Source organism: Prionailurus bengalensis, chromosome B1 (assembly GCF_016509475.1).
Source record: "Prionailurus bengalensis isolate Pbe53 chromosome B1, Fcat_Pben_1.1_paternal_pri, whole genome shotgun sequence".
NCBI lineage: Eukaryota > Metazoa > Chordata > Mammalia > Carnivora > Felidae > Prionailurus > Prionailurus bengalensis.
In genome coordinates this window covers 172,856,786-173,145,143 of record NC_057344.1, presented here as the reverse complement: position 1 = coordinate 173,145,143, position 288,358 = coordinate 172,856,786, and the positions used below count along the sequence as shown (strand labels likewise).

The 288,358-nt window shown below is 37.3% G+C and overlaps 2 protein-coding genes and 1 non-coding gene across 3 annotated transcripts; 2 read left to right on the top strand and 1 right to left on the bottom strand.

The window, feature by feature from the left end:
• Positions 1-916: 916 nt before the first annotated feature.
• UBE2K (ubiquitin conjugating enzyme E2 K) lies at positions 917-73,629 on the top strand. The gene is made up of 7 exons (XM_043553190.1): positions 917-1,325; positions 42,432-42,525; positions 46,783-46,841; positions 55,158-55,240; positions 66,340-66,439; positions 69,104-69,232; positions 69,567-73,629. The coding sequence occupies exons 1-7, from the start codon at positions 1,263-1,265 to the stop codon at positions 69,639-69,641; spliced, it is 603 nt and encodes a 200-aa protein (XP_043409125.1). The 5' UTR covers positions 917-1,262; the 3' UTR covers positions 69,642-73,629.
• On the top strand, positions 15,477-15,630 carry LOC122479320. Its single transcript, XR_006296348.1, has one exon. It is a non-coding gene; the product is annotated as a U12 minor spliceosomal RNA (small nuclear RNA).
• A 35,951-nt stretch (positions 73,630-109,580) lies between the features above and the next one.
• Positions 109,581-251,113, bottom strand: PDS5A (PDS5 cohesin associated factor A). Its single transcript, XM_043553187.1, has 33 exons — positions 250,602-251,113; positions 249,573-249,750; positions 204,773-204,976; positions 203,589-203,675; positions 202,994-203,091; positions 198,353-198,479; positions 196,378-196,458; positions 194,072-194,212; positions 191,137-191,252; positions 188,697-188,791; positions 187,815-187,960; positions 185,519-185,670; positions 183,915-184,028; positions 181,596-181,677; positions 180,221-180,269; positions 179,897-180,036; positions 172,976-173,091; positions 162,180-162,285; positions 160,319-160,479; positions 156,183-156,306; positions 155,191-155,349; positions 152,483-152,551; positions 151,245-151,381; positions 148,020-148,143; positions 147,500-147,704; positions 146,870-146,984; positions 131,853-131,985; positions 131,109-131,228; positions 126,569-126,631; positions 125,682-125,827; positions 123,802-123,910; positions 117,819-118,174; positions 109,581-112,227 (listed from the first exon to the last, which is right to left on the bottom strand). Coding segments are annotated over exons 2-33 (4,014 nt in total). The 5' UTR covers positions 249,711-249,750; positions 250,602-251,113; the 3' UTR covers positions 109,581-112,226.
• Positions 251,114-288,358: the final 37,245 nt, after the last annotated feature.

Genomic DNA, 288,358 nt, shown 5'->3' with positions numbered 1-288,358 from the left:
CTCTCTGTCCCAAAAATAAACGTTGAAAAAAAATTTTTTTAAAAACATTTTACTCTTATCTTCATTTGTTCATTCAATATTTATTGAGTGCTTACTAGTGCCAGACACCATCGTAGGCCCAAGGCTTACGGAAGTGAAGCTGCCCTTTCCACACCAGAAGCATGTATTTCTCCATTTTTCACTTTAATATACAAACCATTTTCACATGCTTTAGTGTAGTGGTTCTCCTAGTGTGGTCCCTGAATCAGTAGCAGGGGCAGCAGCATTTGAGAACTTGTTAAGAGATGCATGCAGATTGTTAGGCCCACCCCCCACACTAGGGATGGGGTCCAGGAATTTTTTTCTTTTTTTAGGAAGCTCTTCAGGGATTCTGATGTACACTCATGGTTAGAAACCATTAAAAGTCGGGATTAATTATCTAAGTAGTTCAAAGATCAACATCTGACTTCTAAGTCCATCTCAGGCATATCCAATGAGTACCTGTTTCAAATACACCTGCTGGGACCCAACAATGACCACTCTTAATTCAGTGATTTGTAGTACCTGGAATGATCGTAATAATACTGCCACCACAATGGCTTCAGAAGGAAAACGAGCGCAGTGGATTTTCTGGGCTTATACTAACAGCAAATGGGCCAGATCGAGTTCTGGAATGGTGTTTTTACAGACTAGACACAACCAGGCACATTAAGCCCGTGGGTTCTGGGACTGGCTGAGTCAGGACGGCGCTCACAGCCGAGTGGGGCCGCGTGAACCCGTTAGGTCGGGCTCAGCCTTCAGTCAAAGGCCACGGCTGGAAGCGACGACCACACCACAGAGGCTGAAGAGGGGCGGAGGCACAGGAGAGGACCCAAGAGGCCCGGGCAAGGCTGGCCAGCGCGGAAGCCGCACCCTCCTGGCCCCAGACGCCGGCAGGGCGGAGCCACGCGGCCGCAGCTCCGGCAGAGACGCGCTGCGCGGCGCGGCGCGGCGCGGCGCGGCGCGGGCTAGCGTTTGAGGCGTATGGGGCTACAACGGGAGCGGCTGCGCCGCTCGGCCGGGTCAGCGTCTTGCGCATGCGCGGATCCGGCGCCATTTTGGTGGCCGGGCGCGGAGGTGATTCCACACTGAGGAGAGCGCGGCGGCCGGGGTGGCGGTGGCAGCGTTCGTGTGCTCGGGTGTGAGTCGCCGAGGGAGGAGGCGGTGGTGGAAGAGGTGGCGGCGGTGGCGGTGGTCGTAGCGGTGGCGGAGGAGGCGGGTACGAATCAGCTGCGGGCGGAGACATGGCCAACATCGCGGTGCAGCGAATCAAGCGGGAGTTCAAGGAGGTGCTGAAGAGCGAGGAGGTCAGAAATGAACTCCCGGACATCCCCCACCTCAGCCCAGGGTGGGAGGGTTCTTCCAGTAGCGACTTCAATGTCCCCGGTAACCCCTGGGTGGCCCTCCTTGCGGTCGCCAATCTGCCTGTGGGGAAGCAGCAGTCTCCCCCTGCTTCCGTCGCCTTCCCCTCCCCTCCCCGGGCCCTGGGATGGACCGTCTCGCGGGCGGGTGGTCTGGAGAGGAACACGGTTTGGGGGGCAGATGGAGAAGGGGGCACTTCTTGGAGGGGTGTGAGCTCTAGAGAGAGCCCTGAGGCTGTGGCAACAGCTGGAAGTGTGGCTGTAGGGTGTGGAGGGAGCAGGCCGAGCCTGAGAAAACCCGGGAAGTGGGTTGGGGGAAGGGGAAAGGTGGTAACTGGATCCGGAGAGCCGCGCTGCTCAAAGGCCCACACTTTTAAGGGTATTCTATATTATAGCCTGTTTGGCCTCCACTGTCCTTTCCTTAGGGAAGGAAGGAACGGTAAAGGATCTTAGGTGTTGATGAAAAGAGACGATCAGAGTTACTCCTCTTAGTTCGGTGTTGGGAGAGAAGAGGAGACATAAGGAATACTATTTTATTTGAATGGGGGGATAAGGGAATTTTCACCTGAGGTAGGAAATTAATTCCAAATTAGATGATCTCGTTTTTACGCTCCCCCCCCCCCCCCCCAATTCCTAGGCTGCTTCTGTTGACATCTAAATCTTTTTGACTGGGTGAAGGCAAGTTGTTTGGTGTATTAAAGGCATTTAAATATTTTTCGTTAGGAAAAAATAATGGAGAGGATAAGTAGCTTATTTCAAAATACTGTTTACAAGTTACATATCAGAGTCTCTCTTAACACAATGCCTCTGTGACTGTTGGGTTGTGCCATGAAACTTCATTATGATGTCCCTCATAGTTAACTTCTTACTTTTGAAAAACAGCCCTATTTAAAATATGAGATTTCACCAGATATTAGTACATTATTATATCTCCTTATTGAGTAGGTTTATCCCGATGTAACCTGAAATTATTTAAAAAAAATTTTTTTTTTTTGGTCTCAAGCTGTTTTGAGTCCTGAGGAATTTAAATACTTTAGTGTTGGCCATATTTATGTATATAACATATTCACAACATCCTAGTTATTTGACTCAAAACTATGCAATTATCGGTACAATTTTTCATACCCAAATCAACAAGGATGTCAAGTTTTTCCTCCTTGGATTTAACAGAGATGAAAAAGTAATACTGAAATAGTTATTTTCAAGATGTCACATACCATTATAGAATGTATCATTGCTATTTGTATTTTTCTTATGTTGAACTTTGATAATCCCAAAGATTTGTGAAATTCAGCATTCTAAGTATGTGATGAGTAATTAACATAAATGATAACACTTGAGCTTTATATCACTGATTCTACAGTTATTATCTTTCCAATTAGACTTGGAGAATATAATTCTTTAAAATTACTTAAAAATAACAAATACTAGCAGATTTACTGAAGGTTGTAGTATATAAATAATGATCTGTTTTACAGAGCATGTGTATGAACTCTGACCTCTGTATTTGTTCAAGTGCCAAAACTCTGAATGGAAGGATGACTTTGTATTTTTTGTGGTACAGTGCAGAAATAGGGTCATAAATGTCTGTACTGATAAACAGTGAAACAATGATTCTAACTTTTTATTTGCAAGAAAATATATTCCAGCACAGTTGACATATATGTTCCTAGTGAAAGATTCATCTAATACTGTTGCCAACAGCCTAAAACATTTTTTCTATAAAGTTGTACATGCCTGAAACTTAATGTAAGACTTCTAATACTTTTTTTATTACTTAAAAATGGTAAGTTGCTGCTTGTAATTCATATGGTGTCTTTGCTTTATACGAGGAGGCTTTCACCATATTTTTAGTACTTCCAATTAAAGCTTAAAAAAATCTTGTATTGCTCTCGCAATGCCTATTGTTAAAATAATACTGCTCTTTATATGTAAGGGATGATGAGGGCTGGCTTCAAGTAAGCGTTGTAGTTTTTCAGACGAAGAGAACAGGAAATGCAAACACAAATTATTTTAAGAAGAGTGCCTTTATAAATTTGGAAGGAAACTTCTTCCAGAAAAGAAGTTGCAAAGAACATTAAGGAAAGGGTCAAATAATTTAATCTGGATTATAACCAATAAATAGCTTTATTTTAACCAATATTGTATTTCATCCTATTTTAGTAGGCCCAGTTCTATAAGTGTATTATGTTGGTTTTTTATTTGGAGCTCTTTGAAGGACTTGTACAATCCACATGTTTCCTTATTAAGTGTGTAAATGCAGTATTTTGAGCGCCTGGTCAAGTAATCAAGTATTTCATCATGTCATCTATGTAAATCTCCAGTTTACAAAGTTTGTTTCATATGCTTGTATTTACTAAGAATACTGACTGATTTAAGGGCTTTTTTTTTTTTTAAATTCTTTTATAAAGATAGCTGATATCTGCTGATTCTGACCTTAAGAAGTTATAAGTGGACATTCTTGGAGTGTGTTAATTAAAATATAGCCTCCAAGATAAATCAAATGTGAAAAGCAAGGTGCAGAATAGTGTGGAGGAGGCCACTATTTGTGTTGGAAGAAGGGGGAAATATGTGTATTTGTCTCTGCAGGTGAAAGGATTAGTGAGGAGAAATTGCTAAAATGTATTAGTTATGTATAAAGGATTTGGGTGTCTGGGGTAACTGGCGTCAGAGGATCCCTTTTGAATTTTGAGACATGCAGATATGTTATTTACTTAATAAATAAAGGCATCTAGGCCTTTTTTTCCTGGAGACTGTTTGGAAATCCATCCTTTTATGTGTCAGACATTAATTTTAAATCTGTGTGAATTTTAAGTAGTATTTCAAATTGCCAGGAATGGGAAATTGATTAAAGTACCTTTTATAGTTACTTTATGAGTCGAATTACATAAGTGTTGATTGTGAGGATATAATAAAACTATAATCTATATTCACAGATTGTGTTATTAATTATTATTGCTGTTAACAATAACCACTATTTGTAGAGTGGCTCTCAGTACCATTTATTTATGCATTATTGCTAATTTTCAAGAACAATTCTTTAAATTAGATTTCTTATTTCTTAGATGAGGAAATTGAGATTCAAAGAAGTTAGATAATTTGTCTGTAAACATACAGGTTTTGGGTTTGGATCTAGATCTCCTAGTTTTTATATTGTATCACACTGTCATGACTTTCCAAGGATAGGCATACTTTAATTATTTAAAAATAGTTGAGACTGGTTTGTGTTACTGGTTAAAGGATTTAAACCAATCTAATAGTTTAAACATTAAAATAAGTGTTACCTGTAATTAAAGATTTACTTGCATTTCAATACCCAAAATCCTTTTAAATTTGAAGCTCAGTGAAGTAAAATGCCCTTAGGTCAATGCACGTACTGTTGTTTGTTTTTGTGTTATATATTACCTGTAGTTTTTTCATATTGTAGCTGCACTTTGCTAACATTCTTTTTAGGATTCCAATAGGGAATATTTAAATCTGTGGCATTAAAAATTGGTTTCATGAAAACTGTTACTGTGTAAGTTTTCTTTTAAGTGTTTAAATGGATTTTGTATTTAGTGTCATTTTAAATTTAATATATTTTATCTATAGAGCTAGTAGGCAAATCTTTAGAAGTTAAAGTCTTGGTTACTGTAGACCATAGTTCCTCATTTTTGGCACTGTTGACATTTTAGGCTGATAATGAATTCTTTGCTGTGGGTGGCTCTCTGAGTTGTAGGATGTTAAGCAGTATCCCTGGCTTCTATCACTGGTGGCCGGTAGCATAGCCAACCCTCCTCCCTACCCTCCCTGCCAGTTATAAACTAAAAATGTCTGCAGACTTTGCCAAATGTTGAGAACCACTGCTATAGAAAAAACTCTTTAGAAGAACGTTTCAGACTATTAACTATGTAAGATGTGTGGTATAATTTATTGAAAGGATGAATGAACAGTAAAGGTACAAAAAAATTTTATAACATGGCTATTACTAGCTTTGAATGTTGTTTTAAGACTTTTAAGTTTTTCCCTTTGTAAATTAATGATCATCTTTTTCTTGTAAACTTTTTCCTTTTTGATTTAAAGAGAAAGGTGAAATTCCCTGCTGAAAATGAATGTAACCAGAATTTGAACGATATTTTTAATGAGTACAAAAGTGGTTTGCTTTCACAGTTACATAAGTTACAGCTCTGTATAACTTAAATAGTGTGCGTTATGGGGTTCTCTGTGTGGATTGAGTGAGGAAAGCTTTTGATTGGGTAAAAAAAAAAAAAAAAGGAGTCTGGCTCAATAATACTGTTTGGGTTGCATTTCTTGTTTTATTTCACTATTATAAAGATTTTGACCAGGCATAGCTTAAATTTTTTTTTTAATGTTTATTTATTTTTAAGAGAGAGAGCATGAGTGGGGGAGGAGCAGAGAGAGAGGGAAACACAGAATCCAAAGCATGCTCCAGGCTCTATGCTGTCAGCACAGAGCCCGACGTGGGGCTCGAACCCACGAACCATGAGATCATGACCGGAGCTGAAGTCGGGCACTCAACCGACTAAGCCACCCAGGTGCCTCTGATCAGGCATAGATTTAAATGCATAGGGGATTCCCTAGCATGTCACCGTTTTGTAAAGAATATGTGTTCTTATTTTCCAGTAAATAATGATATTAACAGTTATTGAGCATATTGACCATAGCCCCAAGAGACTTGGTTGGAGAGAGATTAAAACTTAGTTAAATACAAAGGGTAAATGTTATGGGAGTTCTGAGGGTGTGTGTTTGGAGGGAGGGTTTTTTTTTTTCTTTTTTTTTTTTAAGTTTTCATTTTAATTCCAGTTAGTTAACATACAGTGTTATCTTAGTTTCAGGTGTACAATATTGGAGGGAGGTTTTTGAGCTAGGGTCCAAAGGAAGGTTAAGATTGACCTCAAATTTCAGAAGACAGTGCCAGAGGAATTACAGGAATACTGGAATTTATAAGTACATTTTTTTTTTCTGTAGGCACCTGAATTGGAACTAGGGAGCAGAGATGATTGGTGAAAATTAGGCAAGAGACACATTTACATATTTTGAAAGATTGCATACACAGCCCTGATATACTGTAAGCATGGTTGTGGAATTAGCACCTAAGTATCTTCACTGTTATCTTTAGGAAAAAACACCTTTTTCATATCAAAGTAAAATTTAACAATAAGGTGTGACCAGCACCCAGATCAGATCTGAAACAATATTATAAGCACCATAGGAACCCCCAACTGCCCCTTTCTAGTCACTTTCTGACTTGTTTTTTGAGAGAGCGATGGAGACAGAGCATGGGAACAGGGGAGCGGCAGAGAGAGAATCCCAAGCAGACTCTACACTGTCAGTGCGGAGCCCGATGCAGGGCTCAAACCCACAAACTGGGAGGTCATGATCTGAGCTGAAACCAAAGGTCAGACACTTAACTGACTGAGCCATCCAGGCGCCCCACTTTCCTGACTTCTAATAGCACAGATTAACTTTAAATATGTTTGAGTAAAGAATAGACACAAGTGTATACTATATGTGTTTTAATTTTGAAGGTTTTCAAAAGATAACCTTTAAAATATTTGTTCAAAAAATATATTAGTGGTGTGTGTGTGTATATATATACATATACATACACATACATAACGTGTACAGCAGACTATTGGCGATGAAAAAGAATGAAGTCTTGCCATTTGCAACAATGTGGATGGAACTACAGCGTATTATGCTAAGCAAAATATCAGAAAGACAAATACATGATTTCACTCAAGTGGAATTTAAGAAACAAAACAGATGAACATAGGAGAAGAGAAGGGAAAAGAAGATAAAAACAGGGAGGCAAACCATGAGACTCTTAAATACAGAGAACAAGAAATTGAGGGTTACTGGAGGGAAGGTGGGTGGGGGATGGGCATTAAGGAGGGCACTTGCTGGGATCAGTACTGGGTGTTGTAGGTAAGTGAAGAATCACTGGATTGTACTCCTGACACCAATAGTACACTGTATGTTAATTTGAATTTAAATTAATAGTGTACTATATATATCTACTCATATATACTATATACTACATATAATAGTGTCTTAGAAAACATGTTAAAATGCATGGAGTATTAGAATTGAAAGACACCATACATCTAGGCCAAATTCCTCATCTATAAGATCAGGAAACAGGCCTAGAGAGAGATTGATTGTTGTTCAGTGACACAGATCTGGTTAACTAACCCAGGCTTTTTGCATACCAGTCCATTCCACCCTTTATATATGGTCACTTTACTGGGCTTTTTTTTTAATGTTATTTTTGAGAGAGAGTGAGGAAGGGACAGAGAGAGGAGAGGAACAGAGGATCCGAAACAGGCTCTGTGCTGACAGCAGCGAGCCCAGTGGGCTCCAGCTCATGAACATGAGATCATGACCTGAGCCAAAGTCAGATGCTTAACCAACTGAGCCACCCAGGTGTCCTGGTACTGTTTTTTTTCATGAATAATACTATAAATGCTAATAAAACTTCAAGTAAGAGTGACAATTTAATATTGGCTATTGTATTTAAGTATATCTTGCTTTTTTTTCCCCTTTCAGTGTTGGAACTTAAATTTGGGAGGAGGCAGAGATATTTCACTCCTTAAGCATGATACAGTAAATTTAGCTTAGTGATTAAGAGCGTGGGCTTCAGAATTTGATTTGATTTGAGTCCTGACTTTTCTACACTTAACCTGTAGCACTGATTCTGTATCTTAGTTTTCTTATTTGTAAGAATGTAGGAAGATGAAGAGCATCTGAACAGTGCTTAGATCAATGCCTAGGACATATAAATGAATAGCCTATAAGATACCAAAGTTAGTGATATGTTCATATTCTGCTTATTGTTGTTCTTGGATCCTTCAGTGGTGTAGTGATAGCTCTATGAGAATTTGCCTCAAGAAAAGATTTAAGATGAAGGAGCTTTAGTACTTCTGATAGTGATTCTTTGTCATCTGTTTGCAAACAACCTGTGGCCAAGGGGAATTCAGAAGAATATATCTGGGTTTTGTTCTCAAGGTGTTAATCTTTCTTTAGGAGACAGTTAAAAATTGGGGAAGAGTTTGTTAAAATGTGATCTTTTTAAGTGAAAAAGAAATACATTATTTGGAAGCCTTTCAGATAATACAGTGGATTATTTGGGATTTCTTGATATGGCTTTGGTTGCTTTGAACTGAACTAAGAAAACCAGATTCTAATTCTATGGTCTATGTAATCTTCAATCTCTTTGTAAAATTCCTAATTTATTTTTTATTTATTATTTTTTTTAAATTCCTAATTTAGGGGCGCCTGGGTGGCTCAGTTGGTTGCGCGTCCGACTTCGGCTTGGGTCACGATCTCGCGGTCCGTGTGTTCGAGCCCCGCATCGGGCTCTGGGCTGATGGCTCAGAGCCTGGAGCCTGCTTCCGATTCTGTGTCTCCCTCTCTCTCTGCCCCTCCCCCGTTCATGCTCTTTCTCTGTCTCAAAAATAAATAAACATTAAAAAAAAATTTTTTTTAATTCCTAATTTAAAATTGGGTCTCGGAAGCTAGAAAGTGGCAGTCACATCCATCTAACATCCGTGGTGGTCTCTTAGTAATTCTGAGATGAGATAACTTCATTTCATCCAAAATTCTTGCCCTTTTTCTTCCTTTAGTTCTTTGTTTTTATTACAAATTTAAAATAATAAATACCTATAGTTGAATGCATGTTGTCTGCCATTTTATGTGTATGGCAGCCTTATGAGATTGATGTTATTCTTGTTTTCCAGATTAGAAAATTGGAGCTCTGAAGAAACTAAATAATTTACTCAGTATCAAGCAATTTATCGGTGGAACAGGGGTTTGAAACCAGGTCTCTGACTCCCAGACATTTACTGATTAAGGTGTAAAAAAGAGTGTACAATCATATCTTCTGCTTGCTTCCTGCTCATTATTATTAAAGATTTTTTTTAAATTATGGAATATTTTACACTTAGAAGTTTAGAAGACAGTCGGTGTGAACATCTTTTATGTCCATGGTATAGATTTAACAGATCTTAACTCTCTCATACTAGATTAACTCTTAACTCTCCCCTCTCCCCCAAGAAATAAAACAAAACATACAGATGAAGATCACTTTGTAACCTTTTCCCTATTCCATTCTCTTAGAAGTAATCACGTGCAGAAGATGGTCTATATCCTTTCCATTCATACTTTTGTTTTTACTATTGAAACCATAGTATTTTTGAGTGTAAAAATACTTTTTAGTGTTTTTAAAAGTTTAAAAAATTTTTTTCATAGTTGACTAATACTTTTCTTCTTAGCCTTTTTTTTTTTTTTTTTTTTAGAATTTGTCCATGGCAATGCATATTGCTTTAGTTCTTTAAATTATGTAGAATTCCACATCAGGTTTTGTTTGTTTCTTTATTCATTCTCAGTGGGCAGCATGAACTTTCAACATTTAGCCCTTTAAAAAAAGAGAAAAAAAAAAAGAAAAAAGCAAACATTATTATGTTTTCTTGGGCACATAAGAATTTTCCTAGGAAGTAGAATTGCAGGATCTGCGTGTGTTTTGCATCTTTTACATCACTGGGTGTTGCTTCATTGTTCTATGGATGATTGTATCATTACACTTCTCTAGTGGTGTATAGGTTCTGGTGACCTGACATTTGTAAGACTTAGATTTTTGTCAGGGCCCCTGGGTGGTTCAGTTGTTTAAGCGTCTGACTCTTGATTCCAACTGTTAATTTTGTCTCAGGTCATGATCTTGGGGTTTGAGAGATTGAGCCCCATGTGGGGCTCTGCTCTCATAGTGAAGAGCCCACTTAAGATTCGTTCTCTCTCTCTCCCTCCTTCTCCCCCCCTTCTCTCTCTCTCTCTCACACACACACACACACACACACACACACACACACACACACACAAAATAAGCATAAAAAAAAGGACTCAGATTTTTGTCAGTCTGATGGATGTGGAATTGTAGCTTATTCTAATTTTAATTTCCTTCACCAGTAGAGAGATTAAGCATATTTTTGTGTTTATTGGCCATTAGGCGTTCTTTTGTGAATTTGGTGTTTTCATTCCTTACCCATTTAAAAAAATTTGGATAGTTTGTATTTTTCTTATTGATTTGAAGAAATTCTTTATGTATTTATATGTATATGTATTTACATTATGTGACTTTTTTTTAACTTTTGTGCTCTTTTAAAATTGTGGTATGCTATACATGTAAAACTTAAACATCTTGTATATTTTTAAGTGTACAGTTTTAACGGCATTCATTAACATTGTACAACCATTACTACCATCCATTTCCAGAACTCATTTCATCTTGTAAAACTGTGAAATTCCCACCAAAAACTCTTTACTTCTTTGTTGCCCAGTCCTGGAATTCATCACTGTACTTTTTGTCTATGAATTTGACTATTACATGTTATTTGTCCTTTTATGACTGTCTTATTTTGCTTAACTTTGTCATATTTATTATCTAACAAGTTTAATTTTTAAGTAGTCACATTTTTTGGGCAGTACCTCTGCCTCAGTTGAGTGTGCAACTCGATCTTGGGTGAGTTCAAGCCCCACATTGGGGGTAGAATTTACTTGAAAGAAAGCAAGAAGTCACATTTTTCTATCTTTTCCTATATGGTATGCTTTTTGTATTTTGTTTAAGAAATCTTTTCCTACTTTGATTATTTTAAAGATATTCTATGCTTGGTTATAGGAACAAATATAGGTTATATTCCCTGTTTTTGTTTTTTTTTTTTTTTAGCGTTTATTTATTTTTGAGAGACAGAGAGAAACAGAGCACAAGCAGGGGAGGAGCAGAGAGACAGAGAGAGAGGGAGACACAGAATCTGAAGTAAGCTCCAGACTCCCCAGCTGTCAGCACAGAGTCTGACATGGGGCTTGAACCCACGAACCGTGAGATAATGACCTGATCTAAAGTCAGATGCTTAACTGACTGAGGCACACAGGTGTCTCCCCACCCCACCACCCCCAGTAACTTCTGCGTTCAGGCTTTTATCCTGACCATATCATATGGAAGCTACTTCAGCCATTACCAGTATCTTCCGATACATCAGACTAACTTCTCAGCGGTCCATTTTGTATACCTTTCACTTCCATTTCTGTATCAGAACTTGCCTCTTTTGGTTACTCTGATCCTGCTTTTCTGGTTTTCCTTGAATACTATCATTTATTTTTTGTTTTTGTTTTGAGAGATCACATATGCACTCGAGCAAGGGAAGGGGACAGAGGAGCAGAGGGGGAAAAAGAATCTTAGCAGGCTTCCTGCCTAGTACAGAGCCCGATTCAGGGCTTGATCTCATGACCATTAGGTCATGACCTGAGCTGAAATCATGAGTTGGACACTTATCCAACTGAGTCACTCAGGGGCCCCTGTGTCACTACTCTTGGTAAGTTGATTTCTTCTCCCATTCTCCATTTATCTTCTAAATCTTTGTTTCCTCTTTTATATTCCTTTTAAACACTCTAGGTCAGGTTTGCAAAGCTCAGATGGGCTATTTATAGTAAAACTGTTTGCTTATTTACACTTACTTCTCTGCAACCTCTGTTCAACCCTCCTAGTGCCACGCCACAGAATTTAATTTTTAAAATGTGATCTTGTCATTTTCCTTTAGGTTTTCTACTGCCCATTGTACAAAGTCAAAACTTGTGTACTTTTGTTATAGTCTATCTTTCCTGACCTATATCCTGTCAAGTCTCAACACAGTTGCATGCCTACATGTACTTCACTCTCTCAGACCTTCAGCTACACTAAATTGCATACTGTTTAGTGCTGTGTCTGCCTGGGATAAGCCCTTACCTCCTCCTTTGCCTTTTGAAATTTACTTACCCTAAGATGCCTCTCCTGATAAATCTCTCATGAAAACAGTTTACTTTTGTTCTCCAGTGTCACTTAGGATTTTGTTAGAGCAGTTACTGTATTGGTAACTGTACATATGTTTTTCTGCTCCTACTCGATATCATTGAGCTCCTTGAGATACTTACTCATCTTTATTTCTTCACCTTGTATAGTGCCTGGAATGTAGTGTGGGCTTAGTAACATTTAAAATAAGCCACGGTGCTTGGATGGCTCAGTCAGTTGAGTGTTCAACTCAACTCAGGCCATGATCTTACGGGTCTTGAGTTCTAGCCCCACCTTAGGCTTTGTGCTGGCAGCATGGAGCCTGCTTGGATTCTCTGTCTCCCTCTCTCTCTGCCCCTCCCCTGCTCATGCTTACTCTTTCAAAAATAAACATTAAAAAAACATATTTTAAGCCAAAAAAAACTTTGATAGGCACCTAATATTTTTTTGGAGCTGCTGTCCAAAGTGCAAAACCTTTGCATAGGTTTAGGGCAGGCCTGTTAACTCGGTTAATTATTTTCAGCCTTTTTGCAATTACATATTTTTCTAGTGATTACAAATGCAGGACTAGTATATGTAACCTTCTCTCAAGTGACTGGGTATTTTTAGGTTTCTTTGTTTTGTGTGGACTCTCCTATTTGGAATTGGCATACTCAAGTGTAGATTTCTGATACTATTGCTTTTCAGCAGTGATAATACATTTTGTGCTTCATTTTTCTTAAATCATTTTGTAGTAGTTCCTTTTTTCTTTAAATATATAGAATATACTGAAGTTTATGCATCTGTTGAACATTTGGTTATTTTCCAGCTTTTGCTGGTGTACATGGGTAAGAATTTTGGGTGTGTATCTTAGAGTCATTGGGTGTTTGAATGAGGTATTAGGTGGTTAGATGTGTCAGACATTGTATCTATAGGCTTGCTCATACTTTGGCTATATCCTTAGGTGTTTACTTAGGTGCTTTATCTCTATCTGCTGGCTCTTAGGAACTGTGAGTGTGAGTCATTGAAGGAAGAGACTTATCTTACATTTTCAGTTCTCCATTGTTTAGCACACTGCCAGGTAAGCAGGAAGCACTTGTTTTCCCACATGAGTTTAAGGACTTTTTTAAGTGCCAGGGAGCTCATCCCCAATCACTGTAAAAGTAATACTGCTTATTCTGCTTCTGAGACTAGGGACTTTATAGTATATTGATAAAGGTGGCCTCTAGACGAAGTTGGGTTTCTGTTTAAGTGTTGATAATGTAGTCAGGTTGTGATTTGGGGTAATAGTGAAAGCCAAAAACTGGGAAATAAGATGGTGGAAAGGCAATCTATTTTTGTTTTATTCTGTAGTTTTCCCTGTTAAAGATTTCAAGGAGCATCTATTCAATATTATATATGACATCGTCTGTATCAGTGTGGGTTAACTCTTAAGTTTACGTTTTCTCCACTTATTCAACAAATATTTATTGAATGCCACCTATGTTTGTTAGTAAGATATGGTCTATGCTATTATGGACTAAATTATGGTCTAGTAAGGCAGTGACACATTGACAATTGTATGTATGTTTGTTGAGTTTAAATAAGGAGAACTGTGGGGGTGAGGTAACCTAACCTCAGGGAAAGAGTTCCTAGGGAATAACCCTTAAACTGAAACTTGGGAGGGTAAATTGGAATTAACTTAGTCATACATTAGGAATCAATTCTTATATGCCTATAGAAAGCACTAATAATCATTATACAGTCAAGAATGTAGAACCATTTAATTACTTTTCCCTTTTAAATAAATAGCCAATTTTTGTGAATACAAAAGTAACACATACTTGCTTATTGGATTTTGGAAAATACATAGAACTATAATAAAGTAAAAATTATGTGTAATCCTACCCCTGGGGATAATCCTTTTCTTATGTTTTTGTTTTGTTTGTGATATATTTTAGATATACAGAGAAACATCTTAATTTTGGTTATTTCCTTCCATTGGTTTTTAATGTATGTTCATATATACACGTATTTAGAAGTGGTTTTTTTGTTTTTTAAGCGAGGCTTTTCTTAAAATGTTTATTTTTTTAAAATTCTTTTATTATTTATTTTTGAGAGAGACAGGGTGTGAGCAGGGGAGGGGCAGAGAGAGAGGGGGAGACACAAAACCGAAAGTAGCTCCAGGCTCCGAGCTGTCAGCACAGAGCCCAACACGGGGCTTGAACTCCCAAACCATGAGATCATGACCCGAGCTGGCTGAGCCACCCAGGTGCCCCTAATGTTTATTTTTGGGAGAGAGACTGAACGTGAGCGGGGAGGGGCAGAGAGAGAGGGAGACACAAAATCCAAAGCAGGCTTCAGGCTCTTCTGCTGTCAGCATGACGTGGGGCTCGAACCTGTGGACCGTGGGATCATGTCCTGAGCTAAAGTTGGATGCTTAACCGACTGAGCCACCCAGGCACCCCCATATTTAGAAGCTTTTAAAAGACCTTTGAATATAATTCGAATTTGACTTGCATCCCAGATTTGTAATTTTTAATGTCTTTTAGTCATTTGAAGCTGTCTTTCCCTACTAGAGTCCCTACTCTTGAGAAGCTCTAAAGTAAGCATCATGGCTCCTCTTTGTATCATCAGTATCAACACGTCTTTAATTTATTTAACAAATATTTGAAGGCTTCCTTTATGCTAGGTATTGATATGTGCTGAGAATATAGTGATGAGTGGGGCAAGGTAAGACAGACAAGTGATAAAAGTGCGGAGAAATAGGTTGTATAGATGAAATTAATTAGTTGGGTTTTTTTTAATGTGTATTTTGAGAGAGAGCGTGCGTGCGCACAGGTGTGAGGGGGCAGAGTGAGGGAGACGTTGAATCCCAAGCAGGCTCCATTCTGTCAGCGCAGTGAGATCATGACCTTAGACTAAATCAAGAGTCAGATGCTTAATCGACTGAGCCATCCAGGAGCCCCTAACTGGTTGTTTTTGATTGGATGTTTAGAAAAGGCCTTTCCTAAGACTTTAGACTTAAATTGAGATCTTAATGATAAAGCTTGTTTCTAGGGGAAGAAAATTCCAGATCAGAGGAAATAGTTAATACAAAACCCATAAAGTAGGAATGAATTTGATATGTTTAAGCAAGCAAAAGGAGGTTATTGTAGCTGGAGTACTGTAGGTAAGAGGCAGAGAATGACGTAGGCAGGAGCCAGATGACATAAAACTTCTAGGCCCAAAGTAACGAGTTTGTATTTTAAGTGACTCTAAGAGCCATTTGAGGATTTAAAGAAAAAAAAGAACAAAATTTTTGTTTTTAAAAGACCACTTTGATGCCTTAAACTTCTGAGTAAGAAAAATAACGATTTGGGTGATGCCTGAATCCTCACTGCTAACGTGAGATGAGATGAATTTCTGAGTGGGTAAAGGTTGCCCCTAAGGTGACCTGCCTGTTTTGTGGGATCCTTGGGAGTCAGGATCTGCCTGTCCCCCCTTAAAAAAAAAAAAGACCACTTTCACTGCTGTGTGGAGAATGTATTAACCAAAGATGTAAGGAAGAAGGATTTAGGAGTTAGGGGTTGAGTTTGGCTGGATGTAACCAAAGAAATGGTAGTAGTGGGTTAAACAACATGTAAAGTCAAGAGAGAAGTATCCTAGAGTTGTGTGGTTAGAGGTTTTACAGTGTTAATAGACTACTAACTTTCAATTTACCAGTAGGAGTTTGACCCTTGTCCTTAAACTCTCAAAATGCCTGGCAGAGGTTCAGACAACATTTCTGAATTTTCAGAAAGGGAAACGCATTACCTACATGTCCAGCTGAGTTCACCCTTTTCAAAGAGCTTTCTGAGAAATCCCATTCAGTGACTTCTGTTTTTATTTATTTTTTATCCAGGATTGTGTCATAATTTCTTGGTTTAAGGAAGACTAGGAAATGTTTTTAGCGGAGCACATTGCTCCCCAGTTAAAATCAGCATTTCATTAGTAAGGAAAAAGAAAAGAAAATTGGTTAGGCATTTTGTCATGTGGGGGTGGGGATTGGCAGGAATGAACTTAGGAAGATTATTTGGGAAGCCTTTCTAGATAGCGTAGGCAAGAGATGATTGTAGCTTGGGGTTATGATAGAATAGGAGGCTGAAGAGAAGTATTTGGAATATGTTTTAAAGGTAGGGTCACAAGAGCTTGCTGATGTTACAGATGAAAAGTGAAGAAACGAGAAAAACACCTAGACTTTTGTCTTTAGCAACCAGACAGATGATGCTGCTAATTTCTGAGATGGGAAAGAGTGGGAAGAGCACATTGAAATTGTCTGGGAAGATTAAGATTTTTGCTTTGTTCTTGTTAAGTTAAAGCTTAGACTGGATGACTTAACTCTAGGAGAATTTAGTTAGAAAAGGAGGGAGTCTGGGACAAAGTCCTGGTTTTTGTCATGGACCCCTAGCATCTTTTGAAGTTGAGCCTAGAAGAAACAACAAAAGATAAGAACAGTGAACTATTAGTGATATATTAGGAAAACCAGGGAGTATGGTATCATTGAAACCAAGAGAAGATAGAATTCCGAGTGTGGTCAACTTTATTATGGTGCTGAGTGGGAGAAATGACATTGAATTTGAGATGCAGTGATTATTGATGACCTTGACTGGAATATTTTCATTGGAATGCTGAAGATGGAGTTATGATTGGAGAGAGTTAGTAAAAGAAAATGAGATAAGGAACTGACACCTTAAAAAGCTAAAGCAACTTTTTTAAGGCTTTGCTTTGACAGAGGAGCAGAGAAGAGAGGGGGAGCTGCAGAAGAATATGACTTCAGAGATCTTTATTTTTTTTAAATGCTTCTTTATTTTTGAGAGAGAGAGAGACACAGAGTGAGAGTGGGGGAGGGGCAGAGAGAGGGAGACACATAATCCAAATCAGGCTCTAGGCTCTGAGCTGTCAGCACAGAGCCCCATGTGGGGCTCAAACCCACAAATTGTGAGATCATGACCTGAGCTGAAGTCAGACGCTTAACCAACTGAGCCATCCAGACACCCCAGCTTCAGAGATCTTTAAAAAAAATTCTGAGGGGCACCTGGGTGGCTCAGTCGGTTAGTCCTGCAACTAACTCTTCATTTCTGCTCGGGTCATGATCTCACGGTTCATGGGTTCGAGCCCTGCATTGGGCTCTGCACTGACAGTTCAGAGCCTGCTTAGGATCCTCTCTGCCCCTCCCTGCTTGTGCTCTCTCTCTCTCTCTCAAAATAAATAAACTTAGGGATGCCTGGGTGGCTCAGGCGGTTAAGCATTTGACTTCAGTTCACATCATGATCTTACGGTCCATGAGTTTGAGCCCTGCGTCGGGCTCTGTGCTGTCAGTTCAGAGCCTGGAGCCTGCTTCGGATTCTGTGTCTCCCTCTCTCTCTACCCCTCCCCCACTCACGTTCTATTTATATCAAAAAATGAATAAACGTTAAAAAAAATTTAAAAATAATAAACTTAAAAATTGATATTGATTATATTTATGTGTTGATGGATGGGAGAAATTGATTATACTAGAGAAAGGAGGAGTAATTGAATGTGTAAAGTTCTTGAGAAGAACGGAGGGGTGGTATCACTAGCATAAATGGAGGGATTAATCTGTAATAGGAGCAAAGACACTTAGGGCAAATGTTAAGTTTTCATTTGGGATTTGTGGTCTTCACTTGAACATGAGACCAATTAATGATGGTTGTGTGTTATTGTCCCCAACCCCAGCAGTGCTGCTTCAGGCAGACACAGAAAGGATTTTTGTTTTTTGTTTTCAAGTTAATTGGGGAATAAGTTTAACTAGCAGTGGGGCTTTGACTTATGAGTACCTCGAAGGAACAAAAGCACCAAGGTTTGCAAGGGAGTGATTGATAATGAGGGAGAATGGTGATGTTCGATTAAGCCAGCTAGTAGCTAGGTTTGGAGTACTAAAGTGAACTTGATTTCAAGAATTTCGGAATCTGAGAAACTTGAAATGGATTTCAGAGAAGGTGCAATTTTGGTGATGACAAAATCAAGTGTATGGCCATGGGTTTAAGATCTTATGGTCTGTAAATATCAGAAGCACAGTCTTTGTTTCCTTGTTCTTTTTTGAGAATTTAGAAATGTACAAAGATGACACATGTAAGCAACAATCTCATCAGTCACAGATATCTGTTGCTATTACCATCCTTTTTTTCTTTATACCAAATCATACTAAGTATTGTTACATACTAAGTATTGTTTTGTACTTTTTTCTCTTAATATATCTTGTATTTTCTGTGTGACATTAAATATTCTTTTAAAATGTTTACTATTTAGGGGTGCCTGGCTGGCTCAGTTGGTGGAGTATGCAACTCTTGATCTCGGGTTGTGAGTTTGAGCCCAAATTTGGGTGCAGAGATTACTTAAAAATAAGATCTTTACCTGGATGGCTCAGTGGGTTAAGTGTCCAATTCTTGATTTCAGCTTAGGTCATGATCTCATGGTTTGTGAGTTTGAGCCCCATGTTGGGTTCAGTGCTGACGGTGCAGAGCTTGGTTGGGATCCTCTGCCCTTTCTCTGCCTCTCCCCTGCTCATTCTCTTTCTCTCAAAAATAAACTTTTTAAAAAGTTTAAAAAAAAAAATAGGGGTGCCTGGGTGGCTCAGTTGGTTAAGCATCCGACTTTGGCTGAGGTCACGATGTCACAGTTGGTGAGTTCCAGTCTTGCGTCAGGTTCTGTGCTGACTTGTGTCAGGCTCAGAGCCTGGAGCTTGCTTTGAATTCTGTGTCTCCCTCTCTCTCTGCCCTCCCCTGCTCACACTGTCTGTCTCTCTCAAAAAAAAGCCATTAAAAATTTAAGTAAAAATAAATAAAATCTTTAAAACAAAATGTTTACTGTTTAAATATTATAATTGGAATTGCTATTTAATTTAAATACTATTAAATAAATAGTATTTAATACTATTAATAAATAGTATTAAATATTAATAGTAAGTTACATATTTAATATTTGGTATTGCCTGACTAAACCATCCTTTTTTTTTATTATTTATTTTTTTTAAGTTTTATTTATTTTTTTATTTTTATTTTTTTTTTTTAAATTTTTTTTCAACGTTTATTTTATTTTTGGGACAGAGAGAGACAGAGCATGAATGGGGGAGGGGCAGAGAGAGAGGGAGACACAGAATCGGAAACAAGCTCCAGGCTCTGAGCCATCAGCCCAGAGCCTGACGCGGGGCTCGAACTCACGGGCCGCGAGATCGTGACCTGGCTGAAGTCGGACGCTTAACCGACTGCGCCACCCAGGCGCCCCCTTTAAGTTTTATTTAAGTAATGTTTACACCCAACATGGGGCTTGAACTCCCAACCCCAAGATCAGGAGTTCTATGTTCTTCCCACAGAGCCAGCCAGGTGCCCCTAAACCATTCTTTTTTTTTTTTTTTTTTAAATTTTTTTTTTCAACGTTTATTTATTTTTGGGACAGAGAGAGACAGAGCATGAACGGGGGAGGGGCAGAGAGAGAGGTAGACAAAGAATCGGAAACAGGCTCCAGGCTCCGAGCCATCAGCCCAGAGCCCGACGCGGGGCTTGAACTCACGGACCGCGAGATCGTGACCTGGCTGAAGTCAGACGCTTAACCGACTGCGCCACCCAGGCGCCCCTTTTTTTTTTTTTTTTTTTTTTGTTGAACATTTAAAAGTTATTTTTTCCACTGTGTGTGTGTAGAGAGAGAAAATGGAATATCTTTACATAATTTTTATATGAGTTTATTTTCCTAAGATAGATTTCCTGGAAAAAAGTTACTGGGTCATAGTGTCTGAACTTTTCATATGCTTATGACCAAAGTGCTTCCCAGAAAGTTTGTTGTCAATTTCTGTAGTACTGGCACTGCATGAGGCAGCCCATTTCATCATATTCTCACCATTAATACAATCTTTTTTTAAAGTCAAATAGAAAAATCAATTGTCCAATTTTATTTTTTTATTTAAGTTTTTATTAAGAAAACTTTTGGGGCACTTGGGTGGCTCAGTTAGTTGAGTCTGGCTTTAGCTTAGGTCCTGATCTCACAGTTGTAGGTTCAAGCCCCACATCGGGCTCTGCTGACAGCTCAGAGCCTGGAGCCTGCTTCAGATTCTGTGTGTGTCTCTCTCTCTGCCCCACCCCCGTTGTGCTGTCTCAAAAATAAGTATTTTAAAAAATTTAAAAATTTTTTTCAAGTGGAAATTTGAAATATACTTACATTCTCACTACCTAGGTTGAACAATTGTTAATGTTGCTGTTATGAAGATAATTCACTACCAAAATCTTGAGCATATATCTCCTAAAAATAATACTCTTTTATGTAACCATGGTATCATTATCCTATCTAAGAAAATGTTAATTCCTTGATATCTAATATTCATATTACCTCAGGTAACTAAAAACTGTTTTCATAGTTTTTTGGGGGGCGGAACAGGATCCACTTACAGTTTACAAATTGCATATGGATGTAATTTTTAGTCTTTTAAAATTTACACTGGTTCTCCCCCCACACCCTTCTTTTTTTTCCTTTTTTTGACACTGAAAATCCTGGAGATTTCCTTATGGTGGTGCTTTTTATATTTATTATAAACTGGGAGTTTATGTGTAAAGCTTTGACTAGGTTCAGTTAGACATTTTTGACAAGTATAGTATATAGTTCATACTGAGTCAATTTAATAGATCTGTAATAATATCAGGTTGTTTAGTGATGCTAGGTCAGTTGGATCTTGCCTGAGTCAGTTATTTCATTGGGGGTTGCAGAAATTTGGTTTTCCTAATTACCAATTTTACATTTGTATAGCTAATTATATATATATGTATATATATGTGTATATATATATATAATACGTCTACATATTATATATACGTATATGCACACACAGTATTCTTTTAGAAATGAGTTTTCTGTCACCAACTGGAATGAAAATTATTATTAAAGATTTGGTATAATAGTCATCTCCACTGGCAATAAATGGTTTTCCCCTTTTTCTTTCTTTCTTTCTTTCTTTCTTTCTTTCTTTCTTTCTTTCTTTCTTTCTTTCTTTCTTTCTGTCTGTCTTTCTAAGTTCATTTATTTTGAGAACTAGAGAGAGAGTGTGAGCAGGGGAGGGGCAGAGAGGGAGAGAGAGAATCTCAAGCGGGCTTGGCACTGTCAGGGCAGAGTCTGACTCAGGGCTCTAACAAACTGTGAGATCATCACCTGACCCCAAGTCAAGAGGCACTTAACCAACTGAGCCACCTAGGTGTCCCATCCTCTTTCTCTTTCTTATCAGTGTGTGGATGTCTTAGTCCACCTGTGTTACCATAACAAAATGTCATAGACTGGATGGCATAAACAAAAATTAATTTTCTAACAATTTTATTAGAGTTGGAGACTTCCAAGTCACAGCTTCAAAAGCAATTTGAGATTTGTTTCAGTTGTTTTAAAGTTTTGTGGTTAAAATAACATTTATGCAAAATAAATTCATGTTGAATTTTATGAAAGTGTTTGTGTTTAGGGGTGCCTGGGTGGCTCAGGGTGTCCAACTCTTGATTTCAGCTCAGGTCATGATCTCACAGTTCCTGTGATTGAGCCCAACCTTGGCTCTGTGCTGACAGTGTGGCACCTGCTTGGGATTCTTTCTTTCCCTCTTCGCCCCACCCCTGCTTGGTGCACATGCACTCTCTCTCAAAGTAAATAAACTTAAAAAAAAAAGTGTTTAGATGGAAGGATTACTCTAAGTGGTAGAAGTAATAGTATAGTTTGTCTTTCCTTTTTTTAAGAAAACTAATTTTGTCTCAGTTTTAGATACATATTCTTTGTCAAAGTAAAGGCTGTATTTGTCAGATTAAGGCATTTCCAGATACCTTTTTGATAAAAGTTTTCATGGAGTGAAGTCATTCTTGAATTCTTAGAATAAATCCCTCTTGGTCATAGTGAATAGTACTTTACATTTGTAATGGTATATCAACCAAGATTTTACTCAGAGTTGTATGTCTTTTTGGTGAGACTTGCCTGTATTTGTTCAGAATTGGCCTGGTTAAGTTTGGGGGCATCAAAACCATATTTATTTTACAAAATGTGTTTATGATTGTTCTATCCATTTCATTGTTTTGAAACCATATGGGATTATTTGTAAATTGGGGTGGATGTGTGTTTGAGAACCAGGTGGCTTTTTAGAGTGGTTGCTGAAAGGCATATTTTTTGTGAATTTTTCTTTTTCTGTGTTAATATTTTGTTCACATTCAAAATGTTTGTCAGTTTAGGTGTCTTTTAAAAAAAACCTTTTACGTAATACATCTCATTATTTATGATGTTATTAATGTGTAAGTAAACTGAGGGCATGGTTTGCCTCAGTTTTTAGTTTCTTTTCTTTTTCTGCCTTTAGTTTACTTATTCTTTGTCTTAACAGTTGAGCCTGTGACTTTTCAATTTTATTTTAGTTCCATGTTTCTCTTCCTTTTTTCAGGTTTTTTTGTTTGTTTGTTTTTTACTTGTTTATTTTTAGAGAGAGAGAATCTTAAGCCTCCCTGCTCAGTGTGGAGTCCAAAGCAGGGTTTGATCCTACCATCCTGGGATCATGACCTGAGTCGAAATCAAGAGTGGATGCTCAACTGATTGAGCCACCCAGGCACCACATGTTTGAGTTCTTTAGTTTTGTTAGTTTTTCTTTTTTGTTGTCAGTACGTTTTATCATTTAAAGTTCCTTTGGCTTTGGGGCACCTGGGTGGCTCAGTCAGTTAAGTGTCCAACTTCGGCTCAGGTCATGATCTCACGGTTTGTGGGTTCGAGCCCTGCATCGGGCTCTGTGCTGACAGCTCAGATCCTGGAGCTTGCTTCTGATTCTGTGTCTCCCTCTCTCTACCCCTCCCCTACTCACGCTGTCTGTCTCTGTCTCTCAAAAATAAATGTAAAAAAAAAAAAATTAAACTTCTTTTGGCTTTTTTTTTTTTTTTAAGCTTCTGTATTTTGAGAGAGAAAATCCCAAGCAGGCTCCACACTGTCAACAGTTGGGTGCTGAACAGACTGAGACACCCAGGTGTCCGTTAAAGTTCCTTTTTGACTTTTCTTAATGATACGGGAATTTGGGTGATTAAAAAAAAAAAAGTTTTAAATTAAGGATATAGTGTCTTTGTGAAAAATTTTTTAGTACAGAAATAATAGAGTAAAATTTTTTGATACTTACCCTTTCCTTCCTCCCCTGAGTCCTCATCTTCTCTTTCAGAGGGAACTTTCAACAATTTTTTCTATGCATTTATATATTTAGTAAATACAGAAACTTTCAGTTTATGAATTTCCATAAATAACAAGGGTATAGCCACACTAAAAGCATTTTAGCTCTGTGTGTGATGATAGTTGTTGTAAAGGAAAGCTTGTGCAGTATCCCAAGATTTAAGAAGAGCAACTTTTTTCAAAGTTTTATTTAAGTAATCTATATACCCTATGTGGGGCTTGAACTCAGTGACCCCAAGATCAGGAGTTGCATGCTTTCCAACTGAGCCAGCCAGGCGCCCCCAGAGTATTTTCGTTGCTCTGGAAATCCTGCGTCATCCTGTCCATTTCCCCACCACCACCACTGCTGACCTTTCTGCTGTCTCCATAGTTTTGTTTTGGTTTTTTTTTTTCCCCCAGAATGGCCTATAATTGGAATTGCACAATATGTAGCCTTTTCAGATTGGCTGCTTTCACTTAATAATAGGCAGTTAAGCTTCCTCTGTATCTCTTCATGGCTTGATAGCTGTTTCTTTTTATTGCTGAATAATATTCCATTGTCTGGATTTACCACAGTTTATCTATTCATCTACAAGTATGTCTTGGTTGCCTCCAAGTTTTGGCAATCATGAATAAAGCTGCAATAAACATCCACATACAGGTTTTTGTGTGGACGTAAGTTTTCAGCTCCTTTTGGGTAAATAACCAGGGAGTATGATTGTTGTATTATATGGTAAGAGTATGTTTAGTTTCTTGAGGAACTAACATTGTGTCTTCCAGAGTCACCGTATAATTTTGTATTCCCACCAGCAATGATTAAGAGTTTCTGCTGCTCCACAGTTTGCCAGCATTTGGTCCAGATTTTGGCTATTCTATTAGGTGTGTAGCGGTATCTCATTTTTTCTTTATATTTGTTTTGAGAGAGAGCTCGGGCAAGCGGAGTGGCAGGGGAGAATCTGTAGCAGGCCCAGTTCTGTGAGCATAGAGGCCAATGTGGGGCTAGATCCCATGAACCGTGAGATCATGACTAGAGACAAAATCAAGAAATCGAGTCAGATGCTTAACCCACTGGGCCACCCAGGTGCCTCATTATCTCATTGTTTTAATTTGCATTTCCCCCATGACATATGAAGTGGACCATCTTTTCATATGCTTATTTGCCATCTGTGTATCTTGTTTGGTGTGGTGTGTGTTAAGGTCTTAGCTCATTTTTTAATTGTGTTGTTTGTGATTGTTGAGTTTTTACGAGTTTGTTGTGTATTTTGGGTAACAGTCCTTTATCAGATGCATCTTTTGCAGATACTTTCTCCCAGTCCCTTTTTCCTTCATTCTCTTGAGTTTATCTTTTGCAGATCAGTTTATTTTTAAGAAGTCCTACTTATCAATTATTTCTCTTATGGATTGTAGCTTTGATGTTAACATGTGAAAAGTCATAGCCATACCAAGTTTAATCTAGATTTTCCCGTGTTATTTTCTATTAGTTTTATACTTTTGTATTTTACATTTAGGTCTGTGATCCATTTTGAGTTAATTTTTTTTTTAAGTTTATTTATTTATTTTGAGAGAGAGAGAAGCCAAGCAGGGGAGGGGCAGAGAGGGAGAGAGAGGATCCCAAGCAGGCTCTGCACTGTCACCACAGAGCCCAATGTGGGGCTCGAACTCATGAACCATGAGATCATGACCTGAGCCGAAATCAAGTGAGACGCTTAACTGAGCCACCCAGGCACCCGGACCAATACCATGTCTTGATTATTGTAGCTTTATGCTAAGTCTTGAAGTTGGGTATTATCAGTCCTCTGTTTGTTTAGTTCTTTGATACCATTCATCAGAACTTGATGGTTTTCCTCATAGTTTTTGTTTTGTTTTGTTTTAATGTTTATTTTTAGAGACAGAGAGACAGCACAAGCAGGGAAGGGCAGAGACAGAGGGAGACACAGAATCCATGAAGCAGGCTCCATCCAGTCTCTGAGGTGTCAGCACAGAGCCCGACAGGCTTGAACTCACAGCAAGATCATGACCTGAGCCAAAGTGGGATGCTCAACCAACGGAGCCACCCAGGCGCTCCACCTCATATAGTTCTTTTACATATTTTGTTAGATTTATACTTCAGTATTTTAGGTTTTTTGGTGCTTATGTTAAGTGGTATTGTGTTTTTAATTTCAGATTCCACTTGCTCATTGCTGATATATAGGAAAGTGATGGACTTTTGTATATTAATCTTATATCCTTTAACCTTGCTATAATTGCTTACTAGTTGTAGGAAGGAATTACTTTTGTCGTTTCTTTCAGATTTTCTACATAGATGGTCATGTCATTTGTGAACAAAGACAGTTTTATTTTCTCCTTCCTAATTTGTATGGCTTGTCTTTTTTTCTTATGGCATTAGCTAGAACTAGTATAATGTTGAAAAGGAATGGTTAGAGGGGATATCCTTGCCTTGTACCTGATCTTACTGAGAAAACTTTGAGTTTCTGACTATTCAATGTGATGTTAGCTGTAAGTTTTTTTGTAAATATTATTTATCAAATTGAGAAAGTTCCACTCTACTCCTAGTTTACTGAGTGTTTTTATTGTGAGTTGGTTTTGGATTTTGTGAAGTGTTTGTTTTGCATCTGTTGATATGAGTGTGGTTTTACTACTTTAGCATATTGATGTGGTTTATTACATTAATTGACTTTTGAATGTTGAACCAGCGTATATACCCAGGATAAATCCCACTTGGTCATGGTGTACAATTGACCCTTGAACAACACAGGTTTGAACCACACAGGTACACTTTTACATGGATTTTTTTTTAAGTTTGTTTGTTTAGAGAAAGAGAGCATGAGCAGGGGAGGAGCAGAGAGAGAGAGAGTGTGTGAATCCCAAGCAGGCTCTGCACTGTCCACGTGGAGCCCAATGTGGGGCTCAAACTTGGGAACAAATCTCAAGATCATCACCTGAGCTGAGATCAAGAGTCAGACCCCTTAACTGACACTTAACACTTAACTGACTGCACCACCCAGGTGCCCCTTGACTTTTTTCTCATATGTATATGCATTCAATGTGACTCTTCCTCAAAGCAGTATTTTTATCACATCCTGCAAATTTTGATAAGTTGTCGTTTTTTGTTTCATTTAGTTAAAAATATTTTAAAACTTAAGGTGTCTTCTTATGTGTTATTTAGAAGTATGTTGCTTGTTTATATTCAATTTTTTATTTAAATTCTAGTTAACATATAGTGTAATATTGTTGTCAGGAGTAGAATTTAGTGATTCATCATTTACATACAACACCCAGTGCTCAACACAAGTGCCCTCCTTAATACCCATCACCCATTTAGCCCATCTCCAACCCAGCCTCCCTCCATCAACCCTCAGTTCTCTATTGTAGAGAGTCTCTTATGGTTTGTTTCCCTCTCTTTTTTCCCCCCTTCCCATGTGTTCCTCTGTTTTATTTCTTATATTCCACATATAAGTGAAATCATACATTTGTCTTTCTCTGCCTGACTTATTTCACTTAATATAATACACTCTAGTTCCATCAGTGTTGTCGCAGATGGCAAGATTTCATTCTTTTTGATGGTTGAGTAATAATTCATCGTGCATATATACCACATCTTAATCCATCAGTCGACAGATATTTGGGCTCTTTCCATAGTTTGGCTATTGTTGATAATGCTGCTAAAAACATTTGGCTACAGGTATCCCTTCAAATCTGTATTTTTATATCCTTTGGGTGAATACCTAGTACTGCAGTTGCTGGATCACAAAGTTCTATTTTTAACTTTTTGAGGAACCTCCATACTGTTTTCCAGAGTGGATATACCAGTTTGCATTCCCACCAACAGTGCGAGAGAGTTCCCTTTTCTCCACATCCTCACCAGTACTTGTTGTTTCTTTTATTGTTATTTTTAGTCATTCTGACAGGTGTGAGGTAGTATCTCATCATGGTTTTGATTTGTATTTCCCTGGTGTGTGATGTTGAGCATCTTTTCATGTGTTGTTAGTCATCTGGATGTCTTTGGAAAAATGTCTGTTCATGTCTTCTGCCCATTTCTTCACTGGATTATTTGTTTTTTGGGTGTTGAGTTTGATAAGTTCTTTATAGATTTTTGAATTCTGGCCCTTTATCAGATATGTTATTTGCAGATATCTTCTCCCATTCCATAGGCTGCCTTTTAGTTTGTTGATTGTTTCTTTTGCTGTACAGAAGCTTTTTATCTTGATGAAGTCCCAGTAGTTCGTTTTTGCTTTTGTTTCCCTTGCCTCCAGCAATGTGTCTAATAGGAAGTTGCTGTGGCCAAGGTCAAAGAGGCTGCTGCCTGTGTTCTCCTCTAGGATTTTGATGGTTTCCTATCTCACATGCAGGTCTTTCACCCATTTTGAATTTATTTCTGGGTATGGTATAAGGTAATGATCTCACAGTTCTTAGGATCAAGCCCCCATGTTGGGCTCTGCACTTCTGTCTTATCTTGTATTGAGCATTTTATATGACTCCATAGTGGATTCATCTGTTTCTCATTATAGTTTTATTGTTATTGCCTGATGTATTTTGAAATTCGGTTCTTAATGCTCATTGACATCTTTATCATTATGCTTTTTATCCCTGGTAATCCTTCCTTTCCTTTTCTTTCTTTCTTTCTTTCTTTCTTTCTTTCTTTCTTTCTTTCTTTCTTTCTTTCTTTCTTTCTTTCTTTCTTTCTCTCTCTCTCTCTCTCTCTCTCTCTCTCCTCTCTCTCTCTCCTCTCTCTCTCTCTCTCTTTCTCTCTCTCTCTCTTTCTCTCTCTCTTTCTCTCTCTCTCTCTCTCTCTTTCTTTCCTTCCTTCCTCCCTCCCTCCCTCCCTCCCTCCCTCCCTCCCTCCCTCTACACCCAACATGGGGGTCAGATTTATGACCTTGAGATCAAAAGTTGCATGCTCCTCCAGCTGAGGCCATCCAGGTGCCCCTATCCCTGGTAATTTTTCTTGCTCTGAAATCTACTTTGTCTGAAATTGAAATGACTACTCCAACTTTCTTTTGATTACTGTTAACATAGTGTATTTTTCTCCATCCCTTTATTTTTTCCAAAATTGTGATAAAATACACTTACCATTTTATTATTCATATTGTTGTGCAGCTAATCTCCAGAATCTTTTCATCTTTCAAGATTGAAACTCTCTGTCTATTAAACAATAACTCTTTATCCTCCTCTTCCCCCAGTTTCTAGCAACTGCCTTTTTACTTTTTGTATCTGTAAGGGGACTCATACAATATTGTAGTTTAGTGACTGGCTTATTTCACTTAGCATAACATCCTTAAGGTTCATCCATGTTGTAACATGTCAGACTTCTTTACTTTTTAAGGCTGAATAATATTCTATTATGGGTACGTACCACATTTTGTTTATTCATCTGTCAACAGACACTTGAATTGCTTCTGCCTTTTGGGTTTATTGAATAACGCTGCCATGAAAGTGGGTGTGCAAAGTATCTTGGGACCCTACTTTTTAAGCATGTACCTGGAAGTGGAATTGCTTGATCATATGCAATTCCATTTTCAGTTTTTTGATGAACAACCATACTGTTTTCCATTGTGGCTGTGCTGTTTTACATTCCCACCAGCAGTGTGCTAGGTTCTGATTTCTCCATGCCCTTGCCAACACTTGTTATTTTCACCTTTTTTTTTTTTTAATAGTAGCCATCCTTGATAGATCTGTGTGTCTCATGACTTTGATTTGCATTTCTGTAATGATGTTGAGCATCTTTTTATGTGCTTGTTGGCCATTTGTATATCTTGTGGAAAATGTCTATTTAAGAACTTTACCCATTTTTTAAAGGGTTTTTTTTTGTGTGTGTGTTTTTAAAGTTTATTTTTTGAGAGGGGGGAAGGGGCAGAGAAGAAGAGAGAATCTTAAGCAAAGCTCCATGCTCAGCATGGAGCCCAATGTGGCGCTCAAATTCACGAACCGTGAGATCAGGACCTGAGCCCAAATCAAGAGTCAGACACTTAACTGATTGAACCACCCAGGTACCCTTACCCACTTTTTAGTTGGGTTCATTTTTTGTTGATTTTAGGAGCTCTTTTATATATTCTGGATATTAACCACTTGTCATTTATATGATTCATAAATATTTTCTTCCATTGTACAGGTTGCCTTTTGACTCTGTTGATTGTGCTCTTTGATGCACAGGAATTTTTCACTTTGATGTAGTTCCAGTTAATTTTTACTTTTGTTGCCGGTTTTGTTTGTATCATATCCAAGAAATCATTGCCAAATCAAGTTGTCATGAAGCTTTTCTTTTATATTTTCTTCTTCGTTTTATAGTTTTACCATGCCTTTTACTGTTAACATGTTTTTTCCTTTATGTGTAAAAATGAGTTTTGGGACATCTAGGTGGCTCAGTTCGTTAGGCCTCTGACTCTTGATTTCAACTCAGGTAATGATCTCACAGTTCTTAGAATCAAGCCCCCATGTTGGGCTCTGCACTTCTGACTTATCTTTTATTGAGCATTTTATATGACTCCATTGTTTCTTCTCTTAGTATATTATTTGTGCTTTTTTTAAAGTTTATTTATTTAGAGAGCACACATGAGCACACAAGCAGGGGAGAGGCAGAGAGAAAATCCCAAGCAGACTCCGCACTGACAGCATGGAGCCCCATGTGGGGTTGGAACCCACAAACCGTGAGATCATGACCTGAGCCAAAGTCAGGAGTTGGAGGTTTAACTGACTGAGTCACCCAGGTGCCCCCATTTGTGCTTGCTTTTCTTTTTCTTTTTCTTTTTCTTTTTCTTTTTCTTTTTCTTTTTCTTTTTCTTTTTCTTTTTCTTTTTCTTTTTCTTTTTCTTTTCTTTTCTTTTCTTTTCTTTTCTTTTCTTTTCTTTTCTTTTCTTTCTTTCTTTCTTTTCATAGTTGCCTTTGAATTTGCCATATACACTTATAAGTGCCCTTTCACATAACACTGTACTAGTTCACAGGTAGTACAAGTACTTCGTAACAAAATCCACATTTCCTCTCTCCTGTCCATTATAACATTTGGCATTCATTTCACTTACACATAAGGTTTAATCACCAGGTACTTCGTTGTTATTGTTTTGAACATAATTGATCTGTTAGATCAATTAAGAATAAGAAAAATCAAAGATTTTACCTTTTTCCTCTAATGCTCTTCCTTTCTTTATGTAAATTCTAAGTTTCTGATGTGTTTGTTTTTCCTACTTCCTGAAGAATCTCTTTTAATATCAGGTTTTTTTTTTTTATGTTTATTTATTTTTGAGACAGAGACAGAGCATGAACGGGGGAGGGGCAGAGAGAGAGGGAGACACAGAATCGGAAGCAGGCTCCAGGCTCTGAGCCATCAGCACAGAGCCCGATGCGGGGCTTGAACTCCTGGACCGCGAGATCGTGACCTGAGCTGAAGTCGGACGCTTAACCGACTGAGCCACCCAGGTGCCCCATGAAGAATCTCTTTTAATATTTCTTGCGAGATAGGTCTGCTGGCAACAAATTTCCTATTTTTTAAAAAACTTTTTTTTAACGTTTATTTATTTTTGAGAGAGAGAGAGAGAGAGAGAGAGAGAGAGACAGAGCACGAGTGGGGGAGGGGTACAAAGAGGGGAAGACAATACGAAGCAGGCTCCAGGCTCTGAGTTGTCAGCACAGAGCCTGACGCAGGGCTCAAACCCACGACAATGAGATCATGACCTGAGCCAAAGTCGAAGTCGGATGCTTAACCGACTGAGCCCCCCAGGTGCCCCTCCAATTTTTATTTGAGAAGTCTATTTATCTTTATGTCTGAAGAGTAATTTTGCATGATATAGAATTTTACGTTGGTGGGGCTTTTTGCTTTCAGCACTTTACGTTTATTTGTTTGTTTGTATGTATGTATATTTGTACCCAGTATCTTTGCTCCTTTATAGGCAAGGGGTTTGGTTGGTTGGTTGGTTGGTTGGTTGGTTTTCTGGCTCCTTTCAAGTTTTTCTGTTTTTGATTTTCTTCAGTTTGAACATGATATGCCTAGCTATGAATTTTGGTGGATTGATCCTGTTTTATGTGTTGTTGTTTTTTTTTAAGTTACTTATTTTGAGAGAATGTCTGTGAGCATGAGTGGGGGAGGGGCAGAGAATTGCAAGCAGGTTTTGTGCTGGATTTTAAGAACCTTGAGATTATGACTGAGCTGAAATCAAGAGTTGAACGCTTAACTGACTGAGCCACCAGATGCACCGGGATTGATCCTGTTTTATATTCTCTGAGTTTCTTGGATCTGTGATTTGGTGTTTGTCATTAATTTAGGGAAATTCTTAGTCACTATTGCTTCAAATATTTCTTCTTTCCCTTTCTTCTCCTTCTGGTATTCCATTACTTGTATGTTACACCTTTGAGTATTCTGTTTTGTCTTTTTCATTTGCTTTTCCTTTGCATTTCAGTTTTGAGAGTTTCTATTGACATTTCTTTTAGCTCACGGATTCATTTTTAATTTTGTTACAATTTTTTTTTTTAATTTCTAGCGTGTTCTTTTGATTCTTTCTTAGAGTTTCCATCTCTCTGCTAACATTACCCATCTGATTTGGATGTCAAATTTTTCCATAATAGCACTTAGTATATTAATCACAATTTAAAATTTTTAGTCTGATTCTAGCATTTCTGCCATCAGAGTCTTTTTTTTTTTTTTTTTTTTTTTTTAGTGTGCCTTATAATTCTTTTCTTGAAAGCCACGCATGATGTACTGGGTAAAAGGAATTGAGGTAAAGAGGCCTTTGGTGTGAGACCTTCTGTCTGTCTGACCAGGGATTAGTCTCTGTTTACTGATTGCTGTAGTGTAGATGTCAGAAACTAAAATCTCCTCTGATACCCTTCTTTTTGTCTCCCCTGTTGCCTTTGGGGTTCTTTAGAGACTTTGTTTGTTTATTTAGTTTGAGAGACAGAGAAGAAGGACAGAGAGAGGAGAGAGAATTTAAAGCAGGCTCTGCACTGTCAGCACAGAAGCCTATGTGGGTCTCAAACTCACAAACTGAGATCATGACCTGAGCTGGAACCAGAGCTGGATGCTCAACCAATTGAGCCACCCAGGCACCATCTTTAAGTAAGGTCTGAGACCTGCAGTTCGAGTTATAACCCCTGTTATTGCACAGGAACCCTATTGATGTGGTGGCTGGGGGAGGGAAAGCACTTTATAGTCCTGTAATTGGGTCTCAGTCTTTTTAGCTGTGATTTTAAATGCTTCTCAGTCCCCTTCCACCCTTAGATGTTACTGGAAGTCTGGAGGGATTTGGAATCGGATATTTTCCCGTAGCTTAGGTTGGTTAGGTCTGTTAAAAAAAACTCTAGTTGGTTAGGGTCTGGTGAAAGTTTCTCTTGAGGAAAGGCCTTATTAGGCAGAATACCCTGGGTGTAGAGGCACCTGGGTGGCTCAGTTCGTTGGTCTTACTTTGCTCAGATCACCATCTCATGGTTTGTGAGCTCAAGCCCCGCGTTGGGTTTTGTGCTGACAGCGCAGAGCCTGAAGCCTGCTTTAGATTCTGTGTCTCCCTCTCTCTCTGCCCCTCACCCATTCACACTTTGTCTCTCCCAAAGAATACCCTGGGCTTATTTCAAAATGGCTTCTTTCCCCTTCCTCCTGCCAGAAGCATGAGGGCATTTTCTCTTATCTTCACTGTGTAAACCTGGTAGGGATCCTGGAGGTAAAAACTCAACAAAAGTGGGAAGGCTCCTTGGGAGTTTTTCACTTTAAAATTCATCCTGATTGTGTCTCTAGCAGTTTGTCAGTTACAGTTTAGGTTTTCCTACCTGAGTAATGGTTCATGCAGAGATGCTTGTGAGCTTTTGCCCTGGTAAGTTTTGAATCTTATTTTCTGTCTTCTCAGTTTTGGGGGCAGCAGTTTGCCCTGAGACTTCAATTCTCTGGTGGATTTAAGAAGAGTTGTTGGGGGTGCCTGGGTGGCTCAATCGGTTGGGCGTCTGACTTTGGCTCAGGTCATGATCTCACAGTCCATGAGTTCGAGCCCCGCATTGGGCTCTGGGCTGACAGCTCAGAGCCTGGAGCCTGTTTCGGATTCTGTGTCTCCCTCTCTCTCTGACCCTCCCCTGCTCATGCTCTGTCTCTTTCTCAAAAATAAATAAATGTTAAAAAAAAAAAAATTAAAAAAAAAGTTGTTGATTTTCAGTTCCCTTTTTTCCTTCTGTAGGTGGGAGTGATGTCTTCCAAGTTTTTACGTGCTGGATTGGAAACCAGAAGTATACTCATTTATTTTTGTTTGTAGTATTCTCTATTAAATTACACCATAATTCTTGTGGACAACCCTCAGTTAATGGATACTTAGGTTATTGTTTTTCATTATATTTAATGCTTCAGTGATTACCATTATGGTTATATATTTTTTTTCTACCTATAATGAAATTATTTCTTTACGCAGTTTCTAGGAGTGGTAATACTGGGTTAAAAAGTGTGACAAATTGTATGGTGTTAATACTTCTTGTTGTATTGCCATTAAAAGGGTTTCTGAGCTTTATTGGTATCCCTTCAACTTTAACTAGTATTAGATATTAAGAATTTTGACAGTTTAGGGGCACTTGGGTGGCTCAGTTGGTTAAGCATCTGACTTTGGCTCAGGTCATGACCTGGTTCATGAGTTCAAGCCCCACATTGGGCTCTGTGCTGACAGCACAGCACCTGCTTGGATCCTCTATCTCCCTCTCTCTCTTCCCCTCCCCTGCTCGTGCATGCTCTCGCTCTCAAAAATAAACATTAAAATTTTTTTTTTTAATTTTGCCAGTTTAGAAAATGAAAAATGTATGGTAAGATTACTTTGCATGTGGATGTCCAACTGATCTAGCACTGTTTTTGTTGAAAATATTTTTTTTTCTCTATCCAGTTGCCCCTTTGTCAAAGATTAGTTGACTACATAGGTATGAGCCTTTCTGAGTTTCCTATTCTGTACCATTGGTTTGTGTGTCTTTCCTCTTACCAATACAATGTTGTTGATTTTAGTAGCTTTATAGTAACCCTATCAGAAGTGGGATTTAATCCAACCAAAAAATGGGAAAAGGAGTGACTGTTCTCATACAAGATAAGGTGAAGTAGTGTACAAATGTGGCTGTGGATATCACCTTTGTTTTCATATTCTGATATGATTGTAAACATTAGAAAGTTTTAATCCAGGCATGTTTTAATTCTGGGCATGCATTTCTTTTATAAATTAGAGCTTGTTTAAGCCAGTTCTGGAATGTATGGAGCCCTTACTATGTGCTAGGTACTGAATTAAATTTAGATCCTGTTCTTAAATTCTTGCTCCCAGTAAGTGACTTTTAAAAGACTATGCTTGATCAGGATGATTATGTTAGGGATCACATCCCAGACTTAATTCCTGAAGATTGTTAAATAGTTCACACTACTAGTGTGGGAAAAGGTTAGAATTTCATTGAGGATAGAAAAATGAGACCTACACAGCTTACATTCACATAACTTTCTCTTTGAAGTGTTCTTTATATGAGGTCAGTCATTTATTTTTTCATTCTGGATTTCACCCATTCTTCCCCATTCCATCTTGTTCATTACATTATCTGTCATCCTTTATTTTACTTATTTTATTTAAAGATTTTATTTTTAGGGACACCTGGGTGGCTCAGTAAGTAGAGCATCTGACTTCTGCTCAGGTCATGATCTCAGATCATGATCTCTGCTGTCAGCACAGAGCCCGCCTCGGATCCTCTGCCCCCCTCTCGCTCTGCCCTTCCCCCATTTGTATGTGCATATGTTATCTCTCTCAAAAATAAACATTTAAAAAAAAAGATTCTTTTTAAGTAATCTCTATACCCAATGTGGGACTCAAACTTCTAACCCTGGCATCAGCAGTCACATGATCTACTGACTGAGCCAGCTGGGTACCCCTGCCATCCTTTATTTTTACCCTCTCCCTCTCCACTATAGCTGTCTTGCTAGCATTTAAACATACTATTTAATGGTTATGTTAAGAAAACTTGTCCTTCTACCCTCTTTCTCCAACTTCTGCTCTACTTCTCACTCTTTATAACCAAAATTTGTTCTCTGTATGGTCTCCATTTCCTCACTTCTCATATACTACCCAATTATAGTGGATAAATTACCATTTGACTTTTGCAAGGACCATCAGTCTTTTTAACGTGTTTTGCAGAAAAAATTCTTTATGTGTTTAAAATAGTTTTCAAACAGTACCTTGGTCTCCCATTTACCCCAGATCCATAGTTCTTAGTTTTACTACGCTAAGCAAACCACTATTGCCAGTTTCTTATGTATGTTTCTGGAAGGTGTGTGTGTGTGTGTGTGTGTGTGTGTGTGTGTGTGTGTACACATTCAGGGCTTTCAATGTGAAGAAAATAACTATTTTGCTTATTTTTTTCTTTATGCAGTCTTAAGAGTGATATTTGTAAAATCTAAAATTTCTTTGAGTAAGTGTCAAATAAAAATTCTAAATGATAAAGTATTGTGTTATAGTGTAAATAAAGGTGTTTTTTTCTTTTTGGCATATATCAGGGCATCCTGTAACTGATGGTATCTTAGAGTCAGTGAAATAAAATGTGTATATCTTGGCTCACGAGTCATTTTTCAAACCTGGCTTCACTAATTATTAGCTCTGTGACCTCCTTGTATCTCAGATTCCTTATTGGTAAATACATAAAATTGTTAATGAGGGTTAAGTGAGTTATTACATATAAGTCAAAATGCTACTTATAAGGTGTTACATAAGTATTAGCTATTATTATTACTGTCAGCAACATTAACTTACTCTCTCCTTAAACATTTTTCTTCTTTGGTGCCAGTGATAACAGACTATCCTGATTTTTGCTGTCTAGCTCATCCTCATATCTTTAGCCCAGATCACTCCTGAACTCTAGACCTGAGTTTTCAACTAGGTACTTGGCCCTTAGGATATTCAGTTCTCAACATGTCCAGAACTGAATTTTTTATTTTCCCTTTCCCCAAACTCTGACCTCCCAGTTTCTTGTTTATCTTAGTTTAATTATACTATCATCTACTCAATGGAAAAAGCAAGCTGTAAGAGTGATCCTTGTTTCTTCTTTGAGAGATTATACACTTTGTTTTAATAGCTTAGTCCTAGAACTCTTACCTCTCTTCTCTCTCTTAATTAATTTACTTCGTTTCATCTAAGTAGATTTTCTCTCTGTTTCTGCTTTAATCTACCTCCAGGCTTTTTCCCTTCCCTATAGTTGGTTATTCTTTAAAAGAATCAAATCTCATTGTCGGGTTACAACTTTCAGTGTTTCTCATTGTTTTTCATGACCCTGCATAATCTGGCTCCTGCCAACCTTTTTTGCTTCATTTCTGCTCCTTTATTCTGTGTATTCTAGGCACATGGGTGGCTTTTCAATTCTTAAACATGCTAGGTCCTTTTTTGCTTCTGTTTTGTACAGGGTGGACTTTCTACTTGAAATGCCATCATTGGCTTTACCAGATTAAATCTTTTAATAGTAGTTTCCTCAGGGAAGCTTTTTCTTACTCTAAAGATTCCATCTTTGTTAAATATTACTCTCATGATATCCTGTACTTCATTTAATAATATTACAAATTATTGTTTAATACTTAAGAATAAAGGCTCTGTGGGAATAGGGTGGGTTAGAGAACATTTCTGGTCGATCATTTTTACCACTCAATCCCTGTTAGCCTTGTGAATAGTGTTAGCCTTATGAATAGGATACTCAGTAAATATTCATGGGGTTAATATGTTCAGAACTTTAATTATTCTGCATTATAGATTGTGTGAAGTATGTGATAGAAATTCACAAAGTAAAATTTAAATGACACACTGTTGTAATTGGAGAGGCTATTATTTCCTGGTTCTCTAGAGCTGTACTTGTCCAGTACTGTGGCCACTGGCCACATGTGACTTTTTTTCAAGTTTTAAAAAACTTTTTGAGTTTAAAAAATGTACAATTCAGTGGTTTATAATATGTTCACAAAATTGTGCAACTGTCACCATTATCCAACTCCGGAACATTTCCCCTAAAATAATCCTTGCACCCATTAGCAGATCTTTCCCATCTCTCTTCCCTTTCCTCTCCTAATAACCAATAATTTACTTTCTGTGTCTGCAGATTTGCCTATCACATGTGTCTTTTGAACACTTGAAATGTGGACAGTCCAAATTGAAAAGTGTTACAATTATAAATTACACACTGGATTTTGAAGATTTAGTATTTAAAAAAAATGAATATATCTCAAATTTTATTTTGATCATAGGTTAAAATGATAGTTTTATATATATATATATATATGAGATAAATAAATCATTGAAATTAGTTTCTCTACTTCCTTTACTGTTTTTAATGTGATTACTAGAAAATTTTAAAGTACATTTGTGACATACATTATTATCTATTGAACAGTACTGTTCTAGAACTTGCAGTTGGTAAGGGTCATAAATGTTCCTCATGGCCTTCTAGTCTCTTAGTTTCCATGTCAACCTGCTTTGGGTATGTGACATGCCCCAAGTTTCAGAGGATCTTATTTTATTTTACTTTATTTTGTTGAGAGTGAGTGGGGGAGAGGGGCAGAGGAAGAGCAAGAATCTCAAGCAGTCTCCACACCTAGTGCTGAGGCTGACATGGGGCTTGATCTCTTGACCCCTGGGATCATGACCTGAGCCAAAATCAAGAGTCAGATGCTCAGCCAAATGAGCCACCTGGACCCCCCTAGAATTTTTTTTATAACTGCTTGAAAGGTGGAAATCTTTCTTATTTGGGAGGGCCTTAGGATAGTAGGGGAAAGAGAAGTCATTTATATTAAATTATGTGAACATAATGGCAACTGTTAAATCTTAAGCCTCTGGGGCACCTGGGTGGCTCAGTCGGTTCAGCATCTGACTTTGGCTTGGCTCGGGTCATGTTCTCACAGTTCATGAGTTTGAGCCTCATGTCAGGCTCTGTGCTGACATCTCAAAGCCTGGACCTGCTTCAGATTCTGTGTCCCCCTTTCTCTCTGCCCCATCCTGCTTGTGCTCTGTCTTTCAAAAATGAATAAACATTAAAAAAAGATTTAAAAAGCCCTTTTAAGCCTGATTTCCAACAAATTAGGAAAAACTGAATTTCACATTCATTTGCATTACACCCTAAATTTTGGTAGCTGTGATTTTTTTAAACCTTTTTTTTTTTTCTTAAGTGAGAGTGCTAGCAGGGGAGAGGAGCAGAGGGAAGAGGAGAGAGAATCTCAAGCATACTGAGCATGGAGCCCAGTGGATACTCAGTCCCATGACCCTGGGATCATGACCTGAGTTGAAATCAAGAGTTGGGTACTCAACCAACTGAGCTACTCAGGTGTCCCACTACTTGTGATTTGACTAGGACACAAATTAATAGTTTCTTTACTGGATATAAGAATTTATTTATAATTTTAGGGGTAGTGTAGAGCTATATTTGTCTATCTAAATTTAGGTTGAAATTTTTAGAGTAAATTTTCCAGAGTAAATACAAGTAAGACTAATGTGACAAATTGTCCTTAAAAAAACATACAGTATTGGCTTTGGTGGAAGTTTTCTGCTCCAACATCATTGTTAAAAGTCAACATATTACAGTGTTAAATGACTATACATTCAGCATTTACTATATGTTGGGCATTGTTTTATTATACTGTATTAGTTCATTAAATTCCCCCATGAACTGTATGTAGTAGGTGCTTTTATAATCCCAGTTGACAGATGATGAAACTGAGGTACAGAGTGGTTAATTAACTTGCTCAAGGTCACATAGTAAGTTTAAACAGGTTAAATAATAATGTACTTAGAGCTTGTGTATGTATGTATGTATGTATGTATGTATGTATGTATTTAGAGGCAGAGACAGTGTCACTGGGGGAGAGACAGAGAATCCCAAGCAGGCTCCACACCATCAGCACAGATCCCCATGTGGGGCTCGAACTCATGAAACCATTAGACCATGACCTGAGCCAAAACCAAGAGTCAGACACTTAACCAACTGAGTCACCCAGGTGCCCCTGTACTTAGAGCTTTTATGATAAAATCTTTGTTTTTAGTTTTTCCTACTAGAATGTAAGCTCCAAGTGGGCAGGGACTTGGTTTTGTTCACTAACACTTGATATTTCTTTCTGGCATGTAGTAGAACCCAGGAATTATTTGAAAGAATTTTGTGATAATGGTATCAATTCACCAAAAGACTTGGCCTTGGAAATCTATTAAAACTGCTTTAAGTCCGCACCATTGCAAATTGGCAGTAATGTTAATTTACCACATCCAAATTATGTTCAACATTATGTGCTATTTTGCATATTTTCTGTTATATTTTAATAGATTATTTAAAAAATCTTTACTAGGAACTGTAGTTCTATTCATCTCTTTTCCTTTTATCTGTTAGAAATGCATTGGAGCAGCAAAGGGACATCAGAAAAATCAAGACCAGCAGAGGTGCCACTGTGTGTTTAGTTGAGTTGGCAGAAGGAGGTATAGAAAAGCAGTTTTGCAGGTGTTCTCACAAAAAAATGTAGTACAGTGATAACACATTTCTTCAGGGTTTCATCCAAAAGCCTTAGCATTCCTGGTCATTAAAATGAATAACACATTGTTTTGTTATTTATTTTAAGAAACAACATTTCCATTCTTAGACTGGAAACACAACTGTGAAATAAATTTTATAAAATAAGGCTTTGAAAGCAAAGGTTTTTATAATTGATACTGTCACTTCTATCCACAATATTCTCATTTAAATTGGGTATGTATTCTCATTTTACAGTAATAAAATTGAGAGATACTAAGTGACTTTGCTGAATTAATGCCACAAGTAAGTGGCAGAACTAGGATTCAACTCACATCTGTCCGACTTCCATACTTTTTAAAATACTGTCATTTTTTACCATTTTCCATCTTCCTTACAATACTTGAGTCTTAAGTGGGATTTTAAGTTAGTTTGCTGAGAGCACTGGGATCAGAATTTTGGATTGTGGAATAAACTGGATATTAAACTGTGGAGGTAACGAAGGGTAATTGTTATGTGATGGAAAAAATAAGCTGTGAAAAATCTGTCTTTAACTTTCCATTTTCTTTTTATCTTTGGTTATCTGCAGATAAGTACCTTACTCTAGACCATATAGGATGCTTCTTTATAATGGATTCATCATGGTGATTGTATTTTTTTTTTTAGCTAATTTAGTAAAATTTTCATACACTTATAGTGTACTTTCTCTAGAGAAAAGAAAAAAAAGACCCATTTTCCTCTAATTATAATTTGGGGGTAATGAGGACAGAAATAGGACAGAGGTATACTAATAAAATTAGTAGTTCTTATTTAGCATTTTACTAACTCAAGAATTGGTGGCAATCCAGAAGGCTGCTTTTCTAATTTCTGTTACCTCCTCTTTTCCTCCCAAAACTTTAATCGTGTCCTTTACTATCTTGACATTTTAGGGCTATTTACTTCTTTTTGGAAAGGGAGTACTGTGGGAAGCTATAAAGAACTTAGAAAGCATTGATGATGTGCAAGATCTAATTACTCTTATTTTACTTAGAACTGTCAGGGGAGAAATGGAAGTCCGTAGTTCTACTTGTGGCTTCTTAAATTGGTTAGTGAAAGTGTATATGGCGCCTCTGATTTTCATTTTAACATTATTCATTCCTGTGCATACTAGACGAAGTATTTTATCATTGGTAAAATTGTACATTTCATCTTCTGCAAATACCAAGGATGTTAATGATTTTTTAGGGCATAGGATAGAGTTTGCCATGGTATGTTTATAATTACTTTTAATTTTGGTATAAAATTAATTTCAGAAAAATATGAAATACTTTGATCCCAAATATTAAAAGGTTATTAAATAAAGCTAATTGTAATGTTTTTAAAATGCATAAAGTTTTAAAATCTTATTAAAAGATAAGATTAATTAGGAGTCATGTGAAATCTTTTAACATTTGGGTTTTAAGTTACAGATTTTTTCAGTACTTAACATTCTGTATTAAAACTTTAGCATAGCAAAAGAGTAAAAATGGTATTTTCTGTTGGAAGTTGGGGGAGGAAGGACCTTAAAACAGTAATTCTTACATTGTCATCCATTAACAAGTTTAAGAAGGTAGGTTTGAAATAAAAAAATTTATTATTGAAATCTTGTGAGGCTTTTTCCATAAGAGCAGATATATTGTGTCACTTAGGTAACAAAATATGAAGTCCTAACCAAAAAAATGAAAATGTAACTGATATATTAAGGATTTATGTTTTTAACAATTGAGAAAAGGAGATTTGCCATATTAGGAATATAGACCTAGACTAGTAAAGTGTAGTGTAGATTGGAAAATATAAGTGGAGAGCTTGTTTGCAGATGGGTACTTTTGAACATGAATGTGAATTCCACTGGAGGGTTTTCTGAATCATTTGAAGGTCACTGTTGACTCAGAATGGATTGAGAAATTGAAATGATACTATAGATGTGAAAGGACTTAGAGAAATACAAAGTGGGAAACAAATAGATATAGATAAATTTAAAAGTCTTTTGAAAAGTAGGTAGCTGCCACTGAAGTAAACTAAGCAGTTTAGCTTAGTTTAAAACTAAGCAACTTAAATTGAAGAAGGCATTAGATGATTCTAGTGAGGCATTGATGCTTCAAGAATTTTCATGGAAAGGGAAATTAGATGCTTGGAGTTTTCACCATCTGGGTAGATGGTATATTATTTCAGTTAACCTAAACATCTAGAGTTGTGGTTAGTTCAATTGAGACTTTATACACTAAATGGCTTTTAGTGACCTTGAATTTTCTGTTTATATGGATAGAATCCATGTAACCTGGGGTTGTAGTATAACAGCATTCATCTACAGATGAATAGATGGATCACTTTGGACTGAACATACATGAAATTGGCAAATGTAAAATAGGTGTCTGCTATTTTTGTCTAAACATTCCAGTAAAGTCAACAAGCCATTGTACTGTTCAAAGTGGTGTTATTTCATTAAAAACACTGAAGTGAAAAATTGTTAGTTTTTTGGTTTTAAATATTCTTAAAACTGGCTAATTAAATCCTAGAAAAGCACAGGCAATTATTTTTACTAGAGGAGATAATCAAGTTTATGAAAGAGGGTCTTCAAAATTTTTTATAGGTAATACTTTAAAATAGGCTTTTTTCTTGCTGATATGACTAACATTTATTTTCTGTTTATTTTTAAGACGAGCAAAAATCAAATTAAAGTAGATCTTGTAGATGAGAATTTTACAGAATTAAGAGGAGAAATAGCAGGACCTCCAGACACACCATATGAAGGCAAGTACTTTTTTCTGTATCAAAATATTGTGTGTATTAGAACTTGTCTGAAACATTAAATCAGAATAATCTTAAGCATCCTTAAACTACATGGAAGGTAACTTCATTTGGCTTAGGGTATTACAAGAATATTTAAATAATAAATTTAGGTATTTATATAGACTGATTTTTCTTATTGAATTTTAGCTAATTTTTTTCTTTCCCCAATATAGATTTAGTTAGGGCCAAATTACAGGTTATATAGTTAGAATTTAACAGGGGAAAACATCTAGCATGTCAAGCTTCTAATTTACATGGACTATAGATGCTCAGTTATCCTTCATATGGTATCTATAACAAACCTTGCCTTAAATTTCTGACTGATAAAACATTTATTAAAAAAGCTTCCCTCCCGTTTGTCATTTAGCATTTCATTCATTCGTTCGTCTTCGTACAGGCTGTATTCCAAATATTTAATTTTCTTTATTCAGGAAAGCTTTGAGTGATCGTTTCAAGACACATAGAAAAGAAAGGAGGCAACTTTGCTGAACTTTGTGTTCACAGATTTAGTCTGTAGCTACTTTAGACAGTGGAATTGGGTGGTAAGATAGAAGGAAGCTTTATAGCTTTTTATTTCCTCATTAGGCAAACCTTCGGTAATGAATATTATTATAAATTTGGGTTATATAGCATAACCAAGGTTCTTGCATATAATAGGCACTCAAATGTATGGTTAATAGAAATCATATAACAGAATTTGTAGTAGTAGCATTTATTGACTTATTTTTAGAGCTTTACATGTATTTTCTCATTTAATCCTTGCAACAAACCTTATGAGGTAAGTAGTTATCATTGTTTCATAGATGAAGAAATTTAAGCTCAGAAAAGTAACTTGTTTAAGGTCACACATCTAAATGGAACATCTGGGATTTGAGTCCTAATAGCCTATGACTTCAAACCCTATGTTTCTAATTACTTTCTGCTTTCAAATGAATGAAGATTGACTGAATATTGGAAGTGGTGGTTATGTCTATTTTGATTGGGGCAGTCTGTAATGAATAGTTAACCAGAAGTTATCAGAAAACCAAAAGTTATCAGAAAAATTCAATATTCTAGAATATCTTTCAATTTTCATTTAAATTTTTAAAGACCCTAGGATGTCTTTAGCATATTCTACCAAATCTTAAATGATAAAATTTTATTTTCTGTTTTATAGCTCATAATTGCCATTTCTTGACCTCATTTAGTTTTAGATCGTTTATTGAGTGCCTCCCATATGCCAGGCCTTGTCTGGATGCTTTCATGGATGTTATTCATTTAGTCCTTTTGGCAGTCATTAGGTGGAAAAGAGATCTTTCGTTGTCTTATAAAAATCAAGTTCATCTTAATACTAGATGTTGTATGTAATGATGCACTAGCTTCTTCTTAAAGGCAGGCATTGTAAATATTCTTGAATTTTTTAGGTTGTTTAGGATAAAAGACAGTACAGCAGTAGCATTATCATTCTAGAACTCTTCCAGCAAACTGGTATTTATAAACAAGGCACCTCCTGAACCAAATTAGATAGGTAGAATGTTCATTATTCTCTTAGCAACCCTTAATAAAAGTAGATGAATTTTTAGAAATTGGATATAATACTCATTTGTAGTAATAATGTTATATGTATATATGTGTGTGTATATATATGTACATACATATATATACACACACACACACAAAACATATTCTTTATTAATTGGAAACAAGTTTGGTCATATTTTAAGTGTTTATTTCTCCTGCTGCCACTAAGTGAGACATTAATGTTGATAAGACTGGTTGGTTTGTATTTTTGTTTGTTTTTTGATAGACTAGTTTTAATATGCTTTTTGTATAAATTGTATTCTTTTTATCATAAAACTATTGAAGAAAAGCACTGAATATTCAAGGGCATAAACTTAGATACTATTTTTGAGACATGAACATGAGGAGTATTTTGATAATATTTATTGCAGGGTTGATAGTTTTTGATAGTTTTTGTTTTGTCTTTTAAACCTCAATAGCTAAGGCAAGTGTTTCCATGTAGAATGTTAAAACGTTTATAATCATCATTAACTAATGAGGCAACTATGTTGTGTTAGAAGTAACCAGATTGAAAAGTAGAATACCCATGGAAAAATTACTGTATTGCACATGTTATTTAACTCTCTTTTCTTCTTTTGCCTTAAGAGCTGAGTGGCAAAGGAGCAATTTAGTTCTTGAGCCTTTTTTCCTAAGAGGAGTTGTGAATTTATGGAATAGTTGTTGATATTTTAAAAACCTTACCCCTTCCCTGTCTTCCTTTTAGATTAAGTTAAATTTAAAGATTATAAAGTTTTAATACCTAAAGCTGTTCTTAAAGAAGAAATGATTTATAGCGAAAACTTTTAATATGAATAATGTAGTTATAAAGTTGTCTTAGTTCTGTCACTCTGATATATTTATATCCAATAATATTATGATTAGTGTTAGTGGTTATATGTTGAAAGTTGTCAGAAAATAAGGCAAGACAGAGCATATAAATGGCATGTAGAGTAAAAATAGGATTGGGAGACTCTAGTCCACTATTTACATAGTATATCTGGGCTCTCATGCCCCTAAGAGAGAGTTTTGGACATTCAAGAAGGAACAACTTTATATGAAAGGTTATAGAGACCATAATCTAGAATTTATCAGAAAAAGTAAGATTCTTAGGAAAAAGAGCCTACACATTAATCAGGACAAATTTATTATACTTCTATTTGAAGCTATCATTTGTAACTGTAAATATAAATATAAACAGGTGTGTCTGTATACACAAAACTTTCTCAGGTACTCTTCTCTTACCTATCTTGTTTGTTTCTTTTGTTTTGACTACTTTCCTTTATGTTTATTTCACTGTTGCCATATGCTTTGTGATTTCAGGCACATGCATCAGTTCAACTCATGCATCAGTCATTATGGGATTCCATTAAAAAGAATTAGCAAGAAAAGGGCTTGAAGAAAGTGGTTATGAAGTGAATTGCTCTTTTGTTTTTCTCCCAGATCCACATTCATCTATTCTTAACAATGGAGGAAGTGGATTTGAGAAAATCCAAGATATACTGAGAATGGAATGTATGAAATTTTGAAGTTAATAAATGCTAGTGCATAATTTTTGTTTTATTTTACTTTCATTATAGAAAGTTTAAGATACATACAGAAGACAAATGGTATAATGAATCCTTGATATACTCCTAATCCAGCTTTAATAACTATCAACTCAGGGCCAGTCTTTGATCTTATCCATCCCTTGATTATTTTGATGCAAATCCTACGCATAGTTTCATATGTAAATACTTCGGTAGCACAGTTTTACTATGTTTTAGAATAATGAGTATTCTACATTAACGGGTCATAAAATCTTAGGATTAGAAGGTTCCTTAAAGTTAGGATTCAAATTCACCCTCTCATCTAGTGGAAGACTTCCCCTCCAGGGTTTTTTGAGAGACCATTATCTTCCCCTTGAATTACCCCAGTTAATGGGAAGCTAGATAAACTTTTTAAAAATACATATTTGGCTGCTAGTTGCTCAAGATAACTTCAAAACAGAAAGTTGCCTTCTGTTTATATATTACTGGTTAGAACCACCTCTTTTGTTGTGTTTAAATACCTATTTAGAGGAAGATAATAGCTTTTTGTCTTTATGCCTATCTGTTACTGTCGAATTTTATTTTTTAAATTTTAACAAGAAGTGTCGGCCTTTAATTTAGGGCACAAGTTAAAAGTTTGGGGCATTTCTGCATGTGAGAGAACCAGTTAGAAGTAGATTTTTTCAGTTTATGACATAACCATATGTCCTTTTTCTCTGTACCATCTCTGCCTTTATACCTCCTTACTGTTTTGGTTTGTTTTTTTTTTTTTTTAATTCCTTCCATATTGTTTGTTATTTAGCAACTCTTCTCAATGTGGACTAGAAGAAACAAAAGGAGACGGGACCTGTATTACCTAATTGTTCCAATGAAGCATTGGATTGTCTGTGGATTTAATGTATTCATCTATCTCCAGTCCTATTATTCACTGATAAGCTAATATAGTTATATACAATGGCTATTTTATATGCTTTAAATAACCTTTAAAAACTAGTGTTTTTTTATTATTTCCTTTTTGGGTTTCAGTGTTAAAATGAATTTGTTGTAATTGAATATAAAGTAGTACATGTTTTGAGATGTTGTATCACTGTATTTGGCTTCACGAATTTGACATGAGCAGCATTCTTAACTTTCTGTTTTCCCCGTTTTTTAGGAGGAAGATATCAGCTAGAAATAAAAATACCAGAAACATATCCATTTAATCCCCCTAAGGTATTGTAAGCCTATTTTTTGTGCATGAACTTCTAATTTTTTTTTTTTTTTACCCATTTAATTTATATTTTGGTGCTTACTAAGATTACAGCTTTTTGAGTTGTATGTGTAAATTTAGTGTGGACAAGATTTCAGGTAATGGCAGATGGTTTGCTTCTGGAATTAGAATGGAAAGCAAGCTTACTCAGAGGCAGCTAGTAATGGCTCTAGACAGGAATAGGAGTTTCATCTGACAATGGCTTAAATTCTAGGTCTGGAAAAATTGGCAGTGTTCCCAAATTTAGCGAACCCTTATACAAATTCTTACTTGCCTTGAAGAAGTATTTTTTTAGGGAAGAATATATTCTGAATTCATTCAGTAGTCATTTGAGTACTGTGTGCCAGTATAGCAATAAATAAGACATACTGCCCTTCCTTTCATGGAGCTCACATTCTAGCAGGAAAATAAAATTACAAACAAACAATTGTAACTGGTGAATGTTAAAAGACAAAACAAAATGCCCTGGGTCATGTATAACAAGGGGAACTGAATTAAAACTTATTTTTTCACTAAACAGCTTCCTTTATTTTATTTAAAATTTTGTTTTAATGTTTATTTATTTTTGAGAGAGAGAGAGACAGAGCGACAGAGAGACAGAGCGTGAGTAGGGGAGGGGCAGAGAGAGAGGGAGACACAGAATCTGAAGCAGGCTCCAGGCTCTAAGCTGTCAGCACAGAGCCCGACGTGGGGCTTGAACTCACAGACTCTGCGAGATCATTACCTGAGCTGAAGTCAGACGCTTAACCAACTGAGCCACCCAGGTGCTCCTGAACAGCTTCCTTTTAATCTTTTGCTGTCATCACTTTAGTTAGGCATTCAACTTTATTACTTTTCCTGTTTTGCCTATTAAATCACCTTTCTATCTTTGCCACTCCTGTTCATTCTTTGCACTGCTGTAAATTTTCTTAAAGTGCAGTTTTGATGTTTCTTTTCTTTCTTTGTTACCAAAGTCTAAACTCCTTAGCTGGGCATTTAAAACCTTCTACAGCTGGACCCCAATCATCATGTACTGGAATTTATTCAACCTGTTGGTTGTTCCCATTTAAGAAAAGACATGGTAATGGAAGTTCCAGGATGCGTTGGGGTCACCTACCAAGTTTGGAGCCTCTATTATTCTGTTGCTTATGTACATCTATTTTCTGATAACACCAGTTTGATTTTTTTTAATTGTCATAAAACACACATAAAATTTACCATTTTAACCATTTCTTTTTTATGTCTTTTTTTTTTTTTTTTTTTTTAACGTTTGAGAGAGTGCAAGTGGGGGAGAGGCAAAGAGAGGGGACAGAGGATCCAAAGTAGGCTCTGCGTTGTCAGGCTTACAGCAGGGAGCCCATTGTGGGGCTCAAACTCATGAACTATGAGATCATGAGCTAAGCCAAAGTGGGAAAGTCAACTGGGCACCCCCCATTTTAACCATTTCTAAGTGTAATTCAGTGGCATTAAATATATAGTCACATTGTTGTGCAGTCATCACTACCATCCATTTCCAGAACTTTCTCATCTTAATCTGTTAAACAGTAACTCCCTATTACTTACCCCATGCCCACAGCTCCATAGGCAATGTTCTACTTTTTCTGTATGAATTTGACTATGTGAGGTACCTCAATTAAGTGGAATCACACAATATTAGTCCTTTTGTATCTAATTTCACTTCATATAATGTCTTCAAGGTTCATCCATATTACATACAGCATGTATCAGAATTTCATTCCTTTTTAAGGTTAAATAGTATTCCATTCATATATGCTACGTTAAAAAAAATTTTTTTTAACATTCATTTATTTTTGAGAGAGAGAGAGAGACAGTGCAAGCAGGAGAGGGGCAGAGAGGGAGGGAGACACAGAATCCAAAGCAATCTCCAAGCTCTGAGCTATTGGCTGAGAGCTCATGACCTGAGCTGATGTTGGATGCTTAACCGTCTGAACCACCCAGGTGCCCCTATATATGCCACTTTTTTAACCATCAAGGAAGGAATATTTTGGTTGTTTCTACCATTTAAGCCTGGTTGATTCTTTTTTCTTGCTTTTTTTTTTTTTTCTAGTATAAAAGTAGTTTGCGCTTTTTGTAGAAATTTGAGAAAATTACATATTGAATTATTTTAAAAAACATTTTTCAATATTAGCACTTAGAGATGGCCACGATTATTAAGTTTTTATCTTATATCTGTGACTTAATTTTCATCCTCATCCTGGTTGCCCTCCACTGGTTTCAATCTAGGTTGCAGTGTAATCATTGGAATGAATAGTCACTTGAGGATACTTTAAATTGTTGAATACCATAAATTTAACAGAAGATTTTATTTTTTACTTTTTTTTTTTAAAGTTTATTTATTTATTTTGAGAGAGAGGGTGAGTGGGAGAGGGGCAGAGACAGAGGGGGAGAGAGAAGAGAGAGACAGAGAGACAGAGAGACAGAGAGAGAGAGAGAGAGAGAAAGAGAGTCCCAAGCAGGCTCCACGCTGCCAGTGCAGAGCCTGATGTGGGTCTCAGACTCCCAAAACCATGAGATTGTGACCTGCTGCCACTTAACTGACTGAGCCACCCATGTGCCCATAAACAGATGTTAAACGTTTAGTGATAAGGTTGCCCTCATAGCCTACAAAAATTTTTTAATGGAAACAAGGAGGAAGAAAGAAAGAAAAGACCTCAAAAGAGACTGCCCTCAACCACTATATTTTTTACCATTAAATAATGGCAGTAGCAGCTGTCACTTGGTTTGTGCCAAAAATTTTATATGCCTTTCCTGCAACAGTGTTTATAATAGTCCTAATAAATGAGGGAACTGAGGCCTAGAGGTTAAATAGAACACAAATCCCATAAGGCCCAGTGTGCTCCACTTTTTTTTGTCTTAATGAGGAAGGAGTGAGTCATAATCTCTAAAGCAGTAAATATGACTCCACCAAGAACAAGAGCAATTCACTGAAGTTCAGATGTACTTCAGCCATTTAACTGGCTTTATGATTTATTTTAAGAAATCTCTGTGCCCAATGTGGGGATCAAACCACAATCCTGAGATCTAGAGTGGCGTGTTCTAAGTGAGCCAGCCAGTCATCCTTGGCTTAATGATTTTAGGCAAACTGTCTTAACTGCTGTGTGCCCCAGTTTCTTCATCTGTAAATCCTCCCTTGGGATTATAAAGATTAAAGGAATTAATCCATGTGAAAATTATTTCAATAATTCTATCAAACATTTTTTCACATATTTGATACATCTGACATCAAGATACACCTTTCAGTGGATGTGATGTCATAATTTAATTGGCAGAGTTTTTTTCTTAGGGTACATAATCTAATGGTGTATTAAATAATTCATGTACCTGAGATTTAATGAAATAGTAGTACTTAACGACTATGCCTACACAAAGTAAGCATTATGTAAATATTAGCATTAACCAGCGACTGCCACTCTAAAAGGCCCTTCTTGAAGCAGTCTGTTGGCTTCCCTCTGTGACATCATTTGAAAATTCAGCATTGACACTTAAATTTCCTGTATAAATTGAAATTCTCATTCATTGCCGGAGGGAGTGTAAAATGTTGGAGTTGCTTTGGTACATAGTTTAGTCAAAATGGTTAATACAGGGTTAGCTTATTCTACTTCTAGGTATCTACCCAATAGAAGTGAAAACATCTGTCCACATAACTTGTACATAAATGTTCATACCAGCACTATTCATAATGACCCAAAAGTGGAAATGACATAGATGTCCATCAACTGAATGGATACACAAAATGTGGTAGGTTCATGCCATGGGATATTATTTGTGTTATAAAAATAAATGAAGTACTGATAATGTGGTACAAGATAGATGCACTTTGTAAACATCATGCTACATGAAAGAAGCCAGACACAAAAGGCCACACATTGTATGATTTCATTTATATGAAACATTGGAAGAAGCAAATCCATAGAGACAAAAAACAGGTGGTTGCTTAAGACTGAGAATATGTGTGGGGCGCCTGGGTGGTGCAGTCGGTTAAGCGTCCGACTTCAGCCAGGTCACGATCTCGCGGTCCGTGAGTTCGAGCCCCACGTCGGGCTCTGGGCTGATGGCTCAGAGCCTGGAGCCTGTTTCTGATTCTGTGTCTCCCTCTCTCTCTGCCCCTCCCCCGTTCATGCTCTGTCTCTCTCTGTCCCAAAAATAAAAATAAACGTTGAAAAAAAAAATTAAAAAAAAAATTAAAAAAAAAAAAGACTGAGAATATGTGAAGGAATGGGGAGTGACTGCTGATGGTTACATAGTTTCTATGTGAATATGCTAAAAACCATGGAGTTGTGCACTTGAAATGGATAAATTGTGATCTCAGTGGAAGTGTTTATTTCCCTCTATAGTCTTATATAGCTCCAAAGTGATTGCGTAGCCCTGGCTCTGTTTCAGGCACTTGATATTTTATTTAATCATTGAAATCACTGTTTTATAAACCCTTTTCTTATTAGCACAATGGAAAAAAGAGACTCATAATCTAAGAACAGAGTTCATGTTGCTCTTCAGACCACAACTGTCCTAATTCCAGCCATCGCATATTGGGGTACCTTCAAGATTTAGAAAAGTCTTCCTTCAATCATTCAAATGTGTCTCCCTCTGGCTTCAACTATTCAGTCGTAGTTATAATTTAGTATTATTTTAAATATGGTACTCATTTATGGCATTAAGCTTTCGCAGTAAATGTTAATGAACATATAAATGTGTTCTAGATATGTACCATATTGATTTGAATTTTTACTGATGGGTAAATATAACAAAGAATGGAGTTATATTTGTAAATTTCTGGCTGGATTATGTTCACATATGTTTAATATTGTGGGCTCATGCTTAATTTTAAGCCTCATGAGATAAAAGTATCGAAGGTAGTAGCTGGCTAAATTCTCTTACTGTGCAGGTAAAATTGCCCAAGATTGAAACTTAGATTGAGGAGCGCCTGGTTGGCTCAGTCAGTTAAGCGGCCGACTTTGGCTCAGGTCATGATCTCGCGGTCCGTGAGTTGGAGCCCTGCGTCGGGCTCTGTGCTGACAGCTCAGAGCCTGGAGCCTGTTTCAGATTCTGTGTCTCCCTCTCTCTGACCCTCCCCCGTTCATGCTCTGTCTCTCTCTCTGTCTCAAAAATAAATAAACGTTAAAAAAAAAAAAAAAATTAAAAAATAAATAAATAAAAGAAACTTAGATTGATAGCTTAATAGTGGTCACAGAGTATTTCTTATTTTTATTCTGCAATAAATTACTAACCTGAAGAGCAGAAAGTTTGCTTCTAGACGGAGGAGGTATATCTTTGAGTCAGCTGAATATAGTGTAAGAAGAATTTTATTCAATGCATACAATCAGTGTTATTTCTGGAGTGAACTATAATGAAAAAACTCATTAAATTAGGAAAACTCTAGCTCAATGATTTGTCCAATTATGTATTGGAGATTAGGTTGTGAATTTTCCTGTTTCGCCTTGGCATTATAAACATAGTTTTTATATGTGAAATTAAGTATGAATACCATTGCTAATAACCTTTTTAAAAAAATTTTTTTTAATGTTTATTTTTGAGAGAGAGACAGACCATGAGCAGGGAAGGGACAGAGAGAGACACAGAATCTGAAGCAGGTTCCAGACTCTGAGATCTCAGCACAGAGCCCAACATGGGGCTTGAACTCACAAGCCATGAGATCATGACCTGAGCCAAAGTTGAATGCTTAACTGACTGAGCCACCCAGGCTCCTCTCATTGCTAATAATTTTTAATGGGTCTGCCCATCTGCACAGGCATATTTAAAATAAAATAGTATTTTCTTTTGTACAATAAGTTAGTTAAAGTTGGTTTAATATTGTTCTGTGATCAGGGTCAAATATGACTAAAGTAGGTCATGGTAAGTGTCATTGTATTGTTACTTTTATACTTCACCCCCTCCAAGTTTTTTTGACATTTTTGTTGATATATAACAGAGATGTTAGCACTATGGGAGAAAGTGACGAATATAGTAGATCTGAATTGTGTGTATAGAATAATAGGACAAAATTCTGGGACACCTGTGGATACCATTGGTGATAGTAAGGCTTGAGAAAGATAAAGACATGAAAAATCTGAGAAAGGAGGTAGTTGATAAAAAATAACAAAGAAGAGAGGAATAGGGGAGAAAGAGTGGTAAACCACAGAAAAAACTACTAGAACATTTATTTACATCTATACTAGTGGATAATCAGTGTCCTCTTGAAAAATTTTTTATTAGATCATTTTTAAATTCAGAAGTATTTATTCTAACTATAGATCATAGTACAAGTAAGAGTTTAATATTTCCTTGATCTTGCATATATGCATGTTTGTCTTCATATGTCTATAGAGATCATGGTTTGAAGACGACTCTTTAAAAAGCAAGATACCTTAGATCACTTGCCTACACCATAAACATTCTGACAACTTCAGCAGTAATTTAAAATTAATTTTCCAATCTTGTTGAAAAGATTGAACCAACTTTTGTTTTAAAGTCACAAAATGCTATAATGTCCTTGAGTTATGGAAATTATGGCATCTGGTTATTTTATATCTTTAAAACATATCTGATTCATTACTTAAGGCTCTTTAATGACTTCTCATTCCCTTCATGTAAGCCTGCTTTCTGAAACCAACCTTAGCCTATCTCTCATGTCATCTTAAAAATATATATATATTCAGTTTCAGAAGGCTGGCTACATGAAGGGAATGAGAAGTCATTAAAGAGCCTTAAGTAGAGTGGTGAATCAGATATGTTTTAAAGGTTACTCTTGGGTTTCAATGTGGAGAATGGATTTGAGGAAGCAAAACTGAAGGTAGTAAAGTCATTAGACTGTTTAGTAACCAAAGTGTAGAATGATGGTCTTGTTTAATGAGATTGTGATTCTGTGGATGTCATCTTTGAAAGCAATAAAATTATTTTAAGAACAAAAAAAGGATCAGGGCATGGAAAGAGCCCCTCAGTTTTAGGTATTTTGTTGAAGTGCTTTTCCAGCATATAAGTTAGTGATTAATTAAGTGAGGAAGTAGTAACAGGTAGTATAGACAAATTGAATCACAAGGAGAAAAGTGGAAGCTATCTGTTTAGCTTCTTTCCATAAATAGCATAGATTTGAAGCATATATTGATGAGTCAATTTTTGGGAAGTACTATAAGCTTGGCTTTTATAGTAATTAATCTATTAGGTGTAAAGGAGTTTTGACTCAGATGACTATTGTAACATGTTAGATATAATAATAGGTTCCCTCCCCTCCCCCCAATAATAATTGGTCCCCCCCCCCAAAAAAAAAACCTCATAAGAGACGATGAACTACATTTCATTTCATGGTGATCTGTTAGAGATAGCATTTTCACTTTGTTGGTTTCTTACTCATCAGTGCTGAGACAAATAGGCAATTGGAGACTCAGAATCTGAAATGAGATTGTATAAGTGTGTGTGTTGTTCTATTGCTGGCTAGTTGTTTGATTTTGGATAAATTTTCTTTTTTTTTTTTTTTTTTTTTTTTTCATTTTATTTTTAAAAATTTTTAATGTTTATTTTTGAGAGAGAGAGTGCGAGTGGGGGAGGCTCAGAGAGAGAGGGAGACACAGAATCTGAAGTGGACTCCAGGCTCTGAGCTGTCAGCACAGAGCCCAGCATAGGGCTTGAACTCACGAATGGTAAGATCAGACCTGAGACAAAGTCAGATGCTCAACAGACTAAGCCATCCAGGCATCCCCTGGATAAATCTGTTAAACACTAAACCTTAGTGTCTCCTCAGTGCCAGTATCTTCCAAATGTTTGTTGAATTATTTTTTTAAAAAGAAATTGAGGGGAAAAAATGTTGCAAAATATTAGAAGCCATCTTACAGCTACTTACTACTTAAATGCTTCCAAGCACTGATTTTACTTACTTTCTCCTTCACACCTCTTCTGCATCCTACTTGACACTAAATAAATTGCCATTTACTATCTGTATTAATTTTGATTTTATATTACTTTATCTACCTAAGTGGATTTTAGTCTATGTTGTAGTTATTATAGCATGGAATATTATGCTAGGTAAATTATAAACACCTAATAATTGTTGGGTTTCTTTAGAGGCAGAACACTTATTAAAAGGTTTAAAAATAATCTATGTCAGTGACAACATTCAGCTTACTGAATGCTTTGTCTTCCACACCCCTCCCTTCAGGTAGGCAAAATGATGGTAATGTAAGTATGGACATTTTGTTTTAATATGAAGATTTCATTTTCCTCTAGTTCTATTTGAACTATATGTGTTTTATTTCTGTTACTTAAAAACTCAAGTGTGCTTTATATTCTAGGTCCGGTTTATCACTAAAATATGGCATCCTAATATTAGTTCCGTCACAGGGGCTATTTGTTTGGATATCCTGAAAGATCAATGGTAAGAGATTTTGAATTCACCTTCTCCCCTCTCTCATATGAATTCTAAACTATATTTAGAGTGTTACCTGTGTAATCGCCTCAGAACATAAGCATATATTATACTTTCTCCTATTTGGGCTGTAATTTTGAAACTTTATAAAGTCTCTTAAGTGCATAATCAAAAATGTGGTAGATTTGAGATCACAATCATTATTTAAATAGTGACTTATTAGGTAACGTTAGATACTAGCTCTTACATCTTGAAAAGCTTTGATTTCATTTATTTTGGTAAATTTAGTTTTTGCTATCTCTGAAAGATGTTTGTGAAAGACTAACATAAATAAATATTGAAGTAATCAGCTCTGACTTGGATGTAATATAGGCAACAAAAATATTGAAAGTTGTGTTAATTGGACAGAGTTAAGGTTCTCAGATTTGAAGAAAGGAGTGCCTTTATAGGTGATATCTTCATTTGTATGGCACTTTATACTGCTTTCACATGCTTTGTCTGATCTGATTTTAGCACAGTGTTCTTACCCTTTAAATTCAAACCTAGCTCTGCCATTTACTGAACTGTGGTCCTGAGCAAATTACCTAGCTTTTGTGCCTTAGTTTCCCCATCTCACAAATAGGGTTAACATCTGCTTCATAAGGCTGTTAAAAGTATTACATGAATTGGTTTATGTAATTTTCTTAGAGTAGATCCTGGCATAGTCTAACAACATGGATGGAAAAAACTAAAACAAGTATAAAAAGACATTGGAGTGGGAGAAAACAGTAATAAGTTATGTGTTTGATTTTTAAGAAATGGAAAGAATAGAACCTGAACAGGATGAAACAGGAATGACAACATTTAGTGTTTGGATGATTTGGTTTATTTAGTAACTGGATAAACAGACAAGAGTTGTTGGTTTGGTTTTGTTTTTCTACTCTTTTTTTTTTTTTTTTCAATATTTGTTTATTTTTGAGAGAGAGAGACGAACAGACAGACACACCATGAGTGGGGGAGGGGTAAAGAGACAGGGAAACACAGAATTCGAAGCAGGCTCCAGGCTCTGTGCTGTCAGCACAGAGACTGATGTGGGGCTTGAACCCATGAATGGTGAGATCATGACCTGAGCCGAAGTCAGATGCTTAACCGACTGAGCCACCCAGGTGCCCCTTGTTTTTCTCTTCTAATAGCACATCTGGGTAAAGCCGCCTCCCTCAGATCATCTGTTGGGATCTAGTTTCTTGATATATATTCCATACTGTTAAACATTGAGTAGTGTGGAATAGACCTAATCTGTCCTTCTTTTAATTTGTAGCTTTTTGCAATTTATAGGACTCAGTATTTTTATCCATAAAGTTATCTGAAAGGCCCCTTATAATAGCTCAATCATTCAGTGGTACTAAGGAATATTTGCAGACATTGTACTTTTTATTCACTTGGTCTCTGGGATATTAGGTCTTCTATTTTCCCCTTTCCTATGTCCACTCTCAGACTCCTTGACTCCTTAACTAGTTTCTCCCTTTTCTCCTGGAGCTTTGCACATGACAGTACTTGAAAGCTAAGTCTTTACCTATGCTCCTCTTCATCTATACTCACTTTCTTGGTATGCTCATCTGATTTTATAACTTCGCTTTTTAAATACCAGCAACTCATAAATTTATCTTTCTTGAACTCCAGGCCCATATCCTGCTACCTGCTTAACATCTTTACTTGACTATGTATGTAGTAGACATCTCAAACATAAACATGTTGAAAACTGAACTGATAATCCCCTAACCCAAAACCTGTTTCACCCCATCTTAAGTTATTGAAAGCTACATCCTTGCATTTGCTCTGGCCAAAACCTCCTCATGATCCTTGGTTCTTGTTTCTCTGGTACCCTGTATACCCTGTTTGCAAATTTTGTTGATGAAACCACCAAAGTCTTATAAGCAGTTGCACTGCTACTAACTACCTGGCCCACATCACATTACCTCTTTCCTGGATGATTACAGTAGCCTGCTGCCCTGTTTGTAACTTTGCCCTACTCAGCAATTCTCAGCAGCTAGAATGATACACTCTCCTCCCTGTTCCCCCCGCCCCCCTTTTTAAAAACAAATAAAGCTCTAGACTGAAATTTTCCACCGACTTCCCTTTTTGCTCAGAGTTAAGCCAGCAGTACTACCACATCTGATTATCTCCCTATAGATAGTTGAAAGAAGATGGTGAATGTGTAGAGAGAGAACTTGAACTTTTGTACTGAAACACTTTGTGTCAACTATTCTCATTTCCTTAGGCAGGTGTGAAGTAGCTAAATTTAGTCTCATTTCATATCTATATAATTGAAATGTTAAAAAATAATATCAGATAAAATAGGTGAGATTGGATATACATGGATAATACTACCTACCCTCTCCCCCCCCCCCCCCCCCCCCCATTTATTGAGGGTAATTGGCAGTCAGTGGATATTCATGTTTAGGCTTCAGAGCTGGAATTTGGTAAAGAAAACTACAAGACAGTAATCTTCAGAAAAATAAATTGAGTAAACATTGAATAATTTGGGATAGGTGTGCTAGAAGACAGTTTGTTAGTCTTGGTCTTTTATTAGTATATATGGATGGCGATTTACCTTTAATATTTAACAACTTAATGTTAGTATGGTTTATTTCTTAACTATACAGTGTGTTGTATGAAGAAACTATTCTCTGGTGTTTTTCCACTGACACCTATTCTGAATATAGGGGATAGAAGAAAATACACATAAAAATTGCACTCAGTGAAACTGCCCTTCCAAAAGCCATAAACAGGCATTAAGAGAATATTTAGATGACTGATAAGCAATACTCAGTGTCATTAGTCATCAGGGAAATGCAGATTAAAATTACAATTAGATACTACTACACACTTATAAATAGTTCTCTTGCATTGATGGTAGGCATATGGTTCAACCACTCAACCAGCAGTATCTACCAAAGCTAAACATACACCTTTGATATGGCATAGCAAATCCACTCCTAGGTCTATATCCAAGAGAAATAAGTGCATGTCCACCAAAAGACTTGTACAAGAATATTTATAGCACATTTAATCACACCATAACAACCATATATATATATATATATATATATATATATGTGTGTGTGTGTGTATATACATATATACATATATATATATATATATATATATATATATATATATATATATAGACACACAAATAACATGGATTATTCTCACAGGCATGTTGAGTGACAAAAGCCAGACGTAAAAGAGCATGTACTGTATAGCTTTTTATAAAATTTAAGATAAGCCAAAACTATGACAAATTAGGACAGTGGTGGGGGTAGATGAGGGTTGTGAAAGGGAGTTGCATGAGAAGGCTTTTTGGAGTGCTGGAAGTACTCTATATTTTGATCTAGGTGATGATTACATAGGTGTTGTATACATATATAAAAATTCATCTAGCTGTATAACTCTGCTTATTATACTTTAATAAAAAATTAAAACAAAAAAGTTGCCATTTTTAAGTAGTTGTCAGTGTTTTAAATAAACATCAATTATGTTGATGGTCTTCTGGAAGACTCTTAATAGAAAATAACAGTCAACAATAGAGACAGTTCACATGGCTATTGTACATATTGAAGGCCTTACTCTGTATGCATGAATATATATTTTTAAATTTTATTTAATTTTTAAAATTTATATCCAAATCAGTTAGCATACATATAGTGCAACAATGACTTCAGGAGTAGATTCTTTAATGCCCCTTAACCCATTCCCCCTCCCACACCCCCTCCAGTAACCCTCTGTTTGTTCTCCATAATTAAGAGTCTCATGTTTTGTCCCCCTCCCTGTTTTTATATTATTTTTGTTTCCCTTCCCTTATGTTCATCTGTTTTGTCTCTTAAAGTCCTCATATAGTGAAGTCATATGATATTTGTCTTTCTCTAATTTCACTTAGCATAATACCCTCCAGTTCCATCCACCTAGTTACAGATGGCAAGATTCTATTCTTTTTGATTGCCGAGTAATAATCCATTATATGTGTGTATATGTGTGTGTGTGTATAACCACATATAACATATATGTGTGTGTGTGTGTGTGTGTGTGTGTGTGTGTGTGTGTATGTATGTATGTATGTATAACCACATCTTCTTTATCCATTCATCCATCGATGGACATTTGGGCTCTTTCCATACTTTGGCTATTGTTGATAATGCTGCTATAAACATTGGGGTACATATGTCCCTGTATGCATGAATATTTAATTAGCCATCTTAACTGTGTTTCTGTGATCTGAGCAAAATTGATTTACTTAAGATAGATTTGTAAGGTATGTCAACCACTGATTATTAAAATTAGCTGACACAAGTTTAAATTTCATAATCCTGTTTACTTGTTAGGATTTGTTTTTTACATACTAAATCCTAAAAATCTCAATGCATTGTGTATTTAGTTAGTACTGTGTAAAACAATAAATGGAATGAAAGATTGTATGTTCAGTTGTATGCTTTTTTCACATTATTATGTTTAGATTTAAACATAGAGCAGTCAAAAAATTCATGTATTTCTTTACACTATCAAAGATGTTATAATTTCTATAGTACTTAGAGCCAGAAGACTGGGTTTTGTTTTGATAGTAATTTTATTACAACTAAATTAAAACAATGTCATTCTTTACCATTAATTTTCTTGTCTAGCTTTTTAAAACTTTACATTTAGAGTGGTTTTTTTCCTCTATCATTTATTTTTAAAAAATTTTTATTGGAGGGGTGCACCTGGGTGTCTTAGTCGGTTAAGCATCTGACTTCAGCTCAGGTCATAATCTCGCAGTCTGTGAGTTCAAGGCCCACATCAGGCTCTATGCTGACAGCTCAGGGCCTAGAGCCCGCTTCAGAATCTGTGTCTTCTCTCTCTTTCACTTTCTGCCTCTCCCTCAGTCACACTCTGTTTCTCTCTCTCTCTCTCAAAAATAAATATTAAAATTTTTATTTTGTATTGAAGTATAGTTGGCATACAGTATTAGTTTCAAGTGTCACTTAGGTTTCTTTTTAGCTAACTAATTTCTTTTTTTTTTTAATTAAAAAAATTTTTTTTAAGTTTATTTATTTTGAGAGAGACAGACAAATTGGCAAGTGGGAGAGCGAGAGGGAGAGAGAGAATTCCAAGTAGGTACAGAGCCCAATGCAGGGCTCAAACCCACATAACTGTGAGATCATGACCTGAGCCAAAACCAAGAGTTGGTGCTCAACCGACTGAGCCACCCAGGCGCCCCTAGCTAATTAATTCTTAATGATTTATAAATACCTCCCCCAACATTTTATTATGAAAATTTTCAAGCATACAGAAAACATAATGTTTTCTCTTTAAGATTGTTATGAATGAAGTCTAAGATTTTTTTCTTCCATATTGAGAGCAAACTATCCCTTCTAACATGTTCACCTTTAGGTCCTTAGTTTCTGGTTTTTAAAGTGGTAATTTCAGAGGTCTATTATAGTAGTTTGTGTCTTCCCAATAAAGACAGTGGAAATAAAGGAAAAGTATTTTTAAGTATTTATATTAAGGACTTATGACTCTCTAAGAAAAGAGCTTCTCACTTTAAAAAATGTTTTTGAGGCTCCTACATGGCTCAGTCTTGAGGGTTCAACTCTTGATCTCAGCCCAGGTCATGATCTCACGGTTTGTGAGATTGAGCCCTGTGTCGGATAACAGCACAGAGCCTGCTTGGGATCCTCTATCTCCCTCTCTGCCCCTCCTCCCACACATTCTCTCTCTATCGCTCTCGCTCTCTCTCAAAAACAATGTTTTTATACTGTAAAATGCATATGACATAAAATTTACCGTCTTGGTGTTTTTAATTGACCTATAACATGGTAATCTTAGCTGTTTAAAATAAGTATACAGATGAGTATTATTAAGTATATTCACATTGTTGTGCTACCAGTCCCCAGTCCCCAGGTTTTTTTTTTTTTTAATAAGACTTTATTTTTTTAGAGCAGTTCTAGGTTCACAGCAAAATTGAAAGAAAGGTATAGAAATTTCCCATATACTCCCTGCCCCCACACATGCATAGCCTCCCCCATTATCAACATCCTCCATCAGAATGTAACATTTGTTATGGTTGATGAACCTACATTGACCTATCACAATCATAGTTTATATTATGGTTCACTCTTAGTGTTGTCCATTCCGTGCATTTGAAGAAGTGTATGACATGTATCCATCATTGTGGTATACTGAGTACTTTCACTGTCCTAAAAATCCTCTGTGCTTTGACTCTTCATCCTTCTACCACGCCCCCTCCCCACCCTTTCATGTTTTGAAACTGAAACTCTGCACCTCTACACTTATTTCCCATTCCTGTCTTGCTCTAGCCTATGGCAACCACCATTCTACTTCATGTCTCTGTGAATTTGGCTTTTCTAGGTGATGAATCATAGTATTTGTCTTTTTATTCCTGGCTTCACTTATTAATTTAATGTCATCAGGATTCATCATGTTGTAGCATGGGTCTGATTTGTCTTTTTAAGGCTGAATAATATTTCATTGTGTGTAGATAGATAGATAAATATCACATTTTCTTCATTCATGGGTTGATGGAAATGAGTTACTTCCGCCTTCTGGCTATTGTGAGTAATACTTGTTATGAACATGTACTAGTTCATAGTATCTAGTATCTAGATATCTAAGTACTAGTGTACTAGTATCTAAGTCTCTGCTTTCAGTTATTTTGGGTCTGTATCTAGAAGTGGATTTGTTAGATCATATGGTAATTCTGTGTTTAGGTGGTTTTTTTTGTTTGTTTTGTTTTTTGAAGAACTGCTATAGTGTTTTTTGTAATTGTTGCTCCATTTTGCATTCCCACCAACTATGCCCAAGGATTCCAGTGACTCTACATCTTCACCAGCAATTGTTATTTTTCTGTTTTGTTTGAGAGTAGCCATCCTAATGGATGTGAAGTAGTGTCTCATTGTTTGGTTTCCTTAACAATTAGTGATGTTAAGCATCTTTTCATGTGCATATAAGCAATTTTTATATCTTCTGTGGAGAAATGTTTGTTCAGGTCCTGATTTTTTGAGTTTTTGTTGTTAACAGCAATTCTTTATATATTCCAAACATTAACCCTTTATCAGATATGATTTGCAAATATTTTCTCTCATTCTGTGGGTTGCCTTTCACTCTATTGATTTTATCCTTTGCACAGGTTTTTCTGTCTATACAGTTAACTTTGATGTAGTTACACCAGTTTCTCCAGTTTTCCTATTGTTGCCTGTGCTTTTGATATCCCATCCAAGAAATTCAACCCCAATTGTGAAGCTTTCCCCCTGTGTTTTCTTCTAAGTGTTGTATGGTTTTAGCTCTTATACTTAGTTCTTTGATCCATTTTTTTTTTAAGTTTTTTTAAATTTATTTTTGACAGAGCATGAGTGGGGGAGGGGCAGAGAGAGAGAGGGAGACAGAATTCTTTGATACATTTTGAATTAATTTTCATATATGGTGTAAAGCAAGGGCCCAAATTCATTCTTTTGAAAGTTCATCAAGTTTTTTTTTTTTTTAACATTTATTTATTTTTGAGAGAGAGAGAAAACTTGCAAGAGTGGGGGTGGGGGCACAGAGAGAGGGAGACAGAGGATCTGAAGCAGGAAGCTCTGTGCTGACAGCAGAGAGCCCAACGTGGGGCTCGAACTCAAGAACCAGGAGATCGTGACTTGAGCTGAAGTCGGATGCTTAACCAACCAAGCCACCCAGGCGCCCCAAGAGCTCATCAAGTTTTAAAGAAAAATGTTTATTGCCTTGAGATAAAAATATAAATCTATCTATGTAATGTTATTAAGGTTTTGCTAAGATTTGTGAGATTTTTAAGTTTATTTATTTATTTTGAGAGAGAGAGAGCGAGCTTGCAGGGTAGGGGCAGAGAGAGAATCCCAGGCAGGCTCTGCACTGTTAGTGTAGGGGCTGACATATGGGGGCTCAGTCTCATGAACCATGAGATCATGACCTGAGCTGAGATCAAGACTTGGATGCTTAATTGACTTAGCCACTCAGTTGCCCAATGATTTGTGAGATTTAGACGGCTTTTATTTTACATGTTTTCATGTTTTTATTACAAGTTAAAATTATAGTGAGTTTAATAATTGTTTTAGTATGAAATATTCCTTTGAAGATTTATCTTTAATATTCAGATAACTTTCCTTGAAAGAAATAATTATATTAATTAAAAATTATGTAACTTAAGATTTTGTTTAATGTCATGGATTTTTTCATTGGTGTGCTTAAATAAGTTCAATGGAATATTAGAGTAGCCAGCTTAACTTTATATATCCTATTTCTGTGATAATTTGTATTTTTGTCTCTTCTGGATGATTTTCAGGTGATGGAGGTGAGCTTTATGCTGATACACATAGGCAGCTTTTGATGTTCACATACCTTTAAACATTCTCTTCAAAATTACCCAAATAGAGGGGCACATGGATGGCTTAGTCAGTTAAGTGTCCAACTTTGGCTCAGGTCATGATCTCACAGGTTCATGAATTCAAGCCTCACATTGGCCTCTTCTGTCAGTATGGAGCCCACTTTAGACCCTCTGTCTCCTTCTTTCTGCCTTTCCCCCACTTGTGCGTGCACACACTCAAAAATAAACATTAAAAAATTTAATTACCCAAATAGACAATGAAAGTAGTGTATTTTTTTTTAATGTTCATTTACTTTGAGACAGAGTGTGTGAGCAGTGGAGGGGCAGAGAAAGGGAGAAAGAGAGAATCCCAAGCTGTCAGCACAAAACCTGACTTGGGGCTCAGTCTCACCAACTGTCAGATGATGGATGACCTGAGCCAAAATCAAGACTTGGACACTTAACTGACTGAACCACCCAGGTGCCCCAAAAGTAGTGTACTTCTAATTAAGAAAGATTTCACCTTGTCACAGTGATAACGGCAGGACAAGAATGAACATTTAAGCGCTAAATACCGATTTTTATGCTTTGATTCCTGTCTTAAAAGAATATCCATTCTAAAGATGGTGTACCTGTTGGTTGAAAGTAACTTTTGTAAGCTCTTAGGAAATATAGAACCTTATTATTATTATTTTTTTTATGTTTATCTATTTTTGAGAGAGAGCACGTGCAAGGGAGGGAGGGGCGGGAGGGGGGGAACAGAAGCAGGCTGTGCACTCTCAGTACAGAGCCCAGTGCGGGGCTCAGACTCAAAAACCATGAGATCATGACCTGGGCCAAAGTCAGATGCTTAACTGATGAGCCACCCAGGTGCCCTGGAAGTTTAGAACCTTGGTTTAGAAAAACAATCTCCATTTTTCCAGCCCTGTTTCAGAATTAGAAATTTCTTTTTTTTTTTTTTAAATTTTTTTTTTTTCAACATTTATTTATTTTTGGGACAGAGAGAGACAGAGCATGAACGGGGGAGGGGCAGAGAGAGAGGGAGACACAGAATCGGAAGCAGGCTCCAGGCTCGGAGCCATCAGCCCAGAGCCTGACGCGGGGCTCGAACTCACGCGGGGCTCGAACTCACGGACCGCGAGATCGTGACCTGGCTGAAGTCGGACGCTTAACCGACTGCGCCACCCAGGCGCCCCAGAAATTTCTATTACATAACCATATATAGTGGTTTAAAAAGCTTTTAAAATCCTGTTCTCTTTAATGCTAGTTTAGCATTTCAGCTAACTTTTGTGTCATAACCAGTCTCTTCCTTTTCCGATTAAACTTCTCAAAAAGGTAGATTGAGAAATAAAAATTTTTATTCTGGTAGCATTTTTGATGATTCATTTGTGATGCAATTTTTCTCTCATATATAAAATATGGAACTACAGTTTTGATATTGATTTTATTATATTGGTTTAGAGTAGCCCTTCTTAATTAGCTCAGGCTGTAATCCTCTAAAACAGTATTTCTCAAACATTAGGTTGCATCTGAATCACTTGGAGTGGGGTGCCTGAGTGGCTCAATCACGTGAGCATCTGACTCTTGATTTTGGTTCAGGTCATGATCCCAGAGTCGTGGGATTGAGCCCCATGTCAGGCTCTGCACTGAGCTTGGGATTCTCTCTCCCTCGCCCTTGCTTGTGTACTTGCTCTCTCTCTAAAATAAAAAAATAAAATTTCTTTTAATTAAAAAAAAAAGTGTTTTAAGATGTTAACTAAAAAAACATCACTTGGGGTACTTGTTAATCCTACCCTGGCATTTCTGATTCAGGAGGTCTGGGATGAGGCTGAAAATTTTCATTTCTTACAAGTTTCCCAGGTGATGTTGACACTACTGGTTGGTGAAACTACACTTTGTGGGATACACTGCCTTAAGGCATCTATTGTTGGTTAAGGCCTCCATTATTGGTAATAAACTAACCTTTATTGTAATAGTCAAAGATGGTACTATTCTTGGGAAAATTGAGAAAATAGTCACTCGGTAATTTTCTCTGTTCGTGGTTAAAATGAGGAACCCAGTTGAAAAAGATTGGATTAGAATGATCTAATTTGTGTGGTTAAAATGGGCTTATTATTTAATGCTCCTTCAACTTTTTAAATATTTCACTGTTGCATTTATTATATTTATGAATACTTCTATATCGGTCAGACAGCTTTTTTAACAGAAACACGAAGAATCCTTGCTGGTTATGTAGATACCATTTTTTAAGATAAATACTTGCTTACAAAATACATTTAGAAGCATGAATTTAGTGGTGATATATTTTAAGTAAACTTGGTCTGTTTCAGAATGTTATGGAGTGCTTTTAGGCTTTCTTGAAAATAAGGGATATTTGCTTGATGGTATCTTACATGTTTTTGGAGTGGCATTGAAAGAAAGTTACACATACTAGTTTATCACTTCATGTGTAGAGAAGTGGGTAGAAAATTAAGTCAGTGGATAAAGTTGACTAGAAGGATATTGCCAACAAAAGAAAAGGAAGGCCAGTTCAGGATGCTTTGAATTGTCTTAACAAATAAACTCCATTCATTTTAAAGTCAAGAAGAAGAAAAATATGGTAGGTAGATACATAAATTTCTACAATTTAGCTACATGATTAAGATAAAATCTAAATTATTTTTATCTCCAGTTTTTATATTTTATTCAGGAAACATCCACTTTTGTTTTTGTCATGCAGTGTGTTCTTAACTGGAATATTTTCCTGTTTGAATTTTAGGGCAGCAGCAATGACTCTCCGCACGGTATTATTGTCATTGCAAGCCCTGTTGGCAGCTGCAGAACCAGATGATCCACAAGATGCAGTAGTAGCAAATCAGGTAAGGTAGCTGCTTTTATAAGACCTTCTTATACTTACCTATAATTCTTTACTACCATAGTGGTTTGCAGTGTTAACACATGAGCATAGTTCCATTGAAACTAAATTTGAAAATGGTTTTCTTTCTTGTGGTGAGATTATTTTTTCAGGTATAATAGTGAAAACTTAATTTACTGATTTTTAAAATACTAATTTAATTGGATATGTGATAGATGCTTTTTTAAAAAAACACATCAGTGGAAATTTTCAAACGCACAATGTGAAAAGAATTACACAGTGAACACCCATAGTCCTGCCTACATCTGGATTCTGTGATTATTTACTGTACATGCTTTATCATGTGTGTATCCATCTCTGTCCTTCAGTTTAGTGATGATCCCTCCCCTGATGATCACTTTAACCAGCTCTTGCTATAGCTGAAGTGGCATGGTAAATGTTACCAAGGATCTTAACAGAGGACAGTAAATTACAAGTAAATAATGTTTTATTGCCACACCCCTTTGTTTACTTTCCAGCCACAAAATGGCAGAGTTGAACAGTTGGAACAAAGATGGTATGGTCTGAAAATTGAAATAATTATCTGGTCTTTAGAGAAAGTTTGCCAACGTCTAAGCCATTAGGATTTACTGAGCTTTTTTTTTCCCCCCATCTAAAAATTTTTCTTCTCTTGACTTGAGATACAACACTCTCTTCATCTTGGTAGTTGTAGTTGTTCCTTCTTAGTTTCTACAATTATTTCTCTTTTTCCTCCCTCTTAAATATGGATCCTTGGTTTTGACACTGTTCCTTTTATTTTCCATTATATATGGTAACTTAGGTGATCATATCCATACTGATATGATCACCTGTAAGTTGAGAAAATGTTTAGGCTTTGACCTCTCTCTGAGCCCAAGAGCCTGTTCAGAAACAGGATAGCCCTATATGAATGTTTCACTGATACCTCAGCACAGTATTCCCAAAACTGAACCTAGAATCTTAAATCCTGTGAACTTTCCATCCTTATACTATCATCAATTTAAATGTCCACATCACAGACTTGGAATTTCTTTCTGTCTCCTTTTCTTTTGTTGATTCCATTCCCAGTATCTCTTTCATCATACTTCTCTGATTTGCCTTAGTTCACATTTTAAAAAATATCTCCATTCGACTGCTCTTATACCTACCCCTTCTTCGGCCTCTTCCTTCCCCCATCTTCTACATTGATACCAGTTAGCTTTGTAAAGTACAAATCTTATTTTACTTTACTACTAAAAACCTATTGGAAGCTCTGCTATTACCTACTTGGTAAATCCAGATTCTTTAGTTTGCAGAGCTTTTCCATGACTTGAACTGTCTACAAACCCAGCTTATCTCATCTAAATTCTTACTGTTCCTTGGATTCCTTGCCTTTTCAAGATGGCATTCAGTTATACTGGTTATTTCCCCCAATTTGTCATGTTTCCTCTGCCTGAGGAAACTTTCCTCTTAGTAAAACCTGTTCCTTTCCCTTGAAAAGCTGTTCACTCCTTGTTTAATGTATATACTTGTTAATATCGTCTGTTGTTTGTCTCAGAGTGCTTAGAATTAGGGTTTTACGTGCTACATATATACACTGTTCATTCCCTCTGGGTAGTCAAAACCATAGCTTGAGTCTCAGCTTTGAGTTCCTATTGGAGATCTGAGCCTCAAAGCCTGAAGTTGGTCTAAGCACTTTCTTCTTGTTCCTAAAACAGTTCAATAATTTGACTTATTCTCTTATTAAGAATTAACATGGTAGAAACCAGGTTTTTCATTTTAATATACAGTAGAAGCTTATCAGTCTTAAAATATTCAATACTTTTAAAAGAAGTATTAAAGTGAATTGAATAGTTATTTTAAATTTATACGTCACTTGTTAAGTAATGTTGGCCTCAGTATTTGAGAATAAATTTATCTCATTCCAATGAGAATGGGAAGTATTACATTTTAAAAGTACTTTATGGTACTTTTAAGAGATAAGTTCATAAACCTTTCAAAACATGCTGTAAATCAGGGCACCTGCCTGGCTCGTTCGGTGGAACATGCAACTCTTGACCTCATGGTTGTAAATTCGAGCCCCAAGTTGGGTGTAGAGGTTACTTAAAAATAAAATCTTTTTTTTTTCCTTTAAGTAGTTTCCATGCCCAACATGGGGCTTGAACTCAACCCCATGATCAAGAGTCCCATGCTCTCCAACTGACCCAGCCAGGTGTCCCCAAAATAAAATCTTTAAAAAAACAAACAGGTATTGCACATGGCATATCCTTAAATCACTGTATGTTAATACAGCTCTAGCAAAACAGTGAAGTCTAGTTGTATTCTGTCATGAACTGTGGTTAGTACAAAGGTCAGTTACGTTTATTAGTGAATGTCCACCTAGTTTTAGAAGCAAATAATTCTGTTTAGTTGTATAATGTTTGACACTTCACGTCCAACTTCGGCTCTGGTCATCATCTGGAGGTTCATGGGTTCAAGCTCCACATTGGGCTTACACTGGCAGTGCAGAGTTTGCTTGGGATTCTCTCTTTGCCCTTCCCCTGTTTGTGCATGTGCTCTCTCTCTCAAAGTAAGTAAACTTAAAAAAAAGAAAAGAAACAAGTTCTTAGGCAATTAAGTATTGAATACTACTACTGTATTGTCATGTCATTTGGTTTTTTTCTCCATATAGTACAAACAAAATCCTGAAATGTTCAAACAGACAGCTCGACTTTGGGCACATGTGTATGCTGGAGCACCAGTTTCTAGTCCAGAATACACCAAAAAAATAGAAAACTTATGTGCTATGGGCTTTGATAGGGTAAGTATATAAAAGCATACTTATTTTGATATATTTATTGATTTACTTAAAATTATTGCTGCAAATCCTTGGCTGACAAAAGTGTTTCAAAGATACTCTCTAAATCTAGTTTTGATAAACTGTCTTCTGTTATTATAATCAGTGATTTTTCTTTTCCCTTTGCTAATTCCAGTCATTGGTTTAGGAGCTTTTTATGCACTACAAATGCCAGGCAACTTAAAAAAAAAAAGAAAACAAGATGTGATTTCTCAATATAAAGATAGTGCATGATTCAGTATTTTAAAAATATTTTCTTGAGATTTGATTTTTTTGTGTCCCCTTTTCTTCTCTACAGAATGCAGTAATAGTGGCCTTGTCTTCAAAATCATGGGATGTAGAGACTGCAACAGAATTGCTTCTGAGTAACTGAGGCATAGAGAAAGAGCTGCTGATATAGTCAAGCTTGCCCTTTCTTGAGGAGCATCAACATCTGTTATTTTTAGGATTCTGCATAGATTTCTTTTAAACTGGCATTCTTGCCTAATGATGTTATCTAGGCACCATTGGAGACTGAAAAAAAAATCCCTGCTCTGTAAATAAAGCTAATTAAACGTCTGTGTAAATTTAAAAAGGGGAAATACTTTAATTTTTTTCTTAATAGTGTAAAAATTCTTTGAGCTAAGCTGAAACCATGGAAAAAACATGCTACTTTAGTGTTTAGCAGTGTACCAAGACTAGCAAGAGTTTGCTTCAGGATTTCGTTGAATAATTAAGATAATATTTTGAGTGTGTCAGGGCCATTCAAATTGTTGGTGTTGCATCACAGCTACCTTAACTGTTTTTAACATGGATCCTCTGTGCCTGTGAATTTACTTGCATGCTTGTACTTGACTTCTTAGGATGGGTAGCTGAAAAGACCACCATTTTAAGCATTTGAGAATTCTTAAATATGAGATTTATCCAGAATTGAAGATGGTGACCTATTCAGAGCCTTTTTGTCCTTGTCCACAGACTGGGACACCATATCTATTTTTCCCCCTCTTACCACACACAGCTAATATTCTGATGGTAAATTTGTATTCTGTATTTGTTGAGGAAATAATGCCGAGGGGCATTACCCCTTGCTCCATTTTTAGGTCGTCCATTTGGAATGTTTTGTTACAATTCTCCACTCCTAAAACTTTCCTATGTGAGTAATAATGTAAAAATGGAGCTGCCAGTTTTGTTCCTCTTGCAGAAACAGCAAATATTTGATGTTGCAGTATTCCCAAGATTTAATGAAAGAACCCAACTTAGTTTTTCAGTGAATTTGACATCTTTCTATTTTTAAACTGATGAAATTTTCTTTGAGCTCTTCCAAGGATGCAATCAACTATTTGCAGTTTTTTAGCCTAATTTTGGCTTTATAGAGATTGCTTTATCAGGTACTTTAAAAGTCACTCTTGCTTGCATTTACCCCTATTGACACATGAAAGCTGTGTGGTGTTTTACTGTACATACTTCACATACACATAGGAATAGAAATGTGTTATAAATCTAGCTTTCTTTATGATGTTTCTGATAATATGAGAATTGAAAACTTTACCTTTTCTTGTACATAGTCAGACTTTCTATTCGTATTAAAGTTACATTTCATTCTAAGTTCAAAAGTTTGAAAATTATTAGTTTTGCAAGCTCAAACACTAATGTGACCATTTTATGAAGACTGAAATGGACTTATGCAGTCAGTTCTATACATAGAAACACAGTTCTTATTAAATTTTCAGGACCAATGCAAAATAACAAAAATGTAATGGAATGAGAATGAATTAAAGTAAGGCTGTATATTGAAAGTCATATTATAAAAGGTTTGCTTTCTTCAAGTGTTATTTATCCTAAATTACAATCGTTAAGTGTTTGCAAAATAATTTTGAACCATAAATCCAGCATAATTTCATTTGACTTCTCAATAATCTTAGAAGCAATAAAAGAACCATTATTAAATATATTGTAATGTTAAAGATGTGAAGGTTCTTCCAAAAACTTGTAAGGCTTTCCTAATTAATAGTAAGCTCTTGTAGTTGATATTATTGCATACTAAACACAAGTTGGTATGTTTTTTTCCCCTATGTGTTTGCTTAAGTATAAATTCCTTTATACAATCACCTCCTTTAATTGTTATAGTTTAGTTACTTTCTAAGATGCCAAAGGAAATACGATTTTTCTTTATTTATTTTAAATAGCTAAAACCTTGTACTTTATATTTTGAAGTAAGGTTGGGATTGTGTGAAAATGTGAACAGTTTTGTTCTACTGTTGGTTAGAATTAACTTTTTTTTTTTTAAGTGGAGGGTGGCTTGGTAATACTTGGATTATTTTAAATATCAAACACATCTACCCAATTTACTATTTGCCTGTATTATCAGGGTATATTTAATTCTCCTGTGGTTAGACAAAAGAACGAACTCAGAGATTACTAAAGTCAAGCATTACATACTTAGCTCTTGGAGGCAGCTATACCTTTATACCTTGCCTTTGATTTTTATGCATATTAACCCCATCTACTCCTCTAACTACTCAGTGCCCAGGAAATTGAAAAGTACAATATTTGGTATGAGAGGTTCTCCATAATGCAGTTTTCATTTCAAAAATTTATTTACCTCACTTACATTAAATGTGATAATTCCTCTTTCTGATGTATTTCCCACTGCCCTTCTTCTTTTTTATTTCTCTACAGATAGATGTATTTCCCCAAACATAGAAATTAAGGCAATTGCTTTTTTTCCTTTGGTCTTACATGTTTGGGAAAAGGACACTGAAAGTGCAGGTCTAGGGGAAAGGTACCCTGGTAGAAATTATTTTTATAATTCTCAGTTTTTTGTGATTCGTCGGTTGTAAAGGCCTCAAAAATTATGGTTAAATATATATATATAAATTTATATATATATAAATTTATATATATATAAATTTATATATATATAAATTTATATATAAATATATAAACTATGTACAAGAATATATATATATCCTTGTACATAGTCAAGAATATTTATATATATAAAATAGTATCTCATTTAGAGCAGGCAGATTTGCTAGAGGTCACTGATAATCTAGTAGGCTTTTATTATAATTGGGTCTATTTCCTGGGTATGTGCCCGACTTTTAAAAGGACAAATACTTGTATAGTATTTCACTACAGATTACTGAATGAATGAATAGCAATTTGTCACCCAAATAAGTATACAGTAGATGGTTTATAAATATTTGAGGAACTTTGTACTAAATTAGATTCTGAGTTGGCTACCCAAAATATTTGGAATTGTGACTGTGGTTTACTTAAACACATAACACATAAAAGTATGTATATGTTTGGATTCTGAGTATTTTGCTTTTGAGGAGAGTAATCTATGAAATGAACCTAAGACTGACTTTTTTTCTTTTTGGAAGTATTTCACATTTGTGATTGTTGGTGGCGCTTAAAACTATGCAAAAATAATTTTTTTAAAGTAACTCTAAGAAAGAATTGGCATTTAAACTGGATATTGCTTATTTTATGCACTACAGAATACAACATATTGTGTTACTATTTAGGCTGCTTATTAATAAGTTTATCGATGTGAAAAAGCAGATCTTGGCTATAAGTGTATGCCTGATTTGAGCTTTTAAAACTCTGCAATAGGGGTATGATTATGATTCCACAATACAGGAAATTATAGGAATACAATAAAGCATTTTTATTGTTTTAAAGATTTAAGATGGATTCAGGCACGGAAGGGTTGGAGCCAGGTATACTTTCTTGTACAAAGATGGAATCAATGTTTGGATGTGAAAAAGGAAGCTGTCTGTTTACAGTTAATTTTATTTCATGGACTTTAGAAAATGATGTTGTATTAATCACTTTTTCTAGTTCAAGAAATTTCAATTCCAGGGTACAAACCATTGATTTAAAAAATTTGCATTTCCATTCCTTTAGTACCAGTTTAAAATAAATGCTTAACATCAACTGTTTGCTCTCACTGGGGAAGAAGGCAGTTTGAAGTACTTACTGATAAATGGCCTTTTTCTCAAATGTTACTTTTCTGCAGTGTCTAACACATAATGTCACATGTTCTGTTTGCACTGTTGCAATATGGATCAAAAATCTTGTGGCATAGGGATAGGGGAATGTTAGTATCTCCCTTGTCCTGTTTGTTCTGTTACTACTTTATTGGACTGATCTACCCTCATAAACCTGTGATCACCTAAATGTAAGTTGTGAATGTGTCACCTTTTGCTTGGTTATTTCAACCATGCTGCTATATATAATCAGGTGTGGCACAGTTTATCAGTTTGGTTCTAGGGGGTGAGTGAATACAAATCATTGCACTGTGCTGTTAAACGATCCTTGTGTGCTTGCTGTTACCTACTTTTTACAGGCATCATAATAAAAGCTAGACTATTTCTTTGGGGGGAAAGAGACTTATTTAATGTAATTTAAAGACTTTTCCAATAGAAAATGAAATACTATTGAAAATATCTATTTTTTAGCTTTCAGCAATTGATGGTGCTTTGTTGTGGTGTCTGCTGGAAGTCTACTGCCATTATAGGGATTCTCATTAACCTCACTGAGAAAGAACCTTGCTTGTTAGCTTCTCTAGATCTCTATTCTAAACAATCTGTTAGTGATGATAAATTCTGTAGGAGGGTCTATTCTGAGCCATTAACTTCCTGTAAGGGGAAAATGGGTGGGTTAACCAGAAAGACCATTGAAACAGGGTGGGTTATGGGTGGAGGGTCGGGTATTTGTCTTGAGAATTAAAAGCTACGAAACACTTTTGTACACAACTGATTTTTTAAAAAATAAACACATTTTTAAAGATGTTGAATTTTTTTTCCCCCTTACTGGGAATTCTTAAAAATAAATGCATGCATGTTTTCCCCTGAAAATGGTTATATCTTCTTTCTGGGTACTCCTCTTAGGGATAGGCAGTTAAGCTTCCACATTGCTTTGAGCAAGAAAAGAACCAAGTAGATAGGTCTCTTAGACAAAGTTCATAGTGATGAGCATATGATGATAAGTGGAATAAATTATATTGGGTCTTTGAATTTAAAACTGCATTGAAACTGTTGAATTCTAAAGTTATTTATTTGAAAATAGAACATTGGTTAGGTTCGAATCCAAAATTTAGAGTAATCCAGAATGAATCTGTACTGAAAGTAATGTTTATTCTTTTTTTATATATACACAGAAATCATTCTGGAAATGAGGGTGCCTGTTACCATGGAAAAAACTGAATTGTTTCAGAAAGTCCTGGGTTACTATCCTTGGATTACCCCCTACCTCCGATTCTGATAATTAAGAGAGGCTATGTTGGTTAGGGTTTGTACTAGTTCTTTCACAGGGCGAATCTGATTGTTACTTTATGTCTCTAGGGCATTCATAACCAGCTTTCAGCAGACCTATGACTTTTCTGTAGCCTGGAGATGGAATTGCTCCTGGCTGGAATACCAGCATGAAGTCCTCTTTTCATGGAGCAAGCTGAATCTTTACATATTAAATCAAGAATAACAGATGGAATTCAAGTGAGCTCTCATACCCATCCCTAGCAAAGGATGGTCAGGTTTAAAGATTTTCAGTGAAAAGCATGAAATTTACTGATCCCTTTTAGAAGTATATCCCACAGTAATGTATCTGCTCATGGATTTATGTAATGTTCAATTTACCCCATTTAATTTCAGTAAAAAGACATTAAAGCACAACTTAACTCTATTTAATCTTCCTATTGTAAATTATCTTTTAATTAGATACAGAACCAAGGTCAAGAAAGCCAAGCTGTTTAAATACTCTGTACAATATTTGTAGAGCCTTTTTTAAAGTATACATAGGTAAAGCAAGACAAGTACTATAAAACTGGACATTGGAGAAACCCAAAGCATATTTTAATTCTCACAGAGTTAATATACCTAATACTGTGTTTCTCATTTACAGCATAAAAGCTTTGCTGCATATGCAGAATATACCTACCTTGATTGAAGGGCAGCTAGCAGTGTTTTTTCTTCACATACACCGCTAACATAGAGTTGTTTAGTTATTGTATTTGTTCCTCAGGTCATTTTTAATATGTGAGATCTATATATTCCTTTTGGTACACATTATTATTTGCATTAGATGAGTGACCTTTGTGTCTTGAGCAATATTGAGGAGCAAGAGTAATGACATTGGCATTGCACTGATATTCTTCTAACAATATAGAATTCTAGAATTTTAAGGAGAAAGGGTGACCTTACAGTCTCATTCCCTTATATATATGTAATTAAATGAGTTAGATACCCAGAGACATGGGGGTTTTGATGCAAACCCATCATACTGTTATTTATATGTCCCTACTAAACTTGGTAGCATTTTAAGACCTGTAATGCTATTCTTGTTTTCCTTAAAACTAGGAAATATGGAGGGATCATTTGCAAGCCTGAAAAGGAAAACCAGTTCAGGTGGGAGTAAGGTCTTCAAGGAAAGTGTACCCAAACCAGTCAAACCAATGGTATGAATTAAATAGAATGTTTTGGTAAACAAATTTCAACCGTAATTAAGGTTCCGTGACTTCTGATGTTGCTTTACCTGTACCAAACATACTTCTTTTTCTGTTTTTGGAATAAGAAAACAGCATTCTTTGTTTATCAAACCCATAAAAAATGACCTTCTTAAACCATAAAATCTAATTGACCCTAAAAACTATTTCATTCCATTTTTTTATTTTAATATTTTATTCCACCTCAGTTACTTCTATAGTTGTATGTCATACTTCTGTGTATATGAGGAGAGCTGTAGCTCCTTTCAGGTCAGCCTTAAGATGTCATGGCACAGAAGTAGTCAGAAGGCAACATTTTTTATAAAGGAACGAATTTGGAGTGCCTTGCTGGCTCAGTTGGTAGAGCATGCGGCTCTTGATCATGGGGTTGTGAGTACAAGCCCTACACTGGGCATAGGACTTACTTCTCCCCCACCCCAACCCCCATAAAACAAACAAAAATGAATTCAGGGTAATAGTAATTAGCATGGTTGATTTTCCTTTAAAAATGTTTTCCAAATGATAAATGTGTATTTTTAACAACCATCAGTAGGGAAGAGTTCATAGTGGAAAATCTATAATCCTTTTCCTACCTGTAGTACTAATCCATTGAGACCATAGCCTTTAAATGTTTCTGGTGGGTTTTTAAAATATGTATTTTTAAGTTTACTTAAGGAACCTCTACCCCAAAGTGGGGCTCGAACTCAGGACTCCAAGACCAAGAGTTGCATGCTCTTCCAGCTGAGCCAGCATTAGAAACCACTAAATGCTTCCGGTTTTTGTTTTTATTTTACCTAAGCAATGTACTCACCTCTCTGTAAGTAACTCTAGGCTTTGTTGTTAACACTAAGTTAATTATATTTCTGTGCCATCAATTATACCTACTATCTCTTGACCTCCCTATTTTTGTCCCTAACCTTTACCTTCATTTAGTACAGATGGTCCCTGACTTAGAATGGTTTGATTTACTTTTTTTTTTTTTTTTTAACTTTATGATGGTGTGCAAAAGCAATATGCATTCATTAGAAGCTATACTTTGGATTTTGGTCTTTTCCTGGGTTAGTAGTATGCAGTATGATATTCTCTTACGATGCTGGGCAGTAGAAGTGATCTGCAGATGTCAGCCACATGATTATGAGGGTAAATAATGATACACTTAGAACCTTTCTGCACACATATAGCCATCCTGTCTTTTATGGTTAGTGCAGTATTCAATAAATTACATGAAGTATTCACTTCATTATAAAATTGACTTTGTGTTAAATTATTTGGCCCCACTGTAGGCCAATGTAAGTGTTTTGAGAATGTTTAAAATAGGCTAAGCTGTAATGTTAGGTATATTAAGTGCATTTTCAATTTATGATATTTTCAGCTTACTATTGTTTTAATGGTACATAACTCCATTGTAAATTGAGGAAGATCTGTAATGGAATTTAGGTTGAGGGAGGACTGTTGCATACATGAAAGCATTGAGAAAGTAGGGTGACTTTGGGGGCAGGATATGTATAGGTAAGGGGCACCTACTCGAATAGAAATTGCTTTGGAACTGATGTAGAGTTAAAGAAAAAGTAAACTGAAAACAAGGAAGTTATATCTAGATTGAGGTAATAATTAGAAGGTGAAGATAGAAGGAAAAGATTATGAAAAGAAGGAAAGGCAAAATGATGAAAAGGCACAAAGATCAAGGTTTTAAACCTGAGAAGGGCAGGGTAGGAAGGGAAAAGAGTGCTGTGTGGGAGGGAAGACATCCATGTAGGGACTGCAACCAAAAACCTTATCCCTAAATGGTAATCCTTTTAATGTGCCCACGTTGCCCTTCCAACCTTCTATCACCAACTCTCAGCTTAATTCAGTAGATTAATACTTTGTTCACTGGGCCTTTGAGGAGCTGCTTCTTTTTCCAGACATAACTCCTTATACTCTTTATTACTTTCCATAGGTCTTTAGATTTTTTACATCACCCAGCAGTTCTTTTTCCCACTACCTCTTTCCATTAAACTGTTATGCTTTTTTTTTTCTCTTCTGCCTATTTCACTTTCTGTCATACTTAACAAATGCTGCTTCCTGAATAGTTTGCTTCCTTGACCTTTTCTTTAGTCTTTAACTCTGACAGTTTAGGTCTGGCTTACGTCATTAATATGAAAATTGGTCTGAAAATTCTGCAGCCTTTCGAATTAGAGATAACAAAAAAAATGAGCACTTTACTTGTCCAGAGGTAACATGATGACTGGCATTGTCAGACTGAGAATATGGGTTTTCTAGCCAAAATCTTTCTTGTTTTATTTTAAAAGCATTTTGTGTGTGTATGATAAAAATATGCTCATTCAGGAAACTTAGACTTAAATTAAGTCCTAATCCTATTTCCTAGTATTTACTTAATATTCTGGAGTATTCTTTAATGTACTGTTTTTATACAACTAAACCAATACTTGTCAATATTCAGCTTTTTAAAACATAATCACAGCTCTTTAAAATTTTTTTATGTAAATATTTTAAATGGCTATAGGTAAGCCATTGAGTAGGGTTATCATATTTTACATACCAGTTACCCTACTAGAGGTGTAGATTGTTTGGATTTTTCTCTGTTACACATTATGCTGCATGGGCTTCTGATTAAAAACATGATGGGTACCACAAATGCTTTAATACTAGCTTCCTCCTAAAACTAGACTGAAATGACATATTTTTAAAAGTAGTAATCTATAGAGACGAAGCATGGAAAAGAAAACAATGCCAGAATACTTTTGGAAGATGGAAAGCAGACAGGAGTAGAAACTGATTTAGTAGTAGAGCACATGTAGTTCAAACCTAATTGTCTACAGGAGTGTTTATTTTAAAAGCAAGATGATTTGTTCCTTAAGACTCAAAGACCTAGAGCTAGGAGAAAACAGACCTTGGAGAATGTGGGTATGAAATGTTGGGCTGGGAGTGGGGATTGGTTGACAATGTATTTCCTTCTACCCAGTAAGGTAAGTAGCTAGGTTACTACTCTATCCTTACCATGGAAGTAGAAGTACTCTTGAGAATTTAAATCAAGTCTTCAGATTGAGATACTGTTATAGATTGGAAATGGAAATCAATTAAAATTCTGTATACTTGGATGGTAGATTCCTGGTTTCTAGAATGCTGACAGTTAAGTCTCAAGGAAAAGGAGACAGGATCCTTTTCTGTAGAAATTCCATCATTCCAGAGAAAAGACCTTCAAAGAGATTCAGACATTTGGAGATTTTCCAATGAGAAAGCAAAGTTCCCTACCCAGTGAACCTCAAAGTATGAACAAACTCAAGAATTACCAGATTAAAAAAAAATTTTTTTAACATTTATTTTTGAGAGAAAGAAGGAGACGCAGAATCTGAAGCACGCTCCATGCTCCAGTATGTCAGCACAGAGCCTGACATGGGACTGGAACTCATGAACCGTGAGATCATGACCTGAGCCGAAGTCCAATGCTTAACCCCTCAAGAATCACCAGATTTTTGAAGATTGCTCCACCAGTAATGACCAAGACCAAAACAGGATCAATACAGGGAGAAGAAAATCTGAAAATATAACTGTCTTCAAAGATAAGATATTGCATCCATGAGAAAAGTACAGAATGCTTCATATAAAGTAGATTTTGTAAATTATAGTTCACATAAAATTTAGTTAAAACATTTGAAGTTTAAGGAGTACAATAAAAATTTTAAAATACAGAATGTTTGAAATTACAAGACCACTCCAGAAGGTTCAACATCTGGTTGAACCTTAAAATGGAATGAGGCAAAGTATTAAAAAAATAATCAGGGAGGTGCTCCTGGGTGGCTCAGTGGTTATATGTCTGACTTCAGCTCAGGTCATGAACTCACTGTTTGAGCTCTACGCTGGGCTCTGCGCTGACAGTGTGGAACCTGTTGGGATATTCTCTCTCTCTCTCTCTCTCTCTCTCTCTCTCTCTCTCTCTCTCTCTGCCATTTAAGGACACTCCTCTCTACTTTGAAAAAGCCTACTGCACACCCCACACAATGAATGAAAAAAACACCCACAGCGGGACATATTTTGTTTCAGAACATTAGGAAAATGAGACAGCCCAAAAAGTGGAATTGGGTATAAGAATTTCATCGTTTCTTAATGATACGGGAAGCTAGGACAATGAAGCAGTGACTTAGAAGTTTTGAGTCAAAATTATTATTTTTTAATATTTATTTTGAGAGTGAAGAGGGTAAGGGTAGAGAAGACAATCACAAGCAGGCTCTGTGCTGTCAGTGCAGAGCAGGACTTTGGGCTCAAATTCAAACCATGAGATCATGACCTGAGCTGAAATCAAGATGCCCAACTGAGCTACCAAGGCACCCGAGTCAAAATTATTTTTCTAAGTATTCCCAGCTGAGGTGTCTGTAGACTAAAGATACTTTCATATATTCAAGGTCTCAAAACATTTTCATCTTTCATTATCTTTTTCCTGGGAAGCACCTAAATGATACACTCGCCAAAATGGAGGAGTAAGCCATACAAAAGAAAGACAGCTACAACATAGGAGCTGGTTATGTCTGGAATGAGTGAAGAGAAATCCAGAATGTCAGCTCTGCAGCAAGCCTAAGCAGCCATTCCAATACATAGAGGACCAGAAGGATGAAATAGTCTGGAGTAGATCAACAAAATGAAAGGAGCTGATATATTATCTAATATATTTTTACCATGTATAAAATTACATTGCAATTAACTGGAATGCAAGGAAAAAATTGACAATATTGGGTACATAGAAAAGTAATCAAAAAGAAAAAAATGTAGGGGCGCCTGGGTGGCGCAGTCGGTTAAGCGTCCGACTTCAGCCAGGTCACGATCTCACGGTCCGTGAGTTCAAGCCCCGCGTCGGGCTCTGGACTGATGGCTCAGAGCCTGGAGCCTGTTTCCGATCTTGTCTCCCTCTCTCTCTGCCCCTCCCCTGTTCATGCTCTGTCTCTCTCTGTCCCAAAAATAAATAAACGTTGAAAAAAAAAATTTTTTTTTAAAAAAAAGAAAAAAATGTAAAAAGGGTATGGTCTTTTGGCAATCAATAACCATATAGTCCTAATGTAAACTATTAGAGTTGTCAAATACTAAGACATGAAGAAAGGAAATGGTCTGTCTTTATGTTTTAAATCAGTGAATACAAATGTAGTATAAGTTTTCATACTATTTTGAAAATGTCTATAGAATGCAATGAGATATGTGTGTCAAGATATGCTGTGTGCTTTTAACAGACTTGCTGAGATGTAATCACATACCATATTATTCACCTATTTAAAATGTACAGTTCAGTGGTTTTTAGCATATTTAGAGTCAGGCATCTGTTAGCTCGATTTTAGTCCATTTTCATTACCCCAAAACAAAACTCTGCAGCCTTTTACTAGTCATGTGTTTTTTAACAATCTTTCAGGGGGCACCTGGATGGCTCAGTTTGTTGGACGTCTCGCTGTTGATTTCCGTTCCGGTCATGATCCCATGGTTCAAGGGTTCGAGCCCTGCATCAGGCTCTGCACTGACAGTATGCAGCCTGCTTGGGGTTCTCTCTCTCCCTCTCTGCCCCTACCCCGTGCTCTCTTTTTCTCAAAAGTAAATGAATAAACTTTAAAAAGGAGTCTTTTAGGAGCTGCTGGGTGGCATAGTTGGTTAAGCGTCGGACTCTTGATCTCATCTCAGATCTTGATCTCAGGGTCGTAAGTTCATGTGTCACTTTGGGGTCCGCACTGGGAGTGAAGCCTACCTTAAAAATCTTTTAGTAATAGTTCACTTAAAATCTATACTTACTACTTTGATAAAATAAAAAATGTATCAAACTACTCTTTTTTTCCCCTTAATTAAGGACAATCTACAGAGGTTTGCTTTATTGCTAAAATACTTTCCTGTGATGTACTAATATATAGTAACACTAACATATGTGAAAGTGTCACCCCACTTGCTGAAATTTATGAATTTGTTTAAAAATACTTAATGTGAACATGCAAGAAATGTGGGTTTTTAAGATGTGATGGGGGCGGGCACCGGGGGGTGCTCAGTTGGTTAGGTGTCTGACTTTGGCTCAGGTCATGATCTTGCAGTTTGTGAGTTCAAGCCCTGTGCTGGGCTGTCCGCTGACAGCTCAGAGCCTGGAGTCTGTTTCAGATTCTGTGTCTTCATCTCTCTCTGCCCGTCCCCTGCCTGTGTTCTCGTTCTCTCTCTTTGTCTCTCAAAAATAAACATTAAAAAAATTTTTTTAATAAATGAAAATTAAAAAAAAGATACACTGTGATTGGGAACCTTTCAAGGGCTGATTTGTATTGGTATGCCTCTCTGTTCAGGTCTCTTGTTCACTTGAATTTTGCAGTCTTAATTATTTCTTAAGAAATTAGAATACTTCTTAAGATGTACTTTTTAAAAATTCTTTTCATTTTACAATTGAAGAAACAGGATGGGCAACAGACCAGGACTCAATGAATAGTAACCTAACTGAACCAGATTTCAAACTTAGACATTTCTCACATCCCTACCTATGTTCTTATTTTACCATCCTATTAAGAAACATCTTAGTTATTTTCAAAACTACATTGAACATCTGATTTCCCTTTAGCATTTCAGTGCTGACTTCTGATTAAAACTAAAATGGATTGGCACATTTATCCCTCATTTCTCCTAAAGACCACATATAAAGAATACAAGATAATTATACATATAAGCTGACAGCAATGAAAAATAGGATAGACTCAATAATGAATAAAAATCCTGCAAAGTAGGAACCAAATGGCTATGCACTAGAGCTATATAAGGAAAAAGCTACAGCTTAGGTAAAATACAGAGAGCTTTGAACTGTGGAGAAGGATGGGCCTTGAAGGAACTAGGTGTTGTGTGAAGATATAAGTTGGATAAGGGGCTAAAAATGGGAATTAAGTGAAAATGAGGATATATAACTTTCATTTGGTGGGGGGAGAGCAAGAGACAGCGTGAGCTTAAGGATCTTAAGGCGCCCCTAAGATTTTAAGTAATCTCCACACCCAACATGGGGCTCAAACTCACAACCCTGAGGTAAGAGTCGCATGCTCTTCTGAGGGCCAGGCACCCCTCCCTCCAGGATTATTTTAAGAAGAAGCCTGGCATTCAGTAAACTATAGTCACGGTACTCTCAATCATCTTTCAGTGTCTATTAATCATATGCAGGAAACTAAGATAAAATTTGAGAAAAGCCTTCAACATGAAAGAGAAGCCAATGTGAAAAGAAAAAAAAAAATAGCCTGGAGGAAATAACTTAGAAGTTAAAACAGAAATTAAGGTATTGATGTTGAAGAATTCATTGCACCCACCCAAAACGAACAGGATGCTATGAAAAAGAAACTTGGGGTGCTTGGGCGGCTCAGTTGGTTAAATGTCCAATTCTTGATTTAGGCTCAGGTCATGATCTCATGTTTGGTGGGATCAAGCCCTGTATATAGCTCTGCACGGACAGTGCAGAGCCTGCTTGGGATTCTCCCCTCTCTCTCTCAAATAGATGTTAAAAACAAAACAAAGAGCTCTTAGAAATTTTAGTGATTACAGAGGTGCTTGGGTAGCTCAGTCAGTTAAGCCTCCAACTCTTGATTTGGGCTCAGGCCTCCTCTCACAGTTATGAGATGGAGCCCCATGCCTGGTTCTGTGCTGGGCATGAAGTTTGCTTCCCTCTGCCCCTCCCCTGCTTGTGCTCTCAAAAAAATTTTTTTTCAATGATTACAAAGTTAAAAAAATTTATTTTTATTTTTATTTTTATTTTTTTAATTTTTGAGAGAGGCATGAGTAGGGGAGGGGCAGAGAGAGGGAGACAGAATCTGAAGCAGGCTCCAGGCTGCCAGCTGTCAGCACAAAGCTCGACACTGGACTCAAACTCAGGGATTATGACCTGAGCCAAAGTCAGACACTTAACCGACTGAACCACCCAGGTGCCCCAATTTTCTCTTGGTTTTAAGGGGCCCCCAAAGCATTCCTTTTAATAATGTTAAGACCACTACCATCTGGCACCCACTTTATCACAACTAACTGATTACTCAAACTTCTAAGACTTCAAGGCCTAATCCTATCATGGTGTGTGTGTGTCTGTGTCTGTGTTTGAGAGAGAACATGCACCTGAACAACAGAGAGAGGTGAGAGCGGGAGAGAGAAAAAGAATGAATCTTGACTCAACATGGAACCCCATGCAAAGCTCGATCACACAACCCTGGGATCATGACCTGAGCCAAAATCAAGAGGCAGAAGCTCAGCCAACTGAACCACTCAGGAACCCTGCCTCAATCATACTTTCGATCTTGGTCTACTTTATTCACCCAATTCAAGACTCAGGGTTATTTGACAACACCTAAACTTTTAACCCTGTAAAGCTATTGCATGATCTAACCCAGTCTAACTAACTGGCCCTCTCTTCACCTTCCACCATGCCCTAAGTCTTAGAATTGTCGGGAACAAAATTGAATCTTTATTACTTCCTGAGGCCACTCTTACCCCCAGAGTCTCCTCAATTGGTGTTTATATTTTTTTGTTTTATCCTGTCATCTTTGAATAGAGACAGTTATACTTATCTTCCAACTTGTATTCTGTTTATGATCGCCTAATTGTTCTCAGTGTAATGTTGAATGAGTGTTGAGAGAAGAAATTAATGTAATTTTTAAATTTTGAACTAGCCTCATATTCTTGGAATGAACTCCACTTGGTCATGATATATTATCCTTGTTATATGATGTTGGGTTCAAGTTACTAATATATTTTTTTAATGTGTATTTATTTTTGAAAGAGCATGAGCAGAGGAGGGGGAGAGAGAGGAGGGGACGGGATCCAAAGTGGGCTCTGCACTGACAACAGCGAGCCTGGTGTGGGGCTTGAACTCATGACCTGAGCCAAAGTTGGATGCTCAACCGACTGAGCCACCCAGGTTCCCACAAGTTACTAATATATTTTGTTGAGAGTTTTTGCATCTGTGTTCATGAGGGATATTGCTCTGTAGTTTTCTTGTAATGTCTTTGGTTTGGCTAGTGATAGTCTCATAAGATGAATTGAGAAACTTTCCCTCCTGTTTCATTTCTTGAAGACATTTTGTAATACTCATATTATTTCTTTAAATGTTTCATATAATTTGCCTGTGAAACCATCTGGACCTGGGGTTTTCTTTTTTGGAAGATTTTGGGTACAAATTCAATGTTTTTAATAGATATAGAACTATTCAGATTGTCTCTTTCATTTTGAGTAGATTTTGGGCTTTTCAAGGAAGTGGTCCATTTCATCCAGAATGTTAAATCTATGGGTATAGATATTTCTTTTTTTTTTATTTTAATTTTATTTTTTTAATTTACATCCAAATTAATTAGCATATAGTGCAACGATTTCAGGAGTAGATTCCTTAATGCCTCTTACCCATTTAGCCCATCCCCCCTCCAACAGCCCCTCCAGTAACCCTCTGTTCTCCATATTTAAGAGTCTCTTATGTTTTGACCCCCTGCCTGCTTTTAGATTATTTTTGCTTCCCTTCCCTTATGTACATCTGTTCTCTGTCTTAAAGTCCTCATATGAGTGAAGTCATACGATATTTGTCTTTCTCTAATTTCACTTAGTGTAACACCATCCAGTTCCATCCATGTAGTTGCAAATGGCAAGATTTCATTCTTTTTGATTGCTGGGTAATACTCCATTGTATATATATCCCACATTTTCTTCATCCATCGATGGACATCTGGGCTCTTTCCATAGTTTGGCTATTGTTGATAGTGCTGCTATAAACATTGGGGTGCATGTGTCCCTTCAAAACAGCATACCTGTATCCGTTGGATAAATACCTACTAGTGCAATTGCTGGGTTGTAGGGTAGTTCTATTTTTAGTTTTTTGAGGAAACTCCATACTGTTTTTCTGAGTGGCCTCACCAGCTTGCATTCCCATATGGGTATCGATGTTTCTGTAGTATTCCTTTATTGTTCTTTTAATGTCTGTAAGATATCTAGTGATAGCTCCTGTTTCATTCCTGATATTGGTAATTTATATCTTCTCCATTTTTTTCTTACTCATTCTGACTAGAGATTGATCAATCATTGCTTTATGAAAAAATCAGCTTTTGGTTCCATTTATTTTTTTTACTGTTTTTTTTAACTTTCATTAATTTCCCTTTAATATTTATTGTTTACTTCTGTTTGCTTTGGGTTTAATTTTTGCTCATTTTTGTTAGGGTGGAGACTTCAGGTGCTGATTTTAGATCTTTTTTTTTCTCATGTAAACATTTAATGCTAAAAATTTTTCTCTAAGCACTGCTTTAGATTTATCTCACACAAATCTTACTATGTTGTATTTAATTTTCTTTCAGACTAAATTGTTTTTTAATTCTTTTGAGACTTCCTCTTTGATCTAAGGACTAGTTTATTGTTTAATACCAGATATTTAGGGATTTTCTAAATATTTCTAATAATTGATTTATAATTTAGTTCTCTTATAGTCTGATAACATGTTTTTCAGATTTTTGTTACTTAAATTTGTTAAGATTTGCCATATGGCCCAGAATATCGTCCATATTGGTAAGTGTTCCATGTGTACTTGGAAAGAATATGTAATCTGACATTTTTGGGTGGAATATTCTGAATGTCAGGTAGGTCAAGTTGGTTGATGGTATTTCTCAGGTCATCTCTATCCGTACTGATTTCCTGCGTACTTGTCAATTACTGAGAGCAGAATGTTGACCTCTCCAATTATATTTATGGTTTTATTTTTTTATATACTTTTTTTTTTCATCTTTTTGCCTTGTGTATATTGAAGTTCAGTTAATTTAGGTGCCCTGTGTTGGAGAATTGACATCTATCATTTTCTAATGTCCCTCTTTGTCTCTGATAGTATTCCTAGTTCTGAAGTCTATTTATGTGAAATTAACTATATACTCCACCTTTCTTCTGGGTAGTGTTTGCATGATATATTTCTCTTTATCCTTTTACTTTTAACATACCTGTGTCTTTATTTTTAAAGTAGATTTCTTGTAATTATCATATATACAATTGGATCTTGCTTTTTAATCCAGTCTAACAATCTTTTTATTTTTTAAAAAAAAAATTTTAAGGTTTATTGATTTTTCAGAGACAGAGATAGCATGAATCAGGAAGGGGCAGAGAGAGAGGGAGACACAGAATCCGAAGCAGGCTCAGGCTGTGAACTATCAGCACAGAGCCTGACACGGGGCTCGAACTCACATGACTGTGAGATTATGACCTGAGCTGAAATCAGATGCTTAAACCAGCTGAGCCACCCAGGCACTCATATTTTTTTTTTTTTAAGATTTTTTTTTAAAGTAATCTCTACACCTAGGGTGGGGCTTGAACTTACAACTCTGAGATCAAGAGTTGCATACTTCACTGACTGCACCAGCTAGGCACCCCCCACCCTTTTTAAAGATTTTACTTACAATCTCTTTTAATTTGTGTGTTTAGACCATTTACATCTAAAGTGATGATTGGGGCGCCTGGGTGGCTCAGCCGGTTGAGCGTCCAGCTTCAGCTCAGGTCATGATCTCCTGGTTCACAGGTTCAAGCCCTGAGTCAGGCTCTATGCTGACAGCTCAGAGCCTGGAGCCTGCTTCATGGATTCTGTGTCTCCTCTCTCTGACCCTCCCCTGCTCACACTATGTCTCTCTCTCAAAAATAAACATTTAAAAAAAGATAAAAAAGTGATCATTGATATGGTTAATTTAAAATTCTCAGTAGCTTTTTTAAATTTCACAGCCCAGATTCCTGAAGTTTAGACATGTATACTCCTTGTTATTCACCCTTCTTTACCCAACCTAGATTCTATGAACCATCATAATTATTCCTTGTCCCTTGCTTCCTGATCTTCTTTGCAAAGTCTCATGTGTCTGCCTACTCAATTGCTATACCTACATAGCAGAATTTACCTGGAGAAAAACACACAGAGTTATGCTGAATGTTCTCCCTGCGAGCTGATAACCACTATTTTCAAGTGTGCTTTTAGCACTTAGCTTCAATGTTATATCTCCCTAATCATTTCAGTTTTCCATTCTCTGATGTGACTATTGTACAACCTACTTGCTTCAAATCTCCAACAGCTACTTCTAATTTCTCACAGCTAATGAACTAATTTATTTTTTTAATTTATTTTTTTTTATTTTTTTATTTTTTGAGAGAGCACAAATGGGGGAGGTGCAGAGAGAGAGGGGGACAGAGGATCCAAAACAGGCTCTGTGCTGACAGCAGCAAGTGCAATGCAGGGCTTGAACTCACAAACCATTAGATCATGACCTGAGCCTAAGTCTGATGCTCAACCAACTGAGCCACCCAGGCACCCCTGAACTAATTTCTTATATTATTGAGAGATATAAGCAAGGAGCACTGCATCTTTTCATTATCAAGTGTAGTGGTCTACTGGCATCTATTAGATACTATCTTCTGTCTTATCTGTTTTCAGATTTTCCTCCCATCTTTTTCTCTTACATTATTTCTCCCTTTTTACTTCAACCTGGAAACTTGTAATATCTCCATCTTAAAGAGAAAAAGGAAACCTTTATAGGCTCCATACCCTGTCCAGTCCAGGATTTGAACTCATGCAACCGTCTCCATGCTTTTAACCCCTGTGCAGAACATTTCAAATTTAGGTTTAAAAAAACAGAATCTTTGCACTCTCTTCACCTCCACCCAAAACTGCTGCTTCCTCTATCTTTCCTTAGGTATTTGAAAGGTATCATTATTTACCCTGTTGCTCAAGCCAACCATGCCCCCAAATCATCCTTCACTTCTATCTCTGCCTAATGGCCCATATTCATTAGCAGCTCTTATTAGCTCAACCTTTAAGTATGCAGTTGACCTTTGAACAGCACAGCTTCTAACTGTGGGTCCACTCTGTGGATTTTTTTTTTCCAGTTAATACAGTACAGGTACTGTAAATGTATTTTCTCTTATGATTTTCTTAACGTCCTTTTCTCTAGCTTAATTACAAGAATATAGTTTATAATACATATAACATACAAAATATTTGTTAATCAACTGTTTATGTCATCTGTGAGGCTTCTGGTTAGTAGTGGGCTACTAGAAATTAGGTCAAAAGTTATATATGAATTTTCAACTACCCATAGGTTTGGTGCCTCCAACCCCCACAGTGTTCAAAGACAACTGTTCTGTCCTGATTTCTACCTACTGCTGTTGCTACCTGCCTAAGCAAGCCACTTTCACATTTGCTTTGACTATTAGACATCCTCCATCCTTCCACTCTTGAGTTTCTATTGTCCGTCTGCCATGTGGCAGCCAGAATGTTACCTTTTTAAAGTGATACTTTCAGCTCAAAATGAATTTTAACTAAATTTAGAATAAAATCTGTTTTCTTACCATGGCCACTACACTTTGTTACCTTACTGCCTGCTCTGCTTCTGACTATTCCTCCAGGTTTATCCCATCTCTCCCTTGCTCACCCTCTTCTAGACATACTAGCCTCATAATATTTGTCAAGAACATCATGCTTCATTCATGCTTTGCTTCTTGCAAGCTTTGGCCCTTGGAAAACCCTGTTCTATCTGCTTGGAATAGTCTTCCCCCAGATCTTCACATATGTTGCTCAATCATTTTATTCATGTTGAAGTTCAAACGTCAGGCCTTTCCTGACCATTCTAACGAAAACAACATCTGCTTCCATTCCCCTGTCCCTCTACTTGTTAATTTTTTAGTAGTATTTACTATTAACCTTTTTATTTATTTGTGTGTTTGTTTGCTTTAAAGTTTATTTTGAGGGGGGGGGAGGATGAGCATGGGGGAGGGGCAGAGAGAGAAGGAGAGAGAATCCCAAGCAGTCTCCTTACTGTCAGTACAGAGCCCGACATGGACTTGAACTCATAAACTGTGAGATTATGACCTGAGCCAAAATTAAGAGCCAGATGCTTAACTGACTCAGCCACCCTGGCGCATCTAACCTTTTAATTTTGTCCAACGTGAGGATTGAGATTTATTTACTACTTTATCTCCAATGCCTAGAACATTGCCTGGAACATAGAAAAATATGTAGGTCAGTCACCAGTAAATATTTGTCGAGTAAATGAATAGTAAATAAAGTAGAATATGTCTCAATGAGGGTAAAAAAAAGGCAGAAAATAGAAGCAAGAATATGAGGCATGTACTGGATCAACCCAGAAGTTCAGCAGCTAATCCCAGAAAGAAAACAAACTATCAATGGAGAATAGAAAAAATGTGGGATTATATTACCAAATAAATAGTACAAGAACATCTCAGGGCTGTGTCCTGATTTCAGTTTCCAGATTAAAAGATTTACCAGCTTAGTGCAATCAATGAAAAAAACCATATATCTTTGTCAAAATTTAGAGCCCTGACCAGAAACAGTGATCCTAAAATGTCCCTTGAAAGAAAAGAGCAAGCAAGAATCAATAGCATCAGATTTCTTAAAAACTCACTGTATTCTAGAAGACAGTATAACAGTTTTAAACACTGATAAAATTATTTTCCATGTAAGTTTTTTTAACTTTTTATTTTAAAATTATTTTTATTATTATTATTATTTTTTATGTTAGAGTGCAAGCAGGGAAGAAGGACAGAGGGAAAGAGAGAGAGAATCCCACAATCGGCATGGAGACTGATGCAAGGCTCAGTCCCACAACCCTGGGATCATGACATGAGCTGAAATCAAGAGCTGGTTGCTTAACTGAGTCACCCAGGTACCACCCCTCCATCTAAATTTTCATTCATCAGTCATTTCTTGGGATGGAATAAAACCTTTTGTTTTTTGGTTTTTGGTTTTTTTTAATTTTTTTTTAACGTTTATTTATTTTTGAGGCAGAGAGAGACAGAGCATGAACAGGGGAGGGGCAGAGAGAGGGAGACACAGAATCTGAAACGGGCTCCAGGCTCTGAGCTGTCAGCACAGAGCCCGACGCGGGGCTCGAACTCACAGACCGAGAGATTGTGACCTGAGCCGAAGTCGGCCGCTTAACTGACTGAGCCACCCAGGCGCCCCAGAACCTTTTTTTTTTTAACATACAAAGATTCAAAAATATTACTTGTACACACCATTGTAAGAAGTTGTTGATATTCTGTAGGAAAATGGAGTATATCAAGAAATAAAGATACACAGAGTCAAAGAAATAGGACCTAATCCAGAAAAGCAATGAAGAACCCATGGTAACAATATACAAAGCCCCAAGCTTTATTAGAGCAGGATAGGTGGCTTTGGGTGAGAGGACTCTTAGAAAGACAACTTGATAAAATACTTGATATAGACACAGATTGCCTTATTTCATAACCTCATTTATTACCATGTAAGTCAGGCCCTTGCAGTTGTACACTTCATGTCCTATGTGGATGAAGCAACTGGAAATGCATAAGAGAAAGACCATTGTAGGTACTTTAGGACAAGACCCTATAGTAATAGGAATAGTTAACTTTGTTCTTCCTCTCTTCCTCCCTCCCTTCCTTTTCCTCTCTCTCTTTCTCCCTCTTCCCCTTTCTATTTCTCTCCCCCTTTCTTTCTTCCTTCCTCCCTCCCTCCTTCCATCCCTTCCTCCTCCCTCCCTCCCTCCCTCCCTCCCTTCTTTCCTTCCTTCCTTCCTTCCTTCCTTCCTTCCTTCCTTCCTTCGTATACTAAGTGCCCATAATTGTTCTGAGTACTTTTTACATGTATTAACTCATTTAATTTGATCTTACAACAAGCCTGTAGATCCTGTCCTCATTTTACAGGTAAAGAAATTGACAGATTAATTTTCTCAAAGTTAACACAGCTAGAAAGTGCCATATTCAGAGTGTGAGCTTCAGTACAGCTGTAGAGCTGATACTCTTAACTAATATTCTGTAGGTCCACTTAAAGGAATAAATATAATTAAAATACACAACTTAGCTCTTTATGAGCCAAACACTTTCAAGGCAATAAATACTTGATAATCAATTTAACAAAATGTAGTGATAAATCTATACTGCAAGTTGGGGGGAGTTCTAAGAATGCCACATTTTTATTTATCTTTTAGAGCAGATGGTAAATATATCCTGAATTTATAAAGTAAGAAATACTATTCAAAGCATATTATTTAAAAATATGGCTACTCTGAAGAAACGGTTTATATTACAAGATATTTTATTTCCTAAATGTTTCTCTAAGTACACATTGTGCTTCCTGCCTCTATGTATCTAAAATTACTGTTTCTTCTTTTGCATATGAGTCTCTTCCATTTCTATGCATTGAAATCTTATCCTTCAAGTCTACCCCCAAATGTTGCCACCTCCAAGGACCTTCCCAAATCTCTCAGAAGAACCCTTCCTTCCTTCCTTCCTTCCTTCCTCCCTCCCTCCCTCCCTCCCTCCCTTGTCTCCTTCCTTCCTTCCTCTTCCTTCCTCCCTTCCTTCCTTCCTTCCTTCTTCCCTTCCTTCCTTCCATGTGAGTGGGGGATGGGCAGAGAGAAGAAGAGAGAATCTTTTTTTTTTTTAATTAACTTTAAAATTTTAAATCCAAGTTAGTTAACATATAATATTTCAGGAATAGAATTTAGTGATTCATCACTTAGATATAACACCCAGTGCTCATCCCAACAAGTGTCTTCCTTAATGCCTCTCACAACTTTTAGCCCTTCCCCTGATGCAACACCCCTCCAGCAGCCCTCAGTTCTCTGTATTTAAGAGTCTCTTAGGATTTTCTCCCTCTCTGTTTTTATATTATTTTTGCTTTCCTTCCCTTATGTTCATCTGTTTTGTATCTTAAATCCCACAAATGAGTGAAATCATATGGTACTTGTCTTTCTCTGACTTATTTGGCTTTGCATAAATACACTCTTGTTCCATCCAGCTGTTGCAGATGGCAAGATCTTGTTCTTTTTGATCACTGAGTAATATTCCATTGAATATATATACTGCATCTTTATCCATTCATCAGTTGATGGACATTTGGGCTCCTTACATACTTTGGCTGTTGTTGATATTGCTGCTATAAACGTTGGGATGCATGTGCCCCTTTGAATCAGCACTCGTGTGTCCTTTGGATAAATACCTAGTACTGCTGTTGCTGGGTTGTAGGGTAGTTCTGTTTTTAATTTTTTGAGGAACCTCCATAATGTTTCCCAGAGTGGCTGTACCCCTGTGCATCCCACCAGCAGTTCAAAAGAGATCCTCTTTCTCCGCATCCTCACCAACATCTGTTGTTGCCTGATTTGTTAATTTTAGCCATTCTGACTGGTGTGAGATGGTATCTTATTGTGGTTTTTGTTTGTATTTTCCTGATGATGAGTGATTTTGAGCATTTTTTCATGTGTTGGTTGGCCATTTGGATGTCGTCTTTGAAGAAGTGTCTATTCATGTCTTTTGCCCATTTCTTCACTGAATTATTTGTTCTTTGGGTGTAGAGTTTGATAAGTTCTTTATAGATTTTGGATACTAACCCTTTATCTGATATGTCGTTTGCAAATATCTTCTCCCATTCCTGTCAGTTGCCTTTTAATTTTGCTGATTGTTTACTTTGCTATCCAGAAGATTTTTATCTTGATAAGGTCCCAATAGTTCATTTTTGCTTTTGTTTCCCTTGCCTTCACAGATGTGTTAAGTAAGAAGTTGCTGCAGCCAAGGTCAAAGAGGTTTTTGTCTGCTTTCTCATCTAGGATTTTTCTGGCTTCCTGTCTTACATTTAAGTCTTTCATCCATTTTGAGTTTATTTTTGTGTATGGTGTAAGAAAGTGGTCCAGGTTCCTTCTCCTGCATGTCACCGTCCAGTTTTCCCAACACTGTTTGCTGAAGAGACTGTCTTTTTTTCTATTGGATTTCTGCTTTGTCAAAAATTAGTTGGCCATACATTTGTGGGACAATTTCTGGGTTCTCTATTCTGTTCCATTGACCTGAATGTCTGTTTTTGTGCCAGTACCATACTGTCTTGATGATTACAGCTTTGTAATATAGCTTGAAGTCCAGAATTGTGATGCCTCCAGCTTTGGTTTTCTTTTTCAGAATTGCTTTGGCTATTCAGGGACTTTTCTGGCTCCATACACATTTAGGATTGTTTGTTCTAGCCCTGTGAAGAATGCTTATTTTGATAGGGATTATGAGAGAGAGAGAGAATCCTAATCAGGCTCCACACCCAGCCCTGAGCCCAACTCAGGTCTCCATCTCATGACTGTGAGATCATGAGCTGAGCCTAAATCAAGAGTCAGACACTTAACTTACTGAGCTACCCAGGTGCTCCCCAGAAGAACTTTATAAGTATTTCAGTACATATATCCATTATACTTTATGTTCTTGCTAGTTGTTTACCCTAGTTGGTTGTGAACTCCTTAAACACAATCTTGGTGCTTAATAAATGTCAAATGTGCATTGAAGAAATATCCAAAGGAACAGAGGAAATGGGACTAAAAATGGCACTATTAGCAACATTAATGGCATCAGAATAATGGAGCAGATGAGAACTAGTCATTGCATATTGGCAATAGTTTCAGCATTTTGTTAGTTTTCTTCCAGTAATCTGGGCAGTTTTGATCAACTCATGGAATTAGCAATCAGTTTAGAAGTTAGAAAACGGTGGGGTGCCTGGGTGGCTCAGTCAGCTAAGTGTCTGACTCTTGGTTTTGGCTTAGGTCATGATCTCATGGTTCATGAGTTTGAGCCCCACATTGGGCTCTGTGCTGACAGCATGGAGCCTGCTTGGAGTTTCTCCTCCCTCTCTCTTTGCCCCTCCCCAATTTGCTCTCTCTCTCAAAAAATTTAAAAAATTATATATATATATATATATATATATATATATATATATATATATATATATATATATAAAGTTAGAGAATGGTGAGCCAAAATGGAAAAGTTTGGCTGTTAAAAAGGGAACTAAAATAATTACCAATAGAGTCAGGTGAAGGTTTGCTTTCTAAGGTAAGAGAAACTTGTGCATGGGCACATTTTGTGACAAAAGAAGAAAAGCCACTGGGGAGAGAATTGAAGATGCTGGGGAGATGGAAAATAATCTCTTGGTCAGAAAAGTGGGATACAGAACATATATAATCAATAAGTATATAAAGGGGTGCCTAGCTGCCTCAGTTGGTTGCAACTTGATCTTGGGTTTGTGAGTTTGAGCCCACAGTTGGATGTAAAATCTTTTTTTTTTTTAAAGAAACCTATAAAAATTGATATAAAATGCAATTTAAACATATTTTTAAATTTTTATTGTTACTATTTTGAAGGAATTATTGTCTGGAGTTAGATGGCTGCAAATATACACTGTCAGTAGGAGGAGCCATAGAGATCTTTCAGGTAAATCTCATTTTGCTGGTGAGAAATTCAAGCTGAATTGTGATTTGCCTAAGGTCATCTATACACTGCTAATGAATCTTGTAGCTGGGATTTGAACTATTTCCAAAACTATATTCTCCCCATTTCTCTACCTAGTTTAGAATACATATTGGCTTCCTGATGAAATCCTACTTAACTAAATGTCACTTTTCTGAAACCTTTTAAGTTTCTTTGAACTCCCTCTCAGGCACAGTAAATTTTTTCTAGTCTCTTATTTTTTTTGTGTAAACTATTCTTATATAGCACAATTAGTACAATTTGTTGTCATGTCAGTCATTTCCTCTTTAAGGGTTGGAATCCTGTCTTTTTACTTTTTTTTTTTTTTTTAACTTTTATCCGTAGTGCAAAGACTGGCAGAGAACTGGTGCTCAGCAATGTTTTCAGATTGGAATTCTTATTATGAATCATTTTGGTCTGTGGAAATAGTCCCACAGGTGCTATTTATAAACCATGCCAAAGAGATCCAGGCAGTTTATGCTTATGAACAAAATTTTGAAAACATAAGGCATCTAAATAGCCAAATAGAAATGTGAGGTGTCTCAACTCAAAAGTCCCAAATGACTTGGGTAATTCTAGTGATTGGAATTTGAGGCCTCTGTAAAAGCAGGCTAAGAGCTATTCTAAGAAATGAATTGAAAAAAAAGGAATATGAATTGAAAGCTTTGTTTATAAGGGTTGTATATTGATTATAATTTTTCTTTTAAGGGTCTATTACTACTTTATCTCCTTCACGTATTTCTAATCCATACCTTTTCAGGTATATATAAAAAAAGATTTGAGGCAAGTTGTAAGAGCAAGTAAAATTCATTATAAGTAAATTAATTGTATTAGGTGTAAGAAGAAAGAGTGAAGACCAAAGGACAAGAGGACTATGCAAGCATGAAATTGTTATGCATCCCAAAGTGCTTATGCCCTCTAAAAGGGGCCAAATCAAATACCATTAGTACTGTGTCCTGGCCAAAGTCCAGGATCTCTGGGTGATGTCTGTTGCTCTTCTTACTCTGATCCTGTCTGGATACTATGTAACTTGTGGACTAATTTGAAAACTTAAGGGGCGCCTGGGTGGCGCAGTCGGTTAAGCGTCCGACTTCAGCCAGGTCACGATCTCGCGGTCCGTGAGTTCGAGCCCCGCGTCGGGCTCTGGGCTGATGGCTCGGAGCCTGGAGCCTGTTTCCGATTCTGTGTCTCCCTCTCTCTCTGCCCCTCCCCCATTCATGCTCTGTCTCTCTCTGTCCCCAAAATAAATAAACGTTGAAAAAAAAAAATTTAAAAAAAAAAAAAAAAAAGAAAACTTAACTGCATAACATACTCTATATAAAATAGTGCAGAAAAGTGGAAAATAGCTTAAAATATATAAATATTTCTTATTTAAACATTTAAATTTTATACAAATTACTGAAATATATAAATGTTATTCAAATCATATAGCAAAATGTAGTTCATTGCTGCTGCTTATATCTGCAACTGGTCATGATGCAGTAGCTGATAAGTGTCACCATTATGATTTTTCTTTATTACAAATTCACTTTTAATTAGCTAACACCTCAATAGATTTGGTTTTTAAAAAAAATTTTTTAATGTTTTATTTTTGAGAGAGAGAGACAGAGAGATGGAGTGTGAGTGGGAGAGGGGCAGAGAGAGGGAGACAAAAAATCCAAATCAGGCTCCAGGCTCTGAGCTGTTAGCACAGAACCCGACGCGAGGCTTGAACTCACTAACTGTGAGATCATGACCTCAGCCAAAGTCAATCAACTGAGCCACCCAGGTGCCCTGAGGTTTTGTTTTGTTTTGTTTTGTTTTGTTTTGTTTTGTTTTGTTTTGTTTTGTTTTGGAGATTACTAGTTTCCCCAGATTCCCCCACACCCCTTACTGCCACTGTTGTGGAACAGTAGTAATATAGATCATTCACCCCAATCAGTACTGTAACATTTTTCTGTCAGTGACATACCCACTGTATTTAACACCTGGGATGAATCATTTTTGAATACCTTTTATGCTACAAAATTATTTTCAGAAATCATGAAATAAATACAAAAAAACCTGAAAATTTTATTTTATTGAACATCGTATATATATATGATGTTCAATAAAATAAAATTTAATGTTCAATAAAATTTAAAATTATCTATATTTTAATATATATAATACATATAATATATATTTATATATATATAAAACATGCCACCCATGTTTTAAAATTTTGCAGTACAAAAAAGGAAAAGCAGGGGTGCCTGGGTGGATCAGTTGGTTAAGAATCCAATTCTTGGTTTCAGCTCAGGTCATGATCTCATTTTATTTCTCTCAAAACAAATAAACAACGACAAAAAAAGAAAAGTAGTAGACTATGGTTTTATTTTTTTAATGTTTATTTTTAATTATTTTTATTTTTGAGAGGAGGGGAGAAGGGCAGAAAGAGAGGGAGGCAGAGGATCTGAAGTGGGCTCTGTGCTGACAGCAGCGAGCCCAATGCTGGGCTCAAACTCACAAATCATGAGATCATGATCTGAGCTGAAGTCAGACACTTAACTGAGCCACCGAGGCATCCTTTTTTTTTTTTTTTTTTTTTTTAATTTTAGAGAGAGATGAACGAGCAGGGGATAGAGGCAGAGGAAGAGACACAGAAAATCTTAAGCAGACTCCGTGCTAAGCATGGAGCCTGACATAGGGCTCAATCCCACAACCCTGGGATCATGACCTGATCTGAAATCAAGAGTTAGAAAATCAAGTAAGCTACCCAGACACCCATCTCTTGCTGCATTTAAAGTTCTCTCTTTGTTGTTGCCTTTTGTCATTTTAATTCCTATGTATCTTAGTGTGGACCTCCTTGGGTTGATTTTGTTGGGGGGGGGGCTCTCTGTACCTCCTGGATCTATATTTCTGTTTTCTTCATGATTTGGGAAGTTTTTAGCTATTATTTCTTCAAGTAAATATTCTGCCCGCCTTTTCTCTTCTGGGATTCCTATAGTGTGAGTGTTAATGCTTGATGGTGTTGCTGAGTTCCCTTAGTCCATTTTCATTTTTAAGTACATTTTTCTTTGTCCTCTTCATCTCAATCACTTTCTGTCCTCCAGGTTGCTAACCTCTTCTTCTGTTTCCTGTAGTCTACTATTTATCGATGCTAGTGTATTTTTGATGATTCTTCCCCCCCCCCCATTTTTAAATAAGTTATTTCTGCACCCAACGTGGGGCTCAAACTCACAACCCTGAGATCAAGAGTCACATGCTCTACTGACAGCCACTCAGGTGCTCTATAGTGTATTTTTCATTTTAGTTATTCTTCATATTTGATTTTTTTTTATGTTTTCTATCTCTTTGCTGATAGTCTCACTGAGGTCCTCCACTAACCCTGCTACTCCCAGGACAATGAGTATCTTTATGACCATTAATTGTTTAAAGTTTAAGGGGCGCCTGGGTGGCTCAGTCGGTTGGGCGTCTGACTTCAGCTCAGGTCATGATCTCGCGGTCAGTGAGTTCGAGCCCCGCATCGGGCTCTGGGCTGATGGCTCGGAGCCTGGAGCCTGCTTCCGATTCTGTGTCTCCCTCTCTCTCTGCCCCTCCCCTGTTCATGCTCTGTCTCTGTCTCAAAAATAAATAAACGTTAAAAAGAAAAAAATTAAAAATAAATAAATAAATAAATAAATAAATAAATAAAGTTTTTTTGTTTTGTTTTATTTATTTTTGAGAGAAAGAATGTGAGTCGGAAAGGGTCAGGGAGAGGGGGACAGAGGATCTGAAGTAGACCCTGCACTGACAGCAGTGAGCCTGATGTGGGGCTTGAACACATTAACCATGAGCCATGACCTGAGCTAAAGGTGGTCACTCAACTGACTGAGCCACCCAGGCGCCCCATTATGACCATTAATTTAAATTCTCTGTTAGGCATGTTACTTATCTCTGTTTCATTGAGCTCTCTTGTGACTTTGTCCTGTACTTTCATTTGGAACATATTCCTTTGTCTTCTCATTTTGTCTAACTCTCTTTGTTTCTATGTGTTAGGAAAGTCAGATACATTTCCTGCTCATGAAAGTAGCGGCCTGGGGCAGCTGGGTGGCTCAGTAGGTTAAGCATACAACTAACTCTTAATTTTGGCTTAAGTCATGATCTCACAGTTGTGAAATTGAGCCCCACATTGGGCTCCACGCTGGGCATGGAGCCTGCTTAAGATTTTCTTTCTTCCTCTGGCCCTCCCCCACTTGTGCTCTCTTGCTCTCTCAAAAAAAAAAAAGAATAAAAGAAAGAAAGTGGCCTTATGAAGAGGAGGTCCTGTAGTGCCCTGCAGTGCATTTTCCCTTGTTCACCAGAACCCAGCACTTGAAGGGTGTCTCCTATGTATGTTGCATGCACCCTACAATTGTGGCTGAGCCACATTTGCCTCAGTCCAGTCGTCTGCAATGGCTCTTTTTGCCTTTTTGGGCAAGTTTTGGTCCCTCTGTTGTTAGTGGGCTTGAGTTGAGTCAGACCAGGCATTTGCCAAGCTTTGGTAGCACTAAACTACAGGGCTCCCTCCTCTGTTGTCCCCTGAGAAGCTCCAGTTGGTGGGTAAGGCATGCAGTCAGACCAGGTGTTTGCCCCCCAGCCACTGCTACAGCCACAGTCTGACTGGTGTGAGTGGTTATCTTCCCTTCTCCCTGGGGAGGGAGTCACTTTGGAGTGGTCGTGACCACTCTTGAGGCTACTTACACATTGCTAGGCTTGTGGCACCACTTTGGATGGATTCCTGCTAAGGGCATGTTGTGGTGGCAGATTGTTAGGGGAACGTGGGGGCAGGGTGCATGGTGCCTGCAAGGTCCTCATTGGTCTGCTGTGGAAGAGAGCTTGCAGCTGCCTGGGAAAAGTGCCCAGGCTGGGATGGAGGGGACATGTCCACAGGAGAACATAAGGTAGGATGCACTGTTAACAAGCTAGGTGGAGAATGTGCTGTGCTGGTTCCTATAGTGTCCATGTATCTAAGCTGGGAGGTGTGAGAGGGAAATGGCACCTGCCAGCTGTTTTGTTCTTGGAGGAGTCTCCCAAAGATCCCTGCCCCTCTAGCACTTGCTATGAGATTAATAAATAAATCTTCTCATATACTGCAGGAGTTTTTCAAACTACAGCTTGTATGCTGTATCTCAGTGAGGGTGTTTGTTATGTTGTCTCTTTAAGGATGGGGACTCAGTTTCCTGTCACCCTCCTGTCTCTCCCAGAGCCAAACCAATGATTTTTTTAATTAAAAAAATTTTTTTTAATGTTTATTTTTGAGAGGGAGAAAGAGCATGAGTAGAGGAGGGGCAGAGTGAGACGGAGACAGAATCTGAAGCAGGCTCCAGGCTCTGAGCTGTCAGCACAGAGCCCAACTTGGGGCTCAAAGTCAGGAGCCATGAGATTGTGACTTGAACAGAAGTCTGATGCTTAACCAACTAAGCGACAGAGGCGCCCCTCCCAGAGCCTAAACCAGTGATTTTAAAATTCTAGGTGTTGGGACACTTGGTCCTGACTCTTGATTTCAGCTCAGGTCATGATGTCACTTCTCGTGAGATCGTGCCCCACATGGGGCTCTGTGCTGATGGTGGGGAGCCTGTTTGGGATTCTTTCTCTCCTCTCTCTCTCTGTCTCTCTCTCTCTCAAATAAATAAACTTAAAAAAAATAAAATTCCAGGTGTTAAGCCCTACTGCTTGTAAGCACTCATGCAGTTAGGCCCCTAGGGTTTTCGAAGAGGAATGTTACAGGGTTTTGTCTTTACAGTGCTGGTTTCTCATGCCTGGGGGTGGCTGATGTGGGTCGGCTCCTCTCCCCCTCCATCTTCCCAGAGTCCCTCCCTCCCACACATAGTCCTGTGGGCCCATTTGGAAACTCTGTTTCCACCCTTCCTACTCTCTTTGATGTGGCCTCTTTACATTTAGCTGTGCTGAATGTGTTCTGCCCATCTTCAGTTCATCTTCTGGGTTATTTACACTGACGTGGGTGTTATCTAGGTGTAGCTGCGGAACAAGGTGAGCTGAGGAGCCTCCTACTCTGCCATTTTCTCTGAAGTTCTCTCTCAATTTTTTTTTTAATGTTTATTTCTGAGAGAGAGTGCAAGTGAGGGAGGGGCAGAGAGAGAGAGAGGGAAACACCGAATTTAAAACAGGCTCCAGGTTCCAAGCTGTCAGCACAGAGCCTGACACGGGGCTTGAATTCAGGAACAGAGTTCATGACCTGAGCTGAAGTCAGACACTTAACCAACTGAGCCACCCAGGTGCCCCTAAATTTCTGTTTTTTGAGCATTAAGTCCTTCAAATTTATTAATGATACTGTCACAATTTTTTATGTTCAAAAAGTGGCTATCCCCAGATTTGTCATTTATTCTCACTCACTAGTTAAGTGAAGAACACTATTTTAATTTTTGAAAAGTATTGCAAAGAGATCAACAAATTGTAGGAAAAGTCTTAAATATAATTTTTTTTAACGTTTATTTATTTTTGAGACAGCACGAACGCGAGAGGGTCAAAGAGAGAGGGATACGCAGAATCTGAAACAGGCTCCAGGCTCTGAGCTGTCAGCACAGAGCCTGACGTGGGGTTTAAACTCACGGACTGCGAGATCATGACCTGAGCTGAAGTCAGACGCTGAACTGACTGAGCCACCCAGGCGCCCTGGAAAGGTCTTAAATAGAAAGTTTAAAGTTAATGTGTGTCAAAATTTCAGAAAGTCCCATGTCACAGTATATTCCAGAAATTGCAATACTGTCAGTGTTTTTGCTTTTCAGGATTGATTCTGGCAATTTCAGTAGAGAAAAATTCAAACACACAAACTCCCCAAATTTTCATAAAGAATGACAAAGCTGAAGTAAATGAGGCTTATCAGTTTATCTGATTATTTTGAATCTAGGAGCTTCTGTCTTTTGCCTAGAATGTGAAGAAAGCCTTAAAGAGGGTGTTTACCACCCTAACACGAAAAAGCCAGGGACACCTGGGTGGCTCAGTCAGTTAAGCATCCCAACTCATGATTTCAGCTCAGGTAATGGGCCCAGGGTCATGGAATTGAGCCCTGTGTTGGCCTCTGGGCTGATTGTGGAGCCTGCTTAAGATTCTCTCTCCTCCTCTGCCCTTCTCCGCTGCTTGCAACTCTCTCTCTCTAAAATAAAAAAATATAATAAATTCTTAATATAATAAACATTAAAAAAAAAAAGAAAGAAAAAGCTAGATAATCTACAAAGTCATAAATTTTCTTGAACCCATCAGAGAATTGAAGTAACCATATGGCCTGAAATCTAAACAAAAGTGCCTCAGGCACAAGGGGAGTTTTCATCTACTCAGGTGCTTCTACATGGTCATTCATTAACACTCACAAGGACTACTGAGCACAGGTGGAGCCCAGAGACAAACCTTTCTTGGTAGTGAAGGCCTAGGAAGGTGAGCAGCTATTGCTGTGCAAAAGAAACCAAGCCCTGGACTCTTCTATAACAAAACTTGTAGCTGCTGGGGAAGGAAAGCAACTGTCTACCTCAGTGTATAGGTGAAGATCAGATAAGGTTGGGGAAAGAAAAAGAAATCCCTGTTCCATGGGGAAGGGGCAGAAAACCATCCTGGAACCAGACTGGTAGAGGCTCCTACTGCGGGGGAGAGGTCACGATCACCAAGGAAGCCATCCCTTAGGGCTTTCTTTTCTTTTCTTTTCTTTCTTTCTTTTTTAAATGTTTATTTTTTGAGAGAGACAGAGAACAGGACCAGGGGAAGGGGAGAGAGAGAAGGGGAGAGAGGATCCAAAGCAAGCTCCTTGCTGTTAGCAGAGACACCAATGCGGGGTTCGAACTTGCGAACCATGAGATCATGACCTGATCCAAAGGCAGATGCTTAACTGACTGAGCCACCCAGGCACCCCCCCTTGGATGGTCTACTAGCAGATCCATTTTCTAGTGAGGCCTCTCTTCCTGGATCTTCTCACTGTGTCCTTAGGTGGCCTTTCCTCCATGTGTGGACAGAGCATGCACAAGTGAGTTCTCTGATATTTCATAAGGACAGAAACTCAGAAGGAACTGACCAGTCATGATGAATGTGTTGGGCTCTGGTTTACACAGTCTTTTGTGTCTTTGGTTAATAAGGTCACCTGTGGCCATGGCCATGATGGAGAAAGTGGTTTCCAGATCTGCCTAGCTGAGAACCAGACTGACTCCAGCAAGTAACCCTGTGATGAGTGGAGCTCACTGATGGGAAGAGCGCTTTGCCTGTAAATTCAATTATTATTAGTTGTGGTGTGTTTTGTTTTTTAATAATGGTGTTTTTGACATGATGTGGATTTTATAGTCTGGTACTTAAGTAGATACTGCATTGTTTTGCATAGTTAAATATTTTTTGGAAGATGTCTCATCTTTTTTTTTTTTCTTTTAAGTGACCTCTACACCCAATATGGGGCTCAAACTCATGACTCCGAGATCAAGAGTCACATGCTGACTGAGCTAGCCAGATGCCCATGTCTCATTTTTCTTAAACTTTATCGAGGTATAAATTATCTTAAGTATATAATTCAGTGGTTTTTAGTAAATTTATTGAGTTGTGCAACCCTCACTATAATCCAGTTTTAGTACATTTCCATCACTCTGATAAAATCCCATGGGCACATTTACAGTTATTTGTTGCTCTACCTCTTAGCCCTAGCCTCAGGCAACTACTGTTCTATTTTCTGTGTCTATAGATTTGCCTTCTCTGGATATTTCATATAAATGGAAGCATATGATATGTAGTTCTTTGTGTCTGGCTTTTTTCACTTAGCATAATGTTTCTGGGATTCATCTATGTTGTAGCATGATTAGTATTTTCTTCTTTTTTATTTTTAGTAGTCCATTGTATATATACATTTTGTTTATATATTTGATATACATGTATACATCAAATTTTGTTTATCCATTCACCAGCTGATGGAGTCATGTTTATCTTCATTTATGCATGATATTGTTTGCTGAAGATGTACATGGAGGCAATGGAATCCAATAGGTAGTCTCATCTCAACTTCTCCCCACTGTCTTATATTCATTATCTGTTTCCTTTCTTGCCCATATTTCAGTCACCATCAAGTTTCAGAGCCACTGTCGGCCTCTCAGTAATCTGGTGGAAAAGCCTAAGCCAGAAGCACTGAGGGGCACCTGGCTGGCTCAGGTGGCAGAGCATGCAACTCTTGATCTAGGGGTTGTAAGTTCAAGCCCCACAATGAGCACAGGGTTTACTTTAAAAAACAAGTCACTGAGTTATGTAGTCAGACTGTTTGGGTTTAAACTCCTGATTCCATTTTTTTATACCTTAATTTTTTGTTACTTTTTAAAAAATTTAATTTGAGAGTGAGAGAATGCGCACAGGTGAAGGAGGGGCAGAGAGAGGGGGAGAGAGAGAATCCCAGCCAGGCTCTGCACTGTCAGCATGTAGAGCCCTACATGGGGCTTGAACTTACGAAGAATTCAGGAACCGTGAGATCGTGACCTGGGCCGAAACCGAGTCAGACATTTAACTGACTGAGCCACCGAGGCGCCCAAACTCCTGGTTTTAAACTGCCCCATTCTTGCTGAGGAGACTTGGGCTTATTGTTTAAGTTCTCTGAGCTTCAATGGCATGTGTAAAATAGAGATGAACATAGTAGATGATTTATGGGCTTATTATGAAGATTAAATATACTGGTATATGTACAGTGCTAACCTTTTTTTTTCTTAAATGTTTATTTTTGAGAGAGAGCATAAGCGGGGGAGGGGCAGAGAGTGGGGAACAGAGGATCCCAAGCAGGCTGTGCTCTGACAGCAGCTAGCCTGATGTGGGGCCTGAACTCACTAACCATAAGATTATGACCTGAGCCAAAGTCAGATGGATGCTCAACCAACTGAGCCACCCAGGCACCCTAAGCTTTTTTTTTTTTTTTAGGTTTATTTTTTTTTGAGGGAGACAGCGGGTGAGGGGCAGAGAGAGAGGGAGAAAGATAGACTCCCAAGCAGGCTCTGCACTGTCAGCGCAGAACCTGACACAGGGCTTGATCCCATGAACCATGAGATGAAGACAAGAGCTGAAATTAAGAGTCAGATGCTTGGGGCGCCTGGGTGGCTCAGTCGGTTAAGTGTCCGACTTTGGCTCAGGACATGATCTTGCAGTTTGTGAGTTTGAGCCCCATGTCGGGCATCTGTGCTGATGACTTGGATGCCTTGGCGATGGCTGAGCCTGCTTCAGATTCTGTGACTCCCTCTCTCTCTCTCTGCTCCTTCCCCACTCTCAAAAAAGAAATAAACATAAAAAAAAAAGTTGGATGCTCAACCAACTGAGCCACCCAGGTGCCCCTACAGTGGCTAAGCTTTGATAAAAGTTATTTTCATTAGCTTTGAGTGTGGGATAGATCTTCGGTAGAACAAATTTCTTCTGTGCCTCATTTTCTTTATAGTTAAAACAGAGCCAGGTGAGACTAGGCAATCAAGGACCAGCAGTCTGTGATCTGATGGTTAGGGTAGGAAGTGCTTAGTGGCCATTTTCAAGAAACCTAACTTATCCTTGCCTCAGGAAGGAAAGAAAATGAGGAAAATGAGAAGCATTTCAGTGGTGCTTTCCTAACTAGGAAAACATTCTGGTTTCCTCTACACAACCAGTTCCAACACAAAAGAAGGCATGTGTGCCAGGCTGAGATCCTACAGTACAAGTCCCCTTCATAGCCTCTAGAGTTCCTTGACTGGGCTTCCCTTGGAACACTTGCCCTTCTGAGTATCTAGGAGAGGTGGTAATACTTCTGAGGAACCCCATTCTCCAGCAGAGCCAGGTTTGCCTTCCTTACCTCTGCATTTTTTTTTAAGTAGGCTTCATGCTCAGCACAGAGCCCAGGAGACCAACACAGGGCTTGAACTCACGACACTGAGATCAAGACCTGAGCTGAGATCGAGTCAGATGCTTGATCAATTGAGCCACCCAGGTGTCCCTGCATTATTACTATTTTTTTCTTAAAGTTTATTTATGAGAGTGTGTGCATGTGTACAAGCTGGGGAGGGCCAGAGAGAGGGAGAGAGAATCCCAAGCAGGCTTTGTGTTGTCAGTGCAGAGCCAATGAAGGGCTCGAACTCAAGAACCATGAGATCATGCTGAGCCAAAATTAAGAGTCTTAATGCTTGGGGCACCTGGGTGGCTTAGTCCGTTAAGCGTCAGACTTTGGCTCAGGTCATGATCTCACGGTTCGTGAGTTTGAGTCCCATGTCAGGTTCTGTGCTGACAGCTCAGAGCTTGAAGCCTGCTTCAGATCATGTCTTCCTCTCTCTCTGCCTCTCCCCCACTTATGCTCTATCTCTCTCTCTCTCTTAAAAATAAACATTAAAAAATATATTTAAAGAGTCTGATGCTTAATGGACTGAGCCACCCTGGCCCCCCACCCCCTGCATTACTTTAAGGCACATTTCCATCACCACTTTGTCGCTACCTTGTTGCTCTTGTGAGGTACTCAACCCAAGCCTTGTAGGGTTCCTGCCTGAATTTACAGAGCATGTTTTCTTTGCCTCTCAGCAATCCATGCTCTCATGATTCAGCTTTCCTAAGGGGCAAAGATTCTAGTTGCAATGGCAGCCCTTTCTGAGCCTCTTTGCTCAGCTATTATTGCTGAAAAATATTAATCATAAGCAGGGATATTAAAATGGAAGTGAACTCAGGCAGAAATCCTTCTAATCTCTTCCTTCCCACATTCAGAACCCTATTCTCCTCAAAGCCAAATGGCCATGGCCGTAAAGGCCATGTTTACACAATGGCTTTCTTCCTGTCTCCACTCATTGTTATGGATATTTGTAATTCCTTCATCCTTCCATTGGACTGTAATATTTAGGTAGTTGTCACTCTCAAAACAAAATGCCAAAATTATCAGTAAGATAGAAATGCATCAGTGAAGATCAGGTTTTTGGACAACAAACACTTTGTTAAAGCCATTTATGTTGTCATTGTCACGAAAAGGTGCAATCAGCAAGAGAGTAGAGATGATGTAATATTTGGTTTATAAAATCTTTGTTAAAAAGTTTTCCTCTGGGGGCACCTGGGTGGCTCAGTCAGTTGAACATCCGACTTCAGCTCAGGTCATGATCTCGCAGTTCGTGAGTTCGAGCCCCGTGTCGGGCTCTGTGCTGACAGCTCAGAGCGTGGAGCCTGCTTCAGATTCTGTGTCTCCCTCTTTCTCTGCCCCTCCCCCACTCACAGTCTGTCTCTCTCTCCTTCAAAAATAAATAAACATTAAAAAAAATTAAAAAAAAGTTTTCCTCTGACTCAGCCTTGGAGACTGGGACCTGCTTGACTACTAGGGCATGGTGGATGCCTTGTGATCAGTACAAGATTCTAGTTGTATTTTTGGAGACAGAGAAAGCAATGGGATCTGCCTAGTTTTGATCCCAGTGAGCTATGGTTTCTAAAAAGGGGCCCTGCTGTTCATAATTATGATTCCATGGGCAGACCAAGCTGCCAATGCCAGATGGTCAATAAATGCAAACCCTTACTTACCTCCTGGACCTATTCTACATGTGACATTTAAAATGGGGCGTCTTGTGGCACAGTTGGTTAAGCATCTGACTCTTGGTTTGGCTCAGGTCGTGATCTTGTGGGTTCATGAGTTGGAGCTCTGTGTCTGTCTCTGTGCTGACAGTGTGGAGCCTGCTTGGATTCTCTCTGCCCCTCCCCCTGCCCTTGTGCTGTCTCTCTCAAAATAAATAATTAAAAAAAATAAACCTGTGTAAAATGGTTACAAGTAAGGTAGTTCTAGGGGTACAGTCTTTTGCCTTTCAGTTCTTAGTCTGAGGTAGGTTGCAAAAGGGCAGGGTCCTCTTGCGTTTTGAGGCTGAACTTTCTCTTGAAGGGTATACTCCATTGTAAGCCAGGTGAAACCAGATGGCAAAATTGCCAAACCTTTTTGAGGAAAATGGTCACAGGAACTTTTTTGGGATGGGGAGAGGGGGGTGTATGGCTACCAGGGTGAGTCTTTTCTAAAAAAGGCTGAGATCAAAACTAAAAGGGGTGCTTCAAGGGGACATGCTTGGGTCTCCACCAGAATTCAGTTCTTGGAAAGAGCTTTGTATACATAGTTTGTGCAAAGAAGGCACAGGAATTGCCAGCACACTCAAATTTGCTTGGGAAGGGAGTGCATTCAGGACAGTGGGTGAGCAAGTTTGGGAACTGGGACCAGGTCTTCCAGAGTTTGCAGATGGAGTAATGATTCACTCATGGCAAGTGCTCAAGGTGTGTTTGCACTGCTGAAATAGCAGGCTTCTTTCTGGTCCTTCCCCAGTGGTGGGTTTGTCCTCCCTTAAGATCACATCTGCCCAGGAGGTTCTCAACGTGGAGAGCCACCCCTGCATCAGATCCAGCTCATCCTGAGGCCGAGGTTTGCTTTGCCCACTTTTTTAGGAACCTACGTCTCCTAATACTTCTCAGAATTACACTTCTATTGAAAAGGTAGAGATTTTCTGCTTCTACAGCATCTATCAGGGCTCTGAAGTCCAGACAATGACCTGAAGCAGTCATATCTGCCTGTGTTGTGCTATTTGCTTTATATTGCTAGTCCTTCTAAGGCCCGCAACTTAGTGTTTTTAATGTCAGTCTCTGGCATTGTGCCTAGTCTGGACAGATTAAACAAATACCTATAATGAGGAAAATCGCTACCACTTATCCTTTAATTTTCTTACTGGCTTCCAGACTTGGACCTTACTCCTTACATGTATAAATGACCCCACTGATTGTTTTCCAAGCTTCTCCCAGGAGAATGGATACAGTGCTGTTTTCTAAAAGGAATGGCTCTTATTTAGAATGCATGGTCTTTCCTAGGAGTCACTAGAGAACAAAAAGGAGGAAATGCTGTAAGTTGACAATCAATATTGATAAATGTTATTTGAGAAATACCCCCAAATAGAAATCCCAATCACCAGCCTGGCCCAGATTCCTTAGAAATGAGACCTTGTACACGTTCCTGTTGGCCTTTCAAATAAGACATGAAATAAAGGTTTATTACTGATATGGAAGTAAAAATGTAGAACTCTGGTTTCTAGGCTGAGGAGGTGTGTGATTATGCACACTTGCTTCCGTTGATCTACACTGTTGCTGGTTTATAGCCAACTTTTAACTTCTTGTGAGCAATGCCATCATTATGAGGCAGGCAGCAAAGCCTATTGTCAGGCTGTTAAGAGACTTGTTGGTCTCCAGTAGTTTTTACAGTTTATCCGTATGAATGGTGCAGACAGAAAAGTCTTGACAATGCAAATATCAAAGTGTAGAATGATAATCTGAGAGTAAAATACAGAACCAGGCATTTTATTCCAGATACATTAATGTAATCTGCTTGTTCTCAAGTAGTCCTTAATGTGCATGTCCAAAATTTGCAATAGATGTATCATAGTATAAATGGAAGGCCACTTTTAAAAGTTAAAAAGCAACTTCTAAAGTTTCCCAAATGTCTATCAGAATTTATCATCTATTATGTTCTCCCTCAGTCACTGTAGGTCAGATCAGAGTATGTAGCCAGGAGGTTTGATTTGATTTCGTTATGATTACATTCGATTTCTTGTAAGGATATGCAGACTCCAGAATCCAAACAGAAAATATGCAAAGATATTTTATCAGCTTGTGACATACCAGGGGGTACATGAATATTCAGGGTTCCACACTACTATATAATGCTGCATTTCTTGGTTTTATTTGAAACAATGCATATTTTTAGCATTTTATGGTAGGATTTTACACTCATCATTTACACAAATTACAAGGTTCTGCTTCAAGTCTTTAAAAAATTTTTTAAAAATTCAGCCCATGTGCAGCACAAGAATATGCAAAACTACTTTACATTATACACACTTTTTATCAAAGGAGATACAAAATTCTGGCTTGTAGTTTTAGACAAATACAAGAAGCTTCAAACTAGACACAAAGGGTTAACATTAATTCTCAAATATAAGTCTGCACTTTGTGTTGTGTTTCTCTGAGATGTGAATATCAAATTCCTAAGGGATTTAACTCTTTCCTTTTTCAAAGGAAAACTGACAAATGTCCCTTATATGTCCCTCCCCTAGCATCTGAATCTTACCATCCTATTCTCCCTTCCCTTAGTGCCAGACACTTGCTTGCATCACATTATGAAATTGGGGGGGGGGGGGCATTTACATACACCTGTGGACCAGATCCTTTTAGCTAACTCCTCTCCTGCAAAAATCTAAGCAGCCACAAACAGATGCAGGTAGTTCTGCTACATTATGTTAAATATGAAGTAACACTAGATAATCTTGTCGGCTGTGATGCTGAGTAATCAAAAGGAGAAAGAAGGTCCCTACCAGTGTGCTTTTTATTGGTGATATGATTGGTGGCCTTAAGAATCAAGTTGTCTGATGCTAAGAGCACTTTAAAATCTTACTAAACATACATGTCCACTGTTTCCTTGAGGGACTTCTCTGATGCTTATGCATAGATATTCAGCATGTTGGAGGCAGTATTTTATACTTTCCTTCTAAAGGGTTATGAAGAGGCAATAAGGAAGAGAGGGCTTTTCCTGCCCTTTTAAAAGATACTGTTTTCTATCACTTGTATCCATTGTTCCCTAACCATCATCCGATACCTAAATGTGTGTACATGCATATTTGAAAGAATGACCCATCTTTCACTGGGTCAATATACAGCCAACTCTTGATTATCTAGGAGATCATAAGTGACATTTATTACCAGCAAATCTCACATTTAACATAATCATTCTTTTTTTGACACTGTTGCACATCCCTCAGAGGCTATCAAGACCAAGTTCTAATGCAAATGTCGTTTAACATCCTCTAACCCTCACTAGGAATGTGCAAGGAAACCAAATGAACACATTCAGTTAGGGCTCCGGGAAAGAGCCTGAAGTACAGAATGGGGGGCAGCTACAACTCTGCGTGTGAGAAAGGACAAATTTCAAGTTCCTCCTGAGTTAGCTCTTGTAGTATACTTGCCTTCGTTATTTTGATTTAAATTATGACTGCAAAATTCAAAACCTGAGGCATAGTCACTTTTATATAGATAATGGAGAGTTGACTGTAACATGTTGTTTCTTTATGACTTTAGCCCTTTCACATAAAAAGAAACTCACAATATGATAAAAAGATTAAAAAAGACTACCGTATGACATCTAGAAGCATTTATTTTATGCAAAAACTTAAATATGATGATGTGTACACAAAGAGTGCACACACTACCTATGCTGAACAATATGCCAAGAAACAATATATTGATGCAACAGTCGTCTTCTAAAATAAACATAAAAACTGAGCCCAGACCGGCAGACAAAAGCAAAATACTTATTTCCCAACAGCACAATGCTGAAAATTGATAGCAATCCTGAACACTTCCAACTTTCCTTACAAAGCTGCCAAAGTCCAACTATTTTAAAAAATTGACTTTTTCTTTACATCAATAATAAAAATCTGGTGACAAACATTATAAAACCAAATGCTGGGCAGTCTTTACTCCTTTAAAATTCCAAATATTCCAACATAATCACAGGAGTAAAAACCATTTTAAAGTGATATGCTTTATGAAACAAACAACAATATGTACATTTATTGCAAATTATATTAAACTAAAATGGAGGGGAAATCAAAATATGAAGTGATATGAAATCAATAATAATTTTAATTATTTTCTCACTCTGATAAAAATCAGAAAGCAACATTTATAAAATTGCCACCACATCACTTTTCATAGCAGGGAACTGAAATCTGTACATCTCATTTTTGCAGAAAAGTAGGCAGGCAGAAAGAATTATACATAAAAGTTTCCAAAAGGAAAAACAAAGAAATATTTAATCTGATTTCTTTTCTTCTAAAAAATTAATTCAGTAGACTTCTATTTTTTTTCTTGTGTAACACGGGAATTCCTGGCTCTAAAATTGATGAATTTTCAGTGTCAGTGTAAGGACATCCTGTTACTTTCTTTAAAATAAAAACTGCAGCATGGAAATTAATGGTGTATTATGCCTTTAAACTCCAGATATGCAGGAACTGGAACCAAGTGTTAAGCAATTTGCTTAATTATTGACTTCTCCTAAGAAAAGTCTGAGGGGAGGGTAGGATAGAGTTGCTTTTAGCCTCTCTCTCAAGAGTTTCTGCTGTACATTTCCATCAAAGGACTTGTGGTCATGTGAAAAGGAAGTAATAGTTTCAGTTTTCAAGGCAGAAAGTGTGTTCTGAAGTTAACTTCATTTTCTGTTCAGGGACATTTTGAATCCAAGTTTTTGCAGAAGCTGGAGTCTGCTTCTGTTTGGCCTTCATTTTCTCCCTTTGCAAATGAGTTTTCTTTTACCTTGGGGATGGGAGTAGAAGAAAGCAAAGTTAGAAAAGATGTAAACAGGAAAATAAGCCAAACCAGAATTATTTCATTTCTATAGTTACTATCTAAAAATCTCAATTTTTTTTCCATGTTTCACTTGAGGCTTGTTTTAAGAAATCTTTCTATAAACTATATAAACACAAAATACCAATGAAAAAATTTTCATTTTTAGTCATTAGGTGCTGCTACTCAGTGGTGGATTTGTTTACAATAATAAAACAATAAGAGCTATTTATTTGAAATAACTGCAAGGGGCACCTGGGTGGCTCAGTCGGTTAAGCGGCCGACTTTAGTTCAGGTCACCACCTTGTGGTTTGTGAGTTCCAGCCCCGGGCTAGGCTCTGTGCTGACAGTGCGGAGCCTGCTTGGGGTTCTTTGTCTCTTCCCCTCTCTCTCCCCCTCCCCTGCTTGTGCTCGCACTCGCTGTCTCTCTAAAATAAACATTAAAAAAAAAGTGAAATAACTAATTTGCTATTAGTATTATTTCAAAATGGTATTACAGAAGAAAAGTTACTGGACACTATGGCAAAATGAATTTATAAGCAGCGAAGTTCTGACTTTTGAACTGGGTGAACTTACATTTTAGTATAACTAAAAAACAAGGAGAAAGATTTAGCTTAATTCTGTTAAGAGATTAGAGGAGTTGAATCCCCACCACTCCTATTGCCCTAATAAGGAGAGACATTCTGATATCTGGAAGCAAGAGCTTCTCCTCTCACCTAACTCCTCCTTCAGAGGAAAAACCCATCTAATAGGTGAGGGGCGGTGAGGTGGGAGGAGCTCAGCGTGCTGGGCTTGTCCTCTCCTAGATTTGTTTTTTGCCTCCAAAAAGAGCCATTCTGGTTGGTTTGTGGTTGTTCAATTTAGAGCCAAGACATTAGTAGCCACCTGGCCTGTGATTTCCATGTTGTAATCAGCCATATTAGGATTAAGACTATTTCTCCTTCTCAATGATTCCAAACTTGGGAGAGAAAGATAAGTGAGTTGTTTACTTATATTCCACTAAATATATGTTTTATAAAGGTAACGCTTAAGTGATTGATTCTTAGAGATTATTAATTTGTTATAATATACAAACTTAATAATGTGATACCAAAGAATCCTCTACAAGCTGCCTGCTGCGCCTTCAGGAAGCTTCCGTGTACTAGCTCTGAGTCTTCAGTATCTTCCTGGCTGCTCTCACAGATAAAAAAAAGTCTAAGTAAGGCTCTATGCCCAGTGTGGAGTCCAACAAGGGGCTTGAACCCACAAACTCAAGACTTGAGCTGAGATCAAGAGTTGGATGCTTAACCAACTGAGCCATCCAGGAGCCCCTGCTCTCACAGATTTTTACATTTTTTAAAAATTATTTTTATTTGGGGGGGGGGTGGGGAGAGGGAGAGAGAGACAGAGAGAATGAATCCCACCCTGAGCCCCTGAGCCCTGATGTGGGGCTCCATCCCATGACCCTGGGTTCATGACCTGAGCTGAAATCAAGAGTCAGACACTTAACTGATGACTTAGCCTCCCAGGTGCTCCAATATGCAAGTATTTTAAAGCACTCTGTTATACAAGTTTTGTATGTATACGTAATGCCTTAGAACTAAGACTTAATTTTACCTTAGAAGTACAATATAGCACGGTAGTTACAAACTCTGGAGTGACACTGGGTTTAATCCTGGCTCCATTATTTATATAAACAAAGACACCAAAAGCTACATGGAGCCTCTATGTCCGGGTTTCCTCTCCTTGTAACCTAGGAATGATGATAATACTTACCACATAGAGGTGTTCTAAAGATTTAAAAGGTTAACAAAGAGCTTAGAAATGAGCCTGGCTCATAATCAGTACTATTTAGTGTTATCTATCATTATTCCTATATAGCAATTTTTTTATTGTAAAATTTTTATGATGTAACACTTGCCATTTTTACCATCTTTAGGTACACAGTTCAATGGCATTAAGTATATTCACACTGCTGTACGATCACAGCCTTTCATTTCTAGAATGTTTTCATCTTCCCCAAATGAAACTCTGTACACTGAACACTAATGCCTACTTACTCCCTCTTCCTCCTCCCTGGCAACCACCACTCTTTTTGTCTCTATGGATGTGATGGTTCTAGATACCTCATGTAAATGGAATCGTACAGTATTTGTCCTTTGGGGTCTGGCTTATTTCACTTAGCTAATGTCCTCAAGGTTCACCTACATTGTAGCACGTGTTGGAATTTCATTGTTTTATGTAGTAAACTAAAAAAAAAAAAACAAAACACAAAAAACCAAAAAACTCTTATACTTTTTACTGTGTCAGTCAACAGACCGAATGTGAAAGTTTTCTGTTCTCTTCTGGAGTTGACAAGCTAAGGAAATCAACTCTTTGAGGGCAAGAACCTATCCATATTGGATACATTTGTATTGCCAACACCCAGCATGATGCTTATCACTTTTAAGTATTTGTTAAAAGAACAAATGAGAAGTATCAGGAGCAATACTGATGGGCCTATAAGGGATTCAATTCTGTGCAAGAGGGCATCATGAGCACTTTAGTTTCTGGAGTAAGTTTGGTTTCACTGAAGAGTACATCAGGATTCCAAGCTTAAGTCATAATGCCAGAATATAAGGACAGAGTTGTGTATTAGGTTTAGGAAAAGATAAAAGGAAGCTTGGGAGAATGTTTCAGAATGCACTTCGATATTTTGCTAAGTTAGTGTGAACAGTTCAATCAGAAGCTTCTGAAATATGTATGCAAAATACTTGATCTATTGTACTGAATTAACAGTACAATGTTATCATGAATATCTAATTTAACCATCTAACTTCACTGAGAATACAGAATCATCACAGAACTCTGTGTTTTGGCTAACACATGCCCCCTGTGACCTACTAACCAGCATACTTGAGATTTCTAAGGTGCTTTATCACTCAAGACATTTTTAGTTTTTGAATAAGGCTCAATACTATTTTTTTTTTAATTTTTTTTTTTCAACGTTTATTTATTTTTGGGACAGAGAGAGACAGAGCATGAACGGGGGAGGGGCAGAGAGAGAGGGAGACACAGAATCGGAAACAGGCTCCAGGCTCCGAGCCATCAGCCCAGAGCCTGACGCGGGGCTCGAACTCACGGACCGCGAGATCGTGACCTGGCTGAAGTCGGACGCTTAACCGACTGCGCCACCCAGGCGCCCCTCAATACTATTTTTAAATCAAGACCAGTCTCTGGCAAATAAGCCATTTTTGTTGGTTTTTTTAATGATGTTGGGGCACACATGGTGCAGCAAACGTGTAGCAATGGGTTTTATAATGCCCTAATCAGAGACAAGGTCTGGATGCTACTGACAGTGTTTTCAGGGACTAAATATGTACCTGGATGTTTTGGTTAGAAGGCAAAAGGATAGTTAATGACAGGTAAGTCAGGTGGCTCAAGTGGCCTGTGTGTGATGATCACATCACAGTGTAATGGAACAGCTAGAACAGAATTTCAGAAACCCTTCAGAAAACTCTTGGCAATCTTGAGGGAAACTGTTCAACTTTTGTATGATTGAAAAGTATAGTAAGGGACAGAGAAACTAGAATTAAATAATTAAAAATGGTTACAACAATTACTGGGCATTTACTCACTATGAAAGGCACTTTGCTAAGTACTTTATGCTTATTAATCTATTTAATTTTTAGGACAGTCCTTTGAAGAACGTATTATTATACTGTCTTACTGATGACAAAGAGGAGGCTGAGGTTATAAACATGTTCTAGGTCAAAGGTGCAGATCTGAGGAGAAAAATGCTAAATTTGCCCCCAGTATCTTTCATTACTGTATTTATTAGTCCATAAAACTAAAAAGGAGTAGGAGAAACACTCATTACTTAGATTGGGTTTGGGCCTGGATCTGCTACTATGAGATGCTATCTAGAGGCAGATAAAATATAGGAAAATTTAACAGCTCCAAACTTCAAATTTCATGAATGGTAACTTAAAAAATGTACTTGTAAACACACATGCTGCAGGCAATACGGTACTTTATGAAAATACTGAAGCAGGATGGTAGGGTATCCTGAGATGATCAAAACTGTTTCTTTCCTAGAAGGAATTAAGAAGCTTACAGTCTAATTCAAGGGGAGCTGAGTTAGGTACCAGTATACAAGGAAAAAAGAAGGGGGGTAGGGCTAAGTTCTAACAGGACACCAAATATGAAAGGAGCCAACTTTTGGAACTCCACCTGAAACACCACCATTACAGGGGAGAAAAGCTGAAGTCCCAGCCCAAGAATGAGCAAAGATGAACAGCTGTTTCAGTGAGAGTGAGGTTGTTTCAGTGGAAAGTGAAGGAAAAGGTAAGTTGTTGACTTACATTAAAATTAATTGTAACAAGAGGAATTAAAGAGCAGGAAATACCTGTTTGTGTGTCATGACTTCTGTCTTCTCCATTCTGAGACTTTTTTTACCCAAAAGGCAGCCCTTTATATTAAGTAAAGCCCATGTAGTTATGTGAAGGATACCAAGCAAAACTTAATATTGTCCTTGCTAACAAGAAATATTAAAACATGATATCCTAATTAAAAATTAATCAAAGGAGGTATACCTGGTTGGCTTAGTCCATTAAGCATCCAATTCTTGATTTTGGCTCAGGTTACGATCTCTTGGTGATAAGACTGAGCCCTGCATCTGGCTGGGTATGGAGCCTACTTGGGATTCTCCCTCTTTCCCTCTCTCTCTGCCAGTCCTCCCACCCCTGCCCACACACTCTCTCTCTCAAAATAAATAAACATTAAAAAAAAAAAAAAAAAAAAAAAAAAGCGCTGGTGTGTCTGACTCTTGATTTTGGTCCAGGCCACAATCTCATGGTTTTGTGCGTTCAAGCCCAGCCTCAGGCTCTGTGCTAGCAGCAGAGAGCCTGCTTGAGAGTCTCTGTCTCTCTCTCCACCCCTCCCCCACTCACACTGTTTCTCTCTCTCTCAAAATAAATAAACTTATAAAAAAAAACCAAACCATCAACTTTGGCTCAGGTCATCTCACGGTTCGTAGGTTCAAGCGCCACATCGAGCTCTCTGCTGTCAGTGTGCAGCCTGCTTTGGATCTTCTGTCTCCCACCCCCTCATGCACATGCTCTCTCTCTCTCAAAAATAAAATAAACATTAAAAAAAAAAAAAGATAAAAATAATTTTTTTTTTAACGTTTATTTTTGAGACAGAGAGAGACAGAGCGCCAGCAGGAGAGGGGCAGAGAGAGAGGGAGACACAGAATCTGAAACAGGCTCCAGGCTCTGAGCTGTCAGCATAGAGCCCGATGCGGGGCTCAAACTCACGGACCGCGAGATCATGACCTGAGCCGAAGTTGGCAGCCCAACTGACCGAGCCACCCAGGTGCCCCAAAAATAATTTAAAAAAAATAACCAAAGGGAAAAAGGAGATCTCTCTTCAAATTGGTATCCTGGAGGTTATGAGGTAAAAGCAAATGCCATTATAACCTACTCAGGAAAACCAAGGGCAGTTTTCATTCCCAAGTGCCTAGGTGTTTGGGGGTGATTGGCACATACTAAGAATAAAATAAAATGTCTAAACTCAAAGTTCAGAAAGAATGGTGTACATTACCTTTGTAAGTCAATTTGTCTCTCTGCTGGTGTTGCCTTTTTGGCTATGTCTTGCAGTTTGGGTGCTTTGGCATTACCTGCTTCCAGACCCCCAGGGCTTTCTTGACTGACTGCAGCTCTCTTTCTTCCTTTGCCAAGAGGTTTATTTATATCATCATTTTTGGTTGCATTGCCCTGAGATTCAGACTTCGGTCGACGTCCTCTCCTGGGTTTTGAAGGGGCAGGTGGTCCTGATTCATCTACTTTCTCATCTGTTTTTTGTTGAATATTCTCTGCACCAGCTGCGGTTACTGTTCTTTTCTTTCCTCGGTCACTGCTGATGTTGCCCTGGGTAGTCTGATCAGAATTAATTTCCTAAAAGAGCACAAAACAATTCTATAAACACAAGTTCCTTAAATATCAATGATCTATGCTAGAAAGAAGTATTTTGAAAATATTCAAAAGGAGCTGGAATTCCATGGCTTTTTTTTTAAGTAAGTTCCATACCCAGTGTGAAGCCCAATGTGGGGCCCAAACTCACCACCCTGAGATCAAGACCTGAGCTGAGATCAAGAGTTGGACACTTCATCAACTGAGCCACTCTTAATTCCAAGGCTTCTAATCCATTGCTTATATCCCTTGAGGAATGTAAACTCCTTGAGGGCAGGGCCTGAGAGCAGTGCCCACCATGGTACTTGGCACATATACTGTACACAATAAATGCTTATTAAATAATATACACAGATGGTATATATAAAGCGGAGAAAATCTACTTGGTTTTTCTATCACCCTCATTCTAAAGGAAAAGGTCTTCTTAAAAATTTTTTTCCTTTTTAACATTTATTAGAGAGAGAGAGAGAGAGCGCGTGCGCACTTGCAAACATGAGTCGGGTAGGGGTAGAGGGAGTGTGAGACACAGAACCTGAAGCAGGGTCCAGGCTCTGAGCTGTCAGCATATAGCCCAATGCAGGGTCTGAACTCACGGACCAGGAGATCATGACCTAAGCTGAAGTCGGATACTTAACTAAGCCACCCAGGTGCCCCAAAAAGGTCTTTTTAACTTGGTATGTTTTTTTTTTTTAAGTTTGTTTGTTTATTTATTTGAGTGGGGGAGAGGGGGAGAGAGGGGGAGAAAAAGAATCCCAAGCTGGCTCCATGCTCTCAGCAGGGAGCCGGATGTGGGGCTCCAACCCATGAACCCTGAGACTTGAGCTGACTGAGCCACTCAGGCGCCCCTCCCCCTTTTAATGTTATTTTTGAGAGGGAGAGAGGGAGAGAGAGAGGGGGAGAGGGGGAAAGGGGGAGAGGGGAAGGGGGGGGAGAGAGAGAGAGACAGAGACAGAGACAGAGACAGAGAGAATATGAGTGGAAGAAGGGGCACAGAAAGAGGAAGACAGAGGATTCAAAGCCGGCTCTGCATGGAGAGTAGAGAGCCCAAGGCAGGGCCTGAACTCAAAAACTGCTAGTCATGACCTGAGCCCTAGTCGGCCACTTAACTGACTGAGCCACCCACGTACCCCGATCAATGGTATATTCTAAATTTATCACTTTTTAAAGGAGAGCATGTTTTCATAATTGAATGTTATTTTCTTTTTTTTAAATTTTTTTTAATGTTTATTTACTTCTGAGACAGAGAGAGACAGAGCATGAGTGGGGGAGGGGCAGAGAGAGAGGGGGACACAGAATCTGAAGCAGGCTCCAGGCTCTGAGCTATCAGCACAGAGCCCGATGCGGGGCTCGAACTCACAGACGGAGATCATGACCTGAGCCGAAGCCGGACACTCAACTGACTGAGCCACCCAGGTGCCCCGAATATGCTATTTTCTTTATGATGCATCAAATTTCTGTAGTTCTGTGCCATGAAGTTCTTCAATTTCTCACTCCACTTACACATTCTAATTTTTGTCATTTTTGCTGCAATCCTTAACCTACTTTTTTCTGAAAAAAAAATTTTTTGTTTACCAAATATATATATTAAATCCTCTAAAATGTTAAAGTAATAAAATCCCATTTTAAAATGTATTTTATTTTTTATTTATTTATTTATTTATTTATTTATTTATTTTTAAATTTTTTTTTCAATGTTTATTTATTTTTGGGACAGAGAGAGACAGAGCATGAACGGGGGAGGGGCAGAGAGAGAGGGAGACACAGAATCTGAAACAGGCTCCAGGCTCTGAGCCATCAGCCCAGAGCCGGACGCGGGGCTCGAACTCCTGGACCGCGAGATCGTGACCTGGCTGAAGTCGGACGCTTAACCGACTGCGCCACCCAGGCGCCCCTATTTTTTATTTTTGAAAGAGAGAGAGAGTGGGAGTGAGGGAGAGGCAGAGAGAAAGGGGCAGAGGATTTGAAGCAAGATCTGTGCTGAGAGCAGAGGGCCTGATGCAGGGCTCAAACTCACAAACCATGAGATCACAACCTGAGACAAAGTCAGACACTTAACCAACTGGGCCACCCAAGCACCCCACCCCAGGAATATTTTTAAAACAGTATCAAAGCAGGACATTCATCAAGTGAAAAGTGAAGGATTGTACACAGAGAAAAGAGGGAAAGAGCTTGGAAGATATAAGGAACTTGGACCATAAGGAGTGATGGGAGAGTGGTATGGGACAAGGTAGGAGAAGCAAGCATGGACCAGATCACGAATGCCTTACCGGACAGGTTAAGAAATTTGATTTCATTCTAAGTGCTAATGAAAGTCACTGAAGGACTTTCAAGACAGGACGAACATAATTCAAATTACATTTTAAAAAGATCAAATTGGCTGCTATATGGTGACTGGACTGGAAGAGAGCAAGAATACTAACAAGGTTAAAACTACTACAGCATGAGAAGTTGAGTTGGGTCAACACCCTGCTGGGTAGCAATGTCAAGTGTTCCACTTTTTCAAGGAAGCAATATGGAAATATCTAATCTATAATACACTTTACTCTTTGACTCAGCAATCCCACTGCTAGGAATTAAGCCCATAGAAATAAAACTATCAGTATATATTTAATGCACATTTACTATTTAAGGCAACATTGTAGTGGCAAAAAAAGGGGAAAGATTTAATGTATATACACACACATGAAAATGATAAGACAAGAAAAAAAATTAACAAAGATTAGGCTTTTTAAAAGGAAACAAATACTGCATTAAAAATCATGTACACGACTTGGGACACCTGGTGGCTCATTTGGTTAAGAGACTGGTTCTTGATTTTGGCTCAGGTCATGATATCACGGTCTGTGAGTCTGAATGCCACACTGGGCTCTGTGCTGCTGGTGCACAGCCTGCTTGGGATTCTCTATCTCCCCCTCTCTCTGCCATCCTGTACCCTCTCTCATAACTACATGACTCTCTACATCACTGTATTTACATATTTATGAACATTATGTGCATATGTCTAAAGAACTCATATAAAAGGCAAATGAAAGAGGAAATCCATTGGTCAGCCATAGGTATACAGAAAATGAAGACTCCTAAAGAGGAATACCAGCAGCATCGCCTGCCTGAATCCATGGGATGAGTCTTGCTTCTTTTAACTACCTCCCTTACTCATCTTTCATATTATAATTTGATTTGCCTCTCAGAGTAAATAACAGGAGAAAATGTCCTGATTTGTTGACATGCATAGTTTGCTGGATAATTTTTATATACATAATAAATTGGTTTATGCATTAATTTCTTTGAAAAATTGGGTTAGCAAGAAACACTCTCTTAGATCTTTATCTTCTTTTAGTATACCAACAAGATAGTTTTTTGAGACTACAAGACTTTTGACTCAGACCCCCTGGAAAGAAATAACATCAACTTATGGGAGATCTGACTGGTAGGTGATTAAGTTTTGTCAAAATACAAGCCCTGTGTGTTCAAGGTGACAGCAAGTTTGTTAAAACATTCTTTGGAAGTGTGAAAAAGTTAAAATAAGGGTTTGGAACAATATAGCATCATAGATTAATTAGAAAGTAACATTTTGGCTTCTCAAAATTAGAATTTAAATGTTGTTTACTGTTTCTATTTTTAAAAAATGTTTATTAAAATTTTTTTTTTAAGATTTATTTTGAGAGATAGAAAGAAAGAGAGAGACAGAGACAGAGACAGAGAGAGAGAGAAGGGGCAGAGAAAGGGAGAGAGACAATCCCAAGCAGGCTCTGCACTGCCAGTGTGGAGCCTGATGTGGGGCTTGAACTCATGAACTGTGAGATCATGAACTGAGCTGAAATCAAGAGTTGGATGCTTAACTGATAGGCCACCCAGGCGCCCCTAAATGTTCATTTATTTTTGACAGCACACATGCTCATGCAAGTGGGAGAGGGGCAGAGGATCTGAAGCGGGCTCTGTGGTGACAAGAGAGAGCTTGACACGAGCTTGAACCCGTGAACCATGAGATCATGACCTGAGCGGAAGTTGGACATTTAACCAACTGAGCCACCCAGGCAACCCTATCTTTTTCCATTATAAAGTATAATCCACATATAACATCAATTTGTATCTTACACAGAATTTGATGTTGGGGCACCTGGGTGATTCATTGCTTAAGTGTTCAACTTCAGCTCAGGTCATGATCTCACAGTTCGTGAGTTCGAGCTCTGTGTCGGGTTCTGTGCAGGCATCTCAGAGCCTGCTTCAGATTCTGTCTCCCTCTCTCTCTCTGCCCCTTCCCCACTTGTGCCCTCTCTCCTTCTCTCAAAAATAAATAAATAAACTTAAAAATAAATATTTATTCCTATACCACCTCTTAATACACACGGTAAGTATGTTTAAATGGATGTCTGTGGCAATATGCACTTTTGCATGTAAGTCTCAAGACTGTTTAATTCTAACAAGAACCCCACAATACTTAAGTCTGTTGGCTTCTGAATTCCAAGAGTTCTGACAGTGAGAGGCTCCCTGTTATCTGAATCTACTGAAAAACTGAAGTTCTGATAATAAATAGGAAGAGGTTGAATAGTGACTGATCTAAAAATGCATCCTCATCTATTCAGCTTGAGTGGGATAGTTCAGTTATTGTGGAATAATTGTACAGCCCTGTATTTTATGTACCTGAGAGGGATTCCTAAAACATTTGAAGAATACTCTGTGTGTGTGTGTGTGTGTGTGTGTGTGTGTGTGTGCGTGTGTGTGTGTGTGTGTGATGTGTGTATGGTGGGCAATAAAAAGTAAATGTGTCAAGAATATGATTCTGTGGGAAAAGAAACAATAGTATTTCCATGCCATTCCTACTGAGGTAAGTTATCAATTTCATTCTACAGTTTAAATGGAAGCCCAGAGAAGTCAAGCAATCTGCCTAAGTAAACACACAGCTAGTGAGTGGCAGAGCCAGGTCTGATTTTCCTACAAATGTTTCTCTCCTGCTACAATATATTACTATATATTACTATATATTTGGGGTTCTACTGCTACAATTGTTAAGAAAACTAGGTGCCCTGGGGCGCCTGGGTGGCTCAGTCGGTTGAGCGTCCGACTTCAGCCCAGGGCATGATCTCACAGTGAGTTCGAGCCCTGCATTGGACTCTGTGCTGATGGAGCCTGGAGCCTGCTTCCGATTCTGTGTCTCCCTCTCTCTCTGCCCCTTCCCTGCTCATGCTCTGTTTTTCTCTGTCTCCAAAATAAATAAAAACATTAAGAAAAAAAAAAGAAAATTAGGTGCCCTAATTATAAGGTCAACAATGAAGAATGCAGCTGTTAATAATGTACACACTCATCACAGGAGCCAACAAACTCTTGAAAGTAAGATCTCAAAAACTCTCAATTCCTAGTCTTTCAAGTTTTGAGAGCAGAAGTGTGGGAGAAGGATACTGTTATGGGTGGCCACATAAACTCTTGAAATGAGCGGATATAGGAAGACTCATTTTCTGGAGAGTGAAGCACAATAAATACAGCCAAGAGGTGGTATATAAAATGTAGAATATGTAGTATATATTAACTTGTCCAGTGTGGGTTTCTTAACCTCTACCATGAAACTGTAATAAGAATCTCTGGGAGAAATCCACTTGTTAAATTTTAAAATTTACCTTATTCTTTACCGGATCAATATTCTTTACAGGAGTGACAGAAATAATTCTCACAGGGTTCTCTTCATTTTCACTAACTCCAGTTTCTACTGCCTCTGAACTCTGTTCCCTGTTGAAGAAAAATAAACCAAAGCTTCTTTATTTCACCACTTGGACAGAAGGTTTACCCTCCCACTACAGCAATAAGGAAACAGAAGCTCAGTCAAGTGAAGCAACATTAGCAAAATTCAAATCTTCCGTGGTTACAGACTATTGGTCTATTATATGGTATTATTGGTGCCATTTAACCTTACTAATGAAAGACACAAATGGCTGCCTAAAACGACCCGAAAGAAAGATAAGTTATCAAGAAATGAAATAACAAAACTATTCTAAGACTTTCTCTCGTGTGTGGGAAACCCTAAAACAAAACAAAAATACAGTGATAGATGAGTGTATAGTATAGTTGTTTCCAGTCTTTTTTTTTTTTTTTCTTTTTAAGGTTTTATTTTTAAGTAATTTCTACACCCACTGTGGAGCTGAAACTTACAAACCCGAAATCAAGGGTCAGTCAGGTGCCCCTCTGGTCTGTGTTCTTAATGCTCTGCAAGGGAAGGAGGCTGGAAGAACAGGCCAGAGGGGAGGTATCTGGAGACCCACCATTTCTGTAAACCACAGATGTTCCAAGTTAATTTACTTTATATTTTGGGGTTCTACTGCTAAAAATGTGTTTAAAACAATACCAACTGAGTTTATACTTAAAATTTCAGGAGTAAGAATCAAGTCTTTAAAAGCTTCAATTTCTAGTGTTTTTAAGAGTAGAGTCTGGTGGAAATTCTTATGTAGTAGCTAACATGGTAAAAATGTGACATGTTAAAATAAGCATGGAATATTCTTAGTCCTTAGAAATGTCATAACAATGTTATCTTAAACCATGCTATATTAATTTGAATTAAAAATTAAAAAGCATAAAAATTCAATTTATTTAACGGTTATATATTCATAGTTTTCCTGTGTTTTCTTATATAAACATTTCCATATACATTAGTAATAATATATTAGAAATTCTTACATTTGTTCCATTTAACTTTTTTACACTTAGAATGTTATATGGTTTCACAAGGTAATAATACACTGAATTTCCATCATTAATTATACTGAAACTCAGTGCCATTATTTTATTTTTTTTTAATTTTTTTTTCCCAACGTTTATTTATTTTTGGGACAGAGAGAGACAGAGCATCAACGGGGGAGGGGCAGAGAGAGAGGGAGACACAGAATCGGAAACAGGCTCCAGGCTCGGAGCCATCAGCCCAGAGCCTGACACGGGGCTCGAACTCACGGACCGCGAGATCGTGACCTAGCTGAAGTCGGATGCTTAACTGACTGCGCCTCCCAGGCGCCCCATCAGTGCCATTATTTTATACCCAAATGTTTCTTAAAGTCCATTTTTGTGATATAGTGCTTTAGGTAAAAATTAAAAGATCAACCAAGTATCAGAGCCTGGAGCCTGCTTCGGATTCTGTGTCTTCCTCTCTCTCTGCCCCTCCCCCAATCGTGCTCTCTCAAAAAATATATAAACGTTAAAAAAAAAAAAAAAAACTTTTGGGGCGCCTGGGTGGCTCAGTCGGTTAAGCGTCCGACTTCGGCTCAGGTCATGATCTCAACGGTCCGTGAGTTCGAGCCCCGCGTCGGGCTCTGTGCTGCCAGCTCAGAGCCTGGAGCCTGTTTCAGATTCTGTGTCTCCCTCTCTCTGACCCTCCCGCATTCATGCTCTGTCTCTCTCTGTCTCAAAAATAAATAAACATTAAAAAAAAAAAAATTAAAAAAAAAAAAAACTTTTAAAAGATGAACCAATTAGTGAGTGATACTAACACAAACAACTGGAGAAAAAAACTTGCCTTGATCGGTTTCCGGTTGAAGGGTTCAGCTCTGAATTTACATTAATGTTGCTTCCAGTCTCAGCTCCGGTGCTTCTAACATATGGTTTTCTTCCTGTTGCTGATAAAGGCTTGTTTACTGCACCTAGTACTCCAGCAGGTTTTGGCTAAAAGTTACACATATGCATGTTATTTTATACCTTACTATAAGGAATTCATATAAATTTAGACACATGTAAAAGAAACTGTTTAGTTTAAGCCACGGAATTGTTGTTACTTTGGAAAGTTAAATCCTAAATTTATTAGAAATGATAATTTTGCAAAATTGGGTTTGTCTGAATACAAGTCACAAGCATTACTTCTACTTAAAAATAACCAGGCAATTAATTATTCCTTATTGCTCAATCAAAATGAAAAGTGCCCCTGAAACAATGCAAAGTACATAATAAATAAGACATAATAAAATATCTTACGAATAAACAATTAAATGTATATAGTAGTAGTTTAGGCACTGTTTTTCTCAAAAGTTAAATTTCTCTTGCTCTTTTATGTTAGGTGTCATGCTACTTTTATAGAATATTGTCTAACTCATTAATACTTTAAAATTATTTCTTTCAATCTTACATATCTAAATTTATTATGACACTTTTCAAGAAAATCTGCTTTGTGGATTCTAAGTAACTTGAAGCCTACTAGTACTGATGAGAACACATGGCCGTAATTCAAAAGGGTCATTTATGGCAGAAGAAAGCCTGAGAGTACAAATGCCTTAGATGCTATAATTCACAATATGATCCCTAAGAATCAGGAACATAAAAATCCATGGGATATTTAAAGGTTATTTCTAAGAATAGCAGAAGTAATATACCCATGCAATAAAGATTTCCAAATTATCTACTATATAATACCTTTCCTGTTAACAGAAGCACTCTGGTCTCTTCTGAAATATAACTCTTGTCATTACAGAAGTCCTATCAAAAAAAAAAAAATCAAAGTGAATATGTCTATTTTTACTGTCCAAATAAGACTTCTCAGGCATTGTGCCTTACAATAACAATTACATTTAGGCTAGCATATATATATCAGTTGTTCAAATAAAGCATATTAAATGAACTACATCATTAAGTCTAGCTTTAACTCAATGGCACATTAAGAACTAGCAAATATCAGAACTCAATTACTTAAATCATATTTTAAATAAAACACACTATTTTTTTTTTTCATACAGTCCAGGGAAAACAAGGCTCCAGTTTATTAACTGAACTACTTTCTCTACTCTATTATAAAATCGACTTCTTTTGGGATCCCAAAATATCCAAAATGGTACAGAGCATACTTTAGGCACTTAATATTCACTAAAATCACTCCACCCTGGATCTCAAGAAAGTTACCCTCGTTGAAAAAAATCTGCCACTTGAATTAAAACTATTGTGTTTCTTGGGGCGCCTGGGTGGCTCACTCGGTTAAGCATCTGACTTCGGCTTAGGTCATGATCTCATGGTCCATGAGTTCGAGCCCCGCGTCAGCCTCTGTGCTGACAGCTCAGAGCCTGGAACCTGCTTCAGATTCTGTGTCTCCTTCTCTCTCTGACCCTCCCCCATTCATGATCTGTCTCTCTCTGTCTCAAAAATAAATAAAACATTAAAAAAAAATTAAAAAAAAAACTACTACTGTGTTTCTTAGAACCATAAGACTGTCCAAATCACATAGGTATATATACTGTCAAAATATCATTCAGTGAATTGTCCACCTAATGTGGACACTGATGGACTCCTGAAAGTTTTATCTACACAGAACTTAAGAATCCTTTCATGCTTCTGTTAAATATCCTGGGAACAGCGCACAAATAAACCACAATGATGTCACATAAGTAAAATGATTTACTATGACCAAGAAGTTCATTATTTAAAACATTTTTTTTTCAAGTTTATTTATTTATTTTGAGAGGGAGTGAACATGAACTGGAGAGGGGCAGAGAGAGAGGAAGAGAGAATCAGAAGCAGGCTCTGTGTACTTTAGCACAGAACCCAATGTGCAGCTAGATCTCACAAACCATGAGATCATGACTTGAGCTGAAATTAAGAGTCTGCCACTCAACTGACTGAGACACTCAGGTGCCTTGAAGTCTATTAATTTGTTAAGTAATATCACTTAAAAATTATTTTTTCTTTTCTAAGTTTACCTTCATACTAGTGTCACAGGAAAGAACAGATGGCTTAAATGTGCCTATAATTTTTTTTTTTTAACCTTTATTTATTTTTGAGACCGAGAGAGACAGAGCATGAACAGGGGAGGGTCAGAGAGAGAGGGAGACACAGAATCTGAAGAAGGCTCCAGGCTCTGAGCAGTCAGCACAGAGCCCGACGCGGGGCTCGAACTCACGGACCGCGAGATCATGACCTGAGCCGAAGTCAGCCGCTTCAACGACTGAGCCACCCAGGCCCCCCTTAAATGTGCCTATAAAGAAGTCACAATTTTGGCATGTGTTCCAGGCAAAGTTATTATCTTTTTTTCTTTCCTCCCTTCATTTTTTTCCCCCCACAAAGGCTTTTATGCAGCTACAAGAATCGTTACAAAGCCTAGGCACCAAAGTTCATTCACTTTATTCATGAAGATATACTATAGCCTCACTAGGCTCATGATCTTAATATGCCTGGTCTTCTAGTGTTTGAATTTATACCAGATTAAAAGCAACATATTAGAAAAGGAAATGAGAGGGGCGCCTGGGTGGCTCAGTTGGTTGAGCGTCCGACTTCAGCTCAGGTCATGATCTTGCAGTCTGTGAGTTCGAGCCCCACATCCAGCTCTGTGCTGACAGCCTGGAGCCTGCTTCTGATTCTGTGTCTCCCTCTCTCTCTGCCCCTCCCCTGCTCACACTCTGTCTCTCTATCAAAAAATGAATAAACATTAAAAAAAATTAAAAAAAAGAAAAGGAAATGAGAAAAGCTGTTCACTGAAACCAGAAAAAACTAGTTCTTTTTAAGAAGGCTAAAAACACTAAGTTTCAGATATCAAAACAAAAACAACTAAAGTTAGGTATGGTGACAAACAGCAATTTAATTCTTTTTATTTTTTATTTTGTTTAAAGTTTATTTATTTTGAGAGAGAGAGAGATGGGGGTGGGGAGTGGGGATGGGAGGGGGAGAAGCAGAGAGAGAGAATCCCAAGCAGACCCCACCCCACCAACCGTGAGATCATGACCTGAGCCAAATCAGATATTCAACTGACTGAGCCACCCAGGAGTCCCTTTATGTTTTTTATTAAAAAAAAAAAAAAAAGTTGGCTTGATCTCATGAAACACGAAATCATGACCTGAGCCAAAACCAAGACTTGGATGCTTAACCAGCTGAGCCACCCAGGTGCCCCATCTCTCTTTCTCTCTCTTTTTTTTAATAAAGTAGGCTTCATGCCCAACGTGGGGCTTAAACCCATGACCCTGAGATCCAGAGTCCCCTGAGAGCCATAGTTGAAGGCTCTACTGAATGAGCCAGCCAGGTACCACACAACAATTTAATCCTTGTTCATGGGATAGTTATTATATGAAGATTATATCTGGGTACTATTCTTATCACGATAGCCTTAGGTCAACAATAAATTTTTTTTTTTTTCAACGTTTATTTTTGGGACAGAGAGAGACAGAGCATAAATGGGGGAGGGGCAGAGAGAGAGGGAGACACAGAATCGGAAACAGGCTCCAGGCTCTGAGCCATCAGCCCAGAGCCTGACGCGGGGCTCGAACTCACGGACCGCGAGATCGTGACGTGACCTGGCTGAAGTCAGACGCTTAACCGACTGCGCCACCCAGGCGCCCCAACAATAAAGTAAATTTAAATTTAAGAGCTCACATACGATTATTTTTTGAAATTTTATTTCATTATATCTTTAAATGTTTATTTGAGAGAGAGAGAGAGAGAGCGAGGGAGAGGGAGGGGCAGAGATAGAGGGGGACAGAAGATCTGAAGCTGGCCCTGCACTGACAGCAGAGAGCTTGATGCGGGGTTCGAACTCATAAACTGTGAGATCATGATCTGAGCTTAACCAACTGACCCACCCAGGCACCCCTTATATATGACTCTTTATAAAGACCAGTAAATTCAATTAGAGGGCAATAACTTTGCAATCTTTATTATTCCTAACAAAAACCAGGCACAGTAAATGCTGAATACTAAATCATTAAAGAAAATCTGTTTAAAATTTTTGGCAAAGTATGGCATTCAAAGTAGGAATCTCCATTTCCTGGTATGTTCTTCTGTAAAATACTCTTAGGAACGGTATTACCCTGAATATTCTGAAGCATATCTTCAGGTTTGAAAATGCATAAACAATTTTTAAATGTCGTATTTTTCCAATTAAAAATACTTAGGCTTCTGGGCGCACCTGGCTGGCTCAGTCGGTAGAGCACGCAACTCTTAATCTCAGGGTTCTGAGTTCAAGCCCCACAATGAGCATGGAGACTACTTAATTAAAAAAAAAAAAAAAAAAGATTCTGTTTTTTAAACGAAAGTTAAAACTTCAAAATACTTCCTCAAAGAAGGAGGTAAATAGATAGAAGAGTTAAAAAAAAAAGTTTTTAAATTCCGATTCAGAAAAACAAAGAGCTTTAGTTAGCTGGAAAATTTACTTACATGGAAAACTTAATTTGTTGATAGCAGAATAAATATACTGTGTATTAGTTATTACTACTATTTATTGAATGTTTACTATGTGACAAACTCTTAAAAACCTAGATGTAATATTAATAATCATATGTATTATCACCTGCATTTTAGACAGAAATTGAGGCTTAGAAGAGTTAACTTGTCTAAAGTCCCTCAAGTTAGAAGCAGTTGATTAGAATACAGGTTTATCATTTGCCAAGGCCAATTCCATTAATGCTAACATTTTATTTCATATACAGATGTATATAGATTTATAATGTCTCAAACATTTGGTTTATTCCTTATCTGATAAAATAGTTTTAATAAAGTGAAATTAAAATAATTTAAGATCTGAAAATTCCTCTTACATACTAGAAATATCCAGAAGGAATAGCTCACATAAGAATACTACCACTAAGCTTGATTTGCATTCTCCTACTCTGTAAGGTGAGAATGATACTTGTTCATTGGCTTTGGATGACAATCCCCCATTCCCTGATACAACTACAAAGAGGTATTTTTTATGCTCTATACTCAAGACAATCCAGTATATGCCACTAGAGTTGATGGTAACTGAAATTTAAATCAGTTTAGTGTGGGGGTGCCTCAGTTAGTTAAGCATCTGACTTTGGCTCAGGTCATGATCCCACAGTTTTTGGGTTTGAGCCCCGTGTTGGGTTCTGTGCTGACAGCTCAGAGCCTGGAGCGTGCTTCAGATTCTGTTTCCCTCCTCTCTCTCTCAAAGATAAACAAACATTAAAAAAAAAAAAATCAGTTTAGTGTGGTAGAACAATGAGGAGAAAAAAATTACCTTTTCAGGTTGTGTAAAAAATTTCATTGGGAGGACTGGATCCTTTGGTGAGTCTGCATTGCACAAAGCACTTTTACTATTTATAACACACAGAGCCACATCACATACTGTATAAAGTTTCTAGGGAGGAAAAAAGAAACATCATATGTAACTTTCAGTAGTACAAAATAACCACAAGCACCAATTCTAGCCAATGTACAAAATGAAGCAAAAGAGGGATCTGTGGGTATTGTTTATTCCTTTAACATTTTACATTTGTGTCTGACACTTCTTATGTAGCCTCCTGGTAAACAAACAAAAAAACCTTTACCTTAATTAACATGAAGTCCAAGTATGCATTAAAAACAAACAAACCTCCTGAAACCATTAGTATACTATATGTTAACTAACTTGGACTTAAATTAAAACAAAAAAACCCAAATAAACCAAACCAAACCAAAGGAAAAGGAATATCTACTTGTGTGTAACTTACTAAAAGGTTCATAAGATAGCAGAGTAGTAAGTTTTATTTTTATTCCCCTACTCTGTAGAAGTTTTAATGTCCTTCTTCAGGGTAATAAACATTCCTCAAATAACAGAACTCAACTGTAACAAAATACAATAAAACTGACCATAAATATATATTTTTATAAACATTCTGTAATCTAACATATATTATGTAATAAGAAAAAAAAAATGGGACAAGGACCATCATATTTTTTCCTATAGTCATCTAAATACCCACTAGCCTAACACATATCTTACTTCATTTGTCTTGGATTCATCTGGAGACTGGGCATCTTTTGTTAACTTGATGTTCTCTGCCATCTTCTTCATAAAGGCATGGCTATTGTTTTCATTCTTTGTCATTAAAACTTCAAGCATGAACCATAGGCACCTAAATGATAAACATTTGCCTATTACAAGAGACTAAACGTAGGTGTTTTGTTTAATGGACTAAATATCTTATTGGGAAGGTCTGTTGTCTGAAAATAACAAAATAAACATAAAATATAAATAAACTAAACCATAAAACAAAACATTGAAAATGAAAACATAGCTTAAAATGAGAAAGTTTGACAGCTTCCTGAGGCATGTAAAGATTCATTCTACAGGTATTTGATAAGCATTTAGAGGACTTCACATGTGTCATTGCCCAGCAATGATGAGGAAAGCAGGGGACAGCAAAGTCTTCCCATTTTGACTGTTTACAAACTATGTAGGTCTAGGATTTGCATGTAATTCTGCTGTGAAATGGCTGTGAATTGCATGTGCTATGAGGCTGATATGCACACTAACCAGGCATTCAGCTAAGCAGTCACATCTCAAACTATTTTTGCTGTTTTCCACTTGTTACTGTATATTCATTTAATACACAAAATATCTGAAGGGAACACCCAAATTTCTCAGTAAAAGTGAATCTCAAATCGGGATGAACATTAGAATCACTGGGAACCTAAATCGACATCTAGGGTAAGTTCTGTTTGCAGTAAGTTCCTAGGATGATTCTCAAGCAGCCAATGGACTTATTGCTTTACTGCATCAACAGGGGAGAAAACATATGATGATAATATATGCATACTTCTTTGCTTATATTCTATGTAAATGTTTTAAGAGACTACTTACAAGGGGAAAATTTAGCACTAGGTTAATGAGTTCACTTTTAGTAGTCCTGTTTTAAAAGAACTGTTAAACTGAGTCCTTTAAGGCTAAAATAAAAGGACACTAGACAGTAACTTAAAGCTGTAAGAAGAAATAAAGAACACTAGTAAACACAACCACATAAGTAAATATAAAAGCCAGCATTACTGAACTTTCAATTTGTAACTCTTTTTTTATAGGATTTTATTTATTAAAAAAATTTTTTAATGTTTATTTTTGAGACAGAGAGAGAGAGAGAGAGAGAGAAAGAGGAAGAGACAGAGAGAGTGTGAGCAGGGGAGGAGCTGAGAGGGAGACACAGAATCCTAAGCAGGCTCCAGGCTCTGAGCTGTCAGCACAGAGCCTGACATGGGGCTCAAACCCACAAACCGTGAGATCATGACCTGAGCTGAAGTCAGATGCTTAACCGATGAGCCTCCCAGGCACCCCTTTACATAAGACTTTAAAGGTATCAATGTACGACAGGAAGCCATCAAAATCCTCGAGGAGAAAGCAGGCAAAAACCTCTTTGATCTTGGCCGCGGCAACTTCTTACTCAACACATCTCCGGAGGCAAGGGAAACAAAAGCAAAAATGAACTACTGGGACCTCATCAAAATAAAAAATCTTCTGCACAGTGAAGGAAACAATCAGCAAAACTAAAAAGCAACCTACAGAATGGGAGAAGATATTTGCAAACAACATATCAGATAAAGTGTTAGCATCCAATATCTATAAAGAACTTCTCAAACTCAACACCCAAAAAACAAATAATCCAGTGAAGAAATGGGCAAAAGACATGAATAGATACTTCCAAAGAAGACATCTACATGGCCAACTGGCACATGAAAAAATGCTAAACATCACTCATCATCAGGGAAATACAAATCAAAACCACAATGAGATACCACCTTACACCTGTCAGAATGGCTAACATTAACAACTCAGGCAACAATAGATGTTGGCGAGGATGTGGAGAAAGAAGATCTCTTTTGCATTGTTGGTGGGAATGTAAGCTGGTGCAGCCACTCGGGAAAACAGTATGGAGGTTCCTCAAAAAACTAAAAATAGAACTACTCTACAACCCAGCAATTGTACTACTAGGCATTTACCCAAGGGATACAGGTGTGCTGGTTTGAAAGGACACATGAACCCCCATGTTTACAGCAGTACTATCAACAATAGCCAAAGTGTGGAAAGAGCCCAAATGTCCATCGATGGATGAATGGATAAAGAAGATGTGGTACATATACACAATGGAGTATTACTCAGCAATCAAAAAAGAATGAAATCTTGCCATTTGCAACTATGTGGATGGAACTGGAGGGTATTATGCTAAGTGAAATTAGAGAAAGACAAAAATCATATGACTTCACTCATATGAGGACTTTAAGAGACAAAACAGATGAACATAAGGGAAGGGAAACAAAAATAATATAAAAACAGAGAAGGGGACAAAACAGAAGAGACTCATAAATATGGAGAACAAACAGAGGGGTTACTGGAGGGTTTGTGGGAGGGGGGATGAGCTAAATGGGTAAGGGGCACTATGGAATCTACTCCTGAAATCATTGTTGCACTACATGCTAACTAATTTGGATGTAAATTTTAAAAAATAAAAAAAAAAAAAATTTTAAAAAAAAGAGAGAAAAGGAAATGAAACAAACAAGAAAAAAAAAAGACTTTATAGGCATTAAATGCACAGAGTAACAATTACATCTATGTAAATGGAAATAATGTAAAAAGACAGAATTTCTATGAATAACAATTATTAAAGGTAGAGGGATAGAGATTATAGGAGCACAGGGTTTGTATACTATTGAAACTAAGTTGCTGTTATTCAAACTAGGTTGTTACAAATATTATTTGGAATCTCTAAGAAAATAACTAAAAATTCACACAAAAAAAGGAGTAAGAAAGGTTCACTACAAAAAACAACTAAATACAAAAAAGAGAAGCAGTAGTAAAGGAAGTTAAGTAACAACATATATAACACAGAGAAAAACAGCTATATGGCAGAAATAACTCTTTCTTTATTGGTCATTATGTCAAATGAAAACAGATTAAAACTCCCAATTAAAAGGCAGAGATAAGCAGAATGGGGAAAAAAAAATCTACCTACATCTATCTATGAGAGATTCACTTTAAACATTCTTTAAATTTTTTTTTTTTTTTTTTTTTTGGAGAGAGAGAGAGAAGGCATGTGTGTGAGCAGGAGAGGGGCAGAGAGGGAGAGAATCTCAAGCAGGCTATATGCTGTTCAGCAGGAGAGCCCAATGCAGGGCTTGACCCCATGAACCATGAGATCATGACCTGAGCCAAAATCAAAGTTGGACTCAACTGAAAGTTGGAGCATCTGAAAGTAAAATAATAAAAAAAATTTTTTTCTTTCATGCAAATAGTAACAAAATGAGGGCTAGTAGCTATTTTATCATCAAACAAAATAGATTTTTATTTTTTTCTTTTTCTTTTTTTTTTAATTTTTTTTTCAACGTTTATTTATTTTTGGGACAGAGAGAGACAGAGCATGAACGGGGGAGGGGCAGAGAGAGAGGGAGACACAGAATCGGAAACAGGCTCCAGGCTCTGAGCCATCAGCCCAGAGCCTGACGCGGGACTTGAACTCACGGGCCGCGAGATCGTGACCTGGCTGAAGTCAGACGCTTAACCGACTGTGCCACCCAGGTGCCCCCAAACAAAATAGATTTAAAGTAAAAAAAAGATTATAAGGGGCACCTAGGTGGCTCAGGTCATGATCTCACAGTTTGTGAGTTTGAGCCCTGCATCGAGCTCACTGCTGTCAGTGCAGAGCCCGCTTTGGATCATCTGTCCCCTTCTCTTTCTGCCCCTCCCTTGCTTGAGCACTCTCTATCTCAAAAATAAACATTAAAAAAAAAATTAAAAAAAGATTATAAATAAATAAAGATTATAAGACAGCCAACTACAATGATAAAAGGTTCAATCCAGCAGAAGGTAAGATTATCATAAAACACATACAAACCTAACAGAGCCTCCAAATTTTATGAAGCTAAATCTGACAGAATTGAAGAGAGAAACAGATTAATTCTGCAGTAATGAACAGAGATTTCAATGTCTTATTTTCAATAATGGACAGAAAAGACCGAATAAGAAACAGAGAACTTGGTCTGGTTCAAGATGGTGACATAGTAAGACCCTGAACTCACCTCCTTTCAGGAATATATTGTATCTACAGCTACATATGGAACCAATTTCCTCTTTAAAAACTTAAAAGGCTGACTGAGTGATGACTACACATTAGGCAAACAAGAAATAAAAACATATCAAAGTGGGGAGGAGAGACTGGGATACAATCTCGCCATAAACCCCACCCCTGTTGCTGTGACCCATAATTGTGAGGGAACGGAGCTTCTCTCTGAAGAGTGAAATGTTAAAACCCCACACTGGGCACCCAACTTCTAAGACATGAACTTGAGAGAGGAGTCCCCAAAATATTCTACAGATACTGGGACCCACAAGTCTGCAGCAATCTGAGAAATGCCTCTTAAAGGGTTCATATGCTGGAATGGACCCACTCCAGGGCCCAACTCACAGGCAGCTCAGAGTAAAGAAAGCTAACCTGCTTATAACCTCGACTTGAGGGGCAGGCATCTAATGTAACTTACATATCTAGGAGGCTGCTGGAACACTCTCCAGGGACGGAGACTGGTGACTGCCATCTTTGCATTCTCCCTTTGCTGTGCTCTAGAGGACCAGTAGCTCCCAGAAGGGAACCTTTACATTTGTCTTGTGCCTTTTGTGGGTGGTGCCCACGGGAACATTTCTAGAACACCTGGCTCTGGAAGAACAGAGGGGCTTGTGTTTCTGGTCACAGGGGAATGTAATAATCACCCAGAAAGAAGTTCATAACCTTTGCTGGCGCCCCAATTTTTGTGACTGCTGCCAAGGGACAGCTCTACATCAACTAACTCTGGTGGCCAGTGGGGCTTCTATTCATGAGTCCCAAAGGATGGTAGCCAATGTGCTACCAGCTACCACCCTACAGGGCACAGCAAGAGGCCACTGACCCAGGAGCTGGGTCTTTCTGAGAAGTAAGCCTATCAGCTAATCATCATAACTGTGGCCTAAGGGTCAGGCTTCTAAACAAAGCAATCATCTAGAGGCTGACTGAAATCCTTTCCAGAGACCTCAGAGGGCAGGCACTATCTTCAGACTCACCCTCCACCAATGTTTCCTGGAAGAGAGCTTGGAGTCTGGTGCCTGATGTTTGGGGGACAACCCTTAATGACCCGGCTCTGTTGGCTGGAACGGCTTGCATTCTTGGATCCCAACGGACTGTGGTAATTGGAGGGACTGCCTTTGGCAGGCTACCACCCTCAGGACACTGCATAGGCAGCAGACTGAGGTATACTCTAAGTTTTTCTGTGAAGAGGCCACTTTGCCTGTACTGGAGCTTTGGACTAGGGGCAGGACTCAGGTCTGGCCTACACTTAGTGGCCTATGGTGCTTCCAAAAGAACTCAGGCTATCAATGCCACCGTGGTGCTCTCAGTCCTTCTCCAGCTTGTCGGTATCTCCCAGAAAGGTGCTCATACACTCGTTTAGAACCCGACTTTTTGCCACCTAGGGGACATACCTCAGGATTGCTTGGCTCTGGTGGTGAGGTTTATGCTTGTGGCTCCTCAGGACTGGATATATCTGCATGCATTCATTCAATTTTATTTAACTTTATTTAATTATGTATGTATGTATGTATGTATGTAGGCAGGCTTCACACTCAGTGCAGAGCCCAATACAGGGCCTGAACTCATGACCCTGAGATCAAGATCTGAGCTGAGATCAAGAGTAAGATGCTTAACTGACTGAGCCACCCAGGTGGCTCTGTATCTACATACTTTTAAATAAAAGCAGCTGCCTAAAGGTCTGGCTTCCAGTCAGTCTGAATCTAGGTACAGAGATCCTCCATTATGGGACACTGACAGATCTTGGCACATCCTTAACTATTGGGAGCTATTAAAAATATAACAGGTTGCTTGGACAAGCACAAAGTTTTGAGAGATGATCAAGAAATAGGGTAGAGCTAAATGAAAAGGTTCAACTCCTCCATAAGGTCATTCCTTCAAAACTGGAAGAGATGTTGTTTCATATACTATACAGAAACCAATACAGAGGGTCAAGCAAAATGAAGAAATTCAGGAATATGTTCCAAATGAAAGAGTAAGATAAAACCTCATAAAAAAAGCCTTATCCAAAGGAAGAGAAGTAAACTGATGGAGTTCAAAGTAATGGTCATAAAATGCTCACCAAACTGGGGAGCAGCATGGATGAACAGTAAGAACTTTAACAGGGATGAAATTATAACAAAGTACTAAACAGAAATCAGAGCTGAAGAATACAATAAAAGAATTGAAAAATACAATACAGGGGTTCAACAGCGGACTAGATATGAAACAGAAAATATGGATCAATCTAAAGATAAGGAGGAGGAATGCACCCCATCAGAAGAGCAAAAAGAAAAATAAATGGAAAAAAAAAGTGAAAACAGCTTAAGGAAATTAAAGGATATCAAATGGACTAATATTTGCCTTGCAGACCTTCCAGAAGAAAAGGAAAGAAAGGCAGAAACCTTTTCTGAAGAAATATGACTGAAAACTTCCTGAATGTAGGGAAGGAAAACAGACACCAGATCCAGGATGCCTAGAGTTCTAAAATATTTGAACCCAAAGGCCTACACCAAGACACATTACAATCAAAATGTCAAGGGGCGTCTGGGTGGCTCAGTTGAGTAAGCATCTGGCTCTTGATTTCGGCTCAGGTCATGATCCCCAGGTCATGGAATGGAGCTCCACACTAGGCTCTGCACTGAGTGTGGAGCCTGCTTAGGATATTCTCTCATATTCTCTCTCTCTCTCTCTCTCTCTCTCTCTCCCCCCCCCCCCCCCGCCCCTTTCCTCTCCCTGGCTCACGTGGTCTCTAAAAAAAAAAATTTTTTTTTAAATTAAAAAGTTTTGGGGCACCTGGGTGGCTTAATTGGTTAAATGTCTGACTCTTGATTTCGGCTCAGGTCATGATCTCATGGTCTTGAGATCAAGCCCTGCACTGGGCTCTGCACCAGGCGTGGAGCCTGAGATTCTCTCTCTCTCCCTCCCTCTTCTCCTCCCCCACTCACATGCACTCATGCTTTCTTTCTCTTAAGAAACCAAAACAATAAAACAGAGTCTCCTGGGTGACTCAGTTGGTTCAGCATCTGACTCTTGGTTTAGGCTCAGGTTATGATCTCACGGTTTGTGAGTTGTAACACCACATTGGGCTGACAGTGCAGAGCCTATTTGACATTCTCTCTCTGCCTCTCCTGAGCATATGCACTCTCTCTCAAAATAAATAAACTTAAAAAAACAAAACAATAAAGTGTCAAAAGTTAAAGAAGAGAATATTATGAGCAACAAAAGAAAAAAAAAATGTTACATATAAGGGAACCCCCCTATAAGACTATCAACAAATTTTTCAACACAAACTTTCCAGGCAAGGAGGGAGTGGCGTGACATATTCAAAGAGCTGAAAGAAAACAACTTCCAACCAAGAATACTCTACCTGCCAAGATTATCTTTTGGAATGGAAGGAGAGAGAAACAGTTTTCCAGAAAAGTAAAAGCTAAAAGGAGTTCATCACCACTAAACTGGTAGTGAAAGAAATGTTAAAGGGATTTCTATAAGTAGAAAAGAACCCTAATTAGTAATAAGAACACATGTGAAATAATATCACTGGAAAGGTAAATAAATAATAGAGGTCAGGTAGTAGACTAATTACTTATAAAGCTAGTATGAAGGTTAAAAGATGAAAGTAGTAAAAATAAATGATTCAATAATTAGTTAAAAGATATATAAGATAAAAAGATGCAAAATGTGACATCAAAACATAAAATGTAAGGAGGAGTTAAAACATTGAGATTTAGAATGGAATCAAGTAAGTTGTTATCAACTTAAAACAGACTGTTGTTAAGTTTTTATATGTAAGCACCATGGTAACTACAAAATAAAAACCTATAGTAAATACACAAAAGATAAAGGGGAAGGAATATAAGCATACCACTAAAGAAAGTCATCAAACCACAAAGAAAGTAAGTGAAAGAAAGGAACAGAAGGAAACTACAAAAACAATCATAAAACAATTAACAAAATGGCAATAAGCACATACTTATCAATAATTACCTTGAATGTAAATGGATTAAATTCTCTAATCAAAAAACACAGAATGGCTGAACGGATAAAAAAACAAGACTCATCTATATGCTGCCTACAGGAAACACATCCAGTGAAAGTGAAGAGATGGAAAAAGATATTACATGTAAATAGAAACCAAAATAAAGCTTTAGTAGCTACAATTGTTATCAGACAAAATACACTTTATTTTTTTCAGTAGGCTTCACATCCAGCACGGAGCCTAACATGGGGCTTCAACTCATGACTCTGAGATCAAGACCTGAGCTGAGATCAAGAGTTCGACATTTAACCCAATGAGCCCCCCAGACAAAATACACTTTAAAACAAAGACTGTAATAAGACACAAAAAAGGGTGTTACATACTGAGAAAGGGGCCTTTGTAAATATTTATGTACCCAACACAGAAAGACCTAAATATATAAAGCAAATATTAGCAGACCTAAAAAGAGAAACAGAAATAAAATAGTATTTATATAATTATTACAATTCATAATATATAGGGACTCTAATACCCCAATTATATCAATGAATAGATCATCCAGGCAGAAAAACCAGTAAGACGACATCAGTCTTAAATGACATGTTAGACCAGATGGTCTTAACAGATATTTACAGAACATTCCATATAAAAGCAACAAATACACATTTTTCTTAAGTGCACATGGAACATTTTCCAAGTTAGATCATATGTTAGGCCACAAAGCAAGTCTTTTTTTTTTTTTTTTTTTAATGTTTATTTTTCAGAGAGAGGGAGAGAGTGAGTGGGGTGGAACAGAGAGACAGGGAGACAGAGGATCTGAATTGGGCTCTGTGCTGACAGCAGTGAGCCCAATGCAGGGCTCAAACTCACCAACTGTGAGATCATGACCTGAGCCGAAGTCGAATGCTCAACTACCTAAGCTATCTATGCACCCTGACACAAATAAGTCTTAATGAGTTTAAGACTGAAATGGTATCAAGCATCTTTTCTGATTACAATGATATGGAACCACAAAATTACACTAAGAAAACTGAAAAATTCACAAATATGTACAGATTCAACAACATGCTACTGAATAACCAATGAGTCAAAGAAGAAATCAAAAGAAAAATAAAAGATATACCTTGAGACCAACAAAATGGAAACATACCAAAATTTCTGGGATGAAGCAAAAGCAGTTCTAACAGGGAAGTTCATAGCACTAAACGCCTACCTCAAGAAACATAAAAAGTCACAAACTAATTTTACACCTCAAAGAACCAGGGGAAAAAAGAACAAATGAAGCCCAAAGTTAGAAGTAAAGAAAATAACAAAAATTAGAGCAGAAATAAACGAAATAGAGAAAATGACAAGAAAAAAAACTGATGAGACTAGAGCTGGTTCTGTGAAAAGATAAACAAAATTAGGGCACCTGGGTGGCTCAGTCAACTGAGCATCTGACTTTGGCTCAGGTCATGATCTCACAGTTTGTGGGTTTGAGCTCTGCGTTGGGCTCTGTACTGATGACCGTTTGGAGCCTGGAGCCTGCTTCAGATTTTGTGTCTCCCTTTTTCTGCCCCTCCCATGCTCTCTCTCTTTCTCTCTCTCTCAAAAATAACTAAAACATAAAAAAAAAAAAAAAAAAAAAAAAAAAAAAGGTAGGGGCGCCTGGGTGGCGCAGTCGGTTAAGCACCCGACTTCAGCCAGGTCACGATCTCGCGGTCCGTGAGTTCGAGCCCCGTGTCAGGCTCTGGGCTGATGGCTCAGAGCCTGGAGCCTGTTTCCGATTCTGTGTCTCCCTCTCTCTCTGCCCCTCCCCTGTTCATGCTCTGTCTCTCTCTGTCCCAAAAATGAATAAACGTTGAAAAAAAAAATTAAAAAAAAAAAAAGGTAAACAAAATTGACAAACCTTTAGCTAGACCGACCAAGAAAAAACAAAAAAGAGGACTCAGAAATGAAAGGAGATTTATGACTGATACCACGGAGATACAAAGGATCATAAGAGAATGCTATGAAAAATTATATGCGAACAAACTAGACAACCTAGAAGAAATGGATAAATTCCTAGCAATATACAACTTACCAAGACTAAATCATGAAGAAACAAAACGTGAAAGACCAACTACTAGAAAGGAAATTGAATTAGTAACTGAAAACCTTCCAACAAACAAAAGTCTAAGACCACCGAGCCTCACTGGTGAATTGTACCACACATTCAAAGGAGAATTAATATCAATCCTTTTCAAATTTGTCCAAAAAAGAGGAGGACTCTCTTCCAAAATCAGTTTACAAGGCCAGCAATTATCCTGATACCAAAACCAGACAAGGATGCCACAAGAAAGGAAGCTACAGGCCAATATTCCTGATAAGCATAGATGCAAAAATCCTCAATAAAATATTAGCAAACTGAATTCAACAATACATTAAAAGGATCATACACCATGACTGAGTGGGATTTATTCCAGGGATGCAAGGATGGTTCAACATCCACAAGTGAATCAATGTGGTATATCACATTAACAAAATGAAGAATACAAATCATGATCATCTCTAATTGATGCAGAAAAAGTTAACAAAATTCAACATATATTTATGATAAAAACTCTCAACAAAGTGATTATAGAAAGAACATACTTCAACATAATAAAGACCACATATAACTTCATACTCAATGGTGAAAAGCTTAAAGCTTTTCTTCTCAGATCAGGAACAAGACAAAGATGTCTTTACCACTTTTATTTACAAAGTATTCGGAAGTCCTAGCCAGAACAATTAGGTAAGAAAAAGAAATAAAAGGCATCCAACTGGAAAAGAAGTAAAACTGTCATTAGCTGCAGATAAGATGATATTATACATAAAAAAACCCTAAAGACTCCATCAAAAAACTGTTAGAACAAATTAAAGTTGCAGAAAACAAAATCAATACACAAAAATCTGTTGCATTTTTTACACTAATAATTATTAGAAAAATAAATTAAGAAAACATTCCCATTTATAATTGCATCAAAAAGAGTAACAACCAGGAGTATAGTTAGCCAATAAGGTGAAAGATTTTTTTTTTTAATATGCCAACCACTGTTTGATTATTTTACACATACTATCTCCTTCAATCAATCCTCACAACTTATTATAATTTTATAAATATGAACATTAAAGCATAGAGAAATTAAGTAACATGAAGTAAGTTCACACAACTGGTAAGATGGTAGAATTTGCGCACAAATCTATTTGGTGACACAATCCAAGCTCAAATCATTATATAATACTGCATTTCTTAAATTTTTTTAATATTTATTTTTGATAGAGAGAGAGACAGAGCATGAGCAAAGGAGGGGCAGAGAGAGAGGGAGACAGAGAATCTGAAGCAGGCTCCAGGCTCTGAGCTGTCAGCACAGAACCTGATGCGGGGCTCGAACTCACAGACTGCGAGATCATGACCTGAGCCGAAGTCGGATGCTTAACCAACTGAGCCACCCAGGGGCCCCTATAATACTGCATTTCTTTAATACATCAACTGAAGAGTCTCAAAAATATAAGGATGAATTAACACAATTCCAGTTAGAATACATAAAATTCTCCCAACTAATCCCACACAATGTAAAACATCAGGACATTTTCTCACTCTTTTTCTTAGGGATAAGGAGGTGGTTAGGGATCATTTTCAAAGTAAAATAATAGTAATACCAGGTTGCCTAGGTGGCTTAGTCAGTTAAGGGTCAGACTTCAGCTCAGGTCATGACTTCGTGGTTTGTGAGTTCGAGCCCTGGGTCAGGCTCTGTGCTGACAACTCAGAGCCTGGAGCCTGCTTCGGATCCTGTGTCTCCCTTTCTATGCCACTCCCCCACTTGTGTGCGCTCTTTCACTCTCTCAAAAATGAATAAACGTTAAAAAAAAAAATAATAGTAATGCCAAGGAACTGAAACTTCTAATGTTAATGTTAAATATATCGTAACTAAAATATGTCAAATGAAAAACTTAAATTGTCTTTTGTAACTAAAATAAATCTTTCTGATTCAATTAATTCTTAAGAGTCCATAAAGAGATAAACACTCCCGTTACTCAAGACTGACTGATTCCCAAAACAGTATAATGGTTATTGATAGACTGAATTTAATCCTATGTATTTTAAAGTATGGCTATATATCATTTTGGTAAAGAAGAGAATAAAAAAGTATTATAAAAGGAATAAAAAAGTAACTTTGATAGATTATATGACCCCCCTCAATTTCTCATGTTATAAAGCTATCTTTTCTTTCTTTTAAAAAAATTTTTTTTAATGTTTTTATTTATTTTTGAAGGAGAGAGAGAGAGAGGGAGAGAGAGAGAGAGAGAGAGAGAGAGACCGAACATGAGTGGGGGAGGGGCAGAGAGAGAGGAAGACACAGAATTCGAAGCAGGCTCCAGGCTCTAAGCTGTCAGCACAGAGCCCGATGCGGGGCTCGAACTCACTAACTGTGAGATCATGACCTGAGCCGCAGTCGGATGCTTAACTGACTGAGCCATCCAGATGCCCCTACAGCTATCTTTTTTTGACCACAGTCATGCTTCTGACCCATACTGAAAACTAGAAGACATGAAAGATATTGAAGAATGCACAAATAAATAGAAAGATATTTTGTGTTCATGGACTGGACTGGAAGAATATTGTTAAAATGTCCAAGCTATTCACAGCAACCTACAGATTCAATACAATCCTTATCAATATTCCAATGGCATTTTTCACAGGACTAGAAGAAATAATTCTAAAATTTTTATGAAACCATAAAAGATCCTGAATAGCCAAAGCAAATAGCGACACAATAAATTAATAATTTCCACAAAGTTAAATAACCAGTTTGAAAAACATATTATTTAACACTTCAATTTACATGGAAACTTAAAATAATTGCTTAACGATATTAAAAATGTTGCATACTAGACAGAACAGCAAAAAGTGCCAGTGATTTCAATCCTAACTCCAATTACTTCTTGTACATCAGTACTCTCCTTCCCATGTTATAGCTTCTTCTCTTAAGTCTAGTCCTTCTTTCACATGACTGCTTTGCAACTGAAATACAGCTAAAATGTTCTCTGACATAGACCTCATGTTCTAGGCAAACACATACATCAGGTTTTTATTTTATGGAAGTGTTTTCTGGGAAACCCCAAACTCAAAGTTTTTAAAGAAAAAAAATTGTAAATACAAATGTAAACAATTAAAAAAATAAACAAAAATTAGAATTAGAAGACATTTTAGGAGTTATCTATTTTATCTCCTTCATTTTATGAATAAGGTAATTGAAGGCCAGAGAAGTTTTTAGTTACAGAAAGACAGTATTACTGGAATAATGTGTTGGAAGCAACAATAACGAAATGACAAGGCTTCAAAATGTAAGGAGCTCATAGTCCAATGCTTAACAGTAATGTTGGACAAGATAACATCTCTTCCAGTTAAGATACTGACACGATTTCAGTGACAAAAGCTATAGGAGGCATAGATAAATGTTGATTACAACCTTAAATAAGATTAGGAATAAGGTGGGGCGCCTGGGTGGCGCAGTCGGTTAAGCGTCCGACTTCAGCCAGGTCACGATCTCGCGGTCCGCGAGTTCGAGCCCCGCGTCAGGCTCTGGGCTGATGGCTCGGAGCCTGGAGCCTGTTTCCGATTCTGTGTCTCCCTCTCTCTCTGCCCCTCCCCCGTTCATGCTCTGTCTCTCTCTGTCCCAAAAATAAATAAATGTTGAAAAAAAAAAAAAAAAAAGATTAGGAATAAGGTTTAATGACATACATACAAAAATCATAATACTTTTATTATATATATATTTTTTTAAAGATTTTTTTTCAACGTTTATTTATTTTTGGGACAGAGAGAGGCAGAGCATGAACGGGGGAGGGGCAGAGAGAGAGGGAGACACAGAATCGGAAACAGGCTCCAGGCTCCGAGCCATCAGCCCAGAGCCTGACGCGGGGCTCGAACTCACGGACCGTGAGATCGTGACCTGGCTGAAGTCGGGCGCTTAATCGACTGTGCCACCCAGGCGCCCCAATATTTTTTAATGTCATACATACAAAAATCATAATACTTTCATTATTATATTTTTTAATGTTTATTTATTTTGAGAAAGAGAGAGACAGAGAGAAGGGGAGGGGCAGAGAGACAGGGAAACAGAGAATCCCAAGCAGGCTCCTCACTGTCAGCATGGAACCCAATGTGGGGCTTGAACTCACAACTGTGAGATCATGACCTACACAAAAATCAAGAGTCAGATGCTCACCTGGCTGAGCCACCCAGGCGCCTCTCAAAAAAGCCATACTTTTATTTAAAAAAAAAAAAAAAATTTTTTTTAATGTTTATCTTAGAGAGAGAGAGGGAGATAGAGTATGAGGGGGGGAGGAGCAGAGACAGAAGGAGACACAGAATCCGAAGCAGGCTCTAGGCTCCCAGCTGTCAGGACAGAGCCCAACATGGGGCTCAAACTCACAAACCGTGAGATCACGACCTGAGCTGAAGTCGGACGCTTAACCGACTGAGCCACCCAGGCACTCCAAATTATAATACTTTTTATTTTTTTGTCAATTTTTTAAATGTTTATTTATTTTTGAGAGAGAGCACGTGCGCAGGAGGGTGGGGCAGAGAGGGAGACACAGAATCCAAAGTAGGCTCCAGGCTTTGAGCTATTAGCACAGAACCTGATGCAGGGTTCGAACTCACGAACTGTCAGATTATGACCTGAGCTGAAGTTGGGGGCTTAGCTGGCTGAGCCACCCAGGTGCCCCCAAACCAGCCTATTTTAAAGACACAGCTGACAGCAAATAGGAAACAATCAGAAGAACCAAAAAGAGCTTGTTATATGGAAAAATTTTCTAAGATGAAACAATAATTTATAAGAAATAAAACCACAGAGAAGTTTTTATTCTAATGGGAACAGTAACAGGAAAAATATTTGGTATCTTATTAAAAAGTAAAAATAACTTCTAGAATTCTTGAAATTCTACATGACTTACTCTTTAATATCACGAAGCTGGTCAACATCTTGTGATCTTGTAAAATCTGGATCATGGGCTAGCAGGTGAATCATGTACGGAACTACATATTCAGGCAACAGTGATAATAATTTCTCTAAAGTGAAAACATTATTATCAACAACAGTAATAAGAGCTTTTATAAAATCCCTCTCTAGTTTGCTTTCTATCCACTTCAGTTTCCATCTTTTTCCTGATTTATTTTAAAATTAGAGGCAACATGGTATCTAGAGGATACTGAAACACTTTTATTTCAATGTGGAAAGCTATTAAAGCCAAAAGGATAATTTGAGATTATATAGTGAGTCCTTGGTAAAGCTAGGAAAGTAATTCTTTACTCTCTGACATCTGAGCAATGTGTTTAAATCAAGCCACACTGCTGATCCCATAAGAAAAATGTAATTCCCCCAAACAGTTTCATACATTATAAACAGGACCTAGAAACCAGATTTAATATGTTAAATACATCACAACTATAGTGACAGCATCCTATAAAAATCCTAGCGTTACTATTAACTACAATAGAAATATAGGAAATAAACCCCCTGCACCCCCCAAGTTGGTACATTGACAAGATATGTTTGCACACTGAGAGCTTTCAAAATTACTTACCAGTAGCCATGGGATTCTGTTTAATGTACTCCCTGCGTATACTGATATTTTTTAGTAAACACTGTCGTGCATGTGCTCTTCTCTCCTTCACAGGATCTTTGGCACACAAGGCAAAGATCGCCATGTACTCCAATGGGAGTAGTAACTTCACAAGTGCCTTATGCAACTTCTGAGCAAATATCTGCCTTACTTGGTAGCACTCATCCTACAGCAGCAGAAAACCAAAAATACTTAAATAAAAATACTAGTACCTTTAAAACTATGACAAAATAACCTCATTTCATTAAGAAAAAAAAGTGGCAAACATTTACCAAACAGCAGTTTATTCTGAATGCCTTCATTAAAAAAAGATCATAGTTATACTGGGGGAAATAAATAACAATATGTATAAGATATTTAGTTAGAATAGTTGTAATACAAATTCTGTTTGTACACACAGTAAATGGATCTGTATCCATAGAAGGTAAATGTACTTAACTTTGAAGGGAAAGTAACTGACAAAAATAAGATGATTACTTACATTAATAACAAGTGCACAGAGCTGAAACTGTTCGGGGGTTATAATTTCATGGTAACAAGGTTCCTGAGCAAGCTTCATTATGGCACTACCAGCAGCTAATCGCAAGCGAGACATATCAGATTTACTATAAACAAACAAAAAAGAAATAAACATTTCCTATAACCATTATCATTCATAACAATGCTTTGGTCCCTTTTTGAGTGTTAGCATAACTTATGCTTAAAATGACATAATGTATAAATATGGGAAAGCTACTTTTAGTTCTTGAACTCAACACGGGGAAAAAGGCTCAAATCATTGTGACTAATAAATTTATCTGCCTTCATTTTTAGTTATGTTCTAGCCTAGATCCTCTACCATACATAGACAAACAGCCCTGCTTATGATTCGCAACTACACTAAGTGTAATGCTGGGAAGAACCATTTACATCAGGAACAGTATTCCTCATTTTAAGAGGAATACACATTCATTGTAGACAACTGATTAAACCACCTATCATATAAAATCTATTTCCCACAGTTTTTAAATGCATATATAGCCATTAGGAGGTGATTTATACCACGGAAAAGGAGGTAGCAAACAAGGGAAAAGATATGAACTGAGAGCCAGTGTCTATTTGGGGTACTAGTCTCTGGGGCAGACTTTGTTTTGTAGCAAAAAAACCCCAGGAGGTTGAGCACTACCATCCCGCCCAGTAGTTTTTTATTTCCTAAATGGTAAAATGTGACAATGGATGAGATGAAAGGACAGTCTTCTTTCAACTTCTATGTGAAACATAGCATGGTTATGATATTTAAAGACTTTAGGAAATGAGGAAAGCTGGCTGAGTCCATTATTATCGTACAAGAAAACATCGCACTCTTGGACAGGAGGATTGTCAAAGTGAACACTGGTATTATTATTATTATTATTATTATTATTATTTTTTTTTTTTTTTTTTTTTTTAAAGAGAGAGAACATGAGCTGGGGAGAGGGGCAGAGGAAGGGAGAGCAAGAATCTTAAGCAGGATCCACACTCAGCACAGAGACTGATGTGGGGCTCGATTCCATGACCCTGGGATCATGACCTGAGCCAAAGCCAAGAGTTGGACACTCAACCGACTGAGCCACCCAGGTGTCCTGAACATAGGTATTTTTGAGAGAACTTCAAATGGCTTCTGACTCAAATGATTCAGGGATTAAAAAATAAACAACTACCATCTGGGTACTTAACTCTGTTAGGCAGTGAGTGAACACAGGCTTTATTTAATTTTCACTCTATGAGGAAACAGGTTTAGAAAAGTGATTTATACAAGTTCACACAGCTAGTATATGGAGTATAGAGTTGTATAAGTTTCTGATTCTAGAGCCCAAGCTAAATTTACATAGCATGGTTACATTAGTGTACAATTAGCATAGGATATGTAACACCTAATTTAGATCTGCCTAATATTTCATGACATGTGTTCCATAGTTAACCATTCCCCTATTTTCTGTGATGATAAAAAAAATGCTGAAAATATGTTCATATACACATTTTTGTATGATTCTCTTATATTTCATGAGTATAAAAATAGTCAAAGGGTAACATTTATAGGGAACTATACCCAAAATGCCAAACTGTCCTGCCAAGACTGTGCTAATTTATATTCACAGAAGTAAGGAGGGAAGCCATTTCCCTGATCCTGTGAAGCAGTGATGGCTTTAAAAATTTTTTTGTTGATTGACAGGCAAGAGGTATCACCATGTTTAAACTGCATTTATTATATTTAGTGATGTTAAACATTTATTTTTATTTTTTAGAAAAGTTTTGCTCATGTTATTTGAATGTGGGTAAAAGGAAAGAGTGGGGAAATAGAAGAGAGAAGTGTCCTTTTCATAGTGAATATAAATGATTAAAAAAAAATGTTTTATTTATTTTTGAGATAGGGGGAAGGGAGGGACCAGAATCCCAAGCAGGCTCCATACAATGTTAAACATTTTTAAAAAGGTAAACTGATAATTTGTAGTCTTCATCTCTAGTGGGTATCCTATTTATCACTAATTTATAAAGAGCTCATTATTAAGCCTTTGCCATACACTGTACAGTTTCCCCCAATTTAAAACTTCTCATTATTGCTAACTTAGCTCTAATCTTCTAATCTGTTCCTACAAAGCTACCCTTGGCTTATTCTATGAGAAAGATAATTTCTCATGGTTTTCTTCAGTTTATCAAACCATTCAGCATCTCTACTGAAATTGCTCATTTCCTATCTCCTCCACTAGAATGCATATTCCTTAGAAGGAGAGATTTTATACCTTTAAAACAAGCATAGCAGTACCTAGGATGACAGTGCTCAATACTCAATGCATACATGAATACTTAAATCTGTCTTGTAATAAAACATTTTAAAGTAGGAAAACATCACAAGTAGAACTCTGTAGTTTTATCTGCTGGTACTCCTGGACTGTAGTAAATCAAGAATTGAAACAAACACAGATCATGAAAAATCTGGCTTTTATTTTCATCTTAAAAGGAATATGGGGCACACGAGTGGCTCAGTAGGCTCAGGTCATGATCTCATGATTGTGAGATGGAGCACTACAGCCGGCTCTGTGCTGGGCATGGAGCCTGCATGAGGTTCTCTCTCTTTCCTTCAGCCCCTCTTCCTCTCTGGTGCTTTCCCAAAACAAAACAAAACAACAAATAGAAGCAATAGTGATTTCACAAAGTGACAATGTGTAGAAATGGAAACAATGTGTATGTGGCTTTTGCTTTTTTTTTTTTTTTTGCATTTGCAGAACCTTGTATAATCTTCTGCAAACCACCAGGAGGGCTGTGACTTTTCCTCCTTTGAACCTCCACTGAAACTTGCATTCATTTCACAGTACTGTCACTCCACTTGTTCCATCACTATAATACAGGGTGAAAGGTAGAAACTGAATCTTATGTTTTCTCTGCAATGCTTTTCATGTGTTTTGCAAAGAGCAGTATTTCAACAGGTATTTGCTTAAGTGAACCAAATGTTGAAGGCAACTGTAATACATAGTGATTATGGCTAAAAAAGTTTCCTGGAAAAAGTCTGGTCTTTAAAAGTGAAAAGAAACATTCCATTATGCTTGAGATGTAAACCTCGAGTACATCAGTTCTGATCCCAAAGCATATGGTACAATTACAACATTCAATATTAATTAGGCAAATAATTCCTATGTAAGTTCTACTAACATTTTGAGCTGTAAAAATTGGAAAGGAAAAAAAATCTCACCTGATTCTCTTTTGCTCTGTCAGGTCACCCTCACTAACCAACATCGCTGATAATAATCGAAGAGTTGAATTGGCAGATTTAGACTGGTTGTTTTTCATACCCAACAGCCACCTTACCAGAAGTTTAATTGCCTGTACCTATAAAATATTAACATGCTAAAAAAAGAATGGAACTTAAAATTTCAATTAAAGGGAAGATTAATTTATGTTAATTAGATTAATGAGGTTGCTTAATTGCTGGTAAATATGTTTTATGAAACAAGTCTATAGGATAATAACCATAGCAATAAGAATATTTATCTTGTTGAATCTATAATAGGCACTTTTCCCAGAGCTGTAAATGTTTTAACCTATTTGATGTCCCAAACAATTCTACAAGGGAGGTATTTTCATTTCCAACAGATAAGGCAACTAGGACACATTACTATAATAGATAACTTGCCCAAAGTCTGGCTCTTGATCTCAGGCTTTTCACATTGCCCCAAAACTTCAAATTATTTGAAAATACATTTTTTAAAAATAACTATTTAAACTATACCTGTTACAGTGATTAAAATGTTCCATTTAGATAGACTTTACTATTTTTTGTAGTACTGAAAAAACTATTTTGAAGAAATTATGAAGTGTGATGCTGTGTGACTATCCTGAAATATAAAATTAGGAGATTCCCTAATTATTTGTGGTCATAATTACCTGGAGGTTTACACTCAAAAGACTGCTACCAATACACATGGAAAAATTAGCTAAAGCATCTAGGTGTTATTTACAGTATTTATTGACAACCTGGAAAAAGGAACTGATGGAACATGACTATGAAGCCACAAAAGGTGAAACAGATTTTAAGATAATGAAGACTTGTTGTCAACCCAATACTACCACTTTAAAAGTTAGCTTTATTGAGGTACATTTTGCAACTATCAAAAGTTACCAATTTGATGACAGCTATCCACTTTTGCCAAGTTAATATTCATATTTTTGTAGAGAGTGGTAGTAAGGCTAGACCTGAGATGCTTCTGAGCATCAATACCCTACAATTTCTGTGTAAAACAGCCTCATTGAAATTATTTCACCAGGCAGGAAGTTCAATGGAAAATGCTGACATATATGTAAGTAACTCCATGAGGACTACAATTTCTTTGAGAAACACAACTTTTGATACTCATTTAATGTCAAGTTAAAGGGTATCTATGAATGTTCATTATTTCAACATAAAAGTTATCAAGGCCTACACAAATTTACCTTTGCTAGTACTTCAGGGGAAACCTCTTCATCTGGAGACCATAATTTTCCATTCTTCTCACCTGTTGACTATAGACAATTAAATATATTTAATTCTTAGAAAGAATTTTGAAGTTTCCTTCATTAAGTTTTTCATGCTGAATAATGCAGTGCTCTAGGAATCCTACAGGAAAGTCACCAGGGCTTGAAAAAGAACAAAGTTGGAGGACTTGAGCTTCCTGATTTCAAAACTTACTACAAATCATACACCAATGGAATGAAACAAAGAATGCAGAAAATCCTCAACTATATGGTTAACTGATTTTTAACAAGGGTGCTGAGACCAATTACTTCAACAAATGGTGCTAGAAAAATTAGACGTCCAAGAGCAAAAAATAAAGATGCATTGTTACCTTATATTCAAAATTAATTCAAAATAAATCAAAGATCTTAATTTAAGAGCTAAAACTATAAAACTCTTAGAAGATATAGGAGAAAATCTTCATGTTGTTTGATTTGGCAAATATCTGACAAGGGTTTAATAGGATATATAAAGAATTCTGAGAACTCAGAAACGATAAACAACCCAATTAAAAGTGTGCAAATGACTTTAAATATCCAAAGATACATAAATGGCCAAAAGCACATGAAAAGAAAAAAAAAACCTCTACATTGTTAGAAGGTCTTCACATTGGTTGCCAGCCATGTCTATCAAATCATTAGTGAAACACAAAGCAAAACGATGAGATACTACTTTATACCCACTAGAATGGCCATTATCAAAAACAAAGAAAAGAGTAAGCATGGGCAAAGCTGTGAAGAAACAACACAAAATGGTATAGACACTGTGGAAAACAGTTTGGCAGTCCCTCAAAAAGTACAACATAGAATGACCTTGGGAGCCAGCAATACCGTTCCTAGGCATATATCCAAAATGATTTGAAAACAGGGATGCAAATGTTCATTTCATCATTATTCACCAAAGTCAAAAGGTGGGAAAAAATCCAACTGTCCATCAACAAATGAATAAACAAAATGTAGGCTACACATACAATATTATTCTGGCATAAAATGAATGAACTTCTGATACATAACACAAATGAACCTTGAAATGATTATGCTAGTGAAATACACCAGGCACAAAAGGACAAATACTGTATGATGAGAGGTATCTAGAACAGGCAAATTCAGAGTCAGAAGAAAGTACAACAGAGTTTACCAGAGGCTGTGGGGGTTACTGGTTAATGAATGCAGAGTTTTTGTCTGAGATTAAAAAGTTCTGGAAATAGTGATGACAGTTACACAACAATGTGGGTACATATTTTAGGTGGTGGCTTGGGTCATTCTGGAGAGTTATTTGGCTTTCCTGGGTGTTTCCCATGTATACAGGAGGCATACATGGTATTAAACTTTTTTTTTTTTTTTTTTTAGTGTTTGTTTATTTATTTTGTGAGAGAGAGCACAAACGAGCAAGGGAGGGACAGAGAGAGAGGAAGAGAAAGACAGAATCCCAGGTAGGTTCTATATTATCAGCGTGGAGCCTGACGTGGGGCTTGAACTCATAAACCCCGAGATCATAACCTGAGCTGAAAGCAAGAGTTGGACGCTTAACCAACTGAGCCACCCAGGTGCCCCTCAACTTGTTTGTTTCTTAAAAAACAAAACAAAACAAAAATACCCACCCAACAACAAAAACAAGAATGCTGGTGTGTATGACGTAAGTGAATTGTACACTTAAAAATAGCAAAATTGCCAAAGTTTAAATCATGCATATTTTACCACATAAACAACAAAAAAGAGCCACCTTAAACTACAATCCATCAACAATCAAGTCATTTAAGAGGGGTCTTAAATTTCACACTGGTTACCAGCCACATCTATCAACAGTGCAAAACACAGCCTGAATGTGTTAAGTGGGAAATGACACCTTGGCTATGTTCTTCTATCCTTGTCTGTTACATCTAAATGGGGGAAGGGAGAGGAAGGAATGCACTAAAATGTCTTTCTTTTTAAGTTTGGATATCGAAGGCTCCAAGACTACTGGATCACGTGGAAGGAATAGGTAAGCTGGATAAAATAGCATTCCCTTGAAAGTCATCAACAATGATCCAGCAGGTAAAACAGACTTGTCTTCATTCAACATTCATTTTTAATTTAATACTTGGTAAAGTGAATTCTTAATCAGGTATGTGTTTCAGGAATCTCTTGGGGAGCCTTTTCAAGCTATACATTCCTGGGTTCCAGCCCGGAGCTAATAAATTAGCATGTGCACACACACACTGTGAGCACCTACCCACCCACACACTTTAGCAACTAGAACAGAGTATGAGTCTAGTGCCAAAACTGCAATGTAATTATATTCCGAAATGCTAAATACAATTCAAAATGTTAAATACAATTCTACTTATATTTTTAACAACATTTGATAAAATTCTAGCACTCCAGTAAATTGTCCTTCAAATGTTAGGATAACAGCATTTGATTTATATTTTTTACTTAATGATTCATTCATCTCATGTTCTCATTTTTTCTTTCTTAAATGTTAAGTTCTGGTAATAGCTATACTGAAGTCAGGATGTCATTTGGAAATTTAAGTAAATAAATGAGGGAAAACACGCAATAATTTAAAAGGAAAAGAAAATTAAATAGAGAGGCAGAAATGTTTCTGTGATGAAGATATAAATAGTTTTAGTCTCATTATTCTAAATTTAATTAAATTAGAAACTTACCCTGTCATTCATTAGCAGATCTTTCACAATAAAATTTGCTACTACAGATTTCATTGGGGAAGCAAATTGATCTGGTGCTAACATAGAAATGTGGCCCAATGAAACTAATGGAGTTATAAGTTGTTCTGGTACATCAGCATTCAGACTCCTACTGAGTGGCTATAAAAATAAAACAGTCAAAATTACCAATTTTGTTTTATAAATATCTACATTCTATGGAAACAGTAAATGCTCCTGACCCTCCTGAATTTATTGTGCCCAAACAAATCTGTTCTAATGATATGATCAAAAGTAACTTCAGCCTTATCAGACACTTGATTCTTATTGTACTTACTGAAATTTAATATGATGAAAGAACGCAGAAAAAAGAAAAAGACAACAAAAGCCCACGTAAAAGGCAGAAGTAAAAACAAGAACATTTCTGCATCATCAAATCAGCATTATTTTCAAGCCATGTACAACAATAGGCTTGTTATGTTGGTGGATTTCTTATCCTGTGGGGACATTTTAAATGCCCATGGACCATAAAAAATAAGGGTTCAAATGGTTTTGGTGATACTATATCCAATTTACAGAAACAAGAGTACTTTTCTAGTAGTGGAATCAGGCCAAGGATCATACATAAGAAAAGGCAAACAGGATTAATTTTCAGGTAGGGTTGACAGGTACTTTAAACTGGGTGGTTCAAAGTTATCTACTAATACTTTCTGAGGATAAGTGGACCACCGAGCCAATAAAGTGAAAATTAAAATGTTCTAACACAAACACACAAAATATTCTTCTAAATGTAGTATTTGAACATATAATCTGATGTAAAGTTTGTGAATACAGTGCTGGAAAAAGAGTGTCCCTGCTCCCATGGAATATATATACTAGGGTGAATCTAAATAGCCAAAAAAAAATTTACCTTCCATCTTCAACAAACCACACAGCATAAGAATAAAAATCAACATAAACACATCCTATATACATACATATATATATATATATACCTCAAAAATCTGTGCAAGCTGGACTTCTTTATTGGTGAATATGGCATGTATACAATGAACAGCCTGTTTTGCTTGGTGTGGAGTACCTCTCTTTGCTTTCTGATGTAAAATGGGAATTAAGGTCCTGCAAAAAAATAATACCATAATTAAAAAAAAGCCCATATACTACAAGTAGTTCTCCTGGTTGTCTCCTGCTTCCTCTCCCTTAACTGCTTGGATTTTTGCTGGTAGCGAAGCCTCTCTTAATTTTTAAGCTGTACGTATGTATGTATGTGCGTGTGTGTTATATATACATGTATATATGTGTATATATGTGTATATATACACGTATATATACACACACACATGTATATAATCTCTACACCCAATGTGGGGCTCGAACTCATGACCTGAGATCAAGAATCCACCAACTGAGCCAGCCATAAACCCTGATAAGACTCTGTTAAAAATTACCTCATCTGCAGAAAGGTTTAAAGCTCCTTCTCTATCCCCAACTGTAATACAAGAAACGTCTCAAGAAAAAGGCTACTGCAGGAGATAATTTTTATTTTAAAGCCACCTCATGAATATGGAGCAATAAACCACCTTGAATTTATAATCTAAAACTTGCCCCATGTTATATTTTTATATTTACCTTCCAAGTACATATTCCTAATTTCCCACTTCCCTTTCACAATCCCTTCAGTTATTAAAAATATTTTTTTTCATGTTTATTCATTTTTTGAGAGAGAGAGAGAGAGAGAGACAGACAGACAGACAGAGGACGAAGTGGGGGCAGAGAGAGAGAGAGACATGGAATCCGAAGCAGGCTCTAGGCTCTGAGCTGTCAGCACAGAGCCTGACACAGCATGAGAGATCATGACCTGAGCTGAAGTCGGATGCTTAACTGACTGAGCCACCCGGGCGCTCTCCCCTTCAGTTACTTTAAAGCAGCCATGGAAGGGCACATGGGTGGCTCAGTCAGTTAAATGTCTGACTCTTGATTTTGGCTCAGGTCATGGGTTCACAGTTGTGAGATCAATCCCTCTGTCGGGCTCAGTGCAGAGCACGGAGCCTGCTTGGGATTCTCTCCCTCTCTCTCTGCCCCTCCCCTGCTCAGGCTCTTTTTCTCTATCTCTCAAAATAAATAAATAAACTTTAAAGTAGCCATAGACAAAAAGTAGCAAAAGGTCAAGTTTTATTAAAGGGCTGAAACGAAAGCAGTAAAACAAAGTATGCAAGGATAACGACACATATATATTGGTAGAAGAGTAATAAAAACATCTAATGATTATTGAGTACTTGTACCAAGCACCATTCTAAGTGTTTTTATGTGGATTAATTCAATTAATCCTCATAGTCACCCAAAGAGGACTATTACATTTATTAAACAGATGAGGAAACTAAAGCACAAAAATATTATTTTATTTAAGCTTTTTTTTTTTTAACGTTTATTTATTTTTGAGACAGAGAGAGACAGAGTGTGAATAGGGGAGGGGCAGAGAGAGAGGGAGACCCAGAATCCGAAACAGACTCCAGGCTCTGAGCTGTCAGCACAGAGCCCGACGCGGGGCTCGAACTCACGGACCGTGAGATCATGACCTGAGCTGAAGTCGGACGCTTAACCAACTGAGCCACCCAGGCACCCCTATTTAAGCTTCTTAAGGTGATGGAGCTAGGAAATGGTGGAGTTGGGATGTGAAAATGTGTACTTCTTCTCCAAAATCCATGCACTTAACCTCCATACTGACATTGAAGGTCAAAGTAAAATAATAGGACAATATGGAAATAACACATTACAGTCTTAAAGCATTAAATGTTGATGATATAAGAAAACATTATATGAAGATGTAAGTACCAACCTATAAAAGAACAGGTATACACAGCAAGTAGATAGACAAAATACTCATAAAGAAATATCAAAGTGTGGATAATGACTCTTTCTCTCCCTTATATTTCCTAAAGTTTCAGCTTGCTTTTTTTTTTTTTTTTAAAGAAAGAGAGAGAGAGAAAATGACAGGGTAGGGCAGAGAGAGAGGGAGAGAGAATCTTAAGCAGGCTCCACGCTCAGCACAGAGACCAATGGGAGGCTCCGTCTCATGACCCTGAGATCATGACCTGAGCCAAAATCACGAGTTGGATGCTTAAGCAACTGACCACCCAGGTACCCCAAGTTTTAGCTTTTTACAATGAACATTTAAGTATTCTTTTAATCAGAAGAAAAGCTATTTAAGGCAAAAAAAAAAAAAATTTAAGAAAGATACTTGTCATACATTTAATGCAGTGGTTCTATTTTATAGATTATAAGGTCAGTGGTATCAAATACAATGATGACAAAAGGTCCTCTCGTGAAAATGGGAGGCTAGACATTAAAAGCAATACCCCAGATCCCAGGTCATGAACCTCAACCAAAAAACTGCAATGAATATATGCTAGTCAGTATAAATCTGATTTGACACTTACGAATATGACACATTTCTCTGTGTGCAGATTTAGAATTGTTAAGAGACAGATTTCCATGGCCCAGTAGCCTCCTTAACTGAACACTGTTAAAGTCTTTCTCACAAACTCATTTACCAGAGTAGCAGTTCTTGTAAATAACACAAGTAACAAAGACATAGTGTTGATCAAACTGTTGTTAAATGTATTACTAATTCTTCTTAGCCTAATGAAATGATTACACAAAAATCAACTTTAACCTTTTCCCTTGCTTTTCTAGTGTGCTATATAATCTGATGATGTCATCAGGGTTGTTTCTGAGGCCTGCATTGTTTTTGCTCCTCTGCTTTTCAATGATTCTCTCCCTCCTTCCTCATTAGTCTTAAGAACAATACGTTTTATTCCTTGTGTCCAAAGTTAACTATTTCACCTAACCCCATTTTCCACTGCTTCTGCTGGGATAGAATTCCTTTAAGAAGAAATCCTTTACCTTAAAATAGGTTTTCCTACCTTGAAAAACTCACCAGAAACTTTATCCTAGTGTGTCAATGATTTTTTTTCCCCAATGTACAAGTACAAAGATTATGATTTCTAGGCTATAAACACCTTGAGACCAGGGACTAAGTGTGGTAATTCTTTTATATTAGTCAGTACAGTTCTGAGAATGAAGAGAATGTACAATAAATATTGACTTATTTCTCAAATTAAACTATCAGCTTACAAATTTAATAAAAACTTTAGGAATCAGGGGACGCCTGGGTGGCTCAGTTGGTTAAGCGTCCGACTTTGGCGCAGGACATGATCTCACGGTTCGTGGGTTCGAGCCTAGTGTTGGGCTCTGTGCTGACAGCTCAGAGCCTGGAGACTGCTTTGGATTCTGTGTCTCCCTCTCTCTCTGCCCCTCCCCTGCTCATGCTGTCTTTGTCTCAAAAATAAATAAAACATTAAAAAAACAAAAAACAAAAAACCAAAACTTTAGGAGTCAGTAGTCCTCTTGTCCTATTATTACCCTATAAGGAAAAACGGTTTGATTTGGATATATCCAGAACTATTTGCATATACCCTGAACATCTGACTCAACAGCTATCAACAATGTGTTTTTCCTTCAAAAGACATCTCCCACATTTTTTGTCTAAATATAAACTCTCAGCACAAGTTTGATCCTAAGGCAACCTCTTTATGATGTCGAAGTAAAAATATCAAAATGTATTTCATTCTTATGATGAAAGAGAAAAGGTAATCTTGAGGGAGAGATCAAAAATTATAAAACCACCAGTGCCAATAACCAGGCAACTAATAAGATATAATGTTAAACAGACTAGTTGATTATCCCATTCTTTGGTGAGACAGGTTAGTAGCAGCTACTGAATTTACACCAGTTGGAGGGAAGAAAATGTACGTAGATAAGGAAGAAACGCTAACCACAAATTCTAAATTCTGTGATAACTTTTGATTATTAATATTAATATTCAAAAATAATCTTGTTATAAACAAAGTTTCAGTTTGTTCCTCTAATTTCTTTTTCAGTTTGTTCTTCTAATAGTAGGGGAGGAGTATAAGGCAGAGAAAGGATAATACAAAGGATACAGAAAAGCTGCTTGTAAGAAAAAGTTGTCTTTCCTCTCCCCTCTCTCCTATCTTCCTACATGAAAAAGAAAAATGACTGGCTCCTACACTTAAAACACTTTTGTGTTTACCATGAGAAAAAATATACTCACGATCGTATCTGGGGTAGGTCTGTTTCTATTTTGTGGCCTGTATTTCTAAAAATTTGTATAGCAGCTTCTGCTACCTTGTCATCTTCCATTCTGAGGCACTGTAACAGGGACTCATATGTCTCTGCAGAGTGGAACGAGGTAGGATGTGTGAAAGACAGAACCTGGAGGAATAGATATAGCTTTAGAAGTACAGACAATGGTTTTCATTCAAAGAAGAAAATTATTTTCTACTATAAATACAATTCAAAATTATGGGCTGCATATGCTAGCTATACAGAATAAAGATTTTATTTCATAGTCTCCTTTGTAATTTGTTGTGTTTAATGACATGTGAAAAGAAATACTGTGCAGTAGCTCCTTATGAGAGTTGATATATAGCCTTTGCCCTATTTTCTTCTTTACCTCTTAGTCTGTTCTGAAACTGGGAATCCAGAAAAATGTGGCTCTTTTTTTATGGACTGTGATACTGTGATGTAAACAAAATGTTAACACAGAGCTTTATTTCACTGGCAAAACGATAGTCTAAAAGGAATATTTTAAGTGAAATCCATCACAAAATTTCACTAGTCATAACTATAAACAAAGAAGCCATAACTGTGAACTTTTAGTCACGATTAAAAACATGTACATTATTACTCCTTTATTTATTACTCTAGAAGTCCCAGTCTATCCCTAAGGAATTTATAGCAAGTTGGACATGTCTACAAAATTTACTTTCCATGAAGTGGAAACAACTTAGTTAGCATAATATCAGAGATAAAGGCTACAAGTGGAGAGGTGTGGGTAGGGGATGGAGTATGTAATCTTCATTAACTTACTTAATAAGCATTTATTTAATGGGTTATAAAGTAAAGAGATGGTCTCATTCGGTGAGATTCTTGCTGATAATATTTAGATAGTATGTTGACATGTTAGTAATAGGGTTGATAATATAAAACCTAGTAAATTTTACTTACAGAAAAATGGAGAATCAAATTTGAAAAAATGAATCAAAACTATGAAAAATGCTTATCTTCAAGATTTCACTCTTAAAACTATTTAAAAATATCTCATCATTAAAAATACAAAACCTTTCCATGAAATTAAAGACCATTCCAATACAATCCCATCACTCTCTTTTCTATCTAATGTCCATTGCACTGGTTTGTCTCTTCTCCCTCAGTTCATACATTATACTTATCTAAATATCTCTTTCCTTCAATTTCCTCTTTACTCCATCTGATGAAAGCTCTGTTTAGTGACGTGCCATAATGAAAGCCAGAAGGAAAGACCCTGATAATACCTTTCTGCTCAAAGAGCATTACCAATCTAAAACCAACCCTGTATCCCATTATTCCCCAAAGCAATCCTTTTTTTTTTAGTTAGGCTAGACTCCCAACAATCCCTAAAATATGCCAAGAATTATTGTCTTTCACGATGCTGTGTTACCCTTAGATTAAGCCACATCTTGTCCACAAAGTCTTGCCTGATCTGCCTCTTACTAATTGCTCTATTCTCTGAATTCTTTGGCTAATATGAGTAACTATTGTTTAAAAATTTCCTGACAAGACACTGTTATGTAATTCCTTCAGCAGATGAAAGTTAAGACTAGATCATTTAGAAAATACTGTTACAAGCACATGTTGTTAAATACAGGTATGCAAATGAGGAATGAAATAGCAAATCATCAAAACATGATTTTATAATGTAAAACAATTACATTATTGTAATGTGAAAGACATACATTTTTATAAAATATGATTTCTACTACAAATGTTTAATTTTTCAGTTTCCAATGAAATAAAGCCCAACCCTTGCATATCCTTAAGGGAATTGGAATTAAGACTGGAAATTCATGGAGACAGAATTATTTTAAAAGTACCTTAAGAAGTTCAAGTCCTGAACGAATAGCTGTATCTGGACTTACACCCTCCTCTTCATCATCTGCTGTTCCCTCTATTGATTTATTCATCAGTTTTACCAGTGCACTATTAAAATAAGAAAATCTAAATTAGCCACCTTAGTAGATCAGTAATTCCTAACTACATTGTGGTAGAACACATACAGAACCTAAACATTAGCTACAAGTACGTTCCTGGAGGAAAAAATTATTTTGTGACTTAAAAAAAAATGTTTGTTTATTTTGAAAAAGAGACCTTGTGCGTGAGTGGGGGAGGGGCAGAGAGAGTGGAAGAGAGAGAATCCAATGGCTCCATCCCACGAACTGCTGAGAGCATTACCCAAGCCGAAATCAAGAGGAGAATGCTTAATGGACTGAGCCACCAGGCAACCCTATTTTGTGACTTTTTAAACTTTGCTCCCAACTTGACAGCTGAGATTTTTACTTTATCTACCCACAACCTTGCCCAAACTCCATGTACAACTCTACTGAAAAACAACAAGATTAAAATTAAATGATATGTACTGGAAATATAATTTAACATTGATTTCTATATATAAAGAGATTGTTTACAACAATAGAAAAACAATAGATGGCAGTTGCTAAATGAAGAAATGACAATTCACTCAAAGTAAAAAACAAATACATGGACAAAGGAGTTTAAATTAATCCTTGGTGATTAATTTACTGAATCAGTAATTCTATTCCTAAAGATTTAGAGAAAAGAAGTTCATTAGAAGCATCATGTTATATTCATAAACAGATTCATCAATAAAAAACATTTAATTGTCCAACATTATGGAATTAGTTTTTCAAACATACCTAACCACCACAAAACAGAACATTACCTGTGAATAAAAATCAGACTATGTAGCAACATGGTACTTTCAATTAATTAAATTAATTAATTAATAAGCAAGGTGAACGCCTTTTAAAAATGTTTCTTTATTCTTGAGAGACAGAGATGGAGTGCAAGTGGGGAAGGGGCACAGAGAGAGGGAGATACAGAGTCTGAAGCAGGCTCCACGCTTTGAGCTAGCAGCACAGAGCTGGGCATGGGGTTAGAACTCATGAACTGTGAGATCATGACCTGAGCTGAAGTCGGACACGTGCCCGATGGAGCCATCCAGGCACCCCTGATGTTATTTTTTTTAAATGTTTATTTATTTATTTTCAGAGAGAGAGAGAGAGAGAGAGCGAGCGAGCGCGTGCAGGTGAGCGCGTGCACACACAGGAAGGGGCAGAAAGAGAGGGAGACAAAGAATCCCAAGCAGGCTCCATGCTCAGCATGGAGACTGACGCGGGGCTCGAACTCACAAACTGTGAGATCATGACCTGAGCTGAAATCTAAAGTCGGAGGCTTAACTAACTGAGCCACCCAGGCGCCCCAACGTGGTACTATTTTAAGTAAAAACAAATATGATTTTTTTAAATCCTTAATTTAAATTTATTTTAAAGTTTTAATTAGTTAATATACAGTGTAATATTGGTTTTGGAAGCAGAATTCAGTGATTAATTACTTACGGACAACACTCGGTGCTCATTACAACAAATGCCCCCCTTTTTTTTAATTTTTGTTTCCCTTCCCTTATGTTTATCTGTTTTTTAATTTTTTTTTTTAATTTTTAAATGTTTATTTAGTTTTTAGAGAAAGACAGAGTGTAAGCAGGAGAGGGACACAGAGAGAGGGAAACACAATCTGCAGCAAGCCTCGGGCTCTGAGCTGTCAGCATAGAGCTGGACATGGGGCTTGAACTCACGAACTGTGAGATCATGACCTCAGCTGAAGTCGGGACGCTTAACTGACTGAGCCACCCAGGTGCCCCACAACAAATGCCCTTCTTAATACCCATCACTTACCTAGCCCATCCCCGCCCCCCCCAACCTACTTTCCTCCATCAACCCTCAGTTTGCTCTCTATCGTTAGGGGTCTCTTCTATCGTTAGGGGTCTCTTGTGGTTTGTTTCCCTTTCTTCTTCTTTTTCTCCCCTTTCCCTATTTTCATTTGTTTTGTTTTTTAAATTCCACATATGAGTGAAATCATATGATATTTGTCTTTTTCTGACTGACTTATTTCACTTAGTATAATATATTCTAGCTCCACCCATGTTGTTGCAATAGATGTGATTTTTGGTTTTGAGGCTGTTTCCTCATCAGTAAACTGAAAAAAAAACCAACAACCCTTATTTTGGGGGCATTAAATTATTACAGCAAATGACTTAGTACATAGCAAATATTTAACAAATGGAAGTTAATCGTAACTGTTTCAGGTTAAAATTTTTCCCTTGGAAAAATACACATATTTTAGTCAAACTATTAAAAAATTTTAAGTATAAAATACATAAGGTCACAGATACATCTTCTATATAATTTAAACCACTTTTAGTACTTTTATTTCCCTTTTAACATCACAAGAATAATTTAAAAACTTCCTCAGTATCTTCAATTGATAAAAAACATTTTTTTAAAAAACAAATTAGGAGTGTATTAAACACTAGCTGGAAATATAATTTATGTATCATATAACTCACCTATTTAAAATGTATAATTCGGTGGTTTTTAGTTTATATTCACAGGGTTGTATAACCATTACCACAATCTAATTTTAGATTTCACCCCATTCCCCAAAAAATCCCTTTTCCAATAGGAGTCACTGCTGTTCACTTGTATCTCCTCTATTCCTAGTCATTTACTAATTTGCCTTCTGCTGCTACACATTTGCCTATTCTGAATATTTCATATAAATAGACTCATACGATATATACGTAGTCCTTTATGAGTGACTCCTTTCACCTAGCAAACTGTTCTTGAGGTTCATCCATGTTGTACTATGTATTAGTATTTCATTTACTTTAATCCTGAATAACCTTCTACTATATGCATGTAAGACAGTTTATCAGCTGATGGACATTTGAGTTTCTTTCTATTTTTTTTCAGCTATTATGAATAATGTTTCTGTAAATATTCATATCTAGGTATGGACATATATTTTCACTTCTCTTGGGCATATATTTGTGAGTGGAGTTGCTGGGTCATATAGTAACTCTGTTTTAACTTTTTTTTATATTTAAAGTTTATTTATTTTGAGAGAGACAGAGAGAGTAAGCAGGGGAGGGGGCAGAGAGAGTGAGAGACAGAATCCCAAGCAGCCTCCATGTTGTCAGCACAAAGCACAATGTGGGGCTTGAACTCACAAACTGAGATCATGACCTGAGCTGAGATCATGAGTTGGACACTTCACCGACTGAGTCACCCAGGCACCACAAATGTTTATTTTTGAGAGAGAAAGAGCACAAGTGTGCATGAGTGGGGGCAATGTGCACGAGGTGGGCAAGGGCAGACAGAGAGGGGGACAGAAGATCTGAAGTGGGCTCAGCACTGACAGCAGAGAGCCTGATGCGGGGTTCAAACTCACAAACTGAGAGATCACAACCTGAGCCAAAGTCACACGCTTAACTGACTAAACCACCTAGGCACCCCTCTATGTTTGAACTTACTGAGCAGCTGCCAAACTGTTTTCCAAAGCAGCGTCATCATTTTATATTCCCACCAGCAATATATGAGGGTAACAATTTTTTGACGTCTTCTCCCACTCATCTTTTTTATTATAGCCATACCAGTGGGTATAAAGTGGTGTTTCATTGTGAATATATATATAAATATTCCCATCTCCACAAAAAATTGCCTTATGCCCCATGTGGTCAATCTCCTTTTTCCACACTGGCAATTACTGATCTGGTTTCTGTCACTTTAATCTTACCTTTTCTAGAATTTCACGTATTTTGTGTCTGACATCTTTTATGTGACATAATTCTCTTGAGATTCCTCCACATTGTTGCATAGAATCAATAGTTTGTTCCTTTCTATTGCTGAGAAGTATTACATTGTATGGATTTATCACAGTATGTTTATCTAATTACCAACAGATGAACTTTAGAGTATTTCTAGTTTAAAGATATAAATAAAGCTGCTACAAGCAATTAACTTGAAGTCTTTATGGGAATTTAGGTTTTCTTTTTTTGTAGGCAAATATCTAGTACTGGGATTCCTGAGTTGTAAGGTAATATTATATGTATACTTAATGTTACAGCAAACTATCTCCTGTATCACCAACACTTGGTTCACTCAGTCTGAAATATCATCAATACTTGGTATGGACAGTATCTTTGATTTCAGCCATTCAAATGGGTATGTAGTGGTTTCTCACTGAAATTTGAATTTATATTTCCCTAATGAGTAATAATGTTGGTTGTCTTTTCCTGTGCTTATTTCCTATTTGTATATCTTATTTGGTGAAGTCTGTTCAAATCTGTCCCCTTTTTTTAAATTGGATCATTTATTGAGTAGTATGCTTAACTTAATGAGTTACCCAGGTGCTCCATCATTGTTTATGCTTTTTATGTCCTATTTAAGATATCTTGCTTACCCAGTATTTTGCTCAACAAGTTTTAGCTCTGACATATATTAAAAACAAAAGTTATGGGGCGCCTGGGTGGCGCAGTCGGTTAGGCGTCCGACTTCAGCCAGGTCACGATCTCGCGGTCTGGGAGTTCGAGCCCCGCGTCAGGCTCTGGGCTGATGGCTCAGAGCCTGGAGCCTGTTTCCGATTCTGTGTCTCCCTCTCTCTCTGCCCCTCGCCCGTTCATGCTCTGTCTCTCTCTGTCCCAAAAATAAATAAACGTTGAAAAAAAAAATTAAAAAAAAAAAAGTTATTTCCAATTTGAGAAGAATATCTGAAGTATGCTTTCTATTTGAAGGAAATCCCGTAAAATGATACATGAATTTAACAAGATTACAAATGTGTTTGAAAAAATTTATGAGTGTATCTAATTATTTTTAAGAGGTTGTGCATGCATTTATTTAATAAGTATTTACTGACCACCTATTATGTGCCAAGTCTTAGGGTCTATCCTGGAAATACAGTGCAAAACAATACAGTGCATCATCTCTGCCTTCATTATAATGTGGGTGGATCATCATTATGAGTCAATAAGCTGTAAGAGACCCAAGTCTTAAAACCAGGACCGCAGTCCTTTCTCTTATAAAAGGATTTTCGTTTCTAAATTAGAGAAATAATACCTACTCCATATGCTTCATAGGGGTATCATGAAGCAAAAGATTATCACCAATTCAAGTGTCTGTTCAAAATTGCTTGGTAAGTCTTCTATGTGTCTCTTTCTCTTTTAATTTGTATAACAACTGTTATAAATCTTCACCATTCTAACTCAGGTCTAAATTCTTCCACTGAGCAGACTACTTATATTACTTTTAACCTGACAGAGAATAAAGGAGGCCATGAGTGAAAACTAATTTTCTATACCCTATCTTCTAAATTCCTCTAATTTGTATCTATCATTTTTTCATATCATGGAGAAGATTTTCTTCTTTCTGCTCCTCCTCTTTAGGGATGTTGCATTATCATAATTCTACCCCCCTTCCCCCATCTTCAGCCTCTCTTCTTTTCTATTAGCACCTCTCAAAGGTATTTAAATATTCAAAATTTCTTCATTAAAAACAACAAAAGACCCTTCCTCAGGCTTACTCTCTTTCCATTATCTAATTTTTCTCTTTAACATTTTATAGCTAAACTGTCCACAGTGGCTGTCCTACATCCCAATTTACCTCCTAAAGCAGAGTTTGGAAGTGTAACAAGTTATTTATCCCTTGGATTTTCTCCTATCTCAAGGCTGCAGAGTGGACCCTATTAGGATCCTGTTGAGCTAAGTCCATCACCTCTGGGTTTGAGCAGTCTTCTCTGCTCAATTTTTATCATTTTCTCTGTGTACCATGATGTGGATGTTGGGAAGGGTTAGCTTATGCTCTTCTCAATCCTTGGTAAACTGGGCTTGCCCCTGATACTCCAAAGAAACTATCCTAGCCATAGTGACGTTTTTTCTTTTTCTAAATCCAATGGATGATTTTTAGTATCTATTTTACTTCTGGATAGCATCTGACCTCTCCAACTTTTAGTCCCTCTTTAGCTTCTGTGTTACCACTCTTTCCTGATTTTCCATTTAAAAATTTTTAAAAAAAATGTTTATTCTTGAGAGAGACAGAGACAGAGTGTGAGTTGGGGAGGGTCAGAGAGAGAGGGAGGCACAGAATCTGAAGCAGGCTCAGGGTTCTGAGCTGTCAGCACAGAGCCTGACGCGGGGCTCGAACTTACAAACTGTGAGATCATGACCCGAGTTGAAGTCGGACACTTAACCAACTGAGCCACCCAGGTGCCCCCCGATTTTCCACTTTTGACCATGCCTCCTTAAAAACAATTTTTTTTTAAATTGAAGAATTGACATACAATCTTATATTAGTTTCAGGGGTAGAGGAGGGTGACTTGATATTTATAAACATGAAATGGTCACAATAAGTCTAGTTACCATCTGTCACCATACTATATTGTCAAATTTTTAAAAAATGTAATGAATTCCTGATCTTGTAGCCAACCTCTTAATTAATTTTCCTTAGGATTCAGTCTTCAACCTTTCTCTTTTAAAATTTAACCCTCTCCCTGCAGGTAAAATTTTACTCCTCTCTCCCACTATTACAATCACTACTTCACTTTCAACCACTATCTATGGATAAATAACTAAATGGAGCACACATATGTGTATTTGTATAAACACAAGTCTGGGGAAAATACACTAAAGAAATATTGGTTATATTTAGGATGATTTTCTACTATCCTCATTCTTTTCTTCCAAAAATCCTTCATTATGGTTAAAGCACATACTACTTTCTAACTATTTCTTAATTGCCTTTGTTTTTGTCTATTTATTCTTCCTAGAATAGCTACTAAAGTTCATTTGGTAATTACTATGTGCGAGGCACTGTGCTAAGTGTTTTATATATCCATGTTATTTAAGCCTCTCAACAATTCCAGTTGTTATTTTATTGCTGTGTATTGTTATTGTATTGTAAATGTATTATTATCCTTATTTTAAAGGTGAGGAAATTAAAGCTCAGAGTAGCTTAAATAATCTACCCAAGGACACAGGGCTAGTGGCCTGTTCTTCTGCAATCTCCACCTGACTACTCTCCATAATTCCTACTGATCTTTCACTACCCATTTTATGTGTGATCTATTTCAGAACCTGCTCTAATAACAAATTCATCCCACACAATTTGGGTTAAATAACTATCCTTCCCTAGTTACCCACTGTATTTTACAAATTGCTCCATTAAATGTGTGTTAAATGAAGAAACAAACCCTTTATTCACAATAGTCCATAAAGATTTGGTTACACAGAAAGAATATTATATGACATATTTCTCATTAAAATAAACTAGAATTTTGCATGAAAGTAGTCTCTCAGAAACCCTAACCATAAGTTGATTTCTCTGAGCCCAAACATGATGCTACTGAAAAAGCAGTGTTTGGTCTGTTAAGACTGGAGACCAACCACTAGCTTTACTATAATTTACTAAAGTAATGAAACCCTGTGAAGCCTCATGGAGACAAAGAGCAAATGCCATTATATGTATCTTTCAAAGTCAATATGCAAAGGCAAGAGTACTATCTACATGTACTATATACTGATTTACCCCATTAAAATCAAATGGCATAGAGCAAAGGACACTGACATCAAAAATAATAAATGTGTTGGTGGGAATATAAATATATGGTATAGCCACTGTGGAAAATAGTAGGGAGGTTCCTCAAAAAATTAAAAACAGAAATATATGGTCCAGTAATTCCACTACTGGGTATTTCAAATGAAAATACTAATTTGAAAAGATGTATGTATCCCTATGTTTACTGCATTTTTTATAATAATCAAGACATGGAAGCAACCTAAGTGTCCAATAGCAGATGAACGGATAAAGATGTGGTATGTGTATGTATGTATGTGTACACACAGGAATAATATGCAGCAATAAAAAGGGATAAGGTCTTGTCATTTGCAACCACATGGATGGACCTAGATGATATTATGCTAAGTGAAATAAGTCAGAGAAAGACAAGTATGATTTATGATATATATATATATTTTTTTACAATAATTTTAAGTCTGAAGAATTCTTCAACGTTTATTTATTTTTGGGACAGAGAGAGACCGAGCATGAACGGGGGAGGGGCAGAGAGAGAGGGAGACACAGAATCGGAAACAGGCTCCAGGCTCTGAGCCATCAGCCCAGAGCCCGACGCGGGGCTCGAACTCACGGACCGCGAGATCGTGACCTGGCTGAAGTCGGACGCTTAACCGACTGCGCCACCCAGGCGCCCCTTATGATATTTTTGATTTACTCATGTAGAATGTAAAAAAACCAAATGAATAAACAAACTAAATGCAGAATCAGACCTATAAATACAGAGAACTGATGGTTGCAAGAGGGAAGGGGGAAGAGGAGTGGAAGATATAGGCTTCTAGTTATGGAATACACCATTGGAATAAAAGGTACAGTGCAGGGGATATAATTAATGATATTGTAACAGCGTTTGTATGATAACAGATGGTAGTTATATTTGTGGTGAGCCATAGCATATGGTATAGAGATGCCAAATCACTATGCTGTACTCCCGAAACTAATTAACATTGTGTCTGAAATATACCCAAATAAAAAAAATTAAAACAGAGGTGCCTGGGTGGCTCAGTTGGTTAAGTGCCTGACTCTTGATCTCAGCTCAGGTCTTGACTCAGGATCGTGGATTCAAGCCCTGCACTGGGCTCTGCATTAGGTGAAAAGCCAATTAAAAAATAAATAAGTAAAAACAAAAAAATTAAAATAAAATTACTTCCATCCTTTGGAAAAATAAAATAAATCTAGGGTTTTTGTCATTACCCAGCTGTGAACAAACCACTTACTCTCTGAAAACCTTACTTTTCTAAGCTCCAACTCTTTTTTTTTTTTTTTTTTTAAATTTTTTTTTCAACGTTTATTTATTTTTGGGACAGAAGGAGACAAAGCATGAACGGGGGAGGGGCAGAGAGAGAGGGAGACACAGAATCGGAAACAGGCTCCAGGCTCTGAGCCATCAGCCCAGAGCCTGACGCGGGGCTCGAACTCACGGACCGCGAGATCGTGACCTGGCTGAAGTCGGACGCTTAACCGACTGCGCCACCCAGGCGCCCCTAAGCTCCAACTCTTAATTTCAGTTCAGGTCATGATCTTGTGGTTGGTGAGTTCGAGCCCCATGTCAAGCTCTTGGCTGTCAGTGCAGAGCCCACTTCGGATCCTCTGTCCTCCTCTCTCTTTGCACCTACCCCACTCACTCACTCTCTCAAAAATAAACAAACATTAAAAAAAAAGAGAAAAAGGTAGACAGACATTGCTGTTATAAGCTGAATTGTGTACCCACAAATTAAATGTTGGGAGTCTAATCTACAGTACCTGATAATGTGAGTATATTTGAAAGTAGGGTCTTAAGACAGATAATTAAGGTAAAATGAGGTGAAATGTGTGAGCCATTATTCAATATAATTATTGTTCTTATAGGAAGGGAAGATTAGGACACAGATAAAGTAAGACCCTATAAGGAGACAGTGAGAGGAGGCCATCTGCAAGTCAAGAAGAGAGGCTTCAAGAAGAAATCAAACTTGATGGCACCTTGATCTTTGACTTGTGGCCTCCAGAACTGTGAGAAAATTAATTTCAGTTGTTAAAGTCACCCAGTCTGTGGTATTTTGTTATGGCAGCCCTAGAAAACCAAAAGAACTGGCATTTCAATACAACCAAAGCAATAATTCACATACAGTGAAATAACTAATAGCTAGAATCAGGTCTCCTAATCCAAAGGTATTTAAAAAGAAAACCAATAAAGGTTGCCTGGGTGGCTCAGTTGGTTAAGCATCCGATTCTGGCTCAGGTCATGATCTCGTGGTTCGTGAGTTGGAGCCCCACGTTGGGCTCTGTGCTGACAGCTCGGAGCCTGGGGCTCCGCTTCAGATTCTGTGTCTCCCTCTTTCTCTCAAAAATAAATAAACATTAAAAGAGAGAGAGAGAGAGAGAGAGAGAGAGAGAGAGAGAGAGAGAAAGAACCAATAAAAACAAAAGAAAACAGAGAGAGAGAACCAGTAAGTACTATATAGTGACCCAACATGAAAAGGAAGATATACAGCTTGTCTACAGGAAAAATGATTAGCGCAAGGGAAAAGTATTCACAGAGGTTTACAACAGAAATCATCAGAAACAACTGAAATGCATGAAATTATGGAAAACACTTAATAAAAAACAATAGCTGTTAATGTCTATTGTGCCAGGCTTCTTAGTTTTTATGTTATCTCTAATTCTGACAATCATATGACAAGGAGATGTTATACACATATTAAAGTTAAAAATAAAATTAAGAATTCAGATAGATTACCAGTCTTCTTCAAAGACACAAACTGGTATGTAGCAGACACATGCTGTGACACCAGAGTAGTCTAATGGCAACTTGTTCTCTTTTCAAAATACTATTCTGTTTTCACATATCTCAACTGAACAATGATACAATACACACTACAGGAATGTTGTGTGGCCATCAAAATGGCTAAGAAAACTCAAAGATTGACAGCCTATAGATTTAAAAATTTCTTTTTCCATATTTTGCGTTCTAGGGTTTTCTTTGATGAGCACAGACAGGCTAAAAATAAAACACAAGAACTCTAAAAAAATTAAAATCATTGAAGTAAGTCAAAGACTAGAAAATGAGTAAGCCCTTCTTTCAACTTGAATGATATATTAAAAAGGGATACAGGGAGACTTTTTAGGTTTTCTTAGGGACCCAGAATTTAAACTTACCACACTGTGGTTTCAGACCATATTCTATTTTTGAGTGAATAGATTTCCTGGCTTACCTTATGGCTTCTGAATCAATGTGCACAGGTGCAATTCTTTCCAACAGAAATTTGACCATCTCTAGAAAAGGGTTTGTTGGCTGCTTAGGATTTGCAAGTTTTCGAGCTATTTCTCTCTATAGAAGGGAAAGATTTTACCGTAAGTATGATTCATATTCATATTTTTCAAAATAAAAGTGACTATAGGTATCAAAAGCATTTAAAGATTCAAAACCAGCAGAATCTGCTTTAGACTTGACTAAATTTCTGCTTTAGACCCTGACTAGAATTATATACTCATTAGGTTATCACTGCAAAATCTATACTGTGGAGGACAGAAAGGGGATAACATTGTGTGATTTATGCCTTTTATCCTATATTTCTCCCATGAAATTATTGCTTAGTAAACAATCTTTTTTACTGCTCTTTCAAAAAGTTAACAATTAATACTTTCATGGGTATCTTTTATTAGTTTATTTCATAATTTGACAGAATATTATGCTTTCAGTTAATGATTTGTCTTTTTAAAGAGGGGGAGATTCATAAGTATGTAATTATTTATAAAATTTTTAGTTCTGGAAAAACATAGGTGATTCCAAAGATGGTGGCATTACATCAAATAGTTCCTACAAAGAAAACATGTTATTGCTGGAATTTCTAAAGAATATATTGGGACTTTATTAGAGAGCCTGATTCTCCCAAAGACAAGGTTAAATTCACAAAGTGCTGGGCACTGGGGGAAGAAGTTTAATCACAAATTTAATCAACACAATTTAATCAACATTTAATGAATATTTCTGCTGAATAAATATAAATTTTGGGTGAGAAGATAATGCATATTAAAAGTACATCCCAAACTATAAAGCAGTTAACAAATAATAGTCACTTTATATGTTTTTTCATAAAAAACATAAACAAATATATATTCAGGGGACAAGGGAAAAATGAAACAATTTCTACTATAATCTCAGTGATATCTTGACACAAGTTAATTTTATAAAGATAATATTAAATTGGATACCATCCATGTTTCTCATTAGAGTGTAAGTCTCGGGAAAACTTATTAGTCATTAAGAGATGCTTGATTTATTTTGCAAACTATAATTAACTTAGCAAAACTTTAGCATTTGAGAAAATAAAAATACTTTAGTCAGTGTTCAGTCCTTACATACTTTGCTCTAACCCACAGGTATACATTTTAAATCTGAATTTAAGTACAGTTACTATCTTTTGAAATCAAATTTGTTTTGTGCAGGTCTCCCCAAAAGGGGACTTTTTTTTTTTTATCCCTAGCATAAAATTTAATTGCTTTAACCTAAAATAAAGTCAGTGATCATTTAATAACAAATAAGCCTACTGGAAAATTGCTAGGCAAACTATACTAGTCAGTACCCTGGAATAGGTTACTAAAAAAGAAAAAAAAACTAGGCATTAAGAGAGACAGTTATGGTACTAGAGACAAGCATAGAAAAAATAAAGGAAATGCTAAAGGGAAAAAGAATAATTCACAATTATATAAACCTAGTAATAATACCATATAAAATACACCTATGTACATAACAACCCTAGATATAATTAACTTTTAAAACCTAATGTTTTTATATTCCAATATAACCTTACATTTAAGTAATCTTTCATAATAATTTTTGTATGTGATAATCTTAAGTGATACCGGGAATACGCAGCAAGCCAAATTAGTTTGTGGCAACAAAAACCAACTAGTTTGTAGCTTTGTTTTCTTTATGCAATTAAGAAAAAAAAAAAAAAACAACAACACACCCACACATACTTCCAATGCAAAAACAGAAACATCTAAGACCAACAAGAAGTTTCATAACTGACAAAGCTTCAAACAGAAGTAATCATATGCAATCATTTTAGGAAATGACAGCAGAATGAATAAAGAAAATGAATTCTTTCTGCATCTCTGACAATGTTTCCAAAATTTCTCATCAACTATGCTAACACTGCAGATTGATACTATTACTGATACATATTTACTAGTCACAGAAATTGTTTAGTATATTAAATATGCACTCTTAAAGAACGTCAAACAAATAAATAGTCCCTATTCTCAACAAGCTTATAATTTTTTAATCCTGTTATTATAACACTAAAGAGCTTAAAAATTCTGCATTTATATATCTCCTTTGTTCTTCATACTTTTCCTTTCTCATTTTGACAATAAAAAATATAAATGTTTGTTAAAAAAATTGTACTCGGGGCGCCTGGGTGGCACAGTCGGTTAAGCGTCCGACTTCAGCCAGGTCGCGATCTCGCGGTCCGGGAGTTCGAGCCCCGCGTCGGGCTCTGGGCTGATGGCTCAGAGCCTGGAGCCTGTTTCCGATTCTGTGTCTCCCTCTCTCTCTGCCCCTCCCCCGTTCATGCTCGGTCTCTCTCTGTCCCAGAAATAAATAAACGGTGAAAAAAAAAAATTTAAAAAAAAAATTGTACTCTTTCACATACACACTAAGTATCTCCTCTCATATACTTTGCTGTTTTCCTAATCAAAATGTCTCCTAGATTTAACATTATCAATTTTCACAGCTGGAATCAGTAAACTAGATAAAGCATAATTTCTCACAAGAAGCAGCTTCTAAAGGTTTAACTTTCATGATTCAGTGACCTGTTCTTTTCAGTTCCTAAACGTAATCCCAATGTGTGTGTATGGAGGGCAGGGAGGACTTCCCAATCAACAAGCAATTCTCCAAACACCAGCAGGGTGTCCTACAATTCAACTCAATTCCGACACTGTCTATCCAAGATAGGATTGGTTCCCACAGGTTAAGGGTTCAGTCTTAAGGGACTGCCTCCCACCCCTGCCCCTGCCCCTGCCCCTGCCCAGGTGTAAGCCCAGGTAGTTACCTATACTTCCGACCAACTGGCTGTAAATCTAGGTTCCCATAACCCCCTCCTTCCTTGGGTCTGATTAACTTGCTAGAGTACTTCATGTAACTCAGAGCAATATTTTACTTACCAGATTACTATAAAAGGATATATAACTAAGGAATAGTCAGATGAAAGAGATGCATAGGGCAAAGTATGTGGAAAGGACAGGGAGCTTCCATTCCTTCTGTGAGTCTGTCACTCTCCCCAAATCTCTACATGTCCACCAACCCGGAAGCTCTCTGAACTTTGTCTTTTTTAGTTTTTATGGAGGATTCAATATATAGGTTGAATGATCAAATCATTGGCCATTGGTGACTGACCTCAGTTTCCAACCCTCTTATCATGTAATTGGCTCCAGAGGCAACCAGTCCCCATCCTTAGGCCTAGTTGCTAAAGACACCACATTAACATAACAAAAGACACCTACGTGGCTTTCTGCACTTCGGTAACTTAAAGGGTTTTTACTTCTGTACCAGAAATGGGAGACAAAGACCAAATATATATTTCTTACTATAAATCACATCACCCCTGTATATCATTCTAACTATAGAAAGATTAAATTAAAAGAAAACAAGAAACATTTGATGATTGTTACTAAATAGCATGCATTAGCATCTCTCTCCCTTTCCATTCTTTTCTTTACCTCCTCTAGGAACTATACCAACCAGTCTTGAATTCCAGACTTCTAAACACAACTGCTGAGAGGCCACACATCGTTATCTTTTTCTATCCCTCCAATATCTTTTCCGATATACAGTTACTGAGGCTAGAAATACAGCCAGTCATTCTTGATGTAGTGGTCTAATCCCTACTTACATAATTGTTAAGATTCAATTCAGGAACCACTTATTCTCGAGTAAGCTATTCCAATTTCCACCCTGGCCTGGAATGGGGGCTGTTCCTTTGTGTTACAAAGGACATGATTCTTTCAGAATACTTACCACGCTATATTCTCTATTGAAATATTTGCCTGCCTCTGTCACCTAAACTACAACCTCAGTGAGAGACTATGTATAATACAATTTACTAAATTATGCAGTGCATTATAATGGTGTAGGCTTGATCAAGGGACAACCCAAAATTTGGCCTTCAGAAGATACAATGCATATTCAGATAACCCTGTAGAAGGGTTTTTTAAGGTGTGATCTGTGAAGTACTCTAGCAGAATCACTTTGAGACCGTTAAAAAGATGGAGATTTGTGATCCCTTTCCACTTATTTTAAGAATTGCCAGTGTTTGTCATGTATATGTAGTACCACAAAAATTACCATTTATTTACATCTTATGGGGTAGCGCAAGGGTCTTATTTTAAGTCATACACAAAATTTCATTCCATCTTACTCTAACAATCTCATGAGGTTGATAATATTTATAGATGAAGAAAAGGAGGCTCAGAAATACTGAGTAACTCACTAACAGTCACAATGGTAGTAAATGGTACAGCTGGAATTTAAACCTAGGACTGTCTCAAATGCTCCATTAATAAGCTTCCTGGAAAATCTTGAAATTTAGGAGCCATGGTCATGCTAGAGCATCAAATAGCAAGCAGAGCTCATGCTATAGCAAATATGTGATCTTTCCCTAAAATAAAGGTGTGGAAACTCAATACCTGAAGTGCAAAGGGAAAGCAAACCTGAACAGCACACACTGCAATACCACTGCTCATCTTCTCTCACTATACCATCGTGTATATATGTATTAAGCCATAGTATGGGTCTATTGTTATTCCTTGCTCAAAGTATTAGATCTCCATTCCTACAAAACTCTTGTTACTGAGTAATGTTCACTTCTTGAGAAGAAGTGATTGTCATTTAGAAAAAAAGGAAGTGGTGATACATACACATTAGTAGGGGATAGAGAGAAATTCTGAGAATGAAAGCTACACAGAATGACAGAAACTAAATTTTGTGTATTTCTTTATTCTTTTCTTCTATTTCAGAATGAAAGCAGCAAGAAAAAAGAATGTGATAATAGAGGATGTATATAACTAATACCAGTAGCCCTTGGGGAGAAGGACAAAAGGATATAGATATTCTGGAAAATGGCAAAAACTAACAGTGGTGTTTTCCTGAGTGTTTAAAGAGTATTATAAATCCTATTTTATACTCAATATACAGATAAGTTAAATAATGTGCTCAGAATACACAATGCTCATGTAAAAGCCAGAAAACAAATTACTGTGAAACCATTCACCAAAGAAAACAAACTAAAAAATGTGAAGAGTCTTCTAGAATAGACTTCTATTAGCTATTCTGTGGACCATTACCTAAAATATCTTCAGAATAATTTCCCCTCCAAAAAAGTATCATCACCTTGCTCTTTCCAGTGCAACTGCAGTCCTCATCTCTACTTTCCTGGTTGCTAAAATCAGGAGCACTGATTGGCTACACTGCATGGCTGTGGTATTCATCCTGAGATATTTTGGTTACAAACATCTGTTTTGCATATACTTTTTGGATTTAGAAACTTTTAAATATTTATGGTCTGACAAATAGTAGGAATTCATGTTATTGCCATTTTTTCAAACTCAAGCTTAATTTCTGTTTCTCTCAGACCAAAAACACCACCTGATTGTTCTTTCTCAAGGTGCACATTTGTTGAGCAGTACTCAGTTTGAACTGGCTCTTCCGGTAAACAATGGAATGTATAGAAAGAACACAATTGTGGACTTATGATAGATCTAGACTCTATCTGAAGCTCAGCCACTATCACCAGATGTAAAATACTGGATAAGAAACCTTAAAATTCAATGTCTTTATTTGTAAAATCAAATGCTTAAACCAACTATTTCTAAGGTCTTTTCAAGCTATTTCATTCTATGATCCAATTATATTAGTTGATGCCCTGCAGGACACAGCACTCTGGAGCTAGAATTCTAAATCTCAAAGAAGTAAATGAAACCTTTAAATGTTTTCGGCAAACCACTCATTCAGAAGTGCAAAGGTTGAGGGAGTCTGGGTGGTTGGTATATCCATATTCCCAGACCCAAAAGAAGAGTCCACTGTTCTCTTCCCTAACTTGGCTTCCCCTCATCTTTTCCTAATTCCTGGTCTTTTTAGATCCACTTAGTGACCCAGTATTCCTAGAATGAATAAAAAATACCTATACCATGCTTTCATACCATTTCTTATACACATGTATCACAGTCCTCATCCCTTTATTACATAATTATCCCACTCTAATTCTTTCTAGAACAAAGTTAGACATAAGTATCTGAAATATTTTTTTTCTCTTATTCATCTCTGTAAGCCTAGTCCCAAACATAGCAGTTGTAATATATGCGCTATACCACAGAAATACAATGTATTTAAATCCTAAAGGGCCATGTATTAGGACACACTCTCTCTCTCTCTCTCTCTCTCTCTCTCTCACACACACACACACACACACACACACACACACACATACACACACACAAAATCTTCTAACGATCCTGTGAGGTTTTCACACATAGATGAGAAAAATGAGGCTACAAAATATTGAACTTACTAAAGGTCACACTGGTAGTAAATGGTATAGGTGAAATTCAAACACAAAACTCATAAAATGCTGAATAAAAAAATGGATGAAGTTCTTTCCTGATATTTTCAATGAATACTGGTTTTCTATAAAATAAAGAATCCAGGAATAGAATGAAGACAAAAGCCTAAATGGGAAATTACCTTCTCTATAAATGCATATATGACAATGTAACTGTTGCTAATTTATTGACAAGGGTTATCTCCATCCTAATACAGAAGTGAAGAAAATGTATGCACACACAAGGATTTAGAAAGTTCTATTTACATTAACAAATGTCTACTAAATGCAAAGCATACTGTCTTGCTCAATTCCTAGGACCAATCTCCCTAGCTTAGTTCTCTAGTGTTTTCCCTGGAATTTGGCTGAACACTGGTGAGACAACTAAGCTGATCACAGATATACTCCTGAGTAATTTAGAGCTCACATTATAGTTAAATTAACACAAATAATTTATGTAAGGCAGGTTTTAATGAAATATAAATTTCAATAAGCAAAGCTAAAAGAACAAATGTACAAGTATAATTTACTAACCACACAAACATCTGCCTGTTTGCAAGAACAGGTTGGACTGATTAATAACTCCAGCTGAGACCGCAATTTCTCATCATCACCGAGAACCTGATTAAATTTCTTCACAAAATCTTGTGCTTTCCCAGGGTCAGGCAAATTCTCTATAAAAATGAAAGAGAATCAGTATTATAAAAGAAAAACTACTCTGCTTAACTAAGAGCAAGCTCTCTTAAAAATTATGCTGAATTATTTTCTTTTACTTGGTATTAAATTGTCCCATTGGGTAAGTTATTTGCCTGTTTTGATGTTTATTATGTTATATATGGAATGAATAAGCAAACTCACTTGCTATGGTCATCAGTTTTCCAAACATGGCAGAACAGTTAGCCTCTGACTGAAATTTAAAACAAAAAGAAGTCATATGAACAAATTTCTGTAAGAAAATCCAAACTCAGTATTATACCTTTTTTAAAATTAAAAAAAAAAAAAAAAATCATCACAAACCAGCCACCAGAAAATCTATACCAGAAGTTGGTAACACAAAATTGTGGAGTAGCAACAACTATTAAGTCAGGACAAACAGAAGGAAAGGTGATGTCAGAAGGAAGGTATTTAAAAATTAAAAAAGGAATATACAATTTCCATAGAGAAAACATCTTGCCAGAAGATTGAACTGAAGATAACTGAAACAATTATCATACCAAAATTACTGTGAAACCATACATCAAAGAAAATTAACTAAAAATGTGAATAGGAAAAAAAAATTCTTCCTGAATAGTTCTATTATCTATTTTATGACCTATTACTAAAATAACCTCAAAACAAACAAACGAACAAAAAAAAAACAACTCAGAAAATCACCTCCTTTCCAAAAAGTACTTCTGGTGCTCGCTTCAGCAGCACATATACAAAAAGTACTTCCGTATTGTCCAACACAATAAAGTATGAAATTTGAGTAATTTGGATCAGAAATTGGTAAACTATGGTCCTACAGACCATCTGTTTTTATTAAAGGTTTGCTGAAACACACACTGTTTATTTACATACTGTCTATGACTGCTTTTGCAATTTTATAAAGGCAGAGTTGAGAAGTTCACCAAGACTTTATGGCTGGCAAAGCCTAAATTTTTACAACCTCATCAGTTACAAAAAAAGTTTGCCAACCCTTGCTTTAGCATCAATAGATATTTGAAGGGTCTCTGTCTATGATTCCCTAGTTAAGAACACCTATTCTAGCAACACATTGAGAAATATATTAAGAAATTACTCAAGTTTCTTTCCCCCATCTACCAGAAAACATTGGGCAGAATTTTTTTTTGTTAATTTGACTTTGGCATATTTATAGGATTGGCACTGGATTTGATACTGACTCTATATTGAAGGACCAAAAAATCATGGAGTAAAAAAAAAACCCATGACTTTATATAGAATTTTATCTTGAGACTTAATTCTAATTATTTGAAAATTGATGAACTATGTATAAATGCTTAGTATCTAAAGTGATAAACTAGACATCACCATTTCTTTGCTCATGCTAGAAAATAAAATTTTGTTATATTCATTTACAGTGAAAATTTTGCTTAGAAAACTACAGAAATTATGTGTAACTGACATTTGGAAAATACTCAAAATACTTTTTGCTTGCTTCATTATATGTAACTAGAGAAAAACTGAATAATGACCATAACAAACTATTAATTTAAACAAATCATGAACCTACTGTAGGTTGCTTGTGCAAATCCAATAGTTCTCGTACATGACTTCTGAGCATGTTCTGACACTTCCACATTTCGTTGAGAGCTCTGTTAATAAAGTTATAAGCATGAAAAAGAGATAACGTAATATAACAATTCTGGTAACTACTCCATCCTACTTTTCTTGTTGCCTTGTATAAATACACCATGCTTGTATATCTACCTAAAATTTTAAGCACCAGCACTGACATTTATTTATTAGGATTAAGACAGGTTAGTTTAAAAATTTTTTTTAACATTTATTTATTTTAGAGAGAGACAGAGTAGAGGATGGGCAGAGAAAGAGGGAAGAGAGAATCCTAAGCAGGCTCTGCTCTCTGTGCTCCACTCTGTGAATGCAGAGCCTAATGTGGGGCTCAAACCTACAACCCGGGAGACCATGACTCGAGCCAAAATCAAGACTGATGGCTCATGACTGAGCTACCCAGGCGCCCCAAGACAGGTTAGTTTAAAATGGTAAACGTAAACCTTCTTATGAGATAAAATATTTGAGAAGTTTAGGAGGATGAAAAAAATCTTTCCAGGTAAATGAAGGGACTGAAAGACATTCTAAGCAGAGATAGCTAGAATGTTCTGGCATAAAAGACAAAATGTCATCAAAATGCCTGCAACAAAGGAAACTTAAAAAAAATTTACAGATTTGGAACACAGACTATGAATGGAGTAGTATCAGGAAGCTGGAACATACTGTAGAAAAGGATCAGATTGTAAAGGCTTTTCATGGCAAGCTAAGACATATGTATGAAAGGCTGGAAAAATGAACTTCTTAGAAATGATGTAGATTCAAGGAACCAAATTTAACTTGAGTGTGTTTACTCTAGACTACTCTCTCTATGAAAGCAGATTTTCTTCTCTCACAAACACAGTCCATAATTCCAGGTGTCTAGAGGACCTCTGAGATATTAGTCTATCTTAGAGTATTGTTTGCCAATATTCTGAAATATAAACAGAGACTAAACCTTAGGCCAGGGATTTACTATCTACAGTGAGCATTAGGAATCACTCACAAATTAAAAACAAATGATGGCTAATGCCTCCTTACACGATACACTAAGGATACTACGTTACTTCTGTAGAATTTCTGCTGAAAATGTATAAACTTAATCTAATAATGAGGAAACACTAGATGAACCCAAATTGAGGGAATATTCTACAAAATAACTGGACTGGACTATGCAATACTCTTCCCTAGTCATCAAAGTCCTAAAAGACAAAGAAAGAGAGAGCAATGGCTTCAAGTTAAGAGACCAGACACATGACAACCAAATGCAATCTGTAATACTAGAAAGGGGGGAAAAAAAAAACCCCATAAAGCACATTAATGAGACAACTGAGGAAATTTAAATACATATTAGATTAGACAATAATATTGTATCAATGCTAAATCTCTTGATTTGTCAAGAATACTCTGGTTATATCCTATTCTTAGGGAATATACATTGAAATATTTAGGGGTAACGGGATCTAATGTCTGCAAATTACTCTCAGATGGTTCAGAAGAAAATATTTATGTAGAGATAAAGAAAAAGTATATGCAAATGGCAAATGATAAAGCAGATGATGAATCTGGGTATAAGGACATCATAATGCTCTGTACTATTCCTGCAGTCTTTCTGTAAATTTGAAATTATATGAAAGTTAAAAGATAAATATACAAAATATACACATATTGTAATAAACACACACACACACACACACACACACACATGCTGAGGTTCTTTTCAGAAGAACCAGGTATCTCAACAACAGGACTTATTTACTTTTTAAAAAGCTTTATTACAGTGGAGTGACCACATATCCCAGTGGCCTAGGACAGTTAAAGTTTATATCAACTGTCTGATCAAAAATATTAATAGTGCCTTTCAGTCTCAAAAATATCCCAGTTCAGACTACCAATCATATGGTCCTTCTACATAGAGGTGATCTGGATATGCTCTCTTGCTAAAGAAGTAGTACTTAGTTCTTAGACATAGTATTGTAAAGCTCCAATAGTGTAATTCAGACTCCAGTCAACAAGCAGACAAAAGTAATTTTGACATGGGGATTCCTTTGAATCCCTGAAACGATATATATATTACGGACTCAGGTGCCAAAATACTATCTATGTACATAGGAATATTTTTGCTTTTAAATTTACCTGAACTTGTGAAATTTTTCTCTATAAATATTTACCTGAGGTTCCTGATTCAACTAGAAGAAGCAACAACCCCATCAACAACAATTAGATAAGGTGAAGTAATTTTATAAAATCTTTACTCCAAACATTCACTTAAAAAGTAACTTACTTGACAGCATTTGGATCCAAACTAGCATATAAATAATATAAGCATTTCATTCTCTCTTCTGTTTCCAGGTTGTGGGGGACAAGATACTGAGCAAAGATTTTCTCTACCAACAGTCTATGAAACAAAAAATACCCACCAATAATATAATTATTCTATTTTTTAGAAGCAACAGGCATTTTATATTTTAACCATCTTATGCAAAAATATCAGACCTATATGTGCAAATGGTGATGCCTATATGTGCAAATACAATGGAAAATATTATTATGTGACTGGTTCCTTTTCTTGGAGTACAGTTGTGGGTTGGGTTTTGTTTTTGTTTTTTGTTTTTTGTTTTTTTTTTTGAGCAATCTCTATGCCCAACATAGGGCTCAACCCATGAGATCAAGTCGCATGCTCTACCAACTGAGCCAGGCAGGTACCGTGGACTAGTTATTTTTAAACTTACAGCTAGTTGCGATTTGTGACTTTACTTTTTGTCAGTGTGGAACATTTGTTCTAAAAGGGTCATACATTACTCCTAAACACAAGGTGCTAGGCTGTTCCACCTATTCTTCTTCATCAGTCCTGATCTATAATAGTAAATTACTTAACACTACATATAAAGCTAACAATCAAGAACAGCTAATTGTCAAAAACAAAAACATTAACTTTCTCTAGTTATAGTTCAACTCTTTCCCCGTGGTGTCATTACATAAAATCAGAAGCATCTTCCTTCATATTGCTTCCTGAAAAGTTAGCTTTTCCTGGGCACATCTGATCTCTCTTCTCTCCACAGTCTAAATTCCTTACCAATACTGCAATAACTTTCTTGCTAAGCTTATATTTATTATTCAATATCACTGGAATAAGAAAATACAAGAGACCCTCATTTATCAATGAAATGCACAGCCAATGATACCAAAGCAGTCAGTCTAATGTAACAAAACATTCCAGGTATTCTGCAAAAGCCAAAATCATCACTGCAATTAAAAACAGAATTACAAGTAAAACTTGAAAAATGAAAACAACCTAAGTCCTTATCACTAGAAAAAAAATTTGTAACTAAGGTGCCATATCGTGATCTTTTCCCAATATATACAAATATAGAATGTTATACACACCTGAAACTAGTATGCTATGTATCAATTATACCTCAATAAAAAAAAAAACACCACAGTACTACCTCTATTAATATTTACAGTGTTTCAAAAAAGGAAGCATAACAACTAGCAGTTACTGAATAGTGCTGTATTGCCAGGCATTGGGCTAGGGAGCTCTATGTTCATTTTTTATTTAATCTACATTACAATCTTGTAAGGAAAGCTTTATTATTACTCCTTTTTTTTAGATAAAACCAAGATATACAGAAGACGGTTGTGCAAAGACACACATCTAATAAGGGGCAAAATGAACATCTGGCCTCTGGTCTGACTCTGAAGCCCGTGTCTATTTCATTAATTATGCTACTTGACAATTATTGCTAGTCTTATTTAAATATAGTATGTATAAATACAATAAAGTGATTTCTAAATTTAGAAATAATTATAAAAGAGAAGTAAATTATGTTAAAAAAATTAAAAGCATTTTTATATTCAACCATTCTACCAACATATTAGACTCACTTGTCATCGATGCTATTCTGATAATAAATATGCAAAAGCTTGTCCTTTATCCAGCTGACTTTCTCTGCAGCTTCTTTTCCTGCTTCACCATGAAGACAGTATTTCTTATAAAGCTGAGCAAGACCCATCATAGCTTCTTTTCTTACTCGCCACTAAAAAGTATAGTTTATTGAATGAGTGAGATACCAAACTTTAGAATGCTAATCTGTAAAAAATTGCCATTTCTTCAACTAGGTTGTACAATCAGACTTACATGTATATAAACTAGCACAATATTTATTTTCCTAAGCAACAAATTGCTTTACCAACACTGAACAGGTTCTTATTTATAAATCTGACTACTTTAAAAATTGTCTAATGCAAATACTACTACATCAACCTACCAATTTTATTTCCCTCACAGCCAAGCCATCAGTAGTAAATCTTACAGAAGACTTCATTAGATTCTGTCTTAAAAAATGTGCCCAAGTTTTAGAAGTGATTAAAAGGTAAAAGAGAAAGTGTGTGATTTACTCTGCAACCAAAAGCCCTATCATCTGGAATGCTGTATCCTAATTAAATTTCTTTTGTTATTAACTCAGAATAAGAAGAGCAAAATTTAATATCAAGATCTTAGAATTACAAAGTTGGAAAGTACCTTAGCGATCATCTTAAGTGAACTTCCTTACTTTATAGATTAAATGGGCAAATGATTTACCTAGCCACATACTACTAGTTACTGGAAGACTCTTTGGGACTTCTAGAGACTGGAACGGTTTACTAGGAGGAAAGAAAGGTAGTAGGAGGAAGGTAGATAAAAAAGGAGACTATAAAAACCTACAGTTAGAACCATGATAGTGAGATGTAGTAAAACAAAACAAAACAAAACAAAACCAGAAAAGATATTTATCCCAACAAGTCAGAACATATTATCTTTGGTTTATTTACATTAATATTTCTTTATAATTTTTTGTACAATTTCCTCATTTTTAGGCTATTTAGTAGATGAATGAAACTCTGTCCCCATACAACAAGTAATGGATGTCGTGTGACATTTCTCACATGAAACCAAAGAATGTAAGCAGTGAAATCTAAAGATTAAGTCCTGTCCTCACATTTTATAGAGGAGAAAACAAATTTCAGAAAGGCTATACCCAGGGGCATCTAATTTATTACACCAAAATCCAGGTCCTAAAATGTCTAGTAGATGCTATATGACCATACCATGCACCCTCAGGAAGATTAATTTATTTAACTCCTTCGGAAAGTATAAACATTTACAGAAGCTGGAGTGAAATGTTACTAAAAGGAGGAAATAACACAAATGGTAATACCTTAAATCAAGTGTGTGTATGGGGTTGGGGAGAGAGTTACCAGCTAATCACTAGGTAGGGTATCATTTCATTTAAATTAAAGCCAAGAGGAAAAACTTGTTCAAAGTTAGAATTACTGATACAGTTGAATATGTTCAACAGTGCCCACTTTACATATTTGCCTCCTCTATTTTAAAAGAAAGAATAAATACCTCTTGCTATATTTCATATCCAAGAAATGTAGTTTTACTCTGAAATTATTACTAAATGACACTGGTTTCAGGAGGACAGTGTGTTTTAAACTATGCATCAAATAAAATAGCACACTGCAAAGGCAACCTCTGTTAAAGATGTTAGTAAGAAGCATGTCTAATCAGCCTGCCTTGCACGTCTGTCTCTTGCTTATAGTTGACACTATTCCTTAGGAACCACTTTTGTTGTTCTTAGTACTACTCTTATCAACCCATGTTTTTAACTGTAACCAGAGAGAGGAAATCACCCAAAAAAGTTAACTAAAGAACTATCATTTCTGCCCTTAGCTTAGCAAAGCAATACAGAAATATCATTTTCATATAAAGTAACATATTCTTTTAATTCAATGAGTGATAGACCCAGCTAAGTTTATATAACATGTCAATTTTGAAAATGCTAACTATAAGAAAAAAAAAAACAACATAGGTGATCAATCACTATTCTTTTGAAACTCATCATATAAGTGAAAAGGTAAAATAAAACTTTAATTGAGCTGCTCTTTTTTATAAAGGTAGGCTAGAAGACAAACCCATGCCTAATATCTGAAAAGCTATAGAACCCAATGTATTCATTTGTAAAGGTAATTAAAAGATACACAGAAAACATAAAAAATTTTAGATTTTTACTTAGTACTGTATTGATTTGAACTTCACACATAAAAGTTTTAGGTACACTAGGAATAATTCCTATTGTATTTAACAAACACTTTAAATATAGCAAATTACAAAAGAATAAAATTCCTCAGATTTTACCCGTTTATCCAGTGTTCTTTCCCTTACAAAGCCAAGTAGCTGATCATTCACTAAGGCAAGGTCTCTTTTGGCAGCTGTTATTATAGTAACAATGACATCATGACGAATTGCTTCTTCTGGATCATGTGATCTAACTTTCAAATATTCTGTAATATAAGAAAAAAACTAAAGCTAAATGTTAGCTATGATATTTGTCATGTTCAGAATGACAGAAAAAACCAATGCTTTATGTTTTTATCCATACCAAAACAATGTTTGTAAAATGAGGCATGAATTAAAATAATTTTATTTTTGAGGAGGCAATACCCTACATAATCACAAAATAAACTAGACCACACTAGGTAGCTATTACTGCAAAGTCACATCTTAATAAAGAATGTATTTTGCCTCAACTACTCTGGAAAAGTCAAATCACAAAGCAATATCTGATTTATATAGTTCAAAACTTAAGTTACAATACCTCTTTTTTGGTAAATACCATTTTGATAAAAGCATTTATTTACTAACACCAAATAAGTGAGTTCAAATGCTCTAAGTTCAAGTGAAGAATGAGAAATTCTAGTCTACTCCAGAAGATACTTTTCCACTTACTATTAGATATGTTACTATATTTAATTATCACATAGGTATAATGATTTGTGCCAAATCCAACGTCTACTTCCTCAAATTACGATTTCCAAAAAATTCCAAAGGATTACAATATGAAGATTTCAAATATAATTTTATTGTACAAACATAAAATCATTTATAGTTCATGACTGATAGAAATCTGAAATAGTGTCAGAGTTAAAACCTATTCAGAAACTAAATGTAAGATCAAAGCTCCCATCTAAATGTATTTGTGTAATTGCTCCCATATTTGTAATAAATCAGCCAGCTTACCTGTGAGATCCTTTGCTAAATCTGGGTGATTCATTAAACAGTGGCTGGCAAATTTCACACTTTCTAATCTCACAGGAACGTGAATATCATTAAATCTACATGGAAATAGTTGCTAAAGATTAGTTGTAAAGGCAACATAATTACTGTCAAATAAGGTATATCCACATTATATAAATGGCTGTTAATTATTATGACAGTTAATGGGTTCTGAAGGTAGAATATAAAGAAATACATATTTTCACAAAAACATTTTTGAAAACAGAATGTTTACCACACCAAAACAAACAAAAGTATAAACATATCCCTCAACCCACACTATCTAACTCTGTAGTGCCCCAAATTTAACAGCCTAAAATGATACAAAACAAACAAAAAAATAAATATTTAAAACCTAAAAAATCTACATGAAAAAAGTTTATAGAGGGAAAATACTAGGAGGAATAAGAGGTAGAAAGCAAGAGAGAGGCAGATCCAGAAGTTCAAAGATGATTTTATAAAATGCTTGTGTCATGCTGCCTTACAACAAAAGCAAACCCTCCGATAAACTTGTATTTAAATGCTCTTTTAAAAGGTCTAGTACATTGTAAAATTGCAATAAGTATGAAACACTTCATGTAGATCCACAAATATAAATAAAGAGTTAAGCTCAGCAATTCTCAAATTTAAAATTTATTATGGGCAATTTAAAAAACATTTATTAATTATAAATAAAGTGATTCTAAAAAGCAAGAAATATTTTTATTTTTGAAGTAATCTCATAAAATAACCAATTAAAGTTATTTAATAAACATTTTACGTCCATGGCCTTTTACTTCCTTAAACAATTTTACTTTAATAAATCGTGCATTTAGGATTTATAATTTTATTTTTAAAATATTTTTAAAATATTTATTCTGAGAGAGAGAGAGAGAGAGAGAGAGAGAGAGAGCGAGCACAAGTGGGGGGGGATGGGGTGCAGAGAGACAGGGAGAGAGAGAATCCCAAGGCGGCTCCGTGCAGGGGTCGATCTCACAAACCATGAGATCATGAGTTTGACGCTTAATTGACTGAGTCACCCAGGTGCCCCTAGGATTAATGATCTTCTAACTGCCAGAAAAAAATGAAAACATTACCATTTATGATCAAGTAAATTACAAAGTATCAAAACACTTACTGTTAAATAGCTAAGGTAAATAATATGGTAAAACTGGTAATACTTCTTTGTTTCTATGAATCAGAGACTGATTATTAGATATAGCAGTGAATGTAAAATTATGAATATAAGAAACTGCTTACAGCTGATTTAGTTTTTACAAGTGATTGTTTTGCTATAAACACTGAGGCAATCACAAGGACAAAAATCACTCTTCTGTTTACTGACAAGTACAGTTGCTTCATTATCTCTAAGTTCTCATAAAATCAAGTTTCATTATTCAAAATAGCATTTAAAGACCTTCAGAATGGTCTGTTCTGGGAAAGTAACTTAAGACTGTCATTATGTCAGTGTCAGAGATTTCTCAGATTTGTTTGTTATACTGTAATATTTAACTTACGATTATTATAATGAATTTATCTTAACATAATTTCTAAGCCCACCTTCTGAACCAGTTGAATTGATAAATCTAAAATGTTCTCCAGAATACTAACAGTAAAAACTGGCTTTTCATGGTTTGAAGCAAAGCAACATGTACAGGGAATGCAAGAGGGAATCTGATAAATTTCATATTTTTCAACCTTACCATCATGTTGAACAGAATCTAGTAATTCTAGATTCTTGAGAAAGAACATTAAAGGCTATCTGAATTGGGTGCCTGGCTGGCTCAGTTGCTTAAGTGTCCAACTCTTGATTTTGGCTCAGGTCATGATTTCATGGTTCATGAGTTCGAGCCCCACATCTGGCTCCTGCGCTGACAGCACAGAGCTGCTTCGAACTCTCTCTCTCTTTCTCAGCCCCTCCCTGCTTGTGCACTCTCACTCTCTAAAAATAAATAAATAAACTTAAAAAAAAAAAGCTATCTGAATGAAGAGCAATTATTTTCAATTTCAAAGTCATATAATACCACATTAGTTCACAACATACATCATTCAATTAGATAAGCTACAAACCTAAAAGATAAACACTAGTAAATGAATACATTGCTGGACTGAGGAATGGCATGGCCTGGATCATTGTCTTCAGTCTCATGATTTAAAAATCTTAAGACTGAACATTTTCAGATGTTGCCTAATGACATTATTTTAGCACAGAAAGATTAAAAAATGTTATGTGGTAAGTAAAATAATAAGCATTTCTTCATAAAAAATCTGATCTACAATTTGTTCTCCAAGAACAGCAACATAGACACTAAAAAACAAACGTATCAATTGAAGTTTTGAAATGTATGGTTTTAATCAAGCAGACCATACTGACTGGCCTCTGAAACGTAAAAATTAGAATCCATAGAACTATATGTCCTCTTACCGTCCAAGAAAACATTGCCAAAGAGGACGATTCTGTGTTGCCAAATCAGAATCTTTAGAACCAAACAATTTAGCTAAAAGTCGAACAACAGCTAATCGTTCTTCTCCATCATTGCTCTAAGGAAAAAGAGAAAATAAATGAAGTCAAGGTTTATTCATCAGATTATAGAAAACAACATGATATATTCCCAAGAAGCTACAATTTCCTATTTCTGCTTACAATGACGAGAATTTTAAAATATCATATGCTCATATGCTCTTATTTACTATGTAGAAATTGATGTGAGTCCATGTTAGATCATTTGGTTCTTTGCTCTTATTTCACACCCCCTACAACTGCTAATTTATGGCCCCTCCAACTGCTTGTTTGCAATCTATAATGTAGAAATATGAAGATAATCATTCAATTCTAACATTCTCTAAGAGTTTGAGAAAAAATTCTGTGAAGGGAAAAGCTGCAAATAATTCCCACCCTAGTAAGTTTTCTTGTAAGAAATCTTTCCTGCCATTTGAGTTCCAGGGTAAACTCATATCAATTAAAATTTTGATATATGAAATTTTAAATGAGGATCCCCTAACTTACTGGAGAACAGGACACTGAAGAATGTCATGATTCAGGAAAACTCATTTTAATGGAAGAGCAAGAATTTTTAGAAGATTTAAAGGTCAGGTGAACTGAACGCTACAAAAAAAAATCAAAACTTAGTTTGAAGTTGTTTTTCGATAAAGGCCTCCAATTTTCTTATCCTAAATCAATATATGCTATGAATTCTGTTCCAATTTCACTAGTGATGTCACATCTTAATAGAAATTAAATTATTCTGAAACCATATGGTATGTGAAACTTTAAAAATCACATATTCATGTGCTCACTTCGTTCGGCAGCACATATACTAAAAATCACATATTCACTAGGAAAACAAAGACAGTAACTAAAAGCAATTGCTAATTTTTTTCAAACATTCAAATTGTTTTTGAATACCAGAAATACCAGTAATACCAGAAATCAAATAAAGAAATATTAATGGAAAAAGATACTACATTAAAAAAATAAAGGCATGGGATATGGTCTTTGTTACGAATGGCTTATCTTTCAGGAATAGGGGTTTTATGGGTAAGAGAGGCACACTTATCAAACATGTAAAAATGAAAACTATATCAAGCTTTAACATTTATAATCATAAAAATGATTTTCTTTGATGAAGTTTTTCTCAAGCAATGTGACAACAATACAGATTAGAATCTTTTAGTAAGCCCAATCAACTAATCAACATGATTTATTTTTTTAAAGAAAAATCAATCTATCTCTTAAATGTCAAAAACTAAAATAAGTAGAAGTTTTATTCTACTGGTAACTACTTCAGTAGTTTAGTGATTACTTCAAATGATGTGACATTTCATATCTATATTTTTAACTACTGAAACTGAATGAAAACTTGCCCCCCTACCTTTTTAAAATGTAAAATATATTCCTTGAGTGAAGTTGGAATATGGTTATAGTTATGGTAAAATTTTTTTGGTGCAAAAATCACTTGGTGTCTCCCTCAGTTACTTTAAGTCCACACAAAGAAACCTAGAAATCTAGTTCTTAATTCCTTCCCACCATCTATCATGGCAATCTTGTTTAAGGATTGAAGAGGTGTGAGTTTTCATATTCAGACTGTATGAAGAGATTGAGAGAAAAAATTTTAATGCCTTATACCTAGAAATAATTTGATATGGGAACATCTTTAGGCTGTTGTTAAATTCTTAATATTAAAAAAAAAAAAAAAACCTTGTTCTTCATGGGATATTTTCCACATAACAGGGTCTCTTTTTATTTTTTTTATTTATAACCCCCCCCACCCCAAGATATAACAGAGTTTCTTAGAAGCTTGGTACGATGTCCTTTTATACTATAAATAATGAATATTTATAATAAAGACAATATGGACAATTCTTAATTATCATGTACACATGTTTTTTAAAAAGTCTAAAAATTGGAGTTCTAATCCTAAATCTTTTTATTTTTTTCTAATGCTTATTTTATTTTTGAGAGAGACAGAGTATGAGTGGGAGAGGGGCAGAGAGAGGGAGAACAGAATCTAAAGCAGGTTCCAGGCTCTGAGCTGTCAGCACAGATTCCAGGGCAGGGCTCGAACCCACAAACCGTGATGTGAGATCATGGCCTGAGCTGAAGTTGGACACTTAACCAACTGAGCCACCCAGGTGCCCCTCAAATCTGTTTTAACTGTGTAACTGGGCAAAATACTTCATCTTAAGGTTTTCACTTCAAAAATCAAAACCATAATGTTGGTCCTAACTATACCACAGTTTGATTTAAGGATCAAGTAAGATACTGGATATATAATAAAGCCTTTCAAAAAGTCCAGAATATTAAGCAAATATAAGCTGTTATCTCCTATAGTGTGATTGGGATACGAGATCAAGTGTCAAGTTTTCATATATTTGAGGAGTTATGAATTCCTCGTTGAGTTGGCCATAAAAAAAAGAGTATGCCCTAAGTCATACAGTAAAATTTTTGTCCTTGATCTATACTATGGAAGGTTCATACAGTTAAATCAAGACTCTTTGACCACTCAGTTTGAAATCTTTTGAAGTTCTAAAACATACCTACATAATAATAAATACTATTTAATAACAATATGTATTGTAAGGGATAATACCATTTTGCATACCTATAATTTGTGTCATTGTGTTTATCAGATATTCAGCAACTAGGAGAGTTATAATTTTCCAATATAATTCTATGACACCCAAATGAGAGAGACTGTTTTACTGAAATGATTAAAAAATGTATACCTTAACTAAATGTAAGAAGTTGAACTCACGTTTTATTCTTTTATATAGAACAACTATATATTTACATCTTTTACAGTTATATATAAATTTTTCTCTTAAAGCTTAAAGGGCTTAAAAATTATAGTCAGTCCTACCTTTAGTTTGAATTCAAGCTGCGGCATGACAGATAATAATAAATGCGGATCTATCGCAAAAAGTTCCTGAATCAGATCAAATACATGTTCTGACAAATCACTTACTGACGATCTTCCCAGCACCAGGACTTGATTGAAAAACTACAGGAGATAGTAAACAAAAATAAAACATCCATTTAATTAAAAAATTTGACATATTTTTTATACACATGTGTCTAAATAACATAGATTTAGGCATTACATATATAACTGAAGGGGATGAAACAAAACAGGTATTTCAATTACTAATATATGATAGAACAGTCACTAAAATAAACCTCTAAATATCAAAATAGGAATGTCCAGGGAGAAAGATAAAAAAGATTAGCTTTCTTCCAAATTAAGACAGCATTTCTAGGAATCTTAACTTTCATAAAAACAAAACAACTTAGTTTTGTCACTCATTATAAAGAATTTTACAGAGAAATTTCTTTAAAACAGAAAAATTTTAAAGACAGTCTTTTTGTTTTTTATTCAAGTCTGACTAATTTTGCCATTAGTTTAATAATAGAGAATACTTAGGGGCACCTGAATGGCTCAGTCAGTTAAGCATCTGACTCTTGATTTTGGCTCAAGTCATGATCTCACAGTTCATGGGATCAAGCCTCGCGACGGGCTCAGTGCTGTCAGCACCTGGGATTCTCTCTTTCTCCCTTTCTCTGACCCTTGGGTAGAAAGGGTCACGCTGGCTGTCACAGGACTCTATCTCACAAACTGTGAGATCATGACCTGAGCCTAAATCAAGAGTCTGACACTTAACCGACTGAGCCACCCAGGCACCTTGAATTTTTTTTTTTTTTTTTTTAATACTCAGAGAAAGTAAATACATTTGGATTCAGAGGACCAAGAGAAAGAAAAGGTGATGATATAAAAGCTAACTGATAATTTAAAAGAATGCTGGGAAGAAACAAAGACTATCAAAAGCACAAATTAAAAGAGACCTCTACTCCCTGCCAACATACATAACACACTTATAAAAAATATATTTAAAAATGCTAAAGAGGAAGTTGCACATAACTGACCTAAGTATATTTCTGGTAGTATCATCAAACAATATATGTCCTTTGAAAAGCAACATACATGAAAAGTTAGGTAATATTCATACTTATTATACAGAACATAGAAAAAAAATTAAAAATAGTTTTAACAAGTTAAAAAATACACATACACAAAAAATGAATAAGCATAGAACAGTAATTTTGGAAGGATATATGAAAGTCTATTGGTAGAGGTTATTTATGAGAACTAAAAAAAGGGTATTCAGGGTTGAAGCGAGACACTTTTCACTGTATATTCTTTTGTGAAAAGAAACTTAGTTTTACCATGTTTAAATATTAATTTAGTAATACAAACAATACTAACAATCCATACCACTGAATATACTCCCACTTGGGTTTTTTTTTAATGTGGAAAATAACTCAACAATAGATAAATGCTACATTCACAAAGAAAATTAATTACTAAAAAGAAAACATTGAACAAAATCTAAATGCAAGATAATAAGGAAATGGTTAGGTAAATTATGGGTATATGTCAGTTCAAAAAACATTTATAGTCATTGCTATTATAAATAAGGTAATATCAAAATATAGAGATATATACAAATACAGACAATTCAAAATTTTATATAGCATATCTGAAAAAATAGAGGGGTATGAGCACATGTGCAACAGTGGAATTAACTGATAAACGGACACAGAGAGCCAAAGGTAAAGAAAGGAGAAAGTAAGAGAGATCAGCATATTGGGGAGATAAAAAGATAAATATAAATACAAACGCAGTAAAAGGGGTGAAGTTGTAGACAAGTTTTCATAAAATATCTTCTATCTTATGCCATTTAAAAATGTCAAAGCTTGGGGTGCCTGGGTGGCGCAGTCGGTTAAGTGTCCGACTTCAGCCAGGTCACGATCTCACAGTCCGTGAGCTCGAGCCCCGCGTCAGGCTCTGGGCTGATGGCTCAGAGCCTGGAGCCTGTTTCCGATTCTGTGTCTCCCTCTCTCTCTGCCCCTCCCCCGTTCATGCTCTGTCTCTCTCTGTCCCAAAAATAAATAAACGTTGAAAAAAAAAATTTTTTTTAAAATGTCAAAGCTTATATATGTATTTTGTATTTGGTCACATCTGGATATATCAGTTCTTTTATGTATTTGTTTTAAATAGGTGAAACTGTTTATAGGCTAAATAAAACTATATGTAAAAGATCCCAGTAAGTTAATACAATGGATTAAGAATTATACAATTATAGAGTAAATATAAACAGAAATACATACATTGGCAATGCATGCCTCAATAGTCTGGACGGTCCTTTTCAACAGGACTTTTGCAAGGTCAAAGGACTGTTTATTTAAGTTCTGAAACACAATAAAAATATGCAAAGTTACAAAGGAGTTTGTGAATTTATGAGATAGCACCATAACGCTATTATCTTCAAATCTATAAACTATAAAGCAAAAAATATCACTGGATCTCATTTAAGGTTTTACCCAATATTCTCTAGACAAGTGGTCTTAAATGCAGAAGTTACAAATAGTGCTGTAATTCAAAAACAAACATACATTAGTTAGCCAAAAGCTCAACCCTATAGTATGTTTAGTTTTATTAAATAGAAAATGGACCTTAGGGTTTTTGGGTTAACCAGTTTGAACTGTCAATTCTACCCCTGAATCCTAAATGAATACACACAGACACCCTAACCCATCATCCTAAGTATTTCATTGTCTAATCAATATGTCCTCTAAGAAAGAGTACACCTGCAAAGTATCTCAAGAAAAACAGCTGGTCAATTATACTTGTGAAATGTTGAATACTGTGTTTGCTCCTCAAGATTCCCTGTACACTGTAACAAATTAAAGGGTCTGAGAAAGATCACAGAAAAGACATATTTAATTTTTAAAAACTTACTTGGAATGGATTTCTCATTTTAAAGAGTACCTATCAATATCTCTATACTTGGGGAGTTTTGGACCAAACTGAGATTCATTCACCATCATCCTGCACCTCTCCCAAAAAGATGCTAGGAAACTTTTTATGCAAAGAGCCAGATGGTAAATATTTTAGGCTTTTTGAGTCATACAGTTACTGCTGCAACTATGCAATTCTGCTGTTGAGCACAGCCATAGGCAAAATGAAAATGAATGAGCATGGTTGTGTTCAAATAAAATTTTATTTACATAAATAGCTAGTAGGCCAGATTTGGTTCACAAGCCACAGATTCTTGACCCTTGCTCCAAGATTTTATTCTACTGGCCAAAGAATAAGATTAGCTCAAAATTAAGGCAACCTTTCTATTTCCTAAAAGGAAATATATATATATATATATTTTTTTCTTAATCATAAAAATACTAACTAGAATATAAACACCAAATATGCTATCTATTCCTCAGAGTTTTTCCTTTCTTATTTTGCCTGACATATACTTCCCCCTGTTTGCCATACTCTCAAAATTCTGGCCAATTACAGATTCATTTGAATTAATAAAATGCAAATTATATTTAGAGGCAGAAGAAGAACTTATAATAATTAACTGTGTTATTAGAGAAGTGTAATTAGATACACCTTTCATCTAACATCTGATAATAGATCACTGAACCATTAGAGGAAAAGAGCAAGAAGGTGAATATCACTAAGGTAGACTGAGTATGGCCCTGTGGTAGAGTCTGTGGAAAGCTAAGTCCTTCAGTTCCTTAGGAAGACTTAGCAGAGAGAAACAGAAAAAGGAACCACAGGGAGAAATACACAGCTCTGAATCATCTCTTTCCCCTTAACATTAACCATATAGTTCCTGCTTCTACCAAATCTCTTTTTCTGAAAATGGCCAAGAAAAATGTAGGATATGGATTCTGAAAAGAAATACAATTCCTATGTTCCACGTCTATGTTACAAAGGAGGCAATATTTTTTTCTTTCCATAAAAACCCATAAACCACCCTCCCCCAACCAAAACCTAACCAAGACAGTACTCTCACTTCTTTTAATTCCCACATTCGATATGAGTGGTGAATGTGAAAAATTCTTGTTTTCCAGAAAATAGGCAGCACTTCACTGAATGAAAATCTTCTACCATTATAATATGTTAATCAGTAAACCTTCTAAAAACAATGGCTACAAGACTGATGTGTGTTACATTATTTTATTTGGGACTGGAGAATGATAGTGGGAATAATTACATGACATTGCAATCAGTGAAAAACAACTATTTTTAGTTGTTAAACAACATTAACCTTTAATATCTTCATAATATACAGACCTTATGTGCAGGAATGAGGTTAATAAGAATGGAGTCCAATAATTCTTGAGTAACTCCATCACCTTCCATGATGATAGAACTCATCAAGTCTAGCATGTGCATTTGTACCTTTTTATTGTGGCTATTGCTTAAAAAAAAAACAGAAAAGAAAAAAAATCGGGCTTACAAAAAGAAAATTATATTTCCCAGTTTAAAACAACTATCTCAGATATAAAAGAATTTTCCACTTGAGGGAACCATGCCAATAATGGCAAAGAAATTTTGATTGCTCTATTTACTTTCTCCCTCAGCTGTATGGTACCGTATTTTACAAAACCAAAGACCTTTAAAATGAATTAAGTCGCTATACAATTAGGATTCAGAGTGAGTTAAATTCAACCAAACAAAAACATCAACTTGAAAGAAAGGACATCTTTGCTTACATGACCCTAGATTCTAAAAGGTGATAAAATTTCAATTAAGAAAGTACAAGATAATGAAAGCAGTCTTTCATTCCTTATATCCTTTTAGATCTTAATATATTTCCCAAAATAAAACTTTATATAAACACCAAACAGCCTCAACCAATACAAGTAATTTTTGCTATAAATCTTTGTCACTAGAGATTTAATTTACCAATACTGAAATCAAAAGTCTGATATCAAATGTTTACCAGAATTTATGACTAGAAGGTTCTGAAAACGTCAGTAGGTATCTCTCAAAGAATTTCAAATAAATGAAAAATCAAGCTTAGAGTCACTTTTACTCCTACTTCCTTAGCCAGTGAAGAGTCAAATGTAGGCTTCCTCAATAAATGTCTCTACCGCTGATATAGTGCTTATCTAAAAAGACTAGCTGTAAAACCTTTATAAGTGGTAGAACATTTAGTTTTCTCTCCTTCTGAATGCATCTTAACTAAAGACCTGACCTGTCTACTTTCACATTTATCAGATATATACGTAAAGACAAATCAAAAGAAATGATATAATTTAGTTATACTACTATATACAGGGAAGTTTAAATCAAGACCAAATTTTAATATTATTTACATATCTCTTAATTAAAAAAAATAATAACATGAAATAATGTATAGGAGACCTGTGGAGCACTTGATGGTAAAATGCAAAGATGAAAATTTCTTAAGTTGGTAGAAAAATTATCACATTAGATACACCGTTTCCTAGAACTTTTGGAAAGATACCCCATTGCATGCCTTCTTCCAAATATCCTGTCTACTAAAGGATATTAGATCATGATGAATCAACTATATAGTGTTAAGGGGTAGTGTGTGTAAGGGGGTTAAAAAAAAAAAAAAAAAGAAATATTCAGGTTGACACACACACCCACAAAAAGTGAAGAGAGTAGTTAACTCTCAGACCCAAATATACTTTGGGATAGGAAAGGACTAAAGTGAAGATGGTTTCAATAGGTTCTAGTCAAGATGCAGTAACTGGGATAGAATTTACCTTCCTACCTGAAACAACTAAAAAACTGAACAAAATATATGAAACAACAGTTTTCAGACATTGAACATCATGCACATGTTTCTGAGAGAGGTTGACAATTTTTCCAGCTTATTGACTGGTAAGTTTCCAGTGTGGGTAGGGAAGATCCTGACAGAGACTAGTGGTTTTCCTGAGTCCGGAAAGACTAGAGTTTGGAGGGGAAAGACTAGAATATCAGAGGGGAGAGACCTATTCAGAAAGCAGGTTTGTAAAGGGTATCCCCTGAATCTTCAAATACTTAAAGACCAGGACTTGCATGTGAAGAAATTTCTTCAGTTTAGGGAAGATACTACCTGAAAGGAGGGAGCAGAGCGAAGAATCCTTGGAACTTACAAAGATCTTAGAATAGTGCATTTTCCAATCACAATAGAAAAATCTCACAGTTCACAGAGCATCTCGTAGTGGGAAGGCTAAACCTACATATCCAAGCCTCAGTAAGTCTCAAGCACAAGAAGAAGAAAGAAAACTTCATGATGGTACATCATAATCAAATTGCTTGAAACCAGTAATAAAGGTAAAATCTTAAAAGTGGGTAGAGAAAAAAAGATACATTGTGTAGAGAGGGACAAAGATTAAAAATGAAAAAACTTCTCATTAGAAACAATGAAAACCAGAAAAAGATGGAGCAACATCTTTAAAAGTACTGAAAGAGAGAGAAAAAAAGAAAAAAGCCTAACAACTTAGAGCTCTTACCATGAAATAACTTTCAAAAATGAAAGTGGAATAAAGATATTCAGACACATAAAAACTGAAAGAATTCTATCAGCACCAGACCTGAACTATAGAACATGTTAAAGGAAGTCCTTCAGACTGAAGAAAAATAATAGCACACAGAAATCTGCATCAACACAAAGAAATGAGGAGCACCAAATGGTAAATGTGTCACTAAATACAAATCAATGAGCTTCTCTTTCAAAAGGCAAGTCTTTTACTCATACCTCATTGTGAATTAAGTAGATAGATAATGAGGTCAACAATAAACTTAGATCTTTAGGTTCAGGAAATAAAAATATTAATGGATCAAAGAAAGGTGTGTGTATGTACAAGCAATTGTGAGAGGAAAGAAGTGTAAGGGCAGAGTGCGAAATGGACTTAAGGAGATATTTAAGGTCAATAAGATGGGCAGACTGATGGCAGTTTTAGGAGTTTTTAAATTTTGTTGATTTTAATTTTAAAAGAAAAAGTTGCGAAAATGTGACAGGATGCACAAAATGGCCACAAATTATTCTCATCTCTGTATTCATAAGCCTTTAAAATGTTGTTCCTCCCATGAAGATATGGAGTCTACCCAACCTTTGTATCTGGGCTTGATCATGTGCTTTGTTTGGCCAATAAAATATAAGTAAACATAAAGTGAGTAGAGGTTTAAAAAGTGCTTGTGAGGTAAATCATGCTTTTTCTTGCTACTTTTGAAACCTAGTCAGCATTTGAAAAGTCCTGGGCTACCTTGCTGGATGATGAGAAGATGAGAGAGACACATGACCTAGTTGTCCTATTTCTCAGCCAACTGCCAGACGTCTTGCCAACTGACTGCAAATACGTAAGTGAGACCACCCCAAACCAAAAAGAATTGCCAAGCAGAATCATGAGCTAAATAAGATGGGGGCTATTTTAAGCTACCAAGTTTTGGGTTGTTATGCAGAAAAAGCTAACTAACACAAAAGGTAAAGTTTATATACTTTACCATTTATTTACAGGCCTTCAGTTAGTTGCCACAGGAAGCTTTTTTCTCATGCGGTCTCTTTATAAACGTCTATTTCTATACCATTCCAGTCCAGTCCTTTCCTGTTTATTCCAGGTTAAATTCTATTCCTACCATTCTATCTAAGGAAATACAAAACATGACAGTATTCATAAAAAACTACAGAAAACCCTAGAAATGTGCTGTCCAATATGGAAGCCATTAAATAATAGCCACTTGGCTATTAAACACTTGTAGTACGAACAGAACCACATACTGAAACAATAATGCTTTTGGAGGGGCGATTAAGTGGCTCAGTTGGTTAGGCATCCAACTTGGGCTCAGGTCATGATCTCGCAGCTCATGAGGTAGAGCCCTGTGCTGGGCTCTTGTGCTGACAGCTGAGAGCCTGGAGCCCGCTTCAGATTCTGTGTCTCCCTCTCTCTCTGCCCCTTCCCTGCTTGCTTTCTTTCTCTCTCTCTCTCTCTCTCTCTCTCTCTCTCTCTCAAGAATAAATAATAAACATCAAAAAAAATTTTTTTTTAAATAATGCTTTTGGATATTGTGGGATAAAGTATATTATCAAAATAAATTTTACTTGTTTCTTTCTATCTTTCTAAATGTGGTTCCTAGAAAATTTTAAATTTAGGGTGCCTGGGTGGCTCAATTGGTTAAGCATCCAACTCTCGATTTAGGCTCAGGTCATGATCCCATGGTCCGTGAGTCTGAGCCCTGCATCAGGCTCCAAACTGACAGTGCAGAGCCTGCTTGAGATTTTCTCTCTCTCTCTCTCTCTCTCTCTCTCTCTCTCTCTCTCTCTCTCTGCCCCTTCCCCACTTGTGCACATGTTTTCTCTTTCTCAATAAACTTTATAAAAAATTTTTAAAATTTATGTGAGATATGTTTGTATATAGTGCAATGCTATAAAACATATCTCAGAAAAATGCTTGGTTTACTGTACAAAAAAAACAGAACAACAAAACACAACACAACACTGGACTGAAATCAAGAGCTTGGGCTGTCCTGTTCAATGATGTGTCCTTGGGCAAGCTACCACACTCCTTTCCCTGTGCATTACTGCTACTTATGTAAAGAGCAATGCTTAAGATTTTTTTCTAGCTCAAAAATGGGAGTCAGTGTGCTTCCACTAAGTACTATGATTTCCAGCACTCACTAATGGTACTTAAATACTTATAATTTCCACCTCATAACTTAGTACTTCATTATATAAGGTCTCACACCATTTGCTTTATAAGATTCAACCAATATAACTGATACTATAATTTCAAATGGTAGTATGAGAGCAAAGGCAGCTTTCAGACAACAGATCTTATGTTCCTCTTCATTTCAAGTCTTCTAAGGAAAATACCTTGTTAAAAATCTAAAAGATCTTAGTTACAGGCACAGTACACAGTACACAGTACTCCAATATATGCACAGCAAGAAAAAAAGACAAATGCTTAAAAAATAACTTACTTGATCACTGAGAAGAGAGTCCTAAAAAGTTGAATAAAAATTTCATTGCAATCTTCCAATTCGAAGCAGATGTTATATGATTTAACCCAAGCTAAGTTCTTAAATAAATAAATAAATGATTATTTACACATGCACAGAATAATTACACAAAAGCAAACTCATTACTAAAATTTCATTTTCAGAATTACAAATGTATATTAAAGCTTATGAAGATCCAACTATACAAAATTAAAGTTGTTAAACTTTAGTTCTTCATATACTGTGACCTTTAAAAGACCTCTATCTGTTAGCATTATCCTTTAACTGAAAAATACTAAACTGTTAGATATTAGTAGACATATACACATACTATATATAAGGAACAGTGAAAATTAATTCAACTTAATCCCTCTTCAGATTAGAAGGAATAAAAATAGAAAAATGAAAACAGAGTTTCAAATAGAATAGATTTTCCAGCAGAATGTACTTCATCTTAAAGAAGATATTTTATTAAAGGGGATTTGTATAAAACAAAAAAATTTCATTTTACACAAGAAAGTTACTAAAAGGAATTTATTACACGAATAGCATGATATTTATTAAAATTTTTTTTTACCTCTAATAAATAAAAGTATCTATTAAACTGTGGACTCTTTGTATCCTCCAAACCTTTTAATTGTCTGGTAATAAACAAAAATATGTCCTGTTAAAACAAAATGATAAAATACATTAGTTTAGATACAAATACTTAATACTCTTTCTTTCACAATACACTAATAATAATCTGTATATATATTCTCTATTACATATTATAAAACAAAATTCTCCTTTAGCTGAATGACTTGAGTGAGACTGGTTTAGTCCATTATTCCAAATAATGAGAACAGAGCAAATCATATAAAATTATATCCTTTAGAAATGATAAAAAAAAAAAAAAGTTTACTATTGTCATAAATCTTTAGGCTTTCTCATTCTAGGAGAAACATAAGTTCTGTATCTTATTACCCTTTCTTCGACTACAGAACTTCTACTTACTATCTTCATCTTGCATTATGCCAAACAACCATCTTCATTTTAAGATTCTGCACGAGAGTCTTTCCATTACTATTTCCTACATGTAAATAGTAATTTTTAGTATCTAGCTTGAATCTGTTGTGCAACTACAAATTTGTGTGGAACAAAAATAATAACAGACTGGTTTAAAGGTTGTACTTTTCATGACAATAGTGTGCCATTTCTTAATAAGCTTTCTTTAGAAGTTTTAACCCAAAATGGAATCAATATGCAAAATACTGACTTGAGGACTATTAAAAAGAAAGCAGCTCAAAGTATTAAAATTTGCCAAGAATAAAATTATTCAGAATATGGAGTGAACTCAAGAGGAACTGAAAAGAATTCCTCAAACATTCCAAACAAAGGCAGAAATCTCCAAGATGAGCATAATGTAATTGTGCATGTAACTTGCAGGGGGAAATCATCATTTGAATATGTAAATTCTGTTACACTACTGTTTTAAAAGTGTCATTAATCCACTATTTATCCCTACAATTCAGCCATCTGGGCTTTGTGATGGGTTATCATGAAGGTTACAGATGAGGAGACAGGGACTAGTTTTGATCTAAACCCTAAATGCCTCATAAAAATACCATTTTTGTGGATATACAAAGAATTTTAATTGAATGATTTGTTTTACAATTTATGATATAATCTTATGATGATAGGTGAATAATAATAAAAACTATGTCCCTACAGGGAACCTAAACTAGAAAAGTAAACTAATTCTGTAAAGACTATATTTACCTTAAGTTTATCGTGGGAAGTATACGGAGCTTCTGGGGCATAGATTCGAAAGATGTCAGCCAAACAACATGCTACAAGGAGACGCACATCTTTATTGGGATTCCTGAGGAAAAATTCAGATGCAAGATGCAAGGCTAGTGGGAGATACTGCTGTTTTTCGTCTTCTGAGTCCTGATCCATATCCATAAAAGTTTTTACTACCATCTGAAAAAATGTATGAAAGGAAAAAAAAATACTCAACTCCTAATATTTAGAAATTAGTAGAGGATATATATTTTTTAAAACTCATGTCCATTACAACACAAACTAGTAATCACTATCAGAGGATTCATAATCAAGTGTAGTATGGACACTTTAACAATATTCTTCCAATCCTTGAGCCTGGATTCTTCGTGAGAGTCATTTAAGATTGCTATCATTTTACACCTACCCCAGGTAAAAAGTTCTTAGCTTCATATGAACAGCCAAACTCATATGATATTTTGTAACATCATCAATTATGTTTCTTTTATATTTTATTATAAAAGCTGTCTTGACTTAGGCTCTTTTCTTTTTAAGTATTAAAAAAAATATATTTATTTACTCTTGGGGGTGAGGGAGGGAGCAACACATGAGCAGGAGACGGGCAGAGAGAGAGGGACAAAGAGAAAAAGAGAATCCCAAGCAGGCTCCGCACTGTGAGCATGGAGGCCCATGCAGGACTCGAACTTAGAATCACAAGATCATGATCTGAGCAGAAATCAAGAGTCAGATGCTTAACTGACTGAGCCACCCAGGCACCCCACCCCCATTTTTTTAAGTTTATTTATTTGAGAAAGAGAGAGAGATCGTGTGTGTGCTTGTGTGCAAGCAGGGGAAGGTAAAGGGAGAGAATCCAAAGCAGGTTCTGCACTCTCAGCATAGAGCCTGATGCAATACTGAAGTCTCACAAATTGGGAGATCATGACCTGAGCTAAAATCAGTGTTGGAGAGGATGTGAGAAATAGGGGACCCTCATGCTCTGTTGGTGGGAACAAATTGGTGCAGCCACTGTGGAAAAGTGTTGAGGTTCCTCAAGAAATTAAAAATAGAAACCACACACCCCAGTAATTCCATTTCTGGTTATTTACCTGAAGAAAATAAGAACACTAATCAGGAAAGATATATGCACCCTGATGTTTACTGCACCATTATTTACAATAGCTAGGATATGGAGGCAACCTAAATGTCCACCAACAGATAAGTGGATAAAGGTGATACATACACACACAAGAGAATATTACTCAGCCATAAAAAAAGAATGAAATCTTGCTATTCATGACACAGATGAACCTACAGGGTACTATACTAAGTGAAATAAATCATACAGAAGATGACATCATATGTATTGAATTTTATCATTTTTTCTGCACCTACATATTTTCCTAATTCTGTGAAAGTAAATCCCACTGACTAGTCTTCTAATTTTAATCCAAGTTTCTATTCCTAAAATCTAATTTTAGTCCAAGCTTCCATTTTAAAATAAAGCCAACTAGGTCATTGCATTTGTACACTTCTAGATTTGAGATGCTATTATTTCAATTTTTGCATTTCTATTCATGAAAGAAACTGACCTATAACTTTAAGACAACTTGTCCATTTTAGAAATGAGGTTGTACTGGCTTAAAACAAATTGAGAAGTGATCCCTTCTCTTCTACCATGGAAAGTTTGTAGTAAGACTGGTTTTATCTTTCTTCCTTAAATATTTAGTGAAGTTCAACTCATCAAAGAAGGAATCATAAAGGAATTTAGAAAATACTCTGAACTGAATGACAATGAAAATATAAATTATCAATACTTGTAGGATGCAATTAAAGCTGTATTTATGGGAAACTTATAGCCATAAAAGTATACATCAGAAGAATGAAAAATCAGTGATCTACATGTCCATCCCAAGCAGTTAGAAAAATACCAAGTTAAATAAAAAGGTAGAATCAAAAGAGGAAAAATTAAGAACAGACACCAATGAATTGGAAAACAAACATACAAAAGAAAAACCAAATAATGCCAAAAGTTGACTGTTGAAAAGACTGATAGAATTGACTTGCCTCTACAGGAATAAATGGAGGAGAGAGAGAGAAGTCACAAATTACCAGTATTGGGAATGAAAAAGAGGACATATACCCATTCTAATAATAATAATACATGGTGGGGGGGCTGTCACATGAAATACACTATCTGAATAATCCTCCCTTTTTTAAAGTTTTATTTTTGAGACACAGAGAAAGTGCATGCATGGAGGGGGAAGGGCGGGTGCGGAGTGGGGTGGGGTGGGGTGGGGAGGTGTACTGGGGAATCCCAAGTAGGCTAACTGTGAGATCACGATCTGAGCCAAAATCATGAGTTGGACACTCAACTGACTGAGCCACCCAGGTGCCCCTTGTGGGAAGGTTTTTAATTTCAGATTCAGTTTCTTTACACAGAAACAGGACTATTCAGGGGCGCTCGGGTGGCTCAGCCTCTTAAGTGTCGAACTTCAGGGTCTGACTTCAGCTCAAGTCACGATCTCATGATTCATGAGTTTGAGCCCCGCATTGGGCTCTGCCACAGCGCAGAGCATGCTTTGGATCCTCTGTTCCCCTCTCTCTCCGCCCCTTCCCCACTTGTGCTCTCTCTCTCAAAAATAAATAAACATTAAAAAAAAAAAAAAAAAAAAGAGGTAGCCAGTAAATGAATGTCTCACTCACAAGGTTGAATGACTCCTTCAAAGCTAATTCAGCCAAACTTTGAAGTCATTTAGAAATATCTTACTAAGTATTCTGAAGCAATCTGAGCAAATTCAGTTGCAGGTGAGAGTTAAAGTAAAAAAGGCAAACCGTACTCCTAAATGCCGTAACTAAAGAGTTTTATATTTTATTATACATGAAATGGGAGTCATCAAAAAATATATGTCAGGAGAAAAGTATATGTATTTGTCATCTACTGCTATGTGACAAAATACCCCCAAACTCCATGCCTTAAAACAACAAACATTTATTTGTCACACAGTTTCTGTGGAGGCAGAATCGGAGAGTGACTTAGCTAGGTGGTTTTGCTTGAACTCTCACATGAAACTGTAGTCCATCAAGGCTACAATCATCTGAAGGCCTGACAAACCTAGAGGATTTGTTTTGAAGGCAGATCATTCACATGGTTGGTAAATGGGTACTGGCTTTGGGCAAAAGGCATCAGTTCTTCTCTATAGGGGCTCTCTGGACAGGTGCTTGAGTGTCCTCATGGAATGGCAGCTAGCTTTCTCCCAGTAGTGACCCAAGAATGCAAGCTGTAGACGGCAATCTTTTTTTGTTTTTTAATATTTATTCATTTTTGAGAGACAGAGTGTAAGTGGGGGAGGGGCAGAGAGAGAGGGAGACCTAGAATCTGAAGCAGGCTCCATGCTCTGAGCTGTCAGCACAGCAGCTAATATGCAGGGCTAAAACCCATGAACCGGGAGATCATGACCTGAGCTGAAGTTGGATGCTCAACCAACAGAGCCACCCAGGCGCCCCATAAATGGCAATCTTTTATGACCTACCCTCACAAAGCATATACTTTCATTTCCACAATAGCTTATTAATTACTCAGGAGAGTCCTATTCAGCTGGAATATAAGGAAAGGAAGATCGTTCAGGGCCATCTTGGAGGCTACCTACCATAGTATGTCTCCTAATATTTTCATCTTGTTTGGTCGTCTCTCACAAAGACTCTGGGTTTGAGCTCACGACTTACTTTGACCAACAGGACATTAGCAAAGATAAAGCAAGGAGAGGCCTGATAACCACTTGCACACTGGGGCTGGAATGCTTCCTACTGGAACCTAGCAGCCACACTTAAGAAAACTAGACTATCCAAGAAAGAAGAGACCACACGTACAAACCTGGAAGATGAGAAACACACAAAGAGGCAGACTATGTAGAGAACTCAGAGCTCTAGCTGAGCTCCCAGCTAAATTTAGCTTGTAAGAGTAACCCCAGCAGATACCACATGGAGCAGTCAAATCACAGAACTGTGAGAAACAATAATTTTAACCCACTAGGTTTTTACACAACAAAAATTAACTGAAACCGCATCCATTCTGCAGTTTTTTAAATATTCCTTTCTGTACTGCAGAGGCAGGAAAGCTAAAAACTATATATCCTAGGTTCCCTTACAATAGGGTTACAGTTGTAATTTTGGTTTAGCCAATCACAAGTACTTATTCATGATTTTGTAAGTGGAAGTGTGGAAGAAGTTGTATTACTATTGCTTCTACTATTATCTCTATACAGATATAGATACATATTTTTTGTCTGGCAACTGTGAAGTAAAGGCATTTTGTGGTGTAGAGTAGCAGCAGTAGCATTAAGCTTTGAAGAGACAGGAAGGATGCATCCATTTTGTGCTGGTACTGAACTATTAGGTGTGTGAGGCTCTAGAGCAATCATTATGGCAAAGGTTTACTTATGACAATATTTCCTAGAAGTAGGTACTATTATCATCTAAGTTTATGGATAAGGTAGATTGTGCACTCTGGATCACAAAGTCCCAGAACAAGATCAATACCAGCACAGAAGGAAGGGAGAGAAGAAAATAAAGAAGCTATTAGAGTGCGTCACATATGATTAGGTTATTATTTAGTTCAAATCTGGTTTCAGATTAGTATCACATACATGGCTGTTTGAACTGGAGAGCACAATATAAAGTATTTCTTAACATGGGTTGTAGTAAAAAGTATTTTTTGAAAGCTATGATAATGCTTATTACTTCCTTGCCAATATTTTACATCCTATTTGGACTGACATATAATTTAACTTTTTTAAAAAAAAATTTTATTTATTTTTGAGAGAGAGAGAGAGAGAGAGAGAGAGAGAGTGCATGCGCATGCACATGCGTGTGTGCATGAGGGGGGAAGGGACAGAAAGAGAGAGGGAGACACAGAATCCGAAGCAGGCTCCAGGCTCTGAGCTGTCATCACAGAACCCAACACAGAGCCCAAACCCACAAACTGCAAGATCGTGACCTGAGCCAAAGTCGGACACTTAAGCGACTGAGCCACCCAGGCACCCCATGTATGATTTAACTTATATGAAATATCCAGAGTAGACAAATTCACAGAGACAGAAAGTAGAACAGTGATCATCAGTGATTAGAGGGAGGAGGGAATGAGGACTTAGTGTTTAATGGGTATAGAGTTTCCGTTAGGGATAACGAGAAAGTTCTGGAGATGGATGGTGCTGATAGTTGCATAACAATGTGAATGTACTTGATGCCACTCAACTGTTATTAAACATGGTTAAAATGGGAAATTTTATATTATGTATATTTTGCCACAATTTAAAAAAATTGGTACAAATGACTTCTAAAACTGGAGAAATATTTTTCTTACTTACATGTTAATTAATGTAACAACCAAGTGAAATAAACACAAATATATCAAAATACGAGTTAAGAATATAAAGTTCTAGATGAAGTAATAACAGTGTAATAAAAAAAAAACAAACAGAAACACAAAAGAACATTTGGTCCTTAGGAATAGCTAGTTAAGTCTTCAAGAGAGGAATGCTATCATATACACTGTCATTAAATATAGACAACTACAGCATGAATGACCTAACCTGGCAAAAACACAGATGTGGATGACCGAACATCACTGTCCAGATGAGCCCAAATACAAACATCAAGAATGGCATCTTAAAGAACTGAATGTAGTGTTTTTGTTATAAGTGGCTTTGTGCTCATATAGGGCATGGGAGTAGGGAGAGAGGAAAAGAGGACTAAAAATGGAAAAAGTTAACATCTGGAGAACAAAGAAGGCTTTTTTTGCATTTCTTGCTGCTTTCCCAAGTCTGAAGTTATATCAAAATAAAAAACTAAAATTAAGAAAGAATATTTACCATAAAATACAGGACAAACACACATATACTAATAGTTGAAAGTTTCACCAAACAAGACTTGTCTGAAAAAAAGTTTCTGATTTTAATAGAACATATTTATCATTGCATTATTAGCTTGACATAGAAATTTCAGATATGGAAATATAATTACATTTACAAAGTATTCTAATTCTACTTTTAAAACTAAAAAATAGGGGTCTCTGGGTGGCTCAATTGGTTAAGTGTCTGACTTCAGCTCAGGTCATGATTTCACAGTTCGTGAATTAGAGCCCCATGTCAGGCTCAGTGCTGACATCTCAGAGCCTGGAGCCTGCTTCAGACTCTGTGTCTCCTCTCTCTGCCCTTCCCCCACCCTCTCAAAAATAAACATTAAAAAAACTTTAAAAAATAAATTGCAGGCTTCTTTCACCTAAATTTTGTTAGGAAAATAATTTTTGTCTGTTAACAGCTATATCCTTGCTGATTAGAACAGTGACTGGCACAAAGTGGGCATACACTTTTTTTTTTAAAAGAACATTAAAATTCATGAAATGAAGGCACCCCTCAGATTTCCTCTAACCTAATCACCTAAACAGCTAACCTAATCACCTTTTAGATAATGTGTAAGATTTCAGAAATTTCAACCAAGCCTGGGTGGCTTAGTTGGTTGGACATCCAACTCTTGATTTAGGTTCAGGTCATGATCTCCCAGTTTGAGATCCAGTCCCACATGAGGTTCTGTGCTGACAACACAGAGCCTCCTTGGGATTCTCTCCCTCCCTGCCCCTCCCCTGCTCATGCTCACGCGCTCTCTCAGAAATAAACATTAAAAAAAAAAAATTCAATTCCATTTAAAAATAAGGGAAGGGAGCAGCGCCTGGGCGGTTCAATCAGTTAAGCCTCAGACTCTTCATTTCAGCCCAGGTCATGATCTCCTAGTTCATGGGTTTGAGCCCCACATTGGGCTCCACACTGACAGTGCAGAGCCTGCTTGAATTCTTTCTCTGACCCTCCCATACTCCTGTTCCCTCTCTCTCTAAATAAACAAATAAACTTAAAAAAAAAAAAAAAAAACAAGGGAGGGGAAGAAGTGGGAGAAGGGGAGAGGAAGACATACAGAGAGAAAAATGGAAAACTAGAGATATTAACTGAAGAAATGAGTTAATGGTAGGTCTAGTACTAAGAACTAAAACCTCCATCTCAGGATTACTAATCTAATATCTTCCTGAACACCATTTTAACTCTCACATGCCAGGGTTTTAAGTTCTCAAAATTTTCTTCACTTTACTTTTATTATTCTCTTTCCTCACTAGGACTTTTAAATTCTACAATGGCAATAAAATGTATTCATTTGTGTAGTCCCAAATCTATAAAACTGTACGGATACATAGCACTCTACTTGTTGAATTATGAATGTAACAACTAGTTCAGACAATCTCTAACGTATGCTAATCTTTAAACAACAGGAAAAAAATCCACCTTTCAGAGGTGAAAACATATACACATGGTAATTAAATAAACATAATTTTTATACTAAAATGGTGGCTCATTCACTGAGTATATACATGGACCACCAGATCAGAATGAGTACTGAGCTGTTTGCCCGTATGTATCCCTTTTCCAGTTTCATGTGATTATTTACACATAAATCTTTCTATCTAATATACAGCTGAGGTGAAACCTGAAAGAGCAAGTGAGGCAGGAACACAGTTAATGCATAAACCATTAGAACTACAAAAATAAGTCTATCTAATGCATATTCTAATTTTGGAGTTCAACAGATTAGAGCAACCTTTGGGCCTAAAGCTCAAAGTTCAAGTGACATAGTGACCAAACTTATCAATTATTGTCTTTTCATTGCACGTAGATTCTAAATCTCCTTCAAGAAAACTTCAATATTCTTTTTTTAAAATTTTTAAAAATGTTTATTATTTATTTTTTGTAAGAGAGACAGAGCACGAGCAGAGTAGGGGCAAAGAGAAAGAGGGAGACACAGAATCTGAAGCAGGCTCCAGGCTTCGAACTGTCAGCACAGAGCCCAACGCAGGGCTCAAACTCACAAACCATGAGATCATGACCTGAGCCAAAGTCAAACACTTAACCAACCAAGCCACCCAGGTGCCCCAAAAACTTCCATATTCTTAAGAGCCCCAACTAGTTATCTCAAAAGTGAGTTACTTTCGGGGCAGCTGGGCGGCTCGGTTGAGTGTCTGACTTTGGCTTGGGTCACGGTCTTGAGGTTTGTGGGTTCGAGCCCTGCATCGGGCTCTGTGCTGACAGCTCAGAGCCTGAAACCTGCTTCAGATTCTGTGTTTCCCTCTCTCTCTCTGCCCCCACCCCCAAATAAACATTAAAAAAAAAAAAAAAGTGAGTTACTTGCACACTGAATACAGTTTATAAAACTTACATTTCTTCTTATACCCTTCTTACATCATACCCTATTTTAGTCTAATTCTCAAAATCAAACTCAGTGCTTCCAAGTTGTTCTTAAAATATCTATTTTAATGTTACCACAATTCAAACCATGGTTCCCACCAACCAACATCTTATGACATTTTAAAACATAACTCATACTTTTATCTTACTTTTATGCATGTATATATACCTGTATGTATACATATGTATATACAGATGGTATGTGTATATATGTGTACATGTACACATATGTATATGAATATACTTGTAAATTTAAGGTGTATATTGATTTCAACTCTTCACTGTAGTCAAACTAGGATTGTTTATTATCTTCCAAAAACATCCTGAGCATCTTTATGGCTTTGCACAGAAATAAGAGCTCAGAGAGCTCAACACTTAGTAAAGAAATATATGAATATATCTTTGAACTGCTTCTACCCCTAACCATACTCCTCACCTCAAAATACACTCTTGATTAAAATATTACCTGCTCTTAAAGTTTCTGCCCAAATTCTACTTCCTCTTCTTGAAGCCCAATTTGACCACCCTAGTCTGAAAGATCACTGACTCCTTTGAATTGTAAACACTTTATCAGTTACAAAGCATCACCTTGCTTACAGCGTCACCTTGCAATGGTTATTAATGTAAAAACCATGAATCCTCAAAACGATTTTGATCTAAGGTCTAGGGGCCACATTGTGTGTATTCTACACTGGTCCTACAAAGTAAGATATAAATGTGTAATGTTTTCTGAAGGAATGAAACATACTAGAATAATCTTGATGTGCTCTACACTTTAGTGGTCGACCAAGTCTGAGAATGGAAATCTCTCTGAAATTCTGATTTGTCATTAACTGTGCAATCAATATACATTTCAAGACTAAGGGCTAATATTAAGATAAAACCAAAAAATAAAAATAGAACTACCATATGATTCAGCAATTCTACTTCTGAGTATTTACCTGAAGAAAACAAAAACACTAACTTGAAAAAATATCTACACCCTCACATTCATTGACACATTATTTACAACTCCCAAGATATGGAAACAACTTAAGTGTCCATAGAAGAATGAATAAAGAAATTGTGTTTTACGCACATGCACGCACGCACACACACACACACACACACACACACTCACAATGAAATATTATTCAGCTACAAAAAATAATGAAATATTGCCATTTGCACCAACGTGGATGAACCTCAAGGGTGTTATGCTAAGTGAAATAAGTCTGAGAAAGACAAATACCATATGATCTCTCTTTTATGTGGGATCTTAACAAAACAAAAACAAAAACAAAAACAAAACACCAAGCTCACAGACACAGAGAACAAACTGGTGGTTGCCAGAGGTAGGGGGTGGGAGAAATGGGTGAAGGGTTTAACTTTTTAGTTTAAGTAAGCTGAATAATTTATAACTGAAAAAGAAAAGAAAGAAACCCTGTACCTGGGCAAGAGGGGAAAAAAATCCCACAATAAACAACAACAAAGCACCAATATACCTATTTCATTCAACTTCAACAAATTAACTTATTCTTTGGGAAAAAATTAATTGTCTTACTAGGTTTTGTAGGTTTTAGTAGGTTTAATTTGTTTTGTTACTAATATATTTACTTAATGTTAGAGTTAAAAAACATGTATATTTAGGTGCGCCTGGGTGGCTCAGTCAGTTAAGCGTCTGACTTTGGCTCAGGTCATGATCTCACAGTTTGTGGGTTCGAGCCCTGCATTAGGCTCTGTGCTGACAGCTTGGAGCCTGCTTCTGATTCTGTGTTTCCCTCTCTCTCTGCCCCTCCCCTGCTCACGCTGTCTCTCTTTCTCTCAAAAATAAATAAATGTAAAAAAAAAAAATAAAAAAAAAAAAACACATGTATATTTGAGAGAGAGAGAGAGAGAGAGAGAGAGAGAGAGAGCGAGCGAGCATGAACAGGGGAGGGACACAGAGAGAAAAGGAGAGAGAGAATCCCAAGCAGGTTCTGCGCTGTCCCACCAACTATGAGATCATGACCTAAGTCAAAATCAAAAGTGAGACACTCGGGGCGCCTGGGTGGCGCAGTCGGTTAAGTGTCCGACTTCAGCCAGGTCACGATCTCGCGGTCCGTGAGTTCGAGCCCCGTGTCAGGCTCTGGGCTGATGGCTCAGAGCCTGGAGCCTGTTTCCGATTTTGTGTCTCCCTCTCTCTCTGCCCCTCCCCCGTTTATGCTCTCTCTCTGTCCCAAAAATAAATAAACATTGAAAAAAAAAATTAAAAAAAAAAAAGTGAGACACTCAACCAGCTGAGCCACCCTTGCGCCCCAATGTTAGCATTTTTTAATGAGATAAGGTTATCCTCTCATACCTAAATTGTGTGGCATAGAAAAGTTAGATGCTACACATACCACTATCCTCTTTCTGAATTCCAAACCCAAATCTATTCTAAAGGTCCATTTTATCAGTCCCAAACCATTTAATAAGCATATACTACAAAACTACAAATGATTCCTGCAAGTTTCTAAATTAGAGGGCATGTTTTAAGGTAACCTAGTACTCCTAGGATTCTAAAAATAACCTGGGCACTGACTCTAACACAGGCAGTCATCACAGAAGCTATTTTAGCTTCAAGGGAAATTCATAAGGTCCTAAAATATGAGTAGCCTTAAAGCTGAGAGTCTCATACTTATACTGATGAGGCTTCAGAGGTGACTTTCGTTTTAACATAATCTTAGAGGGGCCTCAGGTGGCTCAGTTGGTTATGCATCCAGTTTCAGCTCAGGTCAAGATCTCACGGTTTTGGGAGTTTGAGCCTGCATCCATTCTCTCTTTTCCTCTCTCTCTCTGTCCCTCCCCTGCTCGAGCTGTCTCTCTCTCAAAAATAAATAAAGGGGCACCTGGGTGGCTCAGTCGGCTAAGCGTCAGATTTAGGGTCAGGTCTCGCAGTCTGTGAGTACAAGCCCTGTGTTGGGACTCTTGGCTGACAGCTCAGAGTCTGGAGCCTGTTTCAGATTCTGGGTCTCCCTCTCTCTTTGCCCCTCCCCTGCTCACTCTCTCTCTCAAAAACAAATAAACATTAAAAACAAAACAAAAACAAATAAAAAAAAACATAATCTTAGATGTTCTCCAACTTTGGGGTACTTGTGAGGCTGAAAGGCAAAATGAGTTAAGGCAACATTATACAAACCCATTAATTATTCTACAGTTTGACCTTCATATAATACAGAAAATTCTCAGTGAAAGCATATTTTTTATAGGTAGTATCTGTATTAGTACTAACAGCTCTCATTTGAGTTTTTGCTATGTGAAGGCATATTTCATATTTCAAGCTATTTTATTTATTTATTTATTTATTTATTTGAGAGGTGGGAGGGCCAGAGAGAGGGACAGAAGACCCTAAACGGGCTCCATGTTGTCAGCCCAGAGCCCAATGTGGAGCTTGAATTCATGAACTGTGAGGTCATGACCTGAGTGGAAATCAAGAGTCGGATGGTAAACCGACTGAGCCACCCAGGTGCCTATCTAGTAACTGAAATGTACTATTAACTCCTCTAATACAATGATTACTTATGGAAGGGCATTAACAGCTCCATTTAACAGATGAGGAAACAGGCTAGGTATTACTGCTCAACAGCATAAAAATTCAAGTCCAGGCAGTATGGCTTATCACTCTCATGTCTCAACCTATATATTATATAGTATAGTATAGCAGGATGAGTGGTTATCCAAAATGGCTACAGAAACATAAAATACTTACACATAAAGCAAGTATACTATAGAAACTATACTGTTATAGTGCTATAAATACTAACTGGTTATGTTCTCAGGCCACCTCAAAAAGCCTACTTTTCTCAGTGTATTTAGGTGAAGAATACAGTAAATAATTTAGATGGGGGCACATGGCAGCTTAATAGATGTCACTGATGTATTACTTTAACTTCAAGCTTTCTAACTTTCCTTTTCCTAAAGGTGGATTATTTGCCCTACTCTTTAAATGATAAATCATTATTCAAGATCTTTCTACTCAAAAGTGCAATGAAAAGCTGCTGGCTTATCTTAAGGTTAAGTGGATTCGAATTTAGAAGAAAGAAGGAAAAGAAAAATGAGGTTCAAGCAGACAAGTGTATATATGTGGGGAAAAAAACAGATGGAATTAATTATGGTACAAGCAGTGAAAGCCAAAGGATAAGCAATAGCAAGTACAGGGAAATTCTCCAGGGGCAAGATGAAAAGGGAATGGTGGGAAAGAGTAGACAGTGGCAGGGAAGCAGAACTGGGCAAAGACTCCTATATCAGTTGCCAAAAAAATACTTCTGCCCAGGAGAACTTGATGATTGCTACTGAAAGGGAAAATCAAAAGCTGGTTCTTTGAAAAGATCAACAAAATGGACAAACCTTTAGCTAGGCTGACCAAGAAAAAAGAGAGAAGTCTCAAATAACTGGAATCAGAAATGAAAGAGGGGATATTACTATCAACCTTACTGAAGGTCATTATAATAAAAGGATATACATATACATTATAAAGGAATACTGTGATGAACTGTATGCTAATAAGACTACTTAGATGCAATGCATAAATTCCTAGAAAAACACAAACTACTCAAGAAAAAAATAGAAAATCTGAATAAATCTTTAACAAATGAAGAGATTGAAATACCAATAAAAAACTACAAAGAAAAGCCCAGGCCCAGGTGGCTTTACTGCTAAATTCTACCAAACATTTAAATGATTAATGCTAATTTCCCCCTAACTCTTCCAAAATATAAAAGATGGTGAAAACACTTCCAACCCATCTTATGAGTTCAGTATTAACCTAACTCCAAAACTAGACAAAGATATCACAAGAAAACTATTAGACCATTATCTTTTTAAAAATACAGATGTGAAAATCTTCAACAAATACCAGCAAACAAAATCTAGCAACTTATAAAAAGAATTATACATTATGATCGAGTGGGATTTATGCCAGGAATACAAGGTTGGTCTAACATTTGAAAATCACTTAATGTAATACATCATATCAATAAAATAAAAAACAAAAATCACATAGTCATCTTAGTAGATGCAGAAAAAATATTTCACAAAATCTAATACCCTTTGATGATAAAAATATTCAAGTAATTAGGAGTTGAAGGGAAATTCCTCAACACGATAAAGGGCATTTACAAAAAACCCACAGCCAATATCATTTTTAGTGGTGGAAAACTGGTTGCTTTTCCACTTAGGAGCAAGGCAAGGATGTCTGCTTCTTACCACTTCTATTTAACATTATTATACTGAAGGTTCTAGACAGGACACAAGGGCAAGATAAAGACATGAAAGTATCCAGATTAGAAATGAAGAAGTATAGTTATCTTTATTCACAGATTACATGATCTTATTTACAAAAATGCCTAAGGAATTCATTAAAACCAATATGAATAAATAAGTCTTACAAAGTTGCAGGATCCAAGGTCAGTAAACAAAACTCAAATTTCTAAATACTTGGGGGAAAAAAACAATCTGAGAATGAAATTAAGAAAATAATTCCACTTACAGTAATACAAATTATATTTAGAATTTAACAAAGGAAATGTAAAACTTAGACTCCGAAAACTACAAAATATTGAAGAAATTAAAGATCTAAATAAATGGAGAAACATCCTATGTTCATAGATGGGAAGACAGCCCTAAGATGGCTGTGGTTCCCAAACAGATATGCACATTCAATAACATGCTGACATGCTGATTGTGAAATTCATACGTAGTAGCTAAAATAATGCTGAAGAAGAACAAAGTAGGAAGATTCACACTTCCTAATTTCAAACCTTACTATAAAGCAACAGTAATCATGATGGTATATAAAGTTCTTATCACAAGGGAAATAAAACATTTTAGTATCTACACAGGATGATGAATGTTAACCAAATTTACTGTAGTAATTATTTCACAATATATGTAAATCTAGTTATTATGTGGTACACCTCAAATTTATACAGTGTTGTGTATCAATTATATCTCAATAAAACTGGGGGAGGGTGGGAGGCAGTGTGGTACTGGCACAAGGATAGACACACAAATCAATGGAACAGAATTAAGAGTGCAGAAATAAACCCATACATCAATGATCAACTATTTTCAACTAATTTTCAACAATGATATACCAGAGTCATCCAATGGGGAAAGAACAGCCTTTTCAATAAATGGTGCTGGGATAACTGAACATTCACATGCAAAAGAATGAATATGGACCCTTACAGAATACACAAAAATTAGCAACTCTTTATCAATTTCAATTTTTCAGTACTTTGATAGAAAGAGAGCAAGGACCTAAATGTAAGAGCTAATACTATAAATTTCTTAGGAAAAAACAGGCATATATCTTTGTGACAATCATTTTTAGATACAACACCGAAAGTATAAGTGACAAAAGGAAAAAAAAAAAGATAAATTAGACTTCATCAAGATGAAATATTTGTACTTCAAAGGATTACACAGAACAGGAGAAAATTTCTGCAAATCATATACCTGATAAGGAGCCTATATCCAGAATATATATAAAGCACTCTTATAATTCAGTCATAAAAATGACAAATAACCCAATTTAAAAAAGGGCATAGAATTTGAACAGGTATCTCTCCAAACAAGATACACAAATGGCTAATAAGCACACGAAAAGATTAATATCATTAGTTACCAGGAAAATGCAAATCAAAACTCACATGAGATACCACTTTAGATAATTACAACTGTTGAAAAGAATGTGGAGAAATTGGAAGTCTCATATACTGGTAAAAATATAAAATGGTACACACACTTTGGAAAAGTTTGTCATCTCCTCAAAATGACCAGTTACCCTGTAATTCCACTTTTAAAAACAGGATGTATGGCCACACAACGATTTGTACACAAATGTTTATAGCAGCATTATTCCTTTTTAAAAGTTTATTAATTTTGAGAGAGAGAGTGAGCGAGCGAGCCCAGGAGGGGCAGAGAGAGAGGGAGAGAGAGAGAATCTCAAGCAGGCTCTCCACTGTCAGCATGGAGCCAGATGCGGGGCCTAAACTCACGAACCATGAGATCATGACCTAAGCTGAAACCAAGAGTTGGACACTTACCTGACTGAGCCACCCAGGCCCCCTGTATAGCAGCATTATTCCTAATAGCCAAAAGGTGGAATCACTCCAAATGTCCATCAATTGACAAACAGATAAACAAGATTTGATACAACCATACAACAGATTGTTATTTGGCCATAAAAAGAAATGATATACTGATGCTACAAAATGGGGGAACCTTGAAAACATTGTGCTAAATTAAAGAAACCAGTTGTGACAGACCACATGTTATATGATTCCGATTATATGAAATATCCGGATAGGGGAAATGTACAGAGACAGAAAAGTAAATTAGTTACTGCTTAGAGTTGGAGGGGCATAGGAAAGCAACAACTAAAGGATACAAGATTTCTGAGGTGATCAAATTGCTCTAAAATTGACTGTGGTGATGGTTTCACATATATATCTGTAAATATACTAAAACCAGTGATTGTACACTTTAAATGGGCAACTTCTATGTGAATTATATCTCAATAAAGCTGTTAAAAAAAAAAAAAAGAAAATATGAGGCGCCTGGGTGGCTCAGTTGGTTGAGCGTCCAACTTTGGCTCAGGTCATGATCTCGCAATTTGTGAGTTCCAGCCCTGTGTTGGGCTCTGTGCTGACAGCTCAGAGCCTGGAGCCTGCTTCGGATTCTGTGTCTCCTTCTCTCTCTGCCCCTCCCCAACTTGTGCTCTGTCTCTCTCTGTCAAAAATAAATAAAATATTTTTTAAAAAATTAAAAAAAAAAAAAGAAAATAGGAGCGCCTGGGGGGCTCAGTCGGTTAAGCATCTGGCTTCAACGTCATGATCTCGTGTTCTATGAGTTCGAGCCCCACATCGGGCTCTGTGTTAACAGCTCAGAGCCTGGAGCCTACTTCTGATTCTGTGTCTCCCACTCTCTCTGCCCCTCCCCAATCATGTTCTGCCTCTCTCACTCTTAAAAATGAATAAATGTTTTTAAAAATTTTTTAAAAATATATAGATCAATATATGAATTGCATATGATCATATATGCATAATTGCATATAGATCAATATATGAATTGCAGAGCTCTCCTAAAATCCTCATATTTTTCTACAAAACTATTCTTTTAAATGTTAAATGTATAGTTCCTTTAAGGCAATGAAAAAGATTCAACTGACAAAACTATGATTCATAAACCACCTTCTGACATTAGGAAAGAGAGTAACTAGAAGGGAAGACCCATAATTGCCCTAGACCATGTAAGCCAAACAAGCTAACCATGACTTTTCCTATATAATCCCTGGAGACTGACATCTATATCATATATTACTCTTCCCCTAACAAGTTCTAAACAAATGGGGAGGGAGGACAATAGTCACTTCAAGAAACTACAGGAGACTGCAAAGGCTCAAAGACAGGACACTCTTCTGCCAGGCAGAGTGCTTTCCTTCTATTAAGAGTAAAAGGCCTAGGGAATTATCAGACAATATTGTAATACCACCAAATTAAAGAGGGGTGGGGAGGGACACATTAGATTATAGTGTGTGTACTATATAGCCCTTTACTATAAATGTGGAGGAGGGAGAAAGAGAAATTACCTGTTTTCAAGAGGAGAAAAAGTTAACTTCGGAGAAAAGATTTTACTTACATTACTTGTTGAGTATCTGGGATTTAGACATCAATCTTCAGATTCTCAGTTGAGAATTCCCAGACTAAGAGTTTAAATTTACAATTCACTCTAGGTCAAAGATCCAATTAACATCCTGGCATTATATTTCCTTATTCACAGTGGGACCATATACCCCAATTTGCCTCAGATAGCCCTAGTTCACAACTGTTGTCTCAGCATAATTACTAAAAGTACCTCTCATCAATTTATCTCATCAATGTTTTTTTCATCTTTATCCTGCTTGAACCCCCTCATTAGAAACTTTTTTTTTTTTTTAATTTTTTTTTCAATGTTTATTTATTTTTTTTTGGGACAGAGAGAGACAAAGCATGAACGGGGGAGGGGCAGAGAGAGAGGGAGACACAGAATCGGAAACAGGCTCCAGGCTCTGAGCCATCAGCCCAGAGCCTGACGCGGGGCTCGAACTCACGGACGGCGAGATCATGACCTGGCTGAAGTCGGACGCTTAACCGACTGTGCCACCCAGGCGCCCCAAGAAACTTTTATTTCTAGGGGCACCTGGGTGGCTCAGTTGGTTGAGTGTCTGACTTCAGCTCAGGTCATGATCTCACAGTTAGTGAATTTGAGCCCCACATGAGGCCTGCTGCTTGCTGTCAGCCCATCAGCATAGAGCCCCGCTTTGGAGATTCTGTCCTCTTCTCTCTGTCTCTACCCCTGCTTGCGCTCTCTCAAAAACATACATTAAGGGGCGCCTGGGTGGCGCAGTCGGTTAAGCGTCCGACTTCAGCCAGGTCATGATCTCACGGTCCGTGAGTTCGAGCCCCGCGTCAGGCTCTGGGCTGATGGCTCAGAGCCTGGAGCCTGTTTCCGATTCTGTGTCTCCCTCTCTCTCTGCCCCTGCCCTGTTCATGCTCTGTCTCTCTCTGTCCCAAAAATAAATAAACGTTGAAAAAAAAAAACAACATACATTAAAAAAACCCAGAAACTTTTACTTCTAGTATCCTTAACTGTAAAATTTCCTTTTTAAAACATTCTATCTCCCAACTCCTCCATTTTTTAGTCTTACTAAATCTACCATTTGCCTTTAATCTGAACTCTAAATCTTCAATCATACTCTATACAACTGCCACCTCCCCCTTGCTTATCTTTATCTTCCTGTTGGCCCTGTTGGCCCAAATGTACCATTTCAATCATGCTCTAACAATACTACACACACCTCCATCCTGGATTTGGTAATTCTTGACTTTCAATCTCCAATCCAGAGTGGTATCTATTGGCTGAGTCTACCAGGCCAGCAATGCTAACGATTGATGAGCATATATATCCACTCTACCTTAATCTCTGAAACAGAGCTTTCCCTTACAGCACAGAAAGAATACAAATTAAATTTGGATTTATTCAGACCACAGGTGTGAATCTTATTCTGCTTCTTAATGCATATGCGACCTGAATAAATTAGCCTTTCAGTGTCTGTAAGACAAAAACAAGAATATCATCCTAAGAGATTGTGATATTTCAGATAACGAACATGAAGTTCCCAGCCTACTATCTAGCATTAGTGTGATTAATGGCTCTGTGATTAATAATTAGTGTATTTTATCAATTCTAAGACCCACTTTTAACACATCTGATATAGAGATGTGTCTTAAAATTGGTGGTCTTACAGAAAGTGACAGCCAGAAGTCATTGTAGGAGAATTGTTGTTGCTTGTACTCATACAAACTTCAGTTTGAAAACTTTATGCTACGATAATGCCTGACAACATCTACAAAACACTAGCACCAAATCTTGCAGCATTAAGTGTTAATGGCTTGGAAGAACAACTCAAAAACAAAAATGGAGCACTCTTAAAAGATATTCTGCATAACTAATATTTTTGATGAAAATGACATATGGAGAAACATAAATGTCAATATCTAGTCAAAAAGATTTAAGAGGGCCAAACTCTGAATATGAACATTTTCAGAATGACAGCCAATTTATTTCATTTTTCTTTATGAATGTGAAAATATGAAAAAAAAATTGTTATCTACATGAGCTCTTTCAACAAGGTAAAAATTTCTAGCTGTTAAAAAAATCATCAGATTATAATTTAATTGGTAATCTTTTTTTTTTTTTTTCAATGTTTATTTATTTTTGGGACAGAGAGAGACAGAGCATGAACGGGGGAGGGGCAGAGAGAGAGGGAGACACAGAATCGGAAACAGGCTCCAGGCTCTGAGCCATCAGCCCAGAGCCCGACGCGGGGCTCGAACTCCCGGACCGCAAGATCGTGACCTGGCTGAAGTCGGACACTTAACCGACTGCGCCACCCAGGCGCCCCTCTTTTTTTTTTTTTTTTTTTTTTTGACAGTGGGCTCACATTCATGGAACTGATCTGTCTTCTACCTGTCTTATCACTAACAGCTAGCTTTACAGTGCAGTGGAATGGTTTACTGTTATAATACCATGGGAGAAAACAATGACCTAAAAAGGTGAGGTTCTCTTTTATAAAATGTGACATATGCTCTTAAATTTGTGACCAACAAATTATGCTACTTCCCTTACAGTACATGGGCCTGGAATTTGAAGGCTGGAAATCAGAGTGCTTCCTCTATTATATCTAACACATTACATTACATTCAAAGAATTTTTACACTTATCCCTAAAACTTTTGGTCTGTTAGAGATTTGGGTTTCCGTAAGAATACTTCTTTTATAGGACAGAATGGTTACACTAAAGCTGAAATTGCCACCTGCCCATCTGGGCTATTCAAGCCACTGAAACAACAGGTAAAGAGGTTACTATGGGAAAACTCGGTTGCTACTATGCAATCAGAATAGGGAGAAAAAGGTTTGAATTAAGCAGATGGGCCAGGACAGTGTTCTCCATCCGGTGGGTGAATAACTAACCAGTTGTGGCTCTTTAAAAAATTCCAATACAATTGTAAAATACAAAATAATGCGCTCAGATGTTGTAGCAACAGAAAATAGGCAATTTTAGAAACATGTTTCTAAATGTTTACCCTCAATTTCTGCCTTTACCCTGTTATGCAGTGGTACCATAATCTCAACAGCTAAGGCACTTCTTAGGATTTTTTTTTTTTTAACGTTTTTTAATGTTTGTTTTTGAGAGAGAGAGAGAGAGAGAGAGAGAGAGAATGGGCGTGCACGAGTGGGGGACGGGCGGAGAGGGAGAGAATCCCAAGCAGGTCCCACACTATCAGTGCATAGCTTGAACCCACAAAGCATGAAATCATGACCTGAGCTGAAATCAAGATTCGGATACTTAACCGACTAAGCCACCCAGGTGACCCTTAGGATTTCTGTGTGCAATATTAAAAGTTCATAGGAAACTACATTGTCCTAATAAAGTCAAGGGTTTCAGTCAGATCACTTGAGGATGAAGTTTAAGGACAATCTACCAAGTTAAAAATAAAACCTGACCAACTCAAGCCGAAGTACTGGGTGAAGGCAAAAGAAACAGAATGGGTTATGGAAGAAGGTTATTAACTAAGGCCCTATAACCAGTACAAAAACGAGGGCTGTAAACAGCTATGCAATTCTGGTGTCACTGCTTGTTAAGATCTGTGTGTTGGTGTATTAACTTATTTTTCTTTTCCTTCTAATTACTTTATTTTTATTTTTTTATTTGAGAGAGAGAGAGAGAGTGCATGCAAGTCAAGCAGGGGAGGGGGGGGGGGAGGAGAGAGACAGAGAGAGAGAGACAGACAGACAGACAGACAGACAGACAGACAGAATCCCAAGCAGACGTGTGGCTTTGATCCCATGACACTGGGATCATGACTCGAGCCAAAATCAAGTATCAGACGCTCGACCGATTGAGCCACCCAGATGCCCACCCCTCCTAATTATTTTAGATAAGAACAGTCAGTGATGGTTTCCAATATATGTGCTTAGGGGACTGATAAACTTTTTCTGTAAAGGACAAGAAAGTAAATGTTTATGGTTGTGTAGGCCACAGGGTCTCTGTCATAACTACTTAACTGCTATATTAGTATGAAAGCAGCTACAGATAATATGTAAATGAATGAACATAGCTGTGTTCCAATAAAACTTTACTTATTGCCTTTGAAATTCATATTCCATAAATCTTTCAGGTATTATGAAATATTATTATTCTTTTGATTTTTCCCCCAACCATTTAATATAAAAACAATTCTTTGCTTCTAAGTCTATAAAAATAAGCACCAGGTCAGATATGACTAACCCCTGAGTTAGACTATACAGGTGGATTAGTGTTTTAACTAGAAAAGCAATTAACACCCAGAATTGGGTATATTGTCACCCAAAGATTGGCTAATGTGACTACTGAGAGCGTCTGGAAAGAGATGAGAGCATCCTCATTTCTTAAAGATGGATAGTTGTACCTTTTAAATGAAAGCATGAAAGTAATTATTCTTGTTCTGTGGAAATTCAAATATCAGGAGAACGGTGTGCTAATTATTTACATAATGTCTGTCAACTCCAAAACCACCCTTCTATACTATGTTCTCTGATGATGAGACTAGGATTCTGGAAAATACATTGCACAGACTTCTTTTGACAGGAAGCAAAGTGATAGGAGGGCAGGAAGAGAGAAAAAGGACTTTCTTCTTATTTTTCTTGCTATTCCTGCCAATGTCACTCCAGTAGTCTTCAGCTTCTTTCAGCACTCATAGCCCTTGGTTGTATTTGTATAGTAGTACTTGTTGTTAGTATTTTTATGTTTTTTAATTTTTTTTTAACGTGTATTTATTTTTTTTTTTTAATTTTTTTTTCAACGTTTTTTATTTATTTTTGGGACAGAGAGAGATAGAGCATGAACGGGGGAGGGGCAGAGAGAGAGGGAGACAAGAATCGGAAACAGGCTCCAGGCTCTGAGCCATCAGCCCAGAGCCTGACGCGGGGCTCGAACTCACGGACCGCGAGATCGTGACCTGGCTGAAGTCGGACGCTTAACCGACTGCGCCACCCAGGCGCCCCAACGTGTATTTATTTTTGAGACAGAGAGAGACAGAGCATGAACAGGGGAGGGGCAGAGAGAGAGGGAGACACAGAATCGGAAGCAGGCTCCAGGCTCTGAGCCGTCAGCCCAGAGCCCAACGCGGGGCTCGAACCCACAGACCGCAAGATCGTGACCTGAGCTGAAGTCAGACGCTTAACCGACTGAGCCACCCAGGCGCCCCTTTTTAATTTTTTAATGTTTATTTTTATTTTTTGAGACAGAGAGAGAGCAGAGGAGGGGCAGAAAGAAAGAGGAGGACAGAGGAACCAAAGCAGGCTCCTTGCTGACAGCAGACAGCCGGATATGGGCCTAGAACTCACGAACCATGAGATCATTACCTGAGTAAAAGTCAGATGTTTAACTGACTTGAGCCACCTAGGAGCCCCTATTGTTAGTATTTTTAAACACTGAATGGCTTTAGAAAGGAGCTCTGGCTGCAGACTGGGTAATGTTTCTCCATGAATTCAGCTATAACTGAAGGATTGTTAAGCACTTATATGTGAAGCTCACACATTAAAGTAATTTCAACAACTAACATCAGCTGAATTACAAGAAATGTCAAGCTCCTTCTTCCTGTAATTGCCAAAAGTTTTAACAAAAAGTGAGAGCTCTAGGGGCGCCTGGGTGGCGCAGTCGGTTAAGCGTCTGACTTCAGCCAGGTCACGATCTCGCGGTCTGTGAGTTCGAGCCCCGCGTCGGGCTCTGGGCTGATGGCTCAGAGCCTGGAGCCTGTTTCCGATTCTGTCTCCCTCTCTCTCTGCCCCTCCCCCGTTCATGCTCTGTCTCTCTCTGTCCCAAAAATAAATGTTGAAAAAAAAAAAAAAAAAGTGAGAGCTCTATTTCCAGGCTCAAACTCCAATTCCAGCAGCATTTTTAGGACTGTAGTGCACATGCACAAGAAATTTCCACATTTCAAAGCCCATTTCAAACTGTAACTGAGGAGTTTCCATCTACCCTATAACTGGAAGCAATTAATCTACAATATAATGACATGCTAAAAGGCAATTATCAAGAGAAGAATATAAAAGAATTCTATAAATGCCTCCCAAACAATGAGTATGTTCAATTAAATCATATGCTCATAAACAGGTATCAATCAATATTTGGGAATGTCTAGCTCTGTGAAAAAACACTTTTAAATGAAATACACAAAACTGTATTACAAATTAGCATTAATAGGTGAACATCTGAAATCAATTCTGGTGATAGGGAACACAAACTTTGAACCTCAATTAAGTAAAATGTTCTACTCTCCACCCCCAACAATTCCACTCTTCTCATTAATAGACCTGTATTACAAAAAAATGTACTGAATCATTATTGTTTGAGTTTTGTAAAAAAAAAAATCTTGTGGAGCAATCCCTATCAAAATAACACCAGCATTCTTCAAAGAGCTAGAACAAACAGTCCTAAATTTGTATAAACCAGAAAAGACCCCAAATAGCCAAAGCAATCTTGAAAAAGAAAACCAAAACTGAAGGCATCACAATCCCAAACTTCAAGCTGTATTACAAAACTGTCATCATCAAGACAGTATGGTACTGGCACAAAAACAGACACTCACATCAATGGAACAGAATAGAGAACCCAGAAATGGACCCTCAAATGTACGGCCAACTAATCTTTGACAAAGCAGGAAAGAAGATCTAATGGAATAAAGACAGTCTCCTCAGCAAGTGGTATTGGGAACACTGGACAGCGACATGCAGAAAAATGAACCTGGACCACTTCCTCATACCATACACAAAAATAAACTCAAAATGGAGGAAAGACCTAAATGTAAGACAGGAAGCCATCAAAATCCTAGAGGAGAAAGCAAGCAAAAATCTCTTTGACCTTGGCCACAGCAACTTTTTTCTCAACACATCTCAGGAGGCAAGGGAAACAAAAGCAAAAATGAACTACTGGGACCTCATCAAAATAAAAAGGTGCACAGTGAAGGAAACAATCATCAAAACTAAAAGGCAACTGACAGGAATGGGAGAAGATATTTGCAAACAACATATCAGATAAAGGATTAATATCCAAAATTTATAAAGAACTTGTCAAACTCAACACCCAAAAAACAAATAATCCAGTGAAGAAATGGGCAAAAGACATGAATAGACACTTTGCCAAAGAAGACACCCAAATGGCCAAACAACACATGAAAAAATGCTCAACATCACCCATCATCAGGGAAATACACATCAAAACCACAATGAGATACCACCTCACACCTATCAGAAGAGATGTTGGCGAGGATGTGGAGAAAGAGGATCTCTTTTGTACTGCTGGTGGGAATGCAAACTGGTGCAGCCACTTTGGAAACCAGTATGGAGGTTCCTCAAAAAAACTAAAAATGGAACTACCCCATGACTCAGCAACTGCACCACTAGGTATTTATCCAAGATATACAGGTGTGCTGTTTTGAAGGGGCACATGCACCCCAATGTTTATAGTAGCACTATCAACAATAGCCAAAGTATGGAAAGAGCCCAAATGTCCATTGACAGATGAATGGTAAAGATGTGGTATATATACACAATGGAGTATTACTTGGCAATCAAAAAGAATGACATCTTGCCATGTGCAACTACGCAGATGGAACTGGAGGGTATTATGCTAAGCAAAATTAGTCAGAGAAAGACAAATATCATATGACAGATATCATATGACAAAACAGATGAACTTAAGGGAAAGGAAGCAAAAATAATATAAAAACAGGGAGGGGGACAAAACATAAGAGACTCTTTAATATTGAGAACAAAGAGAGGGTTGCTGGAGGGGTTATGGGATGGGGGAATGGGCTAAATGGGTAAGGGGCATTAAGGAGTCTACTCCTGAAATGCTATATGCTAACTAACTTGGATGTAAATTTAAAAATAAATTATAAAAAAAAAAATTGTGGAAATTTGTCTTCCCTTATTGTGTAAGTACCTACACAGTACCCTTCTGACTCACAAAGCATAAAATATCTACTATCTGGCCCTTCAAAAAGTCTACTTACCTAAGATAAAGGAGTCCTTGCCTCTACCCAAAAACCACATACCGTGTTTAAGTACTGTTATTCAGAAGAGCAAAAAAACTATTAACCCAAACACCTATCAACAAAAGTATGGATAAATAAATTACTGCACCTCATAACAATAAGGTTGAATCTCAGACATGATACTGCATGATTCCATTTGTATCTAGTTTGATGGCAAAACTAATGTATTTTGATAGAGATCAGAAGAGTGTCTATCTCTGGTGAGGAAACACTAGTCAGCCTGCTACAGTGCCAGAAATGTTCTGCACTTTTGTCTGGATAATGATTGTGCGTAAATACACATATAAAACTTAACAGAATATTACATTTAAGGTTTATGCACTTTATATAAATTATATACATTTTTAAAAAGAAGACACATGTTAATGCCACACAGATCATCTCCCAAGTCCTTGAGACTTTACATTTTTCAGGCTGTACATATGGTTGAAGAGGACATAAGAAAAAGGTAAACTTGAAAATCAATAGGAATTATCCAATTTGAAGAACACAGACAGAAATGATTGAGAAAAAACAGAGCTCCAGTGATCTGAGGGAAACATTAAAAAACCTGACTTGTGTAACTGGATTCTACAGAAGAGAAATGACCAAAGTGCTTTTTTTTTTTTTTTTAAACGTTTATTTTTGAGAGACAGAGAGAGAAACAGAGAGAGAGAGAGAGAGCATGAGCAGGGAAGGGGCAGAGAGAGAGAGGAAGACATAGAATCCGAAGCAGGCTCCAGGCTCTGAATTTTCAGTACAGAGCCCGATGTGGGGCTTGAACTCACGAGCCACAAGATCACAACAAGCCAATGTCAGACACTTAATCGACTGAGCCACCCAGGCACCCCCCAAAATTTTCTACATCTGGTTAAAGACATAAATTTACAGATCCAGGAAGCTCAGTGATATCAAGGCAGGACAAGTATGGGAGAAACACACCCTTTGAGACATCACAGTGAAAACTGCTGAAAATCAAAAATAGAAGTACCTTGAAAGCAGTTAGAAATTGCAGATTACATACAAGGAACAAAAAATACATATAATCACTGACTTCTCATCTGAAACACTAGAGAACACAAGATGATGGAATTGTGTCTTTAAAGTACTGAAACTCATGGGGCGCCTGGGTGGCTCAGTCAGTTGAGCGTCCGACTTTGGGGTGGGTCATGATCTCACAGTTCATGGGTTCGAGCCCCACATTGGGCTCTGTGCTGACAGCTCAGAGCCTGGACCCTGCTTCGGATTTTGTGTCTCCCTCTCCCTCTGCCCCCCCTCTCAAAAATAAATGTTAAAAAAATTTAAAAAATAATAAAGTACTGAAACTCTCAACTCAGAACTTTATATCCAAAAAAATAATATCCTTCAAAAATGGAGGCTAAATAGACATTTTCAGACAAATAAAAACTATATAAAATTACCTCAGCAAATCCTCACTAAAATATACTAAAGGAAAGTTGTTCAAGCTGAAGGGATATTATCATCAGGTGGAAAATCCAATATTTGGGAAAGAAATGAAAAACCCAAGGAATGCAGTAAGTGCAAAAATATAAAAGTCTATTTCCCCTGCAATTTATTTAAAATACACAGAACTGTTGGAGCACCTGGGTGGCTCAGTTGGATGAACATCCAACTTCAGCTCAGGTCATGATCTCACAGTTTGTGGGTTCGAGCCTCACGTCAGGCTTTGCACTGACAGGATGGAGCCTGCTTTGAATTCTGTCTCCCTCTCTCAAAAATAAACATTAAAAATTTTTTTCTTTTTTTTTAATACACAGAACTGTTGGGGTGCCTGGGTAGTTAAGCATCCAACTTAGAAGTTGTTTAAGCATCTGACTTCAGCTCAGGTCATGATCTCATGGTTGGTTCATGAGTCCGAGCCCCACATCAGGTTCTCTGCTGTCAGTGCAGAACCTGCTTCGTATCCTCTGACCCCCACAACCCCCCCACCCCTCCCAAGCTCATGCTCACACATATGCGCCCTCTCTCTAAAAAAAAAAAAAAAAAAATTAAAAAAAATACAATACACAAAACTGTTTAATGTGGGGTTTACAAATATATCTGTTGCATAAAGGGAGGGGGATAAATGGACCCATACTGATAAAAGGTCATTACATTTTACACAAAGCAGTATAAAAAGTCAGTAGACTACAAAAATTTAAAAATGTGTACTACAATCCCTGTGCAACCAGACAGATATAGATGCAGAACACAAAAGTATGCCCATAAAGCCAATAGATAATTAAAATGGAATTCTAAAAAAAAAAGCAAATTAAGATAGAAGACAGGAAAGGAGAAAAACAAACAGATAGAATCAGTACAAAATGGTAGATATATATCCAACCACATCAATTAAATATAAGTGACTTACACACTCCAATTTAAATGCAAAAATTGTTCAAATGGATATAGCAGTTTTAAAAAATTTAAAAAGCATGACCCAATCATAAGCTGGATGCGTTTTAAATATAAAGACATACTAGTTAAAAAAAAAATTGAAAAATATATAATGCAGACAAAAACTTATAAAAAAGGTGGAGCTTAGATATCAACATTTCATAATGTTAAAATGCCAACTTATTATGAAGGTCTAACAATCATAAAACCAACAATATGTGCCTTAGAACAGAATTATAAAATAAATGAAAAAATAATCAATAGAATTAAGGGAGAAATATACAATTCCACAATCACAGGTTGAGGCTTTATCACTCTTTCTCAGCAGTAGAACCAGGCCAAAATTTGTAAAAATCAGTAAAGACCTAGATGATGAATAACCATTTCAATCCCCTGACCAAAAGAACACTAACTGACCTTATAGAACATTATGTCCAACAAATAAAATACACATTCTTCCCAGGTGCAAATGATATGCTTGCCAAGTGAGGCCATATTGCTAGGTTAAAAAAACAAAACTTAATACATTCCAAGACTGTAATCTTATAGAATATGTTTTCTGATCACAGAAATTAGAAATCATTAACAATCAGATACTTACAAATACTTCAAATATTTGGAAATTAAATCACAATTTTTAAAGAACTCATAGGTCAAAGAAAAAAATCACAAAGAAAATGAGAAAACATTTCTAACTAAATGATAATGAAAACATCATAACTAGTGAGATGCAATTAAAACAGTGTTTTGCAAGAAATGAATAGCTTTAAAAAGCTTATGTCAGGACAGTGGTTCTCAAACCAATTGGTGTTCCCCCCCGGAGACATTTGGCAATGTCTGGAAACATTTTTAGATGTTTTTACTGGGAGGTAAGGGCCTGAAACTGGTATCTGGTGGGTACTTTTGTAGGATGCTGCTAAACATCCTACAATGCACAAGACCCCCCCCCCCCCCAACAAAGAATTACCTGTTCTAAAGTGTCAAGAGTGCAGAGGTTGAGAAAACCCTGTTAGGAAACCCAATCTATATTAAAAAAAAAAGAACTGAAATCAACAGAAAACAAGAAATAGAGAAAATTATCAAAACCAAAAGTGAGATCTTTGAAAAGAGTAACAGATTTAACAAACCTCATCCAAGACATATCAATTTTAAAAAAAGAACCAACATGAGGAATGCAACAGGGGAGTATTACTACAGAACCTATAGACATTAAAAGAATATCAACTTTATGTGGCCAAATAACTTAGAAGAAATGGACAAATTCCTTGAAAATACAGTATTACCATACATTGTTGGTGAAATTGTAAAACAGTACAATTATTCTGAGAAAAAGACTAGCAGTTGCTTACTAAATTAAACATAACCTATCTTATGATCCAATGACTACACTCATAGGTACTTATCCAATATAAATAAAAGCATATGCCCAATACAAGACTTATACAAAAATGTTTATAGCACCTTTATTCACAATAGCCTAAAGTAGAAACAGTCCAAATTTCCATCAATACAAGAATGGTAAAACAAACTGGAATATTCATACAACGGAATAGTATGGAGCCACGAAAAGATACAAACTAATGATACATGGGTGAATCTCAAAAACATTACAGTGTATGAAAAAGGCCTTGCACACAGGTAAATACATACTATGTAGTTCTTATATGAAGTTTTAGAAGAAGCAAAACTAACCTAGGTTTGTTTTTTTTTTTTAAATGTTTTTATTTATTTTTGAGACAGAGAGACAGAGCATGAGCAGGGGAGAGGCAGAGAGAGAGGGAGACACAGAATCTGAACCAGGCTCCAGGCTCTGAGCTGTCAGCACAGAGCCCGATGCGGGGCTCGAACTCACGGACCATGAGATCACGACCTGAGCTGAAGTCGGACGCTCAACCGACTGAGCCACCCAGGCGCCCCAAAACTAACCTTGGTTTTAAAAACCTCTAAGTGTGGTTACCCTTACGGGGGTAGTAAAGGAGCAGGGATTAACTAAAAGGGGGCATGAGGGAACTTTATGGGATGATGTTAATGTTCCATATCATGATAAGAGTTTGGGTTAGGGTGCCTCCGGGGCTCAGTCGGTCAAGCTTGGACTCTTGATTTTGGCTCAGGTCATGATCTTACAGTTGTGTGCATCAAGCCCCACGCTGGGATCTGCGCTGGGCATGGAGTGTGCTCAAGGTTTTCTCTCTCCCTCTGCCCCTTCCCCGCTTATGTGTGTGTTCCCTCTTTTTTTACCTCTCAAAAAAAAAAAAAAACCAAAAAAAACACCCTAAAAAAGAATTTGGGTTATACATGAACAAGCATCTATTAAAACTCATCAAACAGTAGTTAAAATATGTATATTAATTGCCCTCTCACACAAAAAAAACTATACTAACCGTGAATTAATGATACTCATGGTAAAGTGTTTAGGGGTAAAGTATATGATGAATGCAACTCACTTTGAAATACATTAAAAAAGGATGGATGGATAGATGTATTCATACACACATACACACAGACAAAAAAGCAATATATAGCAAATCCAGTTCAATTAGATAAGAATTGATTCAATCTCTAAAGCTAACAATCTGACAAACAGATATGTTTACTTCTGTGCATAAATATTATGTGCCTCAGTCTGTTTTTTTTTATACATCATGTCCAGCATTCAATCAAAAAAGATGGGGGGTAGGGGAGATAGTTCCATTGTCAACAAATAAATTAGTAGAAGCATACTTAGAAATGGCCCAAATGCTAAAGCTATCAGACAAGTACTTTAAAATAATTATAATATGTTCAAAGATATAATAGAAAAGGTGGACAACATGCATTAAAAATGGGGAATTTCAGCATGTAAACAAAAACCGTATGAAACTGCTGAACATTACTGAACAGACTGTAGGCACAGTAGGAAAAGAGAAAAAAATGAAAAGAAATATTTCAAGAGATAATAATATTTTTCAATACTGAAAGATAAACTATTCATCCAAGAAACTCAGAGAACCCTATACCAGATAAATACAAAGAAATACATAAAAGATACGTAACAGTAAGAAAAAGAAAAAAAATCCCAAAAGCAGCCCTCTTACTAAAGGATAGGGTGATTTGCTATTTGAAATGTTTTATTTAATTACTATCATATATTTCAAGCACTGCCAGTTTGCAAATAATTAAAGTGAGGTGATAAGTGATAAGCCATAAACACTGTATTTTGATGATTCAGAAATCCCACAAGAAAAAGAAAAAAGTCCCACAGGAATCATACCACATATGTAAATAAGAACAATTAGTTTTGGAATGCCACAAACTATTGAAAATGCAAAACAGATCAATGCTTACTGACCCTTCTATTTTGGAAAAAGTACAACTCCCATTAGTAAAATATATACAAATTACCAATTTGAATTTTTTAAAAACTCCAACATGCTATATTTGTAGCCATCAGCTCAAATTAGAAAGACTAGGTTAGAATGAAGACTTCATTTGGAAACCCAGAATGTCTGCTTTCATAAGTAAATAAACCCATCAAATGAGCTTGTAAGCTAATTACCCTTAGGGATTATTTTTGCTAGATTAAATTTGTATAACTACTAGTAAAATGGTATAACAAAATGTAGATTAATAAGAGTTCTAAATAATAGACTTCCACCAAATAAGGTAAAAGAGGTCATGGTATACATAGTTGTGTGCCTTCCAAATAAATTCAAATGTTTTCAGGATAGAGCTAAGTTTAAAATAATTAGGGAGTAAAGTTTGTTTCTGGGCAGAATTTAAGGTTAATGTAAAAATCCTAGAACTAATTTTAAAAATCTTCTTTAGATAAAATTTTTGACAATAGTTAATATGAAATTTAGCAGTAAGTAAAATATCTTTCTGGGGTTCTCAGTGCATATTCTCTGTATCAAGAACACTGGAGGGACTGACTAAAAATATAGGGGGAAAAGTGCAAAAATTGAGCCCACCTCTAAGCTACTAAATTGGGGGTGGAGGGTGGGAGATTACCACATAATCCAATTTTTTTAAGTTTATTTATTTATTTGGTGGGGGAGGAGCAGAGAGAGAGAATCCAAAACAGGCTCCAGCAAGGCAAGCGTTGAGCACGAGAAGGTGGGGCCCAAACTCAAGGACTGTGAGATCATGACCTGAGCCAAAATCAGAAGTCAGGAGCTTAACTGACAGAGCTACCCGGATGCTCCTCTAATTCTTTTTAAAACCAGGTATCTAATTATTTTTAATGTTTATTTATTTATTATGAGAGAATGAGATTCACTTTAAACATTTTTAAAAGATATTTTTTGAAAAAAATAAAATATTTTTTTGAGAGAGCATGCATGTGTATGCACATACATGAGTGGGGGGGAGGGGTAGAGAGAGAGGAAGAGAGAGAATCCTAAGCAGGCTCCTTACTGTCAGCACAGAGCCCCATGCGATGCTGGATCCCACTAACAGTGAGATCATGAACTGAACCAAAATCAAGAGTTGGACACCCAATTAACTGAGCCACCCAAGTGCCCCAGGTAATATTTAAGAATTCTACAAATCTAAGAACCACTAATGTAGATTAAAGTATGCTCATTATCTCCAAGATTTAAAATCTTCTGCATCCACCCCACTTTGGGTGAGCATGAGCCCTGTTTTAAAGCGGGTGAGCCCCATTTCTCTCTCCCTCTGCCCCTTGTGGGCTTCTCTCTCTCTCTCCCCTTCTCTCTGCCCCTTGCTCACTTATGCCCTCTTTCTCTCTCAAAACAAACAAACTTCTGCATCCAGTTAAAATCAGTAAATTTGGCACTCAGACTTCCATTCTGGCCAAGTAAGAGAAGTCAAAATAAGGAATATTAAGAGAACAATTCAACTTAGATAAAAAAAAAAAAATAAGTAATACATAAATAATAAACATTTGAGATTTTCCATGGTAAAAAATATATATATGAAGGGGGGAAGGATATATAAGCATGACACTATTTTATTTTTTAATTTACATCCAAGTTAGTTAGCATAGCACAGACAATTTTTAGGGCACTGAAAATACTCTAGATGTTATTGTAAAGATGAATACATGTCAATACGCATTTGTCCAAACCCAAAGAATGTGCAATGCTAAGAGTAAACCTAAGGTAAACTATGGACTTTGGGTGGCTATGATGTGTCAACATGGGTTCATTGTTGATAACAAACGTACCATTCTGGTGACTAATACTTATAATGGGGGAAGTCATGCATGTGGGGGGAAGGAGATACAGTAAAACCTTGGTTTGTGAGCATATTTCATTCCAGAAACGTGTTTGTAATCCAAAGCACCATATGTCAAAGCAAATTTCAAGAACCACTGGCTCAACTGTGATCATGTGACATTCATATTGCCAGACATCCCTCGTTTATCAAGTTAAAATTTATTAGAAATGTATGCTCATCTTGCAGAACACTTATAGAACAAGTTACTCACAATTCAAGGTTTTACTGGATTTAGTGTATATGGGAAATCTATACCTTCCCTTCCTTCAATTTTGTTGTGAAACAAAAATTGCTCTAAAAAATAAATTCTTTTAAAAAATGTTTTAAGGGATTATTTAATAATACGGATATACTCATTCCGTATCATTCAATGAAAATGAAAACAATACATTTATAATATAATCAAAATTTTATTTAGAAAAATTTAAAAAAGGAATATGGACTCTGGGTGATGATGATGTGTTAATGTCCACCAGCCATAACAAAACATACTACTCTGGCACTAGATGTATGGGGAGGAGGAGGTGGGGAAAAGACGGGGAGATAGGAGGGCAGACAAAGTTGTTGGGAACTCTGTATTTTTTTTTTTTTTTAGGTTTATTTATTTTTGAAGGAGAAAGAGAGTGTGTATGCTCACAAAAGCAGGGGAGGGGCAGAGAGAGGGGGGACAGAGGATGCAAAGCAGGCTCTGCACTGCCAGCAGCAAGCCTGATGTGGGGCTTGAACACATGAACTGTGAGATCATGACCTGAAGAGCAGTGGAATGTTCAACCAACTGGGCCACCCAACTCTGTACTTTCTTTTTAATTTTGCTATGAACTAAAATTGCTCTTAAAAAATATTCTATTTAAAAAAAGCATTAAGTGATTAATAAAAAAGTATAGAAAAATATAAAGAATTGAGACAGCAATAGTATAATTCTAAAAATTTGATATCACCTAAAATAAATGAATATAATAAACAAAATTATTTAACATTACTCCCAAGAGATCTAAAATCAATTTCATTTTATTACTGCCTGATGATTTCTACCACTTTTTTCAAAGCAATTTAGGTACATGCTTCAAGAAGAAAACCAATTTCTAAACTTCTGCCAAAAACAAACTAGTCTTCTTATACATGCTCACTCATCCTTTAAACATTTTTCTTCAATGATTTTCTTTCTGTACAATGAAAAATTTACCTCTACTTATTTTATAATGTCTAGATGAAGGATACTTAATTCAGACATTTGAAATTATAGGACAATTACACATTGCCACTGAACTTACTTTTCAAGTATTAAACTTAATAATTTGGCATCAATTTATTATTAACATTTGAGGACATGAGCTAAGTGAAATAAACCAGTCACAAAAAGACAAATACTGTGTGATTGTACTTATATGAGGGATCTAAAGCAGTCAAACTCTTACAAACAGAAAACAGAATGATGGTTGCCAGGGGCTGAGGGGGAAAGGAGTTAAGTGGGTACAGAGTTCCAGTTTTGCAAGATGAAAAAGTTACAGAAATCTGTTGTACTAACAATGTGCACATGGAAGGGGCAGAGGGAGGCACACAAAAAATGCACAGGGGCACCTCTTGATTTTGGCTCAGGTCATAATCTTACAGTTTGTAGGTTCGAGCCCCAGGTCCGGCTCTGCACTGACAGTGCGGAACTTGCTAGGGGTTCTCTCTCCCTCCCCCTCTCTCTGCCCCTCGCTTGCTTTCTCTCTCTCAAAATAAATATATATATATTTTAAATGCACATAGTTAACGATGCTGTACTGTGGACTTAAAAATGATTAAGATGATAAATTTTATGTTATGTGTTTTTCAGTACAATAAGGAAAAATCAAGCAAAGATTACATTTATCAGTGGAAATAAAGAGTTAAGTTATATATGTATGTATAAAAATTGAATACAAACAGGGGCACCTGGGTGGCTCAGTCAGTTGAACAGGAGATTCTTGATTTCGGCTCCGGTCACAATCCCAGGGTCACGGGATTGACACTTGCATCAGGCTCTAAAGATTCTCTTTCCCTCTCCCTCTGCCCCCTCCCCTGCTTGTGTTCTCTCTCCCCTAAAATAAAAACTGAATACAAACAGAAACCAAGTGTATATATATAAAACTGATAACATAATCATACAAAAGAATTCAAATTCAAGTAACTAATAAATATGGTACTCTGTACAACCCTAGGGGGACAAAAAAAACTGCAAAAAAATCTTGCAAGGGATACTGGTATAGCACTGAATTTTTTCTTGAGCTTAGATTAGGGTAGTACAAAGAAAACAAATTTATCAAAGTTAAGGGAAAACAGGATTTATACTGTAGGAAAAGGATGATACAAATAGGAAATGGAGGGGTGCCTGGGTGGCTCAGTTGGTTAAGCATCTGACTTCATCTCAGGTCATGATCTCATACTCTATGAGTTCAAGCCCCACGTTGGGCTCTGTGCTGACACCTCAGAGCCTGAAACCTGCTTCAGATTCTGTGTCTCCCTCTCTCTGTGCCCCTCCCCTGCTCGTGCTCTCTCTCTCTCTCTCTCAAAAATAAACATTAAAAAAAATTAAAAAAAAAAAAAAAACAAATAGGAAATGGAGAAGTTTAAGAAAAACCACAGTGCTGGGTTTTTTTTCTTTTTCTTTTTTAAGTAAGCCCTGCACCCAAGGTGGGGCTTGAACTCACAATCCCAAGATCAAAAGTTGCATGCTCTAAGGGTGCCTGGATGTCTCAGTTGGTTAAGCACCCATTTTTAGCTCAGGGTCATATCTCATGGTTCATCAGTTTGAGCCCCCCATCAGGCTCCACACTGGCAGTGCAGAGCCTACTTGGGACTCTCTCTCCCCCGCCTCCCCTGCTCATTCTCTCTCTCTCTCTGCTTCTCCCCTACTTACACGTGTGCTCTCTCAAGATGAATAAACTTAAAAAAAAAAAAAGTTGCATGCTCTATAACTGTTCCAGCCAAGTGCCCCTGCAGTGTTGGATTTTAATTAAACATAATGAATACATGGTTTAAAGTATTTATGTACATTTCTTAGGTCTACACACTGAAAGGACCTGGATAAATTAAATCCTACTACCAATGTGAACATGATGCCAATGCCTAGACCTTGGTTTATAAACACCACTCTCTACTGAAAATGGAAATAGGCCTCTCTGGAAAAAATGAGCTATCCAAATCTGGGGCAAGAAAGCACAAGGTGAACAACTTGTACCAGAAAAAAAAAAAGGAGTGCTGAAAGACTCAGAGAGACATGTCAAAAAGATACTAGATGTTTCAAAAGGACACCAAAGCCAGCATGCTCATTTTGGGATAATTTGTCTCTCAAAGAGAATAAAGATAGTAATATATTATAATGCATTGAATGAAGAATCCATGACTATTTTTTTTAAATATTTAATGTTTATTTATTTATTTTGAGAGAGAAACAGCAAGAGAGAGAAAAAGAGAGAGAGAGAGAGAGAGAGAGAGAGAGAGACTGTGGGGGAGGGAGAGAGAGAATCTCAAGCAGGCTCCACACTGTCAGTACAGAACCTGATGCAGGGCTCAATCTCACGAACCATGAGATCATAACCTGAGCTGAAATCAAGAGTTGGACATTTGACGGACTGAGCCAGCCAGGAGCCCTTATGAGTAATTAAAGGGGAGTGGGGGCAGGCTCTTCCCTACGGATGTAGAAGGAATGATAGAATCTACACATGTAGCAGGAGTGATAGAGTCAAAAAAGGTGACATTTTATAACAACCAAAGTAGATGCTAAATCAGACAAGTAATTGCTGGAAAACAAATCAAACTGCCACCTTAAACATTCCTTATTAATTGCAAAGTGGGGAAAGGTACATTTACAATATAAAGAGTTGACCAACTGTAACCAAGTGATCAAATTTAGCATAAACCAACTGGATAAAATGACATTTTACACCTCCTGATGATGCAACTAACTATACATTACCACTTGCGTGGTAAAGTACTTGCTAAAAAAAGTTCAACCTGAATCTAAGCATGAGGCAATGAGACAAAAATAGACTATGGAACTCCTATAAGGCAAATGTTTCAAAAATGTCACATCGTAAATAACTCTCCCCTCCAAAAACAGTGACAGAAATTTCTAGATTAAAGTAGACTAAAGAAACATTACAAATGCAAATGATCCTGTACTGAAACTTGGATGGAGGAAAAAACCCAACTCTTAAAAAGTCATTTTTAGGGCAACTGGGAGAATTTTATTATGGATAGTATAACAGATAACTGTACCAATTTGAGTGTGATAATGATCATTATTCTAAGAAGAATGCTGAAGCATTCACAGGCAGAATGTCATGATTTCTGCAGGTAGCTCTCAAACAAAAAGTGTAGGTTTGTCTCCCTCTGGGTGTGTGTATATGGAGAAACATAAAAGCAAACAAAAGTAACAAAATGTTAACAATTGGTAAATCTAAGTGAAGGGATATGGGAGTTGAAGGTACAATTTTTTCCAACTCTCCAGAAGTCTGAAATGTCTCAAAATAAAAAGTTGAGGTAAATCTTTTTCTTTTTTTTTTTTTTTTTTAATTTTTTTTTCAACGTTTATTTATTTTTGGGACAGAGAGGACAGAGCATGAACGGGGGAGGGGCAGAGAGAGAGGGAGACACAGAATCGGAAACAGGCTCCAGGCTCCGAGCCATCAGCCCAGAGCCCGACGCGGGGCTCGAACTCGCGGACCGCAAGATCGTGACCTGGCTGAAGTCGGACGCTTAACCGACTGCGCCACCCAGGCGCCCCAATCTTTTTCTTTTTAAAAAGAGAAAGAGAGAGCCAAGTGGGGGAGAGCAGTAGAGGGACAAAGAGAATCTTAAGCAGGCTCCATGCTCAGTGCAGAGTCCAACCTGGGGCTCAATTCCATGACCCTGGGATCATGACCTGAGCCAAAATCAAAAGTGGGACAATCAACCAACGAAGCAACCCAGGCACCCCCCAAAAAAGTTGAGATAATTCTTTTTAGATAATTCCTAAAAAGGGGGTAGCACTGGAAAAATCATCATCATAATTAGGCAGAAATACTCTCTAGTAAAAAACTCAAATAATAAAAGAAACAGGATTTTAAGATCAAATCATGAGACTCTCCCATAATTTTTCTCTAACTAGCACATATAAAATTTTTTTTTTAATTTTTAAAAATGTTTTATTTATTTTTGAGAGAGAACGTGAGCATGGGAGGGGCAGAGAGAGGGGGAAACAGAGAATCTAAAGCAGGCTTGGCACAGTCAGTGCAAAGCCCAATGCGGGGCTCAAACTCAAGAACCGTGAGATCATGACCTGAGCTGAAGTCAGATGCTCAACCAACTGAGCCACCCAGGTGGTCCCCATTTATTAAAAAACAAACAAACAAACAAACAATTCTTACAAATTTTTCCTACAGTATTTAAAATAAACTTTACAAATTTAGCAAGTTGGCTGCAGATATATACTACTGTTTTTGAAATTAAGTGTTTTTCAAATTTATGAATACAGCTACAAAGTTATTTGTCATAAGAGCTCCTGTGGTAGATTAAAGATGGCTACAAATTCCTTTCTTCTTCCATTGAGAAGCAATCATTTTTTCTCCTATTGAATGTAGATTGGGCCACAACTACTTTAACCATTAAAGTAAGGTAGACATGACATTGCCAGTTCTGAACCAAGCCTTTAAAACGTACCGGCAACTTCCTCCACAGTGTCTTAGAGCCCTGAAACCATGCAGAGAAGCCCAAAGATTACATCATAGATAGGAAAAAAGAGCACAGCTGAGTTCAGCCTTACAGCTGTTCCTTCCAAGGCACCAACTGTTTGAGAAGTCAGTGTGGATCTTCTAGACCAGTCTAGACACCAGCTGAATACTACTGAATGAGCACAGTAAGCAATGTAGAGAAGAATAATCAAGCTAAGCCAATACTTACCCAAATTCCTGATTCACAAAATTGTTAACAAGAAAATTTGCTCACAGATGTCAAAAGGTAGAAGCAACCCAAGTGTCCACAAATGAATAAACAAAAGTGGTTTCATACATACACACACACACACACACAGACACACACATGTACACAGTGGAATATTATCCAGCCTTAAAAAGTAAATTCTGATACATACAATGTGGATGAACTTTGAAGACATTATCCTAAGTGAAATAAGCTAGTCACAAAAGGACAATATTGTATGATTCTTATACTAGGCTCTTAAGAGTAGTCAAATTCAGAGACACAAAGTAGAAAGGTGGTTGCCTAAGCTGGGGGAAGGGGGAATTAAGGAGTTACTGTTTAATAGATACAAAATTTCAGTTAGGGTACATGAAAAAGTTTTGAAGATGGACGGTAGTGATGGTTATACAACAATGTGAATGTGCTTGTTACCACAAAACTGTACTCTTAAAAATGACTGAAATGATAAAATTTATGTTATAGTTATTTTGTCCCGCGCCCCTTACTTGCTCTTTTAAACACTAGGTTTGGGGTGTTTGTTACACAGCAGCAAATGACCAGAATAGTTCCTCTATGCAAATGGAAGTCTAAAATAAGAACTGTGCTACAGTTAGTATTACTTCACAAATACACATTGGCTATATTTTAGGGGTTCATTTTAAGAAATCTTGCCTATTTTTTTAAATATTTATTTCTTATTTTAAGAGAGAGAAAGTGCACAAGCAGGGAAGGAGGAGAGGGAGAGAAGGAGAGAGAGAATCCCAAGCAGGCTCTTTGCTATTAGCGCAGAGCCTGATATGGAGCTTGATCTCACAAATGGTGAGATCATGACCTGAGCCGAAATCAAAGAAGTCAGACACTTAACTGACTGAGCCACCAGGCACCCTGCCTATTTAATTTTTTAATTTCTTAGCAGAATCTTTTGCATTAAAACAAATATTAAAATATGATATATGGACAGAACTGAGACTAGAAGTTACATACTGAATTATATGTAAAATTAGCATCCTATATGGCATTTAGGAATAAATAAAATTCTTTCATGGAAGTGAAAATAATTATAACCAAAGTATGTATTTCTGGGGTCCACCTGGAGGAAAAGAAAGGAAAAGATTTCATGGCCTTCCTGCCTCTAATCTATTCCTCCCCTCTCCCAACCTACATTTGATGAGAAAAGAGTGATGCTCTACCTTAATCAAGCACTCTATATCCTAATTCCTAACTATATCAAACAAGGCATACTACAGAAAGCAAAAGTGAGAGTGTGGGCCAGAGGGGAATTGTGGACACATAGAGGAAAGTGACAGAAAAACACAAAAACACAGAAATAACAGCTGGTGGGAGAAAAATGGGGGACATATTCACAACAATAAAACCCTACTACTTTATCTTTCCTAATTCTTAGCACCAAAGTAATAAAAATTTTGATTTCTGTGAAAAAAAGAATATGGCAGATTTGGGTATGGAGTTAATAGCCAGAGAACTGTCTGGGGGTACTGAGCTCTTAAGACCAGGTAATAAGAAATGGACATAAGAAATGATCTTTGGGGCAGCTGGCTGGCTCAGTCAGAGGAGCATATGACTCTTTGATCTTGGCACTGTGAGTAGAGGTTACTTAAATAAAAACATACATACTTAAAAAGAAAAAAGAAAAAAAAAAGAAACAAGCTTTAACCTGCCCGCCCCTCTCTCTAAAAACCAAGCCTTATCAAGGACTTCCCATTTCCAAAAAAGCAAGTAATGAACAAAATGTGAATAGCATGTAGTTCTCTGGTAATACATGATATGAGACAGATTGCATATAACAAATTGTGGGCAGAAGCACTTAATGGAACTTTGTACAACACTGTTCATAGGTGTATTTGAGTATGTTATAAAAGTTATCAGACATGACTGCTACATTAGTTTCAGAATCCTTAACTATATAGAAGGCAGGCCATTTGTGAACTATTGATCTTGATGCTTAATGTAACCTTAGTAGTAAGCTACCTGCTATCCTTTCTAACAGATAACTAACTTTTGTACAGCATATAATTGTACCATATATAAGCAACAAAACTGTTTATATATTATTATTATTATTTTTTTAAGTAGGCTTCACACCCAGTATGGGGCTTGAACTCACAACCCTGAGATCAAGAGTTGCATACTCTGAGGTGTCAGGTGGCTCAGTTGGTTAGGTATCTGACTTTGGCTCAGGTCATGATCTCACAGTTGGTGAGTTCAAGCCCTGCGTTGGGCTCTGTACTGACAGCTCAGAGCCTGGACCCTGCTTTGGATTCTGTGTCTCCCTCTCTCTCTGCCTCTTCCCACCCCCCACCCCCCAATTCTGCCTCTCTGAAAAATAAATAAAACATTAACAAAAAAAAAAAAAAAAAAAAAAAAGAGTTGCATGCTCTACCAACTCAGCCAGCCAGGCAACCCTAAATAACAAAACTGTTAATGATCATTTTCAGCTTTCTGTAACTAGGGTTAGTCACAACATCTCAGACTCCATTTCTTCATCTGGAAAATCAGGACAAAACCAAATAACCTCTAAGCTACCTTTTGGTTCTAAAATTCTACATATCTACATTATCATCTCTGGTATATAATCTCAGATAAAAAGTTGGTTGCCATTCACAATATTTTCAAACTATCCTATTTCAAAAACAAAATTATTTCTCTATTCTATTACTATCTTTTCTAATCCAACATTCACTCACTGAACAAGTATCTGTTGGGCACCTATGTTCCAGGCATTAAATTTGGGAGTTGGCAGGGTATAAAAGTAAACAGACATGGTCCTTGTATTCGCAAAGATTACATACAAGTTGGGGAGACAAACCCAATACACATATGCATAAATGTATATCATAACTGTAATAAGTGATACGAAGGAATTAAAAAAATATGTAATGGGAAATCTAAGAGACCTCCTCTAAGAAGAACAAATGAGTGACAGAAGAACAAATGAATGACACATGAAGTTGAGACGGGCACACATATGGATCACATAATGTGGAATCAGTTTAGGCAGAAATGAACATGGCATGTACAAGGAAGTGACAGAAGGCCAGTGTGATTGGACATAAGAATATGTGAATTCCTTAGAAGCTGAAATTAAAACTTGCTTTTTTTTTTTTTTTTTGAGAGAGACAGAGAGAGAGAGAGAGAGAGAGCACATGTGCCAGCAAATGGGAGAGGGTGAGAGGGAGAGAGAGAGAATCTTAAACAGGCTCCACGCCCAGCACATAGCTTGAAGCCCAAAGCAGGGCTCAATCTGACAGTGAGATTACGACCTGAGCCAAAATCAGAGTTGGATGCTTAAATGAGCCACCCACGCACCCCTGAAATTAAGTTTCTAATGTATCTAAGTGTTTTAGCAATTCCAAAGACCTACTCTAAGAACTACTTTCAAGAAAGTTTCAAAGCATCATAATACTTTCTAATGTTAAAAAAAAAATGCTGTCCTACATCTTGCAAAACAGCAAATTAACTTAGACTCCTTTCTCTTTTCACTTTACCATTTTCAAATGCATAATAAAAATCACAACTTCTTAGTTCTACTCAGCTTAGATTCCTTTGAAGGAAATCAGCTATAAGAATGAAAATAAATATGATGCTATTGGTTCTGGCTCTGCCATTTAGTTGCTCTATGACTGATCTTGGTGCATGTTACTTGGCCACTTTGGGCCGAATTTTCTCTTCTGTGAAATATGGGGAGTTCCAAAATTTCTTTAAACATCTTTGTAAGTCCACAATTACGGTTCTCTTGTAAAAATGCTTGTTCCATTCTTGAATACTGAAGAGAATGGACCAAACATCTCTGAATTCCACTGACCAAGATTTTACCTGCCTTTAAGCCCTGTTTGTATTTATACAGCATTTGAACACTGTTGCTATAATAAAAAAAACTACTGAATTTATAATACTGGTGCATAATGGTCTAATAAACACAAAAATTATCAAAAATAGTTAAACACTGTTAAAAATCTCCACTTCCTATGAGACAGTACTACTTTAACCAACCAGGGATTCCTAGAAAGTACAAAGTCAAAACAGATTTAGAAAAACAGGGGAAAAACAAAATCATAAGACTGTTCAGAAAATTTTAAAAAAAATTTTAAGATTTTAATGTTTATTTACTTTTTTTGAGAGAGACAGAGTGTGAACAGGGCAGAGGCAGAGAGAAAGGGAGACACAGAATCCGAAGCAGGCTCCAGACTCTGAGCTGTAGCCTGACTTGGGGCTTGAACTCAAGAACCTGCAAGATCATGACCTGAACCAAGAGTGGACATTTAACTGACTGAGCCACCCAGGCACCTAAGAAAAGCAAAATTTTAGCAGGATATTCAAAATGGTTCATATGTATGTTAATTTTAACTTCCACAAGAACTCATAAGAAATAGGTATCCTAACCCAGGAGCACCTCAGTGGCTCAGTTGGTTGAGCATCGGACTTAGGCTCAGGTCATGATCTCACTGGTTGCTGGGTTTGAGCCCCATGCTGGGCTTTGTGCTGACAGCATGGAGCCCAAATTCTGTCTCCCTGCCTCTCTGCCTCTTCCCTGATCATGCTCACTCTCTCTCAAAAATACACTTTAAAAAGAAAAAAAAAAAGATATTCTAACCTAATGCTCATTGTAAACTTGGTCATATGCCCATTTATATAACAGTATTTCTGATAATCTACCTTCAAGCACAGAAGTACATATAGTTGTAACTCTTTTTTTTTTTTAATGTCTATTTATTTTTGAGAGAGAGAGAGAGAGAGAGAGAGAGAGAGAGAGACCGGGAGCGGGGGAGGGGCAGAGAGAGAGAGAGAGAGAGAGAGAGAGAGAGACAGACAGACACAGAATCTGAAACAGGCTCCAGGCTCCGAGCAGTCAGCACAGAGCCCAACTTGGGGCTCGAACCCACAGACTGCAAGATCATGACGCAAGCCGAAGCCAGACGCTTGTGGTAACTCTTTTTTAACCAGATTATCCATCACCAGAAATCAAGATTTCAATATTCTTAATATGAAAATAAAAATTAAAAGATCTATACTTAACAGCTTTGTATTTCATAATTTTTCAGCATCTCCAAACATTCAATATAACCTTAAGGAGCATCAATCAAGCACCTCACTTCACATATACCTAGTATCAAGTTTATTTTAATGGAAGCTATTGTGTCCTCTTCCTTCCCAAGAGGCAACAAATTGCAGAATCTAATTAGATTTTAAAAACTAAGCTACAGGAATACTTTCAATATTCATTAAACACTCACAACATTGTAAACACTTACTAGGCACTACACTAAGCTCTAAGAACAAAGGGGCAAGATGATTCCCTAAAAATACACTTTATCAAGTTGTCCAAGATAGAAATACTATCAACATTGTTTCTTCCCTCACCTCCCACCAAGTCTAATTGATTTCTAAGTAGGAAACATTTCTTAGATCCTTCCCTACCTCTCTTCTCACTAACACAGCCCCACTTTAAGATTTCAACATCTTTCACCTACGTTCCTATTAACAGTTTCCTAGCAGGACTCCCTGCCTCAAATCTTTCCCTTTTGTTGCTCCAACCTAGCCCCAGTTGTGACAACCAAATGTCTCCAGGGTGGGAGTGGGGGTGGGGTGTCAAAGATGCCCTGGTTGAGAACCACTGCATCAAGTTGATCCCTTGACAAAAACAGCACTTATCTTATAAGGCTATGGGCAAAATCTATGTCTATGCAACAGAAAGCAAAAAAACTGACCAACCTAAGCTGAAACTTACAACTTTAATCTTAGGATCATCATGCTTTAAATAAGCTAACTTTATTAAAAAGAACTAAAATACTCTCTCTTGAAAACCCCTTTGAACACGTGGACCTAAATCATCACCTTACTTCAGTTCTGAATTTTGAAGTCAGTACATTTTGTCAAAGTTTAACCATACTAAATACATATTTAAGTTTCTGAATATTAGAAAATTGTGACAATTTAATAAAATGCCCTTGTGATTAAATCAGTCTCCTTAGAAGCTGATGAAAACAGGAACTTTCCTAGGCAAACTATTGCCTACATTTAAGGTTGTAATCTACTATGAGCAGTATTCTTATAAATATTTCTAGAAAAAAGTTATAGAAACACTTAAATTCTTATGTTTGAAAAAACAGGCACACTCCTTTTAATTTCCCATAATGATTATGTCTCTACAGAACTTACTATTCAAAGATATAGCCAAGACAGAACAATACTTCTCGGAGAGAGTAAAAAAGGAGACTATAAGATACCTAAGAAAACCTGGTAGGTGACACAGTAAAGGCCAGGCCTAGCAGTGCAGTAACAGGAGAGAGCACCTCCCACCACAGAGGTCTAAGTGTGAACACTGTGTCCAGATGCTTACCTTCAGTCGCTTGATCATTTCATCCGTGGTGATCTTGTCGGTGATCTCCTTTACCCCCGGCGGGTAAGCGATCTTCCCATCTGCACTCACGACGCCACAGAGGGCAGTGGCAGGCTTGGGCTGCGCGGTGAAGTCCATCCTGGGGGACAACTTTTCTTTCACAGTCCTCTACCGGCCTCTATCGGTCAGAAAACAAAAGTTCAGCGAGAAAGGGGAGACTTTGTAACCTCTTTTTTCATTTCAAAAATCTCTAATCTGCAAAGGGCGCTTTCTCCAGGGAGGCCGGAGACTCGGCTGCGGCCCCGCCGCTCGATCCTCCCGGGCCTGGACCCTGGTGGCCGCCCCGCCGCCCCCACTCACGCGGGCCCCGCCAGCCCCGGACCCACGGGGCTCTCCAGCACCAGCCGCCGCGGCCGCGGGAAGCGCCAGGCAGCGCCAGGAGTTTCCCATTCCACCTTTCACAATGAAATCCACCCCCAAGCACCGAGGTCCGAAGTTTGGGATCCTCCCGAGCCTGGCGAGGCCCCCAAGGCTCCGGCTCGGTCGGAGAGAAACCCCGAGTCCCCGCCCGGTCGGTCCCCTCCGGGAAAGGAGACGCGAGGCCTATAGGGCTCGGCTTAGGCCGCAAAACTAGGGACCCAACCGGACCCACACGCTACGGCGGCTCCGGGAGACGAACGCCTTTGCCGGGCCGAGCTTCGGGACCCCGGGCGTCCCCGCCACGCTCTCGCCCCTCCCCTGTCCCGCGGGAGGGGAAAACAAGCCGCCCTCCACCCCAAACCCCACGCCAGGAAGCGGCTGACGCGGCTCTGCACTTCACATTTTGTTCCTTCAACTTCGGGTGAGGGACCCTGGCGGCTTCTCTCGGCTCCGACTGCTCGGCGCCGTCCGGCGCTGCCCAGGCCTTACTGGTACCTCCGGGCAGCCCCGCCGGGCCTAGGTCCCGCGCCCCCCCCCCTCCGGTCTCCCCTTCCGTCCTCTCCCTCCACCAACCGAGGGCGGGAGCCGAGCCGCCGCCGCCGCCTTTACCTCCTCCTCCTCATGCGGGCGGAAGGTGCATCGAGCGCCCGGGCCTCTGTCAGGTGGTTGCGCCGCCGCCCCTCGTCGGGCTGCACACAAAGCGGCTCCGCGGGTCCCGCCGCCGCCGCCGCCCGCCCCGGAGCGGCGCTGGGGCTGGCGGTGCCGAGGAGGAGCAGCCGCCGCGGGGGGAGACGCGGGGCGACTGTGCGCTGGGCGGGGAGACACTGCCGCTCTCCGTCTGGCCGAGGAAGAGCAGCCTCAGAGAAGGCTCCTCCGGGAGCGTGTGCGCCTGTGTCCGCCCCGGACCCCCGCGGCCCGCCCGTCGGCACCTAGCGCCGGCCGGGTCCGCCGACCGGGACCCGGACGCCCCTTGCAGCGGCGCGCGCCCGGCCGTACGTGCCCCCGGGAGCCGGCGCTTCGCGCACACACCAGCCGGTCACGCGAGCGGTGCGAGAGCACGCGAGAGCAGGGAGCGCGCCTCGCTCCCTCCCCTTCCTCCGCCGGCCGTGCCTCCGCCTCCCTCGGGCCCCGGGCGGCCGCGCGCGGGGCGGACAGCGCCGCCACCCGGTTGGCGCCAAGACTTGCCGCGCCGAGCGCCTCTGGGAGGATTGAAACCAAAGGGCAAGCAGAGGAGGAGCCCCTGTGGCGGGAAGCGAACCCGGTCCCGGCGGTCCTGTAAGGGCACGAGGGACGAAAGGAGCTTTACGTTATGCCGTGGAGATGAGCTCATGACTTTTGGGGATCATGAGAGACTTGACGGAACTGGTTGAAAGACTGTTAATTACTCGGTGAAAATGAACGGATTTCCTCTCCAGGGACAGAAGATCTGCAAACTGAGGAAAAGTTTTACAATATGGCACAACATGAGCTACTCAGTCTTGTTTCTTCGGACAGTCACTGGAGTGTGCCCTCCCCTCTTTGGATTTCTAAAATTAATATTTTGAAAGTTGCAAAATATGAAATAGCATTGAGTCGAGTAGTTCTCAACGAAAGGTCTGAAACGTAGATTTCCGGACTCCACTCTCAAACCTAGAGAATAAGGATCTCTGAGAATGGCACCCAGAAGTGAGCATGTTTACAAATTAGCTAGATGGTTTTTGTGAATATGGGGAAAAAATAATATGTTTAAAAAGTGTTCTAAGTATACCCAGCATAACTTGTTCTTTCATCCAAAGGAAAACCCAATGCTGCAGGTTTGAGAAGTTTAATGTATTAAAAAAAAAAAAAATGAAGCAAATGAACCTCAGATGCACACATATCAGAAGAGGAAGTTGAAAAAAGAATGCAATAATATGAAATAGCATTCAGCTCTTGAAACTGACCACTACCAAAGTTTAAAATTATATTCGATTATTATTTCTGATGGATATCCATTGGTGTTTACTGGGTCTGAAAAATATTAAAGGTACTGTACTCACTGAATTGTTTTTCAGATATATTACTCAAGGGAGTGATCGTCTTGGAATAGAACTGGCCACAGTTGCTGATTTGCTAGGACTGCCCCAAAGTCAATGCTTTGTTCTTGGACATTTAGAGTACCAGACAATTCATTGAACTTCAATGGTCATTAAACCCATCAAAATCTACTCTCTTATAGGCGCTCCCTCTCAAGGTTTTTTTTTTTTTTTTTACCCTGTCACATTTAAATAACAAAAGAGTGGTGCTTTTCATTTTTATTCTTTCTCTGAGTAATTTACCCATTATTAAGTGGAGTTTTGTATATGCTCATAAATTTTAATTTTACACAACTTATGACTTTGTTAATATTGTTTGACTTTATGAACACTCACAAGACAGTAAGTCCTAAGGATTACAACACATAAATAAAACTGAATTTATACAATTCTGAAATTCAGGAATTCTGAAATCTCTGCTCTTAACCTCTTTCCTTAAACTTTATTTCCACTTGGAGTAAATGAGAAGGGATATGTTTATTTGTGCAGCAATTATTTAAAGTGCCTGCTAGCAAGGCTTTGTTTTGGGCACTGAGAAAAAAATTGATAGTGGGGAGAGGGACCAAAATCCCTGCCTGCCCTGGCGGAGCTTAATTCATTTGGGGAGAGATACACAAGAGAATAAATAAATTGCTATGGAAGAAAATGAGTATAGGAAGAATGCAGATCACATCTAGCCTTTTAGGCATTTTGGTCTTTGGAAGGACTTTGGCTTGTACTATAACTGAGATGGGGAATTGCTGAAGTATTTTAAACAGAGAAGTAACATGATATGTGTTTCATGAGCCAGGCAACTTTGGGCAAATTACTTAGTCTTTCTGTGCCTTATTTTCCTCATCTGTAAAACAGGGATAATAGTTTCTCTCTCAGAGGATCTTTATGAGGAGTAAATAAGTTGACATTTGTAAAGTGCTTAGAGTAGTAACTGGCACATACTAAACTGTACATAATTTATATACATACACACACACACACATATATATGTACATATAATATGAAAGAATCATTCTAGCTACTGGGTTGGAAACAGCATAGAGATGCAAGTGTAGAAGTAGAGTAACCAAGTATAAGACAACTACAAAAATCCCGAGGAAAGATGTTAATAAGGACCAGGTAATAACAGTGAAGATGATGAAAAATGTGACTATACAACATTTGAAAAGTGGCTAATGCAAACAGGGAAACAATTTTAAAATCAAAATAGCGACATATGGCTAGTGACTATTGGACAGTACAGTTCTAGAGTACAGAGTTTGGAAGAGTGATTGACAGAAGATGAGGGTGGAAAATAAGTTGTTCATACTAAATGCTACAGATGTTGAGCAGGATGGTAGTTTAAAAGGATGAACTGGGGTAATAAGAGAGTAAAGCTGTGCATAGTGAAAGTGGACTAAAGTAAAAATATAACCAAAGATAAAAATATTCAAGATATTTAAAGCAGTTCTTAAAAATATGTTTATTCCATTTACTTGAAATTACTTATTTGCTTTTCAATTTGAAATGTAACTAGCTAAATCTGTCCTGAGTAATTTCGCAAGTTATAAATATGAATCATCCCTGTACCTCTGGTCACATAGAAATTAACCATCTGCATAATCACTATGAAACTTGAACAAAATGGTGCTTTATTTTAGTGTTTTTCCAGATATCACTGACATCTTGGCTTAGATTTGCTAAAATTTAATATTTAGGCATACAATAGCATATCTACAGTGAACTAAGTAAGTTTGACATGTTTCACTAATGACTGATAAAGACAAAAAATATGAAGTCTGAATCATTTCGGTCTAGTATGACCAAGATGTTAATGATTAACTTGTTTGTCATAGTAATTTAAAAACTTTCTTTGAATTTTGTCTAATATCTTAGTCTCCATGCACATCTCTCTTCAGTTTAAACTGTGAAGGCTGATCTGCATCATCATTAGTTACATTAACTTTCTTAAACTTGTATAATCAAAATCAAATATTATTTAACTAGCAGGGACAACAAACTAAAACTAAATATTTTCAAAACATGAAAGAAACTACAGGTATAAACAACATGAGTAAATTTTAGTGACATAATATGACATCTTGTTTATAATATTCAAAAGCAAAGTTCAAGGTAGTGGTTACCCCTGAAGTACGAAGAGAAGCAGGGAACCCTGGGGAACAAGATGGGAGAATGAATGCACAAGTAGATATATTCCTGTTGAAGCTTTCGTCGTGGGAAGAGTGGTGGCTTCACATATGTTCTTTATATAAGCGAATGAATGTATAAATGAAGAAAGACAATCCATGTACCAATGAAGGATGTGTTTTTAACCCAAGGATTATGATTAAACCATTTCAGGGCATCTGATGTTCAGAAGAGAAAAAAGTAAGAAGACAAACTCAAGAAATTTCAAAAATATTTATATTTTAATCTAATATTTTTGGAAATTACAGTTCCCAGAGTCAAAGAAATTCTGCACCCCTGATTATTTTTTTCTAATTGTGGTAGCAAAATGAGAAATTATTTGGAGTTATATTTTCTCAAATTGCTTCTTTCCTCAAGTTGCTAGTATTAGTACGATAAATGATTATAGGACTGAAAGAATTTTCAGGGCAATTAAACTTTGAACAATCACATTACAATGTATTTTTTATTATGAAGCTTGGGATGTCAGACTCCTATTGTTTTATATGATTAAAATAAGAAAGTAAACTTATGATAAATATTTCTTCACTATAGTAAAGGCAGAAGAGATTCATTTATTGAAATGTATTAGAGAGGATAATAATAATTACCTCCCCTCCTGCAAACTGCAAACTCTTTTGAGAGAGCAGTTCCTATCCCAGCCCTACATATTCTCTCTCTGTCTTTCACACACACACACACACACACACACACACACACACAGCTGACTGAGCCTGCAGTGACACCTGAACCAAGAACATGCAGTCCATAGGCGGAGCTGAGCCAAACAAAATATCATGAGACAGGATGTGAACTAAGACTCAGCAACAGATGGGACTTTTAGCTGAATTATATCAATGCAAAACCGTAACAGTCTTTAGCTCTCTACTTATGTGTAGGCTAAGGAAACCTGACCTGTCCTAATTTTTGTCTTCGTTGTTCTGTTTTCCTTGGACTCCCCCTAAGAATTGTTTCCTTACAGTAAAATTTCTTTTACTTGAGCTAATTTGAGTACATTTCTGATCTTACACCACCAAATACAACCTGGTTTAGAATTAACAATTGGACTTCATGAAATTTTAATCATGATCCATGAACCCAGCTTTACTGAATCAAATAGTACCCCCCCAAATCCATGTCCATCTGGAACCTCAAAGTATGATCTTATTTGGAAGTAGGTTCTTTGCAGATGTAGTTAAAATGAAGTAACACTAGATTAGGATGGACCCTAAATCCAATGACTGGTATTTTTATAAGAAGATATGCAGGGAAGAAGGCCAGGTGACGATAGAGATTGGCATGATATAGCTGCAAGCCAAGGAATGCCAAGGATGACCAGCAAACACCAGAAGCAAGGAAAAAGGCAAGGAAGGATTCCTCCCTTGAGCCTTCAGAGGGATTATGGCCTTGCTGACCTCTTAATTCTGGACAGAACAGTAAGAGAATGAATTGCTATTCAAACACCTCTGTGTTTGTGGTACTTTGTTACAGCAGCTCTAGGAAACCAATACACCTGCCACGTGTAAAATTCACCTTAAAGTTGATTGGTTAGTATTTTACCTTCTGAGATACAAATTTCATCACTCTCATTTTTGGATCTAACCCTATGCTTTTGAAAGAGACCTGTAGAACATTTATAAAGCTATGACCAACAGTTTATCTTATTTCTACATTTTTCTCAATTGTACTGTTTGTGAGCCTCAATTTATCTAGAATCTGCATTTTCATTTTTCCATTTTCTCACATTCCTATGAAATAAGAACAATATGCAAGCAAATATTTAAATAAATACACGACTACAGTGGAGAAACTGCAAAAATGGAACTGTTGGTTGGCACCCAGCTTCACCAAGCTTTGGCTCAAAGTATTCATTTGTCAGCTTATATGCAAAAGTCCAAAACTGGAATTTCGAAAGCAGTTTAGGAATGAGAATGTATAATGTACTAAACAAGGTTGTATAATTTTGAATGGACTGAAGTCACTGTCTGCCTGTGTAATAATCAAATAATTCTAAATGTAATATTTTCTGTGACTTACAACTATCAAATGTCATTATAATAATAACCATGGCAGATTGTAAGTATAAATAGCAGAACTTCAAATTTCTGGTTGAACTGGAAATGTAACCACGTTAGAACTGGTAGCCAACACTATCTGACTTGTCGAAGGAATGTGCCAAGAATTTGCACAACTTTTGCCTTCTGAATTGCTTCAAGTAATTCCAGAAACTCAATAGTTCTTGGACTGTGGGCTACCTAGATAGATACTGTTTTGGAAAAACTCTTCGGAGTTCAATTATGCATAGACTTGTCCAGAGACTAAAGAAAATTAAGCAGTGAATCTGTAGGAAATTTAATAAGAGCTGTTTCACCTTCTAATCATAACTGAGATTCATCATGATTTTCAGGGGATAGGAAGTTTCCTGTTAATTGAATTCTTTGACAAATTGAAATTTAACCAGAAAACTCCTTTTCTGTCCACCATTGAAAATATTTCTGGAATATATCAGTTATCTTTTTAGTCTTTATAAAGCACAGGATAGTGAACATAATGGCAGAATCTTTGGTGTTTGAGCATACCCAATGCCTCAGAGCTGTCAATCTGAAAGCCACTTTAAATATCAAAAACATAGGTATAGAGTCAGTGATTGATTGAACTAAACACATACTGAGACTAGAACTTTCCATGGAAGTTAGTTTCGTCTCCATGTGTATTTTTAAAAATACAATGGAGAGGGGCCAGTTAAGAACCTTTGGGTTTTGATACATTAAGCTACTTAGTACTTACTATCTGGCAGATAAATGTTGAGGATGCAGAGGTGGACAAGATATTGTCCCTGAATTCAACAGGCAACTTGAAGTTTTAGTGTGTTTTTATTACCATGTTTTCATGGTAAAATTATCATCTATCTATCTATCTATCTATCTATCTATGTATCTCTTAAGCTAGTGTTAGTTTCCTTTGTTCCTTGCAATCAAAGAGAACTAACAGCAATAATAATAATAATATTAACAATTGTAGCCAATGTTCATTAAGCCCCTATTAGGTGCCAGGGACCATGCTAAGCACTTTAGGTACTTTATCTCAGTAGATGTAGATTTTTTCTGTCACATTTAAAAAATAAATTTGTTTTCCTAATTTAAATATTTTGGAACCATCTTTTTTCTGAACAAACTTTTTCAGAAAGCTTGGAAAGTACATGAGGTTATGGGATATATATGCTTTTGTCTTTCTTCACACTTTCATGTACTTTCTAAGCTTTCTGAAAGTTTGTTCAGATAGATTAATTGATAATAGATAGATCAATTGATAGATAAACAAGATAGTATTTAGGGAACCCATGAGAAGAATTACAGCTATGCCTCAAGAAAGGAATGGAAGAACTGAGAATCATCAGGATACAGTCTACTTTCTTCTGAACACCTGCTTCATTCTTGCTCTTTGAAGAGACATGTTTCTTTGCTTTTCAGTTTACCTAGCATGCAGAAGAGAACCATCCCTCATCTTCTGATTCTAGATCTCCTTCATCTTAGATCAGCCAGACTAAACTAGAATTTCTTAGTCCAAATCCCAAATGCTAAATACAACAGATTTAATTCTGTTTTCTTTTACCCATAGCATTTATCATCAAGCATACTAAATAATTTATTTATCTATTATTTTTATTGTTTATGGTTTGTCTCTCCAGGGTCCATGTCTGGTCTAATCAGCTAGGGCCAAATAGGCAGGGTCATGTCTAAAATATACCTTTAATATAGGCGTGCTATTTTGAAGGGGCATATGCACCCCAATGTTTATAGCAGCGATATTGACAATAGCTAACGTATGGAAAGAGCCCAAATGTCCACTGAGAGATGAATGGATAAAGAAGATGTAATACACACACACACACACACACACACACACACACACACACGAAGTTCCCAATGTACCCACCGATTTATTTAAAAAATCTCCATTAGCATTGAATTCAATTATTTAAATGCAATTTTCAGAGTTTTGACTTCTTTAATCTTAAAAATGAATACATTATTCACATTTTAATAAATATTTAATATATATTAATAAGTTCAAAATTTATAACACAGTATTTTTTTTTCATAAAATGAAACAGAAAACTACTATCTATAAGAAACTCCATTTCTGTGCCCTGATCTGCATCCCTGTTTGTCTCGATGTTAGTGTGGCAGGACAGACATTCTTTTCCTCTCTGTATGCTGTTCCCTTACCAGGGCATAGCACATACCATGGGGAACAGAAAGGCATTTGGCAATGGTGTGACTGAATGCCAAGAAAGAGACAGAGACGCTTTTGGAATATTAACACATTTGGAGAGGTCAGTCTTGTAATGTGAAAGTCTGACCATATGTACTCCACTGATAGGATCTTATACACACCAGGTCGCATCTAAAGTAGCATAGAGCTGACTGGGTCACACCTTGTGCCAGAGGTGAAGAAGAGATAGGATCCTGGGGAAAGGGTGCAGGTGTCATGGAGAGAGAAGAAAAGAAAGGGAAGGGCCAGAGGTAAGGATGCTTTTTCTTTGTTAGCAGTGAAAGGGATAGCCGAATAGGACAGCACAGTGGGCCTAGATGGCAGGATCCCTGCCCATTGGTGGTTGGGGAGGCTGATACGAAAAAAGTAGAGGATGGGGTGCCTGGGTGGCTCAGTCACTTAAGCATCAGGCTCTTGATTTTGGCTCAGGTCATGATCTCTTGGTTGTGTGTGTCAGGCTCTGCATTGGGCCTCGCACTGGGTATGAAGCCTGGTTAAGGTTAAGATTCCCTCTCTCCCTCTCCATCTCCCTCTGCCTCTCCTCTGCTTTCTCTCTCTCTCTCTCTCTCCAAAAAAAAAAAAAGGAGTAAACGAGCTCTTTCCAAATCCTAACTGCCTTGTGACTCTTGAGTTAGGAGATCTGACACTAACTTGAAGCAACGCACTATTGTACATATTCTGCTACAATATAAGTTGTGGGAGTGCAGGGATCTTTTTTGTTCACAGCTGTGTGGGAAACACCTAGAACCGTGCCTAGGATCTATAGACACTCAATAAATATTTGTTCAATTGTATCAAAACATCCTGAACTACGTGTGTATGTGTGACTGGCCAACAATATGGTTGTTTAATATTAGATATACTTCTCTGGCTTTCCCTATTCAAAGTATAGTTCTGGTATTTCATTAGAAGTGAACTAGTACAGGGGTGCCTGGGTGGCTCAGTCGGTTAAGTGTCCAACTTCAGCTCTGATCATGATCTCACAGTTCGTGAGTTCGAGCCTTGTATTGGGCTCTGTGCTGACAACTCACAGCCTGGAGTCTGCTTCGGATTCTGTGTCTCCCTGTCTCTCTGCCCCTGCCTTGCTCATGCTCTGTCTCTCTCTCTCTCTCCAAAAATAAATAAACATTAAAAACAAACAAATTAAAGAAGTGAACTAGTACATTTGTCAAATGATGTACTAAGGAGAGGAAGGGAAGAAGGAGATACTTTACATCCAGTTGTATTATTAGACTTCCACTGCTATTATCCTTGACTCCATTCCAGATATGGGAGAAATTAGGGTCAACATGGAGTAGAATTAGATTTTCCCAATATTAATTTTTTTAACATAGAAAAAAACTTTTTTTAATATAGAAAAAATTTTAAATATAAAATCTGCTGCTCTCTTCTTCCTTTTTTACATTATTTATCCAATCATTTCAACTCTGAAATGGACTGGCTTGGCCGAAGACCCAGGAGAAATAGGAAAGTGTTATATACTGACTTTAAATAAGTTTTAATAAAAATACCATAGCTTTCATTATGCATGCCAATATAGCAATGCATGTAAATAAATAGTTTCTTATTATATTTGAATATGAAATTGCATAGGCAGAATCAGGGGTGTTTTATTATTCAGTCAACTGAACTGTTTTAAGGTTTAAGTCTATCACTTAGAGTTTCTTTGAAACTCTAAGAATTCTGGAGTGGATTTTTGGAGTTTTCCAACAAAATTTCCTTGGCCCAATGACTTATATAAGGTTATTGCAATGAAATAGTTATTTTAGTGTTTGTTCACAATGCACCCCTCACGTGATTCCCGCAAAAGGATCAGAGACATGGTTCATGGAGGGCCTGACTGGAAACGAAATCATCTCTTACTGTATCTACCAAGGGTTTGTTACTGAGTGAGATGTGTCAGTCCTGTCTGTCCTCTTAGGATAAACCTTCTCACCAGGAGCTCCCACACATATGTACAGTGGACAAAACTTGGACTGAGGCTGGGAGCCCATCATCATTATCACCATCTTACCTCTGTGTAATTCTTTATAGTTTAAAAAGTACTTTCACATCCAGTATATTGTTTAATGCTATCTACAACCCAGAGAGGTAGGCAGAGATGGATTTACCCTGAAGCTAACGAAGTTCAAGAAGTTCAAGAAGGACCTTAGCAAAGTCATACAGTTATAAGATTTTGTTGCAAAATTTTTAACCATAGATTAAGACTACTTTACTATCCACTCTGACTACCCTCCTTAGTACCTCCCTCATGTGGGGAGGCATTGGTGTGTCCTTAGGCATTTTTGGAATCCAGCTGAGTTTGGATACATTTAGTTTGGATTTAGTGGAATGCATTCATGTAGTTTGAAATCACTTTTGTGTTAAGTTATTGCCAGTTGTCTCAATGTAGAAATGGCTTCCAGGAATTCTCCTACTGCACACTGTTAATGAATGTTGACAATGCAGAGCATTTAAGGTTTGTCACTGCACAAGAGATCTTCAGATGCCATGTAATCCTGTATCTCATACACGAAAGAAACTTGACAGGGGTTTCTCAAATGTAACAATGATTCTAAAACTCTATATGTCATTACCAGAAGAAGTTGTAGAGCCAAAATAAATGTTTTTTTTTTTTAAATTTTTTTTCTTCAACGTTTTTTATTTATTTTTGGGACAGAGAGAGAGCATGAACAGGGGAGGGGCAGAGAGAGAGGGAGACACAGAATCGGAAGCAGGCTCCAGGCTCTGAGCCATCAGCCCAGAGCCCGACGCGGGGCTCGAACTCACGGACCGCAAGATCGTGACCTGGCTGAAGTCGGAGGCTTAACCGACTGTGCCACCCAGGCGCCCCCAAAATAAATGTTTTAAAACTAGCATAGGGAAAAAAGTTGAATAACCAAATTAGAGAGAAGACTAGATTACTTTTTCATTTCCTGTGTAGAAAGTAATATTATAGGGGCATCTGGGTGACTCAGTCGGTTAAGTGACACCCTGGCTCAGGTCATGATTTCATGGTTTGTGAGTTTGAGCCCCAAGTCAGACTCTCTGCTGATAGCACAGAGCCTGGAGCCTGCTTTGATTCTCCAGCTCCCTCTCTCTCTCTGCCTCCCCTCGCTGCCCCACTTGTGTGTGTGTGTGCTCTCTCAAAAATAAATAAATAAACTTAAAAAATATTTTTTTAAATGTTTTATTTTTATTTTTGGGAGAGAGAGAGAGAGACAAAGCATGAGCGGGGGAGGGGCAGAGAGAGAGGGAGACACAGGATCTGAAGCAGGCTCCAGGCTCCGAGCTGTCAGCACAGAGCCCAATGTGGGACTTGAACTCATAAACCCCGAGATCATGACCTGAGCCGAAGTCGAATGCTCAACCAACTGAGCCACGTGCCCCAAACTTAAAAAATATTTAAAAAAAGAAAATAATATTACAAACATGATGAGCACCAGGTGATGTAAGGACTTGTTAAATCACTATATTTTACACCTGAAACTAATATAACACTTATGTTCACTGAAATAAAATAAAAACTTGAAAAAAAGGAAAATAATATTACAAAACCATTGTCAAATAAAGAAAGTCTCATTTTTTGAAAATGAGAATGTGGAAATTCATTCATTTGGCTGTTTATTTGATCCACAAATATTTATTATTTTCTCACTATATTTTCAAGAATGGTGATAGGGGCTGGGAATAGAACAGAGAGCACACATAAATTGTCCCTGACATCGAGATAGTCATAATTGAAGGTGGAGAAGTCCCTAACAAGTACTAATATCAATAATTATTTATTTATAATTAGGATGATTGTGAAATGTTCTGAAAGTTGACCTAAGTCTGGGTTTTAGGGTAGGTTTCCTTAGGAAAAAAAAAAAAAAGAATATGTAAACTGTGGGAATCATCCTGATTAAAAGAGGAAGACAATATTCTACTCAGGGGGCAGAATAGGAACAAGGGTTCTGAGGTGGAAAGCTACAGTACTTGTTGATGTCAAAGAACAAAAAGAATGTCAGTGTAGCTAGCTTGTCATAATAGTGGGGAGAGTGGTGAATGAATCCACCAGATTAGTTTGCCTATTCTAAAACTTCGCATGAGTGAAATTTAGAGTATATAACATATATGTTTTCATATTATGGCTTCTTTAACTCAGCATGCTGTTTTTAAATTTAATCCATGCTGTCGCTTATATTTGTGTTTGTTGCTGAACATTATTCTGTTGTAAGGATATACTACAAGTTATCCATTTACCTCTTGATGGACATTTGAGTTATTTATGGGTTTTGGTCATTAAGAAGAGAGCTGCTCTGAACGTTTTTGTAAAAGAGATGTGATATTTTTAGTCTACTGTTTTTCCCACCAAACTGCAGTATAGACCCAAGAATATGCTGTGTGCTGCGCAAAAGTTTCAGTGAAAGTGCAAAGAACAGTTCAATACCCACCTGTTCCTTTTGTTGACCTCATGAAGGTATTTGGGTTCTAGAGTCTACAGATAAGAAGATCTGGGTCAGGTAATTCAACACGGACATGGCAGCAGCCTAGCCTGAGTTCCACATTTACAACATCTGATACACGAACCATACTTTGAGAGGGAAAATGTCCAGATAGGAAAGTATTCTTGCTGATGCCTGAAGGTGGAGTACCTATCTTGTCTACACACCCTCCAGTCTAAACAGGAATCCATTACTACCTGAGAGACTATTTATCCCCCGTCAAGTGATTTAATCTTACTTCCCCTGTCCCTTTCCTACTTCCCCTAAAGGACTGGCCTGATAGCCATGCTCTGTAACTCTAGCTTTTCTGTATAACCCAGTGGTACTTTTAGTGTATCTGCATATTCAACAGAAGCAGTCCCAGCAATAAAACAATTCCTGTACTGAGCTCTGCTACGGAAAGTCAACTGCTACTTCCTTGTGCTTCTCTGTCTGATTGCTCCAATGTTAGCCGCTGTATCTGTGACTTTAAATGGAAGGACGACACTGTATGAGCACAACAGTAATAAGAATATCAGCTTTGGGTAATTTTTTTATTTCTGTAGGTAAACAAAGATGGTATTTTGAAGCATTGTTTTTTTCCTTTAAGAAGAAACTTACCTTTCTTGCAGGAATTTTCTTTCCAGAGAGGATTTCTACGCCATTTTAATATTTTACATTCTTTTTGTTTCTGCTAGATTTCATCTATATTTTATACTTTTTTTTAGCTCAAAGTCAACATCCCACCCCAGCTTCCTAGATAATTCATTGTTTTTACACATTTAACTAGTGGTGCCTATCCCCTCATCTTCTCTATTCTCTAGATTCCTCTTAAGTGGATCTTTCTGTGGTACTGGCAGTGTTTTTCCTTTCAGCCTTTCCTTCTTAGTCTCTAACTACCCACTTGAGTATACTAAGTAACATGGAGAGCTTCCTTATCTGGTAATACTGTGAACTGATAACCAGGAGAACCTCCCTACAAAACATCTAGAAGTGATGCATAAAATATAACAAACATTATTTTATTTTATTAAAAAATAAAATTATAATAAATAAATAAAAACTATTGAAAAATAAACAATCTTTTAAATTAATTTTTTTATTTTTAATTTTTTTTTTTAGAGAGAGAGCACAGAGCTGGGGAGAGGAGCAGAGGGGGAGAGGAGCAGAGGGGGAGAGGAGCAGAGGGGGGAGAGAGAGAGAGAGGGAGAGAGAGAGAGAGAGAGAGAGAGAGTCTTAAACAGGCTCCATGCTCAGCATGAAGGCTGATGCAGGACTGGATCCCACGACCCTGGGATGATCATGATCTGAGCGGAAATGAAGAGTCAGTAGCTCAAGCAACTGAGCCACACAGGTGCCCCTAACAAACATTATTTAAAAAAAAATTTTTTTAATGCTTTATTTATTTTTGAGAGAGCACAAGCAGGGAGGGGCAGAAAGAGAGGGAGACAGGATCTGAAGCTGGCTCCATGCTGACAGCAGTGAGCCCAATCTGGGGCTTGAACTCAGGAACCGTGAGACTGTAACCTGAGCCAAAGTTGGACACTCAACCGACTGAACCGCTAGGTACCCCTAAAAAAGATTTTTTTTGATATTTACTCATTTTTGAGAGACAGAGAGAGAGAGAGAGAGAGAGAGACAGAGCATGAGTAGGGGAGGGGCAGAGAGAGAGGGAGACACAGAATCTGAAGCAGGCTCCAGGCTCTAAGCTGTCAGCACAAAGCTGGACACAGGGCTGGAACCTATGGAACACGAGATCATGACCTGAGCCAAAGTTGGATGCTTAACCAACTGAGCCACCTAGGTGCCCCCAAACATTATTTGAAATGAAGAGCTAAGCCAGCAAGAAGGTAGGTGTAATAAACCTGTGTAATGGCCACAAATTCCTCCCATCCCAGTATGCATGTCTCTTTGCAGTGTGACTTTGTTCCTGCTTGTCTCAAGAAATAGTCTATTTCCGGGGCGCCTGGGTGGCGCAGTCGGTTAAGCGTCCGACTTCAGCCAGGTCACGATCTCGCGGTCCGGGAGTTCGAGCCCCGCGTCGGGCTCTGGGCTGATGGCTCAGAGCCTGGAGCCTGTTTCCGATTCTGTGTCTCCCTCTCTCTCTGCCCCTCCCCCGTTCATGCTCTGTCTCTCTCTGTCCCAAAAATAAATAAACGTTGAAAAAAAAATTAAAAAAAAAAAAAAGAAATAGTCTATTTCCCTCAACCTTTAAACCTGGACTTCCCTTGACTTCTAACACCAACTGATGTACTGCAATACCATTTGATTCTAATGTTAACTATCTGGAGTTAAATCCACTGATTAAAGGACACAATCTCCAACAAGACTGCTCCACTTTCTAAAGTGGGTGCTAGTTGCAAGTGAAGGCCTCCAGCTTCCTGTACTTCTGACCAACTAGCTACCAATTTGGGGGGGGGGGTTCCCATGACCCCCTCTCCCTATCAGGTTCAGCAATTCTTTAATATGACTATGGAACCCAGGAAAGTGGTGTATTTACAATGACAGTTTTGTTATAAAGGATACTAATCAGGACCAGCCAAATGAAGAGACACATTAGTTCATTTATAGTAATGGGTAACTGTTACCTGAGAGCCAAAACCAAAGAAGGTAAAACCAGAGCAGTAGGCAAGTGGGCTCTCTCTCAGGTACCCCTGGACCTAGGTGGGGTTTTCCCATCTTGATAACCATGGGGCTTAGGTTTTAACAAGGCTTTGACATCTCATGAGGTAGGAAGCTGGGATAAAGTCCCCTTAATAAAGTCAAGATTTTCAGGGCTCCTGGGTGACTCAGTTGGTTAAGCATCTGACTCTTGATTTCAGCTCAGGTCACGGTCTCATGGTCATGAGATCGAGCCCCATGTCAGGCTCTTTGCTGAGCATAGAGACTGCTTGGGATTCTCTCTCTCCCTCTCTCTCTGCCCCTCCCCTCTTCTCTCTCTCTCTCATACACACACACACACACACACACACACACACGCATACACACACACACTCTCTCTCTCTCTGTCAAAATAAATAAACATTAAAAAAAATAAAGTCAAGACTTATAACTCTAGGTGACAGTGGGCGAAGAAAAACTCTGCTTCCTGGCATAGGGAAAGGACAAGAAAGCTTGTCTGTTTTGGCCTGGGATCCAGACAGTAAAATGAAAGTATTCTGTTTGAATTTATAGCTACTAACCTAATACGTCCACACTTAAATTTGGAGTTTGAATATATACCATCAGTGTATTACTATCAGTCTGGGAACTCCCAGTTAGAATTTAACATAAAAATGGTCTGTGGATGACACAATCCACAATACAGAAAATCCTAAGGAATCTACAAAGAAGTTCTAATTCTATAAGTGATTTCAACAAACTCTCAAGATATAAGGTCAATACACAAAGTCAGTTGTATTTCATATTAGCAATGAACAATTGGAAATTAAAAAATTTAAACACCATTTACAATAGAACCAAAAATCATGAAATGCTTAGGGATAAATTTAACAAAGTATGTGCAAGACCTGTACACTGAAAATTACAAAACTATTCTGAGAAAAATTTACTACCTGAGTAAATAGAGACAGATATTGCATTAAGGGATCAGAAAACTCAATATTGTTAAGATGTTAATTCTCCCCAGATTGGTCTATGGATTCAATGTAATACTAAAGAAAATCTCAGCAGAATTTTTGTATAAACTGACAAACAGGTTTTAAAATTTATATTTTATGCAAAGGACCCATAATAGTGAAAACAATCTTATAAGAGAACAAAGTTGGAAGAATGCATGCAACCTAATTTTAAGATTTACTATAAAGCTACAGTAATCAAGAGAGTGTGATATTGGCATAGGATTGACATATACAGATCAATAGAACAGAATAGAGAGTCCAGGGGTAGACCCACAAATATATGGTCAATGTCCCAAGATAATTTAATGGGAGACAGGATAACCTTCTCAACAAAGGGTGTTGGAATGTTTGGATACATAAGCAAAAATAAAGCTTTATCCTTATATCATAAAAATATTTTACCTTGAAATGGAGCATAGACCTAAACCTAAGTTTTTCCAAAAACAAGGCTGGGCTGGGGAAGAAAATTCTCACATAGGCCACAAAAAGCACAACCCAAGAAAGAAAAAAATTGTTATAAAAATTAAATTTGAGGGGTGTCTGGGTGGCTCGGTTGGGCGTCTGACTTCGGCTCAGGTCATGATTTCACAGTTTGTGAGTTTGAACCCCACGTCGGGCTCTGTGCTGACAGCTCAGAGCCTGGAGCCTGCTTCAGATTCTGTGTCTCAGTCTCTCTCTGCCCTTCCCCCACCTCAAAAATAAATAAACATTAGAAAAAATTAAGTATGATTACTCTTTGAAGAACACTGTCAAGAAAATGAAAGACAAACCACGTAGTGAGAGAAAATATTTGCAAAACACTTGTCTGACAAAGAACGTGTATCTAGAATACATTTTTTATTTTTTTTATTTTTCAAAGTTTATTATTATTATTATTATTTTTTTTTTTGAGAAAGAGACAGAGAGCTAGCAGGTGAGGGTCAGAATGAGAGAAGGAGAGAGAGAATCTTAAGCTGTCTCCCTGAATCCCAACGCAAGGCTCGAACCCACAAACCATGAGATCATGACCTGAGCCGAAACCAAGAGTTGGTCATTTAACTGAGGCACCCAGGCACCCCACATTTTTTTTAATGTTTATTTATTTTGAGAGAGAGAGGGAGAGCACATGCGTGTGCCTGTGAGCAGTCGAGGGAAGAGAGAATCCCAGGCAGGCTCTGTGCTGACAGCGCAGGGCTCAATCTCATGAACTATGAGATCATGACCTGAGCTGAAATCAAGAGTCGGTTGCTTAACTGACTGAGCCACCCAGGCGCCCCTAGAATACATTTAAAAAAACCTCTTACAACTCAATAAAAAGAAAACAAGCAGTATGATTTAAAAAAAGATAGGCAAAAGGTGGGAGCTGTAAGTTCATGAAAGAATATATATGAATGTATGAAAATATGCCTAACATCATTAATCTTTAGGGAAAAGCAAATTAAAATCAAAATTAGATACCATTGTACTAGATTGGCTAAAATTAAAGAGTGATAATACCAAGTGGTAGTAAGATTATGGACCAACTGAACTCACATATATTGCTGGCGGGAGTGCAAATAAGCGCTCATATTGGAAAAGTTTGGCAGTTTCCAAATAGCTACTTTGGAAAAATTTGACAATTTCTTATAAAGGTAAACATGCATTTATCATATAACCCAGGATCCCACTTCTAGGTGTTTACCTGAGAGAAGTGACAACAAAAGTCTACACAAACACTTGTACACAAATATTCGTGGCAGTTAAAAAAAAATTTTTTTAATGTTTATTTCTGAGAGAGAGAGAGAGAGAGACAGAGAGAGACAGAGACAGAGACAGAGTGCAAGCAAGGGTAGGGCAGAGAGAGGGAGACACAGAATCTTGAGCAGGCTCCAGGCTCCAAGCTGTCAGCACAGAGCTAGATGCGGGACTGGAACTCACCAACTATGATCATGATCTGAGCTGAAGATGGATGCTTAACCAACTGAGCCACCCAGCTGCCCTATATTCATGGCAGTTAAAAAAAAATTTTTTTTTCCAACGTTTATTTATTTTTGGGACAGAGAGAGACAGAGCATGAACGGGGGAGGGGCAGAGAGAGAGGGAGACACAGAATCGGAAACAGGCTCCAGGCTCTGAGCCATCAGCCCAGAGCCTGACGCGGGGCTCGAACTCCCGGACCGCGAGATCGTGACCTGGCTGAAGTCGGATGCTCAACCGACTGCGCCACCCAGGCGCCCCTTCATGGCAGTTTTATTCACAGTATTCAAAAACTGGAAAAAACCTAAATGTCCACTGATTGATGAATAAATTATATTGATTGTGGTATAGCAATAGAATGAGGAAATCATTGATACATTTAACATAGAAGAATACCAGAAGGATTATGCCAAATGGAAGGATCAGAAACAAGACTACATATTGTGTAATTCCATTTATATGAAATTCTACAGTAATCGAGTATAATGGCATAAAGCAAATCAACATTTACCTGGGATAAGAGAAGAGGATTAGCTACAAGAAAGCATAAAGGAACTTTTTAGGCTGATACAAATGTTCTGTATCTTTTTTTTTTTTTAAATTTTTTTTTCAACGTTTATTTATTTTTGGGACAGAGAGAGACAGAGCATGAACGGGGAAGGGGCAGCGAGAGAGGGAGACACAGAATCGGAAACAGGCTCCAGGCTCTGAGCCATCAGCCCAGAGCCTGACGCGGGGCTCGAACTCCCGGACCGCGAGATCGTGACCTGGCTGAAGTCGGACGCTTAACCGACTGCGCCACCCAGGCGCCCCTCTTTTTTTTTAAGTTTATTTATTTAGGGGCACCTGGGTGGCGCAGTCGGTTAAGCGTCCGACTTCAACTCAGGTAATGATCTCATGGATTGTGAGTTTGAGCCCCATGTCGGGCTTTCTGCTGACAGCTCTGAGCCTAAAGCCTGCTTCAGATTCTGTGTCTCCCTCTCTTTCTGCCCCTTTCTCGCTTGTGCTCTGTCTCTCTTGCTCTCAAAAATAAATAAAACATAAAAAAAAATTTTAAAGTTTATTTATTTATTTTGAGAGACAGAGAGAGAGACAGAGAGAGAGAGAGAGAGAGAGAGCAAGCCACGAATGGTGGAGAGGCAGAGAGAGAGAATCCCAAGCAGGCCCTGCACTGTAGGCACAGTTCAATCTCTTGAACCACAAGATCATGTCCTGAGCTGAAATTAAGAGTTGGACACTTAACCAACTGAGCCATCCAGGTGCCCTGAAGTAGGCCATATCTTAATTATGGTGGCAGTTCCATATCTGTTTATATTTATCAAAACTCATTGAATTGTACACTTAAAGTTAGTGAATTTTATTAAAATTCGCTAACAAAGCTGGTGAAAAAAAATGGCTTAGTGTCAGTAAAAACTTCTCTGGAGAGACATACTCTTAACTCCAGCTTCACAAGATTCCCAAAGTAAAACTTAGCCGAATATGAGGTTACGATACAGAAATTTCAAAACGTAAAAGGAAACTCTAGCGTCCATCAAAAGAGACATAATAATCATCCAAATGAGACACCCAAGGATGACAGATAACTATTCAGTAGAGAGTATAAAATATAATTATTTAATATAGACTTAATGATATATACTTAAAATACACATACACTAATTAAGACATATAATAAGGAATTGAAAATTTCAGAACTTAAAGAAGTCCAGAGCTTTGAAAACACTCTTTCCTCCAAGAAGAGGAAGAAGAAATATAATTACTTCACAAATATAATTTCTAAAAAGGAAAATGCAATCATTGAAATTTTAGAAATTATGGTCAGACCTAATAGCTTATCAAACAAGCTAAAGAGAGAGTTAAGGAATTAGAAATTTTATCTAGGAAAAATACATAGAATATAGTATACAGAGATTAAGAAATGAAAAATAACAAGTTAAGAGACATTGAGAATAGAGCAAGAAGATCTAAAATATTCCTAATAGTGGTTCAGAAGCAGATAATAGAATGAAATGGAATATCCAAAGAGATAATGACTCAGACTTTTCCAAAATCAATGGATGACAGTGAACAAAGAGTAACATGGCTTACGAGACCCCAAATGATAACCCTTCTTAAGCTTTTTAATTTTTGTTTTTTGTCATCACTCCTCTAGTTTTACATTTCACTCATTAGCTAGGGTAAACAATACAAGAGGAAGAGCAGCTTGCTTGTGGAAATAGCAGAATGTTGTTTGTGTAATCCAGTTCAAATCAGGGTTTTTTATCTTGCACCCTGAACTTCATGCATGCTGTTCCTCTACCTAAAATATAATGTTTAATTGATGTGCCACTACACATCAGGTCACATTTTTCCCCCCACTATTCTAATTAAGTAGCTGGAGCCTCCATTTCATGGTTAAAGGACAGGTTATTTTCTTCCAAGAGTTTCTTTACTCATAATAAATCCAATAACCCCAGGTGTTTACTCAGGCCTGTAGATAATGACCTCAAAGAAATCAGAGAGTCTGTTCCATTTGCTCTTTATGGATTGCTGGGTCAGCCATGGCAAGACCCTGACCACTGAATTTTCCAAGGAACCTTGGGGGCTAAAGCTCAAATGTCTACCTTTGAAACTGAGAGTATGCTACCACTGCCATAGCTACCTCTCTACCACCATAGCAGTTAGACACTGGAGGCTCAGCATGGTGTTTGTCTGGGCCTGTGCCCAAGGTCCAAGGAGGACCTGTCCTCCCACAATCCCAATGGCTGCTCCCCACAAACTCCCTGTGCATTTCCTGAGTGACCCTGCATATATAAAGGTTGGCCACAAAATGAGACGTCTCTTTGGAGCTTCACTGTACTTGACCCAAATCACCACACACCCAGAATCCCAACACTTAGTTCTTCAAACACACACAGAGCACAGAGCCAGCCCCTCTCTCCATGACATGCCCCCAGGGCCAGGATTTTGGTCACCAAATCCTAATAATTCTATTTCCTTTTTTCCCCCTTTTAATTTGTGCTCTGTGTTTCATCCTGTCTGCAACCACCATGGCTCTGATCCTAAATATCTCTTATCCAGACTACCACAATAGACTCCTAATTAGTCTTCCAGGCTTCATGCATCATTCACACTGCCCTGCTTACCTCCTTGCCACTGCCATACCCTTACTCTCCTGAATTCCTTTTAGCTGTTACCAGAGGGGTCTTTCTACATTTCAAAAATGATAATGTTCCCCTGATTAAAGTCATTTCAGGGTGAGTTAGAGTCTGAGTTTTAAGGCCAGCAAACTCTGGTTCCATAGCTTACTAACTACTTAGGATTTCTGACCTTTAGTTTCCTCTCCCATAAAACATATATAAATAATAGCTTCTATCTTATTATTTTGAGGATTAAATTATATAATGTTTATAAAACTCCTAAAACAAGGCCTGGCATTAGTAAATACTAAACATATTGGTGTCTCCTTTTCTTCCTTTCTTCTTCCTAATTACCTATGATTAAGTCTGAATATTTCATGAATAAACGGGTCTGTAACATCCCTAGCTCTTAAAGTAGGACTGGCTGTCTCACGCATAGTTTGCCTATGAGCATTAAGCTCCTGTCTCTCGTATTTACCCAGAACATTCTCGTTCTTGTTGTCCAAGCATTTTGATCATTTGCCTTTTTACATACCAAATTGATATCAGACTTTTGGGTCTTTTTAACCAATTTGGAATCATATCACCACCCGATTAGTCTCAGGCCAGCCCCATTTGATTTTAATTTCACATTCCTTTTTTTTTTTTTTAATCTGAGAGAGAGAGAGTGAGAGAGAGAGCACAAGGCGGGGAGGGGCAGAGGGAGAGAGAGAGAGAGAGGTTGAGAGAGAGAGAGAGAGAGAGAATCCCAAGCAGGCTCCACACTCAGGGAGGAGCCCAACATGGGGCTCAACTTCACGACTGTGAGATCATGACCTGAGCTGAAATCAAGAGCTGGATGCTCAACCAACTGAGCCACCTTGGCACACTAATTTCACATTAAAAAGAAAACACAACTGTTTATTTCTTTTTGAGACAGTGCAAGCAGAGTAAAGACAGAGGGGCGGTGGGGGGGTGGGTGGGAGGGGACAGAGATCTGAAGCAGGCTCTGCACTGGCAGCAGCGAGCTTGATGTGAGGCTTGAACTCATGAACCACAAGATCATGACCTGAGCCGAAGCTGGACACTCAATTGAGTGAGCCACCCAGGTGTCCCCGTGTCCAATTTCACATTCTTATGTGATTTTGGTGTAGTTGAAGCTTCAGATAGAGGCATTCTTATCAATCAATACTGTCTGGGTACAATTTAGATAGAATTCCTCTCCCTTCTCCTGAGCCCCATCTCTACACCCTCAGTTCCACATAAAATTTGGTCCTCTGGTATCCTTCCCTGCTTTCTTCACCATTTCCCCCCCCCCCTTACTTGCCATCTGTCCTTTTTGACATCTTTGTATGTTTATCCATGCTGTTTTCTCCTTTGGCCACCTGGAAACTCTCAGACCTGTTTCAAGCATTTCTTCTTTGGTAAACCCTTGCTTGGCCCTCCCCTTTTCTTTTACTCCCATGTCTGATCAAACTGGGCCCAGGGTGGTACCAGTCGTGTGGTTGGAGCTCAGCAAATATTTGTGGAAAGGCAGCCCATGAAAAAACTGGTCATTTCTTCTGGATTCCTGGCCCTGCCCTTGTACCCATCTTCTCAGATTTTTAGTTTATTTTTATTATTATTTTTTAATTTTGTGAACTACTCTGACAAATTTCTGATAACTTTTTTTTTTGCTTAAGTTACCCAAATTTGTGTTTTGCTGCTTGCAACAATAGACTCCTAATTGATGCACACATGTATTGCTTTTATAATGAGAAAAAATGTTTCCTACAGTGGAAATATAAATAGATTCCAATTTAATCAATTGTTCTTTGCCCAACTGTTTTTGAGCACAGTGAGAATTTTCACATTTACCTATTATAGGAGAACTGAAATTTGAAGAGGATTTTCAATAATGCAGTGAGAACATGAAAGATAAGAGGCAGAAAACTCTGGCCAGGACACTGGCAAAATGCACACAAGGAATGCCATGTTAGGGGCCTCTCCAGAGAGTGCATCCAACTGAAGTTGAATTTAATCCCTCAATTGGCATCATTGGAGAGGTAACTCTCTCTAAATTTATGAGTATGCACATCATCTTTAAAATGGTACTCTGCACAAAAGAGCTTCTCAAAATGTCTACTGAAAATTATATTTAAAAAAATCAAGCCGTATGCAAAGAGTGAACTGAGAGATCCCTTCCTTGACTTGACTCTGAGAGGAACATAAGATAGAAGAAAAAAGATAAAAGGTAAAAAAGGAGGTGGGAGGGAGACTAGATAATTTAAAGAGGCTGAGCACCTACATATGTAAGGTGTAGATTTATTCCTAGTAGTGCCTCTATCAATGTGTGAGAAAGAATTAATTCAATTAAGTTGTGGGGCAACTGGTTGGCTTGGTCAGAAGAGTAAGTGACTCTTGATCTCAGGGTTGTGAGTGTGAGCCCCACATTGGGTGTAGGGATTACTTTAAAATGAATAAATAAACTGAGGTGCCTGGGTGGCTCAATCGGTTAAACATCCGACTTCGGCTCAGGTCATGATCTTGCGGTCTGTGAGTTCAAGCCCTGTGTCAGGCTCTGTGCTGACAGCTCAGAGCCTGGAGCCTGTTTCAGATTCTGTGTCTTTCTCTCTTCTTACCTTCCCCTGTTCATACTCTGTCTCTCTCTGTCTCAAAAATAAATAAACGTTAAGAAAAAAAGTTAAAATAAGTAAATAAACTTAAAAAAATTCAGGTAAGAGGAGTGTCTGGGTGGCTCAGTTGGTTAAGCATCCGACTTTGGCTCAGGTCATGATCTCACAGTCGTGAGCTCAAGTCCTGCATCCCGCTCTGTGCTGACAGCTCAGAGCCTGGAGCCTGCTTCAGATTCTTGTCTCCCTCTCTCTGTGCCCCTCCCCCACTCGCACTCTTGTCTTTCTCTCTCTCTCTAAAATAAATAAACATTAAAAAAAATCTCTAAAAATTTTTTTTTATAAAAAAAATTTTGGTTAAGGGGTGCCTGGGTGACCCAGTAGGGTAAGCATCTGACTTGGGCTCAGGTCATGATCTCACAGTTCGTGGGTTAGAACCCTGCACCAAGCTGTGTCCTGACAGCTCCGGGACTTGAGCCTGCTTCAGATTCTGTGTCTCCTCTCTCTGCTCCTCCCCTGCTCACATTCTGACTCTCTCAAAAATATTAACAAATTTTTCAATTCAATTATGTTGTTTGTTACTAAGTTGTAAAAATCTTAGCTTTATTGCAGTCAGGCCTAGCTGCCATTAATGCTTGATTTGGGGTCAAACACTGCTATTTCTGCTATTGTAAAATATGCCAACTATACTATAAGAAGTCTAGGGAGGTCATACAATGCCATGAGATGTTTTCTAGATCTTTGACAGATGACTTTTCTTCCTAATTCCTGCCCCAATTTTGTGTTATTCTGCTCAGTTCTGCTCAGTTGAGGGTGCCCCTCAGAATTATCTAGAACTTTATTTAAAAAAATACGCATTGGTCCCCAGCACAGACCTACTGAATTAGAATGCTTGAGACTACAGTTTCTTTTTGTTGTTTTTGTTTGTTTGCTTTTAATCACGTTATGTAGATAAAATTTGCATACAATGAAATTCATAGGTCTTAAACGTTTTGTTCAAATACATTTTGACAATTACATACACTCAGTAATCACTCCCTGAAACAAGACATAGAACATTTCGTTCATCTTCAAATTCCCTTATGTCTAGTCTAGTCTGCTCCAGCCTACCAGAGGCAGCCACTCTTCTGATTTCTATCACTGTAATATAGTTCTGGGGCGCTAGGAATTTTAAAAATACGGGTAAGTGGCATGAAGTATAGCTACATGAGCCAACATGAATATGTCTCAGAAATATTATAATAAGCAAAAAAATTTTTTTTAAACCCAGATGCAGAAACATCCAAGAAATTTATGTCATTTATATAAATCATATACAACTTAAAAGTAGGCAAAAACAATAATAATTATTCTTTAGCATAATAATGTCCTTTCTTCTAGGGCTTTGACTCAGACATAGGAGGATAAGAATTTTTAGAAAGATTATTTTGACAGCTGTAGAATATTCTATACTGTCAATGTACCTTAGCACTAACTGCAAATTACTTAACATGCATGTCAAATACATTATATACATCATTGTATTTATTCTTCTGCACCAGGGATTGGTATTTTATAGATGAGGAGACTGTGCCTGATGGAAGTCTCAAAATTTACTTCCCTAAGGTTATAGAGCTGATAAACAGCAAGGATAGTCTTACTTCAGAACCTATATTCTTCCCACTAAACCCAGTGGTTCCAAAACCCGGCTAATCATCAGAAGAATCTAAGGAATTTTTTCCTGTGTCCTTTCACAGAGAGCTTAATTTTGTAGGTCCAGAGTGAGACCCAGAAATCTCTATTTTTATAGAAGTTTCTCAGGGGATTCTGATAACCAACTAGATTTGGAAATAAGTAAATTTGGAGTCAATAAGGTAAATATTTTTAAGATTCCTGAAATATTTCATTCAAATATTTCCTCATTCAGCTACTCAAATATTCATATAAAAATGATTTTCTTTCTCTCTCTCTTTCTTTCTTTCTTTCTTTCTTTCTTTCTTTCTCTTTATTCTCTTTCTTTCCTTCTTCCTTTCTTCTTTCTTTTCCTTGAGAGAGAGAGAGAGAGAGAGAGAGAGAGAGAGAATCCCAAGCATGCTCCATGCTCAGTACAGAGCCCAACACAGGGCTCAATCTCACCACACTGTAAGATCATGACTTGAGCCAAAATCAAGAGTTGGACGCTTAACTGACTGAGCCACACAGGTGGCCCTAAAAATTATGCATCTTTCCACAAATATTTATTAGACATTTGTCATGTGCCAAGCACTGTGCTAAATGTTTGAAATATAACAGTAAGTAAGATATATAGTGGGGGTGCCTGGGTGGTGCAGTCAGTTAAGCATCTGACTCTTGATCTTGGCTCAGGTCGTGATCTCACAGTTTGTGGGTTCGAGCCCCACATTGGGTTCTGCACTGATAGCTTGGAGCCTGCTTGGGATTCTGTCTTTCCTTCTCTCTGCCCCTCCCCTGCTTGTGCTCTATCTCTCTCAAAATAAATAAATAAACTTAAAAAATAAATAAATTAAAAAAATAAATTTAAAAAATACACAGTGGGGGAGATGGATATTAATAATTACATAAACAAAATACTTAAGTTATAACTGTGATAGTGTTTATGAAGGAAAAGTAAAGGGGAATATGACCCTGATTTGGAGATGATTAGTGAAGATATTGCAGAGGAAATGATATTTAAATCGAGGCTTGACGAGGGGCGCCTGGGTGGCTCAGTCAGCTGAGCATCCAACTTCAGCTCAGATCATGATCTCCCGGTTCTTGAGTCTGAGTCCTGCATCAGGATCTCTGCTGTCAGCACAGAGCCCGCTTGGGATCCTCTGTCTCCCTCTTGCTCTCTGCCCTTCGCCTGTTCCTGCTCTCTCTCTCTCAAAAACAAATAAACATTAAAAAATAAAATAAAATGAGACTTGATGAATGAGTAGAAAAATTAGCTATGTAAAGAAAAAGGAGAGGGGCACCTGGGTGACTCAGTTGGTTAAGTGTTCAACTTCAGCTCAGGTCATGATCTCACCATCTGCGAGTGTGAGCCCCGTGTCGGGCTCTGTGCTGACAGCTCAGAGCCTGGAGCCTGCTTCAGATTCTGTGTCTCCCTCTCTCTCTGCCCCTCCCCTGCTCATGCTCTGTCTTTCCCTGTCTCAAAAATAAATAAAAACATTTAAAAAGATTAAAAAAAAAATTCTTAAGAAAAAAAGAAAAAGGAGAGGGTATTCTGGGCAGAGAAAAGTGACATATACAGAGGCTCAAAGGTTGTGGGGGAGCTTGGAAAGTTACATAAAATTAGATTTAAGTTATAAGAAAATGGCTATGGATGTACTGAGGTTTTGGCAATGTTAAGTTTTGAGATAACCAAATGTGTGACATCTGAGTGGAGACTTGAATTGGGAGTCAGAGATAGAGATCTGGAGCTCAGAAGTCTTCTATAAAGAAATTAATTTGGTATTTGAAATCATGGAAATGGACAGAATGTACAGTGGAAAGGAAGGATGTATAGTGTCAGGAAGAGAAGGCTAATGACTGAGCCTGGGAGACCTCAATGTGCATGTGTGTGTGTGTGTGTGTGTGTGTGTGTGTGTATGTTAATGTTTATTTATTTTTGAGAGAGAGAGAGGAAGAAAGAGGGAGGGACAGAGAAAGAATGAGAGAGAGAGAGAGAGAGAGAGAGAGAGAGAGAGAGACAGAGGATCTGAAGAGGGCCCTGCACTGACAGCAGAGTGCCCTAAACGGGGCTTGAACTCACAAACCTCGATATCATGACCTGAGCCAAAGTTGGACACTTCACTGACTGAACCACCCAGGTGCCCCAAGACTCCAATGTTGAAAGACTGGGTAAAGAAATTCCAAAGAAAAGCTGAAAAGTAGTGACCCAAGAAGTAGGAGGAAAACCAGAAATGTGCGTCGTAACAGAAATTCAAGGGAAAAAATGTTTCACTGGAAAGCTGTCAAAAAAATAAAACGTTTTTGAGTGATCAAGTAAGATGACAAATGAAAAGCAATGATTCAATTTAGCAAAATAAGTTCTTCAGATGAGTTGAGAAGTGAATAGTGTACACAAAATGATATCCCTGCAAATAAAATGAACAGGGATGATCACTGTTTATGGGAATAACTTGACTGTCCCGTTTATAGGAAAGGACAGATACTCTGTGATTTAGACATACAATGGGATTCTAAAATGTTGTTAAAATAAATGGACTAAACTACAGGTATCAACATGGATAAATGTAATTATTAACTTAAAACAGATTATAGATTCAAAAGCAAAATGAAAAAAAAAGTAAAATGTAAAATTATAAACTGATGAAGGACTTACGTCTAGGGTATAAAAAGAACCCTCAACATTAAAAACATCCAATTAGAAAACGGGTAAAGGACACGAAGAGACTTTTTGCCAAAGAAAATATACAATGACTGATGCAAATGAGATGTTCAACTTCACCAGCCATTAGTGACATGAAAATTAAGGTCATAGTGAGATATTACTACACATCTATTAGAAACGCCATAATAAACAAACAAAATGTAGTGACAATAGCTAATGATAGGGAGAATGTAGAGAAACTAGATCGCTCACACATAGCTTGTGGGAATGTACGATGGTATAAGCAGACTGGAAAAAAACTTGGCAATTTCTTTTTCTATTTAAAATTTTTTAAATGATTTATTTATTTATTTATTTATTTATTTATTTATTTATTTATTTTTGAGACAGAGAGAGACAGAGCATGAGCAGGGGAGGGGCAGAGAGAGGGAGACACAGAATCTGAAGCAGGCTCTAGGCTCTGAGCTGTCAGCACAGAGCCCGATGCGGGGCTGGAACTCATGAGCTGTGAGATCATGACCTGAGTCAAAGTTGGACGCTCAACCAACTGAGCCACCCAGGCGTCCCAACAATTTCTCAAAAATTAAACATACATAGAGGTGCCTAGGTGGCTCATTTGGTTAAGTGTCTGACTTTTGGTATCAGCTCAGGTCATGATCTCAGGGTTTATGAAATTGAGCCCCACATTGGACTCTCTGCTGACAGTGTGAGGTCCGCCTGGGATTCTCTCAATTCCTCTCTCTCTGCCCTCCCCACCCCCACTCTCTCTCTCAAAATAAATAAACAAACTTAAAAAACCCTAAATATACATAAACTAACCACACAACTCAGCACTTGCACACTAGGCATTTATCCTGAAGAAATGAAAATTTATGTCCACATATAAACTGTATATGAATGCTCATAGTAGCTTTATTTGTAGTTATTCTAACCTAAAAGTCACCAAAATGTTCCTCAATAGGTGAATGGTTAAATAACTATCCAGGGGAATATCCAGGGGACCTGGGTGGCTCAGTCAGTTGAGTGTCTGACTCTTGATTTTGGTTCAGGTCATGATCCCAGCCAGGGTCATGGGATTGAGTCCTGCATCGGGCTCTGCCCTGAGTGTGGAGCCTACTTTCTCTCTCTCTCTGACCCACTCCTTCTTACTCTCCCTCTAAAACAAACAAACAAACAAACAAAAACAAATAAAAATAAACTGTGGAATATCCATACCATGAAACACTTAGTAATAAAAAGGAGCAAGCTGGTGATACATGTAACAACTTAGATGGATCCCAAGGGCATATTGATGAGTGCAAAAGTCAATCCCGAAAGGATACTGTATGATTCCATGTATATAACTTTCTACAACTGACAAAATTATAGAAATGAAAAATAAATTAATGGTTGTCAGAGTTTCTAGAGTGTGTACATATGACTATGGTAATGGAATAGTTCTGTGTTTCAATTGCAGTGGTGGTTACACATAATAAAGTGGTATAAAACTATACACATACATTGTAACAATGTCAATTTTCTGGTTTTGAAATTGTGCTATAGTTATATAAAATGTAAGTGTTGGGGGAACTGGATGAAGGGCTCCCAAGATCTCTCTGTACTGTCTTTGCAACCTCCAGTGATTCTATAATTATTTCAAAATTAAAAAAATTAAATACAATTATTCATAAGAAGCAAGCTTTTTTTAAAAATTTATTTTATTTTTGAGACAGAGAGAGACAGAGCATGAACGGGGGAGGGGCCGAGAGAGAGGGAGACACAGAATCAGAAGCAGGCTCCAGGCTCTGAGCAGTCAGCCCAGAGCCCGATGCGGGGCTCGAACCCACAGACCGCGAGTTCGTGACCTGAGCCGAAGTCGGACGCTTAACTGACTGAGCCACCCAGGTGCCCCAGAAGCAAGCTTTTAAAGATATATTTCTGTGAAGTTTTAGCGAAAAACCCATAGTACATATTGTGTAGGTCGATGTACATTTACATTTGCTTGAATGAAATGAGTTCATTTTGTACTTCAAAAGGATCAAATATTAAAACTTTGTAAATGGTAAAATTCAAATACATACAAGGATGGTACTGACACACATCAATTTTAGAATTATGACTGCCTCAAGGAAAGTAGAGAGAAGAGGTGGGAATGAGGCTTTTGGTGAATCCAAAAATTAAGAGAAATTGAGAAGTTTGCAAACTTCTCAAAAGGTTTTTGTTTGCAAAAGGTAGCAGAATGTTGGTAGATGGAAAGATGGAGTTCAGATGGTTTGTTGTTTATTTTTTATGTTGGTAAAGACTACAACTTACTTGGATATTGAAGGAAAATATCCAGTAGAGAGAAGTTGAAAATCCAGTAAGAGACAGCAACTAGTACAAATTTAAGGTGAGGAATCATCGAAGAGAGAATAATGACAGATAAACTGGAAAGACTGAAGATTATGCTTAATGAGTAGCAAAAGACAGAATATAGAAATGGACGATGGCCAAACCATATATGGCAATAGAATTCTGACCACAACTTCTGCAGCAATGGGCATGGAATGATCAGGAGTTGGTCAATGACTGCTGGTCTCATTCATTCATTCATTCATTCACCCTCCCTTCCAACTCAGAACAAGAGAGAGCTAAATGTGCTTCTGAAAGCAATCATATAAGACGTCTCACTTCTAGCTAGCATACCTCCAGCTTCCTCATGCCAACAACCATCAATCATAGCATACCTGGAGCCTTCTCTCTCCCTCTCTCTCTCTCTCTCTGTCTCTCTCTCTCTCTGTTTTACTATAAAGCTTTCCCACTTGCCTTTGAGTCTCAAAAGCAAGTGATGGTGGCTGACTCTTTTGCTATAGGAAGCTCTGAATAAATAACCTCTGTTCTCATTTGGGTGACCTTCCTTTATGGCCACAGTAAAAGGCTGAATTCATGATTTTGAAGATAGACTTAATGACCCTTCAAGTGAGAAGCCGAGGTAGGGTGAATCTACTGAAATATGAGAATGTCAAGAAACTGCAAAGACAAATTTTGAATGGATTGTCTTTGTAGAGGTTAAAACCCAGAAAACTGGCTGGCTTTATGAGAATATGACTCTGGTAAAAATTACTAAAGTCTTCAATAAATGAGGGAAAGTAGCTGGGGAGACAACAGTAGCAAGAAATGGGCAGAGGTGGAGAGGGATAGCACTATCTTCATACTGCTTTTAAGGTAGTACTTTCAGTCTTCCCTTAAAGGAATGCCAGTATGCAGTGAAAAAGAGTAATGACCTCTGTACTAACGGTGAGTGGGGGAGGCAGATATTAGAGTAAATGTGTTAAGTTCTACATTGGGGAAGTAAGGGGGCTATGGAAGCACCGTGAGATGGAACCTAGTCAAGATTTTGAAAGTGGGGACAGCTAGAGATTTCCTGGAGGCAGTAATAATTCGTGTTGTGCCCTAAACGATGAGTAGGAAAGTACAAACATAGAGAGAATTTCATTGCTCTAACTTTATTTCTGCACCAAGTCCATACTGTCTCAATGACTACAGCTTTATCATAGGTCTTGATAGGACAAGTTCCTCCATCTTTTTTCCTTTTCAGATTGTGTTGGCGCTTCTTAACCTTATTCTCTCATTTATATATTCATTTATTTGTTTGTTTGTTTGTTTATTTATTTATGAGCTTATGCCCAACATGGGGCCCAAACTCACCATGCCCAGATCAAGAGTTGCCCCGGTCTACTGGATGAGCCAGCCAGGAGCCCCAGTTTTCATTTCAATTTTAGAATACACTTGTCAAGTTTCATGAAAATCTGATAGGATTTGGTTGGGCCTGCATGGAATTTAACCCTCTTTCTTCTTATTGAATTCTTATACATTTCTTAAGCAGCAGCTTTAAATTTTACCTTCCTCAAGAAGGTCTTTCCTGACTTCCCAGACAAGGTGAAATTTCCTTGCTATATATCTCCACAGCCTCCTGTACTTCCCATTAAATAACACAAATCAGACTTAGAATTCTTTACTCAAAGACTGTCTCCTGGGCTGGAAAGTTCACATGGACCACATCTGTCTAGGTCACCACAATGTCCTCCAGCGCACAGTCTAAAATAGTTTGTGCTTAAGCCATACTTCAAAAAAATTTAAGCTAAAAATGTGAAAGGGTGTTAGCTGGTAGGAGTTGAAGGGCTGAGGGTGTGAGTTTTCAGCATATACTATGTAAGACAGATTATCAGTGGAGTGAGATCCCTGAAGAGGTTGAAGAAACACTCTAAAGGGGTTAGCCTCAGGTAGGGGAAAAAATGCCTTATCTATTTAATAGGAGAAAGATGAGGGGCGCCTGGGTGGTTTAGCTGGTTAAGTGTCAGGCTTCAGCCCAGGTCATGAACTCGCGTTTCTTGAGTCTGAGCCCCATGAGCCCCATGTCGGGCTCTGTGCTGACAGCCCAGAGCCTGGAGCCTGCTTTGGATTCTGTGTGTGTGTGTGTGTGTGTGTGTGTGTGTGTCTGCCCCTCCCCTGCTTTCACCCTGTCTCTCTCTCTCTCTCAAAAATAAATAAATCTTTTAAAAAATTAATGGGAGAAAGATGAAAGAATGGTTAGTTCGTGAGAGTTAACAGAGTTCTATTATTATTATATTATTCTTCTAGTATTATTTCTAGTGATCTTGTATTATTACTATACTTTCCTTTTCTTTTTTTTTTGTTTAAGTTTATTTGTTTATTTCAAGAGAGAGGAGGGGAGTAGGGAGAGAGAGAGAGAGAGAGGGAGAGAGAGAATCCCAAGCAGGCTCCATGCTGACAGTGTGAGGCCTGATGTGGGGCTCCATCCACAAACCACGAGATCATGACCTGAGACAAAATCAAGAGTCAGACTCTTAACCAACTGGGCCACCCAGGCACCCTTTCCCTTTCTTTCTTTCTTTCTTTCTTTTTTTTTTTTTAAGTTTTTTTCAATGTTTATTTATTTTTGGGACAGAGAGAGACAGAGCATGAACGGGGGAGGGGCAGAGAAAGAGGGAGACACAGAATCGGAAACAGACTCCAGGCTCTGAGCCATCAGCCCAGAGCCTGACGCGGGGCTCGAACTCACGGACTGCGAGATCGTGACCGGGCTGAAGTCGGATGCTTAACCGACTGCGCCACCCAGGTGCCCCTCCCTTTCTTTCTAAAGTAAGAGATGAGGGGACTTGGTACTCATGAGGGAGAGACAGCAGGATTAGAGATGGGAGAAGATCAGAGAAGAGTTGTGAAGAATAGGTATGTGAACAAATAGGGGAATCAAAGAAACCCTGGGCAGTGTTGAGGGCCCAGTGGATATTGGAGACCATGAATTCATAGTTCCGATCATACCAATCTGCACAGAATGGTTTTCTCCAGGTGTCCATAGCAGCACAGATAATATGAAATATTGGATTGATCCAGGGCTGGGATTTTTGCCACACTGCTGCCAGAGAAGGACAATGGAATCCGTGAGTTCAAAATATTGGTCAAAAGTGACTGATAAGATAAACCACAGAGAATTTTACTCAACAGAGTTGGGGAGAGCATGTGGAAGGGGTACGTTTCTCTTAAAGCAGCCTGAGCTCAAGATAGACTACCTTTCAGGGTTTGCCAACGGGTGGGAGAGGGAAAAGAATGAGGCAGACCCAAGGAGAGGGAGAATCTGTGAGAGGAGGAGGGAAAAGGGAAGGGGAGGCAGAAAAAGAGGGAGGGTGAGGGAGAGATGGAGGAAGCTGGGAAAGAAAAAGGGAGGGAAAGGGAAGAAAGGGAGAGAGGCAGAGAAACAGACTACAGACTAAAAGGGCATTTGTCACTGTGACAGTTTTCTATTCCTGGTTTCCCAGCTACGTTTCCAACCCATGGGTTCAAGAGATTCCCCTGTATCATTATGGCAATTTTTTTTTTTTTTTTTTTTTTGGTCTGAAGGGAGTTGGAACAGTTTCTGTTTCAAAACAGTCTTAACTAAGAAAATGTAATATAGACTCTTGTACCTCTCATACTGTGTTTTTATTTGTCTTGTTTGTGGGTGTGGAGTTAATGTAGAGGCAAAGTTGATCAGATTTTCAAGCACTTGGGGCATTTCTGTTGATCTTATCTAATAGCTCGATTGCATAAAAGGCTCAGAGTTCTGGCAGATATTTTGGAGCCTCTGGGACTTGGAGTCGCCAGTAGATTTTCCAGGTATCCCTGCCTCCTTGCCTCACTGATCCTGTTCAGAAGCAGCCAGGACTTCATGCCTGGAGCTGCTGGGGTATAAGGGCAGTTTCTTTGGCCCAGGATCTTGTTTTGGGAAAAGGAGAACGTGAGCCCTCTGTTCCTGGTTATATCCAAGGTCTTTCCTTATTTCCTATTGCACACTGAATCAGTCACTCTTGTGGTAGGTCACCAATGCCATAGTCATCTGTCTCTTTCTAGGCTCTACCATTTTGAGATCATGTCACTAATCCTTGCATCTTTCTTCCCAAAGCCATCAGAGACAGGTCTACCTAAACATTTAGGTTTAGACCTTCTTTTTCCTACTTCATCCTGATGATACTAAATACTAACAACATGGGGCTCTGAGGTTGCCTGTTTTTGGATGTATTTGGTTGACATCTCTACAAGGCATTTAGTTTTCGTTTCCCACAACAGTAACACACAAACAACTTTCAATCTCCTTTTCTCAATTCCTCCTTTCAATGTAACAAGCTGCTCTCCAGGCAGGCTCTAAAATGAGTCCTTGGTATACAGAAAAGACTGTAATGTTATTAGTTTAAGTTCTATCAAGTGATATATCATAATTTACTTAACTATTCTCCTCTTATTGGACATTTAGGTTATGTTTGATATCTGATTTTATATCCTGTAAAGGATATTTTTCTGCATACAAGTTTTTCTGTATTTAGGAAAACATGGGATTCCTCCTTAACTTTCCAGAGTTTTCAATACCACTAGCATGTAAATATTGTTTACTGCTAAGCCTGGAAGTATAGAATCATGATGTTTAATCCCTGCCTTCCTTCCCGCCCCCGCTTAGTTTTCTTTGAATCTCTGACCTCTGTAAAATGCCTATAAATTCCATTTTCCATGGTATCATTGCCATTTCTTCCCCATGTAGACCTCCATCCTGGAGGTGTTTGTCTTCCTACTTGGATCTGTACTGATTTCTTTCTAGACCTACTGCACAACAGTTATCCTTGGACTACCCAGTTTCCTGGATCTGATGACTTACTCTTTCTTGGTTTATGTCGTACTTTGCTGGAGTGTATCCTCTAATGATATCTTGATGAAGAGCGGAAGGAAGTTTAACATTTTGAGATATGCATGTCTAAGTATATCTAAGTTAAAAACAATTTTTAATTCTGAATTTTGAGGGCAATCATCCATTGTCTTCCGGCATCCAGTGTTGTGGAGAAATTCAATACTATTCTAACTCTCAATTTCTTTATGTGATCTATCTTCTTTCTTTGAAACTTCTAGCATCATCTCTTTTCTGGTGTTCTGAAATTTCAAGTTGACATGTCTTAGTGTTGGTATTTTTAAAATTTATTATATTTAGCACTCAGTATGCTCTTTCTAATTGAGATACAACGGACACATAACATTATGTTAGCTTTAGGTGTAATGATTACATAATTGCATATTCAATATGCTCTTTTATTTTATTATTATTATTTTAAAGTTTATTTATTTATTTTGAGAGAGAGAAAGTGAGGGTACAACCAGGGGAAAGGCACAGAGAGAGAGTGAGAGAGAATCAATCTGCTCTTTTAAACTAGAAACTTGGCCTTTATTTCTGGGAAATATTCTTGTGTTATTTCCTTGATAATTTTGTTCCCAATGTTCTTTTTTTTTGGAGAACTCTTTTTACAGTTAGATACTGAAACTCTTGGATTAATACTTTAATTTTATCATTTTTACTTTACCCTTATTTTTTATTTCCCAAAGCACCTTTTGTTTCTAATTTTTCTCCCCCCTTTTTCTTTCTTTCTTTCTTTCTTCTTTCTTTCTTTCTTTCTTTCTTTCTTTCTTTCTTTCTTTCCTTCTGAGAGGATTTCAGTCTTATTTCATAGGCTTAAAATCTAATCTCCCTGAGAATATTAATTTACTTTTTGAAATTTTCTTCTACCATCTGCATTATCTGTTTCCTCTGAATTCTTTTTCTCCCCCTTTGGTTTATTTGTTTTGGCCTCTGTCTTTACTGTTGGAAGCTTTCCTCTAAGATCTGGTGATCCTTGGATGTTTGTTCAGGTTCTTAAATGAATCACTGCAAAGCTGATTGGAAACTCTGTGTGAGTGGGCAGGTCTTGTCAGTCTGTGGGCTTATTTTTAGATTGAGGAGGTAGTCAGCCAGCTTGTGGGTGTGGGTGTGGGTGTGGTCCCCCAAATGTCAGTATATGTAGGTGTTTTCTCTGTAACAACTTAGTTTTAGAGAGAGCCTCTAATCTGCTGCCTGAGAAGGATAAGCCTGGCTGTTGGTGCTGTACCCCAGGGTGAGGTAAGGGACTGAGGAATCTCACAGTTCAGTATGCAGACTTTTATTAAATCCTCACCTCCGCCCTCTTCCTGCCTGGTGCTCCCCCAAGGCCTCTCAGATTGTTTCCCCCCAATAAAGTACTTGTGGGAGTGGGGGAGGGGTGGGTGCCTGACTGATGGGAGTGCAGCAAGGGCTTGTAGGGCTAACTGCTTTTTTTCAATCTTTTCGGACACCCTTCATTGCTTTCAGTGCCCCATTCCTACCACTGCCTTCCAGGGTATGGGCTTCAACTGCTAAACCTTTCTGGGGTGAGTGGTCTTGCTACTCGTGGGCATTCTCCAAGTTTGGCCTTTTTCTGCTCTGCTTATTTAGTTACCATTCCTCCACCTGCCTTTTTGTCTTCATAAAGACTGGGTTCAGGGTGCAGATACTTTCTAGTTTTGTTGAAGATGGGGTTGGTGTTTCTGTTTCTCATTCGGATTTGTGTTTGGAGGAGAGTTTCAAAAGAAGAGTTTAGAAAGGTCAATGCTCCACCATCTTAATTCTGGAAATTGTGGAGGTGACATCCCAGCATCTGCCTTGATCACCACTGTCCAAACTTTCGTGTCCTGTCTGCATGTACTCTTTGCTCAGTGACAGTGCCAGTGTTGTGCCCAAGACAAAGGAGAAAATTAATAATACTGATCCTATTTTTTTAAGCTTTGATATTTTGTTCATTGTGGGGGGTTTTGCGCCAAATTTGAATTTTTAAAACATTGCATTAAAGCATTATTTGTCTTGATTATGGAGTTTTTATTTTTTTTATTAAAAATTTTTTTAGTGTTTGTTTATTATTTTGAGAGAGACAGAGACAGAGTGTGAGCAGGGGAGGGGCAGAGAGACAGAGAGACACAGAATCTGAAACTGGCTTCAGGCTCCAAGCCATCAGCACAGAGCCCGACAGGGGGCTGGAACTCACAGACCTCAAGATTATGACCTGAGCGGAAGTCAGACACTTACCCAACTGAGCCGCCCAGGCACCCCTTGATTATGAAGTTTTTAAATTTTACAGCCTAGCTGAGTAATTTACTTGCTTCATTCTAATCCTAATCCCAGGGTGCAAGGACAGACAGGAATCACATTCTTCATCAACTGCCTTCCCCACCATATACCACTACAAATAAACATACAATCTAAGTAAAAGCAGCCTGCTTGCTATGCAAACTTTAAGCTTTGAGACCAATCCCAATTACCCTTCCAATCAGTTTGCCTTCCTAAGAGCTCCTACATATTCTTGAGTCTTCTCCTCTGTTCATAGCAGTAGTTGGTCTCTTCTAGGAAATATAGGATGTGACAAAGCGGGTTCTTCCCAGTGTAATTGAGATATCAGGCTTTTAAAACTTTTTTTTTTAGTGTTAATTTATTTTTGAGAGACAGAGAGTATAAGGAGGGGAGGGACATACTGGGGG

Coding starts and splice junctions, on each gene's coding strand:
- UBE2K (XM_043553190.1), top strand. CDS start 1,263: ATGGCCAACATCGCGGTGCAGCGAATCAAGCGGGAGTTCAAGGAGGTG. Junction 66,440..69,103: donor ATGCAGTAGTAGCAAATCAG/GTAAGGTAGCTG, acceptor TTCTCCATATAG/TACAAACAAAATCCTGAAAT. Junction 69,233..69,566: donor GTGCTATGGGCTTTGATAGG/GTAAGTATATAA, acceptor TCTTCTCTACAG/AATGCAGTAATAGTGGCCTT.
- PDS5A (XM_043553187.1), bottom strand. CDS start 249,710: ATGGACTTCACCGCGCAGCCCAAGCCTGCCACTGCCCTCTGTGGCGTC. Junction 203,676..204,772: donor CTTCCCACGATAAACTTAAG/GTAAATATAGTC, acceptor TTGTTTTAACAG/GACATATTTTTGTTTATTAC. Junction 156,307..160,318: donor GACCTACCCCAGATACGATC/GTGAGTATATTT, acceptor ATTTTTTTGCAG/GACCTTAATTCCCATTTTAC.